Raw genomic sequence first — 288,358 nt, 5'->3', positions numbered from 1 at the left:
GTTGTTTACCGACCAGTGCAGACGACTTTCTTTATTTGGTGTTTAACGTCGTTTTCAACCACGAAGGTTATATCGCGACGAGAGAAAGGGGGGAGATGGGATAGGGGAAAGGGGGGAGATGGGATAGAGCCACTTGTTAAGTGTTTCTTGTTCACAAAAGCACTAATCAAAAAATTGCTCCAGGGGCTTGCAACGTAGTACAATATATGACCTTACTGGGAGAATGCAAGTTTCCAGTACAAAGGACTAAACATTTCTTACAATAGTTACATACTGCTTGACTAAAATCTTTACAAACATTGACTATATTCTATACAAGAACCACTTAACAAGGGTAATAAGTGAAGAATTTTATGGGTGAGAAAAGGAAAGTAAAAGGACTTTGGGGAGGCATAAATAGAGAAGAAACAAGAAAAAGATCCTAATTAGGTTCACGGCATCGAGAGTGATGCGACCTTCTCTCAGAAATTAGTAGAGAAGGCTCCCCCATCCACCACCCGGGGGACGCGCCTCTACGCCAATTAGGGGGCGCGAGGTGCAGACGACCTTTTCGATATCAACCAATGGTGTTTAATTCTTGCGTCGCTAGCCATCGAACTGTTTCATGGACACTCTCGCCTCCGAGCTCCGCGAGTGGCTAGCCGAAAGAATATCTCGCCTGAAAGAAACAGGCGTCAGTTCAATGTATGACGAACAGAGCATCTCAGATTAAGAACTTCACTTTGCCACACACCGTTATTTCTGGTGGTATTTCTGGCGACGCAGCAGTAAAGCAAATCGTTAATTCAGGGTGTTTTACTTAATACTTATTAATTCCGTGAATACGTTAATCCGTCACGAAACTGTCTAAGTCGGCTCCTGTGACGTACTCCACACGAACACCACCTCGACAATCTAATCCACCTCAGTTAGTACGGCACTTTTGATCCACCTAAAAAGTGAAAAATGTTGTGGGTTGCTCCCATGAAACCCATTTGTAGAAAAAAAACTATCAACATGATTTGCAAAACATTACAGAAGAAGATGCACAACTGTTTTGACTTGCAAGTGGTACGACAGTCATTACCATTTATTGCCCAATACGTCTGTGCAGCCGCTGATTTCGCTGTAACTTTCGGGGAAAAAAGGAAATGTCTTACTTTTCTGGCCAGTACCTTCTTGGTTATTTATCAATTCATCCTAATGATTATACACGTTGAAAGTGCAGCCTATTTCGAGTTAATTGATTACTCTGGCGATGAATTACGTAAAGGGGTTGTGGGAGATAATTGCAAGAAAACCCATTGTAAACCTGGGTACGTGCCACCTAATGTACGATGTACGTGGTGGGTTCATGCCACCAACGAAAATCAGAAGGTACATGCAATCATGATACTGACTGTATTCCTTTTTAATTGGGTAAAAAGAAAGCCTACGCATCAAGCGCAATCAGATGGACTTTAGCACAAACAGACAAAATGTCGTGTGTTGTTCAAATCCTATAAGTGTAATGCCCAATACAATATTGACATGATAGCATGATCAACCGTGCGAGAGAGAGAGAGAGAGAGAGAGAGAGAGAGAGAGAGAGCGAGAGAGAGAGAGAGAGAGAGAGAGAGAGAGAGAGAGAGAGAGAGAGAGAGAGAGAGAGAGAGGCAGGCAACGTGTAAATAAATAGAAAAGAAACACAAAGTGCCGTTCATAAATTCTTCTTATTCATCAATATATAAAATCTAGGGCATAACATTTTAGACGTGTTAAAAAGAATAGTAATTGGTTGGACATTTCCTGTGAGAATGCGAATGCGAAAAAAAATATATGGAGGAAAGCAGTAACAATAATACAAAACCAAGCAGTAACATTGTGAAAAGGAACAGGCAACCAAAACAAAAACAAACATCCACTGTAGACTCGAATATTCACCCCTCCTCTCCAGTATTTAAATCCTTCTACCATGATAGCACGATACAATGACAACAAGTCGCGTAAGGCGAAAATACAATATTTAGTCAAGTAGCTGTCGAACTCACAGAATGAAACGCAATGTCATTTTACTCGTAGCATCGTCAGGCCACCGCTCATGGCAAAGGCAGTGAAATTGACAAGAAGAGCGGGGTAGTAGTTGCGCTAAGAAGGATAGCACGCTTTTCTGTACCTCTCTTTGTTTTAACTTTCTGAGCGTGTTTTTAATCCAAACATATCATATCTATATGTTTTTGGAATCAGGAACCGACAAGGAATAAGATGAAAGTGTTTTTAAATTGATTTGGACAATTTAATTTTGATAATAATTTTTATATATTTAATTTTCAGAGCTTGTTTTTAATCCGAATATAACATATTTATATGTTTTTGGAATCAGCAAATGATGGAGAATAAGATAAACGTAAATTTGGATCGTTTTATAAATTTTTATTTTTTTTTACAATTTTCAGATTTTTAATGACCAAAGTCATTGATTAATTTTTAAGCCACCAAGCTGAAATGCAATACCGAACCCCGGGCTTCGTCGAAGATTACTTGACCAAAATTTCAACCAATTTGGTTGAAAAATGAGGGCGTGACAGTGCCGCCTCAACTTTCACGAAAAGTCGGATATGACGTCATCAAAGACATTTATCAAAAAAATGAAAAAAACGTTCGGGGATTTCATACCCAGGAACTCTCATGTCAAATTTCATAAAGATCGGTCCAGTAGTTTAGTCTGAATCGCTCTACACATACACACACACACACACAGACACACGCACATACACCACGACCCTCCCCTCGATGTTAAAATATTTAGTCAAAACTTGACTAAATATAAACAAGTCGCGTAAGGCGAAAATACAATATTTAGTCAAGTAGCTGCCATTTTTCAGCAAGACCGTATGCTCGTAGCATCGTCAGTCCACCGCTCATGGCAAAGGCAGTGAAATTGACAAGAAGAGCGGGGTAGTAGTTGCGCTAAGAAGGATAGCACGCTTTTCTGTACCTCTCTTTGTTTTAACTTTCTGAGCGTGTTTTTAATCCAAACATATCATATCTATATGTTTTTGGAATCAGGAACCGACAAGGAATAAGATGAAAGTGTTTTTAAATTGATTTGGACAATTTAATTTTGATAATAATTTTTATATATTTAATTTTCAGAGCTTGTTTTTAATCCGAATATAACATATTTATATGTTTTTGGAATTAGCAAATGATGGAGAATAAGATAAACGTAAATTTGGATCGTTTTATAAATTTTTATTTTTTTTTACAATTTTCAGATTTTTAATGACCAAAGTCATTAATTAATTTTTAAGCCACCAAGCTGAAATGCAATACCGAACCCCGGGCTTCGTCGAAGATTACTTGACCAAAATTTCAACCAATTTGGTTGAAAAATGAGGGCGTGACAGTGCCGCCTCAACTTTCACGAAAAGTCGGATATGACGTCATCAAAGACATTTATCAAAAAAATGAAAAAAACGTATGGGGATTTCATACCCAGGAACTCTCATGTCAAATTTCATAAAGATCGGTCCAGTAGTTTAGTCTGAATCGCTCTACACACACACACACACACACACACACAGACACACGCACACACACACGCACATACACCACGACCCTCGTTTCGATTCCCCCTCGATGTTAAAATATTTAGTCAAAACTTGACTAAATATAAACAACGGCAGAACACAGCAACTTCCCTTACTGTGTTCTATGGCAATCCGAATGGTGCAAATGTCCCTTCTAGCTCTTGATGTCTAAATAACGCATTATTTAGCTAAATAACGCGTTATTTAGCTAAACAATGCTTTATTTAACTATATCATGCATTATTTAGCTAAATAATGCATTGTTTAACTTAAACAATGCATTATTTACAGATACAGAAAAAAGAGAGCACAAAGCACTAAACAATGCATTGTTTAGCATAAATAATAGATTGTGTCTGCAAATAACCCATTATTTATAAATAATTACGCGTTTTCTCTAAACAATATATTATATGTAAATAAAGTGTTATTTAGATAAATGAAATATTATTTAAATAAATAAAATATTATTTAGATAAATAAAATATTATTTGGATAAATAAAATATTGTATGTAAATAAAATATTATTTAGATAAATAAAATATTATTTAGATAAATAAAATATTATTTACCGGTAGATAAATAATTTATTATTTACTGTTTTTGCCTTGAAATAGTATTATTACGCTAAATAATGCTTCATATAGCTATATAATAGGTTTCCGCTATATAATTCATGATTTGGTAAATAATACATTGTATACCGTAAATAAAATATTATTTACCGTAAACAATATTCACTAGTAAAGGAGCACGGGATTTTTTCTTCTTCATTAATTACAGAGTTAATTATGAATAAGCAACAACAAAAACGTGTTCAATGTGCAATGGCACGCGCGTACAGAACAAAATACCATACATTTATTGGGAGAGATAAAAAAAAAAGGGGCACAGAGGTGGATTGGCCATGACTTGTGCAGTGACAACAGTAACATATTAAATTTAGAAGTAATTGCGACAAATTTACCCAAAAAAAGCGCTAGCACACACAGAACAAAATGTGATAAAACATCAAACCTAAGAAAAGCAGCGTTCAATATGCAATGAACTGCAAACCATTTACACAGCAGCAAACATGTGACGCTTTCTGAAATTTCGGTCAATGTAGCGATATTTTCTTTTTACCAGGCTCGGCGCTTGAATACACTTTCTTTCTTTTCTTGCGTAGCTGCTCACCATTAGTAATGCAAGAATCTACAGCTTGGTGAAGGCAGACAGTTACGAAGGAAAGGCTAAATGCGGCAAAACTAAAAAAAGTGGCTATATTAACCGAAATCTCAGAAAATATGACACATGGGAGTGAAACAAACACATAAACACAGCATTAAATGAGCAAATAGTGTGCACAGTAAAAAAAAAAGTTTTACACATATAAAAATTTACATGGTTGCCCATATGGTCTTTGTTGATGTTCTTTGTCTCGTGACGTTATCAATATGTCCACAAAATTCAAAACAGGGATCAGATTTTACCCGCAACTACTGACTCGAGCAAATAGTGTGCACAGTACAAAAAAAAGTTTTACACATCAGCAAATAGGAATGAAAATGTAACCCAGTGGTAAATTTACAGTGGGTTCTGTGAACAATAACAAATCATATTGCTATTTCATATGTTACATGTATTTCCATTGGTCAATTGGGCAAAACATGAGCTCAGTGCAAAAGTGATATCGACGACATTTCCGTCGATATCAGTTTTGATATCGACGACCTCTTTATTGCTTCCCCACTTCAAAAACAAAAACACCTACATTTAAAAACAAACAAATATATATGAAAATGTAATTATCCCAGAATTTAGTTGAGCAAGTGACTAAAGACTTTTTGAAAGGAAAGACATTTTAAAATACTGAAAAGTGCAAGAAAAGAGTGAACAAAAAGAAATAATAATCAGAGGGAGGAATTTGGAACAGCCAAAACTGAGACAAATACATGTACTTTTGTAATTTCTTTACAGAAAATACAAAATGTCCAGAGAATTAGCAATATATCTAACATTGACTGACTGTGTGATGATATCTTCTGCCATTGGTCTGTTTCGACAGTGTCAGATATGACATTTATGGGTTTTATGTATGAACATGTATGTAATATGAGTACTTAATTAATGATGAAATGATGCTGTTATTAGTATGCATTAATTGACAGAAGTAGACTCGTATTGCGAAAAACATTATTATTGATTCGCATGCCTGTTGGACCATGATTATGGGGCCTGTACTGTTACCTGTAGAGCCGAGTCTCCACGCACTCACGTGCAACAGGTGAAAAACCTGAATGTCCATTTTTTGTAAGGTGAGCTGTTAGACTTGTGTCGCCAGTCACCTAAGCTGTTAGCTTCACTTGCCCATTGAACATGTAAGCGGCAAGTCGGGGAAGATTCTTTGCTCGCGTGCTCAGGTAAACTATTTTTCATGATATGTTTTCGCTAAGGAACACTAGTATGTTTATGAATAAGCATTCTTAATATTCGCTGCTATGTTAACTTAAGTGTTCATTGTACTAGTTCTTAATCTGGATATTCTGAATAGTTGTTTAATGTGTGGATAAATAACTCGGACATGGATGGGAATTGATATTGGTATTGACAGTAGTTATTTAAGAATTCGTGTGTGTGTGGTTGAATGTAGAGTGTAATTACAGCCCAGGGTGAATGATGAGTGAATTACTGTGTGTGTTATGCCTATGGAATACTGACTCAAGAATTACTTTCACAGGAGTCTTCCCAGAGACAGAAGACGGAATTCGCGAGAGCTTGTTTGACCATTCAAGCAGACGCATGAAGAGATGAAGATGCACGAAGCAGAGCGACGTGATCTACTAACCGGACTTCACGGACCACGCCAGGAGTCGCCGCGTCGGCTGGGTGATGGAGAAACAGAGATGAACTACACTACGCTGTTCTGGTGATGGGGTAACACATTAATTTACTCATCTAGAACCCTGGGCGTATTGTGTATATGTGTGTGTGTGAATCCTGAACGTTTGATATATGTACATGCTTTACCAGTGAGCTATATAAACATATTGAGCTCCACGTATTTTCTTTTATTGTTGGAATGAATCGGAGGAGAATAACGAATGCGTATAAATGAAATAGTAGCCTTCTGACTGACAGTCGGTATTGTAGATAATTCATTCCTGACAATTGGTGACCCCGTTTTCTCCAGTGTATGTGTCTTTAACAGATTGTAGACTGTTAACGCAGACTTTTTGAAGATTTTTTCATTGTATGTTGTTTGCTTGACTACGTGTGTAAGCATATCTGTAGGCACGCATTTTGTGAAGAATGTTGTTACAGTGGTGAAGTGTTTTCATAAAGTGTTGTGATTTTGTATATATTATCACCATGAGTGACGATTGGGATTTGTGGATGTCTCGTGGGAAAGAGCTAGGTCTTAAAGACAAAGACTTAACCGGTTTTGTCCGTGAACAGCAAAACATTGCTAGAGATGAACGGAAAGCGAGATACAGAAAAAGAGAAGGAGCTTGCCAAACTAGAAGTTGAAAAAGAGCATGCAAAGCGAGAGACAGAAAAGGAGCTTGCCAAACTAGAAGTCGAAAAAGAGAGACTAGAAGTTGAAAAAGAAAAAGAGCAGACTAGACAAAGCGAGTTAGATCTCGAAACGGAAAGGGTGAAAAAGGAGAGATCAGACGGTAAAGTTAGTCAGTCAAACAGTTCTGGACCTTTTCATCCAAAATTGCCTATGTTCGATGAAAACAAAGACGACATTGATGCATTTTTGTTTCGGTTTGAAACACACGCTTCGGCATGCAGCTGGGATAAGGGTAAATGGCCTGTCTATTTGGCTGCTTTATTGAAGGGTAGTGCCTTGTCGCTTTATCATTCAATTTCAGGAGAACAAACCCTTTCGTGGGATGTATTGAAGTCTCATCTTCTTCGTAAGTTCCAATGCACAGAGGAAGGTTTCAGAGAGCGTTTCAGAGCTGTTCGTCCCGAGATGGGAGAGTCATTTTTAGCGTTTTTAACACGCTGTCGTCATTTGCTCAACCGATGGACTGAGTTGTCTGGTGTTTCCAACACTGCCGAAGGTTTACAGGACTTGTTTTTGCGTGAACAGATACTTGAGTTGTACAAAGGATTTGGCCGTGTTCTTGAGGGAACGTCAGCTGGGTGACGTAGCTGCGTTATGTGAAGCAGCTGAACTTTACCGTGAAGCTCATCCCAACAAAACCTTAGCACGGAAATCAGATGTTTCTATATTTTCAGCTGGAGTTGGAGTTGCAGATTCAACAGGGTTTAACAACGGGGGCAGTGGTTCTCGAGGTTATCGAGGAGGCCGAGGTTCTTCGGGTACAGGTCGAGGTGAGTTTCGAGGACAACGCAGGGGTGCACGTAGAGGGACCATTAAACAGAGTGATGTCTGTAGGATCTGTGGGGGTCAAGGTCATTGGGCGAACCAGTGTGCTTCGTCTAAAAACTTTGCTGAAACATTTAGCTCCGCTGTTAGCGAACACGTTCTTGTTTCAGAGGGACAACCTGGCCTACATCTGGAAATAGGAACCATCAATGGTTTTTCAGGGACAATCTTGCGGGACACGGGATGCACTACTGCTGGTGTGAAACGGGCTTTAGTTCGTGATGATCAGTTCACAGGGCAGGAGCAGCGTTGTCGGTCTTTTGGGGGACACATTGAGACATTTCCCTTGGCTGAAGTGGTTGTGGACTCGCCTTATTTTGCAGGTGTTCTGACGTGTTGCGTCATTGACGATCCTGTGGCAGATCTTATTCTTGGGAACCTACCAGGTGTTGTTTCAGTATCTGGGGGATTTGTGGGCTCTATTGTTCCAGACGCTGTCGGACTAGTGACTACGAGGCTACAAACGGAGAAAGCCAAAGGTTCAGTGAGACCGTTAAAATCGGTACCTTGTGTTTTTACTGATGTAACTCCTGAGAAGTTAGCTGATATGCAAACCAAAGATGAATCACTTAAGAAGTGCTTCGAGCAAGTTCAGAAGGAATCGCAGGTCTCAGATCAGAGCAAACCTTACTTCATCATGAAAGATGGGTTACTTCACAGAGCGTTTTGTGAAAAGACTGAGGTCGTCTTTCAAGTTGTTGTCCCTACTTCTTTGAGAGAACAAGTTCTCCATACCGCCCATGACGCTCTCATGTCGGGTCACTTCGGTACCAGAAGAACGTTAAAGAGGATCTTGACCCAATTTTTTTGGCCAGGCGTCAGGCGTGACGTAGGCAAGTATTGTAGAACGTGCGATGTGTGTCAGAAAACGTCTTCCAAGGGTCGCGTTCCCGCTGCTCCTCTTCAGAAGATGCCGCTTATCGACGTTCCTTTCAAGAAGATCTGTATTGACTTGGTCGGTCCTTTTAAACCTGTATCTTCGACTGGATTCCGGTACATTCTGACGATAGTGGATACAGCGACTCGTTTCCCCGAAGCAATTCCATTGAAGCAGATTGATACTATTTCTGTTGCTGAAGCACTGTTTTCAGTTTTCTCGAGGATGGGCTGTCCTCAGGTCATTGTCTCGGATTGTGGAACGCAGTTTGTTTCTGATCTCATGATGGAGATTTACAGACTTTTGGCAATCAAGTCGATCCACACTTCTCCTTACCATGCTCAAGCAAATGGGTTAGTCGAACGATTCAACGGAACTCTGAAGAGCATGTTGCAGAAGGTTGTCCAGGAGCGCCCAACTGACTGGGACAGATACGTTCCTGCACTCCTGTTTGCGTATCGTGAACTTCCAAATGTCAGTACAGGGTTTTCTCCCTATGAGCTTCTCTTTGGGCGCACTCCGAGAGGCCCAATGTCTATCTTGGCGGACTCATGGACAGGGAGGACTGATGGAGATGAAGCCAAACCTCTATATCAGTATGTCTTCGATTTGAAGAACAGAATCGCTGATACGTGTGCTCTAGCACAATCGAATGTTCGTGATGCTGCTCGTATTCACAAACATTACCACGACAGGAAGGCCAAACTTCGTACTTTTGTACCTGGGGATGAAGTTCTTGTTCTCTTAACTGCTGACAGCAACAAGCTTCTCATGTGCTGGAAAGGTCCATTCAAAGTGATGGAGGTGGTTAGCCCTGTTGACTACCGCATTGACCTCAACGGCAAACACAAGGTGTTTCACGTCAACATGCTGAAGAAGTATGAGAGACGAGTTTTGACAGCAGCTGTTGCTGTGGAAAGAGAGTTAAGTGCTCGTCCAGTTCCTGATGACCAGGAAGTCTCATCGTTGATGTCTGACTCTGATCAGAAGGCAGATGCGTGTTCGAATCACGTCTTGGATCCTGTTTGTGCTGTCGCTGTGTTGTCTCCTGAAATCGAGGATGAGGTTGTCTTGCCGACAATTCCTGCAGTTACGGGTGAATCTGTCATAGATGTTCACTACTCTGATGATCTTTCTCATTCAGGACGTACTGAACTGGAAACCGTTTTTCAGGAATTTTCTGAACTTCTTACAGACAAGCCGGGAGTTACAAAAGATGTGGATGACCACGTCATCCCTTTGACAAGCGATTGTCCTGTATATAGGAAACCATACCCGTTGCCGTTTGCGTCTAGACAGACAGTTGAGAAGGAGATCAAATCCATGCTGGATTTAGGCGTCATAGAACCTTCGAAATCTGCGTACTCTTCGCCTATTGTCTTGGTGGCGAAAAGAGACGGATCAGTTCGTTTTTGCATTGATTTCCGCGCCTTGAACAAGATCACGCATTTTGATGCCGAGCCGATCCCTGACCCGGATGAGTTGTTTTGTAGTCTTGCTGGAGCAAACTTCTACACGAAGATTGACCTTGCAAAAGGCTATTGGCAGATTCCGATCAAGCCGGAAGATAGACATAAAACAGCTTTCCAAACTCCTCTTGGGTTGTTCCAATGGGTTAAAATGCCATTTGGACTGGTCTCAGCTCCAGCAACTTTTGCTCGGATGATGCGGAAGCTAAATCTAGCAGAGAACTCAGCAGTCAACTTTTATGATGACATTCTCATTGCTACGCAAACATGGTCAGACCACGTGAAGCAGGTTCGGGCTGTTCTGAGCAAGATGCAGAGATTTCGTCTCACGGCTCGACCATCCAAACTGTTTGCTGGGTTTTCTGCGTTGGAGTTTCTTGGACATGTTGTCGGTCGAGGATATCTCAAACCAGAGGACGGGAAGGTCAAGAAGATTTTGTCTGTGAATCGGCCAACGACAAAGAAGCAGGTTCGTTCCCTGATGGGGTTGTTAAGTTACTACAGGCGATACGTCCCTAACTTTGCAACTTTGACAGCTCCTTTGACGGATCTAACCCGAGACGATCACGGCAAAACTATCACATGGACGGCAGAATGTGATTCTGCGCTGAAAGCTGTTCAGGAGGTGCTGTCTACCTTCCCTGTTCTTCTCTTGCCTGACCTGAGTCAAGATTTCGTTGTGAGAACTGATGCAAGTTCGACAGGTTTGGGTGCAGTTCTTCTGCAGGAAAAGGAGGTTCTTCTACATCCTGTTGCTTATGCCAGTCGAAAACTGCTTGATCGAGAGTCCAGGTACTCTACCATCGAACGTGAATGTCTTGCCATTGTTTGGGGACTCACAAAGTTCTCGCGCTACCTGCTTTGCCGGGAATTTGTCATACAGACGGATCACAGGCCACTCACATACATGGCGTCATGTAGGCTCAAGAACAGTCGTGTGATGCGTTGGGTGTTGTCTCTTCAGGAGTTCAAGTTCGTTGTTCAGCCGATTGCAGGCCAGTGCAATCAGTTTGCGGATTTGTTGTCTCGATCAGTCTGTGATCAAACTCTTTGAACAAGAAGAAAAATGGCCCTGGAAGTCAGATCTGTTTTGTATAGGTACTGTATATACAAGTAGTGACGTTGACACTTTGAGTGGGACTTATTGTGTTAAATGCAATGTACTATCATGGATGATAACATTTGTATGGTGTTATCGAGTTAAGAATGAGAAATCTTTTATGCAGCTTTCTACTTGAAGTGGGGGGCATTGTCAGATATGACATTTATGGGTTTTATGTATGAACATGTATGTAATATGAGTACTTAATTAATGATGAAATGATGCTGTTATTAGTATGCATTAATTGACAGAAGTAGACTCGTATTGCGAAAAACATTATTATTGATTCGCATGCCTGTTGGACCATGATTATGGGGCCTGTACTGTTACCTGTAGAGCCGAGTCTCCACGCACTCACGTGCAACAGGTGAAAAACCTGAATGTCCATTTTTTGTAAGGTGAGCTGTTAGACTTGTGTCGCCAGTCACCTAAGCTGTTAGCTTCACTTGCCCATTGAACATGTAAGCGGCAAGTCGGGGAAGATTCTTTGCTCGCGTGCTCAGGTAAACTATTTTTCATGATATGTTTTCGCTAAGGAACACTAGTATGTTTATGAATAAGCATTCTTAATATTCGCTGCTATGTTAACTTAAGTGTTCATTGTACTAGTTCTTAATCTGGATATTCTGAATAGTTGTTTAATGTGTGGATAAATAACTCGGACATGGATGGGAATTGATATTGGTATTGACAGTAGTTATTTAAGAATTCGTGTGTGTGTGGTTGAATGTAGAGTGTAATTACAGCCCAGGGTGAATGATGAGTGAATTACTGTGTGTGTTATGCCTATGGAATACTGACTCAAGAATTACTTTCACAGGAGTCTTCCCAGAGACAGAAGACGGAATTCGCGAGAGCTTGTTTGACCATTCAAGCAGACGCATGAAGAGATGAAGATGCACGAAGCAGAGCGACGTGATCTACTAACCGGACTTCACGGACCACGCCAGGAGTCGCCGCGTCGGCTGGGTGATGGAGAAACAGAGATGAACTACACTACGCTGTTCTGGTGATGGGGTAACACATTAATTTACTCATCTAGAACCCTGGGCGTATTGTGTATATGTGTGTGTGTGAATCCTGAACGTTTGATATATGTACATGCTTTACCAGTGAGCTATATAAACATATTGAGCTCCACGTATTTTCTTTTATTGTTGGAATGAATCGGAGGAGAATAACGAATGCGTATAAATGAAATAGTAGCCTTCTGACTGACAGTCGGTATTGTAGATAATTCATTCCTGACAGACAGTGATATCAAAATCTCGACCTCCGGTCTCGATTTTGATATCACTGTCTCAACAGACCATAGCAGAAGATATCATCACACAGTCCGTCAATATTGGGTAATGTAATTGGGAAAGAATAAAACAGCATTAAATTGTGCCCTTTTTTGAGATTTCAGTCAATGTGGACAGTCTGAGAATTCAATCAATGTGACAAAATCATTTTGTCACGCTTCAACCAAGATGATGAATGCTAGTTAAAATGTGTAAAAGAATATATAACACCAATCATATAATTGGGAAAGAAATCTCGTCGCAGTACCCTACAGCTCGAGTCACCCACAATGAAACGTTTGCACGATTGACTGGACTTAAACAAATTAGCGGCTACATTGACATAAGTGAGGGACATAAATGTGCAAAAAAATGTGCCCAGAGAACAATAGTTGTACACATCACCATATATGTCTTAAGACGGGGAAAAAAAACAGCACTAAATGGAACAAAATTTGTACACTTCAGCAAACATGCGAGTGAAAAATAAAATGTTAACCCTTACACCGGTGCAATTCTGTAACACATGTTACATAGCCACTGGTGAATTAACAGAGAGAAAAATAACAAAAAACAGTCATATAGGTTTTCGCATCAATGGGAGGTAATCGGAACTGACCAAACAGACTGAGCCAATAGCGCGACATATGTCGTGACAACCAGGTGACAGTATACGTAAAGTAGCGCGACATATGTCGCGACAACCAGCCAATGTGAAATTGGTTCTGCGTTCTGCGAACAACAAAATGTTTACACATGCATTGTGCACAGAGAACAAAAGTTTTCAGATCACCATGCATATATGGCATTATGATGGTTAGGCCTGAAGAAATACATTTGCTTTTGTTTAATATTTCTCTAAAATGTGAAATTGGTTCTGCGTTCTGCGAACAACAAAATGTTTACACATGCATTGTGCACAGAGAACAGAAGTTTACAGGTCACCATGCATATATGGCATTATGATGGTTAGCAGGTGCGGATCTGGGTTTTGAAAGGGGGGGTGCAAAGTTCTTTTTTTTTTTTTTTTGTATCTTATCAGCGAAGGCGCGAAGCGCCGAACCGATGGCGCGAAGCGCCGAGCATGCTAGGGGGGTCCGGGGGCATGCCCCCCCGGAAATTTTTTTTAAAAAGGAAGCAAAATTGTGCAATCTGGTGGAATCTGAGCGTGTAAAGTGCTATTTTCAGGTGATACATTTTTCTTCTTTTTTTTTTTCTTTGTCCCGCTGGGGGGGGGGGGGGGGGTGCAATTGCACCCATTGCACCCCCCAGATCCGCCCCTGGTTAGGCCTGAAGAAATACTTTTGCTTTTGTTTAATATTTCTCTTGGGCTGCAAGCCAGCACAAAATAATTAAAACATTTCATTTGCCAAATCAGCGCCACCAAAACTGATAAATAGGACTAAGCATGGAGTATTCATGGCAGGGGCTCTTTTTTGTTGACTCACATGCGAAGCAAAAGTGAGTCTATGTACTCACCCGAGTCGTCCGTCCGTCCGTCCGTCCGTCCGGACGTCCGGACGTCCGTCCGGAAAACTTTAACGTTGGATATTTCTTGGACACTATTCAGTCTATCAGTACCAAATTTGGCAAGATGGTGTATGATGACAAGGCCCCAAAAAACATACATAGCATCTTGACCTTGCTTCAAGGTCAAGGTCGCAGGGGCCATACATGTTGTCTAAAAAACAGCTGTTTTTCACATTTTTCCCATTTTCTCTGAAGTTTTTGAGATTGAATACCTCACCTACATATGATATATAGGGCAAAGTAAGCCCCATCTTTTAATACCAGTTTGGTTTACCTTGCTTCAAGGTCAAGGTCACAGGAGCTCTTCAAAGTTGGATTGTGAAGTGACCTTGACCCTGAACTATGGAAGATAACTGTTTCAAACTTAAAAATTATGTGGGGCACATGTTATGCTTTCATCATGAAACACATTTGGTCACATATGATCAATGTCAAGGTCACTTTGACCCTTATGAAATGTGACCAAAATAAGGTAGTGAACCACTAAAAGTGACCATATCTCATGGTAGAAAGAGCCAATAAGCACCATTGTACTTCCTATGTCTTGAATTAACAGCTTTGTGTTGCATGACCTTGGATGACCTTGACCGTGGGTCAAGGTCACATGTATTTTGGTAGGAAAAATGTGTAAAGCAGTTCTTAGTGTATGATGTCATTGCTAGGTTTAGTTACCCTAAAGGTCGAGGTCAAGCATGTGAGTCGTATGGGCTTTGCCCTTCTTGTTTGTCATGCTGTGTGCCACACGCGTTGCAGTTGTCACCGTGTGTAGAGTTTAAGATGATGTGATTCCTATTCTTATAAAGACAAAGTCGATCTCCGTTACACCCCCGCAACAATTTACATGGTTGCCCATATGGTCTTTGTTGATGTTCTTTGTCTCGTGACTTTATCGATTTGTCGCAAAATGATTCCACCAAATTCAAAACAGGGATCAGATTTTACCCGCAACTACTGACTCTGAAAAGGTTGTGAAAAAATGGGTTGAATGTGAATGTTTATTCCTGAGACAATGCTTGGAGAGCTTCTCCCGATGTGACTGCGTCATCTGAAGTGGACTGGGTTGCGTTTTGTGTTGCATCAAACATGTCTGTGGATTGTGTTGAATTTTGTGTTGCGTCAATCATGTCGTCATCCATGATTTGACTGAGCGTTAGGATGTCGACAATAGGTGGTTTGATGTGTTTGTAGGAGTGCTTGTTGCTGCAGGGTTGTTTGGTGCAGCGGTGGGTGTAGGTGAACGTAGTGCAGATGAAGATTAGCTGGCTATTGCCGCAGGGTTGTTTGGTGCAGCGGTGGGTGTAGATGAACGTAGTGAAGATGAGGTGGCCGACTGGAGGCGTTGATTTTCACTCCTAAGATTGGTTAGTTGTGTGGAGTCTTTGCTCGCTTTGGTTTTCAGGGCCGGACTACCGGGGGGGTTATGGGGGTTGCGCAAACCCCCCCTAGCCTAAACATGTACCTTACTTATTTTTTTATTTTTTATTATTGCTTATTTTATGCCGTTTCATGCAAGGAGCGACCATTTTCCTATCTCAGAATATGACCTACCCGTCAGCTTCAGGGGGCTTCGCCCCCTGACCCCCACAACGTGGGGGTGGGGTGGTGGGGGGGGGGGGGTTCTAGGGTTTCCGGACCCCCCTCCCCCCCCCAGCCAAAAAATAAAAATATTGAATGAGGTATGCATTTCTTTATTTTACATTGAGTTTCAATTTTTGGGGTATTAATCAGTGACAAAATCTGCTGCCTGAAACTGGTAATGATCATCCTCAGAATGCACCAGATTGCACCATTTTGCATCCTTTTTATCAAAATTTTCCGGGGGGGCATGCCCCCGGACCCCCCTAGCTAGCTAGGCGCTTCGCGCTGTCGGCTCGGCGCTTCGCGCCTTCACACCCATATCTTCACAATAGACTTTTGAAAAAAACCAGTCATAAAATGAACTGATCCGCCCCTGCCGCCAGGGGGGACATCCCCCTGGGCCACCACTGGCAACCCCCCCCCCCTCCTCTTCGCCTAGTCCGGCCCTGGTTTTTGCATCTGACAATTGGTTGATGATGGTCTGGAAAGATTGCTTTTGTTTTTGTCGAAGTCGGGGTACTGCTTCAAAGGTCAAGTTGTGGTCAGCGTCTTGAAGTGAGGTCGCAGTGAGTTGGTCGTTGGGACGCCATATCTGAAGAAAATTACAAAAAAATATACCTTATACACAGGAGTATGGAACACTGAAAAAAGATTTGTTTTGGCAGGAATGACGTTTGCATGATTACGTCTACATGAACAAAATTTTCTCTTTATACGTTTGCTCATTGGTGTAAAAATCCAGCCCCCCCCCCCCCCCCCCCCCCAAAGCATGTAAAGGTAAAAGCCATCGTAAAGATACGAAATGGAAATCTATAACGTCTAAAATATATAAAGATTCAAACGCATATTGTAACTAAATGACAACAGAAAATATACATGGTCCAAACACACACACATACAATCGAGTGCACGCATCCATGCATATAAAGTCATGTACACACACACACACACACACACACACACCCAATAAAGGTACGTCCAATGGCACGTGTGTGTGCTGTTTTCAGGTAATAGCACCGCCCTCCCTCCCCCTCATGTATGATTTTTACGAAATGGAAATCTTTCCTTGAACCCCCCCCCCCCCCCCCCCCCCCCCCCACTCATGTATTGCCTATGCCTGGGTTAGTAAACAACGAAAGAATGCAGCGTTTCTTTCTGCATCTGCATGGGTAACGCGGGTGTGACGTTTTCATCTTTCGCTTTGTAACGGTGTTGATATTTTGATTCTCGGCCTCGTTGATCTAGTATAAACTCTACACTGAACAAAAAAACACCCTTCGATTGTACTGATAAGCGACCTTGTGTACCCTACATTCATGGGGCCAAATTTGTCCAACCAATTTTTTTTTTATTTAACTTGAAATTTGATTCATCCTCAAATGTTTCCCTTCTTACTCAAAGGACGTAACCACTTGGTACACGTTTTCGAAAAAATCGATTTTGGGTGTGAAATCTATTAAATTTAACCAATTTTCTTCACATGCAAGAAAATGACATGCTTTTCGTCCATAAATAATTTCACTTCTTAATTTTACCAGGAAACATTTCAGTCTTGAGTATCGAGGGGGAAATATGTACACAGGCGAAAGATGAAATCGTGACACCGGCAGAATCCCAAACTTTGGCTTAGTACCGCACCCCCCCCCCCCCCCCCCCCGTCCATAATGTATGGCAAGATTCCTTGAATCCCCCCCCCCCCCCACCCCCCCATATGGCCTATGCCTGGGTTAGAAAACAACCAAAGAATGCAGCGTTGAAAGAGCGAAAATCCTGCAGTTCAGCCGTGGCGTGTCAAAATGGCGGGGGAAGACTGAGAAACGTGGCGAATAATGTTGCAAATTCTCTATAGTATAACCCCTGTGGTAGAATACAGCAAGGTTAGGAACACTTTAAGAAAGTTTTACAGACTGATAAATGGGATTTACCTGTAGAGCCAGTTGTAGGATCCAACAGCAGATTTGACAGTTGCCCCGATTCAAAGCTGGGGGAGGAGCGGCAACATTCGCTTTGCCTTAGGTTCTGACTAAAGACTGCGCGACCGCCGACTGGAGGCGTTGATTTTCACGCCTAAGAAGATTGGTTAGTTGTGTGAAGTCTTTGCTCGCTTTGGTTTTTGCATCTGACAATTGGTTGATAATGGTCTGGAAAGATTGCTTTTGTTTTTGTCGAAGTCGGGGTACTGCTTCACAGGCCAAGTTGTGGTCAGCGTCTTGAAGTGAGGTCGCAGTGAGTTGGTCGTTGGGACGCCATATCTGAAGAAAATGAAAAAAAAATTATACCTTGTACACAGGAGTATGCAACACTGAAAAAAGATTTGTTTTGGCAGGAATGACGTTTGCATGATTACATCTACATGAACAAAATTTTCTCTTTATACGTTTGCTCATTGGTGTAAAAAAATACAGCCCCCCCCCCCCCCCAAATGATCACACACACACACACACAGTGATGAAAGTGCGCATCTCTTCCCAGCCTTGCAGCGCTTTGAAAGTTGGAAGCATTAAGCATTAAAGGTAAAAGCCATCGTGAAGATATGAACAAAAAGTAAGACGTCTAAAATATATAATGATTCAAACGCATAGTATAACATAAGTAAATAACAGAAAATATACATGGTTCAAACACACACACACACACACTCACACACACACACTCACACACACACACACACACACACACACACAATCGAGTGCAGCATCCATGAACACACACACAGACAATTAAACACACACACAATAAATGTACGTCCAATGGAACGTGTGCGCGTGTGTGTGGATGCTGTTTTCAGGTAATAGAACCCCCCACATGTATGGCCTATGCCATGGGTTAGAGAAGTAGAAAAAGCAAGATTCGTTCACCCCCCCCCCCCCCCCCCCCCCACATGTAATGCGCCATGGGTCATAGATTTTTACGAAATGGAAATCTAAAACGTCCAAAATATATAATGATTCAATTCAAACGCATATTCAGATCTGGGAACCCCTGTTTTGCACTTTGACTATTCTCTGTTTCTCAAACAAACTTGGTGTATTATCAAAAAAATGAGCGTACTCCACACAGCGTTTGCACATCCATGATTAAAACATGCCTCATGCGCGTCAAAATGGCGGGGGGAGACTGCAAATTCTCTATCTCTATAGTATAACCCCTGTGGCAGAATACAGCAAGGTTAGGAACACTTTACGAAAGTTTTACAGACTGATAAATGGGATTTACCTGTAGAGCCAGTTGATGCGACAGCAAATTGACAGCTGCCTCGATTCAAAGCTGGGCAGAAGCAAGCGGTCCGAATGTTGCCACGCTTTAGGTCTGACTAAAGACTGCGCGACCGCACGCGACTATACAAACAAACAAAATAAAATACAGCAGGAATGACGTTTGCATGAATCCATGATTACGTCTACATGAACAACAGTGATAAAAGTGCGCATCTCTTCCCAGCCGTGCAGCGCTTTGAAAGTTGGAAGCATTAAAATTTAAACGGGTAAAAGCCATCGTGAAGATACGAAAAAAAAGTATGACGTCTAAAATACATAATGATTCAAACGCATAGTATAGCATATGTAATTGACAACAGAAAATATATACATGGTTCACACACACACAATCGAGTGCACACATCCATCCATGCTTATGTACACACACACACATGGCATCAAGCAATACACAATTAAATGACACGTATGGAAAACGTATAATGAACATGAACATGGCAAGTAATTCACACCGTTACCTACTATAAAATTGATGATATATATATACCACTCACTTGCTATTCGCCTAAAAGCTTGCAGTGTGCTGTGACACATATAAAGCGGGGCTCACACACAGGCGGAGCAAGCGGAGCAGGCTGCTCCGATCCTGCTCCGCTCTCCACCTGTCCTCTCACACACAAGCTCCGGTTCCGGAGCAGGCTGCTCCGATCCTGCTCCGGTAGGGGATTCCCCTATGATATGACGTAGTTTCTCCACTCGCGCAGTCTGATGGGAAATATTTTTACACGTGGATAAGAAGTGGCGGGAAAAAAACACCGTGATGTTTACCAAAGGAGACAAAAGTCTTGTCTTTTATCGCAATTACTGAACATATTTCTAAATGGACTCTGTATAAGTCAGTGTGTATGCGTGTGTGCCAGTGCGTTTTAGAGCTTTTCAGACACAAACTATGTGAGTGTGGGGGTCGGGTGAAGAGAGAGGTGGACTAACAACTGTTGGGACATGTTTTAAGTTTTGGTTCTTTTTTGTTTTATCGAGTTATATCCGAAGCTTCAAAGATGTTGAATGTGTATAGTTACACTAGCTTCCATGGAATCCATTCTTTTTTTTTTTTAGATCTACTACTAACAATCTCTCTTGCAGACGGTTAGACTGTTGCTTTATGTTACGCGCAATATGGCTTTGATTTAGATTTAGTTTTTTTCATTTTGTGTGTGGTTTGATTTAGCTTCACTCTACTCAGAAGAAATGTTTTAAACATGATTAACAAAATATTACTTTATGGATGTTTGCAAATAGAAACGTACGTGTGTCAACAGCGCAACAAGTTTCTAAAGAGGACGATATAGAACGCTCATGGCCGGACCGTATCAGGTTGGGGGGGCCCCCAATTGTGTTAGGGGTTCATTAGTTGAGGGCGCTAAGGGGAGGTCTGGACGTTTTGAAATGTAGATGAGAATATGTGGAATCTAGCTGGCGCGTTCTCCGAATATTTGTCATGATTTATTGATTTTTATTTTATTTTCACCCTTGGAGGAGATACATGTTCAGGCGGGGGGGGGGGGGGTGACAGGAACCCCCCCTGGATCCGTCCTTGACGCTAGACAAAAAAGTATCTGTGCTGTAGCTTTTTTATGTTTTATCTCACCCTCATTTTTGAATGTTGTTTTCACACACACACACACACACACACACACACACACACACACACACACACACACACACACTTTTGATCCCATTCCATGTATTGCGAAGACTTTATTCAGGGTTTTAGCTAGTACTTAAACATCCAATTTCAAAGCACAAGTCTGAGCTGAGAATAGATATGCATAAATGTGTAAAATAATGGTGATTTGTGATCAAAACACTTCACAGGGAAGCTTGTTTATATGTCTTATGTATGTGTCTTCCATCGCCCTGGCAACATCAGAACTCCACACCAGCCTGCAAAAGTATAAACATAAAGGGTGACACAAATGAAACAAATGCAGCCCATAAAAATGCTTAATACTTCTTGACCTGTTGACCTAGTTAGTTAATATTTGGCGATTATTAACTATATCTTATGCATGACAAAGGTCAACACAGTGGCGAGTTCACAGGTCAAATGGAGGGGTAATTTGGAACACTTTTGAGTTTTTCTTTTTTCAGCACATTTTCAACCAAAAAAAAGGACTAAAACATTACGTCTCCAATGAGTTAACAAGATCGTAAGATTTTGTTGATCTTGTCCGAGTGGATTTTGTGTATACAAGTGTTATCTGATAGTTACCTTATTGCTTCATGTGTCATTAACGGTGTAACTGGTTGTCTGAGGGATGCATTGACTAAGATCTCATATATGCTAGATGTCGAAAAACTACTCAAATTACCTGCCCTCGAAAGGGTGGTAACCAAGCTAAAAAAAAAAGACGCCATAGGAAATTAAGTAGCGTGGAAGGATGGGAGGGTATAAACTATGAGAATTGGGTAAGTATATTAATTATACAAAAATTTATTATTGAAATTTTCATTTGAATTACATAGTTTATACCCTCCAAAACTAACACTCTTAAATTCTTTAATGCTTAAATCGGGTTAATTAGTGTAAAACCCGAAACGGTTGAGTCTATCCCCGAATTCGGATCCTTTTTGGAAAGAGCCCAAAAGACAGACCATTTCACCTACAACATTGTAACTTTTGGTATTGGTCATACCTAAGCTGAAATTAATGTACAGCAAATATACAGTGCAAAATGCCGTTAATGGTCTTGCAGGCAACTCAGTTAGCTATCCTGCCTATGCAACTGACTCACGAAGTCTCGCACACAGATAAACAAATGAGGGAAGGGGCCTGTGTCGTCTTCAACCAATAAACACACACACACACACACACACACACACACACACACACACACACACACACACGCGCACTAAAGATGAATATTGCATATGCATAATGCAGAAGAAGACAACTTAATCTGATAATCTATAGATGTAGTGACTGGTGCAATATTTAACGAATTTAAAAGGACGACTCTGAAATGTATCATGTGAACCAACTTCTCAATAAACAAAATGAAGACCAGTTTAAAAAGTTACCTGTTTCATTTTGGAATGTTTTTGGTCCCATCACATCTCTGATGTACACTCCATAGACGCACTGTAGTAATAAAAAAAACTGTTTAAGGAGAAAAAAGATTATGCAGGGAGGAAGAACAGTAAGAACAACAGAATCAGCAGCAACATTCACTAATCTTACTCCACATAACACATAACACTGAATCTCAGTGAAGAGTTAGTGATCCAAATATTTTAATTAAACAGAGAGACACAGAGAGATTGAGAAGGAGACAACAGCTATGTGCATGTGCGTGTGTGTTTGTGTGTGTGTGTGTGTGTGTGTGTGTGTGTGAGGGGAAATTTAGTCATTGAAAACTAAACACTTTCTACTCTTCAATATCAACAGTCATAGACATAAAAGAGCCACTGGGAAAGTTGGACATGAACATGTATGTTGTAGGTGAGGAGGGGGGGGGGGGGGGGGGCTGGAGGGTCTTTGTTGTTTGTAGATTATAACTTAGCACAAATTCCTGTTTTGTAACACTGTAATGTATAAGTAGAAATGACTGTGGAATAACTTTCTTCTGTTATATCAGTATGATTATTTGCAAAGTTACCCGGATCATTGTGGCATCCTCTTAATCCTATCACGTCTGAGACTTTAGTAGACGTGCCTGTAGAGGGAAGGGATGGGGGAAGGGGGTGGAGGGTGGGCATAGAGAGTGTCGGTGTAATATGAAGGAGGGAGGGGAGAACCATTGGTAAATAAAACTCTTATAATATCAAAAGTTCTGAAACTATTTGAGCACGAGTTTCCCATTACCACACAAAGGTGCAGATAGCAACAGATGTTACACCGAGAGTGGGGGGGGGGGGGGGGTGGGACTTTTAGAGGGTTAGTTGTTGGACTGTAGTATCTGAATAGCAGTGCTATGGGGTGAGGGTGGTGCTGGGGCGGAGTATGTATCGTATGTAACTTGAATTGGATATTAATAAGCATGATCACTCAGACTAGAGCTAAAAACGGTGTTAATCTTCACAGACATTACATAATATGAATTCACAAGCATGTACCTTTTGTTTTGCCCTTGAGTTTGGTAGAAGGCAATATTGAGTGTCGAACACAAGTTGCATTGATCACTGTTGTATGTTATGTAATGTATATATTGTGTGTGATACGTGGAAATGTGATACTATTTATTTGCATGTATGATACAGGTACAAATGTGATAATTGTAGGCTTATACTAGTGATTACTGTGTGTGATACATGAAATGTGATATGAATGCTGTTTTTATATGTTATACTCTTACTTTCTCCCAAGCGCAAGACAAATTCTTCTCTGAAAATTGAAGCCAATAAAATTTGAGTTGAGTTGAGTTGAGTTGAGTTGACACTGCGTCACCCTGCGGTCAATCTCCTCTGATCTGCAGATTGCACCTGCACAAACCCAAACAATGTTATGATCGCAAAAAGCCTGCATAGCCAATGGATCTAAGAACACAAACACTCGATGGATCTAATTAGAGAGTCTGCAAACGAGTCATTTTACGTTGGAAATTCAATGACAATCTGTCAGTCAATGAAGCAGATAGATCTGTCCCTGCGATTGTTTTTGCAAGCAGATACATGTTTGAACTTCACTTATCCCGTTATCATTCAACAAATTGATATCTTGCATGATGAATTTTGTGCCGAGGAGCTGAACAAACAATCAAAATCAAGCAAGTGGTACATTCAGAAGACAAACTTCAGTCGCAAAAAACAAACTGACGAGAAAGAACCTAGCTTAATTACTGCTGTATTGATTTCGGCCAAACCAACGCATTTGCATACCGAAGTCATTCCTCCTTTGATTCCAATCATTGTACATGATCTTAATGCAAAAATATATACGAAAACGAGCTGATCGAAATGAGTAACATTGCACCTGCATTGACTGTACTGCAAAAGCGAAGGTCGTCTGCGACTGGAGATTTCGAAGTTGAACAGCAGCGTTTCTTCACACTCAGCTGTTGGCTTCCTCGGAAAAGTGAAAAGCGTTACTTGAAATCTAGCGGAAACCACATTGTATCTTTCCGTTTCGGTATTCTTGTGTAAAATCCATGAAAAAGTTCTTTCGAAAAAGGCGGCCGTCGTTATTTGGGATGCCACCTAGTGTCACACTACTATTTCCGGAGAAAGTGATGAGTGCGCTGATTGGCTGCACCGCTGCACCGGAGCCAAAAAATAGAAACGTGTCCTATTCCTTGCTCCGCACCGCACACACAACTTTCTCCACTCCTGCAACGGAAGTAGCGTCATCTCTCCGCCTGGTGCAGCCTACTCCACCCTTGCTCCGCTTGCTCCACCTGTGTGTGAGCCCCGCTTAAGAAACCAGAAGAAAAAAGGACTTTACTTTGGCGAAAAGAGCATATGCTGCTTATTTTTGTACATAACTGCTATAACTGTATTTTTTCCGAACACTTACATGTAAAAAACATAGAGATATATCTTACCATTTCACTAAGACAGCCAAAATAACGGTCAAATTAAGGGGAGATCATGATGACGTACATGTCTATGGTTGCACCGGGGGAAAATATTTAGTCGCTGGAATATGGCAATCCGAATGGTGCAAATGTCCCTTCTAGCTCTTGATGTCTAAATAACGCATTATTTAGCTAAATAACGCGTTATTTAGCTAAACAATGCTTTATTTAACTATATCATGCATTATTTAGCTAAATAATGCATTGTTTAACTTAAACAATGCATTATTTACAGATACAGAAAAAAGAGAGCACAAAGCACTAAACAATGCATTGTTTAGCATAAATAATAGATTGTGTCTGTAAATAACTCATTATTTATAAATAATTACGCGTTTTCTCTAAACAATATATTATATGTAAATAAAGTGTTATTTAGATAAATAAAATATTATCTAAATAAATAAAATATTATTTAGATAAATAAAATATTATTTGGATAAATAAAATATTGTATGTAAATAAAATATTATTTAGATAAATAAAATATTATTTAGATAAATAAAATATTATTTAGATAAATAAAATATTATTTAGATAAATAATTTATTATTTACTGTTTTTGCCTTGAAATAGTATTATTACGCTAAATAATGCTTTATATAGCTATATAATAGGTTTCCGCTATATAATTCATGATTTGGTAAATAATACATTATATACCGTAAATAAAATATTATTTACCGTAAACAATATTCATTGTTTAGCGCAGTGCATCGAAGCCGATATTTCTCTTGTTGTTTTTTACCACGTGTTTCCGTGGATCCACGAGAGCTCTGTTGATTCTCAAACTGACCAATCAGACAACTAGCATCTGTCTCGGCGTACTAAAGCTACATCCGCTTCGCTTCCGACCATCTTCTTGTCAGGTGGCTAACTTCAACTGATGGTACAACAGCAGCAATTTAGTTCGCAGTCGTTCATTCTCCATGTCCAGATGTAAAAGATGTTCCCCCATAAAACTTTAAAATACGAACCCTTTGTAGTGCCAGTTCCTGGACAACCGCTGTAGTTAGAGTTCTGATCAATTCAGCGGGAACGTTCCCTTGTGCTTGTGTAGCCATCTTGATTACATTTGGATTGGATTGGATTGGATAAGATTTACAGTCCAGTGAGGTTACCCTCATGGAAATTCGGGCTGCTTTCTCCCCGGGGAAAGCGAGCTGCCATACACACGGCGCTACCCATATTTTTTTTTTTTTTTTACTGCATGCGTGTATTCATGTTTCCTGAGACTTAATGCCGTGTGAGATGGAATTTTTTTAAAACTTTATTCCAAGTCCCACGGGTATTTGATGGACATTTTTATCTATGCCTATACAATTTTGCCAGGAAAGACCCTTTTGTCAATCGTGGGATCTTTAACGTGCACACCCCAATGTAGTGTACACGAAGGGACCTCGGTTTTTCGTCTCATCCGAAAGACTAGCACTTGAACCCACCATCTAGGTTAGGAAAGGGGGGAGAAAATTGCGGCCTGACCCAGGCCTGAACACGCAACCTCTCGCTTCCGAGCGCAAGTGCGTTACCACTCGGCCACCCAGTCCCTTGGCGGAACCGGATGAGGAGTACCGGATACTGGGTTTGCCAAGACAGTGGAGAATCAACAGCGCTCTCTCGGATCCACGGAAACACGTGGAAAAAAACAACAAGAGAAAAAACGGCTTCGCGATGCGCTAAACAATGAATTGTTTACGGTATATAATATTTTATTTACGGTATATAATGTATTATTTACCAAATCATGAATTATATAGCAGAACCCTATTATATAGCTATATAAAGCATTATTTAGCATAATAATACTATTTCAAGGCAAAAACAGTAAATAATAAATTATTTATCTAAATAATAAATTATTTATCTAAATAATAAATTATCTATCTAAATAATATTTTATTTATCTAAATAATATTTTATTTAGATAAATAATATTTTATTTACATATAATATTTTATTTATCTGAATAATATTTTATTTATCTAAATAATATTTTATTTATCTAAATGATATTTTATTTATCTAAATAACACTTTATTTACATGTAATATATTGTTTAGAGAAAACGCGTAATTATTTATAAATAATGAGTTATTTACAAACACAATCTCTTATTTATGCTAAACAATGCATTATTTAGTGCTTTGGGCTCTCTTTTTTCTGTATCTGTAAATAATGCATTGTTTAATTTAAACAATGCATTATTTAGCTAAATAATGCATGATATAGCTAAATAAAGCATTGTTTAGCTAAATAACGCGTTATTTAGCTAAATAATGTGTTATTTAGACATCAAGAGCTGAAAGGGACATTTGCACCATTCGGATTGCCATACTGGAACCTATAAGGTTATACGGCGACTTATCAGATGATAATGTTTCGAACTTATCTTTTAAAAACAAGTCGCGTAAGGCGAAAATACAATATTTAGTCAAGTAGCTGTCGAACTCACAGAATGAAACTGAACGCAACGCAACGCAGCAAGACCGTATACTCGTAGCATCGTCACTCCACCGCCCGTGGCAAAGGCAGTGCCCGTGGAATTGACAAGAAGAGCGGGGTATTCGTTGCGCTAAGAAGGATAGCACGCTTTTCTGTACCTCTCTTCGTTTTAACTTTCTGAGCGTGTTTTTAATCCAAACATATCATATCTATATATTTTTGGAATCAGGAACCGACAAGGAATAAGATGAAAGTGTTTTTGAATTGATTGCGAAAAAAAAAATTTGATAGTAATTTTTATATATTTAATTTTCAGAGCTTGTTTTTAATCCGAATATAACATATTTATATGTTTTTGGAATCAGCAAATGATGGAGAATAAGATAAACGTAAATTTGGATCGTTTTATAAATTTTTCTTTTTTTTTACAATTTTCAGATTTTTAATGACCAAAGTCATTAATTAATTTTTAAGCCACCAAGCTGAAATGCAATACCGAACCCCGGGCTTCGTCGAAGATTACTTGACCAAAATTTCAACCAATTTGGTTGAAAAATGAGGGCGTGACAGTGCCGCCTCAACTTTCACGAAAAGCCGGATATGACGTCATCAAAGACATTTATCAAAAAAATGAAAAAAACGTTCGGGGATTTCATACCCAGGAACTCTCATGTCAAATTTCATAAAGATCGGTCCAGTAGTTTAGTCTGAATCGCTCTACACACACACACACACAGACAGACAGACAGACGCACATACACCACGACCCTCGTTTCGATTCCCCCTCGATGTTAAAATATTTAGTCAAAACTTGACTAAATATAATTAAGTAAACAAATCTATGGAATATTTTGGAGTTCCATTAACAGATAAACAGATCTATCTATCTTCTTATTATTTTAGGTTCGTCTGGGGTAGAGAAATAAAACACACAGCTAGGTTCGTCTGAGGTGCGGTCGCGTAGTGTTTAGTCAAACCGTTCGCTTTCGGCCAATGGGATAGCTGGGATATTCTGTCTGCTACGACATTTCACGTTAAAAAGGCCTCAAAAAGCCATTTCGCTTTCGAAGTCGTCAATCTAACCCGGCCTATCGTCTTCATCGCGATCCGTTCCTACGGGAAAACCGAGGGACAGGGTCCAAACCGGCGGGGTTTGGTAGGAGATACGTCCACACGGCGAAAAAGGCCACGCGTATTATAATATATAGATTGTTTAGCGCAGTGCATCGAAGCCGATATTTCTCTTGTTGTTTTTTACCACGTGTTTCCGTGGATCCACGAGAGCTCTGTTGATTCTCAAACTGACCAATCAGACAACTAGCATCTATACTATGGCAATCCGAATGGTGCAAATGTCCCTTTTAGCTCTTGATGTCTAAATAACACATTATTTAGCTGAATAACGCGTTATTTAGCTAAACAATGCTTTATTTAGCTATATCATGCATTATTTTAGCTAAATAATGCATTGTTTAAATTAAACAATGCATTATTTACAGATACAGAAAAAAGAGAGCCCAAAGCACTAAATAATGCATTTTTTAGCATAAATATATGGCAATCCGAATGGTGCAAATGTCCCTTCTTGCTCTTGATGTCTAAATAACGCATTATTTAGCTAAATAACGCGTTATTTAGCTAAACAATGCTTTATTTAACTATATCATGCATTATTTAGCTAAATAATGCATTGTTTAACTTAAACAATGCATTATTTACAGATACAGAAAAAAGAGAGCACAAAGCACTAAACAATGCATTGTTTAGCATAAATAATAGATTGTGTCTGTAAATAACTCATTATTTATAAATAATTACGCGTTTTTTCTAAACAATATATTATATGTAAATAAAGTGTTATTTAGATAAATAAAATATTATTTAAATAAATAAAATATTATTTAGATAAATAAAATATTATTTAGATGAATAAAATATTATTTAGATAAATAATTTATTATTTACTGTTTTTGCCTTGAAATAGTATTATTACGCTAAATAATGCTTTATATAGCTATATAATAGGTTTCCGCTATATAATTCATGATTTGGTAAATAATACATTATATACCGTAAATAAAATATTATTTACCGTAAACAATATTCATTGTTTAGCGCAGTGCATCGAAGCCGATATTTCTCTTGTTGTTTTTTACCACGTGTTTCCGTGGATCCACGAGAGCTCTGTTGATTCTCAAACTGACCAATCAGACAACTAGCATCTGTCTCGGCGTACTAAAGCTACATCCGCTTCGCTTCCGACCATCTTCTTGTCAGGTGGCTAACTTCAACTGATGGTACAACAGCAGCAATTTAGTTCGCAGTCGTTCATTCTCCATGTCCAGATGTAAAAGATGTTCCCCCATAAAACTTTAAAATACGAACCCTTTGCAGTGCCAGTTCCTGGACAACCGCTGTAGTTAGAGTTCTGATCAATTCAGCGGGAACGTTCCCTTGTGCTTGTGTAGCCATCTTGATTACATTTGGATTGGATTGGATTGGATTGGATTGGATAAGATTTACAGTCCAGTGAGGTTACCCTCATGGAAATTCGGGCTGCTTTCTCCCCGGGGAAAGCGAGCTGCCATACACACGGCGCTACCCATATTTATTTTTTTCCTGCATGCGTGTATTCATGTTTCCTGAGACTTAATGCCGTGTGAGATGGAATTTTTTTTTTACTTTATTCCAAGTCCCAGGGGTATTTGATGGACATTTTTATCTATGCCTATACAATTTTGCCAGGAAAGACCCTTTTGTCAATCGTGGGATCTTTAACGTGCACACCCCAATGTAGTGTACACGAAGGGACCTCTATGCTTGGCGCTGGTGGACAATATTCACTTTTTTGGCCAAAAACACACTTTTGTGGCCAAAAATGTACGTTTTTGACCAAGAAAATGTGTTTTTGGCAAAAAACATGTTTTGGCCAAAACTTTTGAGTGCAAAGTTTTGGCCAAAAAATATTTGGCCAAATCTAAAACATTTGGCCAAATCTTCACTTTTTTGGCCAAATGTTTTAGATTTGGCCAAATATTTTTTTGGCCAAAACTTTTGCATTGAAAGTTTTGGCCAAATTTTTTTTTTGGCCAAAACTTCATTTTTTGGCCAAATCTTTGAGTACCCCTTGGCCAAAAACGCCAGTTTTGGCCAAAAAAGCAAAGTTTTGGCCCAAAAAGTATAGTTTTGGCCAAAAACGCCAGTTTTGGCCAAAAAAGCAAAGTTTTGGCCAAAAAAGCAAAGTTTTGGCCAAACAAGTATAGTTTTGGCCAAAAATGCTAGTTTTGGCCCAAAACGCCAGTTTTGGCCAAAAAAGTGCGTTTTTGGCCAAAAAAGTGAATATTGTCCACCAGCGCCAAGCTGCTAGGCGCTGGTGGACAATATTCACTTTTTTGGCCAAAAGCACACTTTTTTGGCCAAAAACGTACATTTTTGGCCAAAAAAGCAAAGTTTTGGCCAAAAAAGTATAGTTTTGGCCAAAAACGCAAGTTTTGGCCAAAAACGCCAGTTTTGGCCAAAAACGCCAGTTTTGGCCAAAAACGCCAGTTTTGGCCAAAAAAGTGCGTTTTTGGCCAAAAAAGTGAATATTGTCCACCAGCGCCAAGCTGCTAGGCGCTGGTGGACAATATTCACTTTTTTTGCCAAAAGCACACTTTTTTGGCCAAAAACGTACATTTTTGGACAAAAGCAAAGTTTTGGCCAAAAAAGTATAGTTGTGGCCAAAAAAAGATTTGGCCAAAAAAGTGAATATTGTCCACCAGCGCCAGCAAATACAAAAGATTTGGCCAAAAAAAGATTTGGCCAAACAAAAAAAGATTTGGCCAAAAAAGTGAAGATTTGGCCAAATCTTTTTTGTTTGGCCAAATCTTTTTTTGGCCAAATCTTTTTATGGCAGAAGTTTGGCCAAATCTCCCGTTTTGGCTAACAAAAACAGTTTTGGCCAAAACTTTTACATAGAAAGTTTTGGCCAAAAAAAAGTTATAGCCAAATCTATTTTATTTGGCCAAATGTATGGGTTTTTTGGCCAAATCTTTGTCTTTTTGGGCCAAAACTGGCGTTTTTGGACAAAAAAGTGAATATTGTCCACCAGCGCCAAGCATAGACCTCGGTTTTTCGTCTCATCCGAAAGACTAGCACTTGAACCCACCATCTAGGTTAGGAAAGGGGGGAGAAAATTGCGGCCTGACCCAGGCCTGAACACGCAACCTCTCGCTTCCGAGCGCAAGTGCGTTACCACTCGGCCACCCAGTCCCTTGGCGGAACCGGATGTGGAGTACCGGATACTGGGTTTGCCAAGACAGTGGAGAATCAACAGCGCTCTCTCGGATCCACGGAAACACGTGGAAAAAAACAACAAGAGAAAAAACGGCTTCGCGATGCGCTAAACAATGAATTGTTTACGGTATATAATATTTTATTTACGGTATATAATGTATTATTTACCAAATCATGAATTATATAGCGGAAACCTATTATATAGCTATATAAAGCATTATTTAGCGTAATAATACTATTTCAAGGCAAAAACAGTAAATAATAAATTATTTATCTAAATAATAAATTATTTATCTAAATAATAAATTATTTATCTAAATAATAAATTATTTATCTAAATAATATTTTATTTATCTAAATAATAATTTATTTAGATAAATAATATTTTATTTACATATAATATTTTATTTATCTAAATAATATTTTATTTATCTAAATAATATTTTATTTATCTAAATAATATTTTATTTATCTAAATAACACTTTATTTACATATAATATATTGTTTAGAGAAAACGCGTAATTATTTATAAATAATGAGTTATTTACAAACACAATCTCTTATTTATGCTAAACAATGCATTATTTAGTGCTTTGGGCTCTCTTTTTTCTGTATCTGTAAATAATGCATTGTTTAATTTAAACAATGCATTATTTAGCTAAATAATGCATGATATAGCTAAATAAAGCATTGTTTAGCTAAATAACGCGTTATTTAGCTAAATAATGTGTTATTTAGACATCAAGAGCTAAAAGGGACATTTGCACCATTCGGATTGCCATATAAATAATAGATTGTGTTTGTAAATAACTCATTATTTATAAATAATTACGCGTTTTCTCTAAACAATATATTATATGTAAATAAAGTGTTATTTAGATAAATAAAATATTATTTAGATAAATAAAATATTATTTAGATAAATAAAATATTATTTAGATAAATAAAATATTATATGTAAATAAAATATTATTTAGATAAATAAAATATTATTTAGATAAATAAAATATTATTTAGATAAATAATTTATTATTTAGATAAATAATTTATTATTTAGATAAATAATTTATTATTTACTGTTTTTGCCTTGAAATAGTATTATTACGCTAAATAATGCTTTATATAGCTATATAATAGGTTTCCGCTATATAATTCATGATTTGGTAAATAATACATTATATACCGTAAATAAAATATTATATACCGTAAACAATTCATTGTTTAGCGCATCGCGAAGCCGTTTTTTCTCTTGTTGTTTTTTTCCACGTGTTTCCGTGGATCCGAGAGAGCGCTGTTGATTCTCCACTGTCTTGGCAAACCCAGTATCCGGTACTCCACATCCGGTTCCGCCAAGGGACTGGGTGGCCGAGTGGTAACGCACTTGCGCTCGGAAGCGAGAGGTTGCGTGTTCAGGCCTGGGTCAGGCCACAATTTTCTCCCCCCTTTCCTAACCTAGATGGTGGGTTCAAGTGCTAGTCTTTCGGATGAGACGAAAAACCGAGGTCTATGCTTGGCGCTGGTGGACAATATTCACTTTTTTGGCCAAAAACGCCAGTTTTGGCCCAAAAAGACAAAGATTTGGCAAAAAAACCCATACATTTGGCCAAATAAAATAGATTTGGCTATAACTTTTTTTTGGCCAAAACTTTCTATGTAAAAGTTTTGGCCAAAACTGTTTTTGTTAGCTAAAACGGGAGATTTGGCCAAACTTCTGCCAAAGATTTGGCCAAAAAAGATTTGGCCAAACAAAAAAGATTTGGCCAAATCTTCACTTTTTTGGCCAAATCTTTTTTTGTTTGGCCAAATCTTTTTTTGGCCAAATCTTTTGTATTTGCTGGCGCTGGTGGACAATATTCACTTTTTTGGCCTAAAACGCACTTTTTTGGCCAAAACTGGCATTTTTGGCCAAAACAATACTTTTTTGGCCAAAACTGTGCTTTTTTAGCCAAAACTTAGCTTTTTTGGCCAAAACTTAGCTTTTTTGGCCAAAACTGGCGTTTTTGGCCAAAACTGGCGTTTTTGGCCAAAACTATACTTTTTTGGCCAAAACTTTGCTTGTTTGGCTAAAAATGTACGTTTTTGGCCAAAAAAGTGTGCTTTTGGCCAAAAAAGTGAATATTGTCCACCAGCGCCTAGCAGCTTGGTGCTGGTGGACAATATTCACTTTTTTGGCCAAAAACGCACTTTTTGGGCCAAAACTGGCGTTTTTGGCCAAAACTGGCGTTTTTGGCCAAAACTATACTTTTTGGGTATGGCAATCCGAATGGTGCAAATGTCCCTTCTAGCTCTTGATGTCTAAATAACGCATTATTTAGCTAAATAACGCGTTATTTCGCTAAACAATGCTTTATTTAACTATATCATGCATTATTTAGCTAAATAATGCATTGTTTAACTTAAACAATGCATTATTTACAGATACAGAAAAAAGAGAGCACAAAGCACTAAACAATGCATTGTTTAGCATAAATAATAGATTGTGTCTGTAAATAACTCATTATTTATAAATAATTACGCGTTTTTTCTAAACAATATATTATATGTAAATAAAGTGTTATTTAGATAAATAAAATATTATTTAAATAAATAAAATATTATTTAGATAAATAAAATATTATTTGGATAAATAAAATATTGTATGTAAATAAAATATTATTTAGATAAATAAAATATTATTTAGATGAATAAAATATTATTTAGATAAATAATTTATTATTTACTGTTTTTGCCTTGAAATAGTATTATTACGCTAAATAATGCTTTATATAGCTATATAATAGGTTTCCGCTATATAATTCATGATTTGGTAAATCTACTATATAATACTGGTACGATTTTCGGTGGTTTTTCGATTCCTGTCACCAAACCGCGCGGATTTGTGCCTTCTCCTTCGGTTGCTATGCCAACGTGACCCAGGAAATCGATTCCGCTAGGTCCCGACTTCCAATTTTGTCCACGAACAAAGTTTGAAGAGGTTTGTCTCGCAAATTTGAGCAGAAACAGTGAACTTTGACCTGAACTTTGACATCGCGGCGAAAGAGATCTGTGATTGGTTCTTCTTCAACTTTCGGTTCGACTAAACACGCGACCGCACCTCAGACGAACCTAGCTGTGTGTTTTATTTCTCTACCCCAGACGAACCTAAAATAATAAGAAGATAGATAGATCTGTTTATCTGTTAATGGAACTCCAAAATATTCCATAGATTTGTTTACTAAATAGTTCGAAACATTATCACCTGATAAGTCGCCGTATAACCTTATAGGTTCCAGCGACTAAATATTTTCCCCCGGTTCAACCATAGACATGTACGTCATCATGATCTCCCCTTAATTTGACCGTTATTTTGGCTGTCTTAGTGAAATGGTAAGATATATCTCTATGTTTTTTACATGTAAGTGTTCGGAAAAAATACAGTTATAGCAGCTATGTACAAAAATAAGCAGCATATGCTCTTTTCGCCAAAGTAAAGTCCTTTTTTCTTCTGGTTTCTTATATGTGTCACAGCACACCGCAAGCTTTTAGGCGAATAGCAAGTGAGTGGTATATATATATCATCAATTTTATAGTAGATAACGGTGTAAAATACTTAACCATGTTCATGTCCGTTATACGTTTTCAATATTCCATATGTGTCATTTAATTGTGTGTTGCTTGATGCCATGTATGTATGTGTGTGTGTGTGTACATGACTTTAAATAAGCATGGATGGATGTGTGCACTCGATTGTGTGTGTGAACCATGTATATATTTTCTGTTGTCAATGTTGTCAATGTTGTCAATTAGATATGTTATACTATGCGTTTGAATCATTAAGTATTTTAGACGTCATACTTTTTTTCGTATCTTCACGATGGCTTTTTACCCGTTTAAATTTTAATGCTTCCAACTTTCAAAGCGCTGCACGGCTGGGAAGAGATGCGCACTTTTATCACTGTTGTTCATGTAGACGTAATCATGGATTCATGCAAACGTCATACCTGCTGTATTTTATTTTGTTTGTTTGTATAGTCGCGTGCGGTCGCGCAGTCTTTTTGGTCAGTTCCGATTACCTCCCATTGATGCGAAAACCTATATGACTGTTTTTTGTTATTTTTCTCTCTGTTAATTCACCAGTGGCTATGTAACATGTGTTATACCTTATAGGTTCCAGCGACTAAATATTTTCCCCCGGTGCAACCATAGACATGTACGTCATCATGATCTCCCCTTAATTTGACCGTTATTTTGGCTGTCTTAGTGAAATGGTAAGATATATCTCTATGTTTTTTACATGTAAGTGTTCGGAAAAAATACAGTTATAGCAGTTATGTACAAAAATAAGCAGCATATGCTCTTTTCGCCAAAGTAAAGTCCTTTTTTCTTCTGGTTTCTTATATGTGTCACAGCACACCGCAAGCTTTTAGGCGAATAGCAAGTGAGTGGTATATATATATCATCAATTTTATAGTAGGTAACGGTGTAAATTACTTGCCATGTTCATGTCCATTATACGTTTTCCATATTCCATATGTGTCATTTAATTGTGTGTTGCTTGATGCCATGTATGTATGTATGTGTGTGTGTGTGTACATGACTTTAAATAAGCATGGATGGATGTGTGCACTCGATTGTGTGTGTGAACCATGTATATATTTTCTGTTGTCAATGTTGTCAATTAGATATGTTATACTATGCGTTTGAATCATTAAGTATTTTAGACGTCATACTTTTTTTCGTATCTTCACGATGGCTTTTTACCCGTTTAAATTTTAATGCTTCCAACTTTCAAAGCGCTGCACGGCTGGGAAGAGATGCGCACTTTTATCACTGTTGTTCATGTAGACGTAATCATGGATTCATGCAAACGTCATACCTGCTGTATTTTATTTTGTTTGTTTGTATAGTCGCGTGCGATCGCGCAGTCTTTTTGGTCAGTTCCGATTACCTCCCATTGATGCGAAAACCTATATGACTGTTTTTTGTTATTTTTCTCTCTGTTAATTCACCAGTGGCTATGTAACATGTGTTATACCTTATAGGTTCCAGCGACTAAATATTTTCCCCCGGTGCAACCATAGACATGTACGTCATCATGATCTCCCCTTAATTTGACCGTTATTTTGGCTGTCTTAGTGAAATGGTAAGATATATCTCTATGTTTTTTACATGTAAGTGTTCGGAAAAAATACAGTTATAGCAGTTATGTACAAAAATAAGCAGCATATGCTCTTTTCGCCAAAGTAAAGTCCTTTTTTCTTCTGGTTTCTTATATGTGTCACAGCACACCGCAAGCTTTTAGGCGAATAGCAAGTGAGTGGTATATATATATCATCAATTTTATAGTAGGTAACGGTGTAAATTACTTGCCATGTTCATGTCCATTATACGTTTTCCATATTCCATATGTGTCATTTAATTGTGTGTTGCTTGATGCCATGTATGTATGTATGTGTGTGTGTGTGTGTACATGACTTTAAATAAGCATGGATGGATGTGTGCACTCGATTGTGTGTGTGAACCATGTATATATTTTCTGTTGTCAATTACATATGTTATACTATGCGTTTGAATCATTAAGTATTTTAGACGTCATACTTTTTTTCGTATCTTCACGATGGCTTTTTACCCGTTTAAATTTTAATGCTTCCAACTTTCAAAGCGCTGCACGGCTGGGAAGAGATGCGCACTTTTATCACTGTTGTTCATGTAGACGTAATCATGGATTCATGCAAACGTCATACCTGCTGTATTTTATTTTGTTTGTTTGTATAGTCGCGTGCGGTCGCGCAGTCTTTTTGGTCAGTTCCGATTACCTCCCATTGATGCGAAAACCTATATGACTGTTTTTTGTTATTTTTCTCTCTGTTAATTCACCAGTGGCTATGTAACATGTGTTACAGAATTGCACCGGTGTAAGGGTTAACATTTTATTTTTCACCAAGAGAATATAATTCATTATATGCGGGATAATGTGCGGGGGGGGGGGGGGGGGGGGGTGCAAACAACATTTTCACAAGCACATAACCAACAAAATGACATCGCATGCGCAGCACACAAAGTGCGTAGCACGGGTACCACTAGTAATACATTATATACCGTAAATAAAATATTATTTACCGTAAACAATATTCATTGTTTAGCGCAGTGCATCGAAGCCGATATTTCTCTTGTTGTTTTTTTACCACGTGTTTCCGTGGATCCACGAGAGCTCTGTTGATTCTCAAACTGACCAATCAGACAACTAGCATCTGTCTCGGCGTACTAAAGCTACATCCGCTTCGCTTCCGACCATCTTCTTGTCAGGTGGCTAACTTCAACTGATGGTACAACAGCAGCAATTTAGTTCGCAGTCGTTCATTCTCCATGTCCAGATGTAAAAGATGTTCCCCCATAAAACTTTAAAATACGAACCCTTTGCAGTGCCAGTTCCTGGACAACCGCTGTAGTTAGAGTTCTGATCAATTCAGCGGGAACGTTCCCTTGTGCTTGTGTAGCCATCTTGATTACATTTGGATTGGATTGGATTGGATTGGATAAGATTTACAGTCCAGTGAGGTTACCCTCATGGAAATTCGGGCTGCTTTCTCCCCGGGGAAAGCGAGCTGCCATACACACGGCGCTACCCATATTTTTTTTCCTGCATGCGTGTATTCATGTTTCCTGAGACTTAATGCCGTGTGAGATGGAATTTTTTTTTAACTTTATTCCAAGTCCCAGGGGTATTTGATGGACATTTTTATCTATGCCTATACAATTTTGCCAGGAAAGACCCTTTTGTCAATCGTGGGATCTTTAACGTGCACACCCCAATGTAGTGTACACGAAGGGACCTCTATGCTTGGCGCTGGTGGACAATATTCACTTTTTTGGCCAAAAACACACTTTTTTGGCCAAAAATGTACGTTTTTGACCAAGAAAGGGTGTTTTTGGCCAAAAACATGTTTTGGCCAAAACTTTTGAGTGCAAAGTTTTGGCCAAAAAATATTTGGCCAAATCTAAAACATTTGGCCAAATATTCACTTTTTTGGCCAAATGTTTTAGATTTGGCCTAATATTTTTTTGGCCAAAACTTTTACATTGAAAGTTTTGGCCAAATATTTTTTTGGCCAAAACTTCATTTTTTGGCCAAATCTTTGAGTACCCCTTGGCGCTGATGGACAATATTCATTTTTTTGGCCAAGAACGCCAGTTTGGGCCAAAAAAGCAAAGTTTTGGCCCAAAAAGTATAGTTTTGGCCAAAAACGCCAGTTTTGGCCAAAAACGCCAGTTTTGGCCCAAAAAGTGCGTTTTTGGCCAAAAAAGTGAATATTGTCCACCAGCACCAAGCTGCTAGGCGCTGGTGGACAATATTCACTTTTTTGGCCAAAAGCACACTTTTTTGGCCAAAAACGTACATTTTTGGCCAAACAAGCAAAGTTTTGGCCAAAAAAGTATAGTTTTGGCCAAAAACGCCAGTTTTGGCCAAAAACGCCAGTTTTGGCCAAAAAAGCTAAGTTTTGGCCAAAAAAGCTAAGTTTTGGCTAAAAAAGCACAGTTTTGGCCAAAAAAGTATTGTTTTGGCCAAAAATGCCAGTTTTGGCCAAAAACGCCAGTTTTGGCCAAAAAAGTGCGTTTTTGGCCAAAAAAGTGAATATTGTCCACCAGCGCCAGCAAATACAAAAGATTTGGCCAAAAAAAGATTTGGCCAAACAAAAAAAGATTTGGCCAAAAAAGTGAAGATTTGGCCAAATCTTTTTTGTTTGGCCAAATCTTTTTTGGCCAAATCTTTTTATGGCAGAAGTTTGGCCAAATCTCCCGTTTTAGCTAACAAAAACAGTTTTGGCCAAAACTTTTACATAGAAAGTTTTGGCCAAAAAAAAGTTATAGCCAAATCTATTTTATTTGGCCAAATGTATGGGTTTTTTGGCCAAATCTTTGTCTTTTTGGGCCAAAACTGGCGTTTTTGGCCAAAAAAGTGAATATTGTCCACCAGCGCCAAGCATAGACCTCGGTTTTTCGTCTCATCCGAAAGACTAGCACTTGAACCCACCATCTAGGTTAGGAAAGGGGGGAGAAAATTGTGGCCTGACCCAGGCCTGAACACGCAACCTCTCGCTTCCGAGCGCAAGTGCGTTACCACTCGGCCACCCAGTCCCTTGGCGGAACTCCCGCAGTGGGGCACTGCGGTTATGAAATTAAAGGCCCCTCCTGTTTTTGGAACCGCAGGAGCTTTCTAGTTTGCTGTTAGGTAGATTTTTGGTTCCTCTTTCCTGTCATGCTCTCTTTTTCTTCATGAATTCTTTTCTTTTTTCTGCCTTCTTGCTCATTCACCTGTATTTTTTCCAAAAATCTCTTCTCTTGCCGCTTGTCTCGCGATTCATGTATAGTTTAATCTGTTAGTGTTCTGATGTAAGTCCAGCAGTAGATAGGTTAAGCCTATTTTAACATACTGGAAACTGGTAATCTTCCAGTAGGTATTAATTTAGTTTTACTAAAGCCTGCTGGGACACAAGTAATGGGTTAGTGCATTTGTAAACAGGAATCGCTTGACAAGTCGCCCCCTTCATCCCCCCCTTCCTCGTCCTGATATGGCTCTGCGTAGTCGGCTGGACGTTAAGCAACAAATAAACAAACAAACAAACTTGGCGGAACCGGATGTGGAGTACCGGATACTGGGTTTGCCAAGACAGTGGAGAATCAACAGCGCTCTCTCGGATCCACGGAAACACGTGGAAAAAAACAACAAGAGAAAAAACGGCTTCGCGATGCGCTAAACAATGAATTGTTTACGGTATATAATATTTTATTTACGGTATATAATGTATTATTTACCAAATCATGAATTATATAGCGGAAACCTATTATATAGCTATATAAAGCATTATTTAGCGTAATAATACTATTTCAAGGCAAAAACAGTAAATAATAAATTATTTATCTAAATAATAAATTATTTATCTAAATAATAAATTATTTATCTAAATAATATTTTATTTATCTAAATAATATTTTATTTATCTAAATAATATTTTATTTACATATAATATTTTATTTATCTAAATAATATTTTATTTATCTAAATAATATTTTATTTATCTAAATAATATTTTATTTATCTAAATAACACTTTATTTACATATAATATATTGTTTAGAGAAAACGCGTAATTATTTATAAATAATGAGTTATTTACAAACACAATCTCTTATTTATGCTAAACAATGCATTATTTAGTGCTTTGGGCTCTCTTTTTTCTGTATCTGTAAATAATGCATTGTTTAATTTAAACAATGCATTATTTAGCTAAAATAATGCATGATATAGCTAAATAAAGCATTGTTTAGCTAAATAACGCGTTATTTAGCTAAATAATGTGTTATTTAGACATCAAGAGCTAAAAGGGACATTTGCACCATTCGGATTGCCATAGTACAGATGATAGTTGTCTGATTGGTCAGTTTGAGAATCAACAGAGCTCTCGTGGATCCACGGAAACACGTGGTAAAAAAACAACAAGAGAAATATCGGCTTCGATGCACTGCGCTAAACAATGAATATTGTTTACGGTAAATAATATTTTATTTACGGTATATAATGTATTATTTACCAAATCATGAATTATATAGCGGAAACCTATTATATAGCTATATAAAGCATTATTTAGCGTAATAATACTATTTCAAGGCAAAAACAGTAAATAATAAATTATTTATTTAAATAATATTTTATTTATCTAAATAATATTTTATTTATCTAAATAATATTTTATTTATCTAAATAATATTTTATTTACATACAATATTTTATTTATCCAAATAATATTTTATTTATCTAAATAATATTTTATTTATTTAAATAATATTTTATTTATCTAAATAACACTTTATTTACATATAATATATTGTTTAGAAAAAACGCGTAATTATTTATAAACAAGAAGAGCAAACGCTCGATCGAGTCACTTTCGCAGTTCTGAATATTATGACCTTGAAAAAGGTCAAAGGTCACCAAAGCAGACGTCAAAGTGTAGAGGTCACTGGGAGTCACGTTCACATAAAATTTGAGCCCGGTCACTTTTATAGTTTCCGAGAAAAGCCCAACGTTAAGTTGTGTGTTGCCGAACAGAAAAGGCTAGTTATCTCCCTTGTTTTTCTGATAACGTTCGTAAAAGGCTACAGATGTAAATACTTTGATGTAAAGAATAATCCTACAAAGTTTCAATCACATCCGATGAACTTTGTCAAAGATATAAAATGTCTAATTTTTCCTTTGACGCTGACCTGTGACCTTGAAAAAGGTCAAAGGTCAACGAAACCATCGTTAAAGTGTAGAGGTCATTGGAGGTCACGACTAAACAAAATATGAGCCCGATCGCTTTGATAGTTTCCGAGAAAAGTCCAACGTTAAGGTGGTGTCTACGGACGGCCGGCCGGACGGCCGGCCGGCCGGACAGACTAACACTGACCGATTACATAGTCACATTTTCTCAAGTGACTCAATAATGAGTTATTTACAAACACAATCTCTTATTTATGCTAAACAATGCATTATTTAGTGCTTTGGGCTCTCTTTTTTCTGTATCTGTAAATAATGCATTGTTTAAGTTAAACAATGCATTATTTAGCTAAATAATGCATGATATAGTTAAATAAAGCATTGTTTAGCGAAATAACGCGTTATTTAGCTAAATAATGCGTTATTTAGACATCAAGAGCTAGAAGGGACATTTGCACCATTCGGATTGCCATACTGTACACTAAGTTTAAGTTTAAGTTAAACAATGCATTATTTAGCTAAATAATGCATGATATAGTTAAATAAAGCATTGTTTAGCTAAATAACGCGTTATTTAGCTAAATAATGCGTTATTTAGACATCAAGAGCTAGAAGGGACATTTGCACCATTCGGATTGCCATATGATACTGCCGTCAGCGGATGCCTGATTGTTTTTTGTGATTTTTATATTTAGTCAAGTTTTGACTAAATATTATAACATCGAGGGGGAATCGAAACGAGGGTCGTGGTGTATGTGCGTGTGTCTGTGTGTCTGTGTGTCTGTGTGTGTGTGTGTGTGTGTAGAGCGATTCAGACTAAACTACTGGACCGATCTTTATGAAATTTGACATGAGAGTTCCTGGGTATGAAATCCCGGAATTCTTTTTTTCATTTTTTTGATAAATGTCTTTGATGACGTCATATCCGGCTTTTCGTGAAAGTTGAGGCAGCACTGTCACGCCCTCATTTTTCAACCAAATTGGTTAAAATTTTGGTCAAGTAATCTTCGACAAAGCCCGGACTTCGGTATTGCATTTCAGCTTGGTGGCTTAAAAATTAATTGATGACTTTGGTCATTAAAAATCTGAAAATTGTAAAAAAAAATAAAAATTTATAAAACGATCCAAATTTACGTTTATCTTATTCTCCATTATTTGCTGATTCCAAAAACATATAAATATGTTATATTCGGATTAAAAACAAGCTCTGAAAATTAAATATATAAAAATTATTATCAAAATTAAATTGTCCAAATCAATTTAAAAACACTTTCGTCTTATTCCTTGTCGGTTCCTGATTCCAAAAACATATAGATATGATATGTTTGGATTAAAAACACGCTCAGAAAGTTAAAACAAAGAGAGGTACAGAAAAGCGTGCTATCCTTCTTAGCGCAACTACTACCCCGCTCTTCTTGTCAATTTCACTGCCTTTGCCATGAGCGGTGGACTGACGATGCTACGAGTATACGGTCTTGCTGAAAAATGGCATTGCGTTCAGTTTCATTCTGTGAGTTCGACAGCTACTTGACTAAATATTGTATTTTCGCCTTACGCGACTTGTTTACTTGATGTCGTGATCTCCGAGCGAGTGAAAGTGTGTGTGAGAGAGAAAGAGACTCTCACCTTTTCTTTTTTCTCTCTACACAGCAGATTTTAGAAGTTCTAGTGACTTAATTCTGCCCCATAACCAAGTTTGCTGACGACACTGGACTGACGGGACTGCTGACTGATGACGACGACTCTGACTACAGGCAGGAGGTAGATAGGTTTGTGGGGTGGTGTGAAAACAACTATTTAGAGCTTAATGTGGGAAAGACAAAGGAAATGATAATGGACAACAGGAGGGGGGAACATGTACACAGGGAGATAGTGATCAAGGGGGAGGTCGTAGAGAAGGTAGAGCAGTATAAGTATTTGGGGGTGATTATAGACAATAAGTTGACATGGAAACCAAACTCTGATGCCCTTGTGAAGAAACTCCACTCTCGCCTGTACTTTTTGAGAAAACTCAGGTCTTTTAACATCAGACAAGAAATCCTTCAGATGTTTTACACTTCAACGTGCAATAGTGTGTTGTACTTTGGCTCCGTGTGTTGGGGTGGCAACATCAACAAGCAAGACAGGGATAGATTAGATAAATTCATCAGGAAAGCAAGTGGGGTGGTTGGGAGGAAGCAGGACAATTTCACATCAACACATGAACGACGACTGACTGACAAGGTACAGAAGATTTTGGCTGACGACTCGCACCCACTCAGACCGGAATTTGACAGTAGACGGACAGAAAGGAGCAACAGATTCAGACAACCAACCGCAAGATCCACACGCTACAGAAAATCGTTCATTCCATCTGCAATTCACATCCTCAATTCTCAGGTGGGGCGGTAGATGCTGGTGTTGTCGCTCTGATGCACGGGGTCAGTGTTCTGTATTGTTTCAGTATTGTTGATTTTGTTTTGCATGATTATATATCTTAGACAATATGTGAGAACCGGCAAGGTGCTGACTTTCGTTTGTGCATTGTTGATGGTGAATGCATGTTAATTTATTTTTTAATATACTTTCTTATGTGATAACCGATGTGCTGTATTTTCTCAGTTTTGCTGATGTTATACGCTTGGTACATATATTTACTCATTTTCCTTAAATAACATGTGATAACATTACTTCATAGCTAAGCACATGATTTTACCTATGTATATTGGGGAACATACCATTACGTCCCAGTACCATTACGTCCCAGTACCATTACGTCCCAGTACCATTACGTCCCAGTACCATTACGTCCCAGTACCATTACGTCCCAGTACCATTGCGTCCCAGTACCATTGCGTCCCAATACCATTGGGTCCCAGTACCATTGCGTCCCAGTACCATTACGTCCCAATACAATTACGTGCCATTGCGTCCCCGTACCATTAGGTCCCAATACTAGCGAATTTAATACCGGCACGGTTGGCCTAGTGGTAAGGCGTCCGCCCCGTGATCGGGAGGTCGTGGGTTCGAACCCCGGCCGGGTCATACTTAAGACTTTAAAATTGGCAATCTAGTGGCTGCTCCGCCTGGCGTCTGGCATTGTGGGGTTAGTGCTAGGACTGGTTGGTCCGGTGTCAGAATAATGTGACTGGGTGAGACATGAAGCCTGTGCTGCGACTTCTGTCTTGTGTGTGGCGCACGTTATATGTCAAAGCAGCACCGCCCTGATATGGCCCTTCGTGGTCGGCTGGGCGTTAAGCAAACAAACAAACAAAAAGTGAATTTAATTTCTGAGATGTTACTGTAACAGTGTAGTGACACGTTTTGTAATAAAAGTGCGTTTTGTAATAAATTTATTACAAATCGTGTCGGATTACACAATTTTTATTACAAAACGCGTTCAACACGATTTGTAATAAAAATTGTGTCGGTACATAGCCGTATTTCACAAATAAAAATAAAACAAAAAGATGTGTACCGGTTAGTCGAGATGAGGTAAAGTGGAAAAATAAAAAAAATAAAAAAATGTTTGTTCATGGGAGAAAAAAAAATCCTTCACGATATAATCAGAAACTGTAAAGGATATTGCATGTCAGTGTGTTTGTTTTGAGGCGCTCCTTGCTTTCCTTACAGGTTTTCTGAGGTAACCATGTTCTTTCTTTTAAAATGAACTGAAGCACGCTAACCTAAACCGAAGTGTAAAATTAATATATATGCTTTAGCGGTGCTCGACACAAAGAAAAATACCGAAACAGTACAGTACACCGCTTTGTATTCCCCTGTATGTAACCGAGCATGACATGACTGTAGGCTTATTTACTGAGTAGACGATGTTTAAACCCGTTTCTGAGAAAAGCTAGACTGACTGTCCAGTCATCGAACCTTCAGCACATAGACACCGAGACCACACAGATAGCGAAACCCATACACGCACAAATGTAGAGACAGACACCTACATACATACGTACATAACACACACACACACACACACACACACACCCATACACACACACACACACACACACACACACACACACACACTGCCCAATTGTGTTGGGACGTAATGGTACGGGGACGTAATGGGATTCCTTTATGGGACGTATCGAGATGCAATTTTCTTGGGACCTATCGACACGCAATTTTGTTGGGACGCAATGGTACGGGACGCAATGGCACTGGGACCCAATGGTATTGGGACCCAATGGGATTGCTTAATGGGACGCAATGAGACGGCATTTTTGGGGGACGCAATGGTACTGGGACACAATGGTACTGGGACGTATTGGCATGACCCCGTATATTGTATTGTATTGATAATAGGGAGGTTTAGATATTGCGTTACGTACCCCGACCTCACCTATCCCTATCGAGATAAGTCACGCAGAGGAAAGTTTTAAAAAAACTGCTCGTCAGATACCACGTCACCTATCAAAGTAGGGCAAAACTCCAAAACTCGTGCTTTAAAAAATCGTGGACAGCGCGCTAACCGGGTCTGCAACAATACCCAGTGTTGAAACTGATGCTGTCATTGTGTCGGTGTCGCTGTGTGCTGCACGTGGAAGTTATGTTCCACTGACCCAGATCATACCGAGTGTTAACCAGCAGGTAAAGTCAATGATTTTTTGAGTCACTTGAGAAAAAGTGACTCTATGTAATCGGTCAGTGTTAGTCTGTCCGGCCGGCCGTCCGTAGACACCACCTTAACGTTGGACTTTTCTCGGAAACTATCAAAGCGATCGGGCTCATATTTTGTTTAGTCGTGACCTCCAATGACCTCTACACTTTAACGATGGTTTCGTTGACCTTTGACCTTTTTCAAGGTCACAGGTCAGCGTCAAAGGAAAAATTAGACATTTTATATCTTTGACAAACTTCATCGGATGTGATTGAAACTTTGTAGGATTATTCTTTACATCAAAGTATTTACATCTGTAGCCTTTTACGAACGTTATCAGAAAAACAAGGGAGATAACTAGCCTTTTCTGTTCAACAAGGGAGATAACTAGCCTTTTCTGTTCGGCAACACACAACTTAACGTTGGGCTTTTCTCGGAAACTATAAAAGTGACCGGGCTCAAATTTTATGTGAACGTGACTCCCAGTGACCTCTACACTTTGACGTCTGCTTTGGTGACCTTTGACCTTTTTCAAGGTCACAGGTATGTCTTGAAGGAAAAAAATTGAAATATCATATCTCTGAAACTATTCATCGGATTTGATTCAAACTTTATAGGATTATTCTTTACATCAAATTATTTACATCTGTAGCTTTTTACAAACGTTATCGGAAACACAGGGGAGATAACTAGCCTTTCCTGTTCGTCAACACACAACTTAACGTTGGGCTTTTCTCGTAAACTATAAAAGTGACACAGCTCTTTTATTGATGGGGTTTGTTTATGTGAGATTAATGAGAGTATTTTTAATGCCAAGGTAAATATTTTGTTGCTCGATCCATGCAATCTCATTCTTCAGGTATGCATTGTGTTGTGAATAGCAATTTCTTCCTGTCCATCTGATGCCTCATATAATATTCAGAACTGCGAAAGTGACTCGATCGAGCGTTTGCTCTTCTTGTTTTTTTTTAAAGGAAACAGAAAAGAAAAGTAGGGCAATCGAACTTCGAGCGTTGGTTTGTGTTCGTTCTGGGTCACTGGCCACCACGCTTTCACCCCCCGCTTATAAGGGTGTGTGTTAGTGTGTAATCAATCAATTAATCAATGACTGACGCTTATATCGCGCATATTCCGTGGGTACAGTTCTAGGCGCTCTGCAGTGATGCCGTGTGAGATGAAATTTTATACGTGGGCGTCGTTGTGTTTCTGTCATGTGCATGTGCGAATGTGTGTATGTGACGGTATATGTGTGTGTGTTTGTATGTCTGTCTGCTTGTCTGTCTGTCTGTCTGTGTAAATGGGCGACGCCATGTGTGCGAGTGTGTGTGTGTGTGTGTGTGTCTGTCTGTCTATGTGTGTGTTTGTGGGCGTGCGTGTGTGCGTGCGTACGCGCATGTGACATTCTCTGTGACGTACATCAAAAGCGCCGACGCACTTACTATCCGAGCGAACGCCACGAACCCACGACTCAAAACAATGTGGTAAACAACTTGTTTTGACAGGACTAGAAAGTTCACCTGCATTCTCGTCCAAACATAAATGATTGTGTTTACAAAATATAATATCGGTACTTTCCCACAAAGTACGTGTAAATAAGTCAACTACATGCAACACACAAAACTGAACCAAAGTTCAGCAACGGCAGCGTTTCCTAACATTACCCCCAACACAAGAAGAAATTTACCTAATTTCTTTCAATCATTGAAACGCTACCTGTACACATATTATGTATACATAAAAGATTAAAATCCAGGTATGTATACATTAGTCTGTTGGAGAATGAACACAGTTTTACTCACATACTCGGCTGAGAAAATCCGCTCCAACAATGTGTCTGAACCCTTTAGCTAATATGTCTTTGATCTACGCTGCTTTCAAGTGCAAATTCATGAGATGTATTTAGAAGTTTCGTTTTGCCTCTACTGATTTAGAGTGGCATTGTATGTAACAAATAAGTTCTTGAAACAGTTTCCAGAATACATTTAGGCTACTTACAACTGCCACATTCTCTTTCAGAAAAATTACCAACATGTCAAGAGATGATGTTTCAAGATGGTTTGAAAGATCAGACATGCAGACACTGAAGATTTCACCAGAAAAACTCGAGAAATGGACTGAAGAAATAGTCCAACATTACAGTGAAAAATGGCGATACTACCATACACTGCATCACCTTTATGACATGATGAACCACTTTCAGAAATGGGGAAAGAATGTTGCAGATCATGCTTCGGTTGTGCTGGCCATACTTTTTCACGAGTAAGAAAAATATCTCTGTGTACCTGTCAATCTCTGTCTGTCTCTGTCAGTCCATCAGTCTCTCTGTCAGTCCATCAGTCTGTCTGTCTGTATGTAAGTCTCTCTCTGTGTGTCTCTGCCTGTCTGCCTGTCTCTCTCTCTCTGCAGCATATAGTTATGCAGATAAGTGACTATTTAGTCAAGGATTGCACTTGATGAGCTTTTGACAGTTCCAAATTTGTGTGTGATACAAAGCACGTACCGCTGTATAGCAGTTTGCATGTTTATGTGCAGGTTCTCATCTGAGGTAAAATTAACATGAACTATTTGAATGTTGCAGCATTGAATATGACCCAACATCTTTAACACATGAAAGTGACAGTGTTGACATCTTCAAGCAGTTTGCTGATGATGTGCAGCTGGTAAGAGTGTGTGTTTGTCTGTCTGTCTGCCTGTCTGTATGTTTCTGTGTGTTTCTGTGTGTGTCTGCTTGTATCCCTGCCTATGTATGTCTGTCTGTAAAGGACAGCCATGGAGACTTGATTATATATTAGCATTGTCAGCAAATCCAAGCTGTAAACTGGTTTACTATTCATTTGCAATTCTTATCCTAGCTGCTTATCACAAGTTTTCAAAATGAGAGTAGTACACAGTGTACTGGCTTGCCTGTATATCATGCACTTCAAATACTCCTTTTTCGGGGTCATGCCAATACGTCCCAGTACCATTGTGCAGACCTGTTTACCCTTACGATTTTGGCGTAATTTATTACGATTTTCTGCAAAAAATACGCCATTCCGCTATCCCTGTCAAGACTACGATTTTCATAAATAAAAAAAATGTAAAAAAATTTTTTTTTTTTTAATCAATTCACATGTTTGGCATTGTTTTTTCAATGGCAAAATGGGGTGAAAAAGCACAGGACTGACCAGAGATCATGTCTGTCTGATAAGACGCTGGAGAGCCTTATTCTAGTGGTGAAGTCTCGCCCTCACTCATTCGGCAAGCGCAAGTACAGTAGAGAAGCGCTTGACACACTGAAAAAAGCCTACTACGAGCAAAAGAAAAAGAATCAGTGATGCATGTGCTTTTGATGTGATCTTCGTTGAAATTATGATGACTACAAAAACTGACTGATGTGTTTGGTTTGTGAATGATGGATATATGTGCATGATTGCGTTTCGCAGTCACAGTTGTCATGTGCGTTGTAATTGGCGACGAATGCTGGATGATTACTATTTTTGTGCCAGGATTACTATTTTTGGGGCTGAGCATTACTTATGGGGGTAAACAGGTCTGATTGTGTCCCTGTACCATTGCGTCCCCAAAAAATGCCGTCTCATTGCGTCCCATTAAGCAATCCCATTGGGTCCCAATACCATTGGGTCCCAGTGCCATTGCGTCCCGTACCATTGCGTCCCAAGAAAATTGCGTTTCAATAGGTCCCAAGAAAATTGCATCTCGATACGTCCCATAAAGGAATCCCATTACGTCCCCGTACCATTACGTCCCAACACAATTGTTACTTGAGCAATGCTTGAACGCTGCGGTGGGCAGTGTGTGTGTGGGGGGGTTAATGGGGAGGTGATGTGGGCACAGTGAGGTGTGGGCCGCAGAAGGGGGGGACCCGCGGAAGGGGGGATGGGGTACGTGATCATCGTGGTCAGACTAGGGGAGAGAAGGGATGGGTGGGTGTGAACAGTGATTAAGGATGGAGAAGAGATAAATAAATAAATAAATAGACATACACACAATCTGTTAAACACATTGATTTATGAGATATTTCGTTGGTCAGACAATTTTTAATTCATTATATTTTATAATCTGATGAAAGATGACAGGTCCCTTTTTTAAGCAAGACCTTTAATTCAAGAGTCAAAATTTATTTTGATTTTAAGTGACACGTAGAAGATAACATATTGTAACAAGTATTATGACCCCTTTTTTTCCTTCATGATTTTTCATAAAGAAGAAATGTACTGTCTGATTGTGCAGTTTCCAATAATTATTCGTGTTTGTCAATTATTGTTCTCCAGTCACACAGAGAGAGAGAGAAAGAGAGAGAGAGAGAGAGAGAGAGAGAGAAGAGAGAGAGAGAGAGAGAGAGAGAGAGAGACAAGACAAGACAAGACAAGACAAGACAAGACAAAGACAAATTCTTTATTAACGAGGGTAATGGCATAAGCAAACATGTGGGTTTTTGACTCACATGCGAAGCAAAAGTGAGTCTATGTACTCACCCGAGTCGTCCGTCCGTCCGTCCGTCCGTCCGTCCGGACGTCCGTCCGTCCGGACGTCCGTCCGGAAAACTTTAACGTTGGATATTTCTTGGACACTATTCAGTCTATCAGTACCAATTTGGCAAGATGGTGTATGATGACAAGGCCCCAAAAAACATACATAGCATCTTGACCTTGCTTCAAGGTCAAGGTCGCAGGGGCCATAAATGTTGCCTAAAAAACAGCTATTTTTCACATTTTTCCCATTTTCTCTGAAGTTTTTAAGATTCAATACCTCACCTATATATGATATATAGGGCAAAGTAAGCCCCATCTTTTGATACCAGTTTGGTTTTCCTTGCTTCAAGGTCAAGGTCACAGGAGCTCTTCAAAGTTGGATTGTATACATATTTTGAAGTGACCTTGACCCTGAACTATGGAAGATAACTGTTTCAAACTTAAAAATTATGTGGGGCACATGTTATGCTTTCATCATGAGACACATTTGGTCACATATGATCAAGGTCAAGGTCACTTTGACCCTTATGAAATGTGACGAAAATAAGGTAGTGAACCACTAAAAGTGACCATATCTCATGGTAGAAAGAGCCAAAAAGCACCATTGTACTTCCTATGTCTTGAATTAACAGCTTTGTGTTGCATGACCTTGGATGACCTTGACCTTGGGTCAAGGTCACATGTATTTTGGTAGGAAAAATGTGTAAAGCATGTGAGTCGTATGGGCTTTGCCCTTCTTGTTTACATCCAGCCCTCGCCCATGGGAGGGTTTCAGCTTTCTTTCTTTATTTATTTGGTGTTTAACGTTGTTTTCAACCGTTCAAGGTTATATCGCGACGGGGAAAGGGGGGGGATGGGATAGAGCCACTTGTCAATTGTTTCTTGTTCACAAAAGCACTAATCAAAAAATTGCTCCAGGGGCTTGCAACGTAGTACAATATATTACCTTACTGGGAGAATGCAAGTTTCCAGTACAAAGGACTTAACATTTCTTACATACTGCTTGACTAAAATCTTTACAAAAATTGACTATTTTATATACAAGAAACTTTTAACAATGGTAAAAGGAGAAACAGAATCCGTTAGTCGCCTCTTATGACATGCTGGGGAGCATCGGGTAAATTCTTCCCCCTAACCCGCGGGGGGGAGCGCTAGCAATACGCACCCGGAACCTATCAATACATTTTTTTGGTCAATGTCCGTCCACAAGTTTGTCCGACATCATCGGTACACATCTTTTTATTTTATTTTTATTTGTGAAATACTGCTATGTACCGACACGTTTTGTAATAAAAGTGCGTTTTGTAATAAATTTATTAAAAATCGTGTTCGGCTTACACAATTTTTATTACAAATCGTGTTGAACGCGTTTTGTAATAAATTTTGTGTAATCCGAACACGATTTGAAATAAATTTATGACAAAACGCACTTTTATTACAAAACGTGTCGCTACACTGCTACGGTAACATCTCAAAAAATAAATTCACTAGTATTGGGACCTAATGGTACGGGGACGCAATGGCACGTAATTGTATTGGGACCTAATGGTACTGGGACGCAATGGTACTGGGACCCAATGGTATTGGGACGCAATGGTACTGGGACGCAATGGTACTGGGACATAATGGTACTGGAACGTAATGGTTCTGGGACGTAATGGTATTGGGACGTATTGACATGTAGCCCCTTTTTCTACGCTCTACTGGAATTCTTAGAAAACGTTACATTAAATCATGAAACTAGCTGTAATTCATCTACAGCTAATGGTTTCAAGAAAATCACTTCATTTTTGTGCTCTATTTTCTGTTACAGAATGAAGACCTATCTCAGAAAGTGATACAGTTGATCACCGCCACGATTAACCATTTCCCTGATGAGCTGTCTTCTCAGGATTCAGACCTTGCATTCTTCCTTGATTTTGACATGGCCATTCTTGGGCAACCACAGCATGGTAATAACTTGGAAATCTATATATATATATACGACTAGTGTCTGTCTGTCTGTTTGTCTGTCTGTCTGTTCGCGATGCACGGCCAAAGTTCTCGGTGGATCTTTTTCAAATTTGGACACCGTATTCAGCTACACCCCGGACACAACCTCATCGATGAGATATTTCAACACGTGCTCTCAGCGCGCAGCGCTGAACCGATTTTGGTTCCACCTGAGCTACCCGGGCCCCCATACCGACACACCAAAGCCGCTAGACCACATCACAACGCCAAAGTTCTCGGTGGATCTTTTTCAAATTTGGACACCGTATTCAGCTACACCCCGGACACAATATCATCGATGAGATATTTCAACACGTGCTCTCAGCGCGCAGCGCTGAACCGATTTTGGTTTTTCTGTTCATTTCACCATTCCCAGTAACTCTTCCTTATCTTTTCCAGTGTTTTGCGTTTATCTCCCTTCCTTCGTGTGGCTTCAATCCATATTCCCGTTTCTACGTTACTATTTTTAGAATGTCACTGCGCTGTCCAGAACGCTTCCCTTGCACCCGTAAGTTGTTCTTACTGTCAAAGTGAAAAGGTCGAATCAATTTATAGCCACGCGAAAAATACACTGTCACCTATCTCTATATATTTATAGATATAGATATACATATATATATACGGCTTCTGTGTGTGTGTGTGTTTGTGTGTGTGTGTGGGCAACACCTGTGGATTTAAGAGTTCTGTTTGTGATGGGGTCTAGCGGCTTTTGTCTGTCTGTATGTTCTGGCATTTGAGAAGCCACAACAGATAATATAGGGCTAAGAAATAAGCTCTAAAATTCTCAATCCCGTTTGACAGGACTTCGCCTTCAAAGGTGATTGTGGTGACACGCTGTCTGTCTCTGTCTCGCGATTCACCCCAGCGAAGCCGGGTATTCCTCTAGTAAACAATAAATTTGTAAATGAATAGATCCTGTGGAAAGAGGTATATCAAGTGATGTTTTAGCACACCAGTTTGAACTGCTTCCTTCTACAACAAATTTTAGAATGCCAAAAGTAGAACTGTGCTTGCGAGGTCAACTTTTATCGCAAACTCTGTTCAACTTTTAAACAAATTTAAGTCTGCTTCTTCTTTTGCTGCGTTCAATATTCATGACGTTTTAAACAATAAGTTTACTTGTTATATAACCCTGTGATTTACTGCAACACTGAACCTGTCATAAGTTTAAATCTTGTAATTCAAATAGCATTTTTTATGCTTACATGCACTTCAAAAGGCACTTTATATTCTTATGTGTGCGTGTGTGTGTGTGTGTGTGAAATCTAGTAACCAGTCATACAGTACAGTAACACAACAATGAAAGAAAGCAATACATGTAAGTTCCTGGCTTTTCCTTTATTTTCAGTGTATGATTTATATGCAGTCAATATCCAGAGGGAGTATTGCCATATGAACCCCAAGGATTTCTGCAATGGACGAACAAAAGTATATTCTTTTTCTCCCTGTTTTTGTTTGTTTGTTTGTTTTTTCATTTCAAAATGGTAAAACTAACCCTACCCCTTTTTTCAAAAAAAAAAGATGATTTGATTCAATACTTTATTTCTTATGAAATAAGGTTTCTGTACCTGGTACTTTCAATACAGCCTGGGTGTGTGAGACTGAGTAGGGTGTCTGTGTGGGTGTCTGCATGTCTAAGTGCATGACTTATGAGTGCCTCTGAACATGATTACAGATGTGTACTTTTACCTTACTAACTGTATTTTCTGGCTTGTACAGGTTCTTCAGTCATTCTTACAAAGACCAAGAATTTATGCCACAGAGGAGCTCGGACTGGTTTTTGAGGAACAAGCAAGGCAGAACATGGAGAGAGAAATGGAAGCATTGAAAAACAAGATAGATGCTGGAGAATGAATAAAACAGTTTAAACTACCAAAAAAAACTCTCCGAGTAATGCTGCTGTGATCTGCGACTGGCTGTAATAATATGGTATTTGGTGTTAATATTCGGAGGCTATCGTAGGGTCACGTAATTGGAATTACTGTACTTCCAGAAATATTAGACAGACATTAATGTGTTTTATTTCCCCCCTCTGCTTCTTTACCTCTGTAAACTTGTAGAGCTAGTTATTTTTCGATAAACACCCAGCAACCAAACAAATAACGACCCAGCAACAGCCTGAATCCTCGATAGCGCAATGGGTTGAGAAGCTGTTCTGCGTCGGTACTACTTTTGCGACTGAAAAGTTCCGAACGCTCTAATGTACGAAGTATACATCATGGAGCAAACAATACAACCATACTGCATTTAAATTAACAACTACAGGCTTGAACACATGAATCTCCATATAAAATCCATGAGTTTGGTTTTCTGAATCTAGGTCTGCTGTGCACAAACGTTCATCGCAAGCAAATTCCCAAGGCAAGTAACTCTCATACTTTGTCTAGCGACAAGAATAGTTCCCCTTTCAAATTTCTTTTCACTCAGTTTCTTCGACAACAGACTGCAATCCGACGGTCAGTTTTCAACAATATTTCATTTAATAAACAGATCACACGCAACCAAATGCACACATCTTATCAATTTAAACAACATAAAGCGGTTTCATACACTATTTTCCCCAGAAAACTGAACTTCATACAGTTTTTAACGTTGGAACACGGGTGCAAAAGTTCGTCTGCTAGTCCCATTTGACGAAAGAACATTATCCTAAGCGATACCAAAACATATACAGAACACACAATATCTGCCTTTGCCGTCACAGCAGAATAACAGCATATCTGTGTACTTGATTTTAGTCCAAAATAGGAAAACTGACAAGAAGTGTTAACAGAATGGAATGATTTGCACGGAACTATACAACCGCGCATTAATCGATCGCCTGCGCAGGTTGACTGATTGAGTGAGGATTCGATCAAATTTTCGCCAAAAAAAACTCCTCTTTTCTTTGAATAACTGAAGAAAGGAGGAATAAAGAGGTTACACACCTCGTCTCAGTGATTATAAAAAATAATGGTCTCAGTTCGCGGTCATGAAAAAGCTCGCTAAAGCTCGCATTTTTCATGATCCGCTAACTTCGACCATTATTTTTAATAATCACTGAGACTCGGCATGTAACCTCTACATCTCTCTCCCTCTCCCTCTCTCTCTCTCTCTCTCTCTCTCTCTCTCTCTCTCTCTCTGTCTCTCTCTCTCTCTCTCTCTCTCTCCCTCTCTCTCTCTCATTTGTTTGGACAAAGTGAAACTCGCCTTGATTCCAGAATCAGCGATACCTCAATTGACATCACAAACTACACACTGTTTAGACGTGACAGCAGTTGGTCAAATCATACGGTCTTGTGCTTTGAAAATATGTAGAGGTTACATGCCGAGTCTCAGTGATTATTAAAAATAATGGTCAAAGTTAGCGGATCATGAAAAATGCGAGCTTCAGCGAGCTTTTTCATGACCGCGAACTGAGACCATTATTTTTAATAATCACTGAGACGAGGTGTGTAACCTCTTTATTCCCCCTTTCTTCAGTTATTCAAAGAAAACAGGAGTTTTTGTGCGAAAGTTTGATCGAATCCGAATCACTCAACCAGTCAACCTGCGCAGGCGATCGATTAATGCGCGGTTGTATAGTTCCGTGCAAATCATTCCATTCTGTTAACACTTCTTGTCAGTTTCCCTGTTTTAGACTAAAATCAAGTACACAGATAAGCTGTTATTCTGCTGTGGCGGTAAAGGCAGATATTGTGTGTTCTGTTTATGTTTTAGTATCGCTTAAGATAATGTTCTTTCGTCAAATGGGACTAGCAGACGAAATTTTGCACCCGTGTTCCAACGCTAATTACTGTATGAAGTTCAGTTTTCTGGGGAAAATAGTGTATGAAACCGCTTTATGTTGTTTAAATTGATGAGATGTGTGCATTTGGTTGCGTGTGATCTGTTTATAAAATGAAATATTGTTGAAAACTGACCGTCGGATTGCAGTCAGTGTTGTCGAAGAAACTGCGTTAAAAGAAGGGGAACTACTCTTGTCGGCTAGAGTATGAGTTACTTGCCTTGGGAATTTGCTTGTGATGAACGGATTGTGCACGGCAGATCTAGATTCAGAAAACAACCGAACTCATGGATTTTATATGGAGATTCATGTGTTCAGGCCTGTAGTTGTTAATTTAAATGCGGTATGTTTGTATTGTTTGCTCCAGAAATGTATACTTCGTACATTAGAGCGTTTGGAACTTTTCAGTCGCAAAAGTAGTACCGAAACAGAACAGCTTCTCAACCCACTGCACTATCGAGGATTCAGGCTGTTGCTGGCTCGTTATTTGTTTGGTTGCTGGGTCATTATCGAAAAATAACTAGCTCTACAAGTTTACAGAGGTAAAGAAGCAGAGGGGGGAATAATGCAAAGATCACAAGAGGGAGAGCTCATTTTATAAGAATCATAGAATATTGAGTGGATCTGGATAGAAATCAAACCTTCTGTATTAGTGGGAATATTTATAGAAACCCTCTCCATTTAGAAGGATTGACGATTTTGTATGCGCATGATGGACAATGTGAACAACTGTAATTCTAACATACTTCTCTGAGGAGATTCAAATTATGATTTAAATAAATCGCAACATGCATGGTCCTCTATTACATCACTGTTTGGTCTTCAGCAATTAATCAAAGATCCAACAAGAGTAATCAGTACTAGTGCAACACTTATTGATCATATTTACACAAACAATGTGTGTAATGTTTCCAATGTGTTTGTGTCGAATGAAAGTGCATGTATAAGTGACCATGCATAGTCCTATATTTTTTGCATTTGGTCTTTCAAATTACAAAGACGTCTGCCTAAGGACCATACAACAGCAGCAGTTCTTCAGTCATTCTTACCAAGACCAAGAATTTATGCCACAGAGGAGCTGCATGAGCCTGGTTTTTGTGGAACAAGCACGACAGAACAAGGAGAGAGAAATGGAAACGTTGAAAAACAAGATAGATGCTACAGAATTAATAAAACAAAGAAAACTAAAAGAAAACTCGGCTGTGATCTGTGACTGGCTGAATTAGATTACTGTACGTACTTTTCTCTCTCTCTCAGTGTCACGATCTAGTGACATAGACCAAGAAAGTGTCACTCGGTGGGGTGCCTTCTCTTGGTCAATTGCGACAGAAAGCGCCTGTGCGTGAGTCGGGGCTATACGGCAGAGTTTTGCTGAGAGCGCAGAGCACGGATGTTTTGTGGCGCACGGATTTTTCGGGGGTCATTCTGCTTGCGAGGCAGAAACTGTCGATAGCTGAACTTGATATGTGACATGGGCAGTCACGTGTTATTGGCTAGGTTGTCTGTCAGAGACACGAGGACTGGACACTTTACACTCAGCGGCAAGGGAAGAAGGATCGATGCAGCGTTTTCTAGAGTACGATGGTCTTCACCGCATAAAATATTCGGCACTCTAGAGGAACTTCAACGAGATATCACCTTCTCACAGCTACTTGTTTGCTGAGGACGAGTCGTCAATTTTCCTTCGCCGTGCGATGATGGACTTCACCGCATAAAGTATTCGGCAAGGGGTTCTGGATATTGTGTCACTGTTGACGAACAGAGGCCATTCCAGGGAGGAAGCGGGTTTTGCTTCCATGAGAGTGCTACATTCATAGGCTTTTGAGGTAATACATCATTATTTAACGCTGTTGATGAGTCTGTGTTTGTGGAATGAAATACTCTCTGTTGTTCTTTCCAGGTTAGCGCATAATTTGCTCTCTGTGACGCTAAAATACTAATCTGTATATGTTTTTTGCAGATAGGGAGAGAAGGACGAAAAACGGCTGTTTTGTTGTTGTAAAAAGTCCATTTGTGCAGGCCCACGTGCTCGATGAGATATGTAAAGATGACATGTTTAAAGGTGGTGGGTGAGGGGTAGCTGACATGTTTAGTGCACCGATGCTTTCTGTTTGCAGCCTTGCCATCTTCTGTACGGCTGCCTTTTGCGGGACACTGCTAGCTGCAGACGTGGTAACCGGGACCGGACATAACCAGCAAACCGGCTAACCAGCGAACCGGCTAACCAGCGAACCAGCTAACCAGCGACTGGGTGCGGCGCCTGATGTCTCCACAGTTACCTGCTTCGTCACCACGCTAACCAGCACTTCATTTGACGGAGCAGTTGTGGAGGCTAAAAAGACTAATTACAGGCCGTCCACCCAGTGGCCAAAGAAAGCTAAGTGCACCATGTCTTTGCACCCCGTTGACCACCGTTGTCATTTTTGCTATCTGTGATTATATTCGAGTAGTGACAACGTGGGGTGTGTGACACCTCCATTAATTAGCACTTTTGGGCAGAACAGTCGTATTTTCCTAACTTTACACGGGATCAGCGTGTTACTATAATTTTCTATATTCTAACTGGCATTTTGTCAGTGACCATTGGTTTTACGTTTTGTGAACGTAAAAGAACATATTTGAGTGAAGTCTCGAGGGAGGTGGCGAGTTTTTACATAAACAGGCGTCTGAAACTTATACTTTTGTTGTCTCTATTTAATTGTATGACTGCGAGAGTGGATCGTGGTGTGGTTAGTTAGTTAGAAGTAACTAACCGTTTCATAATCACCTTAAGTGATATTCACCTTAAGTGATATATTGAAACGTGACACTCACTCTCTCTCTCTCTCTCTCTCTCTCTCTCTCTCTCGCTCTCTCACATATCCCATGACCTCCCTTCTTTGTCTCTGTTACTTCAGTATGGGTATATATGTTGTATTTTTATAGCTCAATAAATACATTATGGACTCCAAAAAATATATGATAGTGCAGATTCCGATTTGGGCAAAGAACTACTTTCCTCCCGACCTTTGACCTTGCGCCAAACAAATAGATTGTAATACACTCTTAATTGCTTTGCTGCTAAAGAGTTCTATCCGCAGTGTTATTAACCCGTGCATAACACTAGTTTGAACAGTCGAACACTATCACAATGCCCATGGCTACAAACCAAAACAAAAAAACGAGTACCCTCCCTTGCATCGTAGCAGACGACTGTTTGTGAGAGTCTGTCACACAGGTCTGTCAGCAGTGTTGGTGTGGGAACTGACAGAAGCTAGGGAGCACAGATAATAGAAGCCCTGTCACATAGACTAATCACACAATCAATACACATTTGGCTCATGTTTTAAATGACAGTTTCGAGTTTGTTAGTCAAACTCAAAGCAACAACACTGGTCTGGTGACATGCGTAGCGGGACCGAGAAGCGTCCTTACTGCATGGTTTGGGGTGGCTTCGCTTCGTATCAAACATCGGCTGTTTCACGTATTTTGCGAGCAAGTCTACTCTTTTGCCTGGCTCTGCAGTAAGTCCACATTGGCGATGAAGGTATCCAAGAACTTAACATGTGTGCATTTTTCCGTAATCCAGTCATATTCCTTCAAAATGCAATCAATCGGCGGTGACAGACTTGGTGTCAGCAATTCGCGACTTCACCAACTTGGTCCCGTTTTCCTCACACCCATACCAGTTTAGGTTCATCCATGCAAACACACTCGCAAAACAGTTTATCACGTAGATACATTTCAAATAGGGAGCAAATGGTTAAATCTAAACCTACATATTTGTTCCCTAAAATTTGCTTCTCTGTCAATAAGCCTGATTGTATAATAATACGTTCGAGAAAAACAACGTGGAATCGATTCTGAATCGAGTAAGACAAATGGGTGCCAACCCGGTTTCGCCCGTTCTGCCGACCTGAAACGCAAAACAAAAGAATTGTGCGCTTCAACTAAATTGATTTCTATATGACTTCATTACTTTCTTGCAACTTATGAACCTTTACTTAAAGCTTTTAAATGGTCTGAAAGTAGTGTTACCGCGTACTTATAGATGCACTCATTCGTTTTATTTTTTTGAGCGACGGTCACTTAGTTAATTTAAGGTTGCAAAAGGGCCAAGTCTCGCTGGCACCACTGTTTCACTCTCCACAGATCGCAACAGTGCCACTAGTAGTCTACACTTTGTGTTTGATGGTAGAATGGGATATACAGATTACAACACGAGTGGTTTTTTATATGGCTTGTATTTCAGTCAAGAGCCAGCGGGAATATCAATCGAGAGCCACTCGCCAGAGGCTCGTGTCTCCTGATGATATTCATCCGCTGGGTCTTGACTGAAATACAAGCCATATAAAAAACCACTCGTGTTGTAACCTATACATATTTCTAATAATAATAATAATAATAATGCAAACTTTTATAGCGCTATTCTAGAAAAATGTCTACTCTTAGCGCTTTACAATACATACATCGACAAGCATACTATACACGCACAGGCAAAGAAACCGACCAAACATAACCAACAAACTATACATGCACAGGCAAAGAAAGCGACCAAACATACAATACACGCACAGGCAAGATAACGACCAAACATAAACAAACATACTATGACCAAACATAACCAACATACTATACGCGCGCAGGCAAAGAGAACAATCAGCACATGTAATAATTACTGACAACTAATAATGCAGGCATACAATGACAGTCCAATACACAGCCTAAGCACAAGAACCACAGTAGGCTTCTATATAAAAACGTGTCAACGGTACTATTTCTCTGTTATATATAATTTTCAAGCATTGCTAAAGAATCACAATGCATCTTAAAATGTCTTATTGGTTGCTTGACATGTTAATTATGGTAAATATGTCATTTGTACTATAGTTAAACTTATCTTTTATTTCTTCTTGTTTGTTAACCCTCAATGGGCGAGGGCCGGATGAAAAAAAGCATGTATACATTGCTTATTCTGTCACCCTCGTAAAATAAATTTCAATTCAATTCAATTCTCTCTCTTTCTTACACACACACACACACATGCACACACACGAGTACAGACTCACGCGCGCACACACACACAAACACAAACACACACACATACACACACACACTGCAAACTATTTTTTCAAGTCACTGGTTGAAACATATATGACAAAAGCACTCAAGCTAAAACAAAGAAATAAACGCATGAAATGAACACAAGTACATTTAACCCAAACCATATTTAACCTTTCAAAAGCTAAAAAAATGTAAAACAATACACTTGGGAAAGAAATAATTGTTCCTTATTGCTGTGATCAGCATTTTCAAAATAACACATAAAAGTCTTGTTTTCATTCCAATGGGTCTGCGCCCACAAATTACTTGAAACCAGCCAAGGAACAAGACTCTGTTGCACAGTTTCCCAAAATGTCCTCCACTTTTAAAACAAGCACGCCTTCCTCTCTCATCTCTTGCAAAACACACATCTCAAGCTGGACCCCCGTGACACTCTCTCCAATTCCAGTGCACACTCCTTTCTCTCCAGCCATCACTTTGAACCCAAACTGAGGTGGGCTCCCCTTGTCAACCGCCCAGGTCAACAACTTCTCAACAAACTCAATACTCTTCAGCTTGATTGACTGTTTCTTGGGGTGGGGGTCACATGCCTGGTTGTTGAATGTGCAACATGTTCCAGTATCACCCTTGACATCTGCACCAGCTGCGATGCAGATGCCTTCTTTGGAGCTCTTGCAATGGGCCTTAAAGTTTGTTGTGGCTGTTCCGTTGTTCACATCGTACATGTTGACTTGGAATTTTGCAATATCAAAGGGCATCCAGGTCTTGTCGAGTCTGCACTTAAATCCCCCTTTGTAGTGAACACACCTTCACAAAAATCAAGAAATAAATATACATCATATTTTTCAGCAAAAAATGCTGATGTAGCGAACAGTGAGATTAAAATGAAAGAAAGACAAAAGAATATGAAAGTGGCTTTTTTTTTATTTTTAGGCCAAGTGTGTTGTTATGTACCTTGGTAAATTTGCAACAAAATGCAACCAACTCTCTCTCTCGATCCCTCTCCTTCTCCCTCTCCTTCTCTCTCTCTCTCTCCCCCCCCCCTCTCTCTCTCTCTCCCTCTCTCATACATATGCACACACTCACTCTCTCAAATAAGGATTTGTCATTGTCATTGTCTTCCTCCACACAACCAAAATTAATTAACGCTGAAATCAATTTCACAATGAATTTTCAACATGTTTCAAACAAAAATGCACACAACTGGAAGTGCTTGTGCGAACCTACCTGTAGTTCTGACTGGTGAAGCCCCAGTCTTCCAGAAAGCTAACAACTCCTCCGGTGAAGTAGACTTGAGGCACAGGGTACTCCATTGTTATAAGATGAGTCCAGGTATCCAGGTTGTGATCATGCACCCAGCACCCAAACCGGGTAGCTTCTCCGTCCGGTGAATTCCATCGTCTCACCACCATTGTGTACCACTGATCCTCCTTCCAACCTGTCGTGTTAGAAAAATCAAGATAAATTTGCTGTTACATAAAAGAGACAGAACACAAAAAAAGACCAACAGAAAGAAAGAATGGATAGGGAAAAAAAGAAAGAAAAACAGACAGAGAGGCACGTTTTGCGACATGATTGATAACTGCACGGGAAAAAGGAGAAAACATCATGATTCATCATGATACAATACGATTCATCAAACTAATGAAGAAAAATTTATGATCTTCAACTGATACAGCCTTGTAACTAAAAGTTGTTGTTTTTACATGAAAGTGATAACAAGTTTTCCTGTGAACTGCCAAGTCGCCCTCAGGCACAAGGACACGTCTTTCATTAAAGCATGACCTCTACACATGCAAAACTTTCAAGCCTTCATAAAACCTAAACTTTTAATAATACATATATATCTCACCCAGTTCAAAGTTCATAGACTTGAGGCCTGTCCCTTCTCCCCCAAACCTGTCTGTCCATGTTCCCGGACCCTTGGACACAGCAGTGATGGGAACATCTTTCACTTTCTGTGGATCCCAAATGGAGAAGATAAAGGCACGTCCATCAGGATGGTCTTGTATTCCACAGTACCCACCACCCTCCTGCAAGATACGTACGTATGGAGGGGTTTACATCAGTTGCTCTCTCCTGCAAATTATTGAATATATAGTCATGTCTGAATGGTGGGATAGAAAATGGTCATCACCATACATGCTTAAGTCCCCTTGAGAGAACTTCAAGCATACATGGGAGTTACAGCCCACGGGCACAGCGGAAAAAGACAGCCAGGTATTCCAATAAAGAGAATCTCTGCAATACGAGGTCAACGTGCGAAGACTGAGCAAGCCCACTTCACCAAAGTTCAAAAATTAGTTTAATGTCAAAGTCCCCCTATCAAAAATGAAGCTGATAAGAACACTATGATTTTTGACATCTTTGACATTTCATGACTCACAGCTATGGACCCTTTTCCTCTGTTTTATCTGGGTATATTATTAATAACTAAGTATATTGACAGAGGAAAGAAAATAATTGCATGCGTTTTTGTATGAATATTAAAATAGAGAGCTAAGAGCAGTTCGCTACCTGCCTGTCTCAGCCCCCCCCCCCCCCCCAACACACACACACCGGCACACACAATGATAATCTTACAGTGACACTGACAGGTGAATTATAACTTAGAACCCTAACCCAAACCCAAAGCTAAAATTGCTTTGTGGCAGCTGTTTCAAGTAGCATAAAGGCATGCAGATCAATAAAACTATCTACTCTGCACTGAAAGAGAAGCAGGCGTACAATCTTAAACAACAGATAAACTTCATGTGAGACAGTGTAGGCAGTGTGGCAGGTGGCATTTTGCAGACTCTCACCATATCACTATCAGATCCATACTTACGCACCTGTCCACTATTCCAGTTCAAGCAACAATAGTAGGTGCATTTGGCCAGTCCTGAAGATGGTACAAACACATCCTGCAGGAGAATGTCCCCCGGTTCACTATAGTCATACTTCAACCATAAGGAAGGAGCTCTTTTGACTTCACACGCCATGAATTTTGTTACCAGCCGGAGCAAGGAAGCAGAGCTGCCAGAAATGTAAGCAGTCGACGCAAGGGAGACAATACAAACGCGTGCGCCAGAGTTACCCCTAAATGCGTCACACACATGTTTCAAAATGGCGGGGACGACTATGCTTTCAAATGCTCTCGATTTAAATGAATTAAACGCCCTTTCACCTGGTGTGAAGTACAAACTGGAAGTAGCGATTGGTTCCAAGGTATCTGCGCTCGAAGAATTGTCTGGAAAATATGAAAAACTTCGCGTAAATTCAGGTGAGACGTCAAAAACTTGATTGCAAAGCACTTTTGACAGCCATGTTCAACCACAGGCGAAGGTGTCGTTCTCTGTTCACTAGACCACTACTTCCATAGAAAGACTACAAGGTTTGACACTCAGCTTCGAGTCGTCTGTGTTCTTGGAGTCGCTTCCTGCGGACAATTTATTTGTTCAAGACGGTTTGTCTCTTCCTACAGTATGTGTGAGGTCAAATAAATACAGTTGAATGATTGTTTTAACTGTATGTACCTTTAATTTTCAGCTTCCGTCATCTGCAGGTTGTTTTTAACCATCATTTGGACGAATGTTCGTTTGCAAACCACCACCCTGTAGGTTGCAAGCAATTATGCATCCGCACCGAATATGCATACCAGTGCTCATTGGTCTAAAACATATGTAAATATTGCAGCAAAGGGAAGCTACCCACGAATATCCGGTTATTAACCAATGATCGCATCGAACTACTATCTCCTCGGACATAGACGGGCATCGTACTCACAGGGTCTAAGTGGTATGCCGTTGGCAGACACGTTTGGTCGCACAAAATACGGTTTAAAAACATGCAGCGGACAGGCAGCTAAATATAAAAGGTACAGCTAGTTAGAACATTCATTTATCACGGCATATGTAAAGTTACAAAGATTCTTGACATTGGCAATTATTTTTTGCATATTTTTTTCTGAAGTTAGTGGAGCAAGGCTCGAAGCTGAGTGTCAAACCTTGTAGTCTTTCTATGGAAGTAGTGGTCCAGAGAACGACACCTTCGCCTGTGGTTCAACATGATGTTGGAATTTCACTTTCTGTTTGGCACCGGTGCAGATTCTAATAAAATCAATGGATCTCAAGAATAAAGATCATATTTATGTGCTTAACCTTTTTTTTGCTGTCGATGGTATGCTGCGCCGACCTGTTGCCTGACATTTTATAGTTACATTTACAACCAGACTTAACTGTCTGCCATTGTGTTGTCATCAGGTTCATTTGTTTATTGATGTTTATTTCATACGTAGTGTTATCATATATACATGTAATATGGGGTTGATTATTCTGTTTTTTGTTTTGACTCCAGAGCAACAGTATTTTGAACTCGAAAAGCAGCTTATCAACACCAACAGTCAGCTTGAAACAGAAACGTCCACCAAGACTGAACTGCAGACCAGACTTGCAGAGATTGGTAAGTAAAAAAAAAAATTGCGTGAAGTGAAATAATACATTTAGTCAATCTGTCAAACTCACGGAATGATACTGAAGGCACTGCATTTCAGGATTATAATGCTTTGCGGATATCCCGTGACCCAGACTGAAAGTACTGACACTGAGTGACAGTGACACGCTTACACTCACTGATTCACCTGAGTTTGAAAAACGTAGTGGTGGCCCGCTGATCGCTTGAAGTGACACTGACAAGCCAGTGTAGCGCAGTAGTGTAGAGCACTTGACAGGAAAGCGCGCTTTTCTTTTTCTTTAACTTTCTGAACTTGTTTTTAATCCAAACATAAAAATTAAAATACCTATGTTCTTGGAAGCAGGAAATGATAAAGACTAAGATGAAATAATTTTTGGATGGGTTACTACAATTTTGATTAGAATGTTCAAATTTTTAATGATCAAACTCATTAATTAATTTTTAAGTTTCCAAGCTGAAATGCAATCCCTTAGGTCGAAGATTGCTTGACCAAAATTTCAATCAGTTTGATCGAATTTGAAAAATGAGGGTGTGACAGTGCCGCCTCAACTGTCACAAAACGTCGGATATGACGTTATGGAAACAATGAAAAAAAATCTGGGGATATTATTTGCAGAAACTTTCATATCAAGTTTCACTTTCATGAAGATCAGTCCAGTAGTTTTCTTTGAATCGCTCTACACAGACACATGTACAGTGATAAACCACCAATCAGTTGTCTCATCTCAATTCCCCGTCTATGTTAAAACATTTAGTCAAAACTTGACTAAATGTAAAAAGGAGTAAGTTAGGATATGTGTGAAATTGTGTTTTGCTGAATTGTGATGAATGTTTTCTGTATACTGCATAAATGCATGCATTAAGTTACAAATCATATCTCAGTCAGTGAGTCACACTCACTGACTCAGAGATATTTCTATTTTTCAATCACCGTGAAATGCTTTCTAATTTTTTCTCAGTGTACTCAATGATTCAGCCAGCCTCTACATCACTACATGCAATGTAACATGTAAAGCATCGGGATTCACATTCTGGCATAAACTGATCATTGAAGTGATGCTTATTTGAATAACATTGCCCAGTCCAGTGGAGGCCCACGAGAATCTGTGGGGATCAGCAACGTCGCTGCGGCAGACCGCGGACTTCGTCCTGCAGACTGGATTGACAATTTAGCATGGCTGGGAACGCAGAAGAAGAAGAATAACATTAACACATAATTCAGTCATTTTCATATCGTGATTATGATTGTCTGAATGGCGGGTGGGAAATGGCCATACTCGTCTGAGTGTACGTGGGAGTTACATCCCACAAACCCCATGCAATTTTTGGCCAGTGGAAAGATAAGTGTCAGAACTTTCATATCTTAAAGTACATGTAGTATCTTATTCAACTGGTTTTTTTCCAGAAAAAGAACACAATGAAGCCAAGACTCGTCTGCAACAACAAGATGGAGAGATCGGTACCATGCGTACTAAACAGGTAACAGTAACACTCCATGTTTCTTTGCAGATAAGTGAGAGGCTTAAGCTGCAGTTTTGAATTGGGCCTAAAAAAAAAATAGGTGTGGTTACGGTAACCCGACCTACCCTATTTTTAGGGGCCGATCCTATAACTTTTTATTACATTTGTCAAAAAAAAAAAAAAAAAAAAAAAAAACGAGTGCAAAAAACGCAATGAAAGCGAAAGCGCCCGAGTCGCACACTTATTTCCCTGTCAAGTAGGTTTAATTTGTACACATTAGAAAAAAAAGTAAAAAAAAAAAAAAAAGTGATTGCCGACCTACCTACCCTATTTTTTTTGGCTATGTTACCGTAACCACACCTATTTTTTTTTTTGGCCTTGTGTTTGTTTGATTGTATCAATGTGTGTGGATTCAAAATAAGTAGTTTTATGAGATGTTCAACATTGTTACAACTACAACTTTACAAGACTGAATTATTAGAAATTGTTATATCAGTAGCATATCATTAAACTGCGTCCAGCCCACCTGCCTTTATCTCTTTCTACTTCTAGGATTCTTGTTATAACTTTGATGCTGATTTTTTTTCTTCGCACCTGGAGCTTCTAGGATTCTTGTTATCTAATTTTGATGCTGATTTTGTTCCTTCGCAGCTGGAGCTTTCAAATGCAAACCAGCTTCTTCAGGCAGAGAAGCGCGATCTCAACAGTTTTCTGGAGAAGCGCGAGAAAGACGTCCAGCGGTTGAAAGGTAAGGCTTTCTGGTGTGATAAAAATGGTCCATGTTCAGACATCGCCCCCATGTTATTTTTTATTTGTATTTTTTGTTTTAGCCGTTTCAGACCTAGGAACCCATACGATCAGTGAAAAATAATATTACAAGAAAAATGTCTACACTACTTTTCTTCACAAGCACATCCTGAAGCCGATCCATTTTTGGACACATGATTACAGTTTTTGTCAGTAATCATTGAAAGAAGCATTTGTTTTAAATGTATTAATTAACAGGGGTTCTCAGGTCTGCTGTTTTCTGGTGGGTGAGAGTTTCTTCCGGATAATTTTATGCAAATTTTCTACTGCTGATGTTAACATTGTTAAAACCAGATGGATGGAGTGAAACTGAAAGTAAGATGATCAGTCTTTTTTTTTTAAAGTGAAAGCTAAAGGACTATACACTGGAAAATACATTGTTATTGTTATGTTATTTTTTATGTTTTTTATCAGATGACCTGAAGGAACTGATGGACAAAGTGGACACAGCAAACAAAGACAAATGCAACGCACAGGCAGAGTTGATGAAGGCCCAGTCATCTGATCTGTCAAGACAGGTACGTTGCAATGGATTTAATGATGAGCCTTTTCTTTGTGTGTGTCTGCCGATTCTCAATAAAGGTCTGATTATGTATAGTTTTAACTTTATTTTCCGTTTTGTTCTACCACAAAGGAATTATGTATGGACGTTCTGTGTTTTGTTTTAGATTTCAATATGAAGGACAAATTATGATTTGGCTGAAACATGTTTTATTGTGTCATTTCAGTATCATGAGAAGCGTCTACAACAGGAAAAAGACCAGCTTCAGAAGCAAGTCGACTGGCTTAACACACAACTGTCGGACAAAACCAAAGAGTTTGTCACATTCAGACGCGAGAAGGTGAGTTTCTATGTTACTGCTAAAAACAAAGCCAGAAGGTAGACACAAAGTTATACCAGACACAAAGTGCTAATAAGCAACCAACATTGACACTTTAAAATTGTATTCCTCTGTCTGTTTCTCCCTAACTCCCTCTTTAGCTGAAACACTATAAAGCAGCTTCACCCATTTCTAAAAGTAGAATGAGGTGTTGCCGCAGGAACATTTTTTTTGAAAAATTTCTGTTAATGACAATGTTACAGCCTAATTGTATTTATAGACATGTATCTTTTCTTTTTCACAGGCAGGAAAGATGCTGGAACTCCAAGGAGGTCTGGAAGAAAAGACCGAAGAGGTAAAATTGGAACCAATACTTTTGTGCCCGTTTCACATACAAAATCAACACTCTCACCTACAAATTCCTCCATGGTCTCGCCCCTGCCTATCTCTCTGACTCTCTCTCTCTCTCTATGTCCCTTCACGAGCACTCAGATCATCTGCCGACTCCCTTAAGCTCAACATCCCCCACACCAAACTCAAAACAGCAGGTCAACGCTCATTTTCTTTCCAAGCACCTAGCCAATGGAACACACTACCTCTCCCCCTCCGTCAACAACAGTCCCTCGAATCATTCAAATCTGCACTCAAGACATTCCTTTTTTCCAAATAATCCATGCATTCTACACTGCCCACCCCCATCCCACCCTGAATAACTGTACATATTTAATGGTTGATGGTGTGTGTGTGTTGGTGACTTTAAGTCTCCGTGTGTGTGAATGAGTGTATGTGCGCCTTGAGTCGCCTGTTGGTGAGATATGTGCACGTTACAAATATTCGTATTATTATTATTATTATTATTGTCTCCTGCAGTTGTGACATTTGGATTACTTAAGTCTCTTCCCTTATGCCTTAACTGTGCTCATGTTAGACTAGCACATCCTGTTTGGGGCTGTGTTTGTGCATGTGCAGATGAAATACCAAGCATGAAGCAATAACAACAACAACAAAAAGTTACTTGTTCCAATCAAATCCTGTTGTTGTAAGCCATATGTCAGTTGGAAGAAATGTTTTTTTGTTTTAACATTTAAATTTACATGTTCAATAATTGTGACGGTTTGAGAATAAGTATGTGAAAGTAAATGTTATGGTTCTTGGTTGAGCAAGCATTTCCATACTTACAAATTCACTGTTAATGTTTTATATAAAAACTTGAAGGTTGTTCTTATCTGTACAAGCTCTTACAGTACCTGCGTGTGCATTGCAGATCGCTCATCTTCAAGCTACCATTGAAGCACTCAAGTCATCCAAGGAGGAACAGGCAACAAAGATTGAGTCACTTGCACAAAAACTGAAAGAGGTGAGTTTGACTGCATCATTTCTGCATTGCTGTGTTGAACCTGAAGAGCTTATTTATGACTGGCTGTTTGTGCATATGAAGCACTTTGTCTTTAATGAAGAATTAAACGGCGTGGTTCTTTTATGAGCTTTTGTACACTTCGTAATACATGTATTGATCTTTTATGGACAGAAAATCATCAGGTATATGTTGTGTGTCTAAGATTTAAAGACTAAATGTCTTGTACAATCTTTGAGTCTTACCTTCATTATGTGTTTGAGTCATTCTTAAAAAAATAGGGTTTTGTACAAACCAACAGTAGAGCAGCTGCCTGTGACAATGGGGATTACTGCGTCACCCTGTCACTAGTATTATTTGGTACACTTGTAAAGGCACACACAGAGCGAAAAAGGGATTCTTTGGGTTAGTTTTCAATCTTGAGAACAAGCTAGAATGTGATGTTTTGTTTGACACTGAACTGTGTGGTTGCAGGCACGTGATCTTCAGACAACAGCAGATGAGCAGTACCGACAGGAACTGTCTGCTCAGTCCAGGCTGGTCAATCTTTACAAGGTCTGTATCGCCACTTTGTTTGGGTTTTTCCGCCAGTATTGTGATCGCCAGCTGCTTCCCAAACCCATATTGCTGATCTGATGGGCGTTCTGGTTCCTGTAGAAACTGGTCATTATGTCATAGTGAGCAGTCAGACATAGTCAAGGCATGCAGGATTTTATTACATTCATAGGGACCCATCTACATTCGAGAAGAAGAGAAGTTATTTGAGTACAGTGGAATCCCCCTTTTAAGACCTCCAAAAATGTGAGAAAATCAGGTCTTAAGAAGGAGGGAGTCTTAAAATGGAGGTAAATTGACAGAGGTTATGAAGAGAAAGTCTACAAGAACAAGGTCTTAAAGGGAGGAAGTCTTGGGGGGAGGGGGGGGGAGAAAGGGGGAGGGGGTTGAAACTTTCTCACAAAATACCACCCTGCAGGTTAGACTGGTTGGTGATTTGTTTGATTGTAGTATTTTAAGACATCAACCAGTAAAATAGTAGACATTACTGGTTAACACAATCCCTGATAAATGACTTTTAAAGTAGGCTTTGTATGTTGCATTTGATCAAAGGGGTATTATTTTTATAACAGACATCAACAGAAGAAAACAACAAGAAGATCACAGAGCTGACAAGAGCAGTTGAAGAGTTGCAGAAACTTTTGAAAGAAGCCAATACAGGTAAGCGGACGAGAGAGATATGCGTGAATGTTAATAAAGTTGCCATGAGTACATGTTTAAATTAGCATTTTAGTGGAGAATCATGTGTGCATGGTTTTATGCAGGCATCATAAATGTGGTGTGATTAACATGATTTGTTTTTGTTTTAATGCTTGAGTGCTTTTTCTAGCATACTTGGATCTGGAGGCGTCAAAATCTGAAGAGATTGAGAAGCTGAATGATGAAGTGAGAGAAAGAGGTGAGCACATTATGACTTTGTTCCTTACTTGTCTGTGGTATTGGTATAGGTAAAGCCAGCCTGTAATTCTGAATACAAAATGTAAACGTGTTGCACTTTAAGGTTGTGAATGTAACTATGTGTTCCTGCCTTCAGTCATGGACCCCAAACAACACTGCTACTGATTCTGAGACATTTTTTAACCCAGTATTTCATTGTCACTACGAATCTGTTTTCACAAAAACAGGTCACTATCTGTCAGTCAAGTATTTTTAGATTTCAACCAGTAAAATGCTGGAAATTTCCCATCATAGATACATACAGTCCTTGTAGCCATACACAAAAGTCATTACCCAGTAGTCAAAACTGTGCAAATCTTTCCTCTTTGCGTTTTGCAGAGCTGAACGTAGAGAGGTTGGAAGAGGAGCTTCGCAATGCCAACGACCTGCTGGCAGCCAAGAAGTCTGGATCGTTTTCTGTGAGTCAAGATGAACTGGAGACCATGTATCCAGCTGCTGCCGCCACCAGCAAACTTCTCAAGTCTGGCATGACTCTCACACAGGTAACTGAATGGCTATTCTCAAACTGCAGCTGGATGTAGAAGGCTGTAACTGAAGCGTGACACTTGTGTACTCCCGAATTACATCACATACTGAAAAAAGAGAAAACTTTTTCTATTATTCAGCCATCACATTTCTTCCTTCAGAAGATTGAGGACTCTCAAAAGGGTAAAGTTGTGATCCTTTCGGACTTTTTACGCTGCGGTTTTTTGTTTTGTTTTTACAGCAGTTAGATTATTTGATACAGATTGGCTGTTTGTGCTGCTGGTTACTGTAACAGTTATGTTATCTGACACAGATTCCAAGGGATGTGTGAGACTCTGATAAGGATTTGCTTAGCCCAGTGACTGTTGATCAACTTGATGTACCGTATTTGACGGACTACAAGCCGCGACTTTTAAAAAAAAAAATCGCATTGCGGCTTAGAAAAAGATGCGGCTAAAACGTTACCTAAACTTGAATAGCATTCAATGGAAGTTGCCGCGGATTTTCATTTCGCTCGATTAGCGATTACCGGTACTTTATTAGCTCTCTACTCAAGACTCGGCGCTTTTCTCTTTCTTTCGCGAATCTTCGTTTGTCAACAAGTCGTCGTGACAAGATAGCGTACAGAGAAACACCGGATGTATCAGGATCTCGCGCGTGCGAGATTTCGTTTTTTTGTGTCTCGCAATAGTTGGAGGAGCGAGAGCCGCCATGTTGTGTTTTCGTCTGCTCGAAATGTGCGCAAAAGTCGTAAATCATCCCAAAAAAGCTTATTCTGGGCGGGACTATATACGTTTGTGTGTTGGTTACAAATTGTGTGTGTGTGATATTTTTCTTCAAACTTGTTCATTTTTCTTCTTTGTTTCACTTGTTTATTCTCGGAGCCGATTTCGCCAAATACCGTACTTTCGTTTGCCTGGTTGTTTTGATTGATTGACACGATCTGATTATTTTTTTTTTCGACGGCAGCTAATATAGTGACGCGGCCTATACGTGGCTCGTCCCAATTTTTTTTTTTTAAAGTCGGGGGTGCGGCTTATAAAACTGTGCGTCTTGTAATCTGTCAAATACGGTAGTTTAATTGTAACATTTAGAAGTGTTTGACTCTCTTCCAACTGTTGTGGTTGTGGTTGTAGATCTACAGTGAATATGTGCAAGCGGTGGAAAACCTGGAGGCACAGAAGGAAGACAACAAACGCCTCAATTCCTACCTGGAACAGATTCTGCAGGTATGATTTTACTCTTCCTAGTGCTTTTTTCTCTCTCTTTCTCTCTGTCCGGGAGTTTGTTGAGTGAATGAAATAATTTTAAAACAAGTGTTTTTCTGCTTCATTTTATTGTGAAGTTTTTCCTGTCACTTTAATCAAAACATTCCATCTTTGAATCCTGTTCTTATTTTCACAATTTTTTCTTTGGTTTCTTACAGGAGATAGAGGACAAAGCACCTCAGTTGAAGAAGCAGAGGGAAGATTACGAAGCCGCCCTGCAAGCACTGGACCAGCTTACACCACAGCTTGATGCTGCCATGCTGGTAAGCTTTTTGTCTTTAGATGCGTGCAGTAACCTGTATTTTAAAGCCATGTTGAAAAGTGAACATCTCCAAGCTGCTGCTTTGCCTCATCATTCTCATGGCTAAAGAATGTTACCAAAATCCCCTTGCCAGCAGAGCACACATGCTATGAAGAGTGACGTTTGATTGTTCTCAAGGGTGTCTTGTAGTGACTGATGTCTTATGTCCTTTTACAGAAGTAAGGTCATGTAAAGAATAACTTTTTTTAAAGCATGCAGGAGAAAAGAATCATTGACTGGTGCAAGTCTGGTACAGACACTTTCCTGAACAGTACTGCTTAGACTAACTATGTGTGATTCTTCACCGAAGTCTCGTCATTCTTGATGAAAGTGTGTGTGATTTGTTTGCAGGAGTGTGAAAAACTGCGATCAGACAATGAGGAGCTGAAGCGTCGTGCTGGTTACTTCCAGCGAGAAAACACTCGCATCCAGCAGCGCAACATTGATCTCGGCAGACAGGTGGGTACAGTCAACATCACACCTGTTTAGTTAGAACTAGTACCATTCAATCTTAGGCACTGATATTGTTTCTGAGAGAGAGAGAGACAGAGACAGACTTGAACTCAAAAACTGTATTACTCAAGGGAAGAAGCATTAATCTTGTCTTACTGCAGCTACTAGTCCTAGCTATCCTGGGGATTAATCATGGCTGGTATTGTTAAATCATTGCACAGTTTGTAACCTTCATTTGTGTTTTTTTGTGACAGGTGAAGTTCTTGTTGAAAGAGATCCAAGAGCTGAAGGGAGGCTGTGTGGTGCAGGATGGTGAGGCGGAGGTATCTTCCAGCCAGGATGTGTCAAGCTCCTCTCGCATCATCACTGAGAAACTCGTCACCTTCAGGTATGTTTTTTCTCAGACATGAAAGGGGGCCGACTCTCATAGATAAAACTCGGTCATTGAACCTGGGGAAGAAGGTCAGTGTCTGTCAACTGGGGTAGGCAGCTGGTCTCAAGGCCAACCAGCTATTACAATGCACCTGGCCTTGATCTCACCGCATATCCAGAGCAAAAATATTTCCACTCTGTATTCTTCCTTTGATGTGCGGCTGCTACACCGGAAGCGCCTAATGTGATGTTTTTTCTCAATTTTACCTCGAAAGTGGGGGTTGCGCTCTATATAACAAAGCGCCTTATAGTCCCGAAAATACGGTAAGGGTTTTAGTGAGAAAGATCACAAAGTTATTGATATTCTTCTATTGTTCTTGTTGTAACCGAGTGCCGAAACACTACGATCACCTCGGGAAGCGAAGTGCAATCAAACAGGATTGAAAATGTTAGGGCTAATTTCTTAGCCCTACAAAAACTGTTATGCAAACCCGAAGGTTTCCATGAACATACAGACAATCGGAAACCACCAGACCCCATCACAAACAGAATTCTACAATCCACTGGTGTTGACTTTTAAAGGCCAACAACTCGGGTGCAGAGTCTGCTGTGAAAGGAGCGGTAGCCTCCCCTGTCACATTGTTAATGCTGTCTGGGTTTTTTCTTTGGGTTGTAAACCCCATTTTGTAAATGAGTTTTGAAACAAGAAAAAGAAAATGTTTAAAATTAACGAGTGTCTGCTGCAACTGTCCCTGATAATGAATGCTTCCTTTGACCGACTTACTTGTCATCAAGTTCAAATGAAAAAATATTGTCTTCAGACACGATACTGTCAAAAATACTGTGCTTTTTTTGTGTGACGAGAAACACTGCTATGCATGAGAAAATCAGTTCAATACTTGTTGTAATGCTGTTGACAGGAGCATTGAGGAGATGCAAGAGAAGAACCAGCAGCTTCTGGAATCCCTACGAGACCTGAGCAAGAAGAGAGAGGAAGAAGACTCAGAAGCTACAGATTCAAGGTAAAACTGAACCTAACGTTTCTGTTGGGGTGATATTTCATTGAAGAATAGTTTGTGAAGGGACAGCTAACTAATATAGGATGTTCAAGAGAGGGTGTGAAATCAGTTTGGATCCTGAAAAAAATAAATATTTGGAGAAAACATGTTGAAAACATCAAAAATGTTTGATTTTGTAATTGAAATATTGCTAGTCAATATAACACTTACCTCGACAGTACTATTCTTGCACATTATCTATTATAGGCCGAAAAAATTGGACAAAACGCTGAGTGGGTACAATTATCTCCCATAACCATGCGCCACCGTGGATCCCAAGCACTGTCCGAGTGCTTCCCCCTTACAGGATGTAGGTGGCGCGTCCTCTTTCTTTTTTCGCGCGTGTCAGACCGGCTGTGTTTCTGCTACGCTCCCGGATTATTTTGGACTAAGAGGCTCCTTTTCTGTGTGGACTATCACCTGTTGGATTATTGTGTGTTATTCCACTTCTGGCTTGAGGCTACGTTGTGTTTCCTTCAACTTGTGCCTCCGTTTTTGTGTGGCGGACTCGGCGTGCCTCCCGTCCTACTTCGTGGTGACCGGTCGTCTGCTTCTCGTTTCGCCGCATTCACTTGAGTATTGACCTAAATTTTCTTTGAATTTTGTTAATTCTCGGTCTTTAAGGGTACGTACAGGGCGAGGTAGGATGTCTCGTCCTGTTTTGGGCTCTGGTTCTACGGAACCAGAGTCTGCCGGGGGCAACCCTTCTCCGGGCGCCCAGCGTCATGTTTTACGCACGGAGAAGGGGATCTTTCGGCGCTCCGACTCTCCCTCCCCAAACGCTTTGCGTTTGCGGCGAGGGAGGGCGGAGAAAGCCTGTTTGAGCAAGCTCAATGCGAGCTTGCTCAAACAGGCTGGGCTTGAGCCTGGGACTTCGGGCGGGGCTGCGCCGTCGAAGGTTCGGGGAAGGTCGAGGGGAAAGAAAAAGCTTCTTTCTCCTTCTCCTTCAGTGGAACAGGCTTCCCCCCCTTCGACGCCGTTGTCCGGCCCTCAGTCTCAGGCTTCAGCTCCTCCCGGTTTCAAGCCTGGGGGGAAGGTTTCCTTCTCCCCCCTGGCTCGAATCCGGGGGCAGGTCGATTCCCAACCCTCTTTGGGGGTTGGTGAATCCGATCTAGAAGCTACTGGAGAGACTCAGGTTTTGACAGCCAACGGCCATACCACGTTAAAAACACCGGTTCTCGTCCGACCACCGAAGTTAAACAACGTCGGGCCCGGTTAGTACTTGGATGGGTGACCGCCTGGGAACACCGGGTGCAGTTGGCATTAAAATCTTCCTTTTCCGGTGCCTCTCCTGTGCCCTCCTCGGTTTCCACCGCTGTGGAAGCCAGGAGGGACACGGGTCCTCCTCTGAACTCCCTCGCTGGGTCGTCTGCTGCTGTTTTGACAGTAGTTTCGGCCTCCTGGGGGGGGAGATCGGAGGAGATGACGGGGTCTCTGAATTCCCTCCCCGCTGGGGTTGGGATGCGAATTGACCCCGTTCAGGGCGGTCCTGTGGGGGCAGGGGTTTCAGGCTTCGTGCCTACGACCACTGCTACTACGGTTCCCTCTGACGTCCGTGTGACTGGTGGCTGTCCCTCTTGAAACGCTCCGGCCGACTAGTTACTGGACGTGGAGGTGTTCGACAGAACGTGGTACTTCTGTCGAATGGTCAGGGCGACGGGAACATTGTTTCTGTTGCTCAGACCGACACCTCCGACCGGACCGTCTTGACCCCACGCCATTCCTTAGCGTCTGGTGTTCGGGTGACGGATGGTCCGGACCAAGGGTCCGGAACGTTCCAGGCTTACGGGTCGGGATCGAACCGGACCCACGGGTCCCGACTGGACTTGACCTCCGGGTTTGGTCCGGACGGGACCCATGGTACGGGACCGTACCGGACCTTAGGGTCCGGTGCGGGACAGTACCTCTGGCCCTTGCCGGACCCCCCGGACCTACGGGTCCGGATGGTACGGTACGGGACCAGTGGTTCGGTCGGGACCGGACCACCCGACCACCTCTGTTGGTCTGGGTGGTCTGGCACCGAACCGGAACACACCGGACCTACGGGTCCGGAGGGTACGGTACCGGACCAGTGGTCCGGTCGGGACCGGACCACTCGACCACCTCTGTTGGTCCGGGTGGTCTGGCACCGAACCGGACCATGCCGGACCTACGGGTCCGGATGGTACGGTATGTCCACGTCCGGACCGAGCCACCCGAACACTTCTGTGGGTACGGATGGTTCGGTACCGAACGGGACCTCCGGATGGTACGGGACCGGACCGGACCGAATCTACGGGTTCGGATGGTCCGGTACCGGACCACCCGACCACCTCTGTTGGTCCGGATGGTCTGTCACCGAACCGGACCATACCGGACCACCGGACCTACGGGTCCGGATGGTACGGTAGGTCCACGTCCGGACCGAACACTTCAGTGGGTACGGATGGTTCGGTGCCGTACGGGACCTCCGGATGGTATGGGACCGGACCACAGGACCGGAACACCGGACCACCCTACCGGATCGGTCCGGACCACCCGACCACCTCTGTTGGTCCGGATGGTCTGGCACCGAACCGGACCTACGGGTCCGGATGGTACGGTATGTCCACGTCCGGACCGAGCCACCCGAACACTTCTGTGGGTACGGGTGGTTCGGTGCCGAACGGGACCTCCGGATGGTGCCGGACCGGACCGGACCTACGGGTCCGGATGGTCCGGTGCTGGACCGGTGGTCCGGTCCGGACCGGACCACCCGACCACCTCTGTTGGTCCGGATGGTCTGGCACCGAACCGGACCATACCGGACTTACGGGTCCGGATGGTACGGTGTGTCCACGTCCGGACCGAGCCACCCGAACACTTCTGTGGGTACGGATGGTTCGGTACCGAACGGGACCTCCGGATGGTACGGGACCGGACCGGAACACCGGACCGGACCACCCTACCGGACCGGTCCGGACCACCCGACCACCTCTGTTGGTCCGGATGGTCTGGCACCGAACCGGACCTACGGGTCCGGATGGTACGGTACGTCCACGCCCGGACCGAACCACCCGAACACTTCTGTGCGTACGGATGGTTCGGTGCCGAACAGGACCTCCGGATGGTACCGGACCTACGGGTCCGGACCTACGGGTCCGGATGGTCCGGTGCGGGACCACCCGACCACCTCTGTTGGTCTGGATGGTCTGGCACCGAACCGGACCATACCGGACCACCGGACCTACGGGTCCGGATGGTACGGTATGTCCACGTCCGGACCTAACCACCCGAACACTTCTGTGGGTACGATGGTTCGGTGCTGAACGGGACCTCCGGATGGTACGGCACCGGACCGGACCACCCTACCGGACCGGATCGGCACCCCCGACCGGACCGGACCATTTCTTTTCTGATCAGACCCGATGGGTTCCTGTTCAGTCTATAAATGGCGGGGGTTCGTTGGCTGGGCTGACCCAACAGTCGCAGGGTTGTTGTTTTTCTCCCCCTTCGGCTGCTGGAGACGTTTCGTCTTTGGGGCAGGGGTCTTCGCGGCCTCTTGCTTCTGTGGGCGTTTCTTCACAGCCTGCTTCATCGCTTTCGGCTCTTCCCCCTCAAGCTCCCTACACTCCTGCTTTTGAGGAGTTGTCGGGAAGTGAAGAGGAGAGTGAGTCGGAGGACGATAGGGAGGAGGATCAGGGTCGCCCTGAGGTTAACACTGAACCTCTACCCTTGCCGGTTTCTGATGGAACTTCCGAAGCTATGCTTCGTACTTTCCAACAGTACATGACAGACATCACGCGGCGTCTTGACGTCACGGATGCCTCTCTTAAGCGTCTGTCGTCTAGTGTTGACACACAGGACGTGGACCCGGGGTCTGAGGACGAGAGGCAGGAGGCTCGTCCTCGCACAGCTAGAAGGACGTTTGAACAGTTTCAGGACGTCCTTCCCTGAGACGCCCTCTCGTCCTTTGAGTCCGCTTCGGCCCGGGCGCGGGAGGCTCACGCCGCGTCTGCCGGCGGCTCGTTTTATGAACGATCCGGCCGTGGCAATTCGCGTTCCACCCTAGTCTAAGTGCCACGGTGGAAGCGGCAGCACATCGCCTGAGGAGTACAGATTCACGTGCAAACGCGACCTATGTTCCTCGGGAGGACGCGGGTTCAGTGCCATGCTTTCCTTCGGGAGGCGCACCTCCACTGTTTCCTCGTGTCCAATCTGTTTCGTCCCTCCCTTTTCCCTTTGACTCTCGAACTCTCCCTTTCCAGACTTCGAGTGTTTAGGGTGGGGCTGACGGTGATGTGTTCGTTGGGGAGGTGCCTTCGGTCAAGAAGGTGGAACTGAGCTCTGCTTCGTTCCACAATCTTGAGGCCACCGTTTCTTCCACAGTCGAGGCCCAATCACAGGCCTTGACATGGATGAGCACGCTGTCCACACTGTTGGACCCTCCCGATCGGGCAGAGTCCGATTCCACTCGGGTCCTTGACACGGTTCGAGTGGATCGGGCTTTGCATGCCGTGCGATCGTGCGTGACGTCTGCGGCAGAATTGGCCATTGGAACACGGGTCCACTTTATTGGCCCTGTTCCGTGATCATTTTCTGCCTACTTCTATAGTGCCTCCGGATATGAGGAAGAGTCTGAGGAACACGTTTCCTCAGCCTTCTTCCCTCTTTCATCCGGACACTGTTCGTTCTGTGGTGGAGTCCACACGCCAGAGGAACACTGATTCTCTGATGGTTGGCCTCGCTGCTTCGGCGACGGCGGCGGGGAGTAAGAGAAGTGCTACAGTCACCTCCAGCTCCCAGCCTCAGAAGAAGAAGAAGAAGCCAGTTTCACTGCCTCCTTCTTCCTCCTCTTAGGCGCCTGTTGCGTTCCCAAGCAAGACGAAGGGTGCTCAGACAGGTAAGGGGAAGCAGCACCACCAGGGGGGGTGGTCGCAAGCCTGCGCCTGCCCGCCAGCAGAATTTTCAGTGAGTCCCGGCCCTACGTTGACGCCCCCTCAAGTTGCCCCTCTTTCGTCCGTCGGTTCCCTTTTTTCGGGCCCGCGGCATGTGGGGCAGACTGGTCTCCAACCAGTTTTTCTTGAGGGTGGTGTGGTCGGGGTTTTCTCTACCGCTGTCGTCACAACCTCCATTGTCCGCTCTACCTTGGACGTTCCCCCCTCCTCGAGAGCCTGCCAGATGGCAGGCTCTTCAGGACGAGGTGAACTCGTTGGTCGAGAAGAAGGCGGTCTACCCCCTTTCTCAGCCTTCTCTGGGGTTCTGCTCCCGCCTGTTCACCGTCCCCAAAAAGGACGGCCGGTTCAGGCCGGTGTTGGACCTCTCCACCTTGAACTTGTACCTTCACAGGTGCAAGTTCAAGATGGAAACCCCTTCGTCGGTCCGGTTGGCCATCCGGCCAAACGATTGGGCCATGTCTGGGACCTCCAGGATGCTTACTTCCACATCCTGGTGGCCCCGGGGTACCGACATCTGCTCCGGTTCGTTTGGGAGGGCACGGTGTTCGAGTTTCGGGCCCTCCCATTCGGCCTGTCCTTGGCCCCTCTGATTTTCAACGGGGACAACAACACCACATGCTTAGCTTACCTTCGCCACCAGGGGGGCACCAATTCTCGGTCCCTCTCCCTGTTGGCGGAGGAGATTCTGCTCTGGTGCCAGACCAATCAGGTCCGGATGTCAGTCCAGTTCGTTCCGGGGAAACTGAACGCCCTGGCCGACATTCTCAGTCGGGGCGATCAGGTTCTCTCCACAGAATGGACCATCGCTCACAACGTTCTACAGCGTCTGTGGGCAAGGTGGGACCGTCCTCTGATCGATCTGTTCGTAACTCGATTCAGCGCTCGGCTTCCCAGGTACGTCAGCCCCTTTCGAGACATGAATGCGTTCCACTTGGACGCATTCACTCTCTTGTGGAGGCTCCTCGATGCTTACGCCTATCCCCCGACATCTCTGATTCCGAGGGTGCTGGCAAAATATCTGCAGGAACGACCAAGACTGATTTTGGTCGCGCCTTACTGGCCAACAGCTCCGTGGTTTCCAGATCTTCGCGGTCTCACCCACGTAGACCCTCTACCTCTGGATCTGGACGGGGGAGGTCTGCTCCAGCCTCGATCATGCCTCCCTCATCCACGTCCAGAGAGTCTGTGCTTGACCGCATGGCTCTTGTGCGCTCCAAACTGCTTGCACTAGGATTGCACAAGAGTTCAGTAGAGTTTTCCTTGAACGCTAAGAGGCGATCAACTAATCAGCTCTACGACTTACGCTGGAGAGCTTGGGCCACCTTCGCCTTGTCCAAGGGGATAAAGCCGCTTTATCCCTCAACACAGGACTTGGCCAACTTCCTGGTGGAAGTGTATCAAAAGAAGAGTCTTTCTTCTAAGACTCTTCTTGGATACAGATCTGCCATCGCTTCCACGATTGCGGCCGCTACTGGTCGCAGAACTGAACACTTGATCAGGTCCTCCCTCATCGCTAATGTCCTTTCGGGTATTAGCAATGCAGCGGTGTCTAAACCTCGGGTTTCATTTCCCAAGGGGGATGTCTTTCTGGTCCTCAAACTCCTGCGTAGCAATGAGTTTGAACCCCTGGCAGGCATCAGTATCAAGTTGCTGATTTTTAAGACTAATTGTTCCTCATCGCTTTAGCCACTTGCCGTAGACTCAGTGGTATTCAAGCTTTGAATGGCCTGGACTTTGACATTGAGTTCACCACACAGCAGTGGTTGCTAGCATGGTCACGTCAGTCTAAGGTATGTTTCTTGGGTATATTTTCTTTTACGGTAGTACTGTTCGAAAATTGCCTGGGTATCTTAATCCTTGGATTTAAGTGATTTTGATTAAGGAGTTTAATACTCTACATATCACCCTCACACCACTCTGGTATTCTGTGCAAGAATAGTACTGTCGAGGTAAGTGTTATATTGACTGTAAGGCTTCTTTTTAAGCCTACTGTCTATATGATACTTACCGAGACAGTACTATTAGAGTTTCCCTCCCGCCTCCCCTCTTGATATGTTATGGGCTTTTTGAGGGTCTGCAGCTCATAAAGAAAGAGGACGCGCCACCTACATCCTGTAAGGGGGAAGCACTCGGACAGTGCTTGGGATCCACGGTGGCGCATGGTTATGGGAGATAATTGTACCCACTCAGCGTTTTGTCCAATTTTTTCGGCCTATAATAGATAATGTGCAAGAATAGTACTGTCTCGGTAAGTATCATATAGACAGTAGGCTTAAAAAGAAGCCTTACAATCTGTCACAGTTTATGCTTGGAAGTGTTTGTTACAGGTCTATGTCATGTTTCATTGCATGTAGAACATTTTCTTTTGTTGTTGCGAAAGGAAAGAGGAAGTAAAAACCCATAGTCACCTGTGCAAGTAATAATGTTTCTTAGTGTTTTGCCAGAGAGAATGATTGCTGTGAAACGTTCATTGCCAGAGGGAATCATGCCTGGCATCTTGAAACCAAAATGTGTGTGTGTGTGTGTGCTTTTTTTAATACTTTTTCTTAATTTTTGTATTGAATTCTCTCCAGAGTAAGAGAGCTGAAGCAGCAGCTGGAAATAGCCAGTCAGGAGCTAGAGCAGCTTCGTGGGGATCGCACACGCCAGGCAGAGATGGTGGAAGCCATCGTACGTCAGCGAGACATGTACAGGGTCCTTCTGCAGCAAGGCGGATCTACCCCTGTAAGTTATGGAGAGAGCTTGTGTGTGTTTTGGAGATAGATTTCTCTGATATGTCGTGGTACTGATTCAGTTATTCGGCTTCCTTATTTTCAATGCACAGACATGTAACTGCTTTTTGTACAAGAAGCCTTTGGGTTTAGTGTCAGCATTGTTATCAATCAAGTAGTAACAGTGACCAACTGTCAAGATTAAATACAGCTGAATCTGTCTCTACAACAACCAAAGGGACCAAACAAGCGGTCCTCGTGGACAGGAGGTCATTATGGAAATGTGAATTATAGAGGGAAAACTCTTGTCCAGTTATTATTAGTCTATGGGATGGTCGTGACGGACAGGTGATTGTTATCAAAATGGGATCGCCAGGGCAGGCTCGACAAATTGTAAGTAACCTGCGTAACCAATGATTCATGCAAAATGAGAAAAATATATGTGTAGCAAATGAGACAGGATGTCCAGTATACATGAGGTTTCTCACATGAATGTCAATGCATATCATCCTGTCTTGTAGGTTATTGTTGACCGATATACTTTGGAGAATAGGCTGCTGTTGCAGCTGATTCTTGTTTTGTGCTTGTTTTTTGGGGGAAAATTGATCTCTTTCTCTCACCTTCTGTCTCTCCTGCCTTTGTTCTCTGCCTCCTTCACTCCTTATCCTTCTCTCCAACCCTTTCTTTCTGTCCTTGGTCCCTTCTAGCTATTGCTAGGTTCTCCATCCCTACCCCCTTCTGCACAGGATATTTACTCCTTTTTTTTCCATTCGCCTGACCTAACACCTGTTTGTCGATCCCACAGATTTCTCCAGGTCAACAGCCGCTGACATCCACACCTATGCCGTCATCAGGCAGAGGCTCTGGCCAGGCGGACAGGTCTGTGGGCGATATGGACAAGGAGCTGAACGAGGCTCGCATGGCACTGAAAGAACTGCAGGCTGAGTACAACACTTACAGGAAGGAGAAGATGGAGAATGAGAGGTGCGTGCTGCTCTCTGTTGAGCCGTGCAAGTTTGCAATTGTAGATGGGGAAGGGTTTGAATAGTAAAGTGTGTTGGTTGGTAGATTATTTGATAATGTTACGGATAATTGAAAGTAGCTTTTGTTTGTCGGTCTTTTGATGATTTTACGGATATTAATAATTTAAGTAATGACATTCAACTACTTTCAAAGCCGCATAGCTATTCTTTTACTTGTTTTGGAAAGGGTTAGGAGGTGCTGGCTGTTTTCTTATTTCATTTGCTATTCATTTTGTTGAAGAAATGTAATGTTTTTTCCTCTCTTTTTTATGCATCAGCATAATGCCAACGAATGTCATGAAATTAATGAAGAAACATGTGCTTCCGATTACTCTTTTAGAGCTTGTCATAGGAGGAGAATTAGATGTTTCAAGAAAGATTGCAGTTTATTGGACTGAAAGCTTGCCTCTAGCTCTGCTTGTTGCATTTGACTCACTGTTTTTCTGTCCACAGGATCCTGAATGAACAACTGGAGAAGATACGCAATGAGTTGTCTGAAAGCCGTGTTCAGAACGCCAAAGTAGCTTCTCAGGTAGGTTTGCAGTGCTGAATTGTTCCTTTATGTGCATGTTGCTGGTAAAGTACAGCATCTTATTGATGACTCTCATCAACAGGTCTTGACTTAAAGGCATATTAACTCGATGAATATACACGCTAATTGCTTTACCAACAGCTGGAGACATGCTAAATTAAGTTCCCTGCAAAATATTGTGGTCTAGGAGCCCTTAAATGTTGAGATATTTGAATTTTTATTTTGATCTAGATGGTCCTATTTATAGATTTGGCAACACATGTAATGTTGATGCAAGGGAGCTAACACCGCGGCTTTGTTGACATCCTCACTTTTTCAGAGGCTAGAACAAGCTGTAATGCATGTATTATGGTCCGCGCATGGTGACATATCGTCATTATATGGTCTTATGGTGCGTTTGACATCGATTGTGGGCAAACTACACTTTGTAAACACGGGAGCGCATACATATGCCTTTAAGCAAGGCAAAGGCTGATGAGAACTTAATCAAACTGTTGCTCTGAAATTGTCTGTCATGGTTTCTTTCACCTGAATTTTCCTTTTTTCATCAGTTCTTGCAGGGAAAACTGAGGAAACCTGCGGTGAATACAACTTAATCTTCTTTTCATTCGCTAATACAACTGAATAACATGCCTCCTTTTGTCTTCCGTACGCAGGTGGACCATGCAGCTGAGCGCTACAAGATTCTGCAGAACAATGCTGAGAGCTACAGGAAGGAGATAGCGGCACTGCAAGACAAGTGCCAGAAGTACAGCACCTCTGTGGCCAAGCATGAGCTGACCATCTCCAAAGTGAAGGAGGTACGTACAGTGGAACCCCTCTTGTAACTCTGTGGCCAAGCATGAGCTGACCATCTCCAAAGTGAAGGAGGTACGTACAGTGGAACCCCTCTTGTAACTCTGTGGCCAAGCATGAGCTGACCATCTCCAAAGTGAAGGAGGTACGTACAGTGGAACCCCTCTTGTAACTCTGTGGCCAAGCATGAGCTGACCATCTCCAAAGTGAAGGAGGTACGTACAGGGGAACCCCTCTTGTAACTCTGTGGCCAAGCATGAGCTGACCATCTCCAAAGTGAAGGAGGTATGTTCAGTGGAACCCCTCTTTTAACTCTGTGGCCAAGCATGAGCTGACCATCTCCAAAGTGAAGGAGGTACGTACAGTGGAACCCCTCTTGTAACTCTGTGGCAAGCATGAGCTGACCATCTCCAAAGTGAAGGAGGTACGTACAGGGGAACCCCTCTTGTAACTCTGTGGCCAAGCATGAGCTGACCATCTCCAAAGTGAAGGAGGTATGTACAGTGGAACCTCTCGTAACTCTGTGGCCAAGCATGAGCTGACCATCTCCAAAGTGAAGGAGGTACGTACAGTGGAACCCCTCTTGTAACTGTCGCCAAGCATGAGCTGACCATCTCCAAAGTGAAGGAGGTGTGTTCAGTGGAACCCCTCTTGTAACTCTGTGGCCAAGCATGAGCTGACCATCTCCAAAGTGAAGGAGGTACGTACAGGGGAACCCCTCTTGTAACTCTGTGGCCAAGCATGAGCTGACCATCTCCAAAGTGAAGGAGGTATGTTCAGTGGAACCCCTCTTGTAACTCTGTGGCCAAGCATGAGCTGACCATCTCCAAAGTGAAGGAGGTACGTACAGTGGAACCCCTCTTGTAACTGTCGCCAAGCATGAGCTGACCATCTCCAAAGTGAAGGAGGTACGTACAGTGGAACCCCTCTTGTAACTCTGTGGCCAAGCATGAGCTGACCATCTCCAAAGTGAAGGAGGTACGTACAGTGGAACCCCTCTTGTAACTCTGTGGCCAAGCATGAGCTGACCATCTCCAAAGTGAAGGAGGTACGTACAGTGGAACCCCTCTTGTAACTCTGTGGCCAAGCATGAGCTGACCATCTCCAAAGTGAAGGAGGTACGTACAGTGGAACCCCTCTTGTAACTCTGTGGCCAAGCATGAGCTGACCATCTCCAAAGTGAAGGAGGTACGTTCAGTGGAACCCCTCTTGTAACTCTGTGGCCAAGCATGAGCTGACCATCTCCAAAGTGAAGGAGGTACGTACAGTGGAACCCCTCTTGTAACTCTGTGGCCAAGCATGAGCTGACCATCTCCAAAGTGAAGGAGGTACGTACAGTGGAACCCCTCTTGTAAGGCCTCAAATAATCTGAGGAGAAAATCAGGCCTGAAAAGGGAGGCAGTCTTAAAATGGGGCTACATTTACAGGTGCTATCTATAAACAGGAAATCTAAGAAGGCTGAGTCTTAAAGAACGGGAAAGCTTAAATTGGGGGGGTCTTAAAAAGGAGGGTTCCAAAGATGAAAAAAAATAAGAGGCATTACTTCTTACGTTGCTAGTAGTTTTATAGTGATTGTCACGTTTTTGTGGTCAAATGAATGACCTAAAACGGTCAATTACTGCTAACTGACTAACCACACCACGACCCACTCTCGCAGTCACACAAAAAAGTTAGAATCAACAAAAGTATAAGTTCTAGACGTCTGTTTATATACACTAACTCTCCACCTCCCTCTTCTCGTGAAGCCAAAAGTGTTTTTACGACCAAGTCGTAAAACAAAAATAACTGACAAAAGCCAGTTAAAGTTTATGAAATAATAAGAACACGCTGAACCGTGTAAAGTTAGAAAACACTTAGCTGCTCTGTAAAAAGTCTTAGCCTGTACAGGCGTTAACACTCCACGTTGTCACAACTCAAAGTTCTTCATAAAGGGTTAGAAAGATGACAAGGTGGGGGGCGTTTACGCATGGGTGCACTCAACTCTCGGTGTAGCCAGGGTCCATTCGATGAAACGCAGTGGAGCATACAGGCGAGAGTCGCAGCAACACCAGCAACAGCTCTAGAACAGCAACCGTACAGCAAAGAACAGCAACCCCCGTCCAGCAAGAGTGAAGCCAGGGTGTAGCAAGTCTCCAGCAAACGTGTAGCCAAAGTGTAGCACGTCTCCAGCAACCGTGTAGCAAACCTCCAGCAACAAGGCAGCAAACCTCCAGCAAACGTGTAGCAACAAGCTCAACAGCTCGTAAAACGTAGCTCTCCCAAGCAAACCGCTTGAATATTTGGCTCCCGCTCATCAGCAAAAATATGTAGCCAAATCCCTCCGTCCTAAGCCTTCTGCGTTCTGCACTGACGCCAGAAGCCCGTTGGTAGACCTAAACCAGTCTTTCAACGCGTTGGAATCCTCCAAATCTTAGTCAACGGAAACCCAGACCCTGTAGTCTGCAAAGCTTGTAGCGAAAAGAAAGCAAACAAGTCGCGTAAGGCGAAAATACAACATTTAGTCAAGTAGCTGTCGAACTCACAGAATGAAACTGAACGCAATGCAACGCAGCAAGACCGTATACTCGTAGCATCGTCAGTCCACCGCTCACGGCATAGGCAGTGAAATTGACAAGAAGAGCGGGGTAGTAGTTGCGCTGGGAAGGATAGCACGCTTTTCTGTACCTCTCTTCGTTTTAACTTTCTGAGCGTGTTTTTAATCCAAACATATATCTATATGTTTTTGGAATCAGGAACCGACAAGGAATAAGATGAAAGTGTTTTTAAATTGATTTGGAAAATTTAATTTTGATAATAATTTTTATATATTTAATTTTCAGAGCTTGTTTTTAATCCGAATATAACATATTTATATGTTTTTGGAATCAGCAAATGATGGAGAATAAGATAAACGTAAATTTGGATCGTTTTATAAAAAACATATTTTTTTTACAATTTTCAGATTTTTAATGACCAAAGTCATTAATTAATTTTTAAGCCACCACGCTGAAATGCAATACCGAAGTCCGGGCTTCGTCGAACATTACCCGACCAAAATTTCAACCAATTTGGTTGAAAAATGAGGGCGTGACAATGCCGCCTCAACTTTCGCGAAAAGTCGGATATGACGTCATCAAAGACATTTATCAAAAAAATGAAAAAAACGTTCGGGGATTTCATACCCAGGAACTCTCATGTCAAATTTCATAAAGATCGGTCCAGTAGTTTAGTCTGAATCGCTCTCCACACACACACACAGACAGACACACACACGCACATACACCACGACCCTCGTCTCGATTCCCCCCTCTACATTAAAACATTTAGTCAAAACTTGACTAAATGTAAAAAGGGAAAGAAAGACCAAGTGATCTCCCTGACCAATCAGCAATCGCCTGTCCCAGAACAAGTGATCTCCCTGACCAATCACTGGTCGCCTACCAAACACAGGTATAGCATGCTCGAAACACGTGATTTTAGCCGTGAGCGAAGAATCACCCCATGAGCCCGCACGGATTTCACGCCGGCACTTTCCACATGAATTTCGTGATCGTTTAGCAGAACCTTTCCGCAATGTGGCTGCCAGCACAGGCGCATTGCATTGCAATTTGGGAAAGGCGCCCCACAAAGAGTTCCTTTCCCACTCATGTCACTGAAACCGTGACAGTGATGGAACAAATAATGATAGGCATTAAAAAGAGTGGTTTTTCCAACTTCTTGATTATATTTTAATGTTTTATTCTACATATATGTGTCTTGTGTTCGTTTGGTGGATTTCAAACCAGTGTTGTGGCCCGGCCTCGGTCTTCGGTCTCTGACGCATTCCTTTCTGATTTGACGCATTGGACCTAGCCTTGTCCGGTCGATGGTCCGATAGTTTTTACGATTTGGTGGTCAACTGACCGATGCATATTCGTACAAGGCGGACAAGGTCTGCAATGAATGGAATGGGAGTTGCAAAGTCGGAAAACAAACCCCGATCGAAATGCTCATGTTCACTACGAGTGAAAATGCATTCGGTGCCGAGTCCATGTTTGTCATCATTGGCACTCGAGGCTACGTTTACGGAAATACCCTATCCAGTCGGTGTACCTATTTACCGAAAACGGCGCAAACAGCGGAAAGTTCATGAATATGATACTACGGCATGGTAATGCGAAGATCAGGCAGGATCCCTACATTCGTTCACCGGGCTCTGTATTGGAAAGGGTATGCCAGGAATGTCAGGCTCTTTCTCCTCGCAAAGTTTATGAACAATTAAAACTAGGAAGCGACATCAAAGCAATGCCAAAGGACTTGAAACAGGTTCAGAATAAGAAGGATAGGGAAAAACGCGAATAGCCTGAAAATGTTGCCCAACAAAAAAGTTGCTAAAAGTTGCAACAAAATATGGCGGTACAATTTGGACCTATTGTTTTTTTAAAGCCAGGACATTTGGACCTATTGGTGTTTTTTTAGGGAGGTCCAAATGACCTATTGTCTTCTTAGGCTGGCAACAACACTGTCAAACCAAATGTCTTTCTTGATTTTGTTGAAAGCATTTATAATTGTTTTGGTATTGCTATGTCAAATATTGTTTTGTAAAGCAAACTGCCTTACCAACACCTACCTCTTTCACCAGGACGTCTTCGAGAAACAGCAGCTAGCCAGCACCTGGGAAGCCAAAGTGGACAACCTGCGAACACAGTACGACCAGTTGCGCTCGCACGAGCAGCGATTAATTGCTGAGGTTGAGAGCATGAGACGTGAGCGGCAATCCAATGCCATGCTGACGGCCAATCTTCAGGCCATCCAGAACAACCTGGAAAGAGCAGACTTTGAGTCCAAGTCACGCTACACCAACCAGATTGACAGCCTGGAGAAGGAGGTGGCCCTGCTGCGAAGGAAGCTGGAGTGTGCGGAGGAGGAGAAGACAAGCACCGTCAACTCTCTGGAGGTGAGGGTGTGGTGGTGCTGTTTTGCATTTTGCTTCTCTCCCTTTTCTTTTCACTTTGCTTTGTCTCTGCTTATCCTTGGTCTGCGTCCCTTTCTTTGCCCTCCTCTTCTGTTTTCTTCTTATTATTATTATTTCTTCTTCTTGTTACCTTTGCTGTCTTGTTCATCTTCTGTTATTCTTGTAAGGATTGTGGTGGAGTGCTTTATCTTTGACTTATTCTTTGTTTCTGCTTCCTGTGTCTTCCTCTTCCTCCTTCTTTCTTCTTTTTCTTTTTCTTCTTCTTCTTCTTCGTGCATCGTCTGTTCTTCTTCTTCGTCTTCGTCTTCGTCTTCATCATCTTCGTCTTCTTCTTCGTGCATCATCGGTCTCTCTTTCATTTCTTACTCTCTCTTTCAGTCCTCTTCTTTTTATATTTAGTCAAGTTTTGACTAAATATTTTAACATCGAGGGGGAATCGAAACGAGGGTCGTGGTGTATGTGTGTGTGTATGTGTGTGTGTATGTGTGTGTGTGTGTGTGTGTGTGTGTGCGTGTAGAGCGATTCAGACCAAACTACTAGACCGATCTTTATGAAATTTGACATGAGAGTTCCTGGGATTGATATCCCCATACGTTTTTTTCATTTTTTTGATAAATGTCTTTGATGACGTCATATCCGGCTTTTCGTGAAAGTTGAGGCGGCACTGTCACGCCCTCATTTTTCAACCAAATTGGTTGAAATTTTGGTCAAGTAATCTTCGACGAAGCCCGGGGTTCGGTATTGCATTTCAGCTTGGTGGCTTAAAAATTAATTAATGACTTTGGTCATTAAAAATCTGAAAATTGTAAAAAAAAATAAAAATTTATAAAACGATCCAAATTTACGTTTATCTTATTCTCCATCATTTGCTGATTCCAAAAACATATAAATATGTTATATTCGGATTAAAAACAAGCTCTGAAAATTAAATATATAAAAATTATTATCAAAATTAAATTGTCGAAATCAATTTAAAAACACTTTCATCTTATTCCTTGTCGGTTCCTGATTCCAAAAACATATAGATATGATATGTTTGGATTAAAAACACGCTCAGAAAGTTAAAACAAAGAGAGGTACAGAAAAGCGTGCTATCCTTCTTAGCGCAACTACTACCCCGCTCTTCTTGTCAATTTCACTGCCTTTGCCGTGAGCGGTGGACTGACGATGCTACGAGTATACGGTCTTGCTGAAAAATGGCAGCTACTTGACTAAATATTGTATTTTCGCCTTACGCGACTTGTTTCTTTTCCCTCTTTTGTGTGTCCTTGCTTTGTGTCTGGTTCCCTCTCATTTTCTGTCTCTTCCTCCTCCTCCTCCACAGTCTCGTTCCCTTTCTTCCTTCTTATTTCTCCTTTTTGTCTCCTTGTAGCCTTGTTCATCTTCTTCTCTTATCCTTGTAAGGATGGGGGAGGGGTGGGGTGGGGAGTGCATCTTGGAATCTTCTGCAGGCCAAGTGCGAGTCTTAGTGCTAGAGCTAGGTCAGTTTGAATGATAAGATCGTATTAACTGTGAGTGGGTCAAGTGACCCATTGAATGTCTGACCTGAGTCAAAGTTGACAAATAGACTCGACCATCCTCCTGAGAATGACCCATCGACTTTAGAATGAGTCATCCAAGCTACTTGTTTTAAGCTGATCCAGTCCCAATATCTTCTGTACTAACTGTGATCATGATTCTGTTGACAGACTCGGCTGAAGAGTGCACAGACAGAGCTTGCCAAGGCAAGAGAGATGCAAGAAGAACTTAAGACAGAAACCCAAAAGGCCAAAAAGGAGATGCAAGATAACTTACAAGAGGTAAGTAATTTTAGTTTTTACAAATGTGAGATTGAGGTCGTGAATTTATATTCTTATAAGTAAATGTGATTCTTTTGATTATTAAATTATATACACAAAAACAAATGGATACGGTAAACATACAGTGAACTGTTACAAATCATCATGAATTCTAACCTGTCATTTTTAAGATATTGGCATGAAAGATTACACATATCGTTTTTTATCTTAACAGCTAAAGAATAAATGGGGTGAAAATCATTGTACATCATTACAGCTAAAGAATAAATGGGGTGAACATTATTGTACATCATTACAGCTAAAGAATAAATATGGTGAAAATGAGCGTACACATTTTATAGAATTCAGATAGAATTGATAACATGATTAAGTGTGAGCTGAATTGATACGTCCTCTGTCCCAAGCTGTCTGCTACAGAGGCTAAACTTGCAGCAGCAGAAAACAAGCTGAGCAACCTGGGAACATCTGAAGGTGGTGAGTATTGTTTTTATCCTTTTCTCTGTCCGTGTTCTGGACAGGAACACAGGTTGCTCTGGTATGGGCTGCTGTACACTCTAAGTTTTCCAAGGGGCTGAACATCTCCCTCAGTGGTGTATTAGTCAGACACTTGGTGTGTTCGGACAAATTTGCAGGAAGTCTTTCACTGTCTCTGGGGACGTACTATTGCCACAGGGGCACTACTGTCTTCGTCATTCTGTTTTCAACGCTGAACCGCAATGCTGGAAACTCTCTCAGTGTAGACAAATCAGCGTGTGTATTTTGGGTTTGTGGTGCTGTCGCGTGTGTTAAATTTATTGAAACTGTAGTTTCCATTTGGTAGGGAATGGGGGATGTAACATGGGAGCGTGCTGCTGAGTATTGTTTTCCAATGCTATTTTCTTGGCTGACTAGCTATACTGGACAGTGTCATGATATAGCAAAGATTTGAATTTATTTTGTAATATCATGTGTCAAATTCATTACATTTTGTTACTTTCTCTGTCAGGCATGCCAGCTGATGAAGAAATGAAGGATCTGAGAGCTGAAATAGCCCAGATGAAGGAGCACATGAAGAGTGAGTTTTGTAATTTATTTTATATCTTTCTCTCTTCCTGTACACATGATATGGACTGAAAAAAGAACTCGAACGTCTGTTTTGAATTCACACAAGTGAGAGATACAGATCACTTTTTTATGAGTGAAGAAAGAGGGAGTTTAGTCTCAAGTGGTGTACTGACTGTTAATCACAAATTCATGAGTTTACCTTAAAAATATTTTGACAGAGAGACAAGTTTAATGCAGTTTTGCTGTGGTTATTATCCAGATCTGCAAACTCAGCTGAAGGCATCCAAACAACAGGCTGACCAGTACAAGTCCATCGCAGAGGGTGTGGAACAGAACCTGAGACAGTCTAACCAGGTAAGCACTGTCTCTGTCTTTCTCCCACCCACAGGCTGACTTTCAGTATCTCTTGCTTGCTCTTTCCCTGTACAGTCTAACCAGGTAAGCACTGTTTCTGTCTTCCTTCCTCCTAGTCCTACACAGGCTGTCTTTCAGTATCTCTTGCTTGCTCTTTCCCTGTCTGTGCCCCTTTTCTTAGAATTTACTTCCCTTTTGACAGCAGCTCTAAGAAACTTCATTTTCTGTACTATTTTCAAATCAGGTCACTCACCCGATACTTTTCTCTCCTCTCATGACCTTTTCTCTCTTGTGATCATGCAAAGTGATACAATGGAAATGAGCCCGTCTGATTTTTGTTCCAGACGAGCAAAGAGTTCCAGGAGACTTGTGAGACCAAGATGATTGAGGCACAAAATGGTAAGTTATCACAAACAACTTTGGTCTGCCATACTCACCAGATAAAAGCTACACCTGATTTGATTTTATGAAGACTTGACCGAGCAGTTTCCTTTCGATTGCCAACTGTGTTTAGCTGTTTTGCATCAGAAGTAATAGATTCTCCACTGATTAGGCTTGAATCAGCGAGAGAATATGCCATTTGACAAATTCATCATGAAATCAACAGATTGTTTTGAATGACAGTGGATCAGCCTATTCCGCTCTTGGTTGGGTCAGCTGACGGACTTCCTCTCACAATGATTGGATGTTTTGAAAACCATTGACAGACACCTAGCCTGAACTATGCTTCTTAGTATAGAAGATGTTTTGAAATATGCCAGCTTGCCTCAGCTTTTGTAGCTGACAACTCTTCCATAGCCCTTCAAAACCTGTCGTAGTTATTACCGCAAAATGTCTATTTGCTGATTGGAAGTCAATTGATAAATGTTTAATTGACTCGCAAACTGTGTTCACCAGCCAAGGCAGCCCTTGAGAAGCGCGTTGAAGAGCTGGAGAAAGACCACCAGGAGCTTCTGAATGAGAACATCCGCATCACTGAGGACAGCCACAACCTGGTATGTACACTCACTTCTTTTGGCGCACACGCTGTACATGTGTGTGCACATCCACTCTCATGCGGGCAGGCAGATTGGAGTAACTTCATAGCTTGTAGCCAACTAGGGAATAAAATCCTTTATGTATCATGAGATTTGTACCTTGATTTTTATATATCTGTTACCTTCTTCTTGCACCTAGGATCCTAATTGTTCAGAATTTTATGTCCAAGGGGGTGTTTCGATTGTAATTCTTCTGTTATGATAACATCTAGCCTTGATACTAAGTCAATTATAGTTTCTCACTTTGGAGAATGTAAAATTGACTTGATTCTGCATTGGAGAATGTGAATTAACTTGATTCTGCATTGAAGAATGTAAATTTGACTTGATTCTGCATTGAAGAATGTAAATTTGACTTGATTCTGCATTGAAGAATGTAAATTTGACTTGATTCTGCATTGGAGAATGTAAAATTGACTTGTTTCTGCAGTATTGTGCCATTGTTTTTCGTGCTAGAGAATGTGAAATTGAGAGGGTTACTAATGCAGTGTTGCTGCTCCTCACTTTGCAGAACAATGATCTGAGAAAGCAGTTAGCGTCACTGCGTCATGAGCTGCAGGAGGCCATGCAGATGCGAGAAACAGCGGTTGCCGATCAGACCAAGGCACAGCAAGCCCTGCAGGAACAAGTACAACTGGCTTCTGAGGTAAACCATTTCTGAAAAATGATGTGAAGTGACCCGAATATCCCAGCAATGGGACAATAAAGTGATGAAAAGGAAAACAAGTCGCGTAAGGCGAAATTACTACATTTAGTCAAGCTGTCGAACACACGGAATGAAACTGAACGCACTGTATTTTTTCACCAAGACAGTACAGCTTCGTCAATCCCCGCGTGAAGGAAATCGCTCACCTTCCACGTGCAAAACGTAGTGATATTGACACGCCAGATTAGCGCGGTGGCGTATTGTGCTAAGCAGGAAAGCGCGCTTTTCTGTATTCTTGTTAACTTTCTGAGCTTGTTTTGAATACAACCTATCATATCTATATGTTTTTGGAATCAGGAAATGATAAAGAATAAGATGAAATCATTTTTGGATCGATTTCTTAAATTTTAATCGTAAGACTAATTAATCTATTTTCGTTAATTGTGATCACATTTTAAGAGTAAACATGACATATGTATATATTTTTAGATTCAGAATGTGATGAAGAATATGATGCAATCAATTTTAAATCTGTTTGCGAAAAATCGATTTTAATGACAACTTTAATGAGCAAACTCATTAATTAAATGTTAGCCTCCAAGCTGAAATGTAATACCAAAGTCCGGGCTTCGTCGAAGATTACTTGACCAAAATTTCAACCAATTTGGTTGAAAAATGAGAGCGTGACAGTGCCGCCTCAACTTTCACGAAAAGCCGGATATGACGTCATCAAAGACATTTATCAAAAAAATGAAAAAAAAGGTCTGGAGATACCATACTCAGGATCTCTCATGTCAAGTTTCATGAAGATCGGTCCAGTAGTTTTCTCTGAATCGCTCTACACAGACACACACACATACACCACAACCCTCGTCTCGATTCCCCCCTCTATGTTAAAACATTTAGTCAAAACTTGACTAAATGTAACAAGTCGCGTAAGGCGAAAATACAATATTTAGTCAAGTAGCTGTCGAACTCACAGAATGAAACTGAACGCAACGCCATTTTACTCGTAGTATCGTCAGGCCACCGCTCATGGCAAAGGCAGTGAAATTGACAAGAAGAGCGGGGTAGTAGTTGCGCTAAGAAGGATAGCACGCTTTTCTGTACCTCTCTTTGTTTTAACTTTCTGAGCGTGTTTTTAATCCAAACATATCATATCTATATGTTTTTGGAATCAGGAACCGACAAGGAATAAGATGAAAGTGTTTTTAAATTGATTTGGACAATTTAATTTTGATAATAATTTTTATATATTTAATTTTCAGAGCTTGTTTTTAATCCGAATATAACATATTTATATGTTTTTGGAATCAGCAAATGATGGAAAATAAGATAAACGTAAATTTGGAGCGTTTTATACATTTTTATTTTTTTTTACAATTTTCAGATTTTTAATGACCAAAGTCATTAATTAATTTTTAAGCCACCAAGCTGAAATGCAATACCGAACCCCGGGCTTCGTCGAAGATTACTTGACCAAAATTTGAACCAATTTGGTTGAAAAATGAGGGCGTGACAGTGCCGCCTCAACTTTCACGAAAAGCCGGATATGACGTCATCAAAGACATTTATCAAAAAAATGAAAAAAACGTTCGGGGATTTCATACCCAGGAACTCTCATGTCAAATTTCATAAAGATCGGTCCAGTAGTTTAGTCTGAATCGCTCTACACACACACACAGACACACACACACACACACACACACACAGACACACACACATACACCACAACCCTCGTCTCGATTCCCCCCTCTATGTTAAAACATTTAGTCAAAACTTGACTAAATGTAAAAAGGAAAACAAAAAACCACGCACAAGCTATCCTGGGAGTTGGCTACAAGAAGTGTTCTGTGTGTGCAGTGAAGTAACAGGAAGTGGGTAAGTGACCTGAATATCCCAGAGATGCAAAATGATGGAGAAAAAAATAAAAATGAAATCCCTGTGGTTTCAGGCCCAAGACAAGTACCAGAGGGAGCTGATGCTGCATGCAGCTGACGTGGAGGCTCTGACGGCCCTGAAGAAACAGCTGGAGAGTCACAACGACGACCTGGCCAAGCTGCAATCACAGCTCCAAGGAGAACAGCAGAAATTCCTCAACGCACAGGTAAGCTGGAAAGGGCTTGATGTCAAAATAGATGAATTTCCGAAAATAACTGTCAGGTTTGTATGTGTTGTTGGAGAGTGACCTTTTCTTGCAAAACCTCTGCCAAACAGAGGCCAATCACTAACGAGGGGAGTGTCGGAAACACGTGCTCCTGTGCACATGTCTCTGACAAACGTTGAACTGAGTGCTTTGGAATGTCTGTGTGTGAGGTGTGATGAAGATAATTTAAAATGTCAAGTTTGTGTTCCTGTAAACATGTGATTCAGTCCTTGTAGTGTGTACACATTTGTTTAAAGTAGGATTCCTTCGGGTCATATTATTTCTACTACGCCATGTGCAACTTGTGACAAGGATGTATAAAACTTAAACAAAAGCGCTGTTTTTGATTTAAAAAAGAAAAAAAGACCGTGAAACATATGGCCAAAGCTTCTTTTAGCTGATCACCACTCGGACAGTTTGGTCTCTTAGATGAAGTCTTTTATTTGCATAAAATCAAAGAGAAAATAAGCTACACTGAAATTGAAAAAAAAAGAAGTTTTTTGTGCTAGATTGTTTAAATGTTAAGCTATTGCATCAATTGATAACAATTTTCCATGTTACACAGACCTCGTGGCAAGAACAAGAAAGAGTGCTGCGTGAGGAGTGCAAGCAGATGGAGACACGAAGCGCTGAACTGGAGAAACAGAACGCCACACTCCACACACAGATGGAAACGGTCAGTATGCGTAGTGATCTGGGTGTCTGATGGGTAGCTCTGCATGGTGGTGTTAGCATGATAACCCTCTTTGCCTTTGTCTTTTGGCCTATAGCTTCATACTTCAGGTTGTATTATTGGTGCAAATGTCATACAAACAGCATCTTGTTTCCTCACATTGGACAGTGAGATACCACTCATAAATTAACGGTAACCTGCTTGCAATTCAAAGTTTGAACTATGTAGATTTGCAGATTGAAGTGTGAAGTTTTGTGAACATGTAGGCATTGACTCTTTTGGTTATCTGGAGTGGTTTCTTAATCAGGATGAAAGTTATGGTGGATTGAGATTTTATTATGTAAAAACGTTTTAATCCAATGACAAGCACCACACTTTGAAAAACCACTGTCAAGAAAGAACCTTCATAATTGAAAGTACCAACTGCTATCATATTTTTTCAGCTGAGCAACCAAGCGATCTCGCTGCAACAAAAGGCGTCCGACAATCCACTCAACCTGTCTCTGAGCGAGGAAGCTGGGAAGAGCAGCGAGCAACTTCTGGAAGTCGTCAAGTAAATAGGCGCATCTTGTATTTGTCTCCCTAAATTACAGAACTGTGTGTGTTGTGTTGTGGGTTTTTTTTATTCTGTGTGTGTTGTGAGTTTTTGAATAAAGTTAAGGATACAGTTTTATTGAGTCACTTGAGAAAAAGTGACTATGTAATCGGTCAGTGTTAGTCTGTCCGGCCGGCCGTAGACACCACCTTAACGTTGGACTTTTCTCGGAAACTATCAAAGCGATCGGGCTCATATTTTGTTTAGTCGTGACCTCCAATGACCTCTACACTTTAACGATGGTTTCGTTGACCTTTGACCTTTTTCAAGGTCACAGGTCAGCGTCAAAGGAAAAATTAGACATTTTATATCTTTGACAAAGTTCATCGGATGTGATTGAAACTTTGTAGGATTATTCTTTACATCAAAGTATTTACATCTGTAGCCTTTTACGAACGTTATCAGAAAAACAAGGGAGATAACTAGCCTTTTCTGTTCGGCAACACACAACTTAACGTTGGGCTTTTCTCGGAAACTATAAAAGTGACCGGGCTCAAATTTTATGTGAACGTGACTCATTGTGTTGTGAATAGCAATTTCTTCCTGTCCATCTGATGCCTCATATAATATTCAGAACTGCGAAAGTGACTCGATCGAGCGTTTGCTCTTCTTGTTACATCATCATGTAGGTATATTTGAGGGGGAGAGGAGGGGAAAGAGAGGACTGTGTGAGGTAAAAGTGCTGGTGTTGTTTTACTCTTTATTTTAGGAAAGGCTGCCTGGGAACAAACACAGATCTGTGATGCCTTCCTTTGCATTAGCTGAAGTTATTCTCCATGTGTGAATATGTGTTTTTGTGTTTTTAAATACTTAAGTGTTTTACAGAAATTAACTTTTTGAAATATGTAAAATACTGTCACTATACACAGCTAGTATTTTTCATGAGCGTTAAAGTTGGATGCTGATAATTGATGTTGTGTTGCTTCAGGTTTTTGAAAAGAGAGAAGGAGATAGCAGAGACCAAACTGGAAGTGGCGGAATCTTCATCTTCGCGTTCCCAACAGCGGTTGACATTGCTGGAGAGGCAGCTGGAGGAAACCAAACAGTCACTCAGCGAGGAGAGACAACAAAACCAGGTGTGTGTTCGCTTCTCTCAATATAAGTGCTCTAAATGCATACCACATGTGTAATAGAGTAAGTGAGAGTTATTTGGAAGCAGTCTGCTGGCACCTGAGAGAATAACGAGCATTGAACTGAACAAGCTGAAATTGAAATATGAGGATGAAAGTTGCTTGTTCGTTTCAATGCTTGTTATTCTCTCAGGTGCCAAGAGACTGCTTCCGAATAACTCTCACTTACTCTATTACACATGTTGTGTGCATTTAGAGCGCTTACTTCCCTTTGTTTATCAAATCTCTAAACATTTTTCATTTTTCATTTTCATTACTTTATTGTCCCATCGCTGGGAAATTCGGGTCGCTTCCTCCCAGTGGAAAGCTAGCAGCAACGGAGTCGCGCTACCCAAGTGTGCGTGTTTAGGTGTATTCAGCCACCTGCACTTATGGCAGAATGACCAAGGTCTTTTACGTGCCATTGTGATGACACGGGGGTGGGACATGGCTTCCGTCTCTGGGTCTGCACATAAAGTTGACCCGTGTCCGTCCCGGCCCGAATTCGAACCTGCGACCTTTCGATCACAAGTCCAGTGCTCTACCAACTGAGCTACCGGGCCCCCTAAACAGCACTCTAACTCATTTATCTAATATTCCCACTTCTCTCTATAGCTCAAACAAACCATTCATGTGTCTTCTTTTTACCTGCTCACACTAGCCTTACCAGCCTAGCAATTTAAGACTTCCTTCTTCTTAAAACCTGATATTCTCAGATATTAAGAGGGGGGTTCCACTGTAATTAAAAGGAACATCAGAAAATTGATCATCAACTGTTTTGTACTTGCAGGCGAGTGTTCAGACCATGTCTCAGCACATGGAGCTGATGAGCAAGGTGGAGACAGTGAATCTGCTGCAGGAGAGCAACAAGATGCTGAGGGAGGACAACAACAGGATGCAGGCACAGCTGCAGGAGTTGGAGGCAAAGGTATACAGGGGTGTCTTCAATGTGGACTTGTGCTATTGTACTCACTTGAAATCCCAAAATGTGTGTGTGTAAGCCAGAAATTCTGCTTGTAGAGAAGTGCCCATTTCACAAATGCTGATCGATCATTTCAAATCACTGGGTGTAGTGTTCACTTCAAGAGGTGACATACCCAGCCAAGCTTTCATTCTTTCGGAGTGTTCTTTTTATTACTGCAATATCTGTACTCCAGTTTCGTTGACAGACAACCAAAAATACTTTTAAGTCAAGGATTTAGTGGGAGGAGCTGAAGTCTTCGCTACAATAGATGGATGCTGAAACAGGGGGATCCCATGGTTCTTAATACTCACTGGACATGAATTATTATTCTCAGGTTATAAATTTAACATAACATTGGTTTTTTTCTGGCTGCAAATAATAAAAAATAGTAACTGAAGTTGCTGGACTAAAAACTGATTTCCAAATAAGACAATTTTAAGCATCATCTCCACTTTGACAAAACACCAGGTGAGGAAACTGGAGGAAGAGATCAGCCCCCTGCAGGCGTCGACGCGAGAACTGGCGGCCCAGAAGGAGGTGCTGGAGGTGGAGAAGAAGACGCTGATGGCGGAGATGGAGCGATGGAAGTCACGCACGCATCACCTGGTGGAGCAGAGCAACAAGACTGACCCTGAGGAACATCGCAAACTCATGTTTGTACAAACCACACCATTACACCATCAAAATAATAGTAATAATAAGGGTATATATGACGCAAATCCTACCATAGTTCTAAGCGCCTTACAAAAAATCAACGAATCAGTAAACAAATACAAAGTCATGTTTATGATGAACGCTTGAAAAAAAAAAATAAAGCAGAAAGAAATGTTTGGCTTGCAGGCTGTTGGGCATTTTAAATTTGAGCTCAGAGGCGCTGTTTTTTTGTTTTCGAGCTCTGATAGTTGGCAGACTGGGAAAAGTGTGTGTGTGTGTGTATCAGGCATTTAAAACTTGAGCTCAGTGGCGTTATGTTTTTGTTTTCGCTGAAAGAGAGAAAGAGCTCTGATAGTGGGCAGACCGCGGAAAGTGTGTGTGTGCTTGCATGCGTGAGTGTGCGTCTGTGACTGTTGGTGCTCCCTTACAAGTTGTCTGTTTGATCAATCATATCTAAATATAGGTGGTATTCATGTTGTTCCTCTTATGAGGAATGTGACATATCGTTATTTAATGATTATCTGCTCATGTTACTGTTTATCGCAGCAGTGTTTTCAAGAGAAGGTAAATTCTGTTACAGGCAAGAGAAGGAGCAGATCAGAAAACAACTTGCACAGACCAAAGAAGAACTTTTCAGAGTCAAGTAAGTTTGCATGTTTGAAAAAATTTGTGAGCACAAATGCATTATGATTTCATGTGTATTGCCAGTTTTACCTGATCCTGTAAAAGGATGTTTAAAGTAAAAATTAAACATAACTTTGTTAGAAAAGACGGGCTTATGAGCTGGGGTATTTAGACGATATCATTTTCATAGCGGTGTTTGCATTGTAAAAATGTTTCTGTTCTGATTGCTGATATAGATAGGATGGTTGGGATTTATTTTGGCTCTCATTTTTAGGAAATTATATGTCTAAGTTTTTATCTGGATGGTAAACAAACATGTCACTTTCATATAATTGGTAACAGAGTTTGAATTTCATTTTGTTCTGTTCCAGGGCTGAACTGTCCAGAATTAACTCTCTTGTTGCAAGCAGAGAGTGAGTTTGTTTTCATTCAGCATTCCTGTAGCACAACGTTCAGGGTGTTTGGATACCATAGAAATACAGACCGACATCAACACAATTCATTGTGATCCATAAAAGAGCTCTTTGTTTTGATTTGTAACAGATCCTTTGTACTCCTGTACCAATGTTTGCACATTTTTCTTGAGCAAAATTGAATTTATTGGATTTTTCTGACAGAATTAAAAGTTCAACATTTGTTTTAACGTGAGATTTGGCATAAAAATGAAGAAGCTGTATTATTCTTATGGTATTGATGAAATAAAACTGGATTTATATTCTGAATCGTCCCTATTTTCTTTTGCAGGTCTGATTTGAACACTCAGAGGCAGGAAATGAGCAAGCAGACGTAGGTTTTATATTACTTTCCCTTTGTATATTTGATCATTTGTACATTCAAGCCAAAGACAACTCTTTCTGCCACACTGTGTTAAAGAGAGAGAAAGTGTGTGTGCATGTGTGTGTGTGATGCTTTAAGAAACATGCCATTCTCACAATGTTTTGCTTGGAGACTGCATAGAGTTGAAGAGAGTGTACTGTTTGCAGTGAGGAGCTACAGGAGGCAAAGAGACTGCTGGATGAAGAACAGAAAGAAGGGGAGAAAAAGAACACAACCATCAACCAGGTAAAAAGTGTATTGTGTCTACTACAGTGCTACCTCTGTTTTAAGGCTTCCTAAATTCTGACAAATTAAAGTCTTTAAAGAGAGGGAGTCTTATAATGCAGGTAACTTTAGAGACATTATGAAGAAAACGTCTGTAACAATGAGGTCTCATAGTAGAGGGAGTCTTATAATTGAGGTAAATCTAGTGTCACTATGAAGAAAAATGTCTGAGAAAAGGAGGACTTATAGTCAAGGGAGTCTTATAATGGAGGTAAATCTAGTGTCACTATGAAGAAAAATGTCTGAGACAAGGAGGACTTATCGGGAGGTCGTGAGTTCGAATCCCGATCGCTGCCGCCTGGTGGGTTAAGTGTGGAGATTTTTCCGATCTCCCAGGTCCACTTATGTGCAGACCTGCTAGTGGCTTATCCCCCTTCGTGTGCACACGCAAGCACAAGACCAAGTGCGCAACGGAAAAGATCCTGTAATCCATGTCAGAGTTCAGTGGGTTATAGAAACACGAAAATATCCAGCATGCTTCCTCCGAAAGCGGCGTATGGCTGCCTTAATGGCGGGGTAAAAACGGTCATACACGTAAAATTCCACTCGTGCAAAAAACACGAGTGTACGTGGGAGTTTCAGCCCACGAACGCAGAAGAAGAAGTCAAGGGAGTCTTATAATGGAAGGTCTTAAGAGAGAGGTTCCACTGTACTACTGTTATTGAAGGTGAATCAAGTAATGAGGGGTAGCAAGTTCTGTAAACACGGACAGCAACAGTAAGTAAGAGCTGTAAGGACTCGATCTCCTGGTATCTCAATAAGAACAAGAGCATTGAATGAACAGGCGACTTTCATCCTCATTTATCTTCTTGTTTGTCTATAATGAAAGCGCTTACTTCTATTGGTAAATAACCTTCTTCGTCACCAAACATTTAAATTCCTCACTCCTCTCATCAACAGCTGAAGAAGATTGGCCGCAAATACAAGGAGCAGTCGGAAGCCACACAGAAGGAGCTTGACCACCTTAAAGCCGCCTCTGCTGGTCAGCAGACCCAACAATCCACGGCCGCCGCCGCAGCGGAACAGGTCAACAAACAACTGACGGACAAGCTGGCAGCCATTGAGCGGGAGCGAGATGAGGTCAGGGCCCAGGTCACGCAAAAGGACACGGAGGTCAACAGCCTGAAGGAGCAGGTGCAGAAGATCCAGCAGGTGTGTTTTTGTGTGGTACTGAAGATGGAATGTGACTGTGTGAATGGTGGGATTGTAGGAAGACTTAGAAGCAGCCAAATGGTACAACTCACCAGAAGGTGATAAGTTTATTTATTGTAGGTAGGTTGAGTATCAGGGTATTTTTATAATTTGACATTGTTTGTTCTGGACTGTCTGGGCATGTGGTATTGTTTTAGCAATGTTTTAAGACAGGTGTTAAAGAATTGTTAAGCCTTAAAGCTTTTAGTCGGTACCAGGTTTATGTAGTCTTCTCAAAAATCATTTTTCTTTGAAGCTGCATATCACAAAGCAAATGCTCCAATCAAAATTGCGTTTCTTTTTTTTTTTTTTTTTTTTTTTTAACCTCAAGAGGCTGTTGTTAGGAGAGTAAAGTCCTTATCCCAGATTGCATCCTTTTTTTCTCAAGAAGGAGAGATCTTCAAAAGATAGCAAATAAACCAACAAATAAACCTCAACGCTGTCTGCCATTTGACAGGAGTTATCCGCCCACCAGGAGAACCTGCAGAAGCAGCAAGCAGAGAGTTCCAGACTGCAAGGAGAGTGTAGCAAACTGCAGGCGGAGAGTGCAGAGTTTGAGAGGAAGCAGACCCAGACCCGCAGCGTGCTGCAAAGTGCACGCACCAAGATCACTCAGCAGAAAGAACAGATTGACCGCCTCACTGCCGAAAACACCGAAATAAAGAGAGCTGCCCCAGGTGCCGGCCAAGTGTCCAGAGGTGGGTTCATACGAATGTGTGTGTTCAAAGGAGCCCCCCTTTTACGACCTTCAAAAATCTGAGAAAATCGTGTCTAAAAATGGAGGTACATTTACAGAGGTAATAACAGAACATCTGAGAAAGGAAGGTCTCAACAAGTCGCGTAAGGCGAAATAACATTTAGTCAAGCTATCAAACTCACAGAATGAAACTGAACGCACTGCTTTTTTTACCATGACCACATACTCATAGTTTCGTCAGTCCACCGCTCGTGGCAAAGGCAGTGAAATCGACAAGCCATGCAGAATAGTGCGGTAGTGGTCGCGCTGAGCAGGATAACACGCTTTTCTGTATGTCTATTCTTTTTAGCTTTCTGAGTTTCTTTTTAATCCAAACATATCATATCTATATGTTTTTGGAATCAGGGACCGACAAGGAATAAGATGAAATTGTTTTTAAATCGATTTCGGAATATTAATTGTAATCATAATTTTCATATTTTTAATTTGTAGAGCTTGTTTGTAATCCAAATATAACATATGTATTTGTTTTTTGAATCAGAAAAGGACGAAGAATAAGATGAAATTGTTTTTGGATCGTTTAATAAAAAACAAATTTTAATTACAAGTTTTCGATTTTTAATGACCAAACTCATTCATTAGTTTTTAAGCCACCAAGCTGAAATGCAATACCAAAATCCGGCCTTTGTCGAAGATTGCTTTGCCAAATTTTCAATCAATTTGATTGAAAAATGAGTGTGTGACAGTGCCGCCTCAACTTTTACAAAAAGCCGGATATGACGTCATCAAAGGTATTTATCGAAAAAATGAAAAAAACGTCCGGGGATATCATTCCCAGGAACTCTCATGTCAAATTTCATAAAGATCGGTCCAGTAGTTTAGTCTGAATCGCTCTACACACACACACACACACAGACACACACACACACACACACACACACACACACACACATACACCACGACCCTCGTCTCGATTCCCCCTCAATGTTAAAACATTTAGTCAAAACTTGACTAAATGTAAAAAGGAAGAAGTCTTAAAAGTCTTAAAAGGGGGGGTTCCACTGTGTGTGAACTGACAGGTCAATGTTGTGTTGTAGTTTTTTTTATTCCGTTTAGATGTTTGCCCAAATTTGTCACAGTTGTATATGTAGCTGTAGCTCTTGACAAATTACACAAAGACAAAGACTCCCAATGTCTTTTGTACCTTTTGGTCGAGCGAAAGTATTGTTGCATTCAGATGGCTGTCGTGAGGGGTATGGTGAATTACATTTTCTCACTCCTGTGGTTGAAGTCACTAATGAAAGTATTTGACAGGGAGCATCCCTTTGTTTGCAGTAGAGTTTTTGTGTGTAGACATGTTATTAACTATTCATCACCTCGCGCCCCCTAATTGGCGTAGAGGCGCGTCCCCCGGGTGGGGGATGGGGGAGCCTTCTCTACTAACTTCTGAGAGAAGGTCGCATCACTCTTGATGCCGTGAACCTAATTAGGATCTTTTTCTTGTTTCTTCTCTATTTCTGCCTCCCCAAAGTCCTTTTACTTTCCTTTTCTCACCCATAAAATTCTTCACTTATTACCCTTGTTAAGTGGTTCTTGTATAGAATATAGTCAATGTTTGTAAAGATTTTAGTCAAGCAGTATGTAAGAAATGTTTAGTCCTTTGTACTGGAAACTTGCATTCTCCCAGTAAGGTCATATATTGTACTACGTTGCAAGCCCCTGGAGCAATTTTTTGATTAGTGCTTTTGTGAACAAGAAACACTTAACAAGTGGCTCTATCCCATCTCCCCCTTTCCCCTATCCCATCTCCCACCTTTCCCTCGTCGCGATATAACCTTTGTGGTTGAAAACGACGTTAAACACCAAATAAAGAAAGAAAGAACTATTCATCAGGCACAAAAATAAGCAGTGATGGAAATGAGGTTTCAGGATGTCAGAATTTAAATAAGATAAAAACAGTATCAAAACAGAGGAAAATCACAAAGTCTTGCAATATTCCTACTGTGTACATTCACGTTGATTACTATTTGTGTTTGTTTTTCTTCACCTACCATTAACAGAAGAGAGTGGCCAAGAAGTAGCCGCGGTCAGGTTGCAGATGGCACAGCTACAGCGTGACCTTGAGGAGGCCAGGCGGGGGTCAGAGTCGTTGACCGGAGGTCAGGCAGCAGAACAGGAGAGACTTGCTGTAGAGAACGCTGAACTGCACAGCAAGGTAATGATTGTACTGTCACTGACTTCAAACATGTGTGGTGTGGTAGATTATATGTATTTTTGTTTTTTCTCACAGTATTTTTTGTCAGTATTTCTTTATTTCAATGCAGTTTCAGAGAGGGTAGATAGATTGAGTTAAGTCTCATAAATGTAAGCAGGATTTTGTAATTGTCATGGATCTAACGGTGTTCCTAATGTTTGCAAAGTGTTAGAATTGTGGCTGTTGATGTGAAGGGAATTTTGCCAAAGCTTACGGTCACACATGAGCTGTTGTCGACAGGTTCAGCAACTGCAGCGTCAGGTAGAGATGCTGCCCAAGTCCTCACCCGCCCAGCCAGCTCAACCCATGCCACGCCAGCCTGCCGCCTCTGGAACCAGGTCAGTACAGGGAACACCAGCATTTTCAGGCTTCTTGTCTTTGAGTGTTAAAATGTATACTTTAAAAGCCTTCAAAAAGTTCTTTTGAACATCCCCTTTCATTGGTATTTGAGTTGTATGTAGGTGTTGCTAAAGTGGACAGTGTTGTAAGATGGATCTTTTCCCTCTGATTGTGGAGACTGCTTCTGATTGTTACAGTGTGTATCTAATCAGGATAGCAGTCATAGTTAAGATTAAAGCTAACGTCAGTTTTCTCCTTCTTTTCTGAATCGTTTCTTCTGACAAGATCCGAGTTGTAATCTGTATGTTTGGTTTCAGCCCCACCTCGACAGAGACCCCCAAAATGGCCAGCGTCAAGCCAGTAGCCACTGCGGCAGCGGCAGCAGCCATGCAGCACACATCCTCTCAGGCCAAGGCCACCGCCAGCATTCGACCAATGGCCATCGCTTCGGCCAACACCAGCAGTGCCGGCTTGCCCCCCTACCCCTCCACCTCCTCCACCCCTCCCATTGTCACTGTCATGCCCACCACTGCGGTACAGCCGGAGCCTCAGCAAGACGGTAGGTTGAGGAATCCTCTTTTTCTCTTATGTATCAATTGAACACTGGATTTTCCTTGTTTGAGCCATGTGAGTCCGACAAAATATCATATGTAGGCGGCTAGCTGAGACTACAAAAGAGTGCATGTGCGTTCAATCGTAAAAAATAAAAGGAATTCTCCATTGATACATGAATGTTATTTGTATTTTTGACCAAAATATGACATTTCACACAGATCGAGACAGCCATTGTTCACGTCGACCGCTGGCGTGGTCTCGGAGGAACAGTAACTGTCTTGATCTGTGTAAAATATCACATTTTGGTCAAAGACACAAGTAACACATATATTGTCTCCCATTTCATTCCTCTGTACGTCTTCTGTCAAACCTGAAGTCTCAGAATGCATCACTCTCTGTTGTTTGTCAGCATGTGTTGATGCGTGATTGAGAAATGCACAATGGATCCAAAAGAGAACAGATTGTAGGTTAAAGTGTAATCAGTTTAGCTTTGCCATTGCTGGTTCTCCCTTTCTCCTCCCATCCCCTACCCCCACCATCTCCTTATATCTTGAAGAAAGTAATTGAATCCTGAGCAATTGAAGTCTGTATTTATTTAACCAGAAATGAAGCCAGGCATGAGCAAGATTGGTCGCCCACTCGCCACAGGCGACCAGAAATGAGTGGGCGAGTAGAAAGTCTTATAATAATCGCCCACTTGGCGAGTGAAAATTTTGGTTCTGTGGTATTATCATTTTCCGAGCGACGATTGTCTGTTGTGAAGCACGTTGTCGTCTACGACTGCTAAAATTAGATGTGATCTCCAGTTTGAGCTGATCGGGAAATTCTCTTTAGTGACCATGAACCAATCAGAATGACCAGAACCGCATTTCGGGGTTATGAGGATTTTCCATTGACGCGATTTTAACCAATCAGAATTGTCGACGCAGCTAAACTATTATGATCGGGGGAAAAAAAACATCATGTTGTGTATTGCTTGCGAAAAGCATGCTGCTTCTGAGAAGGTCATTAATTGTCGATGTCAACACGCTAAAAAAGCCATTGGCTACCTGTTGGCGAGGCGCATTGATACAACCTCAACTAGTCTCGGTTAGCTTTGAGGGTAATTTTACAAGTAGGAAATATGAAGGCCAACGAAATACAGAGACCATAAGGTATGCGAAGTGATGACGTCGAATACGTGACGTAAGTTGATGCATGAATTCTTCCGGACTACGTCAGTCAATTCCAAAGATCGCTTTTGTGATGAAAAGAATTTGTTTTAGAGTTTACTGTCCATAAACCCGTCAAAATAGAAGGGAAAATGTATGTGAAAGAAAAAAACAAACAGGAGCAGAGTGATACGATAGGAATACAGAGACATATTTCTTAGGACTTGACCCTTGCAGGTAGGTTGACTGAAAGTAGTGTCTGTTTACGACCGCATGAAAGCGGGAAAGAGATCGTTGTCAGATTGAATTACAATAACATTAACATGCTTCCATTTGAAACTTCGAGGTCATCATCGTGGATTGACGCCCGACCAAAGCCTAATTGAAGCCCTCCGTCGCTTTGCTCCGTCGGGCTTCAATTAGCTTTGGTCAGCCGTCAGTCCACGATGACGACCTCGAAGTTTCAAATGGAAGCATGTTAATGTTAAATTGTTCATGTTATCTAAGCTGTGTATTTTTGTGTCACCAGAGCAACCCAGCACATCGGGTCTTCAGCAGCAGTCGTCTATCCCAGCAGCCTCTGTGACTGGTCGCCCACAGCAACAAGTTCAGATCGTCGCACCACAGATAGAATCAGGTCTGTTCATGATAACATCAGTTTTAGACAAATCTGAAGTGTACATCAGTGTGAAGCAGTACAGCCAAAATTATGCCAAGGTCCGGTAAAAGAATTGCAGACAAGTGGCTACCTGAATCAGTCAATGGGTATTATCAAGTTTTAATCATGCTTCTGGTGAAAAAAAATGAATCAACAGGATTGCATGTGTCTACTGGGTGGCCGAGTGGTAACGCACTTGCGAGAGGTTGCGAGTTCGACCCTGGGTCAGGGCATTAGCAAGTTTCTCCCCCCTTTCCTAACCTAGGTGGTGGGTTCAAGTGCTAGTCTTTCGGATGAGACGAAAAACCGAGGTCCCTTCGTGTACACTACATTGGAGTGTGCACGTTAAAGATCCCACGATTGACAAAAGGGTCTTTCCTGGCAAAATTGTATAGGCATAGATAAAAATGTCCACCAAAATACCCGTGTGACTTGGAATAATAGGCCGTGAAAAGTAGGATATGCGCCGAAATGGCTGCGATCTGCTGGCCGATGTGAATGCGTGATGTATTGTGTAAAAAAATTCCATCTCACACGGCATAAATAAATCCCTGCGCCTTGAATATGTGCGCGATATAAATTGCATAAAAATAAAAACAATAAATAAATCCCTGCGCTTAGAACTGTACCCACGGAATACACGCGATATAAGCCTCATATTGATTGATTGATTGATACGCTTAAACCTGTAAAATGGTTATTTGGGTCTCTTGACAACTGGAAAAAATGTACAACCAGCACACCTTTCTGTCATGTACACAAAGGTACATTAAGGAATCTGCACAACTCACATCGTCGTTGTGGAATTTTGGCGTAACTTGATTCTTGGCGATTTTGATGTTTTTGTGCCTTAGACTAAGTAAATCATTCTCCATGAGAAATATTCTCTTAACCCTTTACTTGGCACAACGCCCGAAAACGTCCGTACTGCTTTTGGGCAAAACGCCCCAAAGCGTCCGCGATCACTCGTGTATTTCCGTCAGCTCTCACGAACAAAGTTTCCGTACAAATCTCGCGAGATCTCGCAGGAAGTTCAGGCTAAAGCCAACCCACGCGTCTGTGCCCGCCATCTTTGAATCAAGCAACATTCGATAGTGTTATTCAAGTTTTTGCGCCGATATTTTTTCACTCACGCCATGGAAAGTTCTAGCGAATCTGAAAACGAGGAACACTTTGTCGGTTTCGATCCTGCGGACATTACAGTTCGTCCCAATGCACCAGAATCGGACATTGATGTCAGTGATGTCAGTAGTGTGCATACTTCTGATTTGTCCGACTGGGACGATCGTAACAGCGATTCAGACAGTGATTTTGACCAGCAAGCTCCGGCTCCAACTGACCAATTTGGATGGGCTTCGGTGACGATGCCAATCGCCATCACACCCTTTGGTCCATGAGTTATTGGCCCCAAAACCGATGATTTGGGGAATAATCCGAACCAGCTTGACTTTTTTTTTCTGCTGTTCAAGCCAGCAATGATCGACAGCATCGTCACTCAGACAAACAAGTATGCGAGGGAGAAAATCGCCAACAAACCAAACGGCATCGATCCACATTGGCGTGAGGACACCACTGCAGAGGAAGTGAAAGCTTTTTTTGGTGTTTTGATTTTGATGGGGATTCACAACCTCCCAAGAGACGACATGTGCTGACGATCGTCTTGGTGTGCCAGGTGTAAACAAAGTGATGTCTTTGAAGCGCTACCAAAAGCTGAAAGAATTCATTCACCTGGCAGACAATGACCACCTACCTGACCCAGCAGATGTGAACAGAGACCGCCTCTTCAAAGTTAGGGATTTGCTAGACATGGCAAACCAGTCTTTCCTGGAGCACTACACCCCTGACTGTGACATCAGTATTGATGAGGCCATGGTGGCTTTCAAGGGAAGAAGCACACTACGCATGTATATGCCCATCAAACCCATCAAATGGGGCATGAAAGTGTGGTGTGCCGCCGAATCCAACACAGGATATCTTCTCCAGTTTGAAGTGTACACGGGGAGGAGAGCTGATGGCACACAACATGGTCTGGGCCATGATGTGGTGATGAGACTGTCTTCCCCTTTCTTTGGACTGCATCATCACCTGTATTTTGACAATTTTTTTTCCTCTGTGACGCTGATGACAGATCTACTGGCAGAAGGCACATACGCGTGTGCCACCGTCCGATCCAACCGGGTTGGCCTGCCAGTAGGCATGAAGCAGCACCGAAAGCTGACAAAGGGGCAGAGCCTTGTCTTTCAGAAGGACAACACACTGGCATCAGTTTGGCACGACAAGAGAGATGTCAACTTCCTCTCTACCAACTGCAGCAACGAAGACAACAGTGTGCTGAGGTGGGACCGGACTCAGCAAGCCAGAGTTGCCGTGCCATGCCCATCCGTTGTCAAGCTCTACAATCAACACATGGGCGGAGTTGACAACTCAGACCAAATGCGAGGCTACTACAACACTGTGCAGAAGAGCCACAAATACTGGAGATACTTGATGAGCTTTGTGTTCGACGCCTGCATCAACAATGCCTACATTCTGTACGACCAGACAGTGTTGGACAAACCCAAGACGCGCTACGCCCTCCTCGACTTCCGTCTTGATCTTGCGGATCACCTCATTGGGGGATTTTCTTCGAGGAAAAAGCTTGCACCCAAGAGAAAGGCACAGATAGTCAACGAGGCCAACATTGGAGTACACACACTCATCAAGTTTGATGGCAGAAAGCGTGCCTGCATCACCTGCAAGAACCTGAGGAGACAGACCCCAACTGGGCGTGCAGTTGAGTCGAGCTACGGCTGTGGCATCTGCCAATTAAACTTCTGCAGGGACACTTGCTTTCCTCAACATCTTGGTGCAGTGCCAGTGGATGAAATTGTGTAAATATAAGTGAAAAAAACTGTAAATGTAAGTGTAATTAAATTACATATTCTTACTCCGAATCACATAAAAGCATTGACGCAGTCTTACATGCTAAAGGTCTGAAAAGGCTACCCGTCTTAAACAATTTTAAAGGGGAGCAACCCAACACAAAAAGTGTAAATACAGGCATGGCAATGACCACCTACCCGGGGAGTTACCTCCCATCCGGGTTACGTGACGTCACTTCCCCTGTAAACACCACGTGTAACTTCATACGACATTTCAGCCTACAGCAGAGAGGTCGTCGAAATTTTTGGCTCCGTGTGTGGCTGAGTGCTGGTGTTTGTAAGGACACCCACCGGCCGCCTAACCCGTCTTAACGGCTTGCCTTTACGTGTTTGGTGAGCTCTTTCCATTTTGGTCATTATTTTGACAAGAATGTTGTTGTAGTTGCTGACTTTTCGTCCGTTTTGCGGACTTGTAAAAATTTTTTCAGTAACGCATTTTGGGGCTCCATGTTTGCTTGTCAGCTTAGCTGACGGCGAATGTGGCACGGCCTATATTTTGGTTAGGTAATCCTTATTTTACCTCTTTACTTGCCTTCTGCTTTGTTAGTTGGTAAGCGCTTCCTTTTTTAGTCATTAGTTTGACAGGAAGTTTGTTGTAGTTGCTAAATTTTTCGTCCGTTTTGGACTTGTTAATTTTCAGTAACTCTTTGTTTTGCCGCCTGTTGTCTGCGTCAGCGCGTCTGACGGTGAGATAACATGGCTAGGTGTGTGTCATTGGTCTTTCAGACCATTGGCATTTGTTGTTGTTTCGTACTAAGCATGTATAACCGCTTTGTCCGTTACTTATTCTGCCCCAAATGAATTTGGGGGGCAGTTTAGCACGTCTGTGACGTGTCTTGCTTCTTGCTTTCCCTCTCTTGGCATCGGAGCGCGGCGCTCTGGTGTCTATACTGTTTTGCTCTCTTTTTCCAGAGTTTCGCAGTTTGGGAGGGAAGATTGCAGCTTCACACGCCGTCTCCAGCGTTGTACTTCCGCCGGCGGCGGGTGACGGCCGCTCTTTGGCTTCCTGTCGGCCACGGCTTTCGGTCGCGGGCCTTCAGCTGCGTCTGCTGCCTCCTTGGGGGGCATGGACGGTAAGTCGAACTGCTCCACTGGCTCTCGTGAAGCCACCGGACGCTCTCTTTTGAGCAACAGTTCTTGGTCGCAGGCTCACTACCTGCAAACTTCCTGCCCGTCAGGATATGCTGCTCGTCATAGTTCCGATCGTATAGCGAGTAGGGCTATGACTGAGCAATGGCGGCTTCCGCTTGCGGGAGTCGCGTTTCCGGGTTTACCCGGAGGCGAAGGTCAATCTGGCACACCCACGAAGGTCCCTGCTGGTGTCGACTGCAAAACTTCCTGCTAGTCAGGATATGCTGCTCTTTCTAGGCCTGATCGCACAGCGTGTACGGCCGTGACTGAGCAATGGCGGCTTCCGCTTGCGGGAGTCGCGTTTCCGGGTTTACCCGGAGGCGAAGGTCAATCTGGCACACCCACGAAGGTCCCTGCTGGTGTCGACTGCAAAACTTCCTGCTAGTCAGGATATGCTGCTCTTTCTAGGCCTGATCGCACAGCGTGTACGGCCGTGACTGAGCAAGGGCGGCTTCCGCTTGCGGGAGTCGCGTTTCCGGGTTTTCCCGGAAGCGAAGGTCAATCTGGCACACCCACGAAGGTCCCTGCTGGTGTCGACTGTGGACTGGCCTTCGGGCCACCGGGCTTCCGGCCCCAGTCCTCGCAGCAGACGCTGCCGCTGTATGCGGCTTCGTCCGTTGCTTAATCTTCTGCTCTTTCTAAGCCAGTTTGCATTGCGTGCACGGCTGTGAATAGGCAAGGGCGGCTTCCGTTTTCGGGAGTCGCGCTTACGGGTTTTCCCGAAAACGAAGGTCCTCCATCCCGTGCACTCACAGAGGTCATGACTGGGGTTGACCGTTGACTGGCCTTCGGGCGTTCTGGCCTCGGCCTTAGTCATCGCAACAGGCGTTTCCGTTTATGCGGCTTCGTCCGTTGCTTTTCCGGCTCCGCCCGGAGTTGCCGTTCCTCCCCCTGCTGCTCCTATACGGAGGTCAGTGAGTGAGGAACAGGATACGTCCTACGGACATCCGGACAGTCGTCATTCCGGTTTACCGGGAGCATAGGTCCTCCTTTGCGATTACACTGTGTGTCTCTACTGGAGTTGACCGCGGACTAGCCTACGGGCGTTCGGTCTTCTGTCCTCAGTCCACGCAACATTTGCTTCCGCATTGTGCGGTTTTGTCTGTTGCGTTTCCGGCTTTGTCCGGATGCATTGTTCTTCTTCCTAACACTGTTAGCGAAGTGAGGAACATCGGCTGGCCTATGGGCATGCAGGCTTTCAGCCTCGGCCGGGACGGTAGTCACTTCACTGGTCGGGTGTTGCGTCTACTGTCTATTCAGTTCTGGTGGCTTCGGATGTTACCTCCTCTTTGTCTTACCCTCTTATGGGAGGGGTGAGACAGGACGGTTTCCGGTTGAACGGGTTTCCGGTTTTCCGGTTATCCTGTTCAGTAGCTTTCCACTGGCAACTGTGACTTCGGTCAGTGTCAGTTCTCTGGGCTATTCTGTTATACAGGTTTTAGCCAGAGACCAGACACGTTCTGTCGAATCTCTCGGCTTCTCTCAAGGCCTCGATGGAGATTACTTCCAGATTTTTTATGGAGGGACATTGGCTTCCTCTTTGGTTGCATTCAGCGATGTCGGACTTCCGTTCCGCGAAGGAGGAGTTTTTCCTACTTCCGGTTTGATAGTCACCTTCAATGTGGGTACCATCTTCCGCAGGTTTTGGCTGGCCATCTCCTACCGGAAGTGGTATCCACGGGTTCCGGTTCTGCTACTCGGTTTTCACGGGTCAGTTCCGGAACACGCGCAGCCTCGGCTGTCTTCGGCTACACAGGCTTCGTCTTTTGTTTCTTCCTGTCATAGGAAGTTCTCTTGGCCGAAGCCGGGTCGGATTTTGCTGGCGTCTTTGCTCTTCCGCGTACACCTTAATGGGAACGCAGGAATTTAGAGGAATTTGGACGTCAGTTTTTGGAATTTGCCTCTTTTTCGGGGATGATCGTCAGAGCGCTCTCGCGCTCTTTCCTGGAGTCACTGAACTTTCCACGCTTAGTGTGTATCAGGACTCTGATGGCATCTCCACTCGTTCAGCATGGCTAGGGCGAACGAAGAACAAAGAGGCTGTCCTCCCTTCACCTCTCTTTATAGTCGGGTGTAGGGAGGACTCGTTTCTCTCGCATGCTCAGGTCTCTGAGCAGGCTAGGAGGGACAATTGGGCTTTGACCGGAGTAGAGGGATCTGCTTTTTGAACTTCGGTGTTTTTACCAGAAAAGAAAAGTAGATCCCGTGGGATAGAGATCAGCGGATCTCTGACTTCTCTCTACAAGGGTTAAAGCAGAGCTGGCCTCCTCACGGGAAGCAGGCTCAGGCCTCGGGACGTTTTCAGCAGGCGGCCATTGGGCAGTCTCTGTCTGATTCTCGAGAATTAGATCACCTTTGGGCAGGGAGAAGGGCAGCCTTAGCAGCAAGCCTCTCTCCCCAAGGAAGTGCCCCCGATCACACCCCCCCCCCCTCCGCCCCCACTTTGGTGATGGCGGGGCGGGTCTCCTCCTTGCAAGTTTTCATTGGATGGTCTCTGTACACAGCCAATAGTTTGTGGGAGTGGTGAGGTCGGGGGACTCCCATTGATCTAATGAGGGCATATTTGCTTATGCGTCAGCCGATCCTTTCACAGTGATCTAGGCCCATCAGCTCGAGCACCCGCTGAGGTCTCTTCTGGTCGGTGCTAGCGCTGTCCTTCGGTTATACTGCTTCAGTCCTCAGTTAGTGTGACAGCAGTTCAGCCACGGGCTGCTGCAGTGGCACTTCCGGTTTTACCGGAGAGGTTGTTTCTTCCACAGACGCTTCATAGGTACGTCTGAGTTTTGGAACAACGGCTGACCTTAGGGCATCCAGGCTTTTTAGCCTCGGCTGGTGCAACGGCCATTCCACCTGTGGGCGGTGATGGTTGTTGTTTTCCCTGTTCTTGTGGCTTCGGACTTCGACTTTCTTTCCTTTATTTCATCTTAGGCAGGAGATGAGATAGGACGATTTCCGTTTGAGTGGGGCTGCTGTTTTCAGGCTTCCCCGTTCTTCTCAGTTTGCCACAAGCTGCTGGACTTGGTCCTGGTCGTCTTTTGCAGAGTCTGACTCCGTCTTTCTCTAGCGATCAGACGCGTTCTGGTGTTTCGTCCAAACTTAAGTTGCGCTTGAGTTGGCCTCGGAAGTAACATTCAGATTTTCCTGAGGGGACATTGTCTTCGGCAATGCATGTTGGAGGAGTCATTCTTTGTGGCTTATCTCCTCTCTCAGGTTTTTTCGCTACCCCTCTCCTTTTGGCAGAGCGGTATCTAATGTTCCCGTTTTCCTTTGCTGTGGGCTTATAGCCCAGCATATTAGGTGGCAGCCGAAACTTATGTTTCGTATATTTACCTGGTACTGTGGGTACTTTGGTACATGGCTGTTCCACGGGTTTTACGGCTCTCAGCCTGAGCCTGCGCTATAGTCTTCTACTCTGCGTGGTTCGACTATGGCATTTTCGGGCTGCGGCGTTTGCCGGTTGATCGCCGTGTCTGACTCTCAGTCTTTCAGAGGTAGACAGACACGGCTAGTTGGTCGGCTGGACTCAGGAATTTCTCCTGATTTGGCTACGAAGTTTACTTGGGGTTTTTGAGTTTCCTTCATTTACCTTCAAGCAGACTGTTCTGTAACAATCTGGCTTTTAGTCATTTTGTTTAGGGTCACCGGTCACTTCAGTTTTTGACCACGGTGATTTCTTCTCTTCTGAGGCTTACGCTATTTCGTAAGCCTCTGCTTCCTCGTATTGCTTCTCTCTCTGCTTTCGCATTGACTGTTAGGGCATTACGGGCGACCGTCTCTTTTGAGATCTTCCCGTCGAGGGGGGCTCTGGTACCTTGTACTCAGGTGTATCTCTCTCTCTCTTTGTTGGGTATTGGTCATTCTGCCTTGGTTTGACCTTTATCTCTCAGTCCTTTTGGGCTTCACGCCATTCCTAAGTTTGATTACTTTGGCGTGATCGTCTTATGGTCGCCGCGAGGTTTGTCCCTCTCCTCACTGATCGGACTACCTTACGCATAGATCGTTTTTCAGTGCATGTGCATTTCCTTCCATCCGAAAGGGGGGGGGGGGGGGGGGCAGCTTGTCTTTCCCTCTACTTGGCTCGGCTTAATCCAAGGCTGGGTTCTCTTTCTGGGTCGTTTGGTCCAGGAGATTGGAAGAAGTGCTGGGCACACATTTTTGGCTCTCTGATGTTGTCTTTCGCAACTTTTGCCTGAGAGACATCTCGGCTGTCAATCAAGATGGTTCTCAGGTCCTTTCCTGCCTTTTTGGCAGTGGGCCAGTTCCTGGCTAGGGTTTAGAGTGAGTTAGATTTTCTTTCTCACTGGGCCCTTCCCTGACCTTTTGGCAGCAGGCCAGGTTTTTGGCAAGGTTTTAAGAGTGTGTTTGGTTTTTCATTCCCACCGCCTTGTTGAAGCTATCTGCTTTTATGTGATTCGGAGTAAGAATATGTAATTTAATCGAAAATTTTTAAGTAAATTTTCATTTCATTAATATACTTACCCGAATCACATAGTGTATTCCCTCCCGCCAACCCCGCATATGATTTTTTAGTCTATTAAGTCGTATGAAGTTACACGTGGTGTTTACAGGGGAAGTGACGTCACGTAACCCGGATGGGAGGTAACTCCCCGGGTAGGTGGTCATTGCCATGCCTGTATTTACACTTTTTGTGTTGGGTTGCTCCCCTTTAAAATTGTTTAAGACGGGTAGCCTTTTCAGACCTTTAGCATGTAAGACTGCGTCAATGCTTTTATGTGATTCGGGTAAGTATATTAATGAAATGAAAATTTACTTAAAAATTTTCGATTATATAAATGTGAAAAGTGATTTTTTTGTGTGTGACAACGGATTCATGTGGATGTATCTGCAAAGTGGATATCCAGGTAAGACCCATTTTATTGACAATTCATTTCTGTCTCTTTTGCACTTTCTTTCATTCAAATCCATGCACTCAACACATAAATATTGCATGTTTAATAAACACATAATAAAATTGGTCTCCATCTTGAAAAATGGCTGCCATGGAGGAGGTAAACAAGCGGCCATGTTGTGCCAAGTAAAGGGTTAAATACGATTGACAATATAGGATTTAACATTCTTTTATCTTTCTATCTTTACCAGGAACGAATGTAAACATTTATTTCATAATAAAAATAATCAGTTTTGTCCTTTTCCAAACGAGCTGTTCAAAACGAGTTACGCCAAAATTCCACGACGACGTCGACATGCACTGATAACGGATCAGCAGTTTGCAACACTGATCCTTTTAGTTACATAGAATGAATTTAAAAGTTTGCATGTGTGTTTTGTTTTATTTGTCTATCAGTGGAACCGAGTACGTCGGTGGAGGAGACAACAACCCAGGCAGTGGTAGCACCCAGCATCCAGGAGCCTGTGCATGCTGTGCAATCAGCACAACAACAACAGCAACAACAACAACTGCAGCAACAGCAACAACAACAGCAGCAGCAACTGCAGCAGCAACAACAACAACAACAGCAGCAACTGCAACAACAGCACCAGCAGCAACAACAACAACAGCTGTTCCAAGCTTCCACCTCAGCGGCTCCTGGACCCTCTACGTCCGGAGAACAGCCACCTATGCTGTTTGGGAAGAGGACTCGTGATGAGACAGAAATGTAGGCTGATGGTTGTTTTGTTTTGAGAGAGGGTGGAGGAGAAAAAGTGTGTGTGTGTGTGTGTGTGTGTGTGTGTGTGTGTGTGTGTGTGTGCGTGCGTGTGTGTGTGTGTGTGTAAAGAAAGAATAGGATGCAGTCAAAGTTGCCTTGTGAAAAGTGATGAGAGGACACCTCCCAACACAAAATTTTTAACCTTGTCCTTGTGCTCTTTTGAATTAAACCTTTGCGACTCTTCCATGCAAGGACACTTGCTGTGAACAGACTTTGTGGAGACTGCTCATGACAGGAACTATTGTTAGCTCCGGTTTCACCTAAGAACGTCTGTTTAACACTGCTTCTGTTTAAAAACAAAACAACATTTAAGTTGTTAAATGGTCACAGAAGTTTGTGTTTCTATGTTCATGGATTGGTATTCATGTGTGCATTTAGTCTGGTTGTTGGTTGCAGTTCTGATGAAACAGAGGCCAAACGTTCCAGAGTGACTTCTACACAGGTAAGCATGAATACTAAAACCATTTCATGACATAAATACAGGCATGCTCTTGTCTGGTTTGTGATTAGAGTTAGGTACCTAGCCAGTCTTTGTGCTTGTGGAAATAAACTTGTTAAAGAAAAGTCCACAGTACACTTTGAAAAGAGCACAATTCTTTTTTATTTTTTTTTTATTTTCCAAAAATGGAACTGCAGGTGAGAGAAATAGAACAAGATAACAATGAAAATGTACTCACCAGAAAACAGCAACAAGAACTAGTTTCGACTTTACGTCTTTGTCAGCACAAGTAAAATATTTGTTGCTTTCAGATTATTTTAGTATCACATGTATAAGCTAAAAAATGTATTTGGGATTGACGATTTATTCAGTAGGGCCTTAAAAGTGGGAAAGTCTTGAAAGAGGGGTTCCACTGTACCAAAAATATTGTGGAATATGAAAAAACAATGGAATGTGATAACTGTAAACTTTTTGTTTTCACCCTGCAGGAGGCAGCAGTCATACCAACTATCACAGTGATGGATGAGAATTCCAAGCTGGTGACCCACATTGAGCCACAGCAGGAATCGGTTGCCGCCACCGATATGTCTTCTGTGGAACAGATAGAGGAAGAGGTGCTACAATTGTTTTATTAAAAGCTCCCTTATGTTGGATTTTTGTTATTAGCTATTATAAAGTGTGTTGTAGATGAATTACTCGAACAGATGATTTTAATCACCACTATCCCTGTTCTTACACTGTGTTGTTATTTTTGTAAGGGTTGTTCGGTCATTGACACACACTTTTCTGATCTGACGCATTGGTCTGACCCCTGGCCGGTCGACTGTCGGATAGTTTTGACATGTGGGAGGTCTTGTGATCATCAATTTTCCTACGGACAAAGCAGGACGTTTGGACCTATCCATATTTTCAATCTGGTTCCAGCTGACATTTTGTCCTCTGAGGCTGGAAAACGAAAATTGGGGCAGTTGGTTTTCTTCATGGCTACTTGTGTGTGTTTCTTTTGTGTTTATTTTTCTCTGGGTTTTTGGTTTTTTTGTTTTGTTATCTGGTTTTGACTGATGTTATGTTTTGTTTTGTGGTTTTGACTGATGTTATGTTTTGTTTTGTGGTTTTGACGGATGTTTTGTTTTGTTTTCTGGTTTTGACTGATGCTATGTTTTATGTATACAGGTTCAGGAGATCCAAGAAGAGGGAGACATGCAGAGCCAGGAGGTCGGGGGTCAAGATGACGACAGTGGAGACATCATTGTAGTCAACAGTGACGAAGAGGTATGCAACTTGATGATTGTCAACTGCTGTCATTGTCTGTTGTCTTGCTGCAGGGCAGGAAATGTTGAATGCTGATGTGTTTATATGTTTAAATCATTATGATTTGTTCTGTGTCCTTTTTTATTTGGTTTGTGGTACTGTTTGAGTTAATTATTTGGTGTGTACTTCTTGTTGATCGCTGATATTTTGGTGTGTACTAGCATTGTGAACACAAGGGACAACTAGTGGATTTGGCTACTCTCTGGGAATAATTGTTAAGTCAAGAAATAAAGATGGTTTGATAAAAGTGCAGCATGTTACAGAACTTAAATGAAATTTGATGACCATTTTCTGCAGGGGAGAGTGAGAGAGTCATACGCTGAATTTGTATGTAAGATTAAAAAACTGGTGTGTGTACGACAGGGAGGAGAGATGGAGGGTCAGGATTTGGAGGAGGGCCAGCAAGACAATCCACTGGAGGAGGAGGAGGTGGAGGATGAGACAGAGGAGGAAGGGGTGAGGGATGGCTTCTGCCTGGCAATTTCTATTCAATTCAATTCAATTCAGTACATTATTATTATCTGAATGTGAGACAAACAGACATTTTTCTTTTGGCTCGTATTACATTGGTTTTAATTAGTGTTCCATTTCAGTTTTGTAGTTAGAAATTTAACAGGCTGGAGATAGTTATTATGTAAAAGTAACTTTATTGTGCACAGTTTTCAAGCTGCTGCGGAAAGGGAGAGAGAGAAAGAATTAACATTTGTATAGAGAGTTATTGAGAAAAAAAATCGGGCAATGAAAAAGAACAACAAAAACATATCCACACACACACACAGCACATGAGAGAGTGAAGGTGGGCAATTTAAAACAAAGATTGATGGAGTTCAAACTCTTGGAAGGTAGAACTTTGAATAGATGTAGACGCATTGAATTTTGTATGTATGGCTTGTAACAGAAGCCTGTACTTTTGCTGAAAGGTTGACAAGATAAATCTTGTATTGATGAGATGAAGAACTTGAACGTTGACTTTGCAGGAATCGGAGGAGATGGACGATGAAGAATATGATGAGGAGGAAGGGGAGGAGGTAGAGGAGGAGGGCATGCCGGGTGAAGGGGCAGAAGATGAAGATGACGATAATGACGTGGTCATTATTGGTGAGTCGTCTGTGGTTTGAATTGACACTCAAGTTGTGCATTGTATTTTTCTGCTTCTTCTTCACTGTTGCCCTCAGGCATAGGTCTTCAGTCATTAGCGCATACAGTGGAACCCCCCCTTTTGAGACCTTGTTTTCTCAGACTTTCTGTTCATAACCTCTGTAAAAATGACCCCCATTTTAAGACTCGATTGTCTCAGATTTTTGGAGGCCTTAAAAGGGGGGTTCCACTGTACTCTAGTTGTCTGGCACATGGGTCTACCCCCTAGCCGATAGTTTTAACGTGTAGGAGGTCTTCTCACCATCAATCTTTCTACCAAGCGCCCAAAGCCAGGACATTTGGACCTATAATCGTTTACAATCCAACTGACCTTTTGTCCTCTGAGGCTTAGGGCAACACTGCTTCTTCTTTGAGTCACCTGTCTCTTGTACAGAATTAACGTGCAGTTTTCTTGACTATGTTGTTGTGTTTTTATGTGGGTTTTTTGTGTGTAATAGAATGTTTCAGTTTAATGCTCAGAACTCCTGATTCACCTTAATTCTGGGACAAAAACAACTTGCAGCTGTGTTTGACATTGTGCCCACATTCCAGGTGCTCTTTCCTGGCAAGTATAGTATGTTTAGGTTCATAGAGTGAGGGACAACAACATGTATCTTTTGTTGTGAACCATCTTCATTTCAGAGGCCCATGTTAAAGGCACCATTGCAATAAACCTTCAGTTTGACAATGCTTTCTGCTACAGACATTGACGAAAACGAGACGCCGGCTGCCTCTATGCCTTCTCAGTCTCTGGAAGCAGAGGAGGATGTGGTAACTGGCTGTGTTTCCACCACAACCTCCAGCCCTCGACCTCCACCTCCACCTCTCCAGCCTATACCTGCCCACACTGAGCGTCTCCCTTCCACCAGTCGACAGCTGACACCTTTCTTGGTGGTAGGATGCTTCTTGTTATTTTTTTTTTTCACACTTTTCTGTCTTCTTTTGTCTGTTTACAATGCTGTTGGTTTCAGGACGTTTGAGATTGCTTGTTTTAATACCTCCTCCCCCCCCCCCCCCCCCTCTCCCTTGCCAGCTGCCCCACCAAATCACCCACCACACCATCTACAGCCCAACCCCACACCTAACTCAAGCTAAAACATAGAATCTTAAACAGAATGAGGCAGAGCGATGTTAAGATATCAAATAACCAAAGGGAAGTAATCGCTCTTTATGCATACGACATGAAAGGATGAAAGTCGCTTGTTCATTTCAATGCTTGTTATTCTCTCAGGTGCCAGGAGAAAAGGTTCCGTACAACTCTCGCTTACTCTATTATACATGTCGTATGCATAAAGAGCGATTACTTCCCTTTGGTTATTTGATATCAAGCGAAAACATGAAATAAACTGAACCAAACCATGCTCGCTTGCACACACACACTTGCACAATTACACTGTGTGTTACAATGGTTACTGCTGAACTCAAAAACATGAATTGAAAGGCATCTTTCGGTGCTCCTGTAAGTAATGCTCTTTGACTCTCTTTTAGACATTCGCACACGTACGTACATACATCCCAACAATCCCTTCTGTAAGTTTCCCACCTCCCCATCCCTGTCCCGTTTCTCCAAGTCCAATTCAGATTCAAATATTTGTTACTTCCAGTTTATTGTTCGAGTATCATGTACTCTGAGGTAATTCTGTTGTTTGTACTTGAAGGAAAGTTTGTCTTGTCATCTTAACAGCCTGTATGCTCCATCATTGCACAAGTGACTGACAGCCAATTTACTGTACAGGGCCAGGGAGGAGCATTTGACGAAGATGACTGCATGGTGCCAAGCACACCCACCCTCTCTATGCCTCGTCGTAACGATGGATTTGCTGAGGCACTCAAGTAAGCTTGTTATTTTTAGCTTTTGTTATGCTTTCATAACTGTCTCTGCTTGCAGAAAAAAGACTGTGTATTTGCTATTGTACCAGTGATGGATTTGTGAAAACACTGCTGCAAGCTTGCTTTTTTTCTTCTTTTCTTTTGCGCAAATAAGAGATACTGTGTATGTGCATGTATTTATTATCATATCTTCTTCTTCTTCTTCTACGTTCATGGGCTGAAACTCCCTCGTACACTCGTGTTTTTGCACGAGTGGGGGTTTACGTATATGACCGTTTTTACCCCGCCATTTATGCAGCCATACGCCGCTTTCAGAGGATGCATGCTTGGTATTTTCGTGTTTCTATAACCCACTGAACTCTGACATGGATTACAGGATCTTTTCCGTGCGCACTTGGTCTTGTGCTTGCATGTACACACGAAGGGGGTTAAGTCACTAGCAGGTCTGCACAGCGCTAAGAGCATAGTTAAATTTGTGAAGCGGCGCTATATAAGCTATCTTTATTATTATTATTATTATTATTAAGTTGACCTGGGAGATCGGAAAAATCTCCACCCTTAACCCACCAGGCAGCCGCGGCCGGGATTCGAACTCACGACCTTCCGATTAGGAGGCCGACGTCTTACCACTGCGCCACTTCGCCCGTCTATTATCATATCAACAAGAAACAGTACAAAATTATATACTTGCAGTACTTCGTGGATATCCTTTAGGTAGAGCTAGAAGACCAATCGGGCAGTGGACATTTTACACACTGCTAGGTTTAGCTTTTCTGGAGTGTACATTTTGGGTTTTATGGCTTTTTATTTTGACATACTGTGACGTTTTACTTTCAGCTCGCCCCATGTTGCCCAGCGCTTTGTGTTCAGCGGAGGCGCAGAGGGTGCCAACCAGCCTGAACTGGCCCAGCTCGAGTCACAAAGAGGTGAGTAGAAAAACAAAAACTAAACAGAAACTAACAAAAAGAAGTAAATTTTGGCACAGGTGATCATGGTAATACATTTGGCTGCAGGGGGGGGGGGGGGGGGGTTGAAATGTGTTTGTAATGTGTTTGTCCTTTCCTTGTCCTTCTTAGCTGCTGCTCTCTTTCCTTCTTTCTGTTGGTCTTGACTGTCATTCTGTCCTTTCTTCTGTTGTGTTCCACATTCTTTACAGTTTTATTCACTCTTTTTCGCCATATACTCGTCCGAGAACATTGTGATGCATTAGTGTCCAGTATTTATGCAGTGTCTGGAAGACGTGGAGGAAGATTTCAAACAGCTGAAGTGTTTTGTTATGTTACAGCACTGGGTATGGATGACACAAGGATGGATCTGTCACAGTTTGACGAGGGTGGGGCTCGTAGCATCCCCACCACCCCCATCCCCCAGCAGCCCTCTGCACCAGGTTAGTACAGCATAGCTGAGTCAGCACTTTTTTCTTAAGAAGGGCAAGAAGATGGGTTGTTGTTTGTTTTTTGTGCGCATGTGTTTTGAGGTCAGAACTGTACAAGCCTTTTTTTTATAGTCACACAACAGTCCTCTGTAGCTCAGGTTTTAAATTTTACAATTGTTTTGTTTTTCCTGAATTTGCTTGTATTTTACTTGTAACGACTGAAAAAAGAAAACATTAGCAGATTGAAATTTTTTGGGGAATTACATTGGCTTTGATGCAGGGTGGGTAAATTCTGGTGTGGCAGTATTTATCATAGCACACAGGCATGCATGCATGCGGACACACACACACACATAGAAACACACACACATAGACTGGACAGAAACACACACACCTTTTGTAATGTTTAGTCCACCTACGTAACACACTGTGAACCATTGTCTATGTTCCAGTGTCTTTTGAAAGTGGAATAACCGGTGCAACATCAGGGACACAGCCAACCACAACCCAGGAGGCTACTTCTGTGACAACTACAGGTGAAATCGCAGCCGGAGGTGAAGGTCAAGGTCAACCAGAGGGGGTCGAGCAAGAGGAAGAAGGGACCAGGTAATTGTTAGCTTATGTCGTAAAGTTGTGATGGATTAGGTAAGATGTTTTGTCTCTTTGTCTGCATGTTATAAGGATGGTGATTAACATGAAACAATGCAGTCGTGCTGACACACTTGTAGGCACAGTTACAGATGTATTCAAACTTGTAGTTTTATGCGTGCAATGTTTCCTGTTTGTTTACACACGCATGCATGCACACACACACTCACATACACACACACACACACACACACACACACACACACACACACACACACACACACACACACACATACACACACACACACACATACCCACACACACACACACATACATACACACACACACACACACACACACACATACATGCACAAGCTATGCTGGGAGTTGGCTACAAGAAGTGTTGTGTGTGTGCAGTGAAGTGACAGAGGTAGTTGGTTACAAGAAGTGCTGTGTGTGTGCAGTGAAGTGAAAGAGGTAGTTGGTTACAAGAAGTGTTGTGTGTGTGTGCAGTGAAGTGACAGAGGTAGTTGGTTACAAGAAGTGTTGTGTGTGTGTGCAGTGAAGTGACAGAGGTAGTTGGTTACAAGAAGTGTTGTGTGTGTGTGCAGTGAAGTGACAGAGGTAGTTGGTTACAAGAAGTGTTGTGTGTGTGTGCAGTGAAGTGACAGAGGTAGTTGGTTACAAGAAGTGTTGTGTGTGTGTGCAGTGAAGTGACAGAGGTAGTTGGTTACAAGAAGTGTTGTGTGTGTGCAGTGAAGTGACAGAGGTAGTTGGTTACAAGAAGTGTTGTGTGTGTGTGCAGTGAAGTGACAGAGGTAGTTGGTTACAAGAAGTGTTGTGTTTGTGCAGTGAAGTGACAGAGGTAGTTGGTTACAAGAAGTGTTGTGTTTGTGCAGTGAAGTGACAGAGGTAGTTGGTTACAAGAAGTGTTGTGTGTGTGTGCAGTGAAGTGACAGAGGTAGTTGGTTACAAGAAGTGTTGTGTGTGTGTGCAGTGAAGTGACAGAGGTAGTTGGTTACAAGAAGTGTTGTGTGTGTGTGCAGTGAAGTGACAGAGGTAGTTGGTTACAAGAAGTGTTGTGTGTGTGTGCAGTGAAGTGACAGAGGTAGTTGGTTACAAGAAGTGTTGTGTGTGTGTGCAGTGAAGTGACAGAGGTAGTTGGTTACAAGAAGTGTGTGTGTGCAGTGAAGTGACAGAGGTAGTTGGTTACAGGAAGTGTGTGTGTGCAGTGAAGTGACAGAGGGCCAACAGGAGGAAGAGTCGGAGGCCTCTCTACTGGAAGGAGGAGCAGGGGATGACGATGAGAGTGAAGACTCAAGTAAGTCTTGTCTGTCTGTATGTTGGACTGTCTGCCTGCCAAACTGTTCTGATGCCTCCCATCCACCCCCCCAAAAAACTTTTTTTAAATGTTTTTTTAAACAAAATCAAATTCAGGTGTTTTCACACCTTACTCTTACTGTGAAGTGTTTTTCTCATTGAAAACAAAGTGTTTTGGATGGTTGATAAGAAATGAGAATCAAAAACTTAAGAAAGGTTAGTGTATGGAATGTTTAATCATAGAAAGAAAGGACAAAACAGTCACTAGGAGCTTGATCTGAACGGTGATTACTGATCGACAGAACTTTGTACAATCTTCAGTTAGGGTGTTCACATGGGGAGAGGGGGTATTTTCTGAACATGTGGAGATGCTCAGTTTAGCGTTTGATCCTTACAGTGACCAGTAGCAGTTTGGACAGTCACAGTAAGTTTGAGTGGTTGGTTTTATGCACACCTTTTTAGTTCAACTGAATGAGGAAGTGGTCTCTTAGACTGGCTGAATAGAAGGGGGGAGTGGTCTCTTCGACTAGCTGTATGGAACGAGGAAGTGGTCTCTTGGACTAGCTGTATGGAACGGGCAAGTGGTCTCTTCGACTAGCTGTATGAAACGGGGAAATGGTCTCTTCTGCTAGCTGTATGGAACGGGGAAGTGGTCTCTTCGACTAGCTGTATGGAACAAGGAAGTGGTCTCTTCGACTAGCTGTATGGAACGGGGAAGCGGTCTCTTCGACTAGCTGTATGGAACGGGGAAGTGGTCTCTTCGAGTAGCTGTATGGAACGGGGAAGTGGTCTCTTAGACTGGCTGAATAGAACAGGGAAGTGGTCTCTTAGACTAGCTGAATAGAAGGGGGAAGTGGTCTCTTAGACTAGCTGAATGGAACGGGCAAGTGGTCTCTTCGACTAGCTGAATGGAAAGGGGAAGTGGTCTCTTCCACTAGCTGTATGGAACGGGGAAGTGATCTCTTAGACTAGCTGAATGGAACGGGGAAGTGGTCTCTTAGACTGGCTGAATAGAACAGGGAAGTGGTCTCTTAGACTGGCTGAATAGAACAGGGAAGTGGTCTCTTAGACTAGCTGAATGGAACGGGGAAGTGGTCTCTTAGACTGGCTGAATAGAACAGGGAAATGGTCTTTTAGACTAGCGGAATGGAACGGGGAGGTGGTCTCTTAGACTGGCTGAATGGAAAGGGAAAGTGGTCTCTTTGACTAGCTGAATGGAAAGGGGCAGTGGTCTCTTCCACTAGCTGTATGGAACGGGGAAGTGGTCTCTTAGACTGGCTGAATAAAACAGGGAAGTGGTCTCTTCGACTAGCTGAATGGAACGGGGAAGCGGTCTCTTAGACAAGCTGAATGGAACAGGGAAGTGGGGTCGGTAGGTGGTGATGATGGGGTGGTTTAGTCCCTCTGCTGACAGAGGAATGGCTTGAGTTACTGCGTCTTGTGCGAGCTCCTTTGTCTATTTGTCTCTTTCTCTTTGCCTTGGTTATGGGTTGATGCATGTAAGTTTTGTAAGTGTGTCTGTCTGTGCGTATGCATGCATGCTTGCTTCAGCAGTAGATTTCATCTATTTCATGTTTCATTTAACGGAATTCTTGCCACTGAAAAAAAATAATCAAATGGCCCCAAGATGTACACTGTTCGGTTTGGGGGTTGGAGTAGTGACATGACACACCAAGAGTACTTTAGAATTTGTGTTTGAATGTTCAGTTATTCCTTGTTCAAAAGCAGTGTTACGGTAATCTTTACAGAAGGCAATTTTTGATATGTTCCCTGGTTACTTTTGCTTTTCGTCCTTGACAGTATAACAGACAGCATCAAACAAGCTGTACGAGGTATCAGTATTTGACCTTGGAAGAGTTGGACTGGTTTAACTATTCACATTTGTTGAATTAATTATAGCTATGAAGCATTTTCTAAAAAAAACATAGCAGATGCCTCTCATTTATGATACAGCAAATGTCCCTTAAGTTTTCCAGATCAAATTTGCTGGAATATGTCTCCAACGATACAGCAAATATCCCATAGACCTTTTTAAGGTCAAATCCGCTAGAAAATTGTCTCCGAAAGGGTGTGTGGCTTGTTCATTGGCTCACGAAGTGTAGCCTATGCGATCGTAACTTTGTCTGTCTGTGCGTTTGTGCGTGTGTGCGTGTGTGTGTGCGTGTGTGTGTGTGTATGTCTGTGGTAGAAACTTTAACATTTCCGAGTCTATGTGTGAGTGGTTATCCAAGACTATGGTCAAAAGTGTTTGACGTCAATTAATGCATCATGACGGCATGCCTCCCTGTAGTCTTTCTCTCTCGCATGGTGTGTGTGGTCTCGGTCATTGTTATTTTGAGCGGCCCGAGACTATTTGGCAGTCGTGTCCCTGTAAGTAGGCTACATGCAGACAGACAGATCTAGATCTAGTGTCTCTCTTTCTTGCACAGTGTCACCTACTAAGCTTACTGTGTGTGTGGGTGTGTATGTGTGACGGAGTGATTGAGTTTGTGTTACTGTTTGTCTATTTCTTACGTGAGCCTTGAAGGCTTCGCCTCTTGTTTTAATGCTTGTTATTCTCTCAGGTGCCAGGAGAATGGTTCCCAATAACTCTCACTTACTCTATTACACAAGTCGTATGCATTTAGAGCGCTTACTTCCCTTTGTGTATCAGATCTCTAAACAGCGCTCTGCCTTATTTGTTTAGGATTATCCTATAGACTTTTTGCCATCAAATTGGCCAGAAAATGTCTACAAAATGGTGTTATGGACAGTATGTGTACTCCATTTACAAACCAGTTAATCTGTTGACTGCAGAGAACATCAACAGACCCAGGATTCAGCGCATCGTGTGGGACGCTCCCCAGTCCTCCGCCAACCCGGCAGGAGCATCCACCTCCGTCCCGCAACAACAGCCTCAACCAGCCGCTCGTGGGACCAGAAGTCGAGGCTTGAGACGCGGGGCTGTCCCTACCCGAGGAGCGCCATGGAGGGGGGGACCCAGGGGAGGGGGGCAGCAACCTCCACCCAGAGGGATGGGGGCCATGAGGAGGGGGGTTCCTCGAGGGGGCTTTAGAGGGTTCTAAACTGGAGAGAATTGTGGGGGGGGGGGGGGGGGACAGTACTGGACTGAAGAGTTATATGGGAGAGAACAGGAGGGGGTGGTTACCATGGACAGTAACAGACTGAGAGGACACTGGGCTCTTTGCCATCATAGATACATAAACGTTATTGGGTTGCTGCAGCTCGTTGGTGAACGAGCATATTTTAAAACTGCACTTACAAAGTTCTGAACTGAGGGTTGGTGTGATGTGTTACAGGAGTTTGGGAGAAGGAGGTGATTAGGGTGAAGGAGGTGGAGGGTAGTGTTTGGAAGTTTTGTTCTTCCAAGAGATATGGGAAAGATTGTTGATTTAATTTTTAAGACTGTGGCAGATGAAAGCTAGTTGTGTGACATTAACTGTACCACCTGAAGGGTTGCCTGTGGCACTTGATATTTACACCGACACAGAATATGTGAAAACAAATGTAAATCAGAGATGGTTTTGATTTTTGAATTGATTTTTTTTCTGAAACTTTTTTTATTGTTAGTTCTTTATGGTTCTACAGCATTCTTTGTTTTGAAATGGAAATAATGTGAATATGAAGACTGAACCTCCCCTCCAAGAAGTGAGCAAGATGGTGCGAGTTTTATTGGGGGTGCTGTATTACCTGTGCAGAGAAAAGAAGTATTGTTGGATTGTATCATTGTGGAAAGTGTTCAGCCCTGATCGCAAGTCTGATCACAAGTTTCACATTGGATAGATAAAAACTGATTGGGTTAGATGGTGAAGTGTTGGAGAGGGAATTAAATGGACCATGTAATGTTCACACCTTTTGTGTATGTGTTTGTAATGTCTATGGAACTTCCTTAAAATGCACCTTTGTGTTTACTTTTGTGAAAGCCAATTTTTGTGTATGTAAAAATGGAAATTGTCAGTATAAAAGAATAACTTGATGTAATTCGTAGTTTGTCTGTACCAACGCGTTTTTTTTTTTTTTTTTTTTTTCTAGTGTAATTTTTTTGTCAGAAAATTTTATAAATCAAAGTATAAATGTGACCCTCCACAAGTGAATGAGTCGCATGTCACCTTCGCATGATTTTCATATTTTTACCTTTTCCTAAAGAGTTTTTTATGCTCTATCCAGTGGTGAAAACCGTTTTAGAAAAGAGCGAAAACTGTTTGAGTTATAAGCCTTTGACTAAGATGACCGTCACACTGTTACCAGACACTCCCCGGAGCAACCGCGCGAGGTGACATGCTACTCATTTCGTGGTGGAGGGTCACAAATGAGCAGAAGGAAGGTATTTTTATGTTTGTGTCTGTTCCAGAGCAGACATTAGACTATTGATCATGGTTTGAACATTTTCAGTCAAATGCTTTCCATTTGCCTTGACATAAGTGTCATGTTATGAATGCTTGTGTCAAATATGTGTCTTGTCAAAGCCGTTCTTGAATAAATTGTTGTAAAACCTATTTTTCTTGTGATGCATTGTTCGCTGGCTTCTTCATTGTTTGGAAAACAAGAAAAGCAAATGTTTTTGCGACTCACCATCGTGATGTGTAATATAAGTTAGAAACAAATCATCTGCTGCTCTATTTCCATGAAGAGTCAAGAAAAATAAACTTTCCTTCTTATTGGTAATTGACCCAACTGTTGCCTTGACATTTACCAGGATCGACACTGCCATGTCTAGCGAACACTAGAAGTGTGAGACCTTATGAACTAAACATGATCCTGCTTTGACTCCAAAATTTGACCAGGGTCAGCTTTGTTGGGGTCATTTTGGGAGATCATCAAACCCAGAAAAGTGTGCAAAGTTTCAAAGCTCTAGCTTCTAAAACATCTGAGATTAGTTTTTGTTCACCGGACAAATTACTCAGATGAGTCAAAAATTTGAGTGTTCGGAATTCATTCTTGATAAGAGATGGGGAAAAAAAACCCACCAACACACACATACCAATACACACACACGCACGCTTGAATAAACAGAGTTATAGGGGTATGTATGATTCATAAAATAACTGAAGGCAAACCTACAAATTGTCATTGATGCATTTATTGCTTCAAGTAATTTTCCAGATATCTCCATCCATGCTGGTGTACATTTACAATGTCTTTACTGATCACAGGTTCTTCTGCTTTTAAATTATAGAATGATTTATGACTGTACAAAACATTTCAAACTTGTTTGCAGTACTTGCAAAAAGCTTTTGCATGCATAAAAGAGATTGGTGCGTTTGAATGCATGATCAAGACTCAAATTTGAGAAGGTTGTAAAAGTGGGCAAAAAATTCACACAAACACACACATCATCACAACAGCTATAGAGTACACAATGAAAACAATCTACATTGCAAGGTCGGAAAAAAAGAGAAAGACTTTGAGTGTGGTAAAATACACATAATTATAGTGTCCCCATTTTATTCCTCTGGCTGGTGAAAAGCACACACAAGAATTGTCATTTATTTAATACTGATAAAATTGATAGCTAACACAAGATAGCAAGCATCCATGTACAATATGAAAACAAATTCAACATAACAAATGAAAAGCAAGGAAACATTTCTTAAAAGATGATGGTTTGTTGGTTTTCAAATATACAGCTACATATATTTGCACATACTGTACTTTGAAATTCAATTATCTTGGGAGAAAAACTTGTTTTCTTCTCAAAATTGGAAAAACTGAAGTATCAAATTAATTTATATTTTCAACATTTTGGTTCATTGTCACCTAACTGTTTTTAAGTGGGAGATCCAAATTTATTATTTAATCCTCACTGAAACTGAATCCTTGTACTCATCACCTTTATCCATAAAGTAGTATGCATTCAAAAGTATCGCATTCTGAGCAAATCTGACAGTAATGCGACAACTCTTCCTACCTGCTTTACTTGGACTTTAAAATTCTTTACCACCACACCACAGCCATCCTTTTTTTGATATTAGGTCATAACTTTTGTATTCTTTTAGTCCAGTTTCACTGTAACAAGTCATTTTTAGGGACAGCAAAATGCCCTGAAGCGTCTGCCTTATGCTAGAACCTTGGATCGTTCCCGCTCGATGCCGGTGAGGGTGAGGTTTCTCTGGACGACGGTCTGGGGTCTGGGGTTTAGCTTCTGGCGGATGCCCATGCAGCGGTTGTCCAGCATGAGGGAGTTGTTCTTCTCAGCCAGATCGTCATTGATGCGGTGCAGGTTCTTCTGGAGGCCGTCCAGAGCATGCCTGTGGGACAAGAGAGAATTGTCACAGTGTGTAAGAGTCTGTGTTAGATTTGTGCTGTTTGGGTCAAATGAAGTTCTGTTGTCTGGTATAAGTGTGTTTCCGCTTAAGACTATGTGGTGACTAACTATTGGCGTTTAAAACAGGCCTTGTGTGATACTCAAGAAGTACGTTACTGAAGGTTCAGGCTCAGCCAAAATGTTGCTCAAGAACATCTCTGATGCAAATCTTTCCAGGCAACCATGTTTGTCAGACAATGTCACAATGTCCATCTTCAGATTTTGACATCTTTTAGTTCGTGTTCTAGGTCCCTGCCATCTTCTATCCCTTCTTCACTTCACACTTGAACCATGAATACATTTTCAGTATTGATCTTCCTCCAAGCCTCAGCATACAACTTTATGTAACTTTATTCCTCTTCCGTTTTAGTTCCGTTTCGTTTTATTGGTTTGTTTGTGTTACAAATGCAGCTACACATTGAAAGAGCAAAATATACATACTGGGCCTGCTTCAGTTTCTCCTCCAGGGCTTTCTTGGTGGCCTCCAGCTGTTTGACCTCGTCGGTCAGACCGTACTGTGGGGCGTCGCGACACAGCTCCACGTTGGGACGGTAGGTTCGGTTCTCCAGGCGTGTCTGGGCCAGCTTCATGGGGTTGATCTTGGCACGGATTGCCTCCTCAATGCCACGGATGTCATTCTCCATGTCCGCGATTTCATCCTCCGTCTGCACAGAAATTTGTAACCAGAAGAATTAGTTGTTTTTGTAATTTTTTCAACATTGTTCATTCATTTATAACAGTTCAAATGCTAGATGATAAAAGCTTTTGGTTTTCATCATTAGGCTTAACTGGAAGCTGTGTATGCGAGACTGCGCAAGCTTTTGCTTGAAATAAGAATAAGAATAAGAATACTTTATTATCTCATAGAGAAATTCAGGGGTGGTACATAACAATAATACAAACAAGACATTGATTTTACATAAAACATATAGCACTATATAACATGGACATCTTTAAAGCACTGCGCTTACATATTCTCGCACACCTACGCGTATAACGAACTATGGCAAAACATCATTGCAAAATATCATAACATACAATATATCGCAGGAAATATACGGTTGTAAATCATGTGTTTGTGAAAGATACATGCAACTCGAACAAAATAAGTTTATGTGTGATGCAGGCTTAACATTCTCTAATAACTTAGGAGTTGCACATCGCTTTCATATAAGGTCTTCCATCTCAGTACCCATTTCGACACATTTTTGTATCAGCGTAAATTTACTGAGTGTTTGACTGTCTGTGCAGATTTATGTTCCCCATGAGAATGACAAAGCTCTGTGGATAGCTTGACTAGCCAATCCGCATAATTCATATTAACAGCAGTTACAGAGACTTACGTTCTTCTTCTGCCACTCAAGCTCGTCCCGTGCGCGCTCAAACTCGTGGATGCGTCTGCGGTACGCATACTCTGTGGCGATCTTCTGGGCCTCCAGATCATTGGCAGTCTGTTGCAGGGTGTGGTGGATGGCCTCCCTCAGTCGGTTGGAGGCCAGCATCTCGGAATCGGCCCGCTCCTTGTTGTATCGGCTGAAGTCCTCCCATTGCTGAGGTGTGGTGCTCCTGTAAGATTACGGTTGAAGAACTCTTTAGAAAATCCTTCAGTAAATCCCAAAACAAAGAGACTGCCAACGTTCCCAAATTAAAAAAATGCAAGTTGTTGGAACGTTTGTTCTTGACAAAACAATTTGTCATCATTTTCACGAGTTTTCATTCACAAGCACCTGGGAAATAAATCTCATGTTCCCCAGGCAATAAATCCCCGGTTACCATAGTTGCAGGAAGTAGGTTATACATGGATAATCAAAAGCAAACCCAATAGAAACGCTCGGGGATTCTTCGGCTCTTTTCATTGGTGTTTCCCCAGACCTAAACAGACGACACGACACTGCTTTGCAAAGTTCCAAAAACGAACTGGCAAACTGGCAAAAGTAAACAAAAAACAAAACTACTTCATGAAAGGTCATACATTCATCAAAAACAAATGAAACCTAGCGATATGTTTTGTCTTCTTACAGAGTCATGGAGTGCGTGTATCTGTGTTTCCGATACACAGACGTTCGGAGAAACACGAACGTCAAGTTCAAGTAAAACGACACCTGACAGACACATTTTGACCCGTGCACAAGACGTATCGATAAACGAAGCACAAATAAGAAACAATAATAAAAGCAAAGAAAATAGCTGACGATATGCTCCCCCTCGGACCGACAAAAAAGCTGGTCTGTCAACAACCCATCAAACATCTTATAATGTTACAGTCACAAATATATATATCGACCCAACAGTCTTTTAAATCCTTTAGTAGTTTCAGCCATTTCCAAAATTGGGTCTTAGTAGTCCGAGAATGCAAAAACATCTGTTTTCTTTTTGCAGTGGAAAATTGTCAGGAGAATGTATTTGCAAGACATGTACGTAAGCACGATCTCATATTCTGAAGCTGTACCCACCGAGCCATCACAGATTTAGAGAACATTTCTTGCTATTTTTTTTTAATACACCTTTAGCTTTTTCACTAATTAATGGTCAAAGACAGAGCGTTTATACTGAGTTTTTCATATTGTATGCTTGTCCATGCAGTATTGAGAGTGTGAACTCACCCCTTTGGCACTCGCATGGAGTCTGGCTTGTAGCTGATCTGTGAGGACCTGTCAGTCAGGTTGTACTGGTCGATGTCGATGCCTACAGCGATGTTCTTGTCCTGAAGGTCTGCCTGCACCTGCTGTCTGGCCTCCTGCAGCACGCACAGCTGCTCAAAGCCCTCGCTTATCCTCTGCTGCAGGGCCTTCTTGATGCCATCAATCACCTCGACCTCCTGCAATAAATAAGCAGAGCATCGTATGATCCACTGGCCAGAAACGTTGGAGAGGACAGGCATGAGATCATGAAAAAAATGAAAAAATTAAACAAAAAAGCCTGCAGGAATGTCTAACCCCTATCCCTTCCCCCCCGAACATGTTTGGAAAACAAAATCAGATTTAACCTGGGGATCTGTTTAATCTGGGGTTCTCAAAAATGATCTTTGCAGCTTTGAAAATGCTGGAAACATCTCTTGCCCATGGAAGGAGATGGAAAGGATTGTTTGCCATATTAGGTGGTCAAGTCAAGTCATGTCAAATCATGTTATGATACCAGAAAGGATCTGATTCGAAGTTGTAATAAGAACACTGCTTCCAGTTCCAATGAAAATGTTACAAATACTGAGCAGTTCATGGAAGAAGAAGATTCAGAATAAATAGCAAAGTCAATGTAACGATAAGAATTCAAAACATCAGCTGAAACAAATTTACTACCTTAAAGCCAGCTGCACATGTCTGATTAAGTGTTTTTGTTTTTTTTCTCATTTGGATACTCTCTACTTTTCACTGATTTCCAGATGGCATGATTAATTTGAGGGTTTGTCCCCTTTGAGAGACCAGCTCAATAGAAAATAGAAGATGTCAGATCTTGACACAGCATCTATTATTCATCCCTTTCCCCTCACCCTTCTCCGTCTCTCTCTGTCTCTCTCTGTCTGTCTGTCTGTCTGTCTGTCTGTCTGTCTCTCTCTCTCTCTCTCTCTCTCTCTCTCTCTCTCTCTCTCTCTCTCTCTCTCTCTCTCTCTCTCTCTCTCTCTCTCACACACACACACACACACACACACACACATATACACACACAAACACACACACACACACACACACACACTTATCCCTTACCTTGTGCAGCTGGTTCTCAACTTCATCCTGTACGACATCAATCCCGTGACGACCTTCCCTGATTGTCAGATTCTCCACAGCGACATCTGTGGGAGTGTTCATGCCCTCCAGAGCATTTTCTGTCAGCTCCTTGGCTTCGGAAAGATCGGCGATCTCCTTGTCCAGATCTGCCAAAGTCTTCTCCAGAATCTCCTTCCACTGAAAGCCGAGATAGTCAGTGAATAGAAGAATGACAGAAGACTTGTTATGGTAGTTTTTGTGTTTTAAGAAATGTTAGATGGTGAAAAACTCAGGCTTTCAATAACATTCGGAAACTAGACCCCCAAAAATCCCAAACTCATAAAAAAAAGATTGTGAATGATGAGAAGTCTTAACATTACCCAATATTGACGGACTGTGTGATGATATCTTCTGCTATGGTCTGTTGAGACAGTGATATCAAAATCGAGACCGAAGGTCGAGATTTTGATATCACTGTCGAAACAGACCAATAGCAGAAGATATCGTCACACAGTCAGTCAATGTTAGATATATTGCTAATTCTCTGGACATTTTGTATTTACTGTAAAGAAATTACAAAAGTATTTGTCTCAGTTTTGGCTGTTCCATATCCCTCCCTCTGATTATTATTTCTTTTTGTTCACTCTTTTCTTGTACTTTTCAGTATTTCAAAATGTCTTTTCTTTCAAAAAGTCTTTAGTCACTTGCTCAACTAAATTCTGGGATAATTACATTTTCATATATATTTGTTTGTTTTTAAATGTAGGTGTTTTTGATTTTGAAGTGGGGAAGCAATAAAGAGGTCGTCGATATCAAAACTGATATCGACAGAAATGTCGTCGATATCACTTTTGCACTGAGCTCAGTTTTGCCCAATTGACCAATGGAAATCCACGTAACATATGAAATAGCAATATTCAAGGCTCTTAACACAGAGGTTTCATCATACAAGCCATTTGTATAAATTTGGCAGAATGCATTAAATAGTCCTGCTATTAAGTATGTGCAACAAAATCGATCTTTGAAAGAGGAAGACCCCCCGCGGGTTAGGGGGAAGAATTTACCCGATGCTCCCCAGCATGTCGTAAGAGGCGACTAACGGATTCTGTTTCTCCTTTTACCCTTGTTAAGTGTTTCTTGTATAGAATATAGTAAATTTTTGTAAAGATTTTAGTCAAGCAGTATGTAAGAAATGTTAAGTCCTTTGTACTGGAAACTTGCATTCTCCCAGAAAGGTAATATATTGTACTACCCCTGGAGCAAATTTTTGATTAGTGCTTTTGTGAACAAGAAACAATTGACAAGTGGCTCTATCCCATCTCCCCCCTTTCCCCGTCGCGATATAACCTTCGTGGTTGAAAACGACGTTAAACACCAAATAAAGAAAGAAAGAAAGAGGAAGAAACAAAATAATGATCATGCTCACTTTACGGATGTGGTCAACGCGGTCGCCCAGGCGAACGTTGTTGGAGTACTGGTCCCATTTTGTCTGTGAATCTGTCTCGTTCCTCAGGAAACGGCCCTCCTGTCGCACCTGGTGGGAGGCGCTGCGCTGTCGCTCAGCGTTGGTGGAGATGCTGTAGTTGCTGGTGAACCAGTCTGGCGGCTGGAAGCGCGTTGTGGGGCGAACCTCTGTGGCCATTTTGTTGGGTCTGGGGGGAAAAATAGTGTGGTATTAGTAATAGAAGTGGTTTGTGAGTAGTTTGCCTGTTATCATTCAGTATGTTGTTTTTTGTGTGAAATGATTGTATACAGCAAAAACAGGGGGTAACAGTAAAGTTGTTGGTACCTGTAATATAAAAACCCTCTGATCAGAGGACACTTCCTTTTGTCCCTCAGATTATGAATGTGACTATTATACGTATGCCTGTCAAGAGAGGACACCACCAACAAAGGGACACTTTTGGCAGGTCCCAATGAAGCACTCTCGGAAGCAGGAGAAGTAGATGTCAGAGTAAAAGTAGGAGAAGAAGTGGCAATGGTTTGGGTAAATTTATGCTTATCTGTCTTCACAACCCCTCATCCTCCCCTGACTGTTTTGTTTTGATAAGAAGGCTTGATGTAAAATCTTTCTTCAATAATTATCATTGATAGAAATTTGGTGTTGTCACATTTAGTTTCAGCCACAAGTAGTTAGTTTTTGTGTGTATTTTTCTTCAGCTCAGCTTGGCCCTAAAGACTACTATAGGAAAGGATGTCACACTACATGTATCTCTTTTATTTGTTTCTACATGTGTTCTTAATCTTTTCAGTACTTCTACATCCTGTCAACCTGGTGGTGTCCATGAATTGCGTTACCTTTGTACAAAAAATGAATAATGCAATTAGCGTGATACCATTTCTCACTTTATTTCAAAACCATGCCTCGGAGATAGCCTAGAGTACTTTGACTTAAAGCTGAACACACATTCTTTATAATTATGCTCCTGTTATTTTGAAACAAATACAACCACCTGAGGTGCGTTTATCTTCCTTCCATAGTTACTGTTTGAACTGAAGAGTGAAACTTGTCCTCCTTGACTGATTTTGAAATACTGGGGGACAAACTTTCTCCCTCTCATCTTTGTATGAAGGCTATGATACTTAACATCAAACTGAGATGTTTATCTGATGCTGGAGTTACAAGTGTTCCCTCTTATAATAATCTTTAGATTCATTAAATTGATTTACATTCACACTCTAAACCTCAAGTTCAGCAAAAAAGCTTAAAAGGCAGCAGAGGTTAAATACACAAACATGCACACAATAGAGTAAAGTTACATATCAAACGATGTGACACTCATACTATCGGTTCTAAGAAAGCTCTTCTGTATATTTTGTGTGTATTTGTATGTGTTTTGAATGTGAACTACGAAGAAATGATCCTGCAAAAAAACTTTGGTATAGATTTTAATTTTCTACTTCCATTCACGTGCCACATAATTGCTCTCTTAAGTGTATAATCAGTTCGGCCAAGTGAACAGATAGGGGCATACAGAGCGATGCAGTAAACTTTCAAGCAGAAAAAAAAATTGCCATTTAAAATGATAATGATATATTGTTTCAAAATGTTCGACAGAGTAGTCATGGCGCCTATCAATATTGAACAGAGAACAGGTTGCGATCATCATCACTGTCTTTAGATCATTGTGGTTCATTTCCTGCCGTGTGCGCAAAGACATCGGACAATTCTGTATCAAAAAGGACATCTAATTGCCAACTAGTATCAATTCTTACCTGAAAGTGGCAAGACTTGTCCTTCTGCCCAATTATCCGAACCAGGGAAAGATACAGTGGCACTTTCAACCTCGTTGCTAACGAAACACCAACCCTTGTAAACCCGATGTTATGGAACACCTGAGTAGCTGGATTACTTTCAGACAGGCTTAGTTCAACCAATCAAAACGTCTGCCTCAAAACAACAAGGAACGTCGTCATGGAGCTCTTTCCCCCGGAAGTGCATATTTTAGCGGAAATGACCTTTGCACCCTCAGGATCACGAGTTGTCAAAATCAACATCAGCACGATGAAGTTATTGTTCTTCGCACTCATAAGCCTTTTTGCCTCCAAGGCAAAGGTAAGATTGACTTCAACTTTTTAGCACGTTTGTAAACCGTATCTTCAGAGCATGAATATTGATTGGATATGTTCCAGAAATGGAAATCTCTTGAAACGCAGGATCTCCTACGATGTGATGACTGCTGGTCTTATTCAAATTATTTTTATTGTATAAATCCCTTTTCCTCAATCAAATCCACACATGAACAAATTGTGCTTCATTTTGGAGCTCATTCCATCAATTAATTTCACAGAATTATACGTTGTTTTATAAGTGACTTGTATCAAATGTAAGTCAATAACGCCTCTGCATTGAATGTGAGCGATCTAAATGTATAAGAATAAGGTGTACTGTAAGTTCAATATTATCGTAAGGCTTATCGTAAAGGGGGCAAACAAAGAATGACCTCTTTTCAAGAAAGTGTGTCATCAGTTCATTTTCAATGGAAGGTCTTAATTTGGAAGAGTAAGGTACAGTAAAACCTGCGAGCAAAGGACACTCTTGGGGAGCCTTGCCACTGTCCTTTGTAGCAAGGTGTCCTTTCTTATGAATATGAATGCGCCAACATTTTTTTGGAGAAAAAAAAACCAACAGCCAAATGAATTACATGATTGTTTGTTAGTGGTACATGTAGTTTTATTGTATGTATGTGTGCATGTTTATATATAAATGTAAATAGAGTGTCTATGCATGTTTAGTTCTTTGATTTTCTTTCATTACATGTCATAAAAATGAAAACCAAAACGATGTTCAGAAAAACAATTGTTAATAAAAATTACAAACTGTGCATTAGTCATACAGAAAGTGACGAAGAGAAAAAGTTCAAGGATAGTCTGCAACATGTATGTACAAAACCACAATCAGTAAGTTTATCACTGGGGTTTGCGGAAAAAGTCAAGAGAGAGAGAACGAGCGAGCGAGAGAGAGAGAGAGAGAGAGGTGCAATCGGTTTCTTACGACCTGAAGCAATGGGCCATTCACGGGAAGATTCTTTGATCGAGCTGTTGAAAACCACTCGAAGAGTTCTTCGTTCAACTCATCATAGGTTGTTTTTCTTCTCAACACATTTTGCCGTCGATCTGGCACCGGATTCCCACTGACAGAGAATTTGTGTTCGATCAGCTTTCATGTTGGAAATTTGAGTTTTTCCGCAATTCAGCTCATCGGCAACTTTTCGAACGGACTGCCCCTTGTCCAATTTCTTTATGACATCGACTCTCTCTTCTAAAGTCAAAAATGTTCGTTTTGGCATGATGAGACGAAGACGAAGGATGAGACGAAGATGCATTACAGTACAGAAAGTAGAAACCCGAAATGCAAATGTTTGTGAGTTCACGGCATCGACCAATGAGCGTGCACCATACAAAAATCAACTTCTTTCAAGTGCTGTCATTGGCTTACAAAATAAGCTTCTCGCGCGTTCACATCGCCAGCGAGATTGTATTTGCAGAACCAAGATGGTGGACCAGCGTCTGCTAAAAGCTGTCTGCTTCAAGGGTTTGTCCGTTGTTTACAAGTAACGAACCCAATCGGGACCAAAAAAGGGTGCCCGCGTCCCTTTGAGGTGTTCGCTCTTTTAAGGTGTTTTTGAGTGTAAAATACATCCGTCCTCACTTGAATTGTCCGTTATGCTAAGGTGTCCGCCGAAATAAGGGTCCGCTAGATGCAAGTTTTACTGTATAACAATTTGTGCTAACTTTCATCACACCCACTGACCCAGCACAAGGGAGTTGTGAATGCGAGTAAAGGAGAGGGTAGGGGTTCTGTATAGTTATACAGCATATGACCCTAGTTATTGGTATGGAGTCCCGGGAACGTAGAAGAAGAAGAAGAAGAGGTATGAAGTGATCATGAGGGCTAGTTCCATACAGACCTTCAGAGGTACAAGAACAGAAACTGAAGAGAAGAAGGAAAGCTCGTGACATAGTGTAGGTAGAGATGGGTGCGTATCATTATCATTACCTGTCAGTTGTGCTACCACTACATCAATTATTGCTACATGTCATTTGTCTACAAGTCTCTATCACATTGTTCTTTATCACAGTGTGTCCATAGCACTACGTCATTTATCATTATGTGTCATTATCGATATATGTCTATACCACTACCTGGTTTATGTCAGCTCTCGTGTGTGTGTGTGTGTGTGTTTTAGAGGAAGAAAGAGAAAATGGGCTTCATTGTGTTTGCATTCACGTGTCAGTATTTGTGTGTGCGTATGTATGTGTGTGCTTGTCAATGTCAGTGTGTGTGTGTGTGTGTGTGAGAGGTAGAGATTACTTTCCAAATAATGATCATCATTTATCAAATTTATACAAACTTAGATTTATTTTTTTCTGATTTTATTGTTTTTGTATATATATATATATACAGTGTATTTATTCAATTATTTATTCTTCACTTCTTCAATTCTTGTCCCAAAAGTCTGGCAGACATGTCAGCATACAGACCGCTTTGGTGTGCTCACACTTTACTTGGAATCTTACATCTTTTTTTTTTCTCTGTCAGTGTCACCAGGGTTCAGTATGTGACATGTTATGCACTGGTCAAGCAGGACAACCCTCGCATGTGGTCAACTATTGCAAGGTCAGTGCCATGAACCTGACCAAGAACCAGCGATGCTGCGTCAACTCAACAAAGGGCAACTTTACGGATACAGATGTTATGGGGTAGGACTAGAAAAGATACGCTTTTTTATTATTCTGAGATTATAGGAATGAACGGAAAATGTAACATTTAAAGCATCAGGGATTATACGTTTCAATGTTTCTTTCTTATGTTTGTACCTGTAGAGTAATGGACGCTGTTCAAAACAAAACATGCATGAAACTTGAAAGTCATAAAGTCATGAAAAGTCTGTATATGTGTATTTCTTTTGATTAAGTGGACAAGGCTTTCCTTAGTTTTTGTCTAGGTATCTATTGATCCATCAAGTTATTTCATAACGCTGTTTTGTTTCTGTTCATGTTTGAAGCTTAGTGTCTAATATTCATGAGTATTTGTCTCGCAGGGTAGACCTTCGAAACTGCAGTTTACAAAATATCACTGGTTTCTTCAAAGACATGACATCATTGGTAGTAATGTGAGTATGATTCCTCATTAGATAACAATGTATAAAAAGTCATGTCTATCTCTTCGTTATATAAATATATTTATCCTACATACGTGAGAGAGACACCCCATAGATAATAATCGTTCAAATCACACGTGTGTATATATCATGTAAATGAGGTCATGTCAAGCAAGTCTGGCAGGGACCTGTTTTTCCACTGCTTATGATGCCAAAATCACTGAGACAAACGTCATTATAGAAAAAAAAATTGCGCTCGCTAATTACCCTCGATGAATCTTTAGAACTAACACGTCACGCCGCACTTTCAGAGTGACGTTTCTTTGCTTTGACGTAATAGATTGCACGAGGCTTTAGACGAGATCGAGGTTCCAAAACAAGCGTCTTCAATTTAGCTGCCTCGACTGCAAGACATTTTCAGTAAAATACACGTAAGTACAGTATGTAGGATAAACAGAATACTACATGGCTTGCTGTGTCGTACCAGATTTACACTCGTTGCTTTTTCAAATAGTGAACAGCTCGCTTTCGCTCGCAGTTCAATATTTTAAAAAAAAACTCGTGTAAATCTGGTTTGACACAGCAAGCCATGTAGTATTCTCTATGCATGTAGCTATGTTTATTTGTCAATCCTGTAGAACATTTCTGCATCAAAGAATTACTGCATTAATGTTTTTGCACTTAGTCAAGTTTTGGCTAAATGTATTAACATAGTCCAGGAATCCAGAATTAAAGAAAATTCATGTGGGCATGTTAGGTACATGTACTACGTATGCATGCTCCGCCGAGATGGGCGCAGTCTGTCTCATGTCACTGGGTTTGGTCCAGCCAAGCCTTACTTTGTGTAGTCTCGGTGATGACTGGTTTTCAGTGTTGTTCTAGTTTCAGGTGGACAGGTTGACTAAATGTTTTGATATCGCTTCACGCGACTTGTTTTTCTTTCTGTGTCTTTTTCTGGCATTTATAATTATCCTGTTGTCTTTTCTTTCGGATGATGTTAACATTTTTTTAAATTATATTTTAGCACTTTGGATGATAACCCAGACTTGGAATCTGTGGCTGCTGATGAGTTTTACCACCTGACAAGCCTTGACTATCTGTAAGTATTATTTTTTCCCCAGTGTATTCTGCCATCTTACTCTTTTCTGTGTCATTACACCTATCACTCACCTTCACACAGTCGTACCTTGTAGGAGTTGTACAGCAAGGGTGTACCTTAACACCCGACCGTCCATGCCAGACGGGTAGATATGGTGTCTGGCGAGTACAAATACTTGGTTCACCCACTTGCCTGGCAACCTCCAAATCTGTCAGTTTTCTACTGCCCACTCAGATATATATATTAAAAATATTTTGATACAAAGAAAATGAAGTTTGGAATTATTGTCTGGTTTTGCTTTCACATCAGCAATCCAGCAGAGCTCGAGGACAGAAAAATCTTGACTTATGTAATGTTCTACACAGTGAATGTTGAGAAGTATCATTATCTCAATATCTGTAGGAATGTTATCTTGATTTGAATGTTGTAACTTGTACAGTCATCCACATTTTGTTTGTGTGTGTGTGTGCTTGTTATCTGCGGCGCTGCTACTTACTGTTGGCGTGCAGTTTAGTGTGTTTAAGTTTAGATCATATACTGTTCAAAAAAAGAAACGCATAGCTTGTAATATTTGGATAATTTAGTTATATGGCTACAAGGATATCCACCAAACTGCAGAAAATGTTTATCTGGTCGTCGACCTTTCGTCCATTGCCACAAGTGAGCTCTGCACGTGACGCATGCGTTATCAGTGGCTACAATGTCAAAATTGCTCATTTGGCATGACCACTCGTCATGCTTCAGTGTAATCTCGCGAAACTCGGGGAATATTGAGCTCTCACCATGTCTTCCAAAACCCATAAAAGCGGATTGTTCGCCACAAAGAAATCAGACGACAATTCAGCGACGAAAGATGGCCCGATTGAGCAGAGAAGACCGCCAAATTGCATTGGGTCGTTTACAAGCAGGCCAAAGTCAAAGTGCAATCGCCAGGCACTTCCACGTGTCCCAGAGCACCATCAGTAGACTGTGGGTCAGGTTTCAAGCCACTGGCTCCGTTGCTGACTTGCCACGAGCGGGAAGACCAAGGGCGACAACTGCTGCTCACGACCGCTTCATACGGCTCCGCCACCTCCGGAATCGTTTCCTGTCGGCCTCATCTTCTGTCCAGGCTCTCCCCGGGCCACACCGATTATCGGACCAGACCGTGCGGAACCGCCTGCATGAAGCTGGTTTGAGAGCTCGCAGACCTCACAGAGGAGCTGTCCTCACCCGCCGCCATCGCCAGAACCGAGTGCAGTGGGGCAACCAGCACCTTCGCTGGACCGTCCGGAATCACTGGAGACACGTGTGGTTCAGCGACGAGTCCTACTTCCTGCTCCAGCGACATGATGGTCGGAGGAGGGTCTACCGGAGAGTAAACGAACGTTACGCGCCCAACTGTGTGGATGAGGCACCCGTTCATGGTGGTGGAGGCGTCATGGTGTGGGGGGCGATCAATACCGCTGGAAGGAGCACCCTGGTGCACGTCCAAGGGCGCATAACTGCCCAGCGATACGTGGAGGAAATTCTGCGCCCACACGCCCTTCCTCTTCTGGCTGACCAGGATGCCATATTCCAGCAGGACAACGCTCGCCCGCACACAGCACGACTCACCACCCAGTTCCTCACCGACCACCATGTCCAGGTGCTTCCCTGGCCATCCATGTCGCCAGACATGAACCCGATAGAACACCTCTGGGATGAATTGGACAGACGTGTGCGCAGGCGAGAAGAAGCGCCGGCAAATCACCGCGATCTATTGCAGGCACTTCAGGAGGAGTGGGACACCATCCCACAGCAAGATATCCGGCATCTGATCCAGTCCATGCCCAGAAGGTGCCGGGCAGTTGTTGCTGCTCAAGGCAGTCACACCCCCTACTGACTTGACAGCCTCGGCACCCAATCGTATTGATTGACTGATTGATTTGAAGATGCAAATGAACTGTGTGTGCATTCAACTGTGTCCATACCAAATTTCAAACAAATAATCTAAATATTGGATTTTCTGTTAATTTTTTCGAAAAATAAAACAAATTTGGCAAGTAGCAACTATGCGTTTCTTTTTTTGAACAGTATATTTTAGTGTGAGAATAATGAATTAAGATTTAGAATGTTAAAACAAGTTTTTGTTTATACCAGCAAGCCAGCAGACCATACAAACAGAACTAACCTGGGTCTATGCAGTGTACTGTACATTGTTTGTTTCATATCATGTTGTGCGTTTCAGAATTATTGTGTTAACTATGTGACAGGGGAGGCTACCGCTCCTTTCACAGCAGACTCTGCACCCAAGTTGTTGGCCTTTAAGTCAACACCGGTAGATTGTGGAATTCTGTTTGTGATAGGGTCTGGTGGTTTCCGATTGTCTGTATGTTCATGGAAACCTTCGGGTTTGCATAACAGTTTTTATAGGGCTAAGAAATTAGCCCTAACATTTTCAATCCTGTTTGATTGCACTTCGCCTCCCGAGGTGATCGTAGTGTTACGGCACTCCGTTACATCTGGCGCTTGCGAGCAGGGATGGGACTCGGCATGATATGTTCAGGTAATGGCATAATATGACCACTGAACATTTTCGTGCTGTTCCCATTCTGTGAACTTGGGATGGACAGTGGTCCCCCGTTTCGGAACTTCGGGACGAAGTTCATTCAAACGAGGGCGATTGTGACAGGGGAGGCTACCGCTCCTTTCATAGCAGACTCTGCACCCAAGTTGCTGGCCTTTAAGTTAACGCCGGTAGATTGTGGAATTCTGTTTGTGATGGGGTCTGGTGGTTTCCGATTGTCTGTATGTTCATGGAAACCTTCGGGTTTGCATAACAGTTTTTATAGGGCTAAGAAATTAGCCCTAACATTTTCAATCCTGTTTGATTGCACTTCGCCTCCCGAGGTGATCGTAGTGTTACAATGTTTCAAAGTCTTTCCCAATAAGTGTGTGCAGGATACAGAATATTTTATTTTTGCTATTAATTCAATTTCATCTGATCGCTCTCAGCACCCTCCCATCAGACAAGAAGAAACCGGAGGAGTGCCCCGGTGGCATCATGGCCTGGAAGGAGCGAGACTTTGTGAATAACAGCCTTGTCTGTCAACACCAGGCTAATAATACTTGTTTCAACATAGAAAATAATGGTGTGTACTATCATATTGACATTTCACTGTCTGTCTGTCTGTTTCTGTTTCTGCTAGCATGTGTATGCATGTTTAGTTTTCATGAAAAAACACATGAAAGAAAGTGATAAAATAGGCATTAAAACAGCATTCTGTTTATGTGTTCTGTTCACAGTTGTCAAGGAGTCATAGTAGTTTTGTATTTTTCTGTGTATTTTGATGATCAAACTAAAATAGGTATTCAGAACTTGCTTTATTGTAAGAAATGGGAGTGAGGCTGGTACATATTCAGAACTTGTTTTGTTGTATGGGTCAAGTCTAAGAAATGAGAGAAATGAAAGTACATAGAGGTGTTTGTATGTTTCAGCAACTTGTCCCTCACCTCAGTCTTACTGTGTGCCTGCTGGTCCTGGGCTGGTAGACTGTCTTTGTTCACCTGGTTACCATGGCTACAAGTGTCTCAGACAGGTAATGTGTGTATTGAAAGGGAGTGTTTGTGAGGGGGCTGCGTGTGTGTGTAAGGCCTAAACTTAAAGGCACAGTAAGCCTCCCGTAAACCATCACAGATACTGTCAGACTTTTACACACAGTACAAACACCCTTCCATTTGAACGCTCACCAAACGGGAACATCCTAGGTGCCCTACGTAAAGAGCGAGCAATTTTCAAATAATTAACTTTTCGGATTGTCTCCATCACAATCGGACCGTGGTGCGTTTTGGCGCTAGACCTAACTTTTAAAATCTAAATAATGAATTGACAGCTTGTTACACAAACATTCTTAAGTCATAAAAGAATTCTTTTTTCATCAAGACAAGATCAGTACAATTCGAAGTTGTGAAAGTTTGAAAAAAGAAAAGCCCGGAAGCAGGGTCACGCAAGGTCGTGGTTCTCGTAGCAGACGACGGTTTATGACATCGCCAGTTCCTCTGCACAGTCAAAAACCATCGCTAGAGTTCTTGTGAACCACAGCCGTTTGTTTCGTTATAGTCAGAGCATAATAACGTGCTATTGCAGATAAGCTCACAGCGAACCGCATTCAAATTACAAACTGACGACTGCATTGTGAAAAAGGGAAACTGGATCACACGGGTTCACGATGGCTCAGGGGTAAGATAAACCACACAAAAATAAATTCTTTGAAAATTATTCGCTCTTTACGGAGGGCAACTAGGATGTTCTCAAGCGGTGAGTGTTTAAATGAAAGGGTGTTTGTACTGTGTGTAAAAGCCTGACAGTATCTGTGATGGTTTACAGGAGGCTCACTGTGCCTTTAACCCCCAAAATGGTGTTGTTATGGTAACCTAACCTTTTATATCATTTTTTCTGCCGACCCTTAACTGTATTACTTTACCAAGAATAATTGTTTGTTTTTTTAATGGGGAAAAACAGACACACACACACACTCCGAAGACAAAACATACTGGCCACAGACTTTCTGAACTTGAGCGCTGAAAAAAAGTGTAATTGGTGTATCTACCCTCTTTGTGTGTGTATGTGTGTGTGTTGCCTTAACCATCACAATTTTTTTCTCTCCTCAAAATAGAGGGAACATGTTAACACCAATCCTGAGAGTCTGATGCATTTTTTGCTTTTTGTTGCAGGGCACTTTTCCATTAGTTCCATTTATTGGTGGACTATGCGGCAGCACAGTGGTGCTGGCAGGCTTCCTCTGGGTAACACAGCGACGACATGTCAAGAAACAGTCTTAACTTCTCCACAGATCTCCATTCCTTGCCAGCACTGCCTCGTTTGCAGCACTCAAAAAAACTACGCTAGTTATGCAGAATGTGTTCACTAGATCTCAGGTGCTAGGCAAAACTTGTGATGATTATTGTATCCAAATGCTTTCAGGTAAATGGTCTTTGAAAGATGTGAGTGTGTGTGTGTGTGTGCATGGGTGTGTCCTCTTTACACATAAGATTGGAATCCAAAGACTCTATATTTCAAAAAGCCCTTGAACTGTTATCAATTCTTGTGTGTGTGTATTTTTGTGTATGTGTATGTGTGTGTGTCCTGTTCATACATAAGATTTGAATCAAGACTATATTTCAGAAAGCCCTTGTACTGTTATCAATTCTTGTTGTCTTCCTAAAAAAATGTGACCGTGAAATGAAGTATGTGTGTATGAGTGCGAGATAGAGAGCGCCTGTGTTTGTGTCTTGTTCAGTGCTATGATGAGACATGTACATCATGTAGTTCAGTTGATTTCAACAGATTCTTGATCTTTCCTATGCTTCTTACTACTCTACAGATTCTGTTTTATTTTTTCTCTCATAATTATGTTATGACAATCAACCTTTCTGTATGTTGAGTTTTCCCTTTTTTGTTGTTTTATCATGTGAAATTGAGAGATGATTTGAATAATATTTTGTTGACTTTATTACCAGCTTTCCATGTCTGTTCAAAATTAGCCTTTTTCTCTTTTTCTGTGATATAATATAGTTACCCTCAACATATTTAATTTGTATTGCATACTGTCAGATGCATAAATCTTTGTCAAAGCAGTCACATACCCCTGTTCTTTGTTAATGGCCAGTACATTTTGTAAATGAACTGTACATTTAAAATTGATCAACTTCTGACGGTGTTCTGAGGTTACGAATTATGAGTGGGGTTGAGGGGTGCGTCTAAAAACATGTGCTGCACTTAACTCTTTGATAAAATGTGTGTGTACTTCGGGTTACTGTCCAGCTTGCAAGTCAAACGCAGTTCATCCTGATAATCGACATTTTCCAAAAATAACTCGCAGGATTTGTAAGCGGTGTGGTAGAGTAAGAGCTCCTAATTTTACTGATACATGTACAAGCTTTTCAAAACTAGGCAAAGCATGTACCATGCTGCCATCGGCTTTAACCTGCGATCGGGATGAACAACTAACTATGATGTGAATATCATGAAGTGCGCACTCAATATGATACCCTTTTCTTTTGAGAATGTGCACATCGGAGCTTTGCGGTTGATTGCTTGCTGATCACTGTCAGTGATCGCTAAGCACACAACACATGTTTTCCTCAACTCATGTTACCTCAAGCCAAACACTTTGTGAGCGGGCCAGCGATCATTGCCGGAACAAATCGTGAACTCTGATGAGTATACATGTATTTTCAAAAGAAAAGGGGTTTTATATTGAGCGCACACTACATGACATACGCATCAGAGTTAGTTGTTTGTCCCGATAGCAGGCTAAAGCCGATCCGCAATGTGGTACTTGCTTTGCCTCGTTTTTCAAAAGCTTGTATCAGTAAAAGGGGCTCTTACAAATCCTGACAGAGTTATTTTTGAACATTTAAAACTCTTGGCATTCTTGCATACAGTGTAACAGATTTTGAGAATGTCACACCTTAGTCTTGAATTTCAGGGATGGAAAGTTTGGAATGATTTGGATATTATGATGAAATGTGACTTTTTTCTTTTTTTTTTTAATGCCTACAAGGATGTTAAATCTTGGTACTGACTGAAAACCCCAGAAGTTAATCTGTGAGGACGAAAACTTACTGGATAAAATGTGACTGTCATTCTTTGTTGAGAATGTGTTACATGAGTAATTGAGGTTTTTATGGAGTAAACAATTCTTGCCACTTGTTTTCAGAGATCTGACTTTGTGATACATGTGTTATGAAATTCATGAACTGCCTATATGTAATGAAACTCGAGGAAAATGGTGCTTTGTTATGTGTGATTGGTAACCTTCCTCTTCACAGCGTAAACCGTGCAAGTTCTACAGCTGTGTAACAATTTGACTTCATCAGCTCAGATTTTTCTTTCACTGTTTCTCTGTCTTTCTTTTCTTTTTGTTATTTTCAGGCAAAAGTGTTACATGGTTGATTGATTGTTTATTGAAGAAAATATTTGTTTAATGCCCAAGTTTTTATTCTCTTCTGATGTATTTTACATTCCAATTTTGGTGAAGGGCGTAGAAGTATTTTGATATCATGAAGGAAGACTTTGTAACCAGTTTTAGATGGTTTCAGGTAGAAAAAGGTATGTATAAACACAATGTTAGTCATTTGTAAGCAGATTTTTTTCATTTGATTTTAGTTCTTGTATTGTTGATAAAAACAATGCTGCCTTGAATTTGCAGTCAGTGGTGTGGAAAAAGAATCTAGTTATGCACAGTTCAATGTGATTACTAACAGCATGAACTGGCGTGGGTTAATTTCCAAGGTGTCTTACAGTTTTGCTTATTTTTATTAGTTATTTGGTGCTGGTGATAATGTGTGTAAACTGAAGACAAAGAAGTAGACATTTGTGTGATAACCATTGTTGATGCTTTCATTATCCATTTCCTTCACAAGTCATTGTTTATGTAAAAAGCAGCCATAGAATTTCTCATGGCATTTATTTCATTATTTTCAAAGCTCAAGAGATCATTCTTGAAATCCATCCCAGATGGCATACTTTTTAGAAAAAAAATGATCGAGGTGGGGGTGAAGTGCCTGTTTTACAATTTCATGATTTTATGCCTGAAAATAGATGAATTGTGCTACATGATGTGATGGATTATGAAAGATATAATTAAAATGATTTCAATTTATTGAACAGAGAAATATAACCTTTGTGTGATTCTTGCAGTATGTCAGGCTGTGTATGGTGTCACACACAGACACACGCATGCTTACACCCATCTTTAACTATTCATTTCCTGATTCTTTTACCACTTTACAGTGTTGTTGCCAGCCTAAGAAGACAATAGGTCATTTGGACCTCCCTAAACAAAAACAATAGGTCCAAATGTCCTGGCTTTAAAAAAAACAATAGGTCCAAATTACCATGCCGTAGTATTATATTGATGAACTTTCTGCTGTTTGCGTCGTTTTCGGTAAATAGGTACACCGGCTGGATCGGGTATTTCCGTAAACGCAGCCTCGAGTGTCAATGACGACAAACACGGACTCGGCACCGAGTGCATTTTCACTCGTAGCGAACATGAGCATTTCGATCGGGGTTTGTTTTCCGACTTTGCAACTCCCATTCCATTCATTGCAGACCTTGTCCGCCTTGCACGAATATATATAGGTCAGTTGACCACCAAAACGTAAAAACTATCGGTCCATCGACCGGACAAGGCTAGGTCCAATGCGTCAAATCAGAAAGGAATGCATCAGAGACCGAAGACCGAGGCCTGGCAACAACACTGACTTTATTATTTCCTACAAACATGAGACATCATTCATTTGATTGATCACACACTCATGCTCTCTTTCTCCCGCCCCTTTCTTTTTCTTCTCTTTCAGTTACCAACATTCTTTATCACAATACATGAAACTGAAATACATCAATGCAAATAAATAAGCACATACATTGTACACACAATGCATTCAAATAGACATACCATGTTAAGTTTTCCACCATTGTTTATTGAACACACACACAAACACACGCATGCACTCACAGAATTGAATACTGCTCACATAATGTCGGGTTACATACATTTTTCTGAGATTTAAACTACTCTTCCAATGTATCTACACTTGGGATATTTCTCCACCAAATCGGGCCACTGGACAAGCAAAGAGTCTGCAAACGGATAAAGAAGTTTGGCAGAAAGAGACAATGTTTCCACTCTGCATATGCTTTCCACATAAACAATTTTTGTGTCAGCAATTCCAAACATCTGAAACAGATGAAACAAGTCCAAGTAAAATTAAAAGCTAAGACTTCTGCTTGTTTCCTTTAATGTTTTCTTAAAGTAAAGTGTGCAGAGTTTACCAAATTCGAAGAAACTTTTTTGTATTGTAATACTAATTATCTCATGCACACAATTAGAAAGATCATGCATGAAAGAAAGGGAATGAGAGAGAGTTCCACATGCTCCATCTCAGAAGGAGCAACAAAACAACAGAACTACATGATCACGGGTCCATGCATTGACAGTGGTTACTTAAAAGGTCCAAAGAATGGAGAATTTTATCCCTAAAACTACAAAACATGAAGTACAATGAAGATGCAGATCAAAAGATTTCTTTCTGTAATAAAAAAAAAAGTTGCAATGTCTTGCAAAATTACCCACAAGAACTAAGATAAAGCATGTCTCAAAAGACTGTTCTCAATAAAACGTACAAAATTGTAAAGATGTGCAGACTTAGAGCATAGAAATGTTACCTTCAAAAGAAGACCTGCATAGCACAAGGGCACACATGTACCTGGACCATTGCATAAAATCTGAAACAGAGCATTAAGTTGTAGACAGCCTAATTTGTTCGCTCATTTACTGAACTTACTACTGGTATGCTACAATGTATACATTTTGTTGAAAGTCAAAATATTTTCACTGACTGAATTTTCATCGAATTTCATACATGAATATTACCAACATTATCGCCCCCAACTCCCCCTCCTTCCAGCACCATTCCTCCGGGAACACATGCAATGTAACCCAAATCCCAACCGAAGCAAAAGCACATTTGATTTCTTATTCATCAAAAGTATACATTTTTTTTCAGCATAAAAAAAATCAATCTTACAAGTCCACAGATGTCTGATGATATACTCTTCTTTTCAACAGTCAACAGGTTAAATCTTAAAATATTCCATAGTCAACTGAATACTTCTGCATCGCTGATTAGCATACTCACAATTTCTGGTTTTATTTGGAAAACTAGTCGTAGGCTGTACAAAGTAGCATACAGAGTGGTAAACAAAGTTGTCATCCACGACTGTTTAACTTCACGGCTTCGAGGGACTGTGTAAATTCCATACTGCAATAAGAGCAAGAAATACAAGTGGTTTAACAACGTATCCACCTTTTGCAGCCCCCAGAAGCTTTCTCTTCTTTTTTTTTAAATGGTAGAAAATCTAGAAAATCTGTATGACAAATATAAACTGGTAAGTGTAAGGTACAGAAGCAGTGACACACACTTGCAAAATGGAGGTACATAAACTTACACATGCACTCTGAAAACTAGCAAAAAGGGCAAAAAATTAAATCATTCTGTGTTCCTCTTTACGGTTAGGCCATGTTCATAGCATATGAATCCATCATGTGCTTGATTTTGTATACCTCATACCTGGGACTCCCAATGTGTTGTGAGCGCTAATTATTTGTTTGTTGCTGTAAAAATTCCTTACACCAGCTTAAAATTTGTTTGCACGACGATTACCATTACAATAAAAAAAACCATTCATGTTGGTAGTTTGTCACCGTCAGGATTGATGACACTAAAAAAATACCTCAGACTTGGACCCAGATATGTTGCGAGCGCTAAGTATTCGTTCACTGCTGTGAATCTTTTTTATGCTGATGGAGTCAGAGGCTGCGACTACATAGTGCCTTGAGCTGCACTGACCGCCCAGTTTTTCTGTCAAAGTCAAGATCTCTTTTGTGTGGCCACCTGAAACATAAATGAGTGGAGTTTTACAAACCTTATTTTTGATGCAAATGATATATATATGCTATTTGCATTATTTCACAGGCAATATTATACAAATGATCGAAAATAGGCAAGATAAAGACTATTCGTCTGTAAACTAAATTCTATGATTAAAATTACAAGAATGGTAATAATAATGCAGACGTCTAGTGGTAGATAGAAGAAAAGAATGAGAAATGGGGAATAAAATGCAAAAAGTTCTTTTGGTGAGAATATGTGCGACAGCACCTCTATGCTGAGAATGGGTGACGTCCAGAGTATGATGATGATGCACCACAGGCGGAAGGTATCGTCCACTGGACTACTACTACCACAGAAAGTCTTTCTGTGATAGTAGTAGTCCAGTGGACGATACCTTCCGCCTGTGGATGCACACAAGCAAACGTCGGACACGACGAACTACCAAGGACTGCCCAAGAGTCTTACCAGATCCAGCAACAATTAAAATAGACTTGGTGCCTGGCGTTTCTCGTTTCTGTCTCAGTCGTGCAATCACGGCATAGGTGAGCAGAAGCGAAGAAATCAAAACAGCAGACAGCACCAGCAGTAGATAGAAAACAGCCATATTGCAAAGTAAGGGGTGTAACTCTGGAGATTTGCGGAAGGCCGTGGCTGGAGAACCGACGAGTCGGTTACGGAGCCCCAGGCTCGGGAACCGGCGAGTCGGTTACGGGGCCCCGGCTCGGGGACCGGCACTCCCCACCCTCTACCTTTATTTTTCGAGGTCCGATGAGTCGTTCATAAAGAATGTTTTAGTGTTCAATTCAAAGAACTGTAGTCTTTTTCTCTTTTTTTTTTTTTTTTTTTTTTGGGGGGGGGATATTTAAAGAACTGGTCTTTTCTCTTTTTTGGGGGGGAGGGGGAGAAAGGGTTAATGGAGATCAGTTTTAGACTCAGTAAGATTTGTATCTCAGCAAGTACGATGTGCGAGTGACCGCAAATCGAGACTGAGATGAGGTGTCAGTTATGTAATATTTACCAGTTGTTTTGTTTACTTTTCAGCCACACCTCTTATGTATGACATAAATGTTAAAAAAAATATATGGGCAAAGATACCATGAAAAAAATTATGTTTAACAAAAATATATCTTCACTCACCATGGCAAAGACAGCACACATCAAATGTCAAACTGTTGTCTTTGGAGGCTTCTTTCGAAACAAGTTTCAAAAAGAAAAGCAATACAAAAACACAAAAGAAAAAAATTGTACAGTTGTACTCATCTAAATACAAAATATTTTCACCAATTTGTAATGGACATAATGGCAAGGCTTGATTAGAAGAAACAAAATTCACCAATTTGTAGTGGCGATAATGGCAAGACTGGATTAAAGCACAGCATTCAGTTAAAAAATACAAAAATTTTAAAGACATTCCTTATGGAAATAAAAATAGCATCCAACAACATTCGCTGCCACCAACGACATCTAAGATGTCGTTGGCTGCCACTTATAATTATCTACCAAACACGAGAATGAAAAAGACAAACAAGTTCTTAATGCCCGTTTAAACTGATTACTGATTTATATGTCCCTTTATAATCTGTTATCTCTTTGCATGGAATGCATGCACGTTTGTTTTAGTGATTGATGTTTTTTTCAATATCAAATTATCAGTAACTAGTGGTTTACTAAGGAGGTTGTATAGTCACACGCTTTGAAAACAGATAAATTTCAGCCACACAGCATTTTTTGTTAAAGTTTACCAACCCACGTCAATGTTTTCAGACTTTTAAAGACCTAAAAGAAATGTAGAGGGGGAGGGTGTCACATTTTACAAGTCTTCAAAACTTGTAAAGACTGTGTGAACCCTGTTGTCTGGCTGGGGGCTCCGTAACCGACTCGTCGGTTTTCCAGCCCCGGCCTTTCCGAAACTATGTCAAAGGTTGCCAAGGGTCAAGGGTTGACATCCGGGGAGTCGCCAGTGTGAAAGCGAAGCTGATCCTGCCAAGGAGAGGAACCAGCATCGAAGTATTTGTCATTTTCGCTTATCCCAGCAGTAAGTGCATTTTCTTACAACGTTTTGAAGCAGTCGCACCCTCAGCGTATATAGTCCAGAACAGTGTGATTTTTCTGTGCTTGGAAAGGTATTAACTTTGTTGTGAAAGTTTGAAAGTCGAAGTTGCATGCAATGTTGAAGTCGTAGCCTTGGCATTTGAGTGCTTTGGAAACTGTTGCACTGGCACCGCCTTCCTGGTTTTAAATCAACAGGTCACCAAATCACCAAAACCAGATGCAGCGAACGGTCTGCTTGCGCAATAGGTTTGTAGACTAGCAACGTTCTCTTATGACGGTTGAAAACTGGCCGACAATCGAATGCGATTGAAAGGGAAGACACGACTCGCTTTTGTTCACGCCCCCCAACAAGTTACTCGTTGTTTTTAGCTTATTTCAAGTAAGTAATCTTGCTTAAGGCGGTCCCGGTGCCCTTGCCAAAGCGAGTCTACAACAACTCGAGACCCTTCAAAATTCCGGATAGCCGATCTGAACCGTATAGAAACTCTTTTTTTGTCAGGACGCCGACTGAATGGAACCGCCTACAAGACTCCGTGGTACATTCAGCAACTGCCAACACATTTACATCAGGTGTTGGCAGGGCCCCACCACCATAGGCGCACCGCCAGGTGTTTTTATCCTGCTTTTAAACACTGCCCAAATTCCAGCAGTTGACACCACCAACCTGGAAGGGCATGCATGTATAGAAAGTTTTTAAACTCCGTCACGCTGCGCTCTCTCGCCCATTGCGACGACAGCCATTATTGGCTACTGCAATGTACTACATCCAGATCCAGATCCAGAACCAGTGTACATTACATAGAATGAATCATTCGTAGAATGAGTAATGCATTGGCTGGAGTCATTACTGGAAGAACTCTACTCTTGAATTTGTACTGTTCCTCTGAACTTGAAACCAGTAGGCCTTGCTGTCAGTGGGGAAAATGTAGGTGTGAGTTTGACACACACTCACTGCCTTCAAGTTCAAGCAAAAGCCTTGTCAAATGTTATGACTTCCCATGAGCTATCACTTAAAGTGACTTTATCAATGTCTTTTTGTGTGTGTTCACTGTACATAAATTATTTCTTGTCTTTCTTCCTTCAGTACACTGTTTTGTGCAGCAATTGATTAACTCTGACAGAGACCATAGATCACATGTTTCTTCAGTGGATATCAAACTTTAATTTGTCATACTAAAAGCCTACTTTGTGCATATTTTACATATATTTAACAGTGCCCCATAATAATGTTTCGAGTTGTCAGTTCCACATCCTTTTTATTTTAGTTCTCTTGACATGAATTGTAAATACTTATTGCATGGGCTTGTTCTCCTCAATTAATTCCTTTTAAGGTGGTAAATTAGTGATCCATAGATGTGACTTGATCATTGGCAAATGAGACCAGATCAAGCACTGATGTGATGGGGGTGGAAGTCACTTGTTCGATGTCAATGGTCATGTGTCTCATTGTCTTAAGTGCCTGGAGACTGCATACTTCTGCACAGCTCTCATTCTCACTTACTGTTGTCTGTATTTGGTTACAGCACTTACTTCCCTTTGTTATTTGATCTTGTAGATGTGACTGTGTCTGATTAACTGCCCACTTTGATAGATTGTATTCAATTTCAAGCTGGCATGGTATTTTGCTTACGCATTACGTTGTCACTTATTTAATTGAACAAGGCTATTGTTGTCAAGACCGGATGGTATTGTCTTCAACATGCAGTGCAGTCACAGTTTGTTCATAAAAGTTCTTTCATTGTATTTGTAACAAGAACTTAAGTACATAAGTGTCCATACTTGTTCAACTATATGTGGGGTTTTTAATTTTTTTTAAATTTTTTTTTTTTTTTTTTTAAATTTTAGTCTGTAGTGTAATGTTTTTTTTCACCATTTGTTAGACCTTGCAAGTACATTGTACATTCACTGGTACCTGGGATGTGAGGCCCCTCTAATGAGGGGACACCTCCCATGAAAGTACAACTTCGGGAGTCCCCTCGACTTATTATCTTGACCAAAATATTACCTAACATGATACGCCACCTGCAATATAGAGACATTTTTAGCTGGTCCCAAGGGTGTCCTCTCATTACAGGTCTCGCTGTAGCAAGTTTATGTATAGACCATTGGTGTAAACTATTTACCTAGAATACCTGTCACTTGACCTGTAAAGTGAAATGGAACTCATCCATTATAATAATTCTTGGGGTTCTTTTCCTTCCCTATCTATATCAGATAGAACCTATTTGTTAGTGGTTACTGAGCTGAGGGTATGAAAATCAGCAAAGTAACTGCATTCGAAGTTCTTATTTCTGAAGTGTCTGTTTTGAGATGTTGAGTGTTTTTCCCTCCTTTTTTTCAAGAATTCTTTAATCACAGAAATCAATGAAATTATCACCATTATATCTTTGAATGGTGTGTTTCTTGCCATATGGTGTGTTTCAAACTTCAAGCTGGGGGTATGAAAATCAGCAAAGTAACTGTTTTGAGATTTTGAGTGTTTTTTCAAGAATTCCCTAATCACAGAAACCAATGAAATTATCACCATTATACCTTTGAGTGGTTTTCCTTTTAATTGAAGTGAAAGTTTTCATAAAAGCTATGTGTGATTTCTTGCTGACAATGTTTTAACAAGGGCTCACATAGAAAATTGTTTTAAAAGGAATATAAAAAGGTTTTCCTGTAAGGTGGATCATGTTTCAGTTTGTGGCTCATGGTGAATTCAGATAAAACACAGAGGCACACAATGAAACAGACAGACAGACACATATACACATATGCATTCTGTGAATATACATACTGTTTAAGTATTTGATTTTAAGACCTTTTCTCATATTTAGCTGCATACACTCCCCTTCCTTTTTGCTATTTGATAGCGTTACTGACTATTGCACACCTTATTGCACACCTTTCTTTTGTGTTTGAAAGGCGTAAATCAAGTTGAGGATCAGGTGACTAGAGGATGTCAGGGGATTGTGATTTTCTCATTTATCAATTTGCACAAAAATTTGTGTTTACAATAGCTCATGGTCTAGTTACTGTTTTTGCAGGTACTTATTTTGTAACACTTATTACATCAACCATAGATTCCTTTCAATGACTGATGAGGAAATCGTGTCAAGTACCTTTATCAGTTTACTGTGACCAATGCACCAACTGGATTGTCCTAATCAAGTTGAAAATGTAAACATTTGTGAGCCTTTATCTTGCTCGAGAGATGAATCAGTTCAACAATGATGTAATTTTCACTATTAAGTTGCATGTACAATGTACATGTATTAACATGTGTCTGACTTGCATTAAGATGAAGGAGGGATGTGACAGAGGAAGAGAAAAGCCAGTGAGACGTGATTGGTGTCAAATTTAGACATGCTAAAGCATGCAGTAGTGAAATGAGGTTTAGTGGCTTTGTATTTTTTGTCCTGTCATTAAAACAAATGCCACAACTCAAGGTTAATATACTTTATTTTCAGTGAGTGTCCTTTCAACCAACCACTGATACAGCAAGAGAAAGGAAAAGAGAGAGGCACTGTGTAAAAGAGGGATTAAAACCACCTGTGGCTAATCTTGGCTGAAAACCCAGCTCACCAGAGAAAGAGAGAGAGAGACGTAAGTATAGCAGCTGTTTTGTTTTGTCGCATCTAAGTTGTTTTCATTTTTAAGCAGGTGTGAGTGTGACCTTACATGTGTATGCATGTTGAGGGTTCAGTGGTCAAGGTGACTGGGTACTACAGTGGAACCCCTCTCTAGCGACCTTGAAAATGTTGACAAAAATCGGTCCTTATGGAGGGGGGTCCTTACAGAGGGAGGGGGCGGGGTCAGGGGGCCACAAAGAAAGTCAGATTTTCTTAAAAAAAGAAAACGGAGAAGTTTGAGTTGCTGACGACCGTTTCCTCAAGCAAACTGCTTCGATTTCATGTTTGACATTGTCCTTGGTGTCCACCAGTTCTGGTGCATGTACTACCCTGGCCAAGTTTCCTCTCAAGACATCAAAGAGACCGCCCCATAGGTTAAACTCCCTATAGGTTAAACTCGGTTGCTGACCTGGGTGCAGGAAGTGTTTCCTCTCTCAGATATGAAAGGGGAACCACCTCTCATAGCTAAAACTGGGTCAATGACCCCTGGGAAGAAGGTCAGTGTCTATAAACAAGGCCACCCAGCTATCACAATAGACCTGCCTTTGATCTCGCCGCACACGCAGATCGGAAAAATCTTTTTTCTTACGGCCAGGAACCAATCCCAAACCTTTTCATTTACGTCAGAGTATGTTGTCTTCTGCCGCTTTGATCGCATTCGATCGGCATTGTCACCACTTTCCCACCTTTTCAGAATGTTTTCTTTGTCTTGGATAATTCTTTGAATTTGCGATTTTCCAACATCAAGACTTTTTCCAATCGCGATGACACTTTCTCCCTTTTTGTGTCTGTTCACAACATTCACTCGGTTTTCGAGAGTGAAATATTTTATTTTATTTGTAGACGCCATGTCGATCTCCACTGCTCTTCTGTCCAAAGACTGTCTATTCTTCCTCCGAAAGCGGCGTATGGCTGCCAAAATGGCGGGGTAAAAACGGTCATACACGTAAAATTCCACTCGTGCAAAAACACGAGTGTACGTGGGAGTCTAAGCCCATGAACAAAGAAGAAGAAGACTGTCTATTCTGACTGAGTTGAACGGTGTATGTTGGTCACGTGAGTTTGTTTTCTCGATGATTGGTTTGTGATGTTTACTCAGCCCACCCAACCATCACACCTCTCAGCGGTTTAGTGCCTTTGCTTATGCGAGACGGTTATAACTGGTTATAACCGGTTTGTCAGTTATGCGTTAAGCTGACTGAGAGTCTTGGCTTTGTCTGACAAAGTCGTTACACAAGCTGTTATAGGTCGGTCCTTAGACGTTAGAGCGGGGTGGTCGCTACACTGGTGACAACTGTATAAGGAAACACATCGGTTACAAAAAAAAGGGTTGTTGTGGCGGGGTAGTCGTTAGAGAGGGGGGTCCTTGTGAGGGGTTCCACTGTATACTATTACGGGTGTACCGACTAAACTTGAACTGTTTGGAATTTGTAAAAAAAAAATCACAAATGGTAAGTTGTTGAAATGTTTAATTTTTAACAAAACAAGACATTTACAAGTAGACCAACCCAATGGCAATGGTCAGAGACTGATCACAACACACGCTATCTCAGATCAATTTCACAACATTTGTCTAATAATTTGTTGTCTGTCTGTGCACGGTAAAGACCATTGGGTCCATGTACTTGTGAATGTCTTGTTTTGATAAAAATTAAACATTGCAATAACTTTCCATTTTTGGTTTTTTGGCTCACGTAAGTGTAGCCTATGCGATGATAAACTTTGCCTGTCTGTGCGTGCGTGCGTGCGTGTGTGTGTGTGTGTGTGTGTGTGTGATAGAAACTTTAACATTTCCGAGTCTATGGATAAAGCTCGCATAAGAAGATTACGTCTCGGTCAAAAGTGTTTGACGTGTGTGATAGAAACTATTTGAAGACGTCACATTATGACGTAAGAGGGTTAGACGTCACGCAAAGGAATTACTGAAAGTCTCGGTCATTGTTATTGTGAGCGGGCCGAGACTAGTTGGCAGATCCAGGGTCTCGCTTTCTTGCACAGTTTCACCTATGCTTAGTGTGTGTGTGTGTGTGTGTGTGTGTGTGTGTATGTGTGACGGAGTGATTGAGTTTGTGTTACTGTTTGTCGATTTCTTACGTGAGCCTTGAAGGCTTCGCCTCTTGTTATTCTTGATTTTTGAACATTAGCTGTCTATCCGTTTTTGGATTTGAACTGTTTGGCGGCAGGCTGGCGAAAAACTATGTTACGTCAGTCTCTTGCCTGTTTGGTTGTTGATCGATTTGTATCTTGCTGCCAGTTTAAAAAATATGTATTTTGAGTTATATAAGTTTATGATTGTGATTATATGAATGAGAAGACGGCTGCATTGCTCTCTGTCTCTCTCTCTCCCTCTCCCTCTCTTTCTCTCCGTTGTGCATTTTAATGGTATCTAATGGCGGGGTAAAAAACGGTCATACACGTAAAATTCCACTCGTGCAAAAAACACGAGTGTACGTGGGAGTTTCAGCCCACGAACGCAGAAGAAGAAGAATAATGGTATCTAATCCATTAGCAACTGCATGTGAAAAAGGTATACTTATAAATTTGCTTTATATTTTCAGAGTGGAAATACAGGAGCTGCAGAGATGTCTAAGAAAGCAAAAGGTAATTAAGGCCTGGTTTTCCCATTAGTTACATATCAAGATGCTGAGAGTGTTTACTTTCTTTAAATGTTCTTCAGGCATGAGCAAGTTCCAGAATTTTCACTCGCCTTGTGGGCTAGTGAAATTCAAAATTGACTAGCCCACAAACAAATTCACTCGCCCATAAAACTGAGTTTCCAAAAAACAAAACGATTCTGGCATCCATTCAAACGTGGTGAAAGGCGAGCAGGTCTTTGCAAGCGCCTGTACAGATCGCATCAGTTGAGCGACACAAGCACGCTGGTCTTGCGTTAGCTGGTGCATAGCGTGTCCCCCCTCAGTGTCTTCGACCTTTTTGTTTGAGTTTACCCATTTTTTGGTGTTTTGATGGTGAGACTTTGATGTTTCGTGTGCACATATGTTTTCTAGCTTAAATTTGTCCGTACCAACAACGAATGGCCCCTTTCTCTCCTTCTCAGAAGCGGCATGCTTTTCGCAAGCAATACACAACATGACGTTTTTTTCCCGATCATAGTTTAGTCAGTCTCTCTGCTCACCAGTCAGATTTTGTATAGTCTGCCTGGAAGGAACACTTCCTCTGTCCGGAGTCATACTTACTTTTTCAATCTCTCGGACTCCGTTCCCTCTGGTTTGGCTTTTTTTTTGGGGGGGGTGGGGGGGGTGGGGGGGGGGTGGGGGGGGGGGGGGGAAGGCTGGCAGTTGTCCAAGTATTTCTACATGTTTACAGCTCCAGATCTGCCTTGGCTTCTGAGACACACAATTCTGATTGGTTAAAATCGCGTCAACGAAAAGTCCTGATAACCCTGAAATCATACGGTCATTCTGATTGGTTCATGGTCACTAAAGAGAATTTCCCGATCAGCTGGAACTGGAGCTTCGATCACATCTAATTTTAGCAATCATAGACGACAACGTGCTTCACAACAGACAATCGTCGCTCGGAAAATGATAATACCACAGACCCAAAATTTACACTCGCCAAGCGGGCGATCATTATAAGACTTTCTACTCGCCCACACTCATTTCTGGTCGCCTGTGGCGAGTGGGCGACCGATTTTGCTCATGCCTGTTCTTCATGCCCTCCTGTCACACACACACACCCAACTCAGGCATGCGTACACACACACACACACATACACACACACACACACACACACACACACACACACACTCACACACACACTCACGCACACACACACACACACACACACACTCATTTGCAAATGCTTTGTGAGATCAGTCAGTTGCAATTAGAGGTTTCTGTCAATATTTTCTTTTCTGGTGAGATTTATTTTGGCATGAGATATTTCACTCTTTTCTATGAGAAAAAAGATGACGCCTTTTCATTTTTTTCCAGCGACAGACCCTGCAAGGTTTCAGGGGAATGGCATCAGCTATCGAGCAAAAATCATTGGCATTGAAGATATCCCAGAAGCTCGGGGAGATAAAATGTGCCAGGAGATGATTCAGAAGTTGAAAAACAGCGTGAAAATTTCGGGACAGCATAAGCAGCGTGTATTCATCAACGTTACCCTTGAGGGACTGAAAATCATTGATGGAGTCAGCATGGTGAGTGGAGTAATCCCCATTGTGACCCTATCTGATATGTTGAACTTGAAAGTTGGTTTTGCTGTTGTTCTATGCTTTGTTGTTGTTGTTGTTGTTGTTGTTGTTGTTGTTGTTGTTGTTGTTGTTGTTGTTGTTGTTTTCCGTTTGTGTGTCTGCTTTTTGTGTCTATTTTGCATTCAGTGGCAGCGTATCTCTCTTCCTGTCTTTTTTCTCTTAACCAACACAGCTGCTTGTGTGTGAGCTACAGCCACGTATCCATCCTCCTATCTGCACTCTATTTAAACTGATGTTGTGTGTGAATAGCTTACAAGTTATCATGTTATTCAGTTTACTCAGTTTGTGTTACAACTTTTTGTTACTTCTTGATTTTCATTTCTCCCAGGAACTTCATTGGTTGTACTAATACATGTAGAGTGCTGGTTGAACTTTTGTTTTGTTAGTTCTGACCAAAAGTGCATTTACCTGATTTGTCAACAGAGGGAAGTTATGTGTCTATGGAGACAACATTTGGTTTCTTATCTTTGTGTGTTTGTTTGAATGAGTGTGTATGGTGTGTGTGTGTGTGTGTGTGTGTGTGTGTGTGTGTGTGTGTGTGTGTGTGTGTGTGTGTGTGTGTGTGTGTGTGTGCCCTTAAAATCAAGAGAACCTTTTGTACATTTTGTTGCAGAATGTGCTTCACACACACCCAGTGCACCAGATTTCTTTCATATCTAGAGACGTCACAGACAGTCGCGCTTTTGGCTACATCTTTGGACCAGGAGATAACATTCACAAGTTCTTCGCTATCAAGACAGCAAATGCAGTAATGCTTTCCTTTTGTCTTGCTTGATGTATTTTTATTGGGGATTGAGGGTTAGTTTACACACAGCAAGTTTTTGTAGCATCGAAGAACACCAAGTAGGAATGTGTGGCAACAGTGGAGATCAAGGGTATTAAAAAGAACATTTCAGACTGTTTGCAAAAAGAGGTGCCATGCCTTTATTCCATTTTTTTGACACAAAAAAGAAATCAGGTTTTCATTATTAAGATTTACTATAGTTATTTCCTACCCAAAATGTTTGTGTGTGTGGCAAGAATCTTGCAGCTACCAACTACTATTGGTAAGGTAAGGTAATTTCAGGTAGTCCTGTGAGATTTTTCTCATGAAACTTTGGGTTGCTTTCTCTGTGGGAAAAGCTAGCTTCGATGTAGTACTGTGCTGCCCATGTTTAGTTTTTTCTGCATGTACATATGTGTTTTCAAAGACTTTGTTGTGAACTTGGAATTTTTATCCTGCACATACAGTGGAACCCCCATTTTAAGACCCCCCAATTTAAGACTCCCTTCTTTTTAAGACCTTGTTTTCTCGGACTTTCTGTTCATAACCTCTGTTAAATAACCCCCATTTTAAGACTCCCTCCTTTTTAAGACCTTGTTTTCTCAGACTCTCTGTTCATAACTTCTGTTAAATAACCCCCATTTTAAGACTCCCTCCTTTTTAAGACCTTGTTTTTTCAGACTTTCTGTTCATAACTTCTGTTAAATAACCCCCACTGTTAAATAACCCCCATTTTAAGACTCCCCATTTTAAGACTCCCTCCTTTTAAGACCTGATTCTCTCAGATTTTTGGAGGTCTTAAAAAGGGGGTTCCATTGTATGTTCCCACACGGGGATGGTTCAACACTCATAAGAGTCTGCAGGGAAAGTTGACTATGGGAATTAAATTTCTTGTCTAATCCCGGGGCCAAACCCACACTAATAGACAAGCACTGATTTCTACACCAGACATGCTACTGACTGAGTTATCTCCCTGCCCCTAGGCTCTGGGTGCACTGCTAGCTCGTCTTTCAGTCTGACAGGTATTTGCATCATGGTTTTATGCTTGTCACAGGCGGAGAACTTGGTGCTGACCCTGCGTGACCTTTTCCAAACAGTGTACGAGCTGAAGAAACAAGAGATCGAAGATGCCAAGGCCAAGGCTGCTGCTGGTACAGAAGGCGAAGGAGAAAATGTAAGTACGGCACTGGTGAATGTCTTAGTAGATAGTCACTGCAGGTGTGAGAGTTTTCCCACAAGTTTGTGGTTTTATTCACATACTGCTGTAGAAGGTTCAGTGAAGTTTGATTCTTACGTCACATTCCATTAGAAGCATTCTGCATGAATAGATGGATTCAGGAAATAGCTCTATCAGGGTTTTAATTGGCTGCAGAAGATCAGAAGAGTTGCGCCCCACTTGGAATAGTGAAGCAAACCTCGTGTTCACTGATTGATGGCAAAAACCAATTATTGCGGGAATGAGTTTTGAGCTCCGATGAGCATATTTTTAACAGAAAAGGGCATCACATCAAGGGAACACTGCATAACATACACATCGGAGCTCACTATTCACTGTGGAAGGGACGCAACTTTTCCACAGGCATTAAAAATCCTTAACAGAATTATCTCTGAACATTGTCAATTGTTATGATGTCACAGACATTATTTCTTCATCATGAGCATAAAGAAGAGATTGAGTCATATGCCTTATTATTATGCTATATGCAGGCTCCAGCCGATGGTGAAGCTCCAGAGGGTCAGGAGAGCATCTATCAGGTTTGACGTTTGTTTGTTTCACTTATTTTGCTCTCTTGTTTGATTTGACTTGGTTTGTGCAGTTTGCTTTGTAAAAGTTTGTTACAATGGAAATCATTATTAAAGCATGTTGTTGTCAACAGCATTTTTCGTCATGCTTTGTTCCCCGAATTTGAAAACCTTTGATAGACAGTACATATATAATGGTTGCCATTTAGCATAGTTGGGCTGATTAACGTAGTATTCAGGCTGATTGTGCACAGTTTTTTTTAGAAAGCAGTAGATAAGCTTTTAGTTTCATGCTTGTAAAATTTCAACATGCTTGTAGATAAGGAGAAGACAGCCCTGTTCTTTTTCTTTGGTCGGTGCTTATGTTAGCACACACTTTCTTGTTGTTATTGGTGGTGATTATCCTTCTAACATCTTTTCCAGATTCTTGAAAACATATAACTTATACTTATTCTTGCTGACAGAGACTTGCATTGTTTCCGGTGTCTTAGATATGTCCACTGTATGCCCAAGTGTTGTTTTGAAATAGAACCAAAAGTGCTTTGGTCTCTATGAGACCTTTGAGTTTCATCAAAACTGTTTACTCCCTTGTAAATTGTACAATCCGTCCTGCATTCATTGCTGTTTTATAGTTTTTGTTGAAAGTGTGCATAAAAGTACATTTATATGTAATCAAAGCATGACTTTTTTGTTTTGTTTTGTTCATACACATATTACTCAAGGAACTTGATATATTACTCAAGGCTGCTGTAACAGTTTAACAGTGAAAAACACTGATACTGCATCTTTGTCCCGTACTATATGATGTACACTAACATCATCAGAACTTCTCACTGTTCTTTCATTTTTGGGTTAGTGGACAGCAGGACTAATGGGTGCAGAAGTGGTAAACGAAAGATGGGACTCTGTCTGTAAGGCAGAATTATTTATGAGTCTGAGTAATTACCGGAATGGTTTGAAGTGCTACAGCTCAGTCCACACACATCCAAACTTTGGTAAAATCATGGACAGGGATGAAGAAAAAATGTTTTGCAAGACTCAGCATTATCCCAGAAAAAAAGCCAGCGTTTTTAAAATGTTCAGTTTTGAGATGACCTGTCCCGTTTTGAGATAAACTCTCTTTCTTTTTTTGTGGATGATATGTCTCGGTTTGAGATGAAGTGTGTTGTTTTGAGGGAAAATGTCCCATTTTTCGTTTACCTCTTTTGCCTGGTGCCTTCTCTTCCGACTAACATGGCATGTGGTGTGTTGGGTGTCTGCCTAGGTGCCTAAAAACAATGCACCTGTAAACCCTCAGGAGCAAGAAGAGGCTGTGGCTAATCTGCTGGACCTTGAGGATCAGGTGGACAACATCCTTAAAGTGGGTACCTGAAGGGTTAGGGTCGACAATATCCTTAATGTTAGTACCTCTGGGGCTAGGACGGGCGACATCCTTAAAGTGGGTATCTGAAGGGTTAGGGTCAAATATATCCTTTATGTTAGTACCTCTGGGGCTAGGGAGGGCAACATCCTTAAAGTGGGTATCTGAAGGGTTAGGGTCAAAGATATCCTTAATGTTGGTACCTCTGGGTCTAGGTCGGGCAACATCCTTAATGTAGGTGTTGCTGAGCTTAGGCTGGTAAAGCGGATGTGGGTAAGCAGCATCCTTAAAATCAATGCCACTGGGGTGGGAATAGGCAACGATTTTAAGTGGGTGCCTCTGGAGCCTGGATAAGTGACATCATTAAAATAGATGTTGATGGGTTTGAGGTGGAAAGTGTCGCAAATATATTCAGGATTAAGTTTGGCATTGTCTTGTAAGCAGTACAGTCGAACCCACTTAAAACGAACACGCTTGTTACGAATTTTGACTTATGACGTATTAGTTTTAAGTTCCCAACTGAATACCTCTTTCTTCATGCTTAAAAAAAATGCTTAAAACGAATTCTTTATAACGAATTTATGCTTATAACGAGCACTTTTTGGATTCCCAAGCATGCATAATGTCTGTAATTTACTCACGCTTATGACGAAATCTTTAAACTCGTCCCGAGATCGACATATCATGGGAATTTGAGAAGTTTGAATACATGTGTCAAAGTCTTCCCTTGCGTCGACTGCTTGAACCATTGCTCAACCGATCACTGAATAAAGTTAAACTGATTACACTGTACTCACAAAACAATTTCAAATTTAGAATCAAAGTGATTGATAGCTCAGACACTGAACATGAATGACTGACTGACGTTTATTTCCTTCGCGAATACCAAAAACGAAACATCAATGTTTTGAACGGACGCCATTGCCAAAAACTATAGATGCCAGAGTGGTTTCCCTTGGACAAGGGAAACCACACTCTCAACGTTTGCGTTCGCCGGTTCGCGATAGTTTATCAGTCAGTCAGTGCTATCGATTTGGATTTGAACATCATGTTGCAACAAAACAAAAAAAACTAAATTGGCCAAGGTTTGCTACCCGTCGCCAAGGTAAGTGATTCCGGACAAATGATAGGAACACCGCGAATGTGGACAGTGTCAGTGTGTGCGTGTGTGTGACCAAAAACGTAACAACTGGATGAAACATCTGTGTGCTCACTCTCACTCAAACTCAACAATCATCACTCAACATGAGACACACATGAACATGTAACTGAATATGTCACTTTATTGTCTAAACGTGAAGCAGCATGAAAGTTGCGAAAGAAACAAATTGAAACACCATAAAATGTACAAGACTTAAAAAAAAAAAAATAAATAAAAAAAATAAATAAAAAAAAATCAATCAATTTTCTTAATACGAATTTTGGTTAAGACGAACTTTTTTTCCGATCCCCAGTGATTCGTCTTAAGCGAGTTCGACTGTATATCTGCAGGCATGGGAATTGTCCGCCGAATGGCGGATTTCCGCCGAATTTTTTTTTTTGTTCCGCCGAAAATGCAAAAGTGTCCGCCGAAAAAATAAAGGGGGGAGGCACACAAAAAAAGCACCGGTTACTTTGGCCTTTGCGCAAAAGTCCGCGAAAACTTTCCGTACTTTGTTCACGCACTGCTACCGCCCGCCTCAGTCATTGAACTTTTATGTTTGAAAGTAAACCAGATTGCACAGATTGTGTTACAAGTTACATTTTCCTGTTTGTCTCAACAGATCAATTTTTTTACAAATCTAAACCATATAATAATACATGTATATTTTTTTTTCTTCAAAAAAGCAAAAATTGGTACATTTTTGTACTAAAAACTCTGATTCTAAAAATTTAATGGCAAACTTGGAGCTCAGATGACACCAGATTGCACCATCTGGGTTCTTTGGATAAAAAAAATTTCCGGGGGAGCATGCCCCCGGACCCCCCTAGTAAGGCTAGGCGCTTCGCGCCGTCGACTTGACGCTTCGCGTCTTCAGTTATAAATTTTCCGCCTTTTTTACAATTTTTAATTCCCATGCCTGTATCTGGGATTTAAGCAGACAGTGGTAATTAAGGTGCCTTTTTTAAGTCTTTATGTATGCATTCACATGTATACAATTTGTTGGGGGATAAGGTAAATGGCACTTTGTTCTGTGTCATCTCCATAACACATGTACTCATATATATAAATTGGAATAATAACAAGTCGCGTAAGGCGAAAATACAATATTTAGTCAAGTAGCTGTCGAACTCACAGAATGAAACTGAACGCAAAGCCATTTTTCAGCAAGACCGTATACTCGTAGCATCGTCAGTCCACCGCTCATGGCAAAGGCAGTGAAATTGACAAGAAGAGCGGGGTAGTAGTTGCGCTAAGAAGGATAGCACGCTTTTCTGTACCTCTCTTTGTTTTAACTTTCTGAGCGTGTTTTTAATCCAAACATATCATATCTATATGTTTTTGGAATCAGGAACCGACAAGGAATAAGATGAAAGTGTTTTTAAATTGATTTCGACAATTTAATTTTGATAATAATTTTTATATATTTAATTTTCAGAGCTTGTTTTTAATCCGAATATAACATATTTATATGTTTTTGGAATCAGCAAATGATGGAGAATAAGATAAACGTAAATTTGGATCGTTTTATAAATTTTTAATTTTTTTTACAATTTTCAGATTTTTAATGACCAAAGTCATTAATTAATTTTTAAGCCACCAAGCTGAAATGCAATACCGAAGTCCGGGCTTCGTCGAAGATTACTTGACCAAAATTTCAACCAATTTGGTTGAAAAATGAGGGCGTGACAGTGCCGCCTCAACTTTCACGAAAAGCCGGATATGACGTCATCAAAGACATTTATCAAAAAAATCAAAAAAACGTATGGGGATTTCATACCCAGGAACTCTCATGTCAAATTTCATAAAGATCGGTCCAGTAGTTTAGTCTGAATCGCTCTACACACACACACACACACACACACACACACACACACACACACACACACGCACATACACCACGACCCTCGTTTCGATTCCCCCTCGATGTTAAAATATTTAGTCAAAACTTGACTAAATATAAAAAGGGTGCATTTTGAGAGCTGTAATAATGTGCTGGAAATGTGTCTTCCATGACTCTTGTGAACATCACCCATTCAAATGCAAGGGATTTTAAATGATTTTGAAGATAGTAAGTCTGTGACATTTGACTGCATATGAAATCTGTTAAGTGAACTTTTCAGATTAATTTTGTTAGTGCAAGTATATGGGATCAAAAGCAATTAAAAAAAAGTTTGATTACATTAACATTTTGAGAGAACTCCAAAGGGGTGTGATGAGTGAGAGTGACACAAGAAAATGAAGATGGGGATGGTGTGTATTCACCTTTAAAACAATGTCTCTCCCTTATCACCACATGGTTAGCTATGGATAACCCTGTGCACCTATTTCATCATTGCAGCGACACTCTTTCTCTTCCTTCACAGCACGATTTCTATGGCCCCCTCACCACCACCCCATTCCTCTTTCTCCTCTATCTCTTCCCTTTCTTTTCTCTTTCCCCTCTCTTTTTCTCTCTCTCTCTCTCTCTCTCTCTCTCTCTCTCTCTCTCTCTCTCTCTCTCTCTCTCTCTCTTTCTCTCTCTCTCTTCTCTCTCTCTCTCTCTCTCTCTCTCTCTCTCTCTCTCTCTCTCTCTCTCTCTCTCTCTCTCACTTCCTGTGCATGAAATGTGAGATTCTTTTTTCTTTTTTAGAATTTAATAATCTTCCCTCTTTTTCTTTTCTTTGAATCCTATCCAGTTTGGATGGATGCTACACCCCTCATTTTCCCCTCCTATTGTTCTTTCTTCCTTTCTCTGAACAAGAAGGAATGATAATGAGGGGGTGAGAGTTTGGACAATGTGATTTTTGTGAGTGTGCTTATGTGTTTGCCTTTTATGCATGGCCTCTGTTTTCCCTGAAATTACAGATAATTGACCTGATATTTTGCCTTGGAATGTTATTACAGTTCTTGTAATCCTTGCACTTCATTACTTGTTGTTATGGTTTTATTTTATTGTTTCCTTTACTCCTAAATTTTTCCTTTTTCGCTGCATGTTTTTGCAGTAGAATTCTACTTTATCAAAATTTAAAGAATTACTGTACACATTTCTGCAGCCGAAAAAGATTAGGTTGAAGGCAGGATTTTCAATAACAGATTCTCTTTTATACTTATAGAAAATGCCCCAAGACCTGGCTGAATTTAAAGTTAAAACAAAATTTTCAGTGTGTGTGTGTGTGTGTGTGTTAGTCTGTGTGTGTGTGTGTGTGTGTGTGTGTGTGTGTGTGTGTGTGTGTGTGTGAAGAAATTATGGTTTCAGTCTTTTTGATTTCTTAGGTTTTTGTTGTGCTGACAAGAGATCCTATTGTGGTACATGTACTTATGAATTCACAAAGATTCTGTGTTGCACTTGCAGCCTTTGGTTTTGCTCAAAACTATCATGAATGCAGAAAAAGAAACTGAAAGCTTAAATAATGGCTTACTAGTAATAAAAGATAAATTAGAAATGCTGTGCATTCTGTGTTCTTGTTTCACATGCTTTATGGTTCTTGCTCCCAATATCTGATTTGAATAAATCTGAACTTTTAGAGCCCTATGCACTGTTGATTTTTTCACCCTTAATTTTCAGTTTGTATCTTTCTATTTGCTCAGTCTTTTAATTATTCCAGTTCTGTTATCATGCATACTTTAATATTATCACATGTCTACCTACATGATTTGTTTGATATCGTTGACAGGTATAAAAAAATAAAAAAGAGGAAAAAATAGCTTTTTGTTGTAGAATAAACTTACACTGGAAATGACATTTACTTGGCCATATTGTGTGATGCGATATGTTCTTGTTGTACTAGTTTTACCTTGACTTTTGTTTCATATGGTTAACAAAAATCTGTTTGAGAAAATAGTGTCTTCTCAGAGTTTTAAAATGTGTTTGATATTGCTTTAAAAACATAAACAAAAGATGAAAAAAAAAAGTATAATGAAACCAAACAACTTGTGTTCCCTTGTTTCAAGAAGTCTGCACCGTGACATTTCTGTGTGTTCAATCAGGGAATCGAGCAGATCAAGAACCTGGAGTTTGACGAGCTCTCCCAAGAGGAAGCCCCTCGCCAGCCCGTTTCTCCCACCACCTCCACCTCCCCCACTTCTCCGGCCGCACCCCCCACCAGCGATCCTTGGGGAGTGTCTGCTCCTGCTGCTACTGTCCCTGCTGTAGCGAAGGTCGCAACAATACCTGCATCGTCGTCCTTGAACGACCTTCAGGGGTTGGTCAACGCTCCTCCGCCCACCAGCAATCCTTTTGGGGGCATGCAGCCTTTCCCCGGTGCGCCTGCTGCTGGTATGGGTATGGCCGCCCCTGGCTTTGGTGCTATGGGCCAGCCTGGGATGTTTGCAATGCCTGGACAGCAGGTATGTGTGTGTGTGTGTGTGTGTGTGTGTGTGTGTGTGTGTGTGTGTGTGTGTGTGTGTGTGTGTGTGTGTGTGTGTGTGTGTGTGTGTGTGTGTGTGTGTGTGTGAGAGAGTGAGAGAGTGTGAGGGAGAGAGAGGGAGAGAGCGGAGAGAGAGAAAGAGAAAGAGAGAGAGAGAGATTCAAAACTTTATTAGAAAGGGATGAAGGTTTTAGGCAGTGCCAAATCTTCCAACCTGTACCTTGAGGACATACATGGCATTACACATTACATATAAAACATGTTTGAAATAGAGAGAAAAAGATAGATAGTGCATTTGTGTGTGTGTGTGTGTGTGTGAAATAACTTTCACGAATGCCTGAACAGCAGGTATGTGAGAGAGAGGGGAGGGGTGTGTGGTTGGGTGCTAAAAGAGCTTTTTTGAATTTTGTTGTGGTTCTCTGCCTGAGTTAGAACTATGGAGGGGACAGGTTTGTATTTGACGCTTTTAGAATTTGAAAATATATATGACTTGTGGATATACTTGGTGGATCACTATGCATTTCTGCAGGATGATCTTTGTACTGTGTTACTTAGGAACATATGTATGAAAGCGGACAAGATAAGCAACACAGAAAGAGAACGATAAAACTGCAAGCAGGAAGGTTAACAGTCACCAAAATTTGTTCGAGAATTAGAACAGCAAAATATCTATTGTAAAGCATTTGTTGCAATATTCCTTTCTTTGTAAGCATTTTAGAACTACAAATCGGCAAACAAACAAAGCACTGTCCATCACTGTCAACAAAGGTCATGTTGTATGGGAAAATCTGATTTCAGTTTGATCAATTGCCTTTCTGTTAATCCACATGCTGTGCTTAATCTTTTATGTGAGTTTTTTTTTATTTATCTTCTTAGCCTGGAGTCCCAGTTTCTCGCGACCCCTTTGGCGGCGATCCCTTTGCACAGCAGCGGTCGCAGCAAGCACCCCAGATGATGGTGAGACCAGGAGGGGCACCCTTCGGCCAGCAACCTGGCTTTGGTCAGCAGCCTGCCTTCGGTCAGCAGCCCGCCTTTGGCCAGCAGCCCGGCTTTGGCTCTCCCTTTGCGGCTCCCAGGGCCAGCCCCACACCGGGAAACCCTTTCCCTGGGGCCATGGGAGCCCCTGGTGTTGCTGGCATGCAGCCCGGCTTCGGAATGGGACCCCCTGGCATGTCGCCATTTGGCATGGCGTCTCCTGGTGCAGGCATGCAGATGCAGATGCAGCCTCCTGCAGTAGCAGGGGCCAATCTGTTTGGGCAGCAGCCTGAGGAGAACCTCCTGCAGCCTCAGAAGCCTGGAGGAGGCCAGGAGGAGCAGGCCAAAGCTGAGCCGCGTCCAGCGCTCTTTGGTGACCTGGTGGACATCAAGAAGTCTGTCGGGGCCGAATCAGAGTCCAAGACCCCCAAGGATATGTTCAAGGAGCTGGCGCAACCGCCTAAGAAGAGCCTCAACGAGATCAAGGCTGGAGTAGCAACCCCTCCCCAGGCAAGTGGGGTTATCATTGACCAGGACCCATTTGCTGAAGATCCCTTCGGCTCTCTTGACACTGTATTAAACACCATAGCCTCTGATGTAGACCCTTTTGACACGTGTAACTTTCCTTCCCCTTCTTCCGCATCACCTTCACATTCGCTTCCTCCATCTTCCTCACCTCCTCCGCTTCCTGCACCCTCACTGCCGCCTCAACCACCTGCACCTCCTGACCCCACCCCTGACCTGAAACTGTCTGCTCCAAGCAGTAAGGAGTCTTCACCCGAGACTCATTTTGACATGCCCGAAGAACCCCCTCCCCCCCTCCCTGCTCATCTAAAGGTCAGTTTGGCCGCTCCCTCTCCTCCTCCCCGCCCTCCACCCATTCCCAACAGACCCATGCCCAAGCCACGAAAGACATCCCCCACTACCCCAGCCAAATCTGTAATCTCACCCCCACCTCTCCCCACATCCCCCCGTCCCACATCTAGCGTGGCTTCTTCATCACCTGCCAGCGAGCTTTCAGCATCAGATGTCGTCCCTTTTGCTGTGGATGCCTCCAGGGGAACAGAGTCCAGTTCCAGAGACACTTCATCTTACGATTCATCGGTGTCACGGGCACCCCCCTCTCCCAACCACAGCTGGGGGTCTGCCAGTAGTCTTTCTCTCTCTTGCAGTCAGAAGAGCTTGGACAGAACAGCGCCCACAGCTGACGCTGATGACCCCTTTGGTGTCCCACTGAAGAGCAAAAAAAGCTTCTCTTCTGCTGATGGTGCTAGTAAAAGATCCAGTCGCAGTTCTGGTAAACTGTCTGTCAAATCAGACGCCAAGGTGCCTGTGACTGTGGACCCTTTTGGCCTGCCGCTGACGGACAGGACTAACTCTTGGGAAGGTGTGCTAGAAAGGACGAAAGTGAGTGAGGGTGACAATCCTTTTTCAGTGAATGCATTTGACAGCGGTGGTCCTGTGACCAGCGTGCAGGGCAAGTGGGAGGCGTTTCCTGATCATCCTGTCAATGGTGGAGTAGAGGCCATAACTCCCAACGGTCAGACAGTGAGTGCTCTCGTTTCGTTTCTGCATGCCTTTTTTTGTTGCGTGGTCTTTCTGAATTGGTGCATTGTGATTTTCTTTTTTTGTGCTAATGGAGAAGTTTTGTAGAACTCTGGACCTTTTTTTTCATTTCTGTTTTTTTGAATTTTGGAACATATAGCATTTTTTTATATTTCTGTTTTTATTCTGTTTGCTTCTTTTTATCCTGTTGTTATTGTTATTGTGTTTGTTTTGTTAGGTTTGATTGGTTTTGTTGGGCTAACACCTATAACAGACTGGAATAAAGAACTCTTAAATGGATCTGTCTCTTTCTGTCTCTATTTGTGCTTTTAATGAGTTGATTTGGTAACAGTGCATGCTGTTGTTGTCAGAGTTGTGCGTAACCTGCATGCACATATGTGGTTGGTTTTTGGTTTTGCACTGACTAATAGTAATGCTTCATGTTGCAGTTCGCATTGCCAGTTATACAACTTGCGTGTGATAAATCATCTTGAGGATGTTTACTTGTTATTTTTCTATTTATTTTTGATTGCAGTTCTTCATCTTATGTTTTACCCTAACCATACCATTGACTTGCTTTGTTAATTTTGAGTTTGGTTTGAATGCACAATCCTACTACTCCTAGACACAAAATATATGACCCTTTGCACAAGACATATATAGCCTTACCATAAATCCACTATATTTTTTTATTTGGTTTAAACAGTGTTTCATTCACATTCATGGTTTGCAGAGCCATGGCATAGATCTAGTCAACAACAAAGGAACACAAGTTAAACTTATAAATGTGCATAGTAAATAGAAGTGGCGGACAATTTTGTGAATGCGTAATATTCAAACCAATCAAATTTTGTATCCCCCTGTATTTAAAATGGAGAAATATAGCCTTACCATAAATCCGCTCTATCAGGCATAGGATTTTCCTACCAATTCGCTCCAGAGATTACATGTATTCTTGAGATCCACAGATGGCATGATTTTGCATCTTCTTTTTTAGACTTTTTTGTTGTTGTTGCTTTGATTTGAAGCTTTTAATTAAACATCCTGTTCCTTTAACATTTGATTAATTCATTTGATTGCCACATTAAAGTTATTTCGCACACACACACACATGCACGCATGCACCCACATACACACACACACACACTAACACACACACACACATACACACACACAAACACACACACAACCACACACACAGACACACATACTCGCACACACAGACACACACTAACACACATACACACGCACACAAACACACACACACACACACACACACACACACACACACACACACACACACACACACTTCTCCGCCTTGTGTATCTCCTGTATCCCCAGTTTTCAGAAAGTTAACAGGAGATTTGTTTTCTGTTTCAGCCCAGCGCTTCTCCATTTGGAGACAGTTTCTTCGCTCCTGTTAATGGAAAAGTAAGTGTTAAAAGGTTGCTCCAGTACTTGTGTGTATTCTATTAATAGAGAATACTACATTAATAGAGAATACTTGCTGTGTCGTACCATATTTACACGAGTTGTTTTTTTAAAATTTCGCTCGCAGTTCACTATTTGAAAAAGCAACGAGTGTAAATCTGGTACGAAACAGCAAGCCATGTAGTATTCTGTTTATCCTACATACTGTACTTACGTGTATTTTACTGAAAATGTCCTGCAGTCGAGGCAGCTAAATTGAAGACTCTTGTTTTGGAACCTCGATCTCTTCTAAAGCCTCGTGCAATCTATTACGTCAAAGCAAAGAAACGTCACTCTGAAAGTGTGGCGTGACGTGTTAGTTCTAAAGATTCATGGAGGGTAATTTCTCAATATCCAAAAGCATATTGTCAATAACAAAGACGCATGGTTCCGGTTTACCCATCTGTACCACGCGGCGATGTTTCTATCGACAACAGCATACACTGACAACTTGAAATTCTTCTCGGGAATGTTTTTCAGCTTTACAAATGTCGATAGCATACCCTTTTCTGCTAACTTCCCGATGAAACAGGACTAAACCAATTATTTTCTGTCCCTAAACACCACAAAATGCCCAAAGTCGAAAGATGTACATGTAGTACAAACAGGGGAGTAAAACGGAACAGCCGTTTTTGTGTGCCTGTGTGAGCTCAGTTGCCGACTAACACAAACTCAGTTTCACATTCGGCTTTTCTTATCTCGTAACTCCACACTAAATACCCCACTTCCCCCCTGAAGTATTGATGTACAACCCATGGCACTAACATTCATGTAGTCGTTTATAACTTACAAAAAGTTCGCTTCATGACGAGACAAGTATCAATGCACTGAAAACTTCTTGCCGTCTGCTCGCGTTGTACGGATTAGCTGTTCTCTTCTCCTCCCCTTGTTGCATCCTAGTTCTTCAGTTGTTTCTAGTTTTCCGTTGATGTTGTGTTTTGGTCTTCTTCATAAGTAGTCTTGTTCAAAATGAAAAAAACTCAAACTTCTTTTTGTTGTATACGAATGAACTAATAAAAAGCTGTTTAACAGCTGTGTTGTCAAATCGAGTTTTTTTCCAAAGTCAGTGTGGCGCCTGCGCAAAACTAATGCGCATAAGAAACGGCGTCTGCTATCAAAACCTGAGATCAACGCATCGACTCAAAAACCGTCATTTTGTAAGTTTGGAACAACAAATCAAGGTCAGAACAGCTATATAATAGCTATTGTGTTTTCAGCGTAGCAATAGGGTCCGATATTTAGACGAGACAAGTATAATGCGACTTCGACTCGTCGCATTATACTTGTCTCGTCTAAATATCGGACCCTATTGCTACGCTGAAAACACAATAGCTGGTAATAATGCAAAATTGTGTTTGTCTTGTCTGTTTCTTTGCCAATAGACGACCAGTTGACAATTATCGATAGATTGTATGCTACATGGCAGATTAAATTCTTGTTCTTGTTTTTCTTGGGGATTCTAGAGGCCTTTTATTGTTTAGACTTTGGTCATCACACTAACCATTCTTGTGTCCACTCACACATAACAGCTTTTGTTTTGTTACCTTTAACATATTTGTCTTTTTCCAGCCATCAGATGCTCAGTCATGAAGATGTCCAAGGGGGGAAAGTGCAAAAGCCTTTGCAATGCCAGTCGGAACCAAAGTCAGCCTCCAACTCACTTTTTTTTCTTTTTTCAGTTTTGGGTATGACTTGATAAACAACTGCTAACTTGTCATTATTGCAACACAAGAAACATACTTGAGCTGTTTGAACTTCTAGAGCATTTAGTGTAGAACATGTATATGTTTGAATATGGTTGAATTGCTCACTTAGTCACTAGCTTCATCAAACCCTGCTTTAACTTGTTAAGTAATGTTTATTATTTTTTTTTAAACAAGAGGAAATTGTGTAAAATGTTTTTTTTTAGTTGGTAGTCATGTTTGTTTTCTTTCATTTTACCTGTGAACTGTTCTTGATCTTTTTTCTTTTTTCTTTTTGTGGAATGGAAAATGTCTGAGTGGAAGTGGTTTGAGAATTTTTTCACAATGTAAGGATGGAAATAGATGAGCCACATGCGTGTGTTACATGAATGAGGCATGATATTACTGCTAACGTTGTTAAAAATTTTTAACTTTTAGTTTTATGATCAACATATTTGTTCGCATCATATCCTTGTCGAAGGATCAACATGATGGTAAATCTACGTTGGATTCAACCAAATAGGTAAACGACACCTGGATAAAATGTGCATGTTTTATGTTGTTTACAATGTAACGATACATGTGTACATTAATTGATTACTTAGGTTTGGTGTATTTGACCTAGTCACATTAAAAAGCAACACCTTTTGACAGGCTGCTTTTGTGTAGCCTACTTAATTTGTAAAGATTTGAGATTAAGCTTAGCATTTATAACATATAGCATTAACATGCTGTTTTTGTCACATTTTATGGTGCTTTTCACTTCCAGCATTCTAAAAAAAACTATGAAATGTTTGTGTACATGAGTTTTCAGAACTTATGATACCATGAGCTTCCATTATTTTCTTTCACGCATAACTGGTTTTGGTAATGCATTGATACATAATACTCATTAGTGGATTGGTTAAAACTAAGGTATTACAATGTACGTATTTCAAGTATTATGAGAATTGCAGTGTAGTTATGCAGAATAAGATCGTTTTGCAAACAGCTCAACAGCAACTTGTCAGTACTTGTCAGCAAATGCAAGGTATTTTAAATCCTCTCCATGGGGGAAAAAACTTACTGAAACGTTTCCCTTTTTAGATGTCACATTGATTCATGAAGAAAATAAATTAGAATTTCTGGTTTCTATTTGTGGTGTTGATCGAAGTGTTGGTTTGTCAAACTGGGCTTATGTAGAGACTTGCTCAGCAGGAGCATATTAGCTGTGTTCGGTCTTGCGTTTGGCCTCGTTTTAAAATGAGCTTTGTCTGAATTTTTATTACACATTGGTACTAAGTTGTATTGGAATACAAAAAATTTCTTTTTTTCTCAAGTGCAGAGTAATTGAGGAATATTTTATGCTTAGATCGCATTTTGGTACAGTAATAAAGAGATATGTCAAAACTGACTTTACTTTTTTGTTATATTATGGATACATGTATTTGGAAAAAGTGTAGCTGTCTTGAAGAAGGAAGTTCAACAACAAAATGAAAACATTGCTTTTAAGATTGTAATGATGTCTGACTGGAAGAAAAGTTATTTTTGAGGTGTGTTTGTTGTGGAGGCTTAATTGTGTTCATGTAAATTTTATTCAGGCTGGGGAATTCTCCTCAGATCCTCCAATTTCAGAGAAAATCTGATTGGTTCTCTGAGGAAGAAATATAATCTCCGATGGGGAAAAATCTGGGGAAAAAACACACAAAATAAAGCGCAGTACAGTTTGATGTAAAAATCACTTTATATAGACTTTGTACACCAGTCCTGGTCAATGTGCTATATGATATTCTGTCCAGAAATAATGAAATTTCCTGCTAGGAGCTAGAGGCCTCCTGATACCCTCCAGAAATGCCTCAAATATGTTTCTGCCACTACACCCCACCAGGCTCCGGGACCCCAGCATATTTCCAATTTTTGTTCAAGACAGTAGTTTTCTAGCCTGTTTATTTCTCAGCACATGTGCTGGCACATGCACGCTCAGTGGATTGCTTAACATGTTTTTGAAGTTTTAAAACCCATGGCTGTCAGTCATTGACATGTTTTTGAAGCTTTAAAAGCCACAGCTGTCAGTCATAGACATGCTCATCTTCTCCACTTTGCACAATAATAAATCAAACCTGTGTTGATTTCCTGACTTACGTTGGTTGCATAATGTGTGTCTGTGGAAGTTTTCTTCTTTCCATTGTTTTGTTCTTTGCTTTCTTTTGTATGGATCACTGTTCCCCGCTCGATTGTCATAATGGTAGAGAATGAAAGCACCGGAAGGTAACAAGGATATATTATTCATCCAACAAGATACTTTTTGTTCTACAGGGATAGAGGAAAGGAACAGGTCAAATATACAGAGTGCCAGTCTTGAAACATTGTGCCTGTATTTTTAAATACAACATTTGTTGTGCAATTATTTCGTCATATTACTCTGGCATATCTTTATCTTCGCCAAATGCATATGTTGTGTATTGTATGATTACTGATTGTAATCAGCATTGTTCTTTACATACTTGTTTTCCATTACCATATCTACACTGTGATACTGTTTAGGCGTGCCTTTGGCGTCTTTCACTTGCACTTTTAATCTCAGAAGATTACATTTTTCATGAGCTGTTTTACTGACTGTAAAGAATATGAAACATAATAATATAGGCGGTTTGTACCGGTTTTGTTTGCACTTGTTTTTCCAATTGTATGCGTCCGTTCTGCTGTAAAAAAAAATAAGCTCACTGGTTTTTAAGTACAGCAGAAGATGAATTCCTCTCATTTTTAAATGACAAGAACATATTAGCTGCAGACTGGCAGAGCTGTCTTAATAACAGAATTTCCTTTGAACTTACTTATGACTTTTTTTATGTGTAGTTGCAAAGTCATATTGTTCACCAGGCTTGATTTACAATTGTTTGTGCCAAAGCACCATCAGCTAACATTGAACTTTTGCATTTGCGCAGACTGTGTCATGCCCAAAGGAGACGTCAAATCTGATAAGCTTGAGTTTTTGAAAATCCAGGATTTTTAAAAAGAAGTGCAACTAACATGAAAATGGATAGCTTTTCATAAGTGTTTGTGCATTGACCTTTCTTTCTGAATAAAAAAAACAAGAAAGGTAGGTTGTTGGAACGTTTGTTATTGACTAAACAATACGTTACAGTCACAAATATATTAACCCAACGGTCTTTAAAGTGCACAGACAATTAGTAACAAGAACTTAGCTTGATCCAATGTTTCGGCTGCTTGTTGGGAAAGTCCCAAGCGAATCACTTTCTTTCTGATATGCAAGTGGTCAATACATACAAGAAAACAACTAAGTTTTGTTCTTTTTATTCACTGCAGTGGAGAAGTTGAAATTATGTGGAAATAAATGTCTTTCCTGTGTTTAAATTCTATGAGAACAGGGAATTAAGTTTAGGTCATCGATCTCCAGCAAAGTTGTTAATTTTCATGGGAACTGGCCCATAAATACGTTTTGACAAAATCATGGGCTTAGTTATTGTATTGTCTGTATCCAACGCATGCTTGATGAGGGAACTTGCAGACCTGTCGTCATCTTTTGACTGTTCTTGGACCAAAGATTTTTTATCAATGCTTACAATCATATTCAGCACGTGTTTTACTGAAATCTATCAGGATTTCACTGTAAAAGTTAGTTTCATATTCAGTTGTGCAAGGTCTTCCAGCTGTTCATGATAAACATTTCTGCATAATCATTTTAAAAACAAATAATGTAAAGCGTTTCTTTTTGATAAGCATCACGTCATTGTCTATTAATATCGGTGCGATTGAAAGTGCAGTTTGAGTGGGTTTGACCTGAAATGATCCATGTTTCAATTTAAATTATTTTCATTCTTTCCGAATTTCTACTGGCCTTTTACCACGTTGCTTGTTGAGCATTTTGTTGCCGTTTGCATGTCTTGAGAGAATACATATATGCCAAATTATGAGTGAAGTGGCTTTGTGTATTGGGAGAATGTTTGCAATGTTTCACTTTGTTTTAATGCTTTCCTCATGTGTGAAAGAGCAGAACTTTTCTTGGGTCTCTAATGTACAGGTGCGCGTGTGATATTTAAGATACTTAGTGTGCAAGCTTATATTTTTGATAATCTGAAAGTTTTGCTGGCCCATCCAGTCACATTTGCGTGAAAAATGGCCGAGTTGGCCGTCTGGGATATTTCATACACAGAGGCACACGCGTTCTCAAACAAACTCTCACACAGGCAGACCTGACCTCAACTGCAGTAACACATGAATATATTGTAAAAACAACTTTAATACCAACAACCATGGTAGCATTCACATCAGTAACAATCGAGAACAAGTTCACCCACACTTTTCCCTCGCTTCTCAGGCACCCCCATTTTACATGTACACCGATTCCGATTCACACAGATGAATGATCACAAGAGTTTGGTGAGTCCGCTGACATAAACAGAAACGAAGTCTGAGAAACTGGAATGACAGCTGCACAAATCTACACAGAAATCTACACAGCTAACACCAACAGTAATCCTGCGTGAAGGACTGGTTGTCAGTACCGGTGCCACAGCAGTCACAGATACACTCAGAAAGAACAGATTATTATAAATGGGAATTTTCACAGGTTTCAAAACTTACACCCAATCTTGTTCCATGTTCACTTACACACACTCCATGAATTGCATAATTTTGACTAAATCAGTTAACATTAATCAGTATTGAACACCTGCCATTTCATGTAGAGTACAAAGTCATGGGGTATGTAGTACGTCTGCTCGGACATCAGATGAAATATGCAATGGTGACGATGATAATGATGGATGAAATGAAATGTAAGACACACGCATCAGGCCATGCATTCCTTTCTCTCTTGCACACATTCTACAACTCGTCGTGCACATCATCCTGAAACAAAAGAAAAGAAGGAATTAATTTGTGTGAAGCATAACAGTGTGTAGACATCATATAAACTGAACTTCTAACCATAGCATACACACACTCAGCAATAATTTATAAAATGAGATCAAGGCATGTGTTGCCTAGGTTTTTATAAATGTCATTGCCCAGCAGGTGAAGGAGAATTGATTTGCTATATAAATATATATATACACATATGTACACCCCACTCCAAACAAAATCAGATAAAACAATAACTCCAATTCTTTGGTACTTCTCTCTAAAAGGTGAAAGGTAAAAGTTAATGCCATAACCATTGGATGTCTTCATATTCCCTGTGAGGTGGTCGAACCATACCCACCAGCGTGAGAGGCACAAAATCTTGCCACTACTTCTCTGTAACAATTTTTCCAACTGTACTAACACTTCCTCAGTAAATACCAATCAGCGAGTGCTTACCCCATCTTCATCTTCATCTCCTTCATCCTCTTCATCCTCATCTTCACCGCCCTCAGGCTTCTTTGCATCTGGAATAGCAAATACAGTGTCAGCCAACTTGCCAAACTCATGTGTTTATTCCCACCCGTTAGGGTTATATTTGCAAAGCACTTTTGATAAAAGAACAATCATACAAGAAAAGCAAATGCTTTTTACCAGACATATCAATTCATTTTGTTATTCAATTCCAAGAATATCCCACAAACTTGTCCCACCCCCCTTCCCACCACCATCAATAACCTCATACTCAACACCCTCGAAAAAGAAAGAAAATAACTACAATACAAAATAAACCATAACATCTTGTTGACCCAATTGTATCCACATTGACAGGATTAATATTTGGCTGACCAAGACAACAAAAATGTGTCCTCAGACAGTTGAGTGACCTCATTTCTGGTACAATAACATCATAGCATGTCATCATCAAACAATGACATATTTTGATGAAGGAGACTTATTTTCTTGTAAGGCCAAAAAGAAAAATATGTCTGTCCGAAAAAAATAGGGTCGGTCGTCTTACGTTTTCAGAGGGATTCCCGGCGTCATTGGCCACCATGTTTTTTTCGCGTGACGACGGAAACGGGAGGCAAGTCTCTTCGACCAAGTACCTCCCGTTTTTGTTTTTTTCTTGGGGTGCGAAAAGCGAAAAAAACCTTTAGGGTCGGCGCTTAAAAATAGGGTCGGTCGGGTTACCGGAAACAGACATATTTTTCTTTTTTGGCCTAAGCTCAGTGGATATATTTTTGTAGCGATTGATCTTCTCTAGCAAACATTTTCATGTTGTGACCAAATGTGTGTCATGTCTGAATATCATCAATACCTATAAGTGTGTGACATTTGGAGGCTCTAGCGTCCTAAATGTTTACTTTTTAGGAACCGAACATGACCCCGCTGTGACCCCAAAATTTGACACGGGTCAACCAAACTGGGATCATGTCGGAAAATCATCAAACCCTACAAGTGTGCACATTTTCAAAGCTCCAGCTTCAAAAACATCTGAGACAATCCCAACGTTAAATTTTTTTTCCACGGCCAGCTAGCCATGCAGCGGGCCGGCCTAACACTGCTCTTTCCAAAGACTCTCGTGATTACTCAGGGGAGTCAAAAAGCGAGAAATAGTTTAATCACAGCAAATTTTTTGTGCATTTGATTTACCAATCACAGAAAAATATCTTTACTGCGTAACAGTTTCATCACAGTAAATTTGGTGTATTTACCCATCACAGGGTAATCTCATTACTGCATATGTACCGCCTGTTCATAGGTAGCGAGTTCATTTGTGTGGGATAAGTCACCAGACAATGTGCAAATTTGGTCATGTTTCTCTTGTTGTAATTTACTCACCTTCTTCCTCTTTCCTCTGCTTCTCCTCCTCTTCCCTCTTTTTCCTGTCCTCCTCATCCTGTTCTTCCTTCATCTTCTTTTCGGGATCCTGAACAAAGACAAAATTATCCAAACTGTAAAGGAAACTGATTGAGAATCAAGTAAAATTATTTTACAACGACAGTGATCAGCTTGACCTTTTAAAGATCCGACTCTCAACAGCCTCCAGTTACTTTTAAAATTGAAGTTCATGTTTTAAGTTGAATAAGACACCTTGATGAAATAAATACTGCAAGAAAAGATTTTTGTTTGAACTGCAATAAAAGCTTGAGAACCAACTATTTTGCCTCCTGAAAAATAGTTTTATCTTCTCACCTTTGTCTGTCCCCAAGTGCTGTCTCCAACTTCCTTTGCGAAATCAGCATCGTCAGTGATAAGGACGTTGTCAAAGATGGTTCCAGCTTTCACCTGGAAGAGAACAAGAAATATGAAAGCAACTGACATTTTCTTTTCGATCACAGCTCATAATAATTAAAAGACAAAAAAACTGCGTGAAACTCAAACTTCTATCTTTAGATATCAGTTTAGATATTTATCCGAGTTATACATTTTGTCTGACAGCACACATACAAACGTACCTGCCACAAATCAAATCCAAGAGCACCAATGTCATCGTAGGCGTACAGTTTGTCATCTTCAGAATACTCTGGGTTGTCGATCTCAGGATGGACCCATTTGCCCTTGTAGTCGGGGTTGTCAATCTGCTTGGGTTTCCATTCGCCCTGCAAAAGTTTGTTAAGATCATCAGTTAACAGGACCAAAATTGGCAAATTAACAGCTGAAATTGCAACAAATAAAGATCATAAGCACCTCAAATGTAAAAGCCTTTTCACACTTTTGAAGAAGACAGAACCATAACGGGTACATATTCTATGAGTCGCCCGAACATGAGTCTAAATTTTACGTACTTTGTAATCGGGGTTGTCGATCATAGGGGGCTCCCATTCACCGTCCATCTCATCATCCCAGTCATCGGGCTTCTTGGCCTCAGGGTCAGGGATATGCTCAGGCTTGTCCCAGTCTTCAGGCTTCTTGTCATCAGGGTCGTCGATCTTCTCACGCTCATCCCAGTCGTCGGGCTTCTTTGCGTCGGGATCCTGCACAAGAAAAGTGGACCATGAACTGTCAGTTATGCTTAAAATGAATCAATTACCATTCAGAGCGGTGGTACTAATAAGCAATTCATCTTTTTCTTTTTTCGTCAACAGGATATTACCCACATGAAAATGTTGTTAACCTGTTTCCAGCATATAAGCTGAAAAAGATGGTTTCTTTGCCAAAAGTGTTAAAAACAACTTCATCAGAACTGCAGTCATAGCTTAACATATTGCATCAAATACAGCCCTGATTCTCACACGAATCTGAACATAGTCTCAACTAACCTTGATCGTCTTGGGTGGCAGGAAGTCCCAGTCGGCCTCAAGCTCTCCGCTCTCAACCTTCTCGTTGTCGATCTTGACCTCGTAGGTGTTGTCTGAGCGCACGATGAGGGTGTACAGGTGAGTGTAAACGTCATCCTTGCAGCGGATGTCTTTCTTGATCAGCAGGTTCTTGCCCTTGTAGTTGAAGATGACATGAACCTTCTTAGTGCCAGGACCACAGATGTCAGGCCCTGTTAACAAAAATTGTCAACAACTTTATCTCAGGATGGAGGAAATGTAAGGTTAATGGTCTTCTCCGCGATCAAACCTTGGAACGTTATCCACAAGAAAACTATTAGTGTGGGTGACCTTGTCCAATGTGTGCGGACAGTAGTGAAGGGGCTGTGGACTTAAGAACGATCATCTTTTAGCAGTGCAAAATGCACCTGGTCCTATGTTCAAAACTGCTGATGCACAAGAATCAATATAAATATTTGATGGCTGTAAAAAAGAGACAAGTGATACCAAATGTTTTGCTTGTCAATCTTCTGACATGTCTATGTAAGGACAGGGCAGGCTGTTGCCATTGATTTTTACAGATATATATCCAGAGGACTAACCTGAAATGAAAGTACTGGAAACATGGACTTACCAAACATGAGGAGGTAGGGGGTGTCACCATGCATGTCCTTCTGGTCCAGGTCGGATGAGAACACTTTAGCATAGCCACCACCACAGTCGATGTTCTGCTCATGCTTGACAGTGAACTGCACGACTAGGGTTTTCCCTTCATTGCTGAACTTGGGAAACTTGGCAGAAATGCCATAGAAACGAGCATCCTGGCTTGTCTGAAGACCTGAAAATGAGAAGAAATAAAATGCACACTACACTGAATTGTCACTATTGGTGTTTTAAAAAAAAAATTTGTATCTCCAACTTCTATGCATCTAGTGATGATGAAAATGTGCCCTAACAACAGGCATTGTGCAGTCAATACGTTTAACATAAACTACACTATCAAGTACAGTCTGTTTTATCAATATAAACAAATGTTTCTCACCAGTTTAACCATTTACTTTTCTTCGGACTTCAGAATATTCAAGTTCTTCCATTTACCATTACGTTAGCTCTCAACTTTATCAATATATACTCACCCTTGTCCTTCTCTGCATCTCCGTAGAACTTGCCGTGGGTCAGAACAAACTTTCCCTGCTCAGCACCCTTGTGCGTGGACTCAACCCATCTTTCTTCCCATTTGTCTCCGTCTGCACAAATAAAGTGTAAATATCCATCACATGATGTTCAATTGCTCGAGGGTATTATGTCAGATCAGAAATATGGACTAATGGTGGGTTTGGAACAACTCCCATAGGAAACAAAAATCCCTGCTTAAAACTAATAAAAGGCTAAGCACACAGCAACAATGCAACCTAATAAAACTAAAAAGTAAAAGGCCAAGCAAACAGCAAAAATACATAGCCTACTGAAAAAAAGAAAAAAAAAACCCACACACGACGTGTTCAATTTGGAAACAAAAATGGGCCCTATAGTCTTTACTTCATCATTTGGGCCTTAACAAATTCCAAGAACACAAGCACATGTGACGGTGCAGTTTACATTAACGATTCATGCCGCTCCTTGCATGTTTACAGTTTAGAACTTGAAATGAAAAACAGATGTCAAACTAGCAAATACAATGCGTTGCACTAGAAGTTCTTACCTCATATCAAAAGATGAGATTTCACATATAAAACACAATTTTGTACAGTAAATTGCCGGTGAACGACTAGAAGCAGAAGTATGTATGGTTACCCGTTCATCTTGCATCGTCTGCAAATGCAAGAATGTCACACCCACCGGCTTTACTCGATCTGATATTCCAGACAAAATACGAGTGCATAAATAAAATGCTTACCGTCAAACTCTTCTTTGAAGTAAACAGTAGGTTCGCACAAGGCGGCACCAACCAGTGCCAACAGTAAAACGAAGGTTTTCATCGTTTTTTCTCTCACACTCTCTGTCTGTGAGTCCGTTCTTCGGTAGCAGTCAGCTCAAAGTGGAGATCCCAGTAATAATGTGCTTCCCAACCCACGTGATTCCGACAGCTGTCCTCCTGTGATTGGTTTCTACCAACAACGTTGACCAATCAAATCTCACCACGCGCAGAGCTTTGGAACTCCCCGCGTATTCTTTCACGAAAGTTGACGGAATTACACGGAAAAATCCGAGGGCTGTGTCAAGGGAAGCAACCATCTCTCTTCCTGTTTACAAATGGCGGATGTTGTCAAGATGTGAAGGCTTTGAGTAAAAACCCATGTGATTTGCTTCAGTCTTCAGAGAGATCTGTGCAATTTGTAAGCATGCATATGCATTGAATCAAAGAAAATACACAGGTTTTTTATGCATGCCGTCTCTTTACTTAAACAGAGGCTTTTGCAAATAATGAGCGTGTTATTACTGTTAATGGTGCTGCAGCTCAAGTTAGATCATGTTTCAGTCTCCGATTTTCTAGTACATTGTGAGTTGAGCACCTGTGCTCAAGCTTTTAGAGCACATCATTCATCGGTTATGTTAAACTTTAACGTTGTAAGTTCAGGGACGTTTTTCTACTGCAATCTAAGCCTCTAATTTTGCAGATCTTGCTCTTGAAAGCATAACAAGTCCTTTTAGTTTTACTTTTAGTTACCATTCAAGTTACGAATGAACTGTATCGATGCCTATTATTTACATTTAGAAGAAAAACGTTGGTGCAACCAGGAAGGAAGACAACTATTTTGACCTTAAGCCCGCTACTAACTACAGGCGAATCAAGCTGAACTAGGTTCGGCAAATGTTGCACTACGTCATCATATAAGGGGATTCCCCTATTTTGGGGTTGCAGCTACAACGTTCGAGGTTCGCCGATTCACTCCTGCAAACCTTGCAGCGTGTCACTGTAACCTTAGACAAACTGACTTTTCATTGGTTGAATATTTGTGTGTCTTCATCCTTTAAGAGTGACAATAATGGCAGCTATAACACTGTCAACCGATCACGAGTCTTCTCACGTGATATTTCTTGATCATGTGACCGGTGACACCGAAACATTCACGGCTAGTTAGTACACCGAACAAGGCACAGTGTAACATTAGCCGAACCTAGTTCGGCTTGGTTCAGCTGTAGTTAGTAGCGGGCTTCACTTATGTGATTTCTGCTAAGGGAGACAAGCATAGCAACATATTTGTCTAGATAAAATGACAACATAAATTAACTATGCTTAATTTTGGGGCTCAATCCATCAGTGAAGTTCACAAGAATTATTCTTTGCTTTGATATAATTGATTCATATCCAAAATAATTCAATAATACCATCATGAATAAAACAACGAAAACAGTCTCAGTTTTTGTTGACTGTAGCGTCAACCACACTGAGCCAACCTGAACCGAAGCAATCTTGAATGAGATCAACTATTAGGCACAAAAACAAAAAAAAATAGGTGTGGTTAAGGTAACATAGCCAAAAAAAATAGGGTAGGAAGGTAGGCAATCACCTTTTTTTTTGTTTTACTTTTTTTTCTAATGTATACAAATTAAACCTACTTGACAGGGAAATAAGTGTGCGACTATGGATATTCTTTTGAACAATTTTGAACTTACCTTTAAAAAAAATAAAAATTACAAGATCAGAGGAATTCGAGACTGGTGTTTGTGGCTTAATTCTCACTCAAATAAATCTACCCACAAGCGATTGTCAGTCATTGGATCTAATGTGCCATCCTCAGAGTCTTTAAAGTTCACATTCTTGAACACAAACTTTGTTCCTTCACTTCTAGTCACAAGTGTTCACAGCAACAAGTTATTTCCACATGTTCATTTTGGTGATCGCACTTTGCCATTAGCAGAGCAACCAAGCGTGTAGCACTCGCAACCGTATTTCATTGCGTTTTCTGCACTCGTTTTCTTGTTTTCATTTTGTTTTGTTTTGACAAATGTAATAAAAAGTTATAGGATCGGCCCCTAAAAATAGGGTAGGTCGGGTTACCGTAACCACACCTATTTTTTTTTTAGGCCTTAGTATTAATTCACATGTATAAAAGTCACTTAGTCACTACAGCTGTTAAATTAACAATAGCTCTTCAGCTGTTTTGTAAGTACATTTTAATTCTGTCACCCTCTCCATGAGAGGTTTTGTATATATATATATATTGTAAAATAACTTCTGGGATCTCCTCTGCAATATTTTTTCAGTGAAAATGCTGCGTAGCAGAGGTCGCGGTGGGCCTGTGGCTGGGCCTGCAGTGGCCGGAGGAGGAGCAGGTCCCGGGGGATTAGGTCGAGGTGCTTTCGCTGGTGCTCAAGCTTCTGGTGCAAGTGGTCGAGGTGGTTTTGCAAGTGGCCGAGGTGCCGTCAGGGGTCGTGGTGCAGGTCCAAGTGCTGCGCAGCAGCTCCTGCAGAAGGCTTCAACTCAGCTGCGCGGTGAACGCGTCCCAGTCAAACTTCGTGAAGAAGATGAGCTTGCTGTAAGTCACTTTGGCTTTGAGAGCAATTGTCTGAGCAATTTTGTGTGTGTGTGTGTGCATTTCTGAACTTAGAACTATATATAGAAGCTCAATTTCATACTTTAGATCAGATGGAGTGTTATTCTCACTAACTGTCGTTTTTTACTGAAAAGAGTGAAGCAAAATAAGGTGAAGGAAGTAAAAATCCCCTTACCCAACAAAAGATCGAAAAACGATAAGAAGACTGAAGGTCTAGTAGACATGTATGTCAAGAGGGTATGCAAGTGAAATCCTTTTGACAGGTAGAGAATGTTGAGCTTAATTGATGCAGGGTAAAAAAAGTGTACACTCTTCAGTATGATTTTTTTTATTCCAGAGCTACTTGAACTCCTTGACCCAGAAGACATCTCAGCAGACAAAGTCAGTGAACTATGAGGAGTATGGGGATATTTCGATCTCAAGTGGAGCTGATCCAATGACTCCTCGAGTCCGTAGAACACCCAGTCCAGCCACTGGCGCAGGCAGCAAGTTTCTCAAGAAGAAATCACAGCCTGAAAATGATGCCGAAACTACAATCAAAAGACCAGTAAGTGGTGGTGCTTATGGGGTGAAAACCACAGCGATTCGTGCAAGCACTCAAGATGAGGATGATGACGATGACTATGCTGAAGACGATTTTATTGGCGCTGGAGCAGTGAGATCTGGACCCAAATTCAGCAGTATGTCGGCGTCAGCTGCCTCCAGAAGAGGGGGTACACAGATGTCATCGGCGTTGAACAAAGCGACGGCGCTCACCAACAAAATAACCCAGCGCTCCAGCGGTTCTGCTGCCTTGAGACGAACTCGCAGCTCACTCCTAGACAGTGACACTGATGAGAGCTTTGGACCCCCTGTGCGTGGAAAAGTATCCGGTTCAAAAGGTTCCAGGCCAGGGTCATCTTCAGACAACAGCGTAGGGCATGATGGGAACAAGTTCATAAAGAAACAGGGAGGTCAAGAAGTCAAGGCTGAGGTCAAGGTGAAAGGTTCAGGTCACAAGTCTCCTGCTAGATCGGTGTCAAGGGAAGCCAGAACCAGAAGTCCAGGTTAGAATGCTATAAACTGTATTCCTGTTGTTTTAGATAGAAGGAGAACTAAGTCTTGGGATTTGTTTAACCACATGTGTAGCTGTTGAATAAAAAATTTTAAAAATCCGTTAAATAGTATGTGTGTATTGTCATTTTTGCCAATTTGGTTCTTGAGAAACTTTGCAAGGAGCCTTTTATGATGTTTATTTTTGTTTGTGAGGTCAATACCTATGCTAAGATCAAGATGAGCAGATTAGAGTTGGCAAAGAAGGATTTGTTGGGTATAGCAAAATTATAAAGAAATGTTTCTTGTGAAACGTGCATTTGTGCATTTTCTTTTTCCTTACATTCAGAATAAAACGTATGAACGAACTGATAAGTTATTGTTACATTCTTTTTTCTTAATTGCAGGGGATCATCGTGCTCATAGCAGTGGTGGATTGCTTCGTGGATCGTCTCATGTATATCTGACTTCAGAAGAGGAGAGCCTGGCAGAATTCATCCAAGGGCTGTCAGGATCAGACGAAAGCAGAGGAAGCAGGAGACAAGCTGAACAGGTTATTTTAAATGAGAAAAAAAAATACATGTGCAGTGGATTCCTTGTTTTAGACCTCCCAATTTAAGACTACCCCCTTTTTAAGACCTTTTATCTCTCTCCGTTTTTCTGTTCATAACGTCTGTAAATTTTCCCCCGTTTCAAAACTCCCTTCATTTTAAGACCTGATTTTTTTCAGACTCAAGCCAGTTAAGACGGTCTTGAGGGAGGGTTCTGCTGTATTAAACACATGGTCATTGTACCTTTCACCCTAGGTTTTCTGACAAAAATTAGAAGGGTGTGTAAGAAGTCACGAGCGAGAGTATAATGGGTTTTGATGCTTTTATTGCTGGTACTGTGTATCTGGGAGGGGGGAGGGGAGGGTTAAGTCATGGGTGTTTTCGTTATTTTATTTTTCTGATTGACAACAAAAGAGAGAGAGAGGTGTCAGTGAATATATCTTATGATTTGTTTCTTAATTTTGAATAGTTCTGATGATTTATTTCAGATGGCAGCAAAGAGCAAACGCCAAGCTTCCAAAGATCCCTCTCCATCCCCCTCTCCTAGCCGCCGATCTAGACGGCAAACACCATCACCAACAGCACCTAGCAAGGGCAAAGGTCGATCTGCATTTCACCGAGAGTCGCCGACCAAGTCTGTCTTTCGCCGAAGGTCATCTGTGGAGTCTCTTGCCAGTGAAGTTGTGGATAGTCCTCGTGAGAAAATTATGATCGCTGACTCCATTAGCATGGATGAGCCATTAGAGAGTGAGTTTTTTTAACTTTTAATTTTGATGTTAGAAGGTGAACAAGAATACTCAAGAGAATGATACAGTTTTAAGTAGATGGGCAGGAAACACCTGTTACTGTTAACAGTATCTTCTGTACAGATAACTACCTATTTTCTCCATTTAAATAAATAATGAATAAGCTAGCAAATGAATAAATCTTCATTTCTTTTTAGCATGAGTGATCTTTCATGTGCATGGTCATTTTTTCCCCACCAGGCAGTCATACTTTGGTTTTTGAGGGGAAACAATAGTTTGGGGCAATAATACACTTTGTCTGTAAATGAAATGATAAAGAAAATAAATGAACGGAATGCTCCATACTTGAAGAAGTTTCCAGCCCCCCCCCCTCCCCTTACTTGTTTAAAATTGTTTGGTTTGTATATTTTTTACAGTTTTTATTTATTTATTGACTCACATGCGAAGCAAAAGTGAGTCTATGTACTCACCTGAGTTGTCCGTCCGTCCGTCCGGCCGGCCGGCCGGCCGGAAAACTTTAACGTTGGATATTTCTTGGACACTATTCAGTCTATCAGTACCAAATTTGGCAAGATGGTGTATGATGACAAGGCCCCAAAAAACATACATAGCATCTTGACCTTGCTTCAAGGTCAAGGTCGCAGGGGCCATAAATGTTGCCTAAAAAACAGCTATTTTTCACATTTTTCCCATTTTCTCTGAAGTTTTTGAGATTCAATACCTCACCTATATATGATATATAGGGCAAAGTAAGCCCCATCTTTTGATACCAGTTTGGTTTACCTTGCTTCAAGGTCAAGGTCACAGGAGCTCTTCAAAGTTGGATTGTATACATATTTTGAAGTGACCTTGACCCTTAACTATGGAAGATAACTGTTTCAAACTTAAAAATTATGTGGGGCACATGTTATGCTTTCATCATGAGACACATTTGGTCACATATGATCAAGGTCAAGGTCACTTTGACCCTTATGAAATGTGACCAAAATAAGGTAGTGAACCACTAAAAGTGACCATATCTCATGGTAGAAAGAGCCAATAAGCACCATTGTACTTCCTATGTCTTGAATTAACAGCTTTGTGTTGCATGACCTTGGATGACCTTGACCTTGGGCAAGGTCACATGTATTTTGGTAGGAAAAATGTGTAAAGCAGTTCTTAGTGTATGATGTCATTGCTAGGTTTAGTTATTTGACCAAGGTCAAGCATGTGAGTCGTATGGGCTTTGCCCTTCTTGTTTTTGAAATGTTTAATATATGATGTGAAGTTCTAATGGAATACGTTCTGTGTTTTCTGCATGTGTGTGTACTGTTCTTGTTTTTATTGCTGTTGTTGTTTTGTGTGTTTTGTTTTGTTACTGACTATGGTAAGTGACACTTTGTTTAATTCCAGTGTGTTTGCAGTGTCTTGAAAGACTCTTTCATGTTTTACTTTGGTTAAAGGGTCTGGAAATTATTCATCAATGTGTGTGTAATAGATCATCTCTAGTGAAGGACTGGTCAAATGAAATTGCAGTGAACAAACGTATCTGGTGCAAACATTCTTGATTTTTTTTTCAATTTTTTATATTTAGTCAAGTTTTGACTAAATATTTTAACATCAAGGGGGAATCGAAACGAGGGTCGTGGTGTATGTGCGTGTGTCTGTCTGTCTGTGTGTGTGTGTAGAGCGATTCAGACTAAACTACTGGACCGATCTTTATGAAATTTGACATGAGAGTTTCTGGGTATGAAATCCCCGAACGTTTTTTTCATTTTTTTTTATAAATGTCTTTGATGACGTCATATCCGGTTTTTCGTGAAAGTTGAGGCGGCACTGTCACGCCCTCATTTTTCAACCAAATTGGTTGAAATTTTGGTCAAGTAATCTTCGACGAAGCCCGGACTTCGGTATTGCATTTCAGCTTGGTGGCTTAAAAATTAATTAATGACTTTGGTCATTAAAAATCTGAAAATTGTAAAAAAAAATAAAAATTTATAAAACGATCCAAATTTACGTTCATCTTATTCTCCATCATTTTCTGATTCCAAAAACTTATAAATATGTTATATTTGGATTAAAAACAAGCTCTGAAAATTAAATATATAAAAATTATTATCAAAATTAAATTGTCGAAATCAATTTAAAAACACTTTCATCTTATTCCTTGTCGGTTCCTGATTCCAAAAACATATAGATATGATATGTTTGGATTAAAACACGCTCAGAAAGTTAAAACAAAGAGAGGTACAGAAAAGCGTGCTATCCTTCTTAGCGCAACTACTACCCCGCTCTTCTTTTCAATTTCACTGCCTTTGCCATGAGCGGTGGACTGACGATGCTACGAGTATACGGTCTTGCTGAAAAATGGCATTGCGTTCAGTTTCATTCTGTGAGTTCGACAGCTACTTGACTAAATATTGTATTTTCGCCTTACGCGACTTGTTTTTATATCACTTCAAAAATTGCTTTTAAAATATTAAGAGGTTGCTACTGTTGGTTTTCTTTTAAGTGAAAAGAACAATCTTGTTACAAAAACAAAAATACTTGATTGGAGTAACAATTGTATTGGATGGGGTTTGAAGATGCTATTGTGGGGTGTTGGTTGTGTGATGTTGGGCTATAATGGCAAAACCCTGTTTTCTCAATTCATGGTAGTTTCGATTTTATATAAATCAGATCAGTTAGTTTATAATATTTATTTTTGTTGAAGGTAATACTTGATGTATTTTTATAACTTGTAAACAAAATTATTGTGATTTAAAGTTCATGTGATCACTGCTTTTATTTAGTGTTTTTTTTCCTGCAGTATTTGTGCTTCGTGTGGAGTAAGATAGTGTTATCCCCGAGTACGCTAGTACAAGGGTCCAGCAGACTTTAATTGTGTGTCTGTGTGTGTGTCTCGACTTAACAGCTTATTGCTGGGAAACTACTGGGCGCAGTTCGTTCAAAAGTTGATACACTAACTTGATAATAGGTCCGATTGATCGTATTAAAACTTCATAATGTTACCTGGGACCTAAATACGAAATAAACAACAAAAAAACGACTTGGCGGTGGGAGGAATTCGCGGTGCAACAGCCAGCCAGGCAGTCTGATAGAACGGTGCAAGGTCTCGGCAAACCAAGACTATGCCATACTCGTAGCAAAGCCGCCGAATGGTACCGTAAACCAAGAATAGTGACGTAAGAAAATAGAATGTCGTCTTTTGATTTGGAACGTGACGTGTTTTAGAATGGAGATGTGGTAGTGTGTGTGTGTGTGTGTGTGTGTGTGTGTGTGAGAGAGAGAGGTAGAGAGAGAAGGAGTGAGGGAGAGAGAGAGAGTGTGTGTGTGTGTGTGTGTGTGTGTGTGTGTGTGTGTGTGTGTGAATGTCTGAAGAGTACTCGGGTCCAGCGCGAGCGTTTTTTATTATCAGTTACGAAGAACAGACTTTTTGGAGCAGTGTTTTTGTAAGATTGCCAAAAATGACAGAAAACTGTAGCAACAAATGATTCTTTTTAAAAAGTTTCAAAGTTGACTTTTGTAGATTTTCTTAAGTTTACAAAAAGTAATGGGCTGTTAATAAAATAAAGAAAATAACTGTATCCTGGTTCCTAAAACTGTAAATACATGTACCATGAAAAAAAATCTGATTTGTGTTGTGGTTTTTTTCCAGTCAACTTGATGGACGCTAAAACTCTTGGTCGTATTGTTCTGACTACTCCGGAACCAGCCTCATATTCCATGGACACCAGAAAATCTCAGAAGAAGCAACCCAGCCCCTTCAAGAAGTCGCGCAGCCCAAGCCCTTCCCAGAAAAAGAAATCCAAGGGCAAAGACAAGGGTCGGGAGAAAGCGGACAAAAAGAAAAAGAGCAAGAGCAGCAATGTGTTCGAATCTTTTGGCGTTCAGTCAATTGAAGACCTGTTAGGAGGGTCAGACAAAGAAGTCACAGATGAGTCTGAAATCGCCACGGAACCGATCGGCGCAAAAAAGCGCCACAACGAGACTGTATCGGAGATTGTGACGCAAATAGGCTCCAGAGCGACTCCAAAGCGCCAGGTATCCTACTCTGAGGATTTTGAGCCCAGCATATCTGAGAGGATCGGGGAAGATAAGGGCAGGGGTCGGCTCTCTCGTCAAACAAGCGCGTCCTCAATAGCGACACAGTACAGTGACGAGGAAACAGGCATGGAGTATACAGAGGACTTTGCCAGTGAGACACTGTCAGTGGCCCAAGACTCAGACACAGACAGAAGTTCGCACTATAGATACTCTGACGAGGACACAGAAAGGTAAGACTAAAATTAGTTTCATTTATTTGTTACCATATCTAATTATTTATTTGCATGTCTGTGTGAATGAATGTGTGATAAAGAGAGAGAGTGTGTTGTTGTGTACATTTGTGTATGTGTTTGTTGTTTTTGTGTCCTGTTAGTGTTATGAAGCAGTTTGGCCAAACTTTTGAACTGGTAAGTGGTAAGCTCATGGCCTTAAATATTCTAGTGAGTCATAGTTTTGTTGTTGTTTTGTTTGTTGTTTTTGTCAGTTTGTTTGCCTGTGTGTTGACTGTGTGGCTTTTCATGTCTTTAACAGACACTTTTCACATTTTCCTTATGTCATAAGGGAAATAACTCATAGTCATACCATAACGAGTTAGTCGTAAAAAAGTAAAAAGATGCATTTGAACACCTTCACCCAACTTGAGTACTGTAGTTTCATTACTTTGAGAAATCAATCCTACGTTTCAATTTCTTATTCCAGTGAAGCAACTCCAAGACCTTCCCGCAATAAGAAAGTAGTGATGGAGACCCGCAGCGTTGAGATTCAGACGGCCGCACCAGCAGGACTCAATTATCAGTGGTTCACACATACCGGCGTCTCTGTGCTTGGACCTTCTCTGGGTCTGGATAATGTTGACCCCACCCCTATTGCCGCTACTGTCATCAACCCTGATGCTTTGGAAGGTGAGTGCGTAGTCCGCAGAGTTTGTGTGTTGATGTTTTGTGTGAGGTCGTACATGGGTTTGTGTAAAAAGAAAGAGCATGTGAATGTTATTTCTGTAGTGGGAGAGAGAGTTTGTGTGTTGATGTTTTCTGTGAGGTCGTACATGGGTTTGCGTGAAAAGAAAAAGCATGTGAATGTTATTTCTGGAGTTTGAAAGAAAGTTTGTGTGTTGATGTTTTGTGTGAGAACTTACGTGGGTTTGGGTGGAAAGAAAGAGCATGTGAATGTTACTTCTAGAGTGGGAGAGTGGCTTTGTGTCAGAATGTACATGGGCTTGCCTGAAACAGTGAAAAGAAAGAGCTTGTGAATGTTATTTCTGGAGTGGGAGAGAGATATTTCTGGCTGTCTGCTCTTTGTCTGTCTGTGTGTCTGTCTGTGAATCGGTCAGTCTGCCGGCTTGTCTATCTGCCTTATCTTGAGGATGGAAAAGTAATGTCAGTCCATTCAGTCTCTTGTAATGAGTTTTTTTTTTATATATATAATTCATTATTGCTGGTGCTTTGTCTGCCTGATTCTCTGTCTCTGTTTGTGTGTGACTGTCTGTCTCTGCACCCTTCACCTTCCCTTTTTTCTTTCAAAGCTCTTTCTAATTTAGCACCTATTCTATAATAAATGGAAGAATGGTTGCACAGTAAACTATTCACTTATTTTTCTATTTCTCTCCTTTCAGTTTGAACCTCTCTTGTCTTTGTCTTCTCATCATTTTGTTTCATTCTCTCTCCTCTTGAACACATGCATGTTTTTCTGGTTTTTTGTTTTGTTTTTTATGTGTTTTTTTCATTTTTATTCATTGATTTTTTGGTTTCAATTTCAAACAAAATAGTTTGTTCATTGTGTAGCATGAGGAAAGGTCAAGGCAGATCACTCTCATTGTACGCCCCCACGCCTTGTCCCACGCCTTGTCAAAATCTGGGATCCAATTGAGTCTAAACACATGGGTCTAGTTACTGGCAAGTGTGCCATTGTGACTGCTAGACAATGCACAAAAGGGATTAATATTGAGAGTCTAGACATAAGACTGTTAGTGCATCGATAACTTGGTTGTCGGGTATAGCCTGTCCAGGTGGCTAGCGGAGGACGTTTTAAATTATTTTTTAAAAATCAAAGCAATTTTTACATATTGCTTAAAGCCACCCTTCGCCTCCCGTAAACTATCTGTTTCTGATCCCTGAGCCTCCCGAGCTTTTACAGACAGTACAAACATACTTCCATTTGAACGCTTACCGCCCGGGAGCATCCTGGCTGCTTTACGTTGAGAGCGAGACATTTTCAAGCAATTTATTTCGTGCAGTTAGAAAAGGATGTCATATAAAACAAATCAGAAGCCTCGTTTTGGCGCTAGAACTAACTTTTAAAATCTAAATAACAAATGTGAGACAAACATTCTTAAATCATAAAATGATTCTTTCTTCATCAAGATCAGATCAGTACAATTCAAAGTTTTAAAAGTTTGAAAAAAGGGAGCCCGGAAGCAGGTCATGCAAGGTTGTGTTTGCCCAAGCAGACGAATTTTCTGCATATCGCCAGTTTCTTTGAACGGTCTCTCTCACACGGTTCTGTGTAGATGGCTGTCTGTGTAAAAATTAGGGAGTATCGTCCCTTGATCCCACTCGCGATACTCGTTGAACATGCCTTTGACCATGCAGTCGCTTCAGCCAGCAAAATATCTCGACTCCGCTCTTTAAATCCATACCGCTCAGTTCGTGCAACACACAGTCGTTTGTTTCATTTTGGATTCAGAGGTACACAATAACGTGCTATTGCAGTTGTATTGAAACCACAAACTGACGACTTAATTCATCACGCATGTGAAAAAGGGAAAGTGGGTTACACGGGTCCACGATCGCTCAGGGGTTGAATAAACCACGAGAACTGGTGTGTGGTTTACGCATACTAAATAGCCATTAAAATGAACTGTGTCATTTAATGCAGTTAAATGCTTGTGCAAGTGTGTTCCATAAGGTTAGAATTGCTTATTTCGTGAAAGATTCTATCATTCTGTAAACCTCATCTAGGCAGAGTTAGGCTTTAATAAGAAAAGTTGTTCAGGTGGAAATTTAATGCTTGAAATTAATATGTACGTTATCCTTGAAAATGAGTCATGCAGTTTTCATGTGTAACACTTAGCAAGAAGATAGGTCTAAAACTTGACAGAAACTTTCTGTTAAAGATGATTATGTGTTCTAATAGAAGTGTCTCCTGTCAGCAGAGTACCACTAAAATCATTTGATGTATGCAAGGTGGTAGGATCTGTAAACTACTCGTTGCAACACTATAAGTGTGTAGGCCTTTGAAATGTATGGTTTTTGTGTGTGTGTTTTTTAAAATTTTTTACAGTGCTTTAACATAGTACTGCAAAGGACGCACATGTACATTCATTTGGCAAATTTTTTCCCAGTGTCTACATTTATACTTTTCTGGTTATCATTAAGCTTCCACAGACCTTTTGGCATAAAAACAAATTATTGAAGTTATCACTGGTGAACAATGCTGTGTTCTTTTTATATTTAGTCAAGTTTTGACTAAATATTTTAACATCGAGGGGGAATCGAAACGAGGGTCGTGGTGTATGTGTGTGTGTATGTGTGTGTGTATGTGTGTGTGTGTGTGTGTGTGTGTGCGTGCGTGCGTGTAGAGCGATTCAGACCAAACTACTGGACCGATCTTTATGAAATTTGACATGAGAGTTCCTGGGATTGATATCCCCATACGTTTTTTTCATTTCTTTGATAAATGTCTTTGATGACGTCATATCCGGCTTTTCGTGAAAGTTGAGGCGGCACTGTCACGCCCTCATTTTTCAACCAAATTGGTTGAAAATTTGGTCAAGTAATCTTCGATGAAGCCCGGACTTCGGTATTGCATTTCAGCTTGGTGGCTTAAAAATTAATTAATGACGTTGGTCATTAAAAATCTGAAAATTGTAAAAAAAATATTTCTTTTATAAAACGATCCAAATTTACATTTATCTTATTCTCCATCATTTGCTGATTCCAAAAACATATAAATATGTTATATTCGGATTAAAAACAAGCTCTGAAAATTAAATATATAAAAATTATTATCAAAATTAAATTGTCGAAATCAATTTAAAAACACTTTCATCTTATTCCTTGTCGGTTCCTGATTCCAAAAACATATAGATATGATATGTTTGGATTAAAAACACGCTCAGAAAGTTAAAACGAAGAGAGGTACAGAAAAGCGTGCTATCCTTCTTAGCGCAACTACTACCCCGCTCTTCTTGTCAATTTCACTGCCTTTGCCATGAGCGGTGGACTGACGATGCTACGAGTATACGGTCTTGCTGAAAAATGGCAGCTACTTGACTAAATATTGTATTTTCGCCTTACGCGACTTGTTTATGGTGCATATCAAATCAGTTAATCACGAGGCCATGAACTGGAGCAGACCACTGGCACAGTCACTGAAATCTTATCAAAATTGTTTTAGGCGATAGATAGTAGATGTTTGGCCGGAGTCACGCTATTGTTCAACATCTTTCTATTGTTTTACATGGGGAAAAAATGGTCTTGTTTATTTAGTGAGGGATTTTTGTGAGAACAAAAGATAAGGAAATTGCTTTGTGTGGCTGTTACGGGCAGATTTGTTTCTACTCTTTAATTGAACCCAAATAAGGAGATTCCAGAATAGGGGATACCATAAAGGGTAATAGAAACTTCAAAAGAAGAGAGAAAGAGAGAGAGAGAGAGAGAGAGAGAGAGAGAGAGAGAGAGAGAGAGAGAGAGATGAAAATGTTTAGTTTGGATTGAGAGAAATTCATGTTTTGTCAAGAAGTAATATCTCTCTCTCTAACTCTCTCTCTCTCTCTCTCTCACACACACACACACACACACTGTACACACACACACACACACACACTGTACACACACACACACACACACACAATACACACACACATGCCTGCAAAAGATTGAGGGATCACAAAAGAAATTAAAGCATCAAAAAAGATCAGCACTTAAATGCATGTAATTATATGCAGGGTTAATACTGCATTCGAGCAAAAAGAACATCTGTTGCCCTCAGTCTTTCAGTGGGATGATAACAGTTTTTATGAAGGTGAACACACCTTTACCTCGCACACAGTAACATCTAATGCGAGGCAGTGGTAAGTAAAGCCTAGAAGAGGCCCACAACAGCAACAACATTTCCACGGCTGTATCTGTCTGCTATCATTAACCACCGAGAGAACATCAAAAAACTGAAATTAACGTGTTAAAAGTGTACTTTGTCATGTGCCTGTGCATGTGGTGTGCGACTCTGAATGGCTGTGCTGTACGAAGGTTGCTCCAATCAGAGACAACCAGCGAAAACTCCACGCGGCACAATCTCAGATCGACAGCACAACTATTTATGGGTCAAAGTTGACACTATCCCTCTCATTATTATCATTGTTAAAATGTCCTTACGGTCTTATCTCATATCTGTATTGTCATATTTCATGGCTTATACTTTCATCTGACAGAAATATCTGCTGATCTAACTATTACAATTGAAGAAAGCGCGTGGAGGTACAATAGGAAAATGAATCTTGCTGATGGAAGTTTTCGGGAAAGAAAGTGGGTAGGCCTAGTTGCTTCTGAGGTAGAACAAAAATAACGGGAAGAGAGAGAGGAGAGAGAGCTAAAAACACCGTTAATGATATATCAATAATATATATATTTATAATAGAGAGAGAGTGTGACTGTGAGAACCGAAGCGGAGAGTGTGTGTGTCAGTGTGTGTGTGCGCGCGCCAGTGCACGATGTGTTTATGTGGGAGAGGGCTATAAACACTGTGGTATTTGTTATGTTAAAGGCACAGTAAGCCTCCCGTAAACCACCACAGATACGGTCAGGCTTTTACACACAGTACAAACACCCTTTCATTTAAACACTCACCGATTGAGAACATCCTAGAAAGAGCGAACAATTTTCAAAGAATTTATTTTTGCGTGGTTTATCTTACCCCTGAGCCATTGTGAACCCGTGTGATCCAGTTTCCCTTTTTCACAATGTAGTCGTCAGTTAGTCATTTGAACTATGCGACTCGATGTGAGCTTCTTATCGGCTACAATAGCACGTTTTTATGCACGAAACAAACGGCTGTGGTTCACAAGAACTCTAGCGATGGCTTTTGACTGTTGAGAGGAACTGCGATATAATGCATAAACCGTCGTCTGCTACTACCCTTGCGTGACCCTGCTTCCGGGCTTTTCTTTTTTCAAACTTTCACAACTTCGAATTGTACTGATTTTGTCTTGATGAAAAAATAATTCTTTTATGATTAAAGAATGTTTGTGTAACAAGCTGTCAATTTATTATTTAGATTTTAAAAGTTAGGTCTAGCGCAAAAACGCACAACGGTCCAAAAACATTCTGATAATCATCGATCCACGGCTATGGCCAGTTTACATCGATAGAATGAGACCCGAAGGGAAGTAACTCATTTTTGACCTGAGTTCAGGATGGGTCCAAAAAGTGTTCGAGACAATCTGCAAAATTAATTCTTTACAAATTGCTCGCTCTTTACGTAGGGCACCTAGGATGTTCCCGTTTGGTGAGCGTTCAAATGGAAGGGTGTATGTACTGTGTGTAAAAGCCTGACAGTATCTGTGATGGTTTACGGGAGGCTTACTGTCCGGGCGTGATTTCCGGTATTGAATATTCATAACAGCCGTCCAGCACCAAAACGAGGCGCCATTGTTGTAGAGGAGCAAGTCCACGAAAATAAATTCTTTGAAAATTTCTCACGCTCGACAGAAAGCAGCCAGGATGTTCCCGTTCGGTGAGCGTTCAAATGGAAGTATGCTTGTACTGTATGTAGACGCTCGGGGAGCTCTGTGATGGTTTACGGGAGGCTTACTGTGCCTGTTAAAGGCACAGTAAGCCTCCCGTAAACCACCACAGATACGGTCAGGCTTTTACACACAGTACAAACACCCTTTCATTTAAACACTCACCGATTGAGAACATCCTAGAAAGAGCGAACAATTTTCAAAGAATTTATTTTTGCGTGGTTTATCTTACCCCTGAGCCATTGTGAACCCGTGTGATCCAGTTTCCCTTTTTCACAATGTAGTCGTCAGTTAGTCATTTGAACTATGCGACTCGATGTGAGCTTCTTATCGGCTACAATAGCACGTTTTTATGCACGAAACAAACGGCTGTGGTTCACAAGAACTCTAGCGATGGCTTTTGACTGTTGAGAGGAACTGCGATATAATGCATAAACCGTCGTCTGCTACTACCCTTGCGTGACCCTGCTTCCGGGCTTTTCTTTTTTCAAACTTTCACAACTTCGAATTGTACTGATTTTGTCTTGATGAAAAAATAATTCTTTTATGATTAAAGAATGTTTGTGTAACAAGCTGTCAATTTATTATTTAGATTTTAAAAGTTAGGTCTAGCGCAAAAACGCACAACGGTCCAAAAACATTCTGATAATCATCGATCCACGGCTATGGCCAGTTTACATCGATAGAATGAGACCCGAAGGGAAGTAACTCATTTTTGACCTGAGTTCAGGATGGGTCCAAAAAGTGTTCGAGACAATCTGCAAAATTAATTCTTTACAAATTGCTCGCTCTTTACGTAGGGCACCTAGGATGTTCCCGTTTGGTGAGCGTTCAAATGGAAGGGTGTTTGTACTGTGTGTAAAAGCCTGACAGTATCTGTGATGGTTTACGGGAGGCTTACTGTCCGGGCGTGATTTCCGGTATTGAATATTCATAACAGCCGTCCAGCACCAAAACGAGGCGCCATTGTTGTAGAGGAGCAAGTCCACGAAAATAAATTCTTTGAAAATTTCTCACGCTCGACAGAAAGCAGCCAGGATGTTCCCGTTCGGTGAGCGTTCAAATGGAAGTATGCTTGTACTGTATGTAGACGCTCGGGGAGCTCTGTGATGGTTTACGGGAGGCTTACTGTGCCTTTAAATGTCTTGTGTCTGTGTTTGTACTAGTACTCGCGGGTGTGTGTGTGTATGTGTGTGCGGAGAGAGAGAGACAGAGAGAGACTGAGAGAGATTTCATGTCAGTATATATACTGACGTGTCTCGTCGGCGTCAGCTGTCGGCGTATACTTGTCATCCACTCACTCAGCCACACGTAATATTATATACAGGCTCTGAAAGAACAGTAAGGATAGAGTCAAAACCTTTTCCATTTAGAATTTGGAAAAGAACGATCCTTTGAAGTAATAAAAGTCGGACTGGCTGGTAGCATTACCCAATATTGACGGACTATATCAAAATCGAGACCGGAGGTCGAGATTTTGTTATCACTGTCGAAACAGACCAATAGCAGAAGATATCATCACACAGTCCGTCAATGTTAGATATATTGCTACTTCTCTGGACATTTTGTATTTACTGTAAAAAAAAATTTACAACAGTATTTGTCTCAGTTTTGGCTGTTACATATATCCCTCCCTCTGATTATTATATCTTTTTGTTCACTCTTTTCTTGTACTTTTCAGTATTTCCAAATGTCTTTTCTTTCAAAAAGTCTTTCATCACTTGCTCAACTAAATTCTGGGATAATTACATTTTCATATAATTATATTGTTTTGTTTTTAAATTTAGGTGTTTTTGTTTTTGAAGTGGGGAAGCAATAAAGAGGTCGTCGATATCAAAACTGATATCGACGGAAATGTCGTTGATATCACTTTTGTAATGAACTCAGTTTTGCCCAATTGACCAATGGAAATCCACGTAACATATGAAATAGCTTTATGACAAAAACGCGTAGGAAAGCCTGTGGTTTTTCCTGATAATTATGGGCATTACTCCCGATTCTTGTCAGTGTGTGCAGTTAGGCAGTATTGCCCCACCGGGATGGGAGAGAGGGGGGGGAGGCGGACTGTTACCCATAGACTGTTATACTGCGGGTCTCCGGGTAGTCTGTGGGGGTACGGGGGCGGGGGATAGATCAAACAGGACCTATAACACACGGATTTCTGGGGTGGGGGGGTGGGGTGGACTGTGAATGCGGTGTGTGTGTGTGTGGGGGGGGGGGGTAGCTTGACCGACTTAACACCGGCGTAGCTTACGTACGTATGTAGATGTGTTAGCGAGTGTGAGCTTCATTCCTATAATCCTATCACTGACTTTACTCTCAGTGTTTGAAGGTCGTGACATAATTTTGAGCGATGGTTTGAGGCAGCCGCATAATCCACTTCCCCCGTAACGTTACCGTTGAATGACATAGGTGTTTAATAGGACGTGATGTAGTGCGGGGTGAATAAGTGACAAGTGTGCTGTTAACGATGGTCAATTGTTATTTCCTCCTCGTGTACCAATCACATGGCTCCACCTGGGGGTGATCATTGTACAGGTACGTGGCCCCTGGCAGGCTTGCCACGCACACTTTGCTCCATTTGACACTGACGACCCCAACCACCATGCACGTCACACACTCCTGTCTCCCACCCCCACACAAATACTTATTCTTGTTCATCTTTATCTTCTTCTGTTTTTGTTTTCTTCTTGTTTGTTGTCTTCTTGTTCGACACTGAAAAGGAATGAACAAACACAGACACACAGGGCCGTGCACAGACGCACGCACGCACACACGCACGCACGCACGCACGCACACACGCACACTGACACACACACACACACACACAAACACACACACACACATCGTCTTGTTTTTTTCGTGTGCGCTTCCTGCGCGACTCCCCGACCCACCTCTTCCTCACTCTCCCTGACTTCTTAACAAGTAACAAGAATTTGACTTGTTACACAAAGTTTGTTAGTCTTGGCATCGCTCATTTTTAACCCCTCGATCTGCTCGTCTGAGTCATTTGTGTGAGAACGAACAGCAAACTCTCTCTCTCTCATTCTCTCTCTGTGTTTAGTAAACAGTCAAATGCACTCTCTCTCTCTCTCTCTCTCTCTCTCTCTCTCTCTCTCTCTCTCTCTCTCTCTCTCGCGTAAACAAAGTCGAATGCACAGTCTCTCTATGTATGTATATCTCTCTGTCAGTCAGTCTGTATGTCTGTCTCTGTCTCGCTCGCTCTCTCTCTCTCTCTCTCTCTCTCTCTCTCTCTCTCTCTCTCTCTCTCTCTCTCTCTCTCTCTCTCTCTCTCTCTCTCTCTCTCTCTCTCTCTTACACCACCGACTTGCAAGTCCGTGCGTACACACAGTCAAATAAAGTCTCCGTCCGTCTGTCTCTCTAGATCGATTGTCTCTCTCTCTCTCTCTCTCTCTCTCTCTCTCTCTCTCTCTCTCTCTCTCTCTCTCTACTGATAGTCTCTCGATCCGTGTCTTTCTCGTCATCTTTGCTTGTCTTTTCTCTGACACATTAACACAAATGATATCTCCCTCTCTCTTTCTGCCTCTGTCTGTCTGTCTGTCTCTCTCAGTCCCTCCCCCCCTCTCTCCCTCTCTCTCTCTCTCTCTCTCTCTCTCCAACGGCCACACATGCCCAGTAACGTTAGCCACACAAACAACCCACGGTGGAACAAACCGTGTGGTCACACCTGTGGCTGTTGTCACCACTTTGCTCCAAGTATGATTAAAAGCCCGATAGCTATTTTCGTGCGCGGCAATCAGATTGATCGTCCGGGTTTGATTTCCTGCACTTTTTGTCATAATTATTCCTTTGAACAGCGGTAAACGTTGATCATGTTAGAATTGCCGGGTTGAAGATGAGAGATCACGTCACGGGTAAAATGAGTGGCAGAGCCGGAGGAATGTGGGGTGGGGAACTTCTGTCACAAACACACACACGCACAGACACACACGCGCACATACAGACACACGCACACACAAAACACACGCACACACAAGACACACACACACACACTCACACATATACGCACACACAGACACACGCACACACAACACACACGCACACACAAGACACACACACACTCACACATATACGCACACACAGATACACGCACACACAACACACACACACTAGTCTTTCTCTTTCAACCCCCTTCCTGAGAGGATATGGCTAAAAATGCTGCATCACCCCCGCCCCTCCCCTCCCCCTGTACCATCTTCTCCCCCGCAACTTGATTCCTTGACTTGCCTGGTCATAGAATTGTTTACTGCAGAAACTCTCTCACAACCCGTTTCTACATGAGGATATATATAAGATGTAACCACACAAAGAGTGTGTGTATGGGGTGGGGGGGAGGGGGGGCAGAGTGTGCTGTGTCTGAGTCTGTCTCTCTTGCAGCGGTGTGTACAATGGAACCCTCCTTCTAAGTCATCCTAAAAGATCAGAAAAGCAGGTCTGTTAAGAGAGGGAGTCTTGGTTATACAATTATGTACATTCGCCATGAACAGAAACTCTGAGAAAGTAGGTTCTTAAATTGGGAGGAGGTGGGTGTCTTAAAGGGGGGGGGGGGGGGGGGCTAGAATGGGAGTTTTCACCCTTTACCAGTGTAATCCACCTGAGGTGCACAGAAGCATTGAACAAAACTTGAAAATGCACACAGTGCATTCCTTCTAATGACACTGACCACAGCCATTCCAAAAGCTATTTTCTATAAAAGTGTTGACCTTTAAAGGGCAGCTGTTGGGTTGTGGCTCTCAAAATCTATTCATCAGATGAGTTCTCATGTAACTGAAACTATACTTAAAAGTTACTTGGTGATTTTAACAGCTTGATAACACAAGTCCGAAGATTTTAGACATGCTACAATGTCTTTAATCGAAGAAAGTTTGCATTCTTGGCTGAGTCAATGCAGCCCGCTCGAAAATTACTTCCCTTGGACGCGTGACGTCAGCCGAGGAATCGGCCGGGTTGAACGGCGCTCTCTTTATACCATGTAGTGAGCGCAATCGGGTTGTCTAGTCAAGCCCTAAAAGCATACTTCACTCTAGCTCTTCATGATATGGTAAAATCATGGACAAAAGTAATTGAGCAGTTTTCAGGATCCCACTTATATACCATTTCTGACCTACCCAAATTCTATTATGTTGTTTCAGCTATTAACAGCAGTCTCCTGTTGCTTTAGCTGTACCCTGATGTGCAGAAGCAGCAGATAAAACTGATGCAGCATTTTTCAGTTTTACTGTATCTATGAAAATTGAACCTTCACTGTTCGGTAACATGGTTGAAGCCATTCCAGCAGATGTCTATCTAGCCAATTCATAGCCAGCATGGTTCTAGGACTGGATAGTGGCAGAAATCTGATGTCTTTTTTCTGTAAGCATGGCACCAAGACTATCCCTCTCTTTCAAGCAGAAAATTCCATGTTTCAGTGCATTGGAACGGTTTTCAAACTTCCACAAACTCTTTAAATATTTATAAAGCTTACTGTGTTGTTGGGCAGTTTTACATGTAATTGCAAGAACTGTTCGCAAACTCCCACAAATGTTTTCTCATTCACTGAAAGTACAATACAAAAAATGTTGGTGGTTGTGACTGTTTCAGCTTAGACAGCATACAGCACAGCAGTTTGCACCATCCATAGCATGTTTTCATACTCACACAAATTCTTCAAATACTCATTGAGCTTACTTTCTTTTGTACATGTATGATGATCTTCAACCCAGAAACTCTTCCCTCACATGACATATTTTCCTACTGGCATAATTAGATTCTTCAAACTCTCCCTGAACATACTATTTTCTTGGACTGTTTCAGCTATGACGGCCAACAGCCTAGAAACTCTTCCCTCACATAATATATTATCCTACTGGCATAATTAGATTCTTCAAACTCTCCCTGAACATACTATTTTCTTGGACTGTTTCAGCTATGACGGCCTACAGTCCAGAAACTCTTCCCTCACATAATATTTTATCCTACTGGCATATTTAGATTCTTCAAACTCTCCCTGAACATACTATTTTCTTGGACTGTTTCAGCTATGACGGCCAACAGCCTAGAAACTATTCCCTCACATAATATTTGATCCTACTGGCATAATTAGATTCTTCAAACTCTCCCTGAACATACTGTTTTCTTGGACTGTTTCAGCTATGACGGCCAACAGCCTAGAAACTCTTCCCTCACATAATATTTTATCCTACTGGCATAATTAGATTCTTCAAACTCTCCCTGAACATACTGTTTTCTTGGACTGTTTCAGCTATGACGGCCTACAGTCCAGCCACGCTTGTCATCCATGAGATGTTGAAGCAGCAGATAGAGCTGATCAAGCAGTTTGCCTTTGCCCACGACCGCCTGTACCACACACTCACAGACAACAACGTGCCTGACTACAAGTACACCACTGTGGAAGGGACAAAAGCTGTGAGTGATTATTAGACAGATAAATATCAAATTTGAGAAATAAAAAAATTGGAGAAGGTTGGTTTATGGAATGTTCTTTTTCTTCTACTTCTGCGTTTATGGGCTGAAACTCCCACGTACACCTGTTTTTTGCATGAGTGGGTTTTTACGTGTATGACTGTTTTTACCCCGCCATACGCTGCTTTCGGGGGATTGAATGTTTAATCAATAACAGAACAAAACATTCCAAATTGTTCCGTCATTTATTAAACGTATCATGAGCTAACCCTTCTAGTATTTTGATCCTTGAATGTTACAGTGATTTACATGAGAGGAGTCATTTAAGTTATCGCATTATGTCTCCTCCTTGTAGCAGTCAATTGTGAGTTTTTACCAAAGCACAGTGTAAAAAGCACTGTTGATTTTTCCCATCACAGTAGCTTTGGGGTATGTCTCTACATCTTTTCTCTACCTTAGTGTGTTAGGTTTCAATCTCCTTTGAATATATGAGGGGTAGGAAAATGTTCGTAACTGATCCCTTTCTCTCCATTATGTTATGTACAACCACATGTTTGCAAGTGATTCATATACATATAACAATAATTTTTTTCTGACCTGTTTTTTATGTCTGTTGCAGTTCATTGCCAAGCACAGAAAGCCAAGGCTAACAATGAAACAAGCGCTCAAGATGGTCTCGGAGGAGATGGATCGATAACGCTAAATTAAGTTTCCAGTATATGAATGTGTCTGTTTCTAGTTATAGGCAGGAAGGTGTTGAAACAACCATGTAGTTTTGAAAGGTGTTTAAGACTGAAACAAACTTTGGTAGATGACTTAAAATGTGAATGACATAGAGGCTGAATTGTGAATTAGTTGAACCTGCCCGTGCTACCACCTTTCGATAATGACCAACTCCCCACATGGCTTCCCAATAATTTGTTTCTGTATGATTCATCTTTTTGACTGGAGGTCGTTATAGACAGGATCGACTGTAATTTCAGAAAGCTTGAGACTGAAGATTTTCTGCTATTTTCCCCAATTTTTGATCTCATAGACGTAATTGCTGGTGCTACATAGTTCTTTGCCGAGTTCCTGATGCTCAACATGTGCTTTATTGAACAATCCTAGAATATATATTTTTTGTTTGTAACATATTATAGATTCCATCTTGATTCTTGACCTCTTGAGGTGAAAGTGTAAAATAGAAGTAAACAAGGCCTAGATATCAAACTTCTTTTGATGGCTGTTTTTAGAACGGTGCATTGCATGTGTAGGATGAATCATGCGAGCTTCTGTGACGCTTCGTATTTTATCAAAGATCTGTGATATTCTGCATCTGTGATAATGTTACTTTCCTCTTCTGCATTGGAAAGCAGCTAAATACATCTTGAAGCAACAGTTTGTGTGACTGTGTAAGCATTTGCTTGTGTGTGTGTGTGTGTGTGTGTGTGTGTGTGTGTGTGTGTGTGTGTTAGCTAGCAGTTGCTATACACTGAGTTTGCTTTTCATAAAATACTGTTTTATCATTTGGCATTGACAAAGTGAAGCAAGGTTCACAAATATTATGCACACATGCACAGACACGCACACACACATATACACACAATGTGAAGTTTTTAGCATTCAAAACAAAATGCATTTAATACATCAAATACACTGCCTTTGCTATGGTGTGGAAAAAGGACTTGCAATGTGAACCAGATCTGTTGTAAAGATAACCGTTCCATTTTTCTCAGACTTGTTATGAGAAAAAAAGACTGCTACATTTGGCGTTCATTCTCAACACTACACTGTTTAAAATGTGTCAACAACAAAACCACACAGCCCAGAAACTTATTTTTTAAAAACAACTAATAATTCATAAATGAATATCAACAAATAACCTAAATTATTAAAAAGGTCTAAAACAAAATGTGATAGGTAGTATTGATCGACGTTAACGAGTTTGGTTGCTGATGGTACACAATTCATTTTTGAGGAAAAAAAAGGGATAATAACTGTACTAACAGATGACAAAACTACAGTGAAACCTGTGACGAAAGGACACCCTTTGGAGCAGCCTCTGCATCACAGGTGGCCTTTTACGACAAGTAGATTTTGGGCAAGGTAATGAGCAAAGGGACAGAAGGTGTCCTTTCAATTGGGGGTGGCCTCTCATTGGAGGGGTCTCACATCACAGGTACCACTGTAGCTGACTAGGAGCTAAACTTTCCTGGTCTAAAAACTGCAACTTTGATTCCTGGGCCCTGAATGCAAGTCAAGGCTGTTGGGTGTTCTTTTTCAAATAAAGTAACTGAGTATTAAACAACCCTTAAGGCAGTCCTTAATTGAGCCTGAAGTCGACTTCGCAAAGTCTATTTAACAAAAAGTTAGTGCTAAAACTTCGTGTGGCCAGCTTCACGAAGTATGCTTCGCGAAGTATACTTCACGTAGTCGACTTCGCCTAGTTAAGGACAGGCTTTAGTAAAAAGTTTGTTTTATGTTAGTCAATAAATAGACGTGTACAAACATAAAAATGTACAAAACTCTTGGGCTGGATATGATATGCTTATACTGCTCAAGCGACAGACTTGCACCACATACCCAAAAGCATAGCCTGGGAACAATTTTCATTTCTTTAGACGCAACTATACTGACCGAATTTGATACTCATAATCAAATTACGATTGCGAGTTCGCTGTGGGATGTTTGGGTTTCTTTGTGAAGAAAGAGGCAGGAATGGCTTGAAATTACTCATTTCTTTCCTATCCTAAAAATGTTGTGCCGCAATGAATACACTTTTAATTACCCTTCAGATTCATCGCGTTGTTGCAACAGATAAAATTTGAGCACACGTGGAACGACCAAAAGATTGAAAGTTGTATCTAATGGCAAGCACAACACTGTCTATGATTGTTCCACATTCAACCTTTTCCGACGAGGGCCTGAACTATACTGTAGCATCTTCACTGTTTTCACAGTGACCCGACACGCATTTGCAAGCAAATATTTTGTATGCCTAGGTCTACATTTCAAATTTGTTTCTAATTTCTAAACTCGCGACAAAAGCTTTTCCTGTTTCTTTCTTCACAAATGAAACTAGCAACAGCAACAAAAGAAAGATAACAAGTATAAGTTTTGCCGTGTAGGCTGCCTGAGATGACCAAGTAAAGACTGTAGAATTCTGCCCAAAATGTGTTCTCTTACCCTGTTGGCTACAATCACAAACAAACCATGATCTGAAAAATATGTCATGCAATATGTGGATGATTAAACCTAGCTATACCTCAGGAATGATTTCTTAAGGTGTATGCTGGATGAGTGTAGATAGGGAGGATGTCTGAACTTATGATCTTAGATGCCTCGTTTTAATATGCTATTTTGACCAACAAAAATTCCTTAAGTCTTTTCATCTGTGTGTGTGTGTTTGATTTCTCAAAAAATATCAGTAGGAATAATCTAATTTACAGTGGCATTGAAGTATCATCCTACAGTTATCTTCATCAACGTAAGTCATCACAACTAAATTATAACAACAGGCAGCCAGTGTATTAAGTTCCATACCCTAGCGCTACTACTATATGGGACTAAATATTCACTTTTTTCTGCAGTGGAGCTAATTGTTCACTTATCCTCTTTTTGTGAGAGGACTGGATCTTTTTAGTCACAGCAAAATAGATTTGCTGTTCATTTGACAATTTAGTTATGATCACAAACATGCTCACTTTCCCTAAATAAGAATTCAAACAGGCAGTAAAACGCTCCTTTACTCTCATCAAGAAAAAACAACCTGCAATAACAAGTCTTGTAGAGTGTCCAAAAAATGACGGTACATGCATAACATTGAAACCATTTTTGCAACTTTCAAAACAAAAATCTGTACAATCCAAGTTCTCTGTAAACAATCACAGCAACATTAACATCGCATGAGAAACTCACTTTTTTTTTCTCAGTATGTCAAAAAACATTCATACCTTTAAAAATGTTCATGCAGTATCATAGTTCATACGTCCAAAACCAAACATAGCATGCAATACAAAACAACTCATCATGCATCAAACATGTACTTGTGACATTCATTCAACTTCTAGGTAAGAGGGATAAAACTCGCACACCCCTTAGCAACCATTATTTTCACCATTGACATTCCGGGACTTTGAGATATTTGTCTCTTTTTGAAAAACCACAGGTTTCAAAGGCAAATTCAGCTACTTTTACTCTTTCCAGCAGAAAGCACAGATTTTCTACCTTGCAACTCTTTTGTGTGAAAGTGTACATATTATTTTGCTCTCAAAATATAATGAGCAATCTGCCAGAACATGGCACGATGGAAGATATTCTAAAGCTAACCACCAGTTAGGAATGCTACCAAAAAGAAGGATAATTGCTTACAGCAAGAACAATCCAGACATTACAGAAGTAGAGAAAAGGCTGACTTTAAAGTTTGTCCTCGCCAACTGTTGTCGCTGCTGTGAATAATAATTTGAAATTGAAGTGTATGGTAAAAATTCTCAATCAACTTTGATCTGAAAAGGACTCTTAATAAAAAATTTCAATGTTTTCTGTTTTCATGCAGCAAAATGTGACTACAACCAAATGTGTTTTCTCCTGCAAATCAACCAGGACTCTTCCATTAACCATTCAAATGATTTCTGTTGTCAAGCAAACAAATTTTGGCATGCAAAGGCCAATCAGAATTCTGTACAATATGCAAACTTTATATAAAACTTTCAAAATTTGCTTTTATTCTGTTGACAAGCAACACAGTTTGACATGCGCAGACTACGGTCAAAATTCGTGTACCCTAAACAAGCAGGGACTCCACATAAACCTTCCAACTGGTTCAAAATGTTATGAAGGGAGGAAAGAAACTAATCAACTTGTAGGCTGAAAGAGAGCCAAGACTGGCGAAAAAAGCGTGTGCACAGCACACAAAAAAACCCATTACTCAGTCAGCCTGCTTTCTCCTTCAACATTCAACTGATCTCTCATTCTCACCCCAAACACACACAGTCATGTGCACACACACACACACTCACACACACACACACACACACACTTTCTCTCAATTCCTCCTCCCCACAACCTTCCCTCCCTGGTTTGCAAAGCCCCAATACAAGAATATATTCTACAGCACAGTATGTAGCGCTCATTGTTTCTCCTCCAAAATTAAGGTCTCTTGGGGGTAAAGTTTTGCTGCCTCTAATGTCTGTGATGAGTCCAGTTGAGTGATCTGAAAAAAGGAAGAAAATGTGGGATACATTAATACAGAATTTTTTTTCCTTATCTTAATCAACAATTTCTTCCGAGAAATGTTAAATAAAATGTTACTCCTTAACAGACCTGAATTCTTGGTTTCTAATCAAAACAAACAAGCACACAACAACGAACAGCACAAATACGATTTGACACGAAAAGAGACTACATGTCCATATAATTTACTCTAATTTTAATAAAATAATTCCATTCACACCACATTGGGACCAAGAGCGGCACCTGATTTCCTGCATACAGAACTCTACTCAGACATTCCTAGACGTAACATTTGACACAAAGAAAAACTTGAATCAAATAACCACAATGAAGAGCACAAGCTAACAAAAAAGACATGAACATAAACTATTCTCCCAACTCACATCGCGGCGGGGAAAGGTGCTGAGCACTTTGTACTCCTCCATGTGAAAGCCCTGGCCTGTAATGAAGTTCAGAAGGTCTTGGACTGTGTTCTCGGCCCAGAACCTGCGAGTGATCTGCTTACCGCCCGGTACTCGGAATCGCAGTTGTGATATGTTGCCATTCGCGCCTTCTGCTGGTTCATCAGGGACTGATCTGGCAATTGACTCTTCGATCGCCTGCAGAATAAAAAAAAGAATAAATGAATAAATAAATGACTCAATCAATAAATGACTCAATCAATAAATTAATAAATCAATGAATGAATCAAGTGATCAATCCAAAAATAATAATAATAAAATAACTAAATAAAGGAATAAATAAATGAATAAATCAATTAAACTAAGACTTCGCATCAAGAACTGATCATTTTGAGTTTGGCAAAATTCCATTCTGTAAAACTCAATTGGGGTTTGGAAATTACACAGTGTATTAAACAGAAAATAGAAATGACCTCTTTGACAGCTTTCTCTTCAGCTCGTTTCATCTCCTCCTCCATTTCTATGGCCATGACACGTTCCCTCTCTTGCCTGTCTATCTCCCCCTGCACCTTGGCAGCTTCAGCCTGCAATCATCCCAATGTCATTTCACTTAAAAACATCCACTGCAGAAAAAACAAAACATGCTAGATATTAGATAGCAAAACCAAAGAATAGATAGTGTTTCATTTCTAACAAAAATGCACACATGCATGCACTTATACTCTGTCAGGAAATCACACGGATACAAAATGACTCAGAAATAATATTACATTTCACACACTATGGTATGGAATGGAGATATATTCCATGAAATAGAGGGCTGATTTTCATCAAACTCTAGACCACAACTCAGCAGCAACTGAAAATTGTTAATGCTCGAGTCATATGGAGGAAACAATAAAAGCCTCCACAATACTTTTACCATGGTACCTGCGGCGTTAGGCTCCTCACGTGAGAGGACACCTCCCAATTAAGGAAACCTTAATATGCTGTCCTTCGGTCTATAAACTGCCATGCGAGGAAACCTGTTTTGTAGGGACATTTCTGCCTGGTCCCAGGGGTGTTCTCTCATCAGAGGGACCACTGTCATTGTTTTTTTAAGGATGAAAGTCGCTTGTTCATTTCAATGCTTGTTATTCTCCCAGGTGTCAGGAGACTGGTTCCAAATAACTCTCACTTACTCTATTACACATGTTGTATGCATTTAGAGCGCTTACTTCCCTTTGTTATTCGATTGCTTTTTTGAATTTATCCAGTTCAATGTTGTTCACTGTGGAACTACTTGCTTTAACAGTGAAACAGTGGTCACTAAGCCTCTTATCCTGTTACGCTTGTAGGCGGACCCATGTTTGTCTGTAACATACAGCACTGCCTACCTTCCGCCTGTCAGCTTCTAAAGACTCCTGGTAGGCCATGTCTTGTTCTTGTCTGATCATCTCTCGTGCCATGCGTTCCCTCTGGAAATAATAACAATAACAATGAACATTTATCCATTGCCCCTCTCACAAGAGCTCACAATAACGAACAAAAAAGATATTGTATGCAAACAGTGACAATGAGAAAAAGAAAAAAAAAATGTATGTGAACGATTGAACAGAAATCTTACTACACAGAGACACAACCTGAAATTTACAATATAATAATTAGGATACTTATATGGTGCAAATCCTAAAATAGCTCCAAAAGCCTCTATTCAATATCCACCACTTAACAGAAATACAAGCTTCAGTAACAGAAAAAGAAAGGAAGGAATCCCAACATTTTAAAGTGAGCAGTTTTGTTAACTGTTGATTAGTCTGAAAATATGTACGAAACACAAACGGAAAACACAACTGATATTAATAAGTGAAGATAATTGTTCACTTTCAACACTCACAAAATTAATTCCAAGTTTACTTCTGTACAAATACAGAGAGAAAAAACTAATATTCTACATTCACTGTCTTCCTGTGTAACAATTTTTCAAAGAACTGTAAACAAAATGTGCTGCTATTCTTCTTCTCTTCTTTTCTGTTCATGTTTGCCCCGCCATTCAGGCAGCATACGCCGATTTCAGGGGAAGCATGCTGGTTATTTTCAAGTTGCTATCACCCGCCAAACTTTGGCATAGATCACAGGATCTTTCTGTGCGCACTTGGTCTTGTGCTTGCATGTACACACGAAGGGGGATAAGGCACTAGCAGGTCTGCACATAAGTTGACCTGGGAGATCAGAAAAATCTCCACCCTTAACCCACCAGATGGCCGCGGCCGGGAATTTGAACTCACAAGCTTCCCATCAGGAGGCCCATGTCTTATCCACTGGGCCACTGCGCCCGTCTAAAAAACGATGTGCTGCTCTAAATGTTCCGAGTCTACAAAAAAGTACATGTCCTTGCCTGAAAGGTTAACTACTAAGCGGTCTCTATTTTGATACATTACCTCACCCAACCAAGGGTGCAGAACACACACATACCTCATCTCCTATATCTGCGTTCTTCTGTTCTGTGAAAACATCCACTGCATGCAGTAGCCTCGTCATCAACTCATTTAGGGTCACATGACCTGCAATTACAACATTCACGTTCATTACATTAAGTGGTCACACTGAACTATCAATAAAACGTCGGGCTCACATGACAGGAGGACGTGATTACATAATCATTACCTCACACCCATACCAAAATAATTCAGCCATTTATATGGTTCCTTCTTTACTGAAAACAAAAGTGAAATAAGAAGAATGGCACAGATTCAGTAGCAAACCACGGCAAACATCTCACAGACCTTTGAATAAGCTCACAAGGAAGTAAGCGGTCTTCTTCTTCTTCTTCGTTCATGGGCTTAGACTCCCACGTTCACTCATGTTTTCAGCATGAGTGGATTTTTACGTGTATGACCGTTTTTACCCCGCCATTCAGGCAGCATACGCCGATTTCGGGGGAGGCATGCAGGGTATTTTCGTGTTTCTATAACCCACCGAACTCTGACATGGATTACAGGATCTTTTCCGTGCGCACTTGGTCTTGTGCTTGCGTGTACACACGAAGGGGGTTAAGTCACTAGCAGGTCTGTACACAAGTTGACCTGGGAGATCGGAAGAATCTCCACCCTTAACCCACCAGGCGGCAGCGACCGGGATTCGAACTCACGACCTCCCGATTAGGAGGCCGACGTCTTACCACCACGCCACTGCGCCCGTCGTAAGCGGTCTGATCATAAGCAAGTGAGAGCTATCAGAGCTACTACAAAAAGAGTGCTCACATCAGCCTAAAAGTGAAACCACTTCATACACCTAATACATGTAGTTCAAGTAATTGGAAAAGCATCATCAGCCATCTCGGGTCACATAACAGGCTAAACAAAATTTGAACATGCCAGATGCCAGAAGTATATGATAACCGGCCAAGCTGGTCAAGACCACATTGTGCAGTATTTCTTTTTCTCTTTTACAGTATTTCTGGAGCTATGCAGAACCAGTTTCCTGGAACCTCAAACAACAGGAAGCAAGAAAAATAAGAAACAACTTTCATTCCCATTCCCATCCCCTACAATAATTCTCCATACCTTGTATGGCGTCAATCACTTCATTGGTAGCTTTGGACCTTGAAATGATCAACAGGGCGGGGAGCTGCTCTGTTCTGTAACTGCGTATCTGATTGGCTGCTATACTGCCGAAATGTTTGGTTGCTGCGGTGATGAGCCTGCAGACAAATGATGGTGGTTAATAAATTATTAGAAATTTTTTGGGGTTAAAACTCACATGAATATATGTATGCAACAAGAAGGGCAAAGCCCATACGACTCACATGCTTTACACATTTTTCCTACCAAAATACATGTGACCTTGACCCAAGGTCAAGGTCATCCAAGGTCATGCAACACAAAGCTGTTAATTCAAGACATAGGAAGTACAGTGGTGCTTATTGGCTCTTTCTACCATGAGATATGGTCACTTTTAGTGGTTCACTACCTTATTTTGGTCACATTTCATAAGGGTCAAAGTGACCTTGACCTTGATCATATGTGACCAAATGTGTCTCATGATGAAAGCATAACATGTGCCCCACATAATTTTTAAGTTTGAAACAGTTATCTTCCATAGTTCAGGGTCAAGGTCACTTCAAAATATGTATACAATCCAACTTTGAAGAGCTCCTGTGACCTTGACCTTGAAGCAAGGTAAACCAAACTGGTATCAAAAGATGGGGCTTACTTTGCCCTATATATCATATATAGGTGAGGTATTGAATCTCAAAAACTTCAGAGAAAATGGGAAAAATGTGAAAAATAGCTGTTTTTTAGGCAACATTTATGGCCCCTGCGACCTTGACCTTGAAGCAAGGTCAAGATGCTATGTATGTTTTTTGGGGCCTTGTCATCATACACCATCTTGCCAAATTTGGTACTGATAGACTGAATAGTGTCCAAGAAATATCCAACGTTAAAGTTTTCCGGACGGACGGACGTCCGGACGGACGTCCGGACGGACGTCCGGACGGACGGACGGACGGACGACTCGGGTGAGTACATAGACTCACTTTTGCTTCGCATGTGAGTCAAAAATGGGACAACAGATCCGGTAAAGGAAATAAGCACATGATCAGAGAAAAATATTTGGACTGATTAAAGATGTATAAACCTTGTGATGCACTGCTTCCATGCTTTTCAATCTTCTAAGCCTCTTAAACTATCTAAACTGATAAGCAAATCATCTTAAACAGCCACATTCACTACTCTTAGCTAACAAAAACAACCACAACAGCAACAACAACATACAATATGCAGAGAATTAACACAACACATCTTGAAATTCTTCCTCCCTCTCCCTCTCTTTCTTGTCTATTCTTTTTTTCAAACAGAACCACCAGCAAAGATCAGCCCCAAACAAAGAAAGTGCTGCCATCTAACACTGACTTGTTCATGTTTTCTGGATGAGTGAGGTCCCAGGCCCAGGTCAGAAAGTTGGCGGAGAGGAAGTTGACGATGCTCTCAGAGCACAGGAGTTGGGAGCAGAAGACGTGCGCCTGAATACTGTCGTCATGGTGAAGGTACAGGGCCAGCAACTTTCTCTGCACACACACAAGAGAGATGGAAAAATGACTTGCCGTTTCAGTGAATAGTAACAACATGGAAATACAGAGAAATTGAATGCCTCAACCACAGAAAGTCAAATTTAATACCTCTAACAGCAGCACTACTGCTCTGAGATGAAATAACAACTTCTGGAACCGTTTTGATTCAGAAATGCCCACAGGCTTCAAAACAAAAAATATGAACAATAGCATCACTTCACAGAAAACACTCCTCAAGGGAGACAACGGTTCCCAGCCCAGTCCAGGACCTCCAGTTGGTACAAAAGAATAGTACCTCAATCTATACACACACACAAATTAAACAAACAAAACGAGAAAAGAAAATACCAGTGCTACGTTTACTAACATAGTCGTCAACAAGCAACAGACTTGAAAACAATGTGACTTACATCTGTGGCTCTGCATTGTAAAGCATCTCTGATGGCGTTGTCTAAAGAACCAATGTAGAAGACAGGATGAACCTCTCCGTACCTGTGACAACACAAGACCACATGATCAGGGAGTCACAAAAAAGGTTTCATTCGCAGTCACACAAATCAGCATTTACTTAAACGGTAGCACCCGGGAACAGACTACTTTCAATTCAGTAGGGGGGCGACTATCCTCAACCCGGCGGGTCCCCAGGTGGCGGATAGGGGAACGGCCCCCAGATATGGGGGCCAGCTGCGAATATAGAATAAGCAGTCCCGGACCAATTAGCGGTGTCTCTACCAGGTCGGGGTGGGTTGGCAGATGGCACTGACTACCCTATAAATGCCCTACGTGTCCGATGACGGTTACACCATGCGGGTAAGAGCCGCATTAAAAGCTCTAGCCCCAGGGTGGGACCCCCGGTAAGAAATCCCCCATGTGTTCCCAGGGTTAGGTTTTTGAGCCAGGAACTAAGGGCGGGGTAACCCCGAAAAAAACCTTAGGGCTGAAGTCGGAGGATCTGGGCCAACAGGCGCACCTTAACCAACCACAGATCCACGCAAAAACGCAAAATGAAATATCGACAGTCCAAAATCTACAGTATTATCTAAAGGTACTCGCCCTGCAGTCCGGACTGACGATCTAACAGCGAACGACAAGAAGAAGAAACGGTAGCACAGTAAAAAGAAAGAAAAAAGCCCTTGGGAACAGCAACAAGTGTCCCAACATAGCAGTCGGCATATTATCACGATAGATCTAAATAATATACAAAGGGACTTTAGAGTGTCACCTTTATTGGGAGGCGTCCACTCATCAGAGGGACCTGATCAAGCAGGTAGGTACCACTGTGGATTTTGCTTTTTGTGAAGCTCTACGCTAAACTTTCTTCCGTTTTTTTTCATACAGTTATAACTTTTTGAAAGTAGTTATAAAGCTCTCAAAATTAGCTTTTTTACAGCTCCTGAACTTCAAGGTAGCAAACACACACACAAAACACTTAAAGTAGAAAACATTAATAATAAAACTGTAAACTCACCTCTCCGCAAATTCTCGTGTAAACTGTTCTAAGGCATCAACTTCTATTGTATGTTCCGGAGACACTGCAAAGAAAAAATAAAACATGTAAAACACTAAATGTACTTTCCTTGTACATCAACTGTTTTCTGAAAGGTACTTATTTTGATGTGTCTTTGGAATAGCAATGTGTGAGTCTCTCCAACCCCCCCCCCCCCCCCCCCCCCCCCCTCACACTGGCTGCATTTTCTATTTTCCCATCAATTCAGCTTATTTCCCTGATTGAAAGAGTTTAAACACAGTCTCAAGTAATGAATCTGTGCTCAATTAAAAGATGTTCACTGTTGGTACATGGTGTGCTAACCTACTGTCAGTGTACTTACTAAGAGGTTCGTGCCTCCTGGACTGTGGCACAGCGTCTTCATGTGTGTCGTAGAAATCTTCTGATTCAACCTCGATGTCTTCTTCACTGTCTGATTCTGCTGGCTAGAAATGCAAATAAACAAAATTTAAAATACTACCATATACACGTATATTGAGGTCTCAATCTCTGGACCCCAACGATCGCAAAATAGTTGAAGTCTACTGTACCTGCATCACATTGCTACAACATGGCTTTAACTGACAACCAGCATGTGATGGAATAAAACAGCAAAAGTAAAATCAACACTGCTGCGTCACTTTCATTATTACTTGAATACTTTTCACATCAATGCATAAATAAAGTCTTCCCAACTTTTCGTCTGCATACAGATATTTCTTACAAGTAAGAAGATTTATAGAAGAGAAATTTCACAAACAACATCAAGCCAAAACACACACACACAACGGAAAAGCATCAACAAACACTATAATATATGAACCTCTACTGTTGACCGATGAGCCCTAGAGGGTCTAGAAGGCTGTGTACTCGCTGTGGTAAGCTTTTCTGTCACTTCAAACTCAGCATTTGGAAAATTGATGCCACTGTCACATAAACAAGTCTGCAAAAAGAAATGTACAGAATATAAGACATTCAATCTTCATCATCAAACATCTACACTGACCTATTCACTTCAGACAAGTAATAATTTGATTTTTCCATATTCACACAGTCTAAAACTTCAAGGAACAGCAGTCCCTCTCATGAACGGACACCCTTGGGCCATAGCAAAACTGTCCGTACATTGCAGGTGTCCGGTCACGGGAGGGGTGACCACACCACCCCCTCCCCCATACACTCACACAGAGACACACAAACAACAGGATTGAGTCTATGCTAATCACTTCTTGTGGCTACTAAACAATAAACTCCTAATACTTCTTTAAACGTTCTGTAAAATTTCTAAAAATGATTTGTATGAAAAGTGTTGAAAAGAAGAGATAAAATGAAATCCTCAAGGCAGTGAACACACTCACCATGCACTGACATATGAAAGCAGCCACACAAACACAGCACAGAGGAGCGTGTGCAGATGCTTTGCAAGAATAAGCTTGAAACCCAGTTTGAATAAATCGCAGCAGATAGAGCTGCATGTCATAATCATGTAATTTATTTTCATCTTGTCTGGCTTTATTGACTGCATGCCGATCATGTGGCATGGCAGTGACTTTTCACTCTTCAGTCGGAAATACACTGTACATAACACAGCTCCCACTCTCCCTCACTAATGCCTACCCCAAGCCGTGACAACTGATGCTTGGAAATTGTGTGGAAGAGTACACCTCTCTATTTCTCTCCAATGCTCTTCCTGCTGACATGCAGTGACACCGGACACCCCACAGAGTTTAGCCAGCTACCCCTCCACCCCCCCCCCCTCCCTCTCTCTCTTACTCCCTCCAGCCATGTACTGTTGGGCTGTGGCCAGAGAGGTCAGCTTCAACTGTTCACTCAGAGCAAAACCAGTTGACTGTGTCGTAACTTTTGACACAGCAAGACAACTGAAGGGTTCACAGATTAGGCAACCGACTCACTGGTCAAGGCTGAGGGGAAACAAGAGTATCTTGTCAATGAAAGAGGTTACACACAGACACACGATGCTGAGAACTGTGGCCGGTTTTTCACTCTCTTTCGCTCAGGACCTTCATCGACTGTGGTTTCTGTTGTTTACGTCCAACAGACAAGAAAATAAAGAGCACAGTGCAGTTTCATGTTGGCATCTTCGCATGTACTCCACTCCTGACCAAAACTACCCCCCCTCCTGATGGGTACAGGTGCACTCAAGTTACCAGTGACGACAGCCATTGCGGCTGTGATCTTTGCACCAAGAGCCGGACTGCTCTGTTATCGATTTTGTTGTGGTGAAAATTGGACGATGGTCTGTCCGTACATTGGAGGTATGACCTGCTGTTGGGACCGAAAATGAGTGTCCGTGTCCACGTTTTGCAGGTGTCCGTTTAAGGGGGGGGCAAATATAGAAGGAAAACACTCCGTGCCGAGCAAATGTGTCCGTACATGTCAGGTGTCCGCTCACGCCGGGGGCCGTACATTGCAGGGACTGCTGAATTATCATTTGTGATTGTCTCCACAACAAATCCATTTAAAATTAGACAGAAGAAGACTCCTAGTCAATCCTCCATCTAACAGTCTTTGTTTGCGCACGAATCTGAGTTGGTAAGCTCAATGTTACAGAAGTAAAGCATACTACTGTATTAGTATTACTTCTCTTTACGTGATAAACTACGATTGTGCAGTTTAGGAATTGAAATTTGAATTGAGGAGAAATCTAATATGACCAGCCAAGAGTATTTCATTCGGAATTTAAACACAACAACATAAGAACTTTTTTTCTCTGATAAATTCTGTAACTCCAACAACAAGTTAACCGCACAGGAAAAGAAGAACATAGGAATGACTAATGTGGTAAAATGTTACTCCCCACCCAGTCCCAACCAACCTTTAAGACCAACAAAAATCTGAGAAAATCAGGTCTAAGATGAAAAAGAAGTGTTTGTTTGTTTGTTCGTTCATGGGCTGAAACTCCCACGGCTTTTATGTGTATGACCGTTTTTACCCCGCCATTTAGGCAGCCATACGCCGCTTTCGGAGGAAGCATGCTGGGTATTTTCGTGTTTCTATAACCCACAGAACTCTGACATGGATTACAGGATATTTTTCGTACGCACTTGGTCTTGTGCTTGCGTGTACACACGGGGGTGTTCGGACACCGAGGAGAGTCTGCACACAAAGTTGACTCTGAGAAATAAATCTCTCGCCGAACGTGGGGACGAACTCACGCTGACAGCGGCCAACTGGATACAAATCCAGCGCGCTACCGACTGAGCTACATCCCCGCCCTCAAAAAGAAGTGTTAAATTGGAGGTTAATTTCAAGGGGCTATGAACAGAACTGCAATCTAAAAGGGGGGGGGGGGGGGGGGGGGAATATCTGAAATCAGGCTAACTTAAATAGTTAAAAGGAGGGTAGGGGAGTGTGTCCACTGTACTCACCTCGTCATTTACATCAGGTGGAAAGCCACTCCACTGCTGGTTCCTCACAGGGACGTTAATGATAGAGTCAAGATCTTGTTTCACCTGTACACCGAGTAAAACAAGGGGTTGTTCCTTTTTAAACTCTAAGATCCAGATCAGAACAGCAATCACAAGCAGAGAAAAATGTGACACACACATTATTTCCTGAGATAAACAGTGTCTCTCACATGTACAACCTCTTATACAAAATAAACGAATTCCGGAAATAACTCTATCGGGTTTTTATGGGTTGTGGTCGAGTTGCTTTTCCTTCCAAACATTGAGTCAAACTACACTTGACTTCTCCACACGGGGTCGTTTGATCTGTGCACTAAGAGACGCGATCATATCTGCAATGCCAATTGTCAGCTTCGATGTGCGTACTTCCAGAAATTAATCAATCGATCAAGAAATTATTTCATTGATAATTTTAAATCTGCAGAGGAACCAGTCGGGGTGTTGATTTTTGGAATGGTCTTGTCCCATGCCTAGGCACATCTGAGATAGTGAGTAGAACTGTTTTCACAGACAGGAGTGTACTATCAATCAATAAGGCCACAAAAAAAATAGGTGTGGTTATGGTAACATAGCCAAAAAAAATAGGGTAGGAAGGTAGGCAATCACTTTTTTTTTTAAACTTTTTTTTCTAATGTGTACAAATTAAACCTACTTGACAGGGAAATAAGTGTGCGACTCGAGCGCTTTCGCTTTCATTGCGTTTTCTGCAATCGTTTTTTTGTTTTTGTTTTTTTGTTGACAAATGTAACAAAAAGTTATAGGGTCGGCCCCTAAAAATAGGGTAGGTCGGGTTACCGTAACCACACCTATTTTTTTTTTAGTCCTAAGCACAGGTTTATGAAAATGACATAATAACATACACATGGAATCATAATCCTTATGTCTTACCTCTTGGATCTTTTTGCTTCCCTTGACGTTGAAATGATACATTCTGTACTCAGAGCCACTGGTGAAAACCACTTTCAGCTTGTACTCATCAGTTCTATGGGAGCTGAAAGTAAAAAACAGATGACACAGATAAGCATCAAGTTTTCTGCACAGTTTTGGTCTGCTCGGAAGATACCTTCCTTCTCATGAAAATGATTATGTACATTAGCACACACATGCACCTACTTTTACATATGTAAGAGGAGCATTCTTCCCCTTGTACACATATCAAACATCAACAGCCTGGCTGCTTCCTATGTAGAGTAGGACTTTTGTTTGAATTCATTAAATTTGGCAGACTGACAGGAGTGTCACAAGATGCGTTCATCCAAAAAGTTCCACTATGGCTGACTCAGAAGATCGCTAGCTATAGATTTTTTGGTATGTGTCAAAGTGGAAAAATGCTCTTATCCAAAGAAAAAGCTTTGACTTGAGCTACAAGATGGGCTTCACAGGAAGGAAGGTGTATTTACACTAACTGCTGTATCACACAAATGAGGCTGTAGTTCGGCACCAGAAGACTCAAAGAGACTCACTCATGAACAGCACAACGAGTCCCACTCAGCTGGACTGCAGATCAAGGACACTGACCAGCATAGTGGTCAAGGGTAAAAGACAAACAGTGTAGCTTTAAACAAGTTACTTACGCAGCTGATCTGTCTGTAGAGGAGGCGTTGTTGGAGGGACCCGAGACCTGAGGGGTCAGTAGGTAGAGCACATTGTCTTTTGGCAGGTACAGCTCTCGCAGCACAGTCTGTCAACACAATACAAATCAGTGTCAGCAGAGGGCGGGGATGTAGCTCAGTCGGTAGCGCGCTGGATTTGTATCCAGTTGGCCGCTGTCAGCGTGAGTTCGTCCCCACGTTCGGCGAGAGATTTATTTCTCAGAGTCAACTTTGTGTGCAGACTCTCCTCGGTGTCCGAACACCCCCGTGTGTACACGCAAGCACAAGACCAAGTGCGCACGAAAAAGATCCTGTAATCCATGTCAGAGTTCGGTGGGTTATAGAAACACGAAAAAATACCCAGCATGCTTCCTCCGAAAACAGCGTATGGCTGCCTAAATGGCGGGGAAAAAAACGGTCATACACGTAAAATTCCACTCGTGCAAAACACACGAGTGTACATGGGAGTTTCAGCCCACGAATGCAGAAGAAGAAAAAGTGTCAGCAGAAGGACATTAGTTTGCAAAGACAGTTGTGCCAATCATGAAAAGACACTCTTGGGACCAGCCAAATGTGTCCCTACACTGCGGGTGTCCTTTCACAACAGGTATATTCTAGTCAGGTTGATAAAGAAATGGACAACCGAAGCTGTCCTTTCCTGGGAGGTGTTCTCTCATTGAAGGGGACTCACATCACAGGTACCACTGTTCTGTCTACACCTGCAACTACCTAACTTGACATACTGGCTGCCATCTAATTCAACTTTCCCACGTGTGTGTGTGTGTGTACATCAATAATATTCAGTACTTACAGTCGAGATCATTTAACACGAAAACGATAAGCCGAAAAAAACCATTACGCGAAACGTGTTGTCAGTCCCAATCATTCCCTTCATAAACCCTACTAAAAAAACCATCATAACGCGAAAAAAAACCACAATCTGAGACTCACGCAAAAAACGTTTACACGAAGCCTATTCTCGGTCTCTTGCATCACCAAACAACTGTTTTTTTCAACTTGTAGCTTCCAAAGCGAGAAGTGTTCACGTGTTTGCACGGCCCATTGAAAGAAAGAATGAAATGGTCGACGTAAACTTAGACTTTATCACGAAGTCGGTACAGCTCTCTTGTGGTGTTTGCTTCTTGCTTCATATTCTTCGCGATAATTCCATAATCTCTCACTTTGGAAATTGGAGCAGATGGCACACAAATGTCACGGTGTATCAAGATTCTGAAGCCACTTCCGAAAACACTCTACGGCTAACGCACGTTTGTTCGGTTGGTCAGCGCCGATCAACTCTGTTGAAGCGTTTACCGTATACTTAAAACGGGTATCTTCTATGCTTTAATCATTTCATCACTTCATTCGCCCGTCAAAACACGGAAAAAAAGCGGCTTCCTGTGGAAATAGACCCTTTTATTCGCTGTCAGAGAAATGAAGCGACCCGAAAGTCAGACTCCTGCGAAGTTAACAACAACAAGACGCGGGCTGTATTCTTACACAAAAGAGTACTTCCGTTCAAACCGAAAGCTGAAACCGAATCGCGTCAGCAGTTCAAACGAGTTTCGCGAACATCGCTGCAAGTAAACCAATTTCAAAATGGTTTGATCATTTTCGTTATCGCGAAAAAACGTTAACTCGAAAAAAATATTGGTCCCTTTCATTTCGTGTAAAGCGATCTCGACTGTACATTCATAAATATACTTACTTATATAATGTACATGTATAGTATTTTTTACAAGCAGGTACCAAAAGGAGCCTTTACGCTCTTTCTTGAAGATGTTTATTCCCAACTTTTAAACGCTGGCTGTGATTGTAAAAATAAAAAGTTGTCCTGTTATCTAAAAAGACTGAAGAGGGACTTGGATGTTTCTGGACTTGGGAACACATGGCCCCAAATGGCAAACCAGTGCATACAATTACAAATGCACAGAAGCAAATCGAAAATTTTATAAGTAAATTTTCATTTGATTAATATACTTACCCGAATCACATAAGCATTGACACAGTCTGAGATGCTAAGGTCTGAAAAGGCTACCCGTCTTAAACAATTTAAAGGGAAGCAACCCCACCACAAAAAGTGTAAACGTAGCCATGGTAATGACCATATACCCGGGGAGTTACCTCCCATTGGTGTATGCTACGTCACTACCGCTACTCAACACGTGGTCAATATCATACGGCTTTAAAGAAAACTAAAAAACCATAAGCGGGGTTGGCGGGAGGGAATTCACTATGTGATTCGGGTAAGTATATTAATCAAATGAAAATTTACTTATAAAATTTTCGATTAAATTACATATTCTTACTCCGAATCACATAAGCAGATAGCTTCAACAAGGCGGTGGGAACCTAAAATATACTCTGAAGAGGACTTGACCCGCTTCAGCTTGCCGCAAGACGGGCGTAGAAAGGGGAATGTCCTGTCGAGTCCCGACGACGTTTCTCAAAATTGATGAAACATCGTCTGCCTTCAAAAAAGCTGTTCGTAGAACATCATAGCATCCTCCTGAACTGAGGACTGCTAAAATCAATGCCCGAGTTCTAGAATAGTGCACTCTAGCAGGTGCAGGAGGAAGGGCTGACTGCCCCCTCCCCTCCCCCCTTTGTTTGTAACCACTCATGGATTTGCCTCATGATGGTAAAAAACAACCCAGATAAGGTAGCTTAGATAAACTCCTTATCATCTCAAGTCTGGTTGAGACCTAAGCGAAACTGACCTAAAGCTTCGTGAGTTACGTCTTCCGGAAAACCGGAAAGAGTGTCAACCTCACTGACTCTGTCTTGCTCCTGACTGACAGAAAGAGTGAAAATCTCTTGCAATCAGCTAACCGGGAAGACAGTCCTAACTCTAAAAAGAGAACTGAGAAAGCTCAGAAGACAACGAACCTGTCTTCAAAGGCAAACGAGTAGTGAAAAACGAACGAAAACCTGTGCGTCTCACCTTTGGATCGAACAAAGAGAGTTCCGACTGACCAAGAGTGAAACACCCTCCGGGGAGTGAAACGCTGAAAGGTTAGAGCTTGAGTAAGCCACAGCACCATAGTCTCCCAGAGGTAGACACTAATTGTTCGTAATGAACCAGGGGCAAGAAGCCTTATCCCTTGTTCACTGACAAGAGGAATGACAAAATGTCGGAACTAATTCTGGCATTTTCTAGACTCCTCACATAGAAGAGTCAAAGGAAATGCCCTAAAACCGAAAACGAAGGAAATAACTTCCAGTTTCGGCGAATATGCGACCTCCCATCAAAGATGGACCGAGATTCGCTAATCAGCAAACCCCCGAGCCCAAAATTGCTGCCAAGCGTGGAGACCACGCTAAAAGGAGCAAACTTTCGAACACAGCTATCGTAAGGGCGCCGCGAAAGAGGGCACCCTGAAAGCATTGTACACAGTACATAACCGGCTGGTTAAGTGCGTATCAGAAAACGCTGCACTAAATGTTCCCAGCGGTCACCCATCCTAGTACTAACCGAGCTCGAAGTTGCTTAACTTCCGTGATCGGCCAAGACCAATGCCCTGAGTAATCCTGTTAGGGTTCAACCACTGACATGTCATGTGTTGAAACCAGCTCTGAATAGGAATAGACTTGAATCAGTCTTGAGAGGGTGAATCCCAAAGCGGCTTAAGCGCTAGCGGGAAAGGTCTTAACGTAATTTCACTAGCAAGAAGCTATGAATTCCAATCGACCTAGGATGGAAGCAAGCGTCCTCGTGGGTGCCTGCTGTAGTGCCGAACCTGGAACGATCAGTGCCTAAGGTTGTCCACTCAGAACTGAGTCGGACGAACTCTCCGGGTGACCGTAAGAATATCATGCCAAAGTATGTAAAACCTTGGGATGGTGTGAAGCCCGAAGGGCCTAGGAGATAAGACGTCAGCTCAAGAGAGGCGTGACTAATCTCCTCACGATAAACGAGAGTGACTCCTGAGTACTTGATACCAGAGCCCTTCTCGGTGAGGAAAAGCTCATGAAAGAGTAAAAGCGTTCCTGAAGTTACCTTAAGAAACACTCACCTCCCTATGAACCGAGGCTGTGAAACACAGCCTGTTCCAATTCGGTTAGCCAAAAAATAGGCTACTGCTGGTGCATGACCTGCTACGAGTGCCTACCCAAGCATGACCGAGAGTGTGACGCAGTACTGCTTTCCTGCGTTAGAGTCCGAGTCTAACAAAGACAAGGACTCATGGGTTGTGACAGAAACCCTCTTGCTACTTGGATTTGGGAGTCTGTTTATCTGCGTTCTAACCGAAGTAGAATGCTAATCAGACTCATAGCAATCCTATGTAGCGGCAGGAAACGACAAATAATGGAACGAAAAATTGTCCAAAAACGTCGTTTCCTGATAAAGAGAGACGGTCAGAGGAACTGGAAACCAGAACCACCCGACGGAATAATCCTCTACCCCTTCCTGCCTCAGTTGGCGAAGATGGTTGGAGGTAGCTGCCTGCCACAACGGTGTGGTCGGCGTAACCGGAAATCGGAAACCCAACTGGCCGCACATTATCCTCTACCAGTCCGTGCGTAAGCAGAGGAAGCTAGTACGAGGAAGCAGCGACTTCCGGTTGTGTGTCAGCAACCGAAAATGCAGAATCACGGTGGCCGAAGCCTGGTGTGACTGATGACGCATGAACAAAATGGCTGAAAGCCGTAGTGCCCGTACGCCAGTCTGCTTGTAGGCAATTGACTGCGTATCAAAAACCAAAACAGAAATCAAAGAAAGGCTGGCAGGCATAACCGGAAACCGGGAAGCCAACCTGCCAGAAGCCTCCAAAGACAAAGTGTCCTCAGGAAATATCTGGAAGTTACTTTCGCCGCCAAATCAAGTGCCTCCCTGAGTTTGGCCGAAAAACCAGAACACGTCTGTTCATTGCAAAAAGGCTGAGAGTCAGAGTATTTGAAGAGCTAGAGAGAGTCCAGCCTGATGATGGGTTGAGGGTTAGTGAGGAAGAGGTGAGGGCTGTTTTCTCAAAACTGAAGCCAAACAAAGCACAGGGACCAGATAACATTCACCCTAGGCTACTCAAGACATGTGCTGAACAACTAGCTGGTGTTTTTCAAGCAATTTTCAACATGAGCCTTCTGGCAGGCAAAATCCCCTCTCTGTGGAAAACCTCCAAAATTATCCCAGTCCCCAAAAAAGCAATCTGCAAAGAAAACAATGACTATAGGCCTATAGCATTGACACCAGTGGTGATGAAATGTCTTGAGAAGCTGGTGCTGAAGCGTCTCTTGCAGGAAACTGAGGATCAGATGGATCCGCTACAGTTTGCCTACAGAGCACGCAGAGGCACAGACGACGCTACCATTCTGATCGCTCACAGCATCCTTGAACATCTAGAGAAGCCCAACACCTCAGCTAGAGTGTTATATGTGGATTTTAGTTCCGCGTTTAATACAGTCAAGCCTAGCCTCATGTACGACAAGCTGAACGCTCTGTCAGTCAGTCCACAGATCATCAAGTGGATTATCGACTTCCTGGTGGGTCGATCTCAGTACGTGGCAGTAGACGGGGTCATCTCAGACAGCCTCGAGATCAGTACAGGGAGTCCACAAGGCTGCTGTTTGTCTCCGACAATCTTCACCCTGTACACCAACGACTGTAGAGCCACCAATGGCAAACTTTCGAAGTTTGCTGATGACTCAGCTCTGGTAGGCCTGATACAGAATGATGATGACACAGTGTACAAACAGGAGGTGGACAAACTAGTAGAGTGGTGTGACCAGAACAGCCTAGACCTCAATGTGGGCAAAACAAAAGAGATGATCACAGACTTTAGGAGAGGGGAAAAGGAAACAGAGCCACTAGTGATAGGGGGGAAAGAGGTAGAACAAGTACAAGAGTACAAATACTTGGGCTGCATCATCAGTTCAGATCTCTCGTGGTCAAAACACATAGCCAAGGTAGTTAGCAAGTGCAATTCAAGATTATACTTTCTGAGGAAACTCAAGCAGTTCAAGGTCTGCCCTGAAATACTGGCAATGTTCTACAGAGCCAGCATTGAAAGTGTTTTGACCTTCAACCTCATGGTATGGTACTATGGGGCTACTGTAGAGGACAAGAGCCATCTGGCAAGAGTGATCAGACAGGCAGAAAAGGTGGTTGGGGTTCAGTTCCCAAGCTTGGATGAACTGGTGCATAAGAGAACAGCCACAAAAGCACGAAAGGTCGTTGAAGATGAATCGCACCCCCTGCATGATCAGTTTGCACTCATGCCATCTAGGCGTAGATACAGAGCTGCAAAGTGTAGAACCTCTCGCATGCGGAAGTCGTTTATTCCATCCGCCATCTCAGTTCTTAATGATACCACTTAGTGCATGCATGTGAAACTGAAAAATGTACAATGGTGTTTTCCTCAGAGCTAGCTAGGAATGCATTGTACTCTAATGTTGTCATGTTATTGTTGTGTTTTTTATCTTCATGTTTTAAAATTATCTCCACAACTTATAAAGTATACTTTTACACTAGAATTATGTTTAAACAAATTAAGTATGTATGTTTAATATTATTCTTATGAAGGTTTTTTTACAACTATTTAGAATAGAACAGGATGGATGTTTTGAATGTCAATCACTGGGAGCAGTCAGAAGAGTAAGAATTTTGTTTTGTTCTCACTATCATTTGCTTATGAAGATCATGATGTTGTTCTATTGCTTAGTCAGTCCTAGAAATAATGTCCTAGACCTGTCTTACCTTGCTGTTATCAGTATTTTTGCCCTCTTTCATTACGATGCTATGGTATTTCTGTGGGTCTCCACATGTGTTTGTTTATAAGGCGGAAGTGACCTCCCCTTGTACACAATAGGCCCTCAGAGGAAGCCTACGGACAGACTAGAATAGAACATGCACATAACACAGAATGTCTGCACAGCACACACACACACAGCAATACAGCACACCGTCTTGTACCTCCTTCTGCCCTGCCGAAGTCGGGGTATCCTTTTTAATCCACCGAACAATTAATATCCACAGCCATGTGTGTCTCCTGCCTCCGAACACACACGCTACAGAGCTCGACTCGATGTGCGCAGTTTCGTATAAAAATTATTTTCCAAATTTCCCCACTGTGTTTTATAAAATAATCATATTATGAAAGCACTTACATTCTTATCTTAGTTGTTATGTATTCATTGTTAGTAAACATCGGCATTATTCATGTTTTACTTTAAACGCAATCATTGTTATTTATAGATCACAGGCACCTGATGTAAGTAGGTCACACACGTGTAAATGTTGTGCCCAGTCCTTGTTTTTGTTTCTGTTATTATTTTAGTTAGCAGGTCTAGTTGAGCACGTATTAAGTATCATGTACCCACTACTAGTCATTGTGCATTTTAGTTAATGGACTGATGATGTCATTTGTATGGAGTCGACGCACGTGCGAGGATATGTATGTGTGGGAGGGGGGGGGGGGCGCGGGAGATGGAAGCTTGCTGTATGTTATGTAATGTATATATTGTGTGTGATACGTGGAAATGTGATACTATTTACTTGCATGTATGATACTGGTACAAATGTGATAATTGTAGGCTTATACTAGTGATTACTGTGTGTGATACATGAAATGTGATATGAATGCTGTTTTTATATGTTATACTCTTACTTTCTCCCAAGCGCAAGACAAATTCTTCTTTGAAAATTGAAGCCAATAAAATTTGAGTTGAGTTGAGTTGAGTTGAGACGCGGAGACCGACCGGCAAAGCCGTAGTCCCAGTTGACTGTGGCAAAAAGGGTGATCAGGATAACCGGAAGACGGAAACCCGACCGAACGGAAGTCGTCCTGTCTCACCTCATGCCTAGGCTGAGGGTGAAGAGAGGAAGAGACGAAATCCGAAGCCACAGGAACCGAAAGTGCATTAGTCGACACGGCGGAAAGGCAGGACGACCAATGCACAGGTTGAGCACAGGTTGAGGCTGAAAGCCGTGATGCCCGTAGGCCAGCCGTTGTTCCGAACTCCCCGAAGTACGCAAGCAATCGTCAGTGAAAGGAACAAAAGTTTCGGCTGCCGATTCAGGTGCTGGGCTATGAGCCAACAGCAAAGGAACCGGAACATTAGCTAACCCTCTGCCGGAAGGAGAGGGCTAGGCCAAACCTGAGAGAGGTGGTAAGCCACAGAGGGTGACTCCTCAATCCGGAAGTAGGAGTCCTCCTCCTTCAAAATCCGGAAGTCATCCATTACCAACGGGGCAACCAAAACGGAAACCTCCGAAGACAATGCACCCTCAGAAAAAAATATCTGGATGCTACTTCCCCCACCAACTCAAGTGCAACCTTAAGCTTGGACGAAAAACCAGAGCGCGTCTGCTCGCCAACGAAAGACAGAGTCAGACGCGGAGACAGACGGACAAAGACTGTAGTCAAAGTTGCTTGTGGTAAAAGGGTGACCGGGATAACCGGAAGACGGAAACCCAGCCAAACGGACTTCGTCCTGCCTCATCTCATCCCTAGGATGAGGATGACGGTAGGAAATGCCGAAGTCCGAAGCCACAAGAACAGAGAGTGCAGTAGCCAACACCGCGGACGGGTGGAATGACTGTTGCACATGCTGAGGCTGAAAGCCTGGATGCCCGTAGGCCAGCCGTTGTTCCAAAAACCCCGACGTACATACGTAACCGTCAGTGAGAGGAACAACATTTCCGGTCGGAACCAGAACTTCGTTTTCTTAACTTCTGCCGCAGCTTCAAGCACAACCTTGAGCTTGGACGGAAATCCAGAACGTGTCTGCTCGCTAGCCAGAGACTGTGCATCAGAATCATCAAGCGACGGACACGGCCGAAGTCACAGTTGCTGGTTGCAGACTGATGAACTGGATGACCGGAAACCGGAAACCCATCCACCCGGAAGCCGTCCTGATTCACACCCTGACTGGAATGAGGGTGAAAGTAAGAGGGGGCAAAACCCTGGAACCACCGGAACTGAATAGGCAGTAGCCCCAACACCCAACGGGTGGAGTGACGTTTGCCCTGGCCGAGGCTGAAAGCCTGTATGCCCGTAGGCCAGCCGCTGTTCCTCACTCACCGACATCCGAGAGGAAGCGTCAGGAAGAGGAACAGTGTATCCGGACAGAGCCGGAAAAGCAACAGACGAAGCCGCACAATGCGGAAGCGAAGGTTGCGTGGACTGAGGCCGGAAGCCCGAACGCCCGTAGGCCAGTCCTCGGTCAACTCCAGTCAAGACCTCTACGTGTACTTGAGATGGAGGACCTATGCTTCCGGTTAAAACCGGAAGCGCAGCTCCGAAAACGAATGCCGCCTTTGCTCTGAAACGGCCGTGCACGCAATGTGAATTGGGCGAGTCAGAACAGAAGTTTGCGGGTTGTGATCCTGCATCAAGGAACTGTCTCCCAGAAGGGAGCGTCCGTTAGCCTCACGAGGGCTGGTGGACCAGTTCGACTTACCGCAGCGTCAACCACGGAGGCAGAATACGAAGAAGCAAGAAGATCCTTCCCGGAAATCGTCGCCGACGGCCATCCAAGACGCCAAACCACGAGCGTCACCCACTGATGGGGGGAAACCACCGGCAGGCGGCGTGGGACGCTGCAATTCTTCTATCCCAAACTGCGGAACTCTGGAAATAAAGAGCTAAGCAGTATAGACACCAGAGCGCCATGCTCCGATGCCTAAAAGAGGGAAAGCAAGAAGAAAAAAAGTCAAAGACATGTTTAACTGCCCCCCAAACACATGTTCATTTGGGGCAGAATAAGTAACGGACATAGCGGTATTACATGCTTAGTCCGAAACAACAACAATTACTGATGGTCTGGTAGATCCATGACATAAGCCTTGCCATGTTTTATCACTGTCAGCCAAGCTGACCCACAAAAATGGCGGCTAAACAATAAGTTACTGGAAAATTACAAGTCCAACGGACAAAAAGTCAGCAACTAGAACGAAATTCCTGTCAAACTAATGACCAAAAAGGAAAGAGCTTACCAACTAACAAAGCAGAAGGCAAGTAAGGAGGTAATATAAGGTTTACCTCACCATTACATCGGCCTTGCCACATTTTATCGCTGTCAGCCATGCTGACCAACAAAAATGGCGGCCAAACAATCAGTTACTAAAAAATTTACAAGTCCAAAACCGGACGAAAAGTCAGCAACTACAGCAACATTCTTGTCAAAATAATGACCAAAAAGGAAAGAGCTCACCAACTAACGAAGCAGAAGGCAAGTAAGACGGGTAAGTGGCCGGTGGGTGTCAAACAAACACCAAACAGCACAGCCACGAGAGAGCCAAAAAATCAACAACCTTCTCCTCTAGCGCTGAAAAAGTCAAATGACATTGACCATGTGTTGAGTAGCGGTAGTGACGTAGCATACACCAATGGGAGGTAACTCCCCGGGTATATGGTCATTACCATGGCTACGTTTACACTTTTTGTGGTGGGGTTGCTTCCCTTTAAATTGTTTAAGACGGGTAGCCTTTTCAGACCTTAGCATCTCAGACTGTGTCAATGCTTATGTGATTCGGAGTAAGAATATGTAATTTAATCTGCCCTTACAGAGTAAACTCTCAGAATAGCTGAAGAGAGTGCTAACTAAAGTTGTGAACACAAACACAGAGAGAGGATACTGGCCTAACTGAGTAAACTATTACTATCAGAAAAGCTGAAGACATGAAACACAGAAATTCACAATCAGACTTACGGTGTCATCCACTTTCCGTTTGATGAGACCTTTCAGTTCTTGCTTGTCTTTAGGGATACCAAGCTCTGCCTCCAACATCGCCTTAATTCTACCTGAAAAGTAGATCACAAGTAACTTTACCTACATATATATATCCCATATAATGGCCAGGTGTGGAATTACTGGTTACCAGATGTCGTTTATCTTCTCCCCACAATGCATTTAATTGTCATCACCAGCAAGCCGGGAACAGACTACTTCTAATTCAGTAGGGGGGCGACTATCCTCAACCCGGCGGGTCCCCAGGTGGCGGATAGGGGAACGGCCCCCAGATATGGGGGCCAGCTGCGAATATAGAATAAGCAGTCCCGGACCAACTAGTGGTGTCTCTACCAGGACGGGGTGGGTTGGCAGATGGCACTGACTACCCTATAAATGCCCTACGTGTCCGATGACGGTTACACCATGCGAGTAAGAGCCGCATTAAAAGCTCTAGCCCCGGGGTGGGACCCCCGGTAAGAAATCCCCCATGTGTTCCCAGGGTTAGGTTTTTGAGCCAGGAACTAAGGGCGGGGTAACCCCGAAAGAAACCTAATAAGGGCTGAAGTCGGAGGATCTGGGCCAACAGGCGCACCTTAACCAACCACAGATCCACGCAAAAACGCAAAATGAAATGTCGACAGTCCAAAATGCATGCGATGGAAGAAAAAAGAAACTCGCCCTGCAGTCCGGACTGACGATTTAACAGCGAACGACAACGAACGAACGATCACCAGCAAGCAAATTAACAAAGTAGCTACCACAGTACAATGTTGCTGCCCTACATGCCAACCGGCATAAAGGGCAGTTAGTAAGTAAGTTTAGTACACTGTACCAACAGGTAGTCAACATAGGTCAAAAGACAGAGGCAGTATAACAATCACCTATTCACACACACACACTTTCTCCCTATCAAAGTCAAACCATACACAAAGTTACAGTTAACACCAAGAATAAAAAGAAACTTACAACTGTATTCATTTAAAATTCATACCTTAAAAAAAAAGGAGAACATTCTTACCGACTGTTTCAGAATCTGGCAACACTATAGGGATATTTCTGTTCCGATACTCCACATTGAAGTTGATCATTCGTGTTGCCATAAGGTTTGTGGGTAGGCCGGGGAAACTTGCAGAGGTTGATGGACCTGATGCGGAGGCATCATCATCAATGGCGATAGGACTGTGATGGCCTTCCATCGGGGTGTCAGATTCACTGGACTGTCCCATGGTGGCTGTGAGCATACGAGCTGGGCCAATATCGGTTGGTGATGCATCATGCATCACTGAATTCACGGCAAGCTGTGAGGATAAAAATGGTAAAGAATGTTAGTTTAATTTCATCAATTATATTCATTTCCTCAATGTTATTTAATCATTGAAATTACTCATGCAGCCTTTTTTAAGTTTTAATAAAATATTGATACAGTGAGTAAGTGAGAGAAAAAAAGAGACATACAAGTTACAACTTACAAGAGAAAACATACCACAGGCCCTTGTTAAGTGGCGAAAAAAAGGAGACATGTATATATATATAATATCTATTACGACTTGTGTCTGTGTGTGTGTGTCCGCGATGCACGGCCAAAGTTCTCGATGGATCTCTTTCAAATTTGGTGGCCATATTCAGGTACACCCCGGACACAACCTGGTCGATGAGATTTTTCAACACGTGCTCTCAGCGCGCAGCGCTGAACCGATTTTGGTTTTTCTCTGGATCCATTCCCAGTAACTCTTCCTTATCTTCTCCAGTGTTTTCAGCGTTTATCTCCCTTCCTTCGTGTGGTGTCAATCCATATTCCCGTTTCTATTTTTAGAAGGTCACTGTCGACAACGTTCAATCCATATTCCCGTTATACTATTTTTAGAAGGTCACTGTCAACAACGTTCAATCCATATTCCCGTTATACTATTTTTAGAAGGTCACTGTCCCGGCGAAGCCGGGTATTACTCTTCTCCAGTGTTTTGCGCGTTTATCTCCCTTCCTTCGTGCGGTGCGCCGGCAAAGCCGGGTCCCCGGCTGTGGTTTGACTTCTTCCCGGCGAAGCCGTACCCGGCGAAGCGGGTATTCATCTAGTAATATAATATACGAGTTACAACTTGCAAGAGAAAACATACCACAGGTCCTTGTTATGACAGGAATCTGCTTTGGGGATTTTTGCTCACAGTCACAGGCTCAAACTTTGTCAAAGTAATTAGTATTCATGAATATTTCTTAACAGCTTCTTCTACAAAAAAAAATTACCGGTAAATCCTTTTACTTAACTAATAACTTTGAACAAAAGACTCACCTCCAAATTCCAGTCATGTTGAGCTAGAATGGCACCACAGGTTTCAAAGTCATCTAAGCCTGTGAATGCCTAGAAGCAAGAAGAAAACACTAAACTTGATTCAAAAGATGTTATAGTTCTATCAACTTTCTGGTCAGCTTATGACACTGGCACTAACTGAGTAAGCCCTTGAAGCGCATCATGAAATTGATAAAGTTACGGAAAAGGAAAAAGCATTCACCAAAAGTTTCCATTAAATCATTCCTCACACCTAAATAACCAACCTAAATTGTTGTGTTACCATTACCACCTTCCAAACTGCATAATACTCTCTTTCGATATTCCACGTTCTTGCAGGGTGTCCCGACCTTTTTTCTTTTTCATTACTTGATTGTCCCATCGCTGGTAAATTTGGGTAGCTTCATCACAGTGGAAAGCTAGCAGCAACAGAGTCTCGCTACCCAGGTGTGTGTGTGTTTGGGTGTAATCAGCCACCTGCACTTATGGCAGAATGACCGAGGTCTTTTAGGTGCCACGGGGGTGGAACATGGACCCCGTCTCTGAGTCTGCACATAGTTAACCTGTATCCGTTCCCGACACGGATTCGAACCCGTGACCCTTGGGATCAGAAGTCCAGTGCGGCAATCTCCAGATATATACCCGTCGGTTCGAATCTTCAAATGGTTCAAAACTACAAACACCGTACTGTACCGGTTATGGATTCCTACAACGGGAATGCGTACGGAACGGGAAAACCAACTTCATCGGCACTCTATATATATACTCCAGTTATACCCCGTCTGCTTCTTTCCGTCCATATGATTTTCAGTAGAGACGGAGCTATCTGGAGTATAATATATATAGACACAGGACATTTTCTGTTTCGATTTGTTTGGATATTTTTGATCGATTCTGTGACAAACTAAAATCTCCACGAAAAAGGGTTTGCTTTTTGGGGATAATACAATGCATCTAGCAAGGGGCGTGGAAAGAGGGGGGTGCACACTTAAGAGACGTGGGTCAATTGGATAGCCCCGTTTAGCAAATATAGTACTGTGCGTGCGTGTGTGCGTGTATGAAACGAGTCATAATGAACTTTTCAAGTCCCAGAACTTCTCTATCTGTGACATGCTAGGCTGTGTCTGCCTCTCTCTGTGACTATGTCTTTCTGTCATGGTCGGATTTATTAACGGGATGAACCATATCTATTCCCAGAACCTCTCTCTCTCTCTATGTGACTGTCTCTTTCTCTCATGGACGGATTCATCGACGGAATGAACCATATCTGTTTCCAGAACTTTTCTCTCTCTGTGTGACTGTCTCTTTCTATCATGGTCAGTCGGATTTATCAACAAAGTGAACCATATCTGTTCCCAAAACTTTTCTCTCTGTGTGTGACTGTCTCTTTCTCTCCTGGTCGGATTTAGCGACGGAATGAACCATATCTGTTCCCAGAACTTCTCCGGCTCTCCTAGTCACAGACAGATAGAGGATAGTGCTTGGAACAGATGTTTCATTTCGTCCATAAGTCCAGAATGAGACAGTCACAGAGAGATAGAAGATTTGGGAACAAATATAGCTCTTTCCGACGATAAATCCGACTATGACAGAAAGAGGCAGTTACAAAGAGAGAGAGAAATTCTGGGAACAGATATGGTTTATTCCTTCGATAACTCCGACCATGACAAAACGAGACAGTCACAGAGAGAGAGAAGTTCGGGGATTAATATGGTTCATTCCGTCGATAAATCCGACCATATAGTGAAACAAACACAGAGAAAGAAGTTCTTGGAACAGATATGGTTCCTTCCGACCGTCGATACATCCGACCATGACAGAAAGAGACACTGAGTCACCGAGAGAGAGAGAAGTTCTGCGAACATATATTATTGGTTCTTTCCGTCGATAAATCCGACCATGACAGAATTTACAGAAATAGACAGTCACAATAAGAGATAATTTCTGAGATTAGAATGATTTGGTTCATTCCGTCGCTTAATCCGACCATGTCAGAAAGAGACAGTCACAGAGAGAGAGAGAAGTTCTGGGAACAGATATATGGTTCATTCCATCGAATTAAATAACCCCGTCTCTCTTTTAAATTTGCACCCCCTTCTTTCTGCAATATATTATCCAAAAAAAGCCAATCCTTTTAGTGGAGATTTTGGTTTGTCAGAAAACCGATATAAAATTAAAATAACCAAATTCAGAAGATTTCATGTATGTTCATACATACATATTATATATATATATATATATATATATATATATATATACTCCAGATGTAGCCCTGTCTCTACTGAAAATCATATGAACGGAAAGAAGCAGACGGGGCTATAACTGGAGTATATATATAGAGTGCCGTTGAAGTTGGTTTTCCCGTTACTAATTTTATTGTACCCATTCCGGTTCTACCGGGAATCCAGAATCGGTACAGTTTTGAACCATTTGAAGATTGAACCGACGGGGTTATATCGGGAGATTGCCGTCCAGTGCTCTACCAACTGAGCTACCGGCAAAGCATGTGTCAAAGCAAAACAAAGAACAAGGTCAGACGGGTAAATCATGAGAGTTGCGCAGACTCTGAAGTGCTGTATTACCTATGAACAAATTTTAACATAGTTCCACATCACTGCAGTCCCCTGTGTATACATGTTCAAGATGGGGGAGAGCAAGTAAAAGTTGAGAGAAAATACTCATATTTTATTGTGTAAAAATGGAAGTAAAGACTCAATAGCTTAATCGCACACACACAGAACGATGACAATCAATACAATTACAAGGCATTTTCTTTTTCTATTCCCACTTGCTTTAAATGATGTGAACAACTAAATTAATCTCACTTTTGCATGCCAATCCCAGAAAGGAATATATTATAAGTATAACGCATGGAATTTTGTTAATTTCTCCTCCTCTCGATCCTTATCACTCATCTGACATGCACTTGATGTGTGTAGTAAGGGTGGTGTGTGGGGGGTATGCGTCACTCAAACCGTGGCTCAATAGTGCGTGTTCATGGAATAGTTCATGGATTGGATGGAGTGATTACGTGAACATTATGCATGACTCAGAAAAGTTGAAAATTCGTGCTCGAGAAGCGACACAATAAGCAACTGAAGTGAATACCTTTTTGTCAAATGAGCAAGAAATCCTGGTTTCAACTATAGAAAGCAAAAAAATGAAAATCAGTCACAAAGGCGACGTAAGTTCCCAAGCAAAACAAAGCAATACTGCACTCACTCCAACAGCTGATCAGTCATCGTGGTTAATAACATAAGACAACCTCAAACCTATCCGAAGATCAACGAAGCTATCACAATTGAAACTCAGGAAAATATTTCAGGTACTTAAGGCCTTCTTTTTGACACATTTCTTTGACTGAAATACCTATCAGATTTTTCAGTGACAGCTAACGTTACCTGAAAGTCGATGAGTATTTGATCCTTCGTGTCCGCCATTGTATCTAATTTTCAACTGCGCATGTCTAAACAAGCGGAAACGTTCATACAAAAAGTAAGCTACAAACAAATGACGATTTTTCTTTCTCTTCAATCACAGGTCCAGTCCTCTTTGAAAGATACTGACAATGCATTTGTTGAAATCTCAACAACATCATCGGGGTTTTACATTTTAAAAAACACTGTTTACAGTTTGAGGCTATTCTTAGTAACAATCCACATGTTTGGAAATCACGTGATCCAATAGTGTCACTTAGCGTCTGCTCCAAAACGCAAACAGCTGCAAACTTCCTCTATCCAGTCTCCTCAGTATCGATCTGTTTCTTTTAGCAAATACTGATTGCTTTCACACGAGTGCATATCTCGGCGATTTATACAGATTTCTGTTGCCACGGCAATGACAACATCCACTGGCTTTGATTATATCGATCGTGCAGAGTAGGGCGGGTCTTGCGACAGCATGCCTCCCGCAAAGAGCGCGTAGCACGAGCCATCACCGCTCTGCCTGCCGCTGAAGCTTCTCCCTCACTGCAGTGCTATTGACCAGTTGAGAGTACTGCCGCCCTCGTTCAAACATGTTCGCAACTTGCCAGAGATGTCCAGATTTGTGTTTTGTTTGACGGTTAGACCAGGTGTGGCGAACATGCAGTCGCCTGTTTTTTAGCGAAGCCGCCGCATTTCATCACAAGGAAGGAAAGTGGTGAGAATCGAGGGACTGGCGGTGACTCGGCTTGAAAAGGGCGGAGGTTTGCCTTTCATGATAGGTGAGGACTTGTATTGTGTCTGTCATTAATTAACTGCAGACTCGGACTGATGATGTGCGGTTGAAAGTGTGGGTCAATATCTTTGTCCCAACTGGAACAGCGCTGGGGCTCAGGTCTGCCTTTCATGATAAGTAAGCATTTTTTTTTAAATTGTGTCTGTCATTAATTACCACTACCAGTCGACTGTGACTGATGACTGATGATGTGCGTTTGAAAGTGAGGGTCCATCTTTGCTCCTGCACATGTCTCGATGAGGCTATCTAGCTGAACGGTGTAGCTTTGGTAAAATCTTAGTGAACATAGATATATATATATCTATAAGTGAGTTAAGAACCTTTCTTTGTTTTTCTATTGCAAAAATTAACTGCAAATCTTCTTCTTCTTCTTCTTTGTTCATGGGCTTAGACTCCCACGTACACTCGTGTTTTTGCACGAGTGGAATTTTACGTGCACGACCGTTTTTACCCCGCCATTTAGGCAGCCATACGCCGTTTTCGGAGGAAACTGCAAATGATGCATTAACACTGAGGAGTTCGGTCATTATGTAGTCTTTCTGACATTTCTCCATCTGACCCTAGATAGTAGCCACGCCTTAATTGTTGTTGACTCAAGTAAATAGATAAAGAAATAAGACACAAGCAAAACTATTGTTTAGTTCTTATCAGAATAGCAATGACTTACCTTCAGATATATGTTATCATGCATGACTTGTGTATGTGTACTTACTCTCCTTTCCTCCTACTTCTCCGGTTGAGTGTATCAGCGACATAGAGGAAATGAGATTAATTCTTTGCCTCTGTGTGTATGACATTGTTGAAAGAGATACCTGTGTTCTGGCTATTTTTGTGTGTAATTTTTCAGGATATATGAATCTGAAAGCAGCAACAATCCATTTTGATAGCCGCATGTATCCCGTCACATGATTTTCTACTTAAATTGTCTGCTGTATGTGTCACTTGCAACATGCTTGTTTGTATACTACTCGACAGGCGCAATGTCCTAGTGGATAAGACTCCAACCTTCCAAAGCGGAAGGTCGTGGGTTCGAATCCCATGGTGGGTTAAGGGTGGAGATATTTCTGATCTCCCAGGTCAACATATGTGCAGACCTGTTATTGCCTTATATCCCCCTTCGAGTGTACATGCAAGCACAAGACCAAGTGCGCACGGAAAAGATCTTGTAATCCATGTCAGAGTTCGGTGGGTTATAGAAGCACGAAAATACCAAGCATGCATCCTCCAAAAGCAGCTTACGGCTGCCTAAATGGCGGGGTTAAAACAGTCAGACACGTAAATATCCACTCATGCAAAAACAGTCTATGACCAAAGAAGAAGAAGAAGCATACTACTCATACAGTGGAATCCCCTTTGTAAATGTTGGGGTGGGTGTTCTCCTGTACTGGTGTACATACATGTAGGCCTACAAATTATCCACCATGGCACTTAATCAGCAACAGTTCAGTTTCAAAGCTGAGCACAGCCAGCTCACGTGCAAAATGTTTAATGTGTATGTGGTCTGATCACAGGGTAATGTGTATCTGGTTTGTTCACAGGGTAATGTGTATCTGGTCTGTTCACAGGTAATGTGTATGTGGTCTGTTCACAGGGTAAGGTGTTTGTGGTCTGTTCACAGGGTATGTGGTCTGTTCACAGGGTAATGTGTATGTGGTCTGTTCACAGGTAAAGTGTATGCGGTCTGTTCACAGGGTAAGGTGTATGTGGTCTGTTCACAGGGTAAGGTGTATGTGGTCTGTTCACAGGGTAAGGTGTATGTGGTCTGTTCACAGGGTAATGTGTATGTGGTCTGTTCACAGGGTAATGTGTATGTGGTCTTTTCACAGGGTAATGTGTATGTGGTCTGTTCACAGGGTCTGTTCATGGATGCGTGTCATGCCCAGTAGTGGTCAAGCCATGGGAGCCACAGTCCCTCTCCCGCCCCCAGCACCCCCTCCCCGCTCAGCTCCACCCTCAATCCCACCCTTACTCCATGCCTCTGCGAACCTCCTCCGTCCACCCCTGGCCTCAGAGCGCCACACCAGATGACAAAACTCGAAGCAGCAGTCTCTCACCGCAGAGATTGGCCAGTGCAAGATCTCGTCGCAGACACAGTTCTAGCATTGCGGAGGAGAAGCAAGTCTCAGCAGAAAAATACAGCTCGCCAGAAAAGAAGTCAGAGGCAGTCAACGGATCTCCAAAAAAGGCAAAATCTGTGAACACTTCCCCCCAAAAGACAGGGTCTTTAAATGGCTCACCCCAAAAGACAGTACTAATCTTGAAAGCTAGGCAGACTTTTGCAGAACAGTATGAGAGACTTTTGGAGGCTAGGGATAGCGACATTACAGACGTTCATGCAGCTAGTCAACATGTTGTTCGTCCTTTAGTTAGTGAAGATTATCATACCGATGACTATGGTTTTAACAAAGGGTTACACCATGCAAAGGCTCAGGCTAGAACTTTTGAACAAACTGTCTCGTCCAATGATCAAGTGGGACAAACAAGCGTGGAGCAGCAAAGTGTTTACCAAGGAGCATCCACAAGGAAGGATATGCCAAAAGGTCCAAGGGTAAGCACGCCAACACCTGTGTATTTTCCTGATAGTTCAAACTTAGGAAGCCCTCCAGCTCCACAGCTTAGCAGAGTGAGTTTTTCGCCGACGCCTCTCCCATCTATACATGGGGCATTGAGAACTGTAGCAAAACCAGAGTCATCTCAGCAACTCGCAGGAGCCATTCTCCCACCTCGTTCAGTCAGACTCAGCAAAACGTTACCCTCCCTGTCAAATCCTAAACTCCGAGCAGTGAGGAATCGCATAACCCCGCCACCCCCTAGCCTTTCTTTGGTACGGGAAAGAAAGCGTCGCTCATTCGAACACGGAAAAGAGGGAGTGGACTTTCTGATGCTCAAGAACTTAGAGGACCCCTTTCAGTACATCAAGCTAGGCCGGAAAAGAGATTCCAGTCATCAACACTCAACAGCTCTTGCTGCAGCTGGTAAAAAAGATCAAGCCTCCAAGCCTTTAGACGCTAGCAGTGCAACTCCCTTCTCGTACAATTCTTTTGAGACTGGTTCTAAGAGTAAGCAAGAAGACTCCTCCAGGCATCAAGCGAAGGCCGGTAGTAACTTCAGCACCAAGTCTCCACCTTGGCCGTCCCACAACACCCCCACTCCTCAGAGTCTGGACAGCAGTGACTGGTCGTTGGGGCTGATGGCGGTGGCACCTGAGGTAGATGCGCTGACAACAGCAGCAGCTGCAGGTGATATGATAAAGGTGAAGTCGTTGCTGGCTGACGGTGTGGATGTCAATGCTGTCAACAGTTTTGGTCGCACGGCAATACAGGTGAGTGGTTGATGGTGTGATATATGATATAAGTTATTGGTTTTAGGCTGTTGTATGTTGAGTTAAATCAATACAGTATGAATGTGGCATTTTCAGTCTCACATACTTCTCTGTTTTCTTTATCTGTTTTTTTCCCCTTTATATTTTAGATAGTCAATCAGCCTCTGTGTTACTGAGTATGTTTCTCTTGGTGTGTGTGTGTTTATGTTTGCGTGTTACTCATGACTGTGTGTGTGTGTGTGTGTGTGTGTGTGTGTGTGTGTGTGTGTGAACATGTGAGTGTGCGTTTTTATCTGTCTGTTTACCAATCTTTTGTCTATTTATTAAGAAGAAAGAGGTTGATGCCTCTGTGCTGCATCTTGTTGTAGGTTTCTTAGTCCAAATATTTTCTTTCCCAAGAAAAAAAAAGAAAGAGTGAAAGTCGCTTGTTCATTTCAATGCTTGTTATCTCAGGTGCCAGGAGATTTGTTCCCCATTACTCTCACTTACTCTATTGAACATGTCATATGAATTTGAAGCTCTTACTTCCCTTTGTTTCTCATTTCCCAAGGATAACAAACACAAAGTTGTTCTTCAAATATAAAGTGATTGTGTCAGCCTTGTTATGGACCCTGTTTTTTTTCTTCTCCAAATCCGTCCTTCCTTCCTTTCTTATTGCCTCACATCTTTTTTTTTTACCGTCCTTCCTTCCTTCCTTTGCTTGCTTCTTTTTCTCCTTTCTTTCTTTCTTTCTTTCTCTCTCTCCTGTTTTCTTTCAGTACTTTATTCACATTTTCATGCAGTGGTACCTGTACCTGTATAAGGCCAAACCAAAATATAAGTTGGTTTAGGGTAACGTAACCCAAAAAGATAGGGTCGGTAGGTCGGCTTTTAAATTTTTTTTATAATTTAGCCGATTTTAAAGGAGGTTACTTCATTATTCTCGATATGGTTCGCAAAATGTGCCAAAAGTCTTTTTTATTTTATTTAGAAATGACAAAAAAGTTTAAGGGTCGGCGGGAAAAAATAGGGTCCGTCGGGTTATCCTAAACCAAATGTTTTTGTGTGTGTGCCTAATGTCAGCCCCCTCTGATTAGAGGACACCTCTCAATAAAAGACACTTCAGCGTCTATTATTTTAATCAAGGGATTCCTCTGTACTGGACGGACTATTTTGGCTGGTCCCAAAGGTTATGTTATATGAAGTCTTATATCGCACGCGTATCTCCAGACTCGGACTCAAGGCGCAGGGATCTATTTATGCCGTGTGAGATGGAATTTTTTACACAATACATCACACACTCACATCGACCAGCAGATCGCAGCCATTTCGGCGCATATCCTACTTTTCACAGCCTATTATTCCAAGTCACACGGGTATTTTGGTGGACATTTTTTATCTATGCCTATACAATTTTGCCAGGAAAGACCCTTTTGTCAATCGTGGGATCTTTAACGTGCACACCCCAATGTAGTGTACACGAAGGGACCTCGGTTTTTGGTCTCATCTGAAAGACTAGCACTTGAACCCACCACCTAGGTTAGGAAAGGGGGGAGAAAATTGCTAACGCCCTGACCCAGGGTCGAACTCGCAACCTCTCGCTTCCGAGCGCAAGTGCGTTACCACTCGGCCACCCAGCCAAGGTGTCCTTTCATCACAGGTAGCACTGTGTAATTGAATGATTTTAGGGCTTCTTACCGTCTATTCTAATATCCACAACGATTTCAGGTGATGACCCATGATAACACAGACCTGGCGGAAGTGCTGCTCAAGGCAGGGTCAAACCCCAACGTTCAGGATGAGAGCAGAAGAGCGGAAAGCAGCACGTTCCGCACCATCGCTCATGATGTCGCAGCCAGCGGGTACACGGATATGCTTCGCTGCCTATTGCGTCATGGCACTGATGTTAACTTGCAGGTAATTAGAGGCGAAGGAAATGAAGCGATTGCATGGTTTACGTTTGATCTTATGGTATGGTTTTTCATCTGATAAACGAACAAAGAAGGGTAATGAGAACTTTAAAATGATATATATACATATTTCTTTGTATATACTTGTTTAGACTACATAAATCCACATATACAATTGATCATGAAGAAAACACCTGGAAATCGCAAAAGAAGAAATAATATAAGAAACTGTTTTTCATAAATGTATTACATTTGCTTTTTTTGTTCTTGCTTTTAGGACAAGTGGGGTAACACACCTCTACACCTGGCGGCCAAGGGAGGTCACTTAGCGTCAGTAAAATTGTTGCGTCGAGGCGCGAGTATAAATGAGCCGAACCATCAGGGGAAAACTCCAAGCATGCTTTTGAAAGAGTCTGGCAATGCTGCAGCAAAGCTGTGGTTGGAGATGTTTCAAAGTAAATAAAGTAGAATATGCCACAGATGTAGCATATCGTCGCTGTAATTCACAACCCTTGTATCTCAATTTTTGCTGTTTTGAGAAAGAAAAAACCCACTTTGTTTTGAAAATTCACCGCATCAAATATAAGTTTAATTCATGGGTTGATATTTTCTTCAGAACAGTGCAATAGCAGTCTAAATGCATGTTTATGTCAGTTGTTAATGATATTCGATACAGCTGAGAAAAATATTGATTTATAGGAGCTTTTAATCCAAAGGAGTCATTCAGAGTTAGAATATACAAGACGGGCGCAGTGGCGTGGTGGTAAGATGTCGGCCTCTTAATCGGGAGGTCGTGAGTTCGAATCCCGGTCGCTGCTGCCTGGTGGGTTAAGAGTGGAGATTTTTCCGATCTCCCAGGTCAACTTATGTGCAGACCTGCTAGCGACTTAACCCCCTTCATGTGTACACGCAAGCACAAGACCAAGTGCGCACGAAATCCATGTCGGAGTTCGGTGGGTTATGGAAACACGAAAATACCCAGCATGCCTACTCAACGAAAGCGGAGTGAAGCTGACTATGCTCTCAGAGTATAGTTTGGGGAACCCAAATGGGCAAACGAGCTCACACGTAACCAGAAAATTGTGGAACGCTGAAGAAGAAGAAGAAGAATACACAAGTTTTTTGTTCCCTTTGTCACCTAACTGTCTGTGGCAATATTTCTGAGAGAGAAAAAAGTGTAAGCTAAAAATTCAACAGCAGCAGCCTTGTATCTGCAATGTTATTACATAGTTTCCGTCCAAGTGTGGCACGAAAACCTTGTTTAACTTAGGTGGGTTTTTTTTGGCGCTCCCTTGAAGCAAATGAAGATACTTATACAAGTTTTCTTTTCAAGAACTTTTTCTCACTTTAGAAAACAGTTGGCAAAAATATAAGGGAGATAACTATTGTTTTAGTTCCAAAACCTCAAAAATTGAGACTTGTGAAATACAGCGACGATATTGGTTAACATATTTTATTGTGTGATAGAGAATGTCTAAAAGAGCTTTAAACTAGACTAAGCTTATATAAATTGGTTGGTGTGTGAGAGTATTTGTGTGTGTGTGTGTGTGTGTGTGTGTGTGTGTGTGTGTGCGTGCACAGCTAATTTTTGGTAGCTAAAAAGAAAGCAGTAGTTTGCTGCATTTCATATTCACTGTGCAAACCTTTAAGGGTTTGTTTTTATAGCCCAAAAGTTTCAAAGTGTATATTTTTTGGATTAACTCTTACTGTCCATGTATAAATCAAAGGTGTCTCTTTTCCTCTTGACAACACCTAGTTTCTAGTTACTTGAATCAGTACATGAAGTTTGATATTTTCGTTACAGCCACAGTGAGTCGTCTGCAAACTCTGAGTGTACTCGCCCTCCGTCAGAGACTGGGCCCTAATGGACTTCAGCACTGGAGAAACCATCCTGACAAGAAACTACGACAACAGGTCATGCTGCAGAACCGCAGCTACTCCCTCCCCCCACAGGCCTCTGCCTCCACCCTCCTCCCAAGCAGGCATTCTGCGGGGTCAAGGTCACGGCACAACAAAGTTCGTGGTAACGGCAACAGCCACCCCCTAGTGCCTGGTATGTCAGGGAGCAAGCAAATGACAGATTTTCTGACCTTGAGAGATTTGATCCCTCGTCGCTTATCAACTGGCGAGAACACGTCTCTCGAAGTGCACAACAACAGCAGTGGACAATCTAACGATAATGTGTCTCTACCGGGAGCATGTGCAACCAGCAGTTTGGCGTCTGAAACTGGGTCGCTGTTCGAGACCAACCTGTCATCCATTGACGCCAGCCAGTCTGCAGACGATATCTCTTTGTCCTCGCCCGACAGATCGATATGAACAGCTTCATACCTTGTATCCTCTCAGACCTCCCAGGTGGGGTTTTCTTTAGTGTCTTCTTCTTCTTCTTGTCGATCACTCAGATGGAAATGCCGGTTCTCCGCGCAAATGTTGCCGTGCGCTGTAGGTCGTCCAGACTGCCATAGAGCTTCCCTTGCACCGTGGTCGCCTCCGCCCAGATCTGGCTCCTGAGGCCATCGTGTAGTGGGCAAGTCTGCAGCAGGTGTCTAAGATATCTCTGTCCTCCTTTGAAAGGTTGTTATGAACAGGTTCATATTTTTTAGCATCTTAGATCTCCCAGTCTTCTGCTAAAAGGTAGATAATTGTTTAAACAGTGGGTTTTGTTTTTAGTGTCTAAGATCTCTCTGTCCTCTCCTGAAAGATTGTTAAAAACAGGTTCAGTTTTTAATGGCTTGAATCTCTGTACTCTCCTGACATGTCGATAAAGAGGTTCAGTTTTGAATGTCCTAGATCTGGTTGTTCTCTAATAACTGGTAATTAAATAGAAGTCCTCCACTGACAAGTTGATCTTGGATCTCTATGTCCTCTCCTGTCAAGTCGATAAACAGATTTAGTTTTTGGTGTCTTGGACCAAATTTTTCTGTCCTCTCCTAACCGTCGCTACAGATTTTGCTTTCACTGTTTTGGCCATTCCTTGTCGGTAGGCTGTGTACGTACACTGTCTTTAGATTGGCTGCAGGGATTTTTACCTGGGAGCAGTGTGAAGCTAGTCTTGATTTGACACAGAATTGTTCTTCTTCTGCATTCCTTTGACTTATAATGGTGGATAGGTTGACTGTAACTGTTATTTGGTCATGTTAATTTCAGTTTATTTGCCCTGTGCTGGTATATGGTACTTTGTGGTGAATGCTTATGTAATCACTCATATTGATGTGATCAGTGATTGTGAAAGTTCCTCTCTTCTGACATCATTTTTAACATTTTAAATGTTTGTTCTTAGAGGAACAAAGGACTGTGTTACGTACATGGCTATGACATTCTCTGATAAACTGCTATACGTCAGTGCATTTTGTAGGTCTCAATTAAGTGCACCACAATCATGAAGTCCCAACGTACTGCAATTCATTCAGAAATCAAATGTAACAATTTCTGCCTCACAGCTAGTCATTGTCATCTCTGTGTGTTGAAGTCGGATCGGTCTTTCACCTTTTGTGTGAGTAGCTGTCATGCTGAGTGTCATTTAAGTACATGTTACTCTCATTTTAATTCAGCGCTGATGGGATAAAAGGACCCACTTGTCCAGAACTTGAGGAACACATTGTTAGGCCTAGAAAGGCTTCACTGTATGACGTGAATCGATTTTCATTTTCAGTTGTAGTCATTGTCTTTCAAGCTAGGACTTTACAGATGTCATTTGCAAGGTATTTGTAGGTGGAGGTGTCACTTTGTTGCCAGTATTTTCTATGAGCCACAGAGAATGAAGTAGGTCCAGTGTTGTACTGCCACGGTGGTTTCAACCCTAGGTATACTGGGATGCTTACACAGTGCATAGACCATTTATCCTGGACCGCCAACTAGCTCTCTCTCCGCTCTTTCTCTCTATTACGAGGTAGCGCCTCTCGCATTTAGGAACCTACGCTTACATGGCCTTTCAGAAATCAGGGGGACGTCATATCCGGTGTCGATTGTAAACATGGACGAAGTTGCCGAGGTAAGTTCTGAAAATGCTAAAATAAACTCAGCAAAAGTGCATATGGAACATGCTTTTCGATGAGTTTTGTTAAGTTTAGTTTGGAGTTTTGGAAAATCCAGTTCATTGTCACCTCCCATTGTCACAAATAACTGGAGCGTGCTTTCTTTTCACTGTCTTCGAATCGCTGGCCTTTCAAACCGGACGTGACGCGCCCCTGAAAGTCGAGAGTCGTAACCTCGAAGGGTCACGTGACGAGTTGGCGGTCCAGGCTATTTGGTCTATGCACAGTGGTACCTGTGATGAGAGAACACCCTTGGAACCTGTCAAAAGTGTCTCCAGGCTATAGGTGTCCTCTCATGACAGATATCTGAGATATGCTTATGTTTATAGACCGAAAGATGTCAGCTGTCCTTTACTGGGAGGTGTCCTCTCATGACAGATATCTGAGATATGCTTATGTTTATAGACCGAAAGATGTCAGCTGTCCTTTACTGGGAGGTGTCCTCTCATGACAGATATCTGAGATATGCTTATGTTTATAGACCAAAAGATGTCAGCTGTCCTTTACTGGGAGGTGTCCTCTCATGACAGATAATATCTGAGATATGCTTATGTTTATAGACCGAAAGATGTCAGCTGTCCTTTACTGGAAGGTGTCCTCTCATTAGAGGGACCTCGCATGACATGCCACTGTACCAACCAATGTATGAAAAAGAGGAAGCCGACATTGGATCACAGGCCAATTCAGATGTATCAAGAAGACTAAAATGAGATATATACTCTTCCTAAAAAGTTGAGGACCAGTCAAGAAAATATATCAGTTCTTGTTGCTACAGTGCATTATTTTGTTAGTGTGTCAGCTTTTAAACACAAACTGGTGAGCATCGTTCAAGGACCCTGTTGTAGCATGTGCATCACATTTTGGCATGTTTTGCGCAGAGTTTAAAGGACTTTGAAGACTGCCCCCATTTTCCACTCAAAACCCAGAATCTTTCTATGTGTTTGGCATGGCGCAATATAACCGTCTACCAATTTTTTTTCTGGAGCAACACTCAAAGTCCTTTTGTGAATTTAAAAAAGGCAAGTTTCAATTAAATTATCTGTTGTAGTCATTGTTCCTGTGATGTGAGGTCCCTGGAATGAGAGGACACCTCCCAATAAAGGCCAATCATAATCCTGACCAAAATATTACCTGTGATAAATGGCCACCTGTAATGTAGGGACACTTTTGGCAGGTCCCAAGGGTTCCCTTTTATCACATGTACAATGTCCCACTTTATGTCATGAAAGGAGGTGTTGTAGGCGTGCCTAAATATTCATCTGCTGTAATATTATTGTTGTGAGTGTTGAATGCCAAAAACTGAAGAATTGTGTGATTTTAGTGGATATGTTTCATGAAATTGTTTGACTGTAACATGTACGATATGTTCAATTACATTTGTTGTTGTTTCTGTTGTGTTGCAATGCAGGTGAATGCACAAAGGTCTTGGAGTCAGTTAAGCAGCTCATAAGTTCATGCTCAAAAACGCAATATTGCTCTTATTTTGTGTAAAGTCTACATTCTTTTTGTGACAACAGTATTTTTGTGCTCATGATCTTTTTTCTTTTCTGTAACTTCTCTACCAGTCTTTCTGCAATGCGTTTGGTTTTCTGGATTGCGCTGAAGTTATTTTGTTGTGTTGCATCTCGTGAGACTTGAATGAACATTTGCATATATGTATGTGCATTTTTGCGTTTGTTTGTTTGCTTTTTGTATGGAAAGGATATCATACATTTTATGTGCATATCATTTTTATGTTTACTTATAGAAAAGGGTGGGGGGGGGGGGGGGGGCATCATCCACATTGCAATATGAATTTGTTTTTTTGCATCTGTATTCTTGGAATGGTTTGGTTGCATGTTCTTCTTAGTATGAGCTGTTGAAGTTAATGTGGTACAAGAAACAAAGAGTGTTTGATGTGTGGAGCATAAAGGGAGAAAGCGTAACAGAGTTATTCTTCTTCTTCGGCGTTACAGGATTTTTGGCCTCAAGTCAGACTTCAAGTTTTGTAGCTTGAATAAAGCTGGTGGTCAGGATCAGGGAGTCTTTGGTGCCCCAGAGTTGCTCATGCAGTGTGGCACCTTGGGGCCAGTGATCTGTTCTGGCTTCCTGGTGGAGCGGGCAGGTCTGCAGGATGTGCTCCGGGGTCTGTGGGCCTGTTTTGCACGGGCAGTTCGGTGTGTGCGACAGACCAAGGCGGTGCATGTGGGCACGCAGTCGACAGTGTCCAGTCCGTAGGCGGAAGAGGATGGTCTGCTGATGGCGCTGTAGGTTGGGCATCTGATCATCAGATGGCAGGTAACAGAGTTAGAATCGGTGGTACAATGTTTTTTTCATTCTGCCTTTCCTTTTGTACATTGATTAAAATCACACGGCTGAACCTCTCAGCTGAGTTAGGAACAAATATCACCATTACAGTTTCAAACGTACTGTTCATTGATTTTGACGATAGCCTTGAAATGGTTGAATCAGTTGTCTGCACTGTATGTTCAGTAGTCACGTAGGAAAATAATTCACAAACTTTCTGTTAAAAATTTAAAGGATGGCAAAACAGCAGTTAAAAAATTTCTTTCACGGTATGATCATCTGTTTCAGCAGGTCTTTATTTCAATTTTGGGGTAGGAGAAAAAACCCTTACACTCACTTTAAACATTGTTCACAAAGGTTACAAAGGGGTGCTCAGTTCGTCTGGTTGGTTTCATTGAATTCCTTTCGAAAGGTCACTTTTTGTTTCATGAGATAAAAATTAAAGACCCAAAGAAAAAGACAGAATAAAAATCAAAGACTTTTAGACACAAGCAAGCAAACAAATAAGGAAGAAATCTGAACCGGAACCAAAACGTTTTCTTTGTCCAATGATAACCTCACACCCTGACTTGTAATATCAACTGAGATGAACAGACACGTACATTTGGTGACTCTTTCAGTTTGAAGTTGAAGTGTAAATGTGATCAAGGTTTTTATTTAATGGGTATTATTCAGAAGATGTAATTGTTAGTAATAATTTTCAGCCTTGGAGGTTACTATTATGTGTCTTGAATTGCTCAAAAGAAAGAAAGAAAAGAACAAAAGAAGAAACAGTTCTTTCTCTGTTGTGGGCTCAAAGACCCCATGGAGTCTCATACAGGGAGCTACAAAGACACACTATGCCTGACACATTCCGGCATATGGTCGTCCTGGAATTTTGACATAACTCGATTCTTGGTGATTTTGATGTTTTTGTGCTTTAGACTAAGTAAATCATTCTCCATGAGAAATATTCTCTAAAATACGATGGACAATACAATGACATGATTTAACATTCTTTTATTTTTGTATCCATACCAGGTAAAAATATAAACACTATTTCATTATAAAAGAATAAGTTTTGGCCTTCTGCTGAAAAGCTGTAAAAAATTAGTTACGCCAAAATTCCACGATGACGTTAATATGGGATTATTTCTGTACTGAATTTTATATTAAGCACATTTTGTTCCCAAAATTGTGTTTTGTATGTACAGTAGTTCTTGCAGTGTGAGGCCTCTCTGATAACAAGACACCTATGAAAGGACCCTCTCTGTTACACCATTGTCTATTATCTTCACCAAACTATACCTGCCATGAAAGGCCACCTGCAATGTAGGAACACTTTTTTGGCTGATTCCAAGGTTGTCCTTTCATCGCAGGTACAGTGGAACCCCCATTTTAAGACCCCCCAATTTAAGACTCCTTCCTTTTTAAGACATTGTTTTTCCAGACTTTCTGTTCATAACCTGTGTTAAATTACCCCCCTTTCAAGACTCCCGCCTTTTCTGAGATTTTTGGAGGTCTTAAAAAGGTGGTTCCACTGTACCACTGTACTTTTCTCCATACTGTGTCTGAAGGGGTCAAACTTAACCATTTCGATCTGAAATTGGCAACCCCATGCAGGGAAATGATAAGCAACTACCATACTTAACTGGCAGAGCTAGCTTTGGTGATCACTTAATGGTTTTTTTATCGTTTATCATGACAAAACTGACACATTTAGGGGGAGGGGATTTTGATACTAATCAGTGCAACAGTTAACCGGTTGCTTTGACACAAGAAAAATGTGCCAAACAAGCAATTGCCACTACATGTCCAAGCAGGCATCGCTCGTTATATATATATATATCAATATGTGAGATGCTTAGCATTTCCCATATTGAGTCACCCTGGATGGATGTGAGAGCTCAACTGTTCAGCCTTGCATACTGTGAGCTTAAAGGGCCTATTTGAATACCTGATAGTATTGAAGTTTGACATGTCCATTGTAAATGTAATGTCATTTTTATGTCATGCTTTATCCTGGACATCTCTGATCTAGTCGCATGCCAACATTACTCATTATACTATTGTGTAATACTATCTCGAGGGCTTTCTCTGTGCATATTTGCCACTCTCATTTTTAGCGTGGCTGTGATGATTGATTCATATGTATAGTCCAATGTGTGTCTGAACAACTGTATGGTAAATGCATGTACATCATCCTCCCTTGCTCATTAAAGTGTTTTTTGGGTTAAAATTGTTTTGTGTTTTTTCTTTACTCTCCTCTCGTCTGTGTGTGTGTGTGTGGTTGTGTGTGTGTGTGTGTGTGTGTGTGTGTGTGTGTGTGTGTGTGTGTGTGTGTGAGAGAGAGAGAGAGAGAGCGAGAGAGAGAGAGATAGCCAGAGAGAGTTGTCTTGTGTATATCTGAATACATGCTTGGATCATTTAGAACACTTCAAGAGCGCTCTTATTTGGACCAACTGCACACTGGGGCAAATTCAGAAGCTAGTCATATGAAGAGTGTGGTGATATGAAAGAAGACAGCTACTTAATTATGACAAAACAGTCCATGACTGGATAGAGAAATGAATGTTTTCTTTAATGCATTGAAAGCAATAACAATCACTGATGACATCTCATTTCAATTTCAAGAATATAACAAATGATTTAGTTGTACATTTTACATCCTTCCCTCGACAGGACATTCACTGCTGATTAAACGGAAACATGTCTCTCTCTCTCTCTCTCTCTCTCGATCTCTCTCTCTCTCTAGTATCGGTATTAGGACCTCTGCTCTTCTCAATATATGTTAATGACCTCCCCCTTTATATTCAACATTTATGTGAACTTTTTGCAGATGATACCACAATTCACTCCAGTAACAAAAATTTAACTCGCTTATCAGAATCCCTCCAAGGAAGTCTAAACCAGCTGACAGAATGGACTGACCTAAATCACATGTCTCTTAACCCAAAGAAAACCAAATATATGATAATTACAACTAGACAAAAACGACAGAATTTTACCTCAACTGGTCCCGATTTAATGATTGACGGCAATATAGTGGAAAAAGTCGACCATCACAAAGTTCTAGGTGTCCACATCGATAACAACCTGTCTTGGTCAACTCACATTGAACAACTTAGTAAATTAGTGTCAAAGAAAGTGTACCTCTTATCTAGAATTAAACACTTCCTTAATTGTCAAGCCAGGAAGTTATTTTTCACTGCTCATATTCAGTCTCTTATTGATTACGCATCCACTCTATGGGACTCTGCAAGTGATAATTCCCTAAAGCTACTCAGCAGATTACACAAAAGAGCGCTAAAAGTAGTATTACTCAAACAGACTACTCTCACCGACTCAGACTACATCAACATAGGGGTCCTACCTCTAAAGTCAAGAATGAATTACAACAAAGGAATAATGATGCATAAAATTATGACAGAAAATGCACCCGAAACCATTTGCTCAAAGTTCTCCTTGAAGAATTCGCACCACTTTATAAAACTAAACACTCCTCTTCCTAGGATAGACCTATTTAAATCAAGTCTTGTTTATTCAGGAAGCAGCCTCTGGAACGCTCTTCCGGACGCCCTGCGGCAATCCACCAACACGGATTCTTTTAGAACCAAATATTCTTTCCATTTAATGAACTCTATGAACAAATAAACTTGATTGGTTGGTATGTTTTCTTTGTATACAGTTGTTCATTATCGGAATTATGGTTTATTGTGACAAAATCACGAAGATTTGGCTCTGTAATACATTGTTTTGCTGAGCTAATGTATTGTTGGGTTACTTTCCGTTTATCTTCATTGCTTTACACCCAATTTTGAACACTACCTTATGATCTACAATGCTTCTACATAATGCGCTTCATGTACATAAACTTATATGTTCTACCATTAATGTTTTTATGTAACCTTTTTCTAGTCATAGTTATAGTAAAATAGTTTAGTCCCTCTTTAGGGCGAGGGCCAGATGCAAAAAAGCATATCTATGCTTATTCTTGTCACCCTCGAAAAATAAAGATTTGTCATTGTCATTGTCATTGTCTCTCTCTCACACACACACACACACACACATGCGTTGACTAGCACAACGCACTTTAAACGTTCATTTCAAGTTCAGTCTTACTCATGAGCCTGGTATTGATGTGAACTACTGCGATAATGGTAGAAATGTGCGACATAAATGATGCGATAAGATATCACCAGCATTGCTTTTTATAACTCCTTATATTGCCAAAAACAACAGAAGAAAACAAACAAAAAACGCAGGTGCAATTCGTATATGTATTTATTTGGAGATACTTTCGTGTATAGATATATGAATGTTTGTTTTTTACATAACTGATTCTTCTTGAAGTCTACATACAATTTGTTTACACATATAAACAGTATGTATATTTAAACACATGACATACTGTCAAACATCATCCGGTTAAATATTATTAAAAAAATCCATTTTGTTTCTCTAAAACTCTGGAAGCAATATAAGCATCGCATCACTTATAAAGATGCCCTTACAGCTGCGTCCGTTAGCTCGGGACAGACCCACTACTGAACACCGTCGAAGTGACTCAACAGAAGTGCAGTGTCATCTTCCGAGGGTACCGCAGCGACCCGACATCCCCCCCCCCCCCCCCCCCTGGAGCGTCTGTAAAATCGACAAGTCTGGCAGCGGAACGAAATTCAGAGGTGGTTGGAGCAGCGAGTGCAGGGACGGGGCGGTGTGAGAGCACAGCGGGACAAAGGAACAGGTGTAAACGACGAAAAAAAAAAAAAAGATGCCCTTACACGTCTAACTGAGCATACTGCCATTCGTCAACAGCTGAAAACTGATCTTTCCCACTGTGCTTTTTGTTTTTTACACACACACACACACACACACACACACACACACACACATGCACTCGTACACATAAAAACACTCACATTGAACTCACGGCGGGCACACGTCTATGAGCATACATACAGTATGATTAATAATCTCAATCGGAGCAAAAATAATTAGGGTACCGTAATTACGTAAGCTTATATGACACACACAAATTCAACACAATCTGAATAAAGATGATAATAGTCAAACCGCACGTGCATGACTCTATAACGTGGTCCAGATAGGAAACATTCGGAAAAATTTACCAATACACCCCGCTATAGATTTTCATAATTCAGCCCTTGGCAATAGCTAGTCTGTCTATCAAACTGATTGACAGACAAACAAAAAGAACCAATTAGGAGTCCATGCTGACGATGCCCATCATGATAGTTCAGAATTCTCATGACTGTCTCAAACCACCTCTGAGAGGTTTCATTTACACAAAAGTCACCATCACAGAAACACAACATGGGATATCATCTGCACTTCAAGGAGATATAATCAGAGACCCGAATCCAAACCGATCATCATAGTCCAGGCTCATCAACACTACCTACCATACGATGACGGGATAAAGAGTTAGGCTATATATGACACTGCATGGTTATTCATGATCTCTCAAAAACAAGCAGCCGTTAGTCCATGCGGTATAATTATGTTCAAAGCCCAGCCGGGCGAAGACCAGCACGAGGCTAGTCCGGCCATAGTCCACTTCAATGCGGTATTAATAAAGACCAGCAGCACACAAGTCCACACTCCACTTCAATACGGTATGTCACGTTCAAAAGACCAGGGCGAAGACCAGCACGCTAGTCCGGCAATAGTCCACTTCAATGCGGTATTAATTAAGACCAGCAGCACACAAGTCCACACTCCACTGTAATAAGGTATGTCACGTTCAAAAGACCAGGGCGAAGACCAGCACACAAGTCCATAGTCCATTTTGAGTCAATATGGTATATTCAATTGAAGACCAGCACGTACACAAGTCCACACTCCACTTCAAGACGGTATATTCAAAAACCAGCACACATGTCCACAGTCCGGCACTTCAAGACGGTATATTCAAAGACCAGCAGATATAAACTGCTGGGATAGCATACGTCTTATCAACATCACTGAAATCTCCATCACACAAGCACAATCCCAGCGTCCCTTTTCCACTTCATGCAGAGGCACACGCAGACGACGAAGACGACGAAAAAGAAGGACGCCAGGACCGACGCTATCAGGGTGATGGACACCTGGCTCGTCGTGTCCACGTATATGGCCACTGAAACATAGGCAGATTGTTTGGTTGGTTGCTTGTTCATGTCCCGACCTGTTTTCGCAATGATATGTACACATGCATAGAGTCATAACCCGTGAATTTCTATTTTTGAGTTATGAAATCCTGATATTTTCCCCCCATCGGAATGAGCTTATGTAGGCTTATATGTTAAAACAGTTTGCCTTTCTTTCTTTTTCTTGTATTTTTTTTCTTTCACTGTGAATCTCCATGGGGTGTCTTGAATAAATCCTTTGCCTTGCCTTGTTTGCAATTCGGGAACGATTCAGTTTTATTACCTATCTCAGTTTACATGTAATGTGTAATATTATTTGATTTGGAATTGTGTACAGAATAATGTATTTATCTATGTATGTTTTTGTGAGGCGCTTAGCACTGTTTTAGGATTTATGAAGTTGAGAGCAAAGGGAACAAGCATATGGTGCTTGGGGTAGGTGAGTCTGTTTCAGTTGTAACCGAGTGCCGTAACACTACGATCACCTCGGGAGGCGAAGTGCAATCAAACAGGATTTAAAATGTTAGGGCTAATTTCTTAGCCCTATAAAAACTGTTATGCAAACCCGAAGGTTTCCATGAACATACAGACAATCGGAAACCACCAGACCCCAACAGAATTCCACAATCCACCGGTGTTGACTTAAAGGCCAACAACTCGGGAGCAGAGTCTGCTGTAAAAGGAGCGGTAGCCTCCCCTGTCACACGGTAAGCATTTTTACCAGAAGAAAAATAATCAATGTTCCTGAGAGAAGTTTTATCCATTTAATTTTTCGAACGATATGCCACTTAAATTGTTTGTGTTAATCGGAATATTAGATTAGCACACACACACACACACACACACACACACACACACACACACACACACACACACACACACATCATGCACACACACACACACACACACACACACACACACACACACACACACACACACTCACATGAAAGCCTACATGTACGTACGTGTTGTGCACTTATCCCCATAGTAGCGCTCAGCGCATTTACCGGGACAGACCCCAGTAATGGGATCACAAATGTCACCCGCATCACAGTTTCCACAGGCATCCGAACAGTTGACACCGTACATCCTAGGAGGGCATGCTGCACACAAATGACATGTTAAAATATCACCCCCATCATGGGGGCCCGGGTAGCTCAGGTGGTAGAACACTGGACTTGTGTTGTGATCGAGACCCAGAGACGGTATCCATCTCCCACCCCCGTGTCACCTCAATGGCACGTTAAAGATCTTGGTCATTATCATTATACCATCTACCATAAGTGCAGATGGCTGATTACCTAAACACGCATACATCAAAAAGCCGTGAGGGCGTAAAACTCGAATCGTATAAACCAATTCATGTCCAAGATAGGCAATTAAGACCTGACGGACAATAAGCCCCTTAAAATTTACTTACTATACCCATCACGTACAGTTACCTCACGCTTTTAATGCCCTAGAAAGGCATGATGCACACAGATGCTGCCGGGATCGATATGTTAAAATATCACCCCCATCATGGGGGCCCGGGTAGCTCAGGTGGTAGAGCACTGGACTTGTGATCGAGAGGTCGCTGGTTCGAATCCGGGCCGGGACGGACACCCCCAACACGTACAGTTACCCAACAGTGAACACTTTTAATGCCCTAGAAAAGCATGATGCACCCAGATGCTGGGGCATTATCTTCACGAAATGCAATGATTTTAACATTACGCAATTTGGCAGCACGTTACAAATGTTGAGAGAGAACATTAGGGCGACTTCGTCAATAAACACATTTAAAACTTCTGTATATTTCAAATAAAAGTCAGTCTGATTCAATTTAACACCATAATTACTCACGCCTGTCGCAACCAGCACCGTCCCACCCGCGCTGACACCACAGATGAGCACAGTGACCACTGATGATGTCACACCACCCCGTCTCACAATGACCGCATCTGTTTTTGCAACCAGCGCCATAATGCCCGCCCTGGCAGTCTGACATTAAAAAAAAAAGAATAAAAAAAAAGAATGAAGAATGAGTGAAACAACAGACAATGGGATGATATCGATGTATATTACAACTGTCACCGCACCTGAGCACATCAAACGGTTAAATAACACCATGTTTCTAAAATGTAGTTTTTGTTACTGCACATGATCGCACTAGTATTATTGCCGAAGAAATGACAAAAGAAACCAACGAACTTTGGAGAATGACGTAAGCTCTTAATGGAATTAACTGAATTAATGTCAGTTATAAAAGCACTGTGTACTTACTGTGCTCGCACTTTTTTCCCCTTTTCCCGACCTTGCAGCCGTTGACGTCACAAAGACCCGTCTTGCTGTTACATGACGTCAGACAATGCGGACATTCGTGCTGGCAGTTTACGCCATAGTGATGAGAAAGGCACTCTGAAAAACAAAACAAAATCATGTGTGTGTGTGTGTCAGTGTGTGTGTGTGTGTGTGTGTGTGTGTGTGTGTGTGTGTGTGTGTGTGTGTGAGAGAGAGAGAGAGAGAGAGAGAGAGAGAGAGAGAGAGAGAGAGAGAGAGAGAGAGAGAGAGACTTTTTTTTTTAAATCAACGAGGGTAATGATGTCAGAAATTACAATTTTATTACAATCAGCCCTAGCGTCTATGACAGACAGAATCAGACAGACAGACAAGGGGACAAATAATAACGCACTATTGCCAGTATTTTAAAATTACGTCAGACTCTTTAGTATAGGCAAGATGAAATTATGGGTGATTAAACAGGACTGAGCGAATGTGCAGGACGGATGGAGGAGAGATGCGATAACAAACGGATAGGTCTTGAAGGGAGAACGGCAAATGGACAAGTGACGGATATATTGATAGAAACCAGAGACGAAGTAACGGGAGGAGAGAGGTCCAGCTGGGTATTGACTGACTATTTGGCTTTAACGTCCTCTTAGACAAGTTGGCCTATATTGGGGCAGGTATTGGTAATACGCTGAGGATATGGCCGGTGTGATACTTTGACTCGAACAAGCCCGCTGTGGCTGGTCTTCTTCGATACGCCAGCATTTGGTTTATCTACCTCGTCAAAGTATCCAAATACGATCATGTTAATCAGCTCTGATAGACACACAGACAGTCACAGATACATACCTTGGTTACAGAAGACCCCCTCCCACCCGGAGACACAACCTTTAGGACAGAGGCCGCTGACCGGGTTGCACGTGGTGCCGGGAAAGCACTGTCCACACACAAAGCCACAGCTGGGGCCATGCCGCCCTTTCGCACACCCTCAAACATGTTACATCGAGCATTCATTAGGCTAACGTCTTCAACAAAGAGAAATAATTCGAGCTAGGTTAAAAAAATGTTTTGTTAAAAAGAAGAAGCAACAGATCGACGAAGCTAAGTTCTTAAATTGGGGAGTCTCAAAAGGGGTTTCCACTTTACATAACGTTGTTGAGAAGGTAAATAATTGCATGTAAGGAGCCTGAGTAGACTCTCCACAACTCTATTCTGTTTTGGAACTCTCTACCCTGTATGTGCTTTATGGTCTCTTTGTCAATGGTATCTTTGTGTGTGCGCGTGCGTGCGTGTGTATGTGTGTGTGTGTGTGTGTGTGTGTGTGTGTGTGTGTACTTTTAACATTGTACGCTAAGTTTTGCTTAGTGCTTGGGTTCTTGGTGTTATGTCTCAGTTAAATGTATGCTTTGTATGCTTGTTGATTTGTGCTAGTTTATTCTAAAATCAATTTGTAAAGCGCCTGGAGCCAATTGATGGGACTCGCGCTATAGAAAAGTTATTTATTATTATTATTATTATTAAGGATGTGAAAGGTGTTATCAGTCAGGAAAATGAATACAAACGGGACGAGCTTCTATATACGGACTAATTTGTCTGAACTTTGAGAGGACAATTACTGCTAAGACACACACATGGATAAATCCAATAATATCCTATAACAAAATGCTTGACAGTGTGCACTATGTGTACACTGTGTTTTAAAAGAAGCATTCAAGGTCATCTTTTGTCACTGTTCAATCCAACGATACAGATAAAGACCCGAGTCACCTTGGTCACACCGAGGTCCTGTCAGTCCACTTTCACACTCTCCAGGGCAAAATCCTGTGACCGTAGCACACATGGCGTTGTCTTGGCAACCACCGCATCTCTTCGCACAGTTCTGTCCGTAGCGCCCACTCTCACACCCTGAAAAAAGTCCATGCTGTCTTCACCCAAACACAGTGGTATAGATCTGTGATGAAAGGACATTCGAAAGTGTCCGTGCCTGCAGGTGGCCTGTCATGATAGGTATGTTTTGGTAGAGATAATAGACGAAAGGACAACAGAAGGTGGGCATTCAATGGAGGTGTTCTCTCATTTGAGGGACCTCACAATGCAGGTGCCGGTGTTTATTGTTACATAGAACACCCCATATATAGGGTGTCTCCAAAAAAAAGTACCCAAAAAGACATTGAAACATCAGTAGCGAGAAATGGAAAAACTAATATGTAAGCTAATACGCTAATATGTACCTACCCCAGACCCAGAAACCTACAACAACTGAAGGCAAACATTCTCAGAGAAATCCAGAACATCCCACAGGAAACATTCCCCAATGTAATGAACAATATGGCAATGAGGATGCAGTCTGTCATTGGAAAACGGGGTGGCTACATTGATCACGTGGTGTGAAGAAACAGACGATCTCAACTGAAAGCTGTGAACTGGGGACAAAACTTCTATGAACTTCTATCACGCAAAAATGATTTCAATAAAGTTACTGACTTGTCTGTAGTATTGAAAGAAAATCGGGTACTTTTTTTTTTAGACACCCTGTATATATCAGTTTCGGTCATTGCATTCATACGGCCGAGATCGCACCATCGTAACTTGCTTGTGCATTCACAGAATTAAAATGATATTGCATACAGAAATGCTACTTGCTAGCAGACTTGAAGACGTCCAATTAAAGGCACACTCCTTCTCATGAAAACTGCTAGGCTCACCGTCTGAGATCTGGCCAAACTTTCACATGAGATAAGACGCATACCAAAAATCCACACCCTGATTGCTTGCAGTGGTGAGTTGGAATTGTTTGATGAATTAATGTCTGGAAAAGCCACTAGAGGCTTTTACGAAATTAATTCACGAAAAAGTCCCTCTCTTAACAAAGAGTAGCTAGGCTGTCCATTTTTACATTTAGTCAAGTTTTGACAAAATTTTTTAACATAGACGGGGAATTGAGACGAGGGTCGTGGTGTGTGTGTGTGTGTGTGTGTGTGTGTGTGTGTGTGTGTGTGTGTGTGTGTGTGTGTGTGTGTGTGTGTGTGTGTGTGTGTGTGTGTGTGTGTGCGTGCGTGCGTGTGTGTGTGTGGGTGTGCATGTAGAACGATTCTGAGAAAACTACTGGACCAATCTTCATGAAACTTCACATGAAAGTTCCTGGGTATGATATCCCCGGACGTTTTTTTCATTTTTTCGAGAAATATCTTTGATGACGTCATATTCGGCTTTTAGTGAAAGTTGAGGCCGCACTGTCACGCCTTAATTTTTCAATCAAATTGATTGACATTTTGGTCAAGCGATCTTCGACGAAGTCCGGACTATGGGATTGAATTTCAGCTCGGCAGCGTAAACATTCAAGTTGTTAATTAGTTTGCTCATTAAAGTTGTCATTAAAATCGAATTTTCACTAACAGATTTAAAAAGGATTACATCGTATTCCTCAATTTTTCCTGATTTAAAAACATATTACATATGTCATGTTTACTATAAAAATGTGCTCAGAATTACAGAAAATAGGTTTTAAGGAAGTACTGGGTTCGCGCGCTACGCAGAGACGAGCGTGACACGTCTCGGTTTTTTGATGTGGTTAGTCGAGACTATCTTAATATAGTCTCGGCAATGACTGTTTTTTTACATTTTAGTCAAGTTTTGACTAAATGTTTTAACATAGAGGGGGAATCGAGACGAGTACGTGGTGTATGTGTGTGTGTGTGTATGTCTGTCTGTGCGTGTGTGTGTGTGGAGCGATTCAGACCAAACCACTGGACCGATCTTTATGAAATTTGACATGAGAGTTCCTTGGAATGATATCCCCGGACGTTTTTTTTCTTTTTTTCGATAAATACTTTTGATGACGTCATATCCGGCTTTTTGTAAAAGTTGAGGCGGCACTGTCACACCCTCATTTTTCAATTAAATTGATTGAAATTTTGGCCAAGCAATCTTCGACGAAGGTCGGGGTTTGGTATTGCATTTCAGCTTGGTGGCTTAAAAACTAATGAGTGAGTTTGGTCTTTAAAAATCGAAAACTTGTAATTAAAATTTTTATTTTTATTAAACGATTCCCAAATTATATACATATGTTATATTTGGATTAAAAACAAGCTCTGAAAATTAAAAATATAAAAATTATGATCAAAATTAAATTTCTGAAATCGATTTAAAAACAATTTGATCGTATTCCTTGTCGGTTCCTGATTCCAAAAACATATAGATATGATATGTTTGGATTAAAAACACGCTCAGAAAGTTAAAACAAAGAGAAGCACAAAAAAGCGTGCTATGCAGCACAGCGAAACCACTACCGCGCTAAACAGGCTCGTCAGTTTCACTCCGTTTTGCACAAGCGGCGGACTACGGTCATTGTAAAAAAATGCAGTGCGTTCAGTTTCATTCTGTGAGTTCCACAGCTTGACTAAATGTAGTAATTTCGCCTTACGCGACTTGTTTTATGTTAATCTGTTACTTTGATGCCGACAGCTTGACTAAATGTTTTTATATCGCTTCACGCGACTTGTTTTTGCTCATAAGTGACCAAGTGGAGGAATGGTCTTATCTCATGTAAAAGCCTCACCAGATCGGGGACGGTGAGGCAAACGTTTTACTCGGGAAGGAGTGTGAGGCGCATTATTTACAAGTTTTAGGGGAAGGGCTCCTAATATGGACACTAAGTTGTATCATGTTATTTTGAAGTATAGGGGGCTTTTTACAGTGATTCGTGAAGGCCGCTTCACTGGTCCATATTAGGCGCCCAGGCTCCTAATATGGACCATTTGTGATGTTTTCTGTATTTAATTTTTGCTGAATATCTATCAAAGCTATTTCACTCTAATTAGGCCTAACGGTTAACCTAAGAGAGAAGGACTACCAAACACAAAATGAAACATCTTCGCAAGAAAACAAGCTAGTTATCAGCAAGAAACAAAAAGTGGTCCATATTAGGAGCCCTTCCCCTAAGTCTTGCACTAGGTTACATTTTTGGGCTGTAGATGTTATTGCTGGTTTAGTTTTGTTTTTGTTTTTTTGGTGATAGGCCCTATGTTTGAAATGTTAACGTCACATCAATTACAGAAATGAAAAAGAGAAGTCATACACACTGCTTACTTTGATCACACTTCCCTCCGGTCCAACCGGGCTGACAGTCGGCAGGACAGGCTCCTGACACAGGATTACAGGATACACCTTGCCTGCAGTGGCCGCATGGTGTGACGCAATTGCTGCCATACGTCATATTGCAGCCTGAAACACAGGACAGTTCTAAGGTTTTGATATTTTTGTGCAAAAAAAGTGTGTGTGTGTGTGTGTGTGTGTGTGTGTGTGTGTGTGTGTGTGTGTGTGTGTGTGTGTGTGTGTGAGTGAGTCGCAGTCTGTCTGTCTATCTGTCGTCAGTTTGTCCGTCTCTCTGTCTGTCCGTCTGTCTGTCGGTCGGTCAGCCGCTGTGTGTGAGGAAGAGTGTGTGGACTCTCACGTGCGTGATTCTTAGTGCCCGCGCGCGTGTGTGTCCGTTTATCTGTGTTTTGTCTGCATGCATTCGGTTTGTCTGTTTCCATTCACAGTACGCGTCTGTGTTGGTCTTTTCATGCCATTGTCAGTCCGGGTCAGCCCAACTCACGTTGTTGACAGTCACGGCCCGTGAAGCCCGGACGACAAGAAGCACGACACTGCCCCGACATGTGATGACACACTTCCCCCGGGTCGGCACACTGGCACGTCTTGTTGCACAGGGCACCGAATGAGTAGTCTGCACACTCTGTCAACAATCAGGCATAAGACTAGGTTACACTTTCCCTGGTGTCGGCAAACTGGCATGTCTTATTGCATTGGGAACCGAACGAGTAGTCTGCACACTCTGTCAACAATCAGGCATAAGACTAGGTTACACTTTCCCTGGTGTCGGCAAACTGGCATGTCTTATTGCATTGGGAACCGAACGAGTAGTCTGCACACTCTGTCAACAATCAGGCATAAGACTAGGTTACACTTTCCCTGGTGTCGGCAAACTGGCATGTCTTATTGCATTGGGAACCGAACGAGTAGTCTGCACACTCTGCAAATAAACGCTCACTCAGAATCAAATTAATTATTCAGGAGATGCCGAATTAGATCTGATTCTACAGGAGATGAGGTACAGTCATTGTAGGATATGTTTTAGGCTTCATATAGGGCAAAATTATAATGAATGGACTCTCTCTGTGGACAGTAAGCCGCATATTTACAAGAGTTATTTGAAGAATGAAATTTACAATTTAGCATTCTTCGAAGTCATAGGCCTCCCTTTCGCCGTTTCAAACAAGACCACTTCTGCATACTGACAGAAATACACATTTGCAACAAGGTTCTTTAAAGAGAGGTGGTCGTGAAACATAGAGTCTTTCAACAGAGATTGTACTGTATTGTACTGTACTCGATTAAAGAGCACCCGTACTAATCAGGAAGCTTTATAAACATTGATTTGCAGCATACTAATAAATCGAACAAAACGATCACTAACCATAGACTTGGAGCTCGCACACGGTGATTGGTCCATGCGGGTTGAAGACGGTGACGTAACGGCCTGTGACGGGCGAGTCACATGACATTTGCACGTGCGACTGGTATGAGCGCACGGTGGCGCAGGGGGTGTAGAATTCACTGTACTCTGTGACGAACACCTGCCAACCTCTTGGTGGTGTGCCTTCTGCACAAATATTGAAATGTACAACACTGTAGTTGTTGTTGTGCTGGTGGTGTTGATGGTTTTAATTCAATGGGTTTAATAAACATTAAAGTATCTGCTAAGGACTGTTGTTTGTTAGAAGAAAAAAACCCACAACAACAAAACAACCAGCAACACTAGAACTAGACCATTCTCACGTCATTTCTGGTATGTCACCCCCTAATGACCTTCATAAAACCAAGGTGAATGGCATTAAAGACTGAGTAACAATCAACAGAGGTTCATTAAAAAAAAGCTAATCTTAGGTACTCTGTTCTTTTCACAAAAGAAAAAGAAGAAAAAAAGAAAAGCAGTTGCTTTTGTTGTTGAGCATACTCGCGGGGACACTTGGTAAAGACTAAAAGGTGTCTCTGTCATCCAAATTTAAAGGTTATGTGTACGACTGTTTTCAAGCCCCCCGCAGTATAGGCAGCCGTATTCCGTATTCGGAGGATTTGTAAGCATTCGGGTGAAGAAAAGTAGAGGACCCCATTGGACCTCTGCTGATTCTACATGATATTTTGTCAAGCCCCGCGCAAAATATAACAACTCAGTACTTTTGCCGGAAGAGCTTTGTTTAAACAAGTAACCCGCTAATACGATACCACTGGAGTCAGTGCTCAGTGATACATAAGAATTATAACAATGGTAAGGACATTGGTCTTAATCTGAGAATTGCAGTGAATGGAGTGTGTACTCTACAGTCTCTGATAGAACCAAACCTGCGACAATCAGTGTGATGTAGTAAACGTCAGTGTTGGTCTGAAGATCCACTCTCAACCAGCCAGGGTTGTCAGGTGCAGAGGTCACGCACGTGCTACTGTTCCCGTCAAAAGCTGACCTTGAACTCAGGTCAGGGTTATTGGAGCGAATTTTCGACAGCATGCCAAAGGCTAAGTTTTCTGCAAGGAATTACGAAGATAAACAGTGACATTTGCCAAAAAAGAGCTAAGATTATCCGACTCCGACTTCAACTCAAAATTTACTTTTATAGAAGTCTGGCTTCGAATCATTGCCACTCCCTCCGTATCATAAACCATATTTATACATAAATTGTGAAACATCAAAATAAGCACACACAAAAACACACACAAAAATACCCCCCTCCCCCCCAAAAAAAACCCCCAAAAAACCAACAACAACATCCCACCACCAATAGGCTACCCCACAAACAAACAAATAATATCAACCAACAACTCTTCACAAAGCAAACAACAACAACAACAACAAGAAAAAAAATACAAATAGATAAATCAAACCAAGCCAAGCAAACAAGCACCTACAAACCAAAAACAACAACAGACAAGTTGAGTAATAAGAAAGTGCAAACGAGCTCTATCCCCCCTCCCCCTCCGATTTATTACTATCAGTACCAGAGACAACAATATGCAAAGCTACTTTGCTGCCACAATGCACAGCTACTCCGGCTGAGTATGGGGATCCGTTCAAATCTTCTACTGAAAATAAAACGACAACAGGTCAATGTGCCCACAATCATAGGGAATCAAATTCCAAAAGTAGATTTTTCAAAAACAACGCGGGAAGTAACTTGCATCTTTCACTGGTCGATTACTCACGTGACTGACAACTTGGTCCCGACCAACCGTCTGCGCAGTTTCCGTGGCAATAAGCTGTGACGTCACAATGATCGGGGTCTCTGCAGTGGCAGTGATGACGACAGTTGTAACCATAGTAACCGATGGCACAAGTTCCCACCTTTGCATTAGGTCCTGGTAAAATTTGATAATTTCAGCATATACTAAGCGACTTTATAAAGCATACATGATACCGTTTCTAAAATCTACTTATGCCCCTCAAGTTTCATCTCTTCATACTCATGTCTACAGACACACACACAGACACAGACACACACAGACACTCACACTGCACAGACACACACAGACACGCACACACTCCACACACACACACACACACACATACACACACACACACACACACACACACTCACTAAGTGTTACACTGAGGCACTTTCAAGGAATAGCACCAAAAGACCCCACTTTTGAGGACTCATTTACTAATCGGTTTAGAAGAAAAAGTAAAGCAGATTTGTAATTAGCAGAGTGCCCTGATTGTTCATTTAACTTTCTTTCTTTCTTTATTTGGTGTTTAACGTCGTTTTCAACCGTTCAAGGTTAGGCTATATCGCGACAGTTTATTACACCCCCGGTATAGGGGTGTGTATAGGTTTCGGTCGATGTGTTTGTTTGTTTGTTTGTTTGTTTGTTTGTTTGTGTGTTTGTGTTCGCATATAGATCTCAAGAATGAACGGACCGATCGTCACCAAACTTGGTGAACAGGTTCTATACATTCCTGAGACGGTCCTTACAAAAATTGGGACCAGTCAAACACACGGTTAGGGAGTTATTGGTGGATTAAAATTATACAAGGACTTATAGAGGGACATCTTCATGGTCAAAGGGAAATAACCATTCTCACTCAGTCACTGCCACCAACTGAGAAGGTTATTTTCCCTTTGACGGGGGTGTTTTTCCTACCTCCGAGGAATTTCTTGTTTAACTGGTGATAATAAGTAGATGTGAAAACCAATAAACAACACTTCACAGCTGAGTGGCCAAAGCTTGATTTGTATGAAGGTTAACACACGAAGATTAAAAATTACGACTTTTGCGGACAAATCGCAGTTTTGGCGGGCCTTTTGAGGGGGTCTCCAGATTGGCTGTGGAACGTGATTCAGCCATAACAAATTCAGCGGACGTCCGCTGAATTCTTGGGTCCGCGGAACACGGGTGTGGCGTAGAAATAGTCCGTAGAAGTAGGCCAACACATACACACACTCCAGAACAGCGCCAAGCCGGAGGACGTTGACCATCTCCTGGGATCCATCTCCAGTTGTTTCACTGACATCAAGAACTGGATGACTGAGAACAAGTTGAAGCTGAACAGTGAGAAGACGGAGGCCCTTCTCGTTGGAACACGACAGAAGATTGCTTCCCTCACTGTGACGGACCTCCAGCTGGATGACGCGACTGTTCCATTCTCCCCTGCTGTCAAGAGCCTTGGCGTCTTTCTCGACTCCACTCTCTCCATGCAGACACACATCTCCTTCATCACCAAGACCTGCTTTTTCCACCTACGACGCATCGCCTCCATCCGTCGCTACCTCACCCAGGACGCCTGTGTCAAGCTGGTTGTCTCCCTCATCTTCAGTCGTCTGGACTACTGCAACTCCCTTCTGGCTGGCCTCCCCGCCTCATCCATTCATGGCCTACAACGAGTCCAGAACGCTGCAGCCAGGCTGACGTTGAGGAAGACGAAGCGAGACCACATCCTCCCCATACTTCGCTCCTTGCACTGGCTCCCTGTCAACACCCGAATCTCCTACAAACTGTCCACTCTGGTCTACAAGTGTCTCAACGACTCTGCTCCCGAGTACCTTCAATCCTCCCTGGACCTGTACACCCAGCCCTCCGACCGTCCCCTTCGTTCTGCTGCTGACCCACTCCGCCTTCACATCCCTCGCTCGAAACTCGCATCTGCTGGTCAGCGTGCATTCCCCTCCGCGGGCCCCTCCGTCTGGAACTCCCTGCCGCTTGAGCTTCGCCAGAGCCCCTCTCTTGACGCGTTCAAGAGTAGGTTGAAGACTCAGTTCTTCCCGTAGCTGGCTGCGACTTTCATGTTCGACGTGATGTCACGTGTTGTGCCCCAAAAGACATTCTTGTGCTGTGCTCTGTGAGAGGTGTTTTCTTTGTGTTTAATATTATTTTGTTTGGACCTAGCTATTGATGTGTACATTGTTGTTAAACAGTTGTTTGTTGTATGTTTATCAGGGTTTGCTAGTGTGTGATAGGGTTCGTGTCCGTCTGTAGATGTTAGTTTCTTTGTTAGTCCTGTGTTGACAACTCTTCGACAAGCGCTTAGAACTGTACCCACGGAATACGCGCTATATAAGCTTCATATTGATATTGATATTGACACACACACACACACACACACACACACACACACACACACACACACACACACACACACTCTAATTTCACCTACCATTGGCTGCGGCAGCTGAAGTTACACTGAAGGTGGTGATGAGGGCGAGGCAGAGAAAGCAGGAGACAAACGTCTTTTCTCTCATACCTTGCATGTAATATGGGCATGATCTGTCACAATATGCAGCAATTTCTAAATGCTAGTCTCACATTTCTGTTCGTCAAGAAGATTGATCTATTTTGAAAGAGGGTGAAAGTCATTTATTCATTTCTTATTCTCTCAGGTGCCAGTATCGAGACTGGTTAGGTCCGCATTTCTCCTACCGTTGTCGTTATCGTTGTTTCTTATTGGATCCTATTTTGATTGAACAGCTTAACTTCACATCGCGTGAACAACATTTAGTCTCTCTCTTCTCGGTGTAGGCCTGCAACAAACATGTGACGAAATCAGAATCGCGTGAGGTGCCAAAGGAAGGTTTTGCTTTCACAACATTTCCGTATGCAAAGAGAACCAGCTATGAAATACTTTTGTGTCGACTCAGTCAAAGCAGGGATCGCGTTGACCGGACATTTCTAGTATTTTACTGGTACAAAACGTCAAAATACCGGAAATGGGATCGGCAACCGGTCATACATACCGGTTGATATTTCGCTTGACCGTTTTCTTCCTTATAAATATTATGTAAACACTGTGTTCTAGACTTCTTTTTTACTGTTTGGCGTTCAACTGAGTGACTGGTTCCTGTGAAAGACAGAATTTGCACGTGAAAATAAACATTGGCTGCTCAAACACTAGAAGACGAAGGCCTTTACCTTACCGGCTCACACAAAAAGCTTTAAAATGCTTCTGACCTTTGAAATATACAAAGAAAACAAGAGAATCGCTACTCCTCGCGTAAATCAAATGACAGTTGACATTTTCAAAGACAACAAGAGAATCGCCATTCATCACATAAATCCAATAACCGTTGAAATGTACCACAAAAACAAGAGAATCAATACTCTTCACATAAATCAAACGACAGTCGAAATATACAACGAAACACTCAAAATCGCCATTCCTCACATAAAAGAGTCCAACGGCCGTTGAAATGTACCAATAACAAGAGAACCACTACTCTTCACATAAATCAGATCAGTTGAAAGATACAACGAAAAACAGAAATCGCCATTCCTCATAAAACCCCAACGGCCTTTGAAATATACAGCGAAAACGTCATGTATAACATAAACGCAAGGACCGCTGAAATTAGTATACATATACCACGAACATAAGAGAAATGCCAATCCTCACATAAGTCCAATGACTCGTAGAATCGACACGGATGACTCTTCAGGCTTAATTCTTTGTGTCAGCAACAAGCATGAGTCTTCTTTATTCCTTGTGTCAGACACAGATTGTCATGAGGTTCTCAGCGCCAGACACGCAATGTCATGTCAACTTTTCCTATGGGTAATTCAGTTTGTAGAAAAGAATAGCATGAACATTGAATAAATCACAAATAAATCTCATACAAATAACAACACAGCTCTTCCATGTAATTTTTGGAGACTCCAAAAGCTTCACAGGCGCCGAATTTGACGGCTCTTTTCTGATCACTACCAATTTTTTTTAAACCATTCGTGAAAGTGACAAAGAAAACTGCGTGTATATAACTTCAGAATTCATGCGCATCAACGTCTTACTTTCTTTTTCTATTCACGCGAAGATAGGTCCGACGAAACACTGAGAGAGAAATGGTTTTGGTCGTACCTGTTTCTTTAGTAGGGCGATGTACGGACCAAATGTTTATGCGAGTAAGACATTACTGTGGTTTTCACTTGCCATCATGCATTGCTCGTGACATGTGTAATTACAATGGCTCTTTACGTATGAGCCTTTTATGCGGACAACAATGTCAATTTTGTTTGGTGTAATGACTGACTTGGCGCTGTTTTTACTCACTGTTCTTATTTTTGAATCACAATGTATAATGTATGTCCACTGGAACGTCTGAAATGTCAAGCTTTTTTTTCAAGTTGCAGATGTCCTGTTACCAATCAACGCCTTCTTCAAAATGGCTTTCATCCTATTTTCAAGACGAAGAAGAAGAAGAAGAAGAAGAAGAAGAAGAAGAAACAGTTTATGGTATCAGACTTTTTCAGAAAAAAAAGAAGACATGAACAGTTTGTGCCATTTTAACTTGAAGTCCTATATGATTATATGAATTAAGAGGAAAAGTTGAAACTGCAGCTATAGATCCGCGTTCTTCTTGCAAAAGTATATATTTGTTAAGGAAAATTTCAATGAAAACCCCAAACGATTCCGTCGGCGGGTTTGGTAATGCCGTTAGTGCAGTACATGTCCATGACTTTACACCGACACAATGTCATGTCTACAATACACATTCACAGTGCGAAGAAAGTTGAGACGGGTAGACTAATCATAAATGCAAGATGTAAAGCATACTTCTCACGCCTTCGATGGTTGCCGGGTACTTTCACTGTGTACAAAAGGACATTGTGTGAGTGTGCGAGTGTCGATTTCAATACACGCTTCGACCCAGCTCTGGAAGTCTTGACTACAATGGAAACCCCTTTCAACACGGGGGATAACCGGTCAAAGGCCGAACAGAAGCCGAATGCCGCTCATGACACGTGTGAAGGCAAGTTTTGTCTGTTTTCTAGGTATTGTTTGATTTATGTCGGGATTTAAGGTAAGCTACTGATTCAGCGATGACTAAATGTGTTTCTCGATGCATAAAAAGTCAGGGAGCGATTGATATTTGCCCGTAAATATCCTTCAAAGCTGAAAATGTCCGCGATCGAGCACCGGAAATGGCTGTTCGATGGGTTTTGCAAGTAGAAATGTGCTTTATTTCACCAAATCAGCTCGTATTTGGTATGGGTACGGGATTCTAGAGGACGAAGGAGTCATAAGAGGTGCAAAGAAGTGCTATTTGGGAGTAGAATAAATCTTCCGAGACAGTAGACAAGAGAAGGTCATATTTGAGAGAGGAGCGCGTAGGCCGATTGTCTTTCCGACAAGCGAATGATACAGCAGATTAATCATTCGTTTTGACCAGAAACCTAGTCTCTAGTTTTTATGAATGAGTTTTTTAATTAAAACAATCACGAGAACTCTCTCGCTTAGCCTAATGGCTGTTCGATGGGTTTCGCAAGTAGAAATGTGCTTTATTTCACCAAATCAGCTCGTATTTGACATCGGTTTGGTATATATATATATATATTTTTTCTAATCCTACCGCGAACTGGATAGCAGACGCGGCACGACTGTTGCACCACACTTTGAAGTAATCCCACACTTTGAAGTAAATTACTTCAAAGTGTGGGGATGTGCCCCACACTTTGAAGTAAACCCATTTTTTACTTCAAAGTGTGGGGGGATCTTCCCACACGTTGAAGTAAACTCAGTTTTTACTTCAAAGTGTGGGGGGATCTTCCCACACTTTGAAGTAACTTACTTCAAAGCGTGGGACTTTTGCATTGCCTGTTTGAGCCTGATGATTTTGTCAAAAAAATGGCAGTCTTTTGGATGAGTGAACAGAAAAAGTGAGCGAGCCAAGAAACATAGTGATGTTTGTTATCAGGCTTTAAGCAATGTCCCATTAATTGTTGAGTGTGACGAAAACTCGTGGTGACGATTTTAAAACATGTTGGGTCACGCATGGTCCAATCTTACATGGTCCAACCTTACATGGTCCAACATTACATGGTCCAACCTTACATGGTCCAATCTTACATGGTCCATATATATTATTGGACCATGTAAGATTGGACCATGTAAGATTGGACCATGTAAGATTGGACCATGTAAGGTTGGACCATGTAAGGTTGCACCATGTAAGGTTGGACCATGTAAGGTTGGACCATGTAATATTGGACCATGTAAGATTGGACCATGTAAGGTTGGACCAGGTAAGATTGGACCAGGTAAGGTTGGACATGGTAAGGTTAGACCATGTAAGGTTGGACCATGTAAGGTTGTCCATGTAAGGTTGGACCATGCAAGGTTGGACCATGCAAGGTTGGACCATGTAAGATTGGACCATGTAAGGTTGGACCATGTAAGATTGGACCATGTAAGATTGGACCATGCAAGGTTGGACCATGCAAGGTTGGACCATGTAAGATTGGACCATGTAAGGTTGGACCATGTAAGATTGGACCATGTAAGATTGGACCATGCACGATTGGACCATGTAAGGTTGGACCATGTAAGATTGGACCATGTAAGATTGGACCATGTAAGGTTGGACCATGTAAGGTTGGACCATGTAAGGTTGGACCATGTAAGGTTGGACCATGCGTGACCCAACATGTTTTAAAATCGTCACCACGAGTTTTCGTCATACTCAACAATGGGACATTGCTTAAAGGCATATGTACGCGCTCCCGTGTTTACAAAGTGTAGTTTGCCCATAATCGATGTCAAACGCACCATAAGACCATATAATGACGATATGTCACCATGCGCGGACCATAATACATGCATTACAGCTTGTTCTAGCCTCTGAAAAAGTGAGGATGTCAACAAAGCCGCGGTGTTAGCTCCCTTGCATCAACGTTACATGTGTTGCCAAATCTATAAATAGGACGATCTAGATCAAAATGAAAATTAACATATCTCAACATTGAAGGGGTCCTAGACCACAATATTTTGCAGGGAACTTAATTTAGCATGTCTCCAGCTGTTGGTAAAGCAATTAGCGTGTATAGTCATCGAGTACATATGCCTTTAAAGCCTGATAACAAACATCCCTATGTTTCTTGGCTCGCTCACTTTTTCTGTTCACTCATCCAAAAGACTTTGCCATTTTTTTTGACAAAATCATCAGGCTCAAACAGGCGATGCAAAAGTCCCACGCTTTGAAGTAAGTTACTTCAAAGTGTGGGAAGATCCCCCCACACTTTGAAGTAAAAACTGAGTTTACTTCAAAGTGTGGGAAGATCCCCCCACACTTTGAAGTAAAAAATGGGTTTACTTCAAAGTGTGGGGCACATCCCCACACTTTGAAGTAATTTACTTCAAAGTGTGGGATTACTTCAATCAATCAATCAATGAGGCTTATATCGCGCATATTCCGTGGGTACAGTTCTAGGCGCTCTGCAGTGATGCCGTGTGAGATGAAATTTTATACGGCCAGTAATTGCAGCCATTTCGGCGCATATTTACCTTTCACGGCCTATTATTCCAAGCCACACGGGTATAGGTAGACAATTATTAACTGTGCCTAAGCAATTTTTGCCAGGAAAGACCCTTTTGTCAATCGTGGGATCTTTAACGTGCACACCCAATGTAGTGTACACGGGGGGGGGGGGGGGGGGGGGGGGGGGGGGGGAGTTCGGACACCGAAGAGAGTCTGCACACAAATTTGACTCTGAAATAAATTTCCGCCGAACCTGGGATCGAACTCACGCTGACAGCGGCCAACTGAATACAAATCCAGCGCGCTACCAACTGAGCTATATCCCCTTCAAAGTGTGGTGCAACAGTCGTGCCGCGTCTGCTATCCAGTTCGCGGTAGGATTAGAAAATATATATATATACCAAACCGATGTCAAATACGAGCTGATTTGGTGAAATAAAGCACATTTCTACTTGCGAAACCCATCGAACAGCCATTAGGCTAAGCGAGAGAGTTCTAGTGATTGTTTTAATTAAAAAACTCATTCATAAAAACTAGAGACTAGGTTTCTGGTCAAAACGAATGATTAATCTGCTGTATCATTCGCTTGTCGGAAAGACAATCGGCCTACGCGCTCCTCTCAAATATGACCTTCTCTTGTCTACTGTCTCGGAAGATTTATTCTACTCCCAAATAGCACTTCTTTGCACCTCTTATGACTCCTTCGTCCTCTAGAATCCCGTACCCACACCAAATACGAGCTGATTTGGTGAAATAAAGCACATTTCTACTTGCAAAACCCATCGAACAGCCATTTCCGGTGCTCGATCGCGGACATTTTCAGCTTTGAAGGATATTTACGGGCAAATATCAGTCGCTCCCTGACTTTTTATGCATCGAGAAACAAATTTAGTCATCGCTGAATCAGTAGCTTACCTTAAATCCCGACATAAATCAAACAATACCTAGAAAACAGACAAAACTTGCCTTCACACGTGTCATGAGCGGCATTCGGCTTCTGTTCGGCCTTTGACCGGTTATCCCCCGTGTTTCAAGACCTCGGAAACAAATCATGTTGTGAAAAGTATGGAGTTTTAGAACGAAGGTAAATTAGCAGAGGCCATGAACAGAACATCTGAGAAGGCAAGATCTTAACAAGAGGAAAGGTCTTAATAAATTTGGGATTCTTACGGGAGGGGGGGGGGGGGGGTACTACTGTACATGCTTCGTTCTATTCAGAAATGTTATTGCTTTGCTGGCAGAGAAAATTCAGCTACCCGCTTGTTTTTTGTGTGTGCGTGGCGTGAAAACATCGGTTTCTGCTGTTTGTGAGGTCTCTGGCTTTCATAACCTAATGATTTTCTTTTCTGGTTTTGTGTTTTATTCCTGTCTAATTACTGAACGTCACTCTATGTGCCACGTTGACAGACACACATAGGCTACACGGTGTTTCATGAACAATTCTGTTTGAAGTTTTTGTTGCTGGTCAGTTTAGGGGGGAGAGAGAGAGAGAGAGAGAGAGAGAGAGAGAGAGAGAGAGAGAGAGAGAGCGAGACATAGAGACAGAGAGGCAGAGAGAGAGAGAGAGAGAGAGAGAGAGAGAGAGAGAGAGAGAGAGAGAGAGAGAGGGGTGTGTAAAACTGACAGTTAATGTGTATATACCGACTTAAAATACGAGATATTCCGATTTTATCTCATTCTTTCAACATCATGAAATGCAACAGCGCAAATTAAAGGCTCCTAAGTGCCAGAACACTTGATCCTTGCCCATTGTTTAGTAAGACCTTTAAGGGAGGGGAGGGGAAATATGGAGGGAGGAGAAACTCATATGCATGGTGCTAACGTTTGTTGGGATATTTATCATGAAACAGCTGTTTGGTTTCTTCTTGCTCGTTAGATATCTCAGCTCACAATAAACAAAGTCAGTGTGTGTGTGTGTGTGTGTATGAGTGTGTGCGTCTGTTGAAGTGCTGCACTGAAAAGTTAGGTAATTCAGTATACTCAAGATATTCAAGTCTCAAGATTTTACTGTCCTTATAAAAACAAGGAAAATTGCCACGAAGTGTCGGGTGATTACAGACATAAAATACATCACAGACAAGGCACACTAGACACAGAATGGTGACTTGGAAACACTCACAGATGAAAAAAACAAAAACTATAACTTTTCTTTTCTTTATTTTCATCTTCATGAGCAAACTCACCACGATTAGTTTCTCCCCAGAAACTGTTCTCAGTTCTTTAAGGGACCTTCATAACAACAGAATGCAAACTCTACTATAAAGCATCTGCCAAATTGCTACGGACATCATCACAGTATATAAGTCATCTCAAACAATGTCATTTTGAAAGCCTAATGCTAAAAACTTCACTGTCTGATGCCTGCACGGGTGATTAAAAGCACAATGCCTTTAAAATTCAATCAGCACATGCACAGATACATTCGATAAAACAAAATTTCTGTAACCAACACCAATGCTAGGTCTTCAGCGCTTCAGATAACTGTATCCTAAGTAAGGATTAACACAAATTTAAAACACAGACCTGTACTTGAAAAGCAAAATAACCAAACCGAATTACCGTAGCTGCTAGCCAACATTTCTGTTAAATTCTGTAGAGGACTTTGATCCTATTGTCATTTCTAAAGGATGAAGTGGGAAGGTTTTCTCTTTCTCTTTCTATTGGTTATCTAAATTACATGTACTGTTCACATTACTATGTCAGAACATTGATATCGACTTGAGTTAGAGTAATGTAATGAGCAACTGTGTACTGCAAATTTACCACCCTATCTTTATACAGAAGTGAAAATGAAACTTCAAATGTTAAATAAAACGTTTTCCTTTGAATGTTTGATTAGAACCTATGAATGTAATTCCTTCTGCACATATGCTGCATTTTTATATCATGTTCCTTATAGATTAATTATTATTGCTATATTATCCTGTCAATCGACAAATATCACACATTTCATTTATTTTTCATGGATGTCCGTGTATGTGTCAATTTTCTTAATTTTTGTGTAATGTAATAAGCAACAAGCCAGTGACAAATAATTATTATTAAAGATGCATTAACAATACAAACATGTGAAAATGAAGCAAAAATGGGACTGGAATGGAGAATGTGTTTTATCATATGTCCAAGGAAAATGAATTGTAGATATACTGTACAACAGCCCTTCTTTTCAAATTCACATACTATTTACAAATATGCTAATGTACAACTCTTAATACACATAGAACTGACAGGGACCAGTGCGAATACACTTATCACAATGGGAATCTGGGATATAGAATAGAAAGCATTAATTTTTACCAATAAGTCATTTGAGCTCATATACACATAAGTTTAACTAAGGGATTAACAGAAAAGAAAACTAGCTGTTAAGGTGCACATTTACTCTTCTGTAAGAATCAATGCATGTTTTTTTCCCAACGATAACAGATTTTGAAGTTTTACACATTTATTGAATACACAAAGATTCAGGATTGCAAGAACTCCAGATAATTCATAATAAATACAAAATGCCCAGAACTTTACAGTTAAACAAGATTCAACTCCTGACAAAAATACATTAACTAATTTAAATGTACCGTACCAACAAGTAATGTTTACTTTACTTTATTTGGTGTTTAACGTCGTTTTCAACCACGAAGGTTATATCGCGACGGGGAAAGGCCCACATAGCACACAATATTGTTAAATAGTTATACAATATTGTATTATTATTGTAATCCAAGATTGATATTGGATTTCGTACGACTCTTTATTGTTTTCCAAGGTTGAACGAGTTGCGCGAACCAGTCTTGGAATCCAATATTGGAATGGTGTTGCTATCCAATAATAAATACAATAATCACGTCATGATGGAGCTATAGTTACAATACAATATTGGATCGGTGTCGCTATCCAATAATACATGCAATAAAGGGACATAATCAAATCACGAGAAGGCCAGTGTTGTAATCCAATATTGGAATGCTGTTGGTATCCAATAATAAGCCAAGTGTTGTCACCCAATATTGGAATGTTGTTGGTATCCAACAGTAAGGGACGTAATCACTTTTAAATTGTCAGTGATGATGGGGTGATGACCTCCCTTTACCATTTCCGCCGGTGACCCATTTCCGTTTCCACGCACGTTTTCTAAGTTTGTGGCTGTTTAATTTCTGTCAATCTTCATCCTAATCATCCTTTTCGAGAAGAGTACATGTCGAGTAGGTAAAACTATCAGGTTTATAACATCATTTGTAAACAGATACATAGGTTTAGCATTTGTGAACTTTATTTTCGGCAACCATGTCCTCTTATTCGTCGTTGAGAAGAAAAATTCGAAAGATCGCGAGCGATGATTTGTCAGCAAGCATTGCCGAATCAAATGCTGTCAAAGCAAATGCAACACAGAGCGATCACGCTTCTTCAAATCAAGATACTAGCATCATTTACCAACATTTGCTTTCCTGCATGTATGCATGGTCACTAAATTTCTTGATTTTCTGTGAAGTTTGCTTTTCGATTTGACATGTCGGAGAAGTAAATCAGTAAAAACTGCCCTTATATGTGGACAAAAATATCACAACAAAATAGTGACCATGCGTGCAGGAAAGCACTATACCAACATTGAATTGATATTGCAAACATCAGTTCTGATATTGGATTTTGCATTGGAATCCAATATTGGTGAAATATTGCAAACATCATCAGTTCCAATATTGGACCAATATTGGATTTTTATTGGATTTTGCATTGGAATCCAATATTGGTGGGATATTCAGTCAACGATCACTTCCAATATTGGTCCAATAATGTCATCCAATATTGCCCAATAAAAAAGGCAATATTGGAACAATATTGGACCAATATTGTTGTGCTGACTGGGGGGGGGGGGGGGGGGGGGAGATGGGATAGAGCCACTTGTCAATTGTTTCTTGTTCACAAAAGCACTAATCAAAAATTTGCTCCAGGGGCTTGCAACGTAGTACAATATATTACCTTACTGGGAGAATGCAAGTTTCCAGTACAAAGGACTTAACATTTCTTACATACTGCTTGACAAAAATCTGTACAAAAATTGACTATATTCTATACAAGAAACACTTAACAAGGGTAAAAGAAGAAACAGAATCCGTTAGTCGCCTCTTACGACATGCTGGGGAGCATGGGGTAAATTCTTTCTCGTCCCAACCAATATGGGACTC

At 41.5% G+C, this 288,358-nt stretch overlaps 13 protein-coding genes, 1 long non-coding RNA gene and 1 other non-coding gene across 19 annotated transcripts in view; 8 read left to right on the top strand and 7 right to left on the bottom strand.

Moving 5' to 3' along the window:
* LOC138966901 (uncharacterized) overlaps positions 1-54,854 on the top strand; it is a 55,204-nt gene extending 350 nt beyond the window's left edge. The window contains exons 2-6 of the mRNA XM_070339291.1: positions 48,128-48,370; positions 48,690-48,771; positions 52,400-52,538; positions 53,927-54,006; positions 54,298-54,854. Coding sequence (XP_070195392.1) covers positions 48,141-48,370; positions 48,690-48,771; positions 52,400-52,538; positions 53,927-54,006; positions 54,298-54,432 — 666 coding nt within the window. The 5' untranslated portion in view covers positions 48,128-48,140 and the 3' untranslated portion in view covers positions 54,433-54,854. The remainder of the gene's footprint in view (positions 1-48,127; positions 48,371-48,689; positions 48,772-52,399; positions 52,539-53,926; positions 54,007-54,297) is intronic.
* On the top strand, positions 7,553-12,603 carry LOC138966899 (uncharacterized). Its single transcript, XM_070339289.1, has 2 exons — positions 7,553-11,887; positions 12,205-12,603. The coding sequence occupies exon 1, from the start codon at positions 8,484-8,486 to the stop codon at positions 11,334-11,336; it is 2,853 nt and encodes a 950-aa protein (XP_070195390.1). The 5' UTR covers positions 7,553-8,483; the 3' UTR covers positions 11,337-11,887; positions 12,205-12,603.
* Positions 20,090-23,175, bottom strand: LOC138966898 (uncharacterized). Its single transcript, XR_011455787.1, has 3 exons — positions 23,107-23,175; positions 22,072-22,132; positions 20,090-20,934 (listed from the first exon to the last, which is right to left on the bottom strand). It is a non-coding gene; the product is annotated as an uncharacterized lncRNA (long non-coding RNA).
* A 6,550-nt stretch (positions 54,855-61,404) lies between the features above and the next one.
* LOC138966897 (uncharacterized) lies at positions 61,405-64,420 on the bottom strand. Its single transcript, XM_070339287.1, has 4 exons — positions 64,219-64,420; positions 63,240-63,420; positions 62,615-62,825; positions 61,405-62,194 (listed from the first exon to the last, which is right to left on the bottom strand). The coding sequence occupies exons 1-4, from the start codon at positions 64,366-64,368 to the stop codon at positions 61,690-61,692; spliced, it is 1,047 nt and encodes a 348-aa protein (XP_070195388.1). The 5' UTR covers positions 64,369-64,420; the 3' UTR covers positions 61,405-61,689.
* A 72-nt stretch (positions 64,421-64,492) lies between these two features.
* Positions 64,493-130,997, top strand: LOC138967735 (nucleoprotein TPR-like). Its single transcript, XM_070340390.1, has 59 exons — positions 64,493-64,649; positions 65,723-65,827; positions 67,245-67,318; positions 67,952-68,048; positions 68,522-68,625; positions 68,836-68,949; positions 69,233-69,283; positions 70,193-70,285; positions 70,757-70,837; positions 71,410-71,497; positions 71,667-71,735; positions 72,113-72,276; positions 73,396-73,488; positions 73,686-73,790; positions 74,180-74,287; positions 74,536-74,669; positions 75,574-75,675; positions 83,201-83,351; positions 84,144-84,322; positions 84,814-84,892; positions 85,549-85,692; positions 90,288-90,602; positions 92,309-92,419; positions 92,824-92,893; positions 93,405-93,473; positions 93,723-93,817; positions 94,162-94,216; positions 94,715-94,812; positions 95,366-95,500; positions 97,455-97,607; positions 98,212-98,322; positions 98,763-98,872; positions 99,843-99,990; positions 100,814-100,951; positions 101,456-101,640; positions 102,222-102,284; positions 102,637-102,678; positions 103,010-103,051; positions 103,249-103,327; positions 104,267-104,518; positions 105,015-105,255; positions 107,315-107,469; positions 107,749-107,846; positions 108,165-108,406; positions 110,083-110,190; positions 119,569-119,881; positions 120,329-120,374; positions 120,860-120,985; positions 121,545-121,643; positions 122,046-122,138; positions 122,660-122,780; positions 123,523-123,713; positions 124,555-124,652; positions 125,487-125,575; positions 125,935-126,036; positions 126,477-126,630; positions 127,845-127,933; positions 128,330-128,356; positions 130,729-130,997. Exons 1-59 carry the CDS (start codon positions 64,493-64,495, stop codon positions 130,995-130,997), a joined length of 7,224 nt encoding a protein of 2,407 aa, XP_070196491.1.
* Positions 76,856-76,974, top strand: LOC138967903 (5S ribosomal RNA). The gene has a single exon (XR_011456079.1). It is a non-coding gene; the product is annotated as a 5S ribosomal RNA (ribosomal RNA).
* A 1,999-nt stretch (positions 130,998-132,996) lies between the features above and the next one.
* LOC138966893 (tektin-2-like) lies at positions 132,997-141,300 on the bottom strand. Its single transcript, XM_070339284.1, has 7 exons — positions 141,154-141,300; positions 139,364-139,589; positions 137,938-138,135; positions 136,840-137,054; positions 135,580-135,802; positions 134,678-134,901; positions 132,997-134,180 (listed from the first exon to the last, which is right to left on the bottom strand). The coding sequence occupies exons 2-7, from the start codon at positions 139,577-139,579 to the stop codon at positions 133,988-133,990; spliced, it is 1,269 nt and encodes a 422-aa protein (XP_070195385.1). The 5' UTR covers positions 139,580-139,589; positions 141,154-141,300; the 3' UTR covers positions 132,997-133,987.
* Positions 141,301-141,337: 37 nt separating this feature from the next.
* LOC138966895 (all-trans retinoic acid-induced differentiation factor-like) lies at positions 141,338-153,287 on the top strand. The gene is made up of 7 exons (XM_070339285.1): positions 141,338-141,493; positions 143,981-144,141; positions 144,483-144,554; positions 145,567-145,641; positions 148,618-148,754; positions 149,101-149,201; positions 150,337-153,287. Exons 1-7 carry the CDS (start codon positions 141,353-141,355, stop codon positions 150,442-150,444), a joined length of 795 nt encoding a protein of 264 aa, XP_070195386.1. The 5' UTR covers positions 141,338-141,352; the 3' UTR covers positions 150,445-153,287.
* On the bottom strand, positions 152,269-156,694 carry LOC138966896 (UDP-N-acetylglucosamine transferase subunit ALG14-like). Its single transcript, XM_070339286.1, has 5 exons — positions 156,532-156,694; positions 155,906-156,066; positions 155,311-155,433; positions 154,838-154,897; positions 152,269-154,349 (listed from the first exon to the last, which is right to left on the bottom strand). The coding sequence occupies exons 1-5, from the start codon at positions 156,668-156,670 to the stop codon at positions 154,179-154,181; spliced, it is 654 nt and encodes a 217-aa protein (XP_070195387.1). The 5' UTR covers positions 156,671-156,694; the 3' UTR covers positions 152,269-154,178.
* Positions 156,695-158,003: 1,309 nt separating this feature from the next.
* Positions 158,004-184,894, top strand: LOC138966891 (disabled homolog 1-like). 2 transcript variants are annotated; one of them, XM_070339281.1, is made up of 12 exons: positions 158,004-158,101; positions 161,571-161,706; positions 164,291-164,333; positions 165,690-165,901; positions 166,569-166,703; positions 167,773-167,892; positions 168,426-168,473; positions 169,726-169,821; positions 174,932-175,291; positions 176,188-177,834; positions 179,212-179,262; positions 180,871-184,894. In XM_070339281.1, the coding sequence occupies exons 3-12, from the start codon at positions 164,315-164,317 to the stop codon at positions 180,889-180,891; spliced, it is 2,709 nt and encodes a 902-aa protein (XP_070195382.1). In that variant the 5' UTR covers positions 158,004-158,101; positions 161,571-161,706; positions 164,291-164,314; the 3' UTR covers positions 180,892-184,894. The 2 variants fall into 2 exon arrangements, with proteins under 2 accessions (XP_070195382.1, XP_070195383.1); XM_070339282.1 differs by lacking the exon at positions 169,726-169,821.
* A 309-nt stretch (positions 184,895-185,203) lies between these two features.
* Positions 185,204-191,146, bottom strand: LOC138966892 (calreticulin-like). Its single transcript, XM_070339283.1, has 10 exons — positions 190,986-191,146; positions 190,225-190,335; positions 189,723-189,926; positions 189,092-189,321; positions 188,618-188,806; positions 188,288-188,431; positions 188,025-188,117; positions 187,671-187,758; positions 186,285-186,352; positions 185,204-185,834 (listed from the first exon to the last, which is right to left on the bottom strand). The coding sequence occupies exons 1-10, from the start codon at positions 191,065-191,067 to the stop codon at positions 185,811-185,813; spliced, it is 1,233 nt and encodes a 410-aa protein (XP_070195384.1). The 5' UTR covers positions 191,068-191,146; the 3' UTR covers positions 185,204-185,810.
* Positions 191,147-191,308: 162 nt separating this feature from the next.
* LOC138966890 (serine-rich adhesin for platelets-like) lies at positions 191,309-214,480 on the top strand. Of its 2 annotated transcripts, XM_070339280.1 has the most exons (10): positions 191,309-191,424; positions 193,298-193,569; positions 193,925-194,633; positions 195,027-195,172; positions 195,659-195,917; positions 199,554-200,172; positions 200,642-200,844; positions 212,944-213,107; positions 213,724-213,816; positions 213,856-214,480. In XM_070339280.1, exons 2-9 carry the CDS (start codon positions 193,303-193,305, stop codon positions 213,799-213,801), a joined length of 2,445 nt encoding a protein of 814 aa, XP_070195381.1. In that variant the 5' UTR covers positions 191,309-191,424; positions 193,298-193,302; the 3' UTR covers positions 213,802-213,816; positions 213,856-214,480. The 2 variants fall into 2 exon arrangements, with proteins under 2 accessions (XP_070195381.1, XP_070195380.1); XM_070339279.1 differs by having other exon boundaries at positions 213,724-214,480.
* A 214-nt stretch (positions 214,481-214,694) lies between these two features.
* On the bottom strand, positions 214,695-246,727 carry LOC138966889 (FAS-associated factor 1-like). The gene is made up of 18 exons (XM_070339278.1): positions 246,635-246,727; positions 243,237-243,305; positions 241,968-242,247; positions 240,929-241,020; positions 230,261-230,367; positions 229,575-229,677; positions 228,648-228,731; positions 226,082-226,201; positions 225,602-225,704; positions 225,241-225,304; positions 224,183-224,264; positions 223,615-223,769; positions 222,265-222,401; positions 221,174-221,262; positions 220,096-220,176; positions 219,193-219,303; positions 218,702-218,917; positions 214,695-218,298 (listed from the first exon to the last, which is right to left on the bottom strand). Exons 1-18 carry the CDS (start codon positions 246,671-246,673, stop codon positions 218,215-218,217), a joined length of 2,016 nt encoding a protein of 671 aa, XP_070195379.1. The 5' UTR covers positions 246,674-246,727; the 3' UTR covers positions 214,695-218,214.
* Positions 246,728-249,394: 2,667 nt separating this feature from the next.
* On the top strand, positions 249,395-258,413 carry LOC138966888 (uncharacterized). Its single transcript, XM_070339277.1, has 4 exons — positions 249,395-250,773; positions 252,481-252,669; positions 252,940-253,117; positions 254,467-258,413. Exons 1-4 carry the CDS (start codon positions 249,424-249,426, stop codon positions 254,979-254,981), a joined length of 2,232 nt encoding a protein of 743 aa, XP_070195378.1. The 5' UTR covers positions 249,395-249,423; the 3' UTR covers positions 254,982-258,413.
* Positions 258,414-263,823: 5,410 nt separating this feature from the next.
* LOC138966887 (multiple epidermal growth factor-like domains protein 6) lies at positions 263,824-279,614 on the bottom strand. 3 transcript variants are annotated; one of them, XM_070339275.1, is made up of 13 exons: positions 279,323-279,614; positions 278,090-278,453; positions 275,641-275,793; positions 274,786-274,965; positions 273,860-274,045; positions 272,981-273,118; positions 272,473-272,607; positions 269,152-269,289; positions 268,234-268,359; positions 267,379-267,513; positions 266,959-267,096; positions 266,079-266,216; positions 263,824-265,103 (listed from the first exon to the last, which is right to left on the bottom strand). In XM_070339275.1, exons 2-13 carry the CDS (start codon positions 278,181-278,183, stop codon positions 264,961-264,963), a joined length of 1,704 nt encoding a protein of 567 aa, XP_070195376.1. In that variant the 5' UTR covers positions 278,184-278,453; positions 279,323-279,614; the 3' UTR covers positions 263,824-264,960. The 3 variants fall into 3 exon arrangements, with proteins under 3 accessions (XP_070195376.1, XP_070195374.1, XP_070195375.1); XM_070339273.1 differs by having other exon boundaries at positions 268,234-268,371; positions 279,323-279,612; XM_070339274.1 differs by having other exon boundaries at positions 268,234-268,371; positions 278,090-278,199; positions 279,323-279,612.
* Between the last annotated feature and the right edge of the window lie 8,744 nt (positions 279,615-288,358).

This window comes from Littorina saxatilis, linkage group LG5, assembly GCF_037325665.1.
Source record: "Littorina saxatilis isolate snail1 linkage group LG5, US_GU_Lsax_2.0, whole genome shotgun sequence".
NCBI classification, from domain to species: Eukaryota; Metazoa; Mollusca; class Gastropoda; order Littorinimorpha; family Littorinidae; genus Littorina; species Littorina saxatilis.
The sequence above is the reverse complement of the archived record's forward strand: the minus strand, read 5'-3'. Positions and strand labels throughout refer to the sequence as shown.

Bases quoted from the DNA above. Each gene is read 5' to 3' on its own strand.
- LOC138966899 (XM_070339289.1), top strand. From the start codon at position 8,484: ATGCAAACCAAAGATGAATCACTTAAGAAGTGCTTCGAGCAAGTTCAG.
- LOC138966897 (XM_070339287.1), bottom strand. From the start codon at position 64,368: ATGGCGTGTGAAGTCAAAAGAGCTCCTTCCTTATGGTTGAAGTATGAC. The intron at 63,421-64,218 runs GTGCGTAAGTAT...CGTATCTTGCAG, and splicing joins TGAACTGGAATAGTGGACAG to GAGGGTGGTGGGTACTGTGG. The intron at 62,195-62,614 runs GTAGGTTCGCAC...ATTTTTGTGAAG, and splicing joins TTCACCAGTCAGAACTACAG to GTGTGTTCACTACAAAGGGG.
- LOC138967735 (XM_070340390.1), top strand. From the start codon at position 64,493: ATGGCGGGGACGACTATGCTTTCAAATGCTCTCGATTTAAATGAATTA. The intron at 95,501-97,454 runs GTAAACCATTTC...CTGTGGTTTCAG, and splicing joins AAGTACAACTGGCTTCTGAG to GCCCAAGACAAGTACCAGAG. The intron at 98,873-99,842 runs GTAAATAGGCGC...GTGTTGCTTCAG, and splicing joins CAACTTCTGGAAGTCGTCAA to GTTTTTGAAAAGAGAGAAGG.
- LOC138966893 (XM_070339284.1), bottom strand. From the start codon at position 139,579: ATGGCCACAGAGGTTCGCCCCACAACGCGCTTCCAGCCGCCAGACTGG. The intron at 135,803-136,839 runs GTGAGTTCACAC...GTAATCTTACAG, and splicing joins TCCATGCGAGTGCCAAAGGG to GAGCACCACACCTCAGCAAT. The intron at 134,181-134,677 runs GTATGTATATTT...CTTGTCCCACAG, and splicing joins GAGAAACTGAAGCAGGCCCA to GCATGCTCTGGACGGCCTCC.
- LOC138966895 (XM_070339285.1), top strand. From the start codon at position 141,353: ATGGAGCTCTTTCCCCCGGAAGTGCATATTTTAGCGGAAATGACCTTT. The intron at 144,555-145,566 runs GTGAGTATGATT...ATTATATTTTAG, and splicing joins ATGACATCATTGGTAGTAAT to CACTTTGGATGATAACCCAG. The intron at 145,642-148,617 runs GTAAGTATTATT...GATCGCTCTCAG, and splicing joins CTGACAAGCCTTGACTATCT to CACCCTCCCATCAGACAAGA.
- LOC138966896 (XM_070339286.1), bottom strand. From the start codon at position 156,670: ATGGCTGTTTTCTATCTACTGCTGGTGCTGTCTGCTGTTTTGATTTCT. The intron at 155,434-155,905 runs GTATTTTTTTAG...CTCTTATTGCAG, and splicing joins TATCTGGGTCCAAGTCTGAG to TATGGAATTTACACAGTCCC. The intron at 154,350-154,837 runs GTAACATTTCTA...CATCTGTTTCAG, and splicing joins ATGCAGGTCTTCTTTTGAAG to ATGTTTGGAATTGCTGACAC.
- LOC138966891 (XM_070339281.1), top strand. The intron at 168,474-169,725 runs GTTTGACGTTTG...GTGTCTGCCTAG, and splicing joins GTCAGGAGAGCATCTATCAG to GTGCCTAAAAACAATGCACC. The intron at 175,292-176,187 runs GTATGTGTGTGT...TTATCTTCTTAG, and splicing joins TTGCAATGCCTGGACAGCAG to CCTGGAGTCCCAGTTTCTCG.
- LOC138966892 (XM_070339283.1), bottom strand. From the start codon at position 191,067: ATGAAAACCTTCGTTTTACTGTTGGCACTGGTTGGTGCCGCCTTGTGC. The intron at 190,336-190,985 runs GTAAGCATTTTA...TTATTTGTGCAG, and splicing joins CTTCAAAGAAGAGTTTGACG to ACGGAGACAAATGGGAAGAA. The intron at 188,807-189,091 runs GTTAGTTGAGAC...TTTCTTGTGCAG, and splicing joins TGCCACCCAAGACGATCAAG to GATCCCGACGCAAAGAAGCC.
- LOC138966890 (XM_070339280.1), top strand. From the start codon at position 193,303: ATGCTGCGTAGCAGAGGTCGCGGTGGGCCTGTGGCTGGGCCTGCAGTG. The intron at 195,173-195,658 runs GTTATTTTAAAT...GATTTATTTCAG, and splicing joins GCAGGAGACAAGCTGAACAG to ATGGCAGCAAAGAGCAAACG. The intron at 195,918-199,553 runs GTGAGTTTTTTT...GTTTTTTTCCAG, and splicing joins CATGGATGAGCCATTAGAGA to TCAACTTGATGGACGCTAAA.
- LOC138966889 (XM_070339278.1), bottom strand. From the start codon at position 246,673: ATGGCGGACACGAAGGATCAAATACTCATCGACTTTCAG. The intron at 242,248-243,236 runs GTGAGTCTTTTG...TTATCCTCACAG, and splicing joins AACATGACTGGAATTTGGAG to CTTGCCGTGAATTCAGTGAT. The intron at 220,177-221,173 runs GTATGTGTGTGT...TATTATTTCCAG, and splicing joins ACGCAGATATAGGAGATGAG to AGGGAACGCATGGCACGAGA.
- LOC138966888 (XM_070339277.1), top strand. From the start codon at position 249,424: ATGCCTCTGCGAACCTCCTCCGTCCACCCCTGGCCTCAGAGCGCCACA. The intron at 250,774-252,480 runs GTGAGTGGTTGA...CAACGATTTCAG, and splicing joins TTGGTCGCACGGCAATACAG to GTGATGACCCATGATAACAC. The intron at 253,118-254,466 runs GTAAATAAAGTA...TTTTCGTTACAG, and splicing joins GTGGTTGGAGATGTTTCAAA to CCACAGTGAGTCGTCTGCAA.
- LOC138966887 (XM_070339273.1), bottom strand. From the start codon at position 278,183: ATGCAAGGTATGAGAGAAAAGACGTTTGTCTCCTGCTTTCTCTGCCTC. The intron at 275,794-278,089 runs GTAGGTGAAATT...AAATTTTACCAG, and splicing joins TTCAGCTGCCGCAGCCAATG to GACCTAATGCAAAGGTGGGA. The intron at 273,119-273,859 runs GTTAGTGATCGT...GATTGTTGACAG, and splicing joins GTGCGAGCTCCAAGTCTATG to AGTGTGCAGACTACTCATTC.